At 36.9% G+C, this 288,358-nt stretch overlaps 1 protein-coding gene across 7 annotated transcripts; it reads left to right on the plus strand.

The window, feature by feature from the left end:
• Positions 1–57,882: 57,882 nt before the first annotated feature.
• On the plus strand, positions 57,883–223,404 carry EPHA7 (EPH receptor A7). Of its 7 annotated transcripts, none has more exons than XM_053937490.1 (17): positions 57,883–59,468; positions 64,833–64,897; positions 69,130–69,799; positions 115,914–116,069; positions 116,937–117,272; positions 179,454–179,578; positions 183,119–183,287; positions 191,540–191,648; positions 192,346–192,401; positions 196,308–196,433; positions 200,567–200,752; positions 201,312–201,373; positions 202,404–202,613; positions 203,704–203,853; positions 208,421–208,614; positions 209,723–209,878; positions 211,050–211,524. In XM_053937490.1, the coding sequence occupies exons 1-17, from the start codon at positions 59,249–59,251 to the stop codon at positions 211,162–211,164; spliced, it is 3,105 nt and encodes a 1,034-aa protein (XP_053793465.1). In that variant the 5' UTR covers positions 57,883–59,248; the 3' UTR covers positions 211,165–211,524. The 7 variants fall into 7 exon arrangements, with proteins under 7 accessions (XP_053793465.1, XP_053793466.1, XP_053793467.1 ...); XM_053937491.1 differs by having other exon boundaries at positions 196,320–196,433; XM_053937497.1 differs by lacking the exons at positions 57,883–59,468; positions 211,050–211,524 and adding exons at positions 60,563–60,822; positions 223,209–223,404.
• The last annotated feature ends 64,954 nt before the right edge of the window (positions 223,405–288,358 follow it).

The following is a 288,358-nucleotide window of genomic DNA, read 5'->3' on the forward strand; positions in this document are numbered from 1 at the left end:
TGTATGGAATTAAATTAAAATTTGTACCGAAATATCCAGGTTATCCTAGCTGAAGACCAGCTATAAATTCACTTTGAAATAGAAAAATATATTGAGTGAGGCTGTGCAGCTTTTGTCCTCAGACTAATGCCTATCAATTGTTTCCTTAATATTTGATCACATTTTCAGGTGATGTTAACGTGATAGTGCTTTGGAGGGGAAGATTAGATTTCAAAATGTTCACGACAAGTAGAGGAAAAAATAAGGAGCATTAAGGAGCAACTGTATGAACAGGTGCATAAGACAACAAATAGGGCATTGGTAATCAGCTGTGGAAATAAAGAATAAAACAAAACTGTTAGTAACAGAACAGTTAAAAATAGTTAATAATAGAAATAGAATAGATAATAAAAAAGAATTGAAGGCTAGAGGGGATCCTCACCAGAATATGTGCCAAAAGTATTATTCTGTGGCAAAAAATCGTTTCAGAATGTGACGAGCAAGTAAAAGTACAAAGCAGTCCTGTTTGAAGTTGGCAAGCTCGAGATGGAATGCTGAGTAGACTATTGGGTATTAATGTCAAGCAAAATATTGGATGAGGGAGACAAACAAAAACAATCATAAATCTAAAAATCAGGACTACTTTGAAAGGAAATATTGAATGACCTGGCTTATCTTAAGGCAAGAGGAAGGCTTATGAAGTGAATAAAGAACGGAGGAGGGAAGCATATATGGATATTTATATACACTTTATTTATATATGAGAATATTTGTGTACATCTGTGCAGATGCAAGACACTGCAAAGAGAATGGAAACATAAGTCTTCTACCTTCACAGCCCAAAGGACCAAAAGTCATGCAGCAGAAAAAAAATCAAGTAATAAGTAAAGTAAAAAATTCTCATGCTGTTAATATAAAAAAATAGACTGTCTGGTGATATTATTAAGTCTCCATTAGTGGCCATTAAAAAAAAAAAAAAAAAAAAAAGTAGGGCAAACATATGCCAGATTGACATAGGCTTAATCATTTAAGTCTTGGGGAGGAAATTAAATAGAGTTTCTTAAGGCTCCCACTTCTATTGAGCATAGAAACCTCCTTACGCCTGGAGTTAGATGTGCCCTCTATTTTTCTATTGCTACCAGATGTGTGGCTGTTCCTATGCAAGTTTGTTTGTTTTTTTTTTTTTTAGCAATATTAATCACTTATTAGGATTAAATTTTCATTTCAGAAGTGAAAAATTAATGGCTTGCAGTTATCCAAAAATTAATAAAACAAACCCAACAAAATATATATTGTTAGAGTGTCCTGTATATCTTTCCATCAAAAAGATTTTAAAAATTATTTGGAATAGAAAAATTAATAAGTTCAGAAATAAAAGAACTTCTGTGTAAAAAATACAATTCTGTTTATCAAATCTAAAGTTAAGTTTTAAGCCTTAAAATAGGCCTTAATACAAATTGAAAAGGTAAATAAGTTAACAAATTTTTAATACATTATACACACTACAAAAGAGGGAGTGAGAACAAGGTACAAGGATATCACATTTCTACACTTATGATTATGTAGTTTTAAAGTTTAGATACTTCAAGTTGGAAAGTTGTAGAATTCTGGTTGTTATCTGATTCTTCAGCAGTTGATAAAATCAGTCTTTTTTTTTCTTTTTCCTCAAAACTTGAATTTTTCCACATTTTGCTCCATTCCCTACATATTTTTTCTCCTTTCTGCTTCTTACTTTTAGCTGTAAATTTAATGTTTCTGAGACTCTAGTCCCATCTCAAATCCAGTTGACATTTCAAATGATATTATGATTGTCAACTGACAGCTAGTCTTTTCATTAAAAAGTTTCTGGAAAGAGACAAAAAGATATGCACAGTGGAACAGGTTCCTGAAGTGTCCTTCCATGGAAAAGGCCAGCTAAAAACATATCTGGCCTCTCAAGATTTCAGTTGAAGAAATTTTTATGTTCCACCTATATTATTTTGTGACATAAAATAGTTAATAGCATGAAATTCAGACAGTCACAAAATTAGAATGCAATTACTTATATTTATTTAAAGGATGAGTAAGGAACACATCAGCTTTTGCATATATCAAGTTTAATGAACCTTTTCAGTAAAAGATGTTTGTGCATGCCACATTGTTTTTCATGCAATTCCTTGCACTGATTAAGAAGATATTCTTCTTCCCTCTGTAGTCTGGTGTCTCAGTCATCCAATGAAGCTTAGCATGGGTTTATATTTTTTCCATGGATGGATTCATGTGAGTTAGTAGAGATTAGGCATTTTCTTTTATATGTCTTCTCCAGAGGAGAGCAAAGGGAAGGCTGTTGGGTGCATTCATCTGACTTTTGTTTCTCTAATTAGGGAACTTTTACATCACCTAAATGCTACATCTGTGACTCTTTTGAATTCCCATTGGCTGTGTAGATCTTAAGAAGATGATCTCACTCCAGAAGCAAAGCATTTTGCCATCTATTTGGGAGAAAGGTCCTTCTCCCACTAGCAGATGAAGCTCTAAAGTTTACAACACGTAAATTACAGTGGAAGCATTGTCACTCATTTTTTTCACTATTATGAAGTGCTTTTCTTTCATCGTGGAAATGCTGACAACTAAAACTTAAAAAATACAGAAATGTATAATAGGGGCTCGAAGCTGATCTCCTGCCTTCGCTGCTATTTACCAAATACTCCTCCTTCCCATTTCAAACCAAAAGCTAGAGCTGTGATATCTCATGCATTAAAATAAATAAAATAACACTGAAGAGGAAACAATTTTAAACAGCATTTTGAAATACAATTTTAAAGTGAAAGCAAGAAGAGTACAAAAAAATTCCTTTGGTGTTATAAAGCAAAAAGTTTTCTAATTTCATAAGTTATGTTAAAATGAGTCCACCTTTTACTTTTCTTTTCCTGTGATTGTAATCAGATCTTGATGTGCCAGTATTGCTTATGAGCCTTAGGGAACTAAAAAGAGAGTTAAACAAGTGAATTTTTCCATGCAAAGTCACATAAGAGCCAAAACTAAAATATCAAAGTTAAAAATTCGGTTGCAAATATATTGGTTAATAAAATTTCCAAGGTCTATTTTCTGTCTCTAAGCAGGAGTGCCCCACAGCTAAGCTGTCTTATCAGCCAGTTCTCTGTGACCTGTTTGGAAAGATCCATGCTATTTCCTGGACAGTGGTCAAGCACTGCCGGTGTTTGTTGGTGTGTAGCAGAAAGCGATCCAAGGAGCATGCCATGGTTTTAAGCAGAACTGATGTTCCCAGGATAGCACTGAAAGTGCCTGGATCTGTTAATTTATTGACATAGTCGTAGCCCTTGCATCCCGTGGTGAAGCATTTGACATTAGGTTACCTCATCTCAAAAGTAAACCTATGAAGTAATATAAATACCTAGTTCATACATCAGAGTTCTACTCTGTAAATAATATTTACAGTTATGTAAGAATTACCTGAATTTAGATATTTCTCCATCTCAAGAAAGTTTCTCTGAACCTGACTTTTATTTTGGACACAATGAAATAGATGGGAATCTTTTAACTGGAAGTTTTTCTCTGGATGTTTCTTATGTGACATATGCATTCTATTCCCACAAATCAAAAGTAGCAATGGTGTCAGGGTTGCTTGGTTTTTTTCATAGAAAGAATGTTTTTTATTACTTCAGGTAAAAGAAATTAACAAACAAAGACACAATAGTTTGATTTTTATTTCAGTGTTAGTTCAATTGTAGAAATCATGAAAAATATCCCTGAAATCAGATTGTGAAGCACATTTTCTAGCATCTTTTAAAACAACTTAATTCTTTGAGAATATTTCTCAGGAAGAAGAATGTGCCACTTACTGAGCAGAGAGACTGTTCATCCTCAGATTTTCCACTGCTGTTTACACTCAGGTGATCTTGCTGGAGTGTTTGTTTGGTGACCAATACCTCTGTGAGGATGGTTACAGAAGCAGCGACCTTTGAACTTGAGGTTGGTTGATGAGCCTGTAAAACAGCTTCATCTTCTGCACAGCATTTGCCCCATTAATCTTTTCTTTGCGATTCTTGTCATGTCCTTTTCTTGTGCATGCTGTTGAGTTTGTATTTTTTTCTTTGTCTAATTTTATACATGGTGGTTGGCAAGGGAGACAGGACAGAGACCACATAAAGCATGGGAGGATGGAGCAACAGCAATGCTGTGTTGGGTTACTGCTGTGAGTTTTTATCAGACACAGTTTTCAGTACATTGGTTCACTAAATAAACATTTTCTATGACATTATTGAGTTTTATTCAACAGAAGCAAAATCTGAAGAATAACATTGAAAACAGAACCACCATGGAAAATTCTAATTTTGCAGGAACCAATAAGAGAGCTCTACATGGGAGATACTAGCCTGAAGAAGAACTTTTGGATTGGGGGAACATGAAACAAAATATCAGACTTAGAAATATTAACACAAAATGCATGTCAGTACCAAATTTGCTAGTAAATATATAACAGTCATACTATTCTGGCAAGCATACCAGACAACACAGAGCAGAACTTTGCTTCACTTCATAGTCACTTTGGCTATTTTACTCATCTTATGAATATATGAACTGTACAGTTTTGTGAAGTGTGAAATTTCCTCCACATATTTTGTGATAATTCAGCCGGCAAAATGTACAAGCATGGATCATGGTTAAGAGAGAGACAAGAGACCAAACAGTCCTGCTGTTGTAGGTACAGCTGCAGAGTGAAAGTGTTGACATCAATAAGAACAGGAAACTGCTAAAGCAGAAGAACATAGATTTAGAAATTAAATCTATATTATTAAGTCCATGCAATCTTGAACAGCAGATGAGACATAAGAAGCCAAAAATGTGATAAAATTGGGATAAAAATGGGAAGTCCTTTCTTAACATTATCATTACTTGACATTAACCTGCCCCCCACTCCCAAAAACACCAAAAAAAACTGGCAATGTGTAGGATATTTGGAGAATGTCATGCATAATGAAGAAAGTAGTCCACAGAAACAAATAACAAAGGAATGTTTATAGACATTCAGCCAAAAGACAAATGTGTTAAAAATATGGACAGGACAGCCATTGTAAGAAAAGACTGAGCAAGAATGTTGAAAACCAGCAGGGAGGACAAAGAGAAAGAAGGAGTATGAGTTTCAAGATGCCATTAGAGGCATTTCAGACAGCAGCATCAGTGCATGAAAATGACAGGAGCTGGTTTGGAAGTAGTCCAGATCAATTTGGCAAAAAATATTTTAAGACAACAGCTATAATCAGAATGTTAATGTCAGAGCTTACAACCAAAATGCAGGGCATTCCTAGGGCACCCTAAAAGGGGAAAGCTCAGGGGAAAACTATTTGAATGCTAAAAGCCAAGAAACAGAAAGAAGGTCCAAATGACCAGGATGTGCTTTAAGACTGAGCTCTGCAAGAATAGAACTGAAGAAGTCACAGGAAAAATTAAGTATATCTTTCTGAGTTAGTGTAAGCACAGAAGATTATGGACTGACTTACATTAATAATTGCTCTGTAACGTGAATGATTCATGAAGTTAAAAAATCCTTTTTTAGCATACTGGAAGAAAAGAAGTTCTGGCATTACATGCAGTATGAGAGGTACCAAGCTGTTTCCAGGACAGAGACTAAAGTAGCTGTTGTTGACATCCTCTGAGACAGCACTAATTTAAAGCACCCAATGATTGCTTATTAATAAATGTATGTTCTTTCCTTTGCATCTAGGTAATCCTATTCTTTTTCTATTTGAATACCATCACTATTTCTAGACAAAATATGCTAAGTCTATTAATAAAAATAGCACACTGCCTTTAAGAGAGGAGAACCATTTTCACTATGATTTGCCTACTTCTATTTGAATTTCTCTATATTATTTCAATAGCTTTAATGAAATTAGTCACACGCTCTTTCTGCTGCATTGCTTGAAGGGAAATGTAGGAACAGAGAAGGAAGCAGTGAGGCCCTGAGAACAGCAGGAATAGGAACAGAGCTTACATAGCAAGTTACAAGGCCCCAGGAGTGTCTCCTCATGAATGCAGCATGGCTGGTACTAAGCAGGTTGGGAGGCTGTCAGCTTGAAGAAGGCGTGAGCCTGGGGAGAGTCACTTAAGTTAAATGCCAGAGAAGCCATTAACAGCAAAGCTCTTGAGTTTCTTCTGCCAGGAGTAAAGAAAGGATGAGAACTAAGCCTTTCACAGATATCCTACAATCAGGACTTGATTTCCCATAGATCTTTTACATTTAGCAGGCACTGTTCCCTCAGCTTATCCAGAAATATCCTGTCCCTCCTTATTTCCCCTGCTCACTTGCATTCTTCTCTTGACCTTCACCCCAGCACAAAATGTCTGTTTTGGAGCCATTTAAGATCACACTGCCTGAGATTTAGAGGGGAAAAGCTATATTTGTTGCAATGAACTGTAGTTCCCACCCCCAACCCCCAAAAGGAAAGTACATGTGCTACATTTTGTTCAACAAATATCCTTGTGAATGTCATTAAAAGAGGATTTGAACGGAGAGGGGGTTGACAGATATCTGGCTGAGAAAATTTTTCTGAGACACATTTTCTAATCAGCCAGTACAAAAACAAAAAGGTATTCATCTGCATGCACATTACAGAAAAACACAGAGAACTGTTTTACTGTACTACACAGTGTTATGGGTCAGCTTCCAACTTCAAATACACACCTCCACATTTCTCGAAAATTTCCAACACAGCCACAAAGCCATATGTTTAGAGATTCACAGAAATACTCAGCTGGAATTACAATATGATCCTTAATGCCTCAAGTACGTCAAACAGACTCTTCATTGTGGCTAAATGCCATCTGAAAATAATTCTGTACTGAGGTAAGATTGTACGAGGATTTCCACATATTGGCATATGATGAATCTCACACCAAGGGTATGCTTATAGCATAAGTTTACCCTGTGCCCCTGTCTTCTGATTGCAAAATAATGAGTTTTCACAAGCAATTCTCTGATGCAGCGTGAGTGAAAACTCTGTGATCATTCATGTGAGTAATGGCTCACATGCATGAGGGTGAGGTTTACAAATTGGCTTATCTTCTCTCCGTTAATTTCTGCTCTGTTAGCAAGAGCTATATGTGCAAAGTATCACCAGCTTAAAATACCTATATTGTCATCCTAAATACATTTGCAATAGTATAATTTCCTTCAGCAAATAGTCTGAAGGCTGCATAGCATTCTAGGTATGTGCAAAAATCTCATATTAACAGAAAATAAATAGGAATCAATAATTGCTAAGCTGGTCAAATGAAAAGGGTATATAACTCAGAAAGCTGTTTCAAGTAATGTCCAGTAATCAGTGTTCTGGGAAAGAGCATGAGAATTAGGCAGGCTGAGAGTGGCCATTTCCTGATATAGCATTTTAGCTTCTACCTAGAAACAATTATAGTCTATTTTGTTTGTTCAATGACAAAACCAGAAGTCCTAATTAAAAACAATAATGGGGAAATATTTTCCTTTGTAGGGTTAGGGTTTTTTTTTGCTTGGTTGGTTTTAGTTTGTTGGTTTTTTGGTTTTGTTTTTTTTGTGGGTTTTTTTTTTTTTTTAAGTTAAATATATTACCAGAATGTAGAATTAACTAAATATAAAAGTTTTACATTTGCTCTCTCTCAATGGAAGTGGAAAAATTTTTATCTTTCAAAATTCTGTTTCATTTTCAAATCATTCTGACAGAAACAGACATATTGACAATGAAATGGAAGAGTGTTATTCACTCTGCTCTGCTTACTGTCATTCAACTGGGAAAATGTATGCAGCCCAGCAAAGTTCTCCAACTCAGAGAAAAATCTCAGATTGGGCTAGAGTAGAGAAAGAGGAAGAGGTGATATTTCTAATGTAAATATAAAATCTTACCAGACAGATTAAAACTTGAGAAAATTGCTAATAATTTTAATTTTTTTCTGATAATTTAAGTATTTTAACTACTGTAATAAATTTGTCAATGAATAAAGAGCATATATCTTAAATGTTTTCATTTCCTTTCCAGCATATTATACAGAAGATACCAATCACTCCCATGAAAACAAAAATTGTTCAAAAGGACCTAGTCTTCTCAAATAGGCTCTGATAGCACATCTTCACCACTCTTTTTGGTCTCTGGTCTCAGTGAGGCATAAGCAACAATAAGTATGCATTTACAAGAATGAAGCATCCACTATATCCAAAAAAACTAATGTCAGAAATCTCAGATCACATAGGAAAGCACCATGAGTTTAGAGAGATTATCGAATGGTTAGGAAAGGGTTCTCTTGCCCAGGAAAGATGGTTATGCTCCAGTGTTCTCCAAATCTCCCTTGCTGAGTCAACTGTGTTTCTGTGTTTCTCAACTCATTCAGTGTTTCTGCTGAAGGGACTGTGGGCAACAATTATGGACTTGGGGGTATTTTAGAAGGTAAACTTGTTTTCAGTGTGACAAATGACTCAGAGTCAAATTTTGTTGCAGATACCTGGCTATACATCCTTTGCTTTCCTAGATTAGGGAACTTTTCCCCATTCTGTCACAGTTGAGTATGCTGTTACAAAAAGAGGACTGGACTTAACAACTAATACAGAAGTTTTAAAGAGGAATGTGAAGGCACCAGAGTCTTTAGATAATGACAATGTTTTGTGGTTTAGCACTAGCCAGCAATTGCATTCCCTGCAACCATTTACTCACACTTTCCCCCTTCCCCACCTAGTGGGGGGAGAGCCAAAAGAAAAGTTAAACTCATGGGTTTAGATAAGAACAGTTGAAATGTTGAAACAAAGTCAAATATAAACCACTAATTATAACATCATCATCATGAAAATGACGATGATGATGAAGATGGTGATGTACTAACCCAAGTCTGGAAAATGATGATGACACAACTGTTCACCACACAGCGACCAATACCCTGCCCTTCCCTGAACAGCAATTGGTCCCTCCCAGCCCCCTCTATACAGTTGATACACTGGGTGTGACCTTCCATGGTACAGAACATCCCTTTGGCCAGTTTGGTCAGCTGCCCTGGCCATGCTCCCTCCAGCTTCTTGTGCGGCTCCTCACTGGCAAAGCATGAGACACTGGAAAGTCCTTGATTTAGAGTAAGCAATACTTAGCAACAATTAAAATATCAGAGTATCATCAACCTTATTTTCATAATAAATTCCAAACATGCCACTGCACCAGCTATTAGGAAGAAGAACAATTTTATTTCAGTCAAAACCAAGACAAAGTGCTTTTAGCACTCAATTGCCAAATCAGAAGACATGCTGGTTCAGAAGGAAGATCATACAGTTCATTAACAGAAAATTCCCTCTCTTAACCACCCTTCTGCTGGATTTAACCTGCCATATTTCCACCGAGTGCATTGCAAGGTACACTAAGTGATTCTACCAAGTAAAAAGCAAAACTCATTGGGTCAGGGTTGCTGTAGGACAGCCACGGTGCTCAGTAACAGTTCTTATATGTGACAACTGCTCTTAGTCTTACACAGCTTTCAAAATTTTTAGACATCAGGAAAGAAATCGTCAAGTTTAAATGTAAAGGTATATCAATATTTTTAGCATCTCCTAACAGATCTTTACTCAATTATAGTTCATCTTTTAGTGAAGGCACTATATTTCTACTTAATTATTTCAGGTTCTGGCAGACTTACAAGCAGACAATACTTGTTCCAAGAAAACTGTATCAGCTCTTTCAGCAGTCAATATTTCAGGTGGTTCAGGTTTCACACAATTTTTCATCAACAGTTAATTATCAAAATGCTGTAAAGGACAATAAGTGTTACTTAAATTTAATGATCTTTCAGTCTAGAAAGATAATCTAAACAAAACATAATTCTGATTTCACGTAATGTAGGCTTCACCTCTGTATCCCATTATATTTGTGAGTGGAGAATGAATGACCAGAATATATGTATTTTGAGTAAAAGTCTAATTTTCTAGAAGCAAAAAGTGATGATTTTCACACTGTCATTAATGCAGAAATAATATTCACAATGAATATTGATAACTTATTTTGTATAAGCATAGTTAAATACTAAGCACAGAGAATTACTTTTTATGTAACTTTAGACTGACATTTTAGAAGTGGATACAAAATTACTAATTCAATGACCAGATATATTTGGGAAGAGAAATATAATTTGTAAAATAAGGGCATAAGCATATAAATAGGAAGGTATGGAGAAATTCCACCTAATTTAAAGAAGCAGTTCCAGTTACATAATGAAGACTACAGAGCTGAGATAAATCTGCCTTAAAACAAGAAACTTTATTTCATTCCTGTGCAAGGGAATTCAGTTCGAAGGCAAGGTAATCTCATTGCAGAATAGTCCTTCATTTGTACCTTGTTGCCCTGAGGCTTTATCTCCAATCTTCTTCCTTGAGATTCCCTATTTTGGGTTTCTTCACTGGTGTATACCTACCCTCAGTCACAGCTTACAGAAATAAAAATATGAGAAATATAGAAATATTAAAGAAGAGACTAAACAGTGTTTGATAGAGTGCAAGATTGGATGCCAACAAGCTGTAAACTCAATTATTTCATAGATCTGACATTATGGAATCTTAGGAGAAGGCCAGTGAGTTCCATTTCCCATTTTACATGGAGTTAATACCTCAGATAATTCCATCAGAAATAATTGGAGAGTGTGGTAGCAAGTGTCAGATATTTGATTCCTCACTTTTTTACCCTGAATTTTCTATAAATACTACAGTTCCAATTATTCCAAGAGTTTACAGCAGAGAAAAGAAAACTCAGCAAGGTCTTCCTGATTTTTCCTTTTGAAGTACTTTATTTTCCTTTTTTGCAATCTAACAAAAAATGTAACATCTGAGTCCAGTGTTTATGCTGCTGTACACACAGCTGAAAGCCATTTTTGACTTGTGGGATGGAGTGACAAAGGACTATTAAATACTTACGGTTTTTATCATACCACACTCATTACCTCACAACATGACAGCTGGCTGTAGAAATGGACATTATAGGTTCTGCCATAACAAAAACCACACTGGTTTCAGTAACCTTGATCTTTACAAAAAAGACACTACTTGTCAATGACAGTCAATGATGTGCAAATATCTAAAATTATAAAGAAAGTTTAATTACATACAGCACTTGACAGTTAAATTTTGTTTATCATCAAGGTTGCTTGACTTCTCAAGCAACTAGGTTACCCATTACCTAAGTGAAATGTTTCAGCTGAATCCCTAGTCATTCTCCAGTTTTTATATCTGGCTTACTAGTGTGGACACCTGGAAGTTAATTCTCTCACCTCGACCAAACTGAGTGACTTTTTTCTGTAGAGCTTGGCTTATTTACAGACAAAGCCCTGAAGTGGTTGTGATTTCAAACATCCTTGTAATATATTTCTTTGGAGGGAAAAGGGCAGCTAGGGTTTTTATGTTATTGTTACTTTGTTGGTTTGGGTGTGGTTTTAGGTTTTTGGGGTTTTTTTTTCTTTCTCATTTCACAATTTCTCTCACTGAATTTGGGCAGAATCGATTCTGTCATCTTTTAATTGGTTTTTTTTCACTATTACCTGCCCATGTTCAGTAGAAAGTATTATATCCTAGTGCATCAAAACACTGAAATTCATTAGTTTTGTCAGCTTCTGAAATAGTATGCATCAGGAGCCTTCTACAAACAAACTCATATCTTGTTTGACAGATATCTCATTCACAGATCTTGGCAGAATGTTTATGCACTTCAAGCCAGATGTAGGCATCATTTTTTTCCTGCCATGTGGTCCACTGTGATACAAATCCTACAGTGTCTGTTCCTTTCTCAACATCTCTTGCTGCTGGAAAAGCCCAGAAATTGAATGAACAGTAGCATGACCAAAAGCCCTTAGTGTTGGCAATTTCCAAAAGAGCACTTTCTGAACAGTCTCCATCTTCCAGCACACCAGACCACCTCCCCTGCTGTTCTTGAGACTTGTCAGCATTATCTGCCCACCTCCCCAACAGCTCTCTACTCTCACCACAGCTAATTGGCTGTCCTGTGCTTAGCCCAGCTGTAAGCAGGATGAATGCACGTGGAGGTGTGAAAACGGGTGACTTTTACCTGTGAGGATGATCCATCCACGAGCTAGTTTTGGAGCCCAAATCTCACGGTATTATACTACAACCAGAAGACTAATCTGCCAATTTTCACCTTCACAGAAAGTGTTTATGCATTTCATAGCTGTCTATGTGACAGATGCTGTGATTTCCCTGACTCCATCTGTTTCTGCTACTGAGTTAGACGCCCACTAGTGATAAGAGGTGTCAGCTTTCTCATCAGAGAAGTTGTCTGTACTGTAGTAGTCTGCAGAAGTCAAATGGGATGAAATCATCTGAAAACTTTATTACTCTGATGTGCAGAGCAATTGTCCCAGACATGTAACCACCTTTCCTGAAGGCAAAATTCAAAATTCATTCCTTCCTGCAGATCAAGCAAGTGGGTAGTTATGCATTTTTTCTCCTGTAGCCTTACTATAGGAACTGGAGCTGCATGTAATGTCATGTCAAGGTAAAAGAGTTATTCATTGCAGATCAGATTATCTGATGAACTTCACCATTTTTTGCAAAATAAATTATTCAAGGATGCATTAGATGAACAGATCTAATTTCAGGTACAAGTGTTCTATAAATTTTATTCTTTTCCTCTTCTTGAGAAGCTCACAGTCTAATAACTTTGTACTTCAAAGGTAAGTAGATCTATGACTCACATCTTAAACATCACGACTTAAAGTACATCTCTATACATCCAAGTGAGGCAAAGGACTCCTGTAAAAAAAGCAGTACATAAACCACTTAAACCTGTCTAAATCTTTAGACAGCTTAAGCCTTCTGCAGGCCTTCTGTGTGCAAGACAGTATATTATTTTATAAATCATTAACATTCACATGGGATTAGATCCAGCAAAGCTCTGAGGCACCAAATCTTGCCTAATTGGCCCCTCTTCATAAGATGAAGAAAAATGTGTTCAAATAGGCAAGGTGTTACAACTAGTTGTGACAGAAACCATCATTTAGCTTAATAATTGTAGAAAAATCCCCCATACAGAAATGAATGGAAATTTTTCTGAAGGAGGCAGAAGTATGAGGTAAAGATTACAAATGTGGAAATTATTTACATTCTGAATTAACAGCCTATGTTAAGAGTATGCTTGCAGATTGTTCAAGGAGGTTTAATCAGAAAAGTAAACTGTAAGCAAACCAACAAGGAATTTATTGCCAAGTTCCATCTAAGAATCAAATCCTTCTGTTTATTAAACAGGTTTTTAAAAAGAAAAAGGGGGAATGTACTTTTCAGTGAAAAGAGGGGTCTCTGAAAGGTTGCATCTTGAGGAACAAGTAATAAAAGAAGTGTAAAAAGAACCTCTGAATTGTTTTCAATTTACAAGGAAGATAATTCAGTCATGTGCTCTTGCCCTAAAGTTGAAGTTATATTAATTTATCACTTAGGTTGGGAACATCTTAAAAATTCAGATATTTAATCTTTCGGTTTCAGTTTGATTCAAACCAGACACTCTTTGGCAGTAAAAATGAATACATATAATTTTTTTTTTTTTTATTTTACTGATCCCATAGTAAAACTGCATCATAAAATTTTCAAGTCAGGAAAATGATGGTAAGGTAATCAATAAGGTAAGGTAATTAAGGTAATCAATATATTCTAAAATGTATAAACTTTAAAGACCATTCATTCATTCATTCATTAAAAACAAGTTTCAATATTTATTCAATTTTTAATCAAAGTATTGTACATATGAAGTTTCACGCTTTTAAAGTTTTGATTCATTTTAAAGGAACGGTGAGAATGATAACAGGAATTAGCATTTTTGCATATGCTCACCTTTTATTTCAGTCTAAAAAGCAGGTCTTCTTAATGGACTTTTTGATTGAACATTATTTAAGTAGAAGAAAATATAGACTTTATTATCAAGGGGTAAATAATGCTCTTTTCAAGATTTTATTTGACAATAAGATAGAGATTATTCTTCATGTAAAAAATATAACTAAACTTTCAATTTGAGGTATTACCAAGTTCTCACACAGACAAAGGAAATGAATATTAAAGAATAAATTTGGTAAACAGTTAAAGTTTATTGGGTTGTCAATGACTTTAAATGGAAAGATGGGACTAAAATATCATAAAATAATTTTAATTTTATTATGTGGAATAGGATTTCTGATAGATATTTATTATAAACTCATAGACTTCTGTCTACTATCTCTTCTTTATTGCTTACCTGCAATGTGCCAGGAGCTAAAGATACGGCATTTCCTTCAAAAATATTACAATTGATGGAGAAAAATATAGATTTAAATATTAAGTGAAAGGACATTAAGCATCTAGGAGACGGTCAAAGTACACAAACTGAAATACAGGAAATTTCACTTACAAAGCAAACAAAACATTTTTATTCTACAGGTGACCAAACAGGAGAACAGGATGTCCAGAGATGAGGTTTTGGACTTTCCACCCTTGCAGACACATAAGTTAAAAATCCTCTTGCTACTCAAATATGTTTTTCACTTTTCAGCCCCTGTGGGTACAGACAACAGGAGATTTCCTTAGGCAACTTTATGTTTATTTGTCTATTGCAAGACTTATGATCTATTCCTTTCTATATCATGTCTTTTTTAAGCTTCTGATAATTTTCACAGTTTTCTGTATCATGCCTAATTAAGACCATTTGGGACAGGGAAAGGATTATTTTATTTTATATATCTGAATTACCCATTTCTGTAGAGAGAAATAACAGAAATGTTTCTGTTTTCTACATCCCAATATTTTTCTGACAGAAAAATACTGGCGTTTACAAATATGTGACACTATTGACTGATGATCAGTTAAAGCATAAAATTATCTCCCAGACTGTATTCTGCAGAACTATCTGGACAATCATTCCATATGTTGCAGGTGCAGATTATTCTTAGTAAATGTAGTACCTTGTTCTCTTTCCTAAAAAGTTTTTCCTATTTTTCAAAAATTTATGAAACTTGTCTTGGTCATTTTGAACTATATCCCTGCTCTCTAAAGTACTTGTATCTTTTTCAGCTTGTTATCATTAAATAGATGTACTCCCAATTATTGTTTAAAAAGAAGTCATATCAGACTCAGAACAGATATCTAGCCAGCCTATTTTCTTGAATTATTTGATAGCAAACTGCACAAAACTATACTTTCCTTTCTAGTACTCTGTCCATCCAATTTAAATAGTTTTACCTATACCATATTTAAAGCTACTTTGATTATGATTATGATGTCACCCAAAACTATTTAACAACCAAGAAAAACTACATTTTTCACTTCTGTCTCTTCCCCAAGGAATAGCTGGAAATTGCATTGATTCAACATGATTGTTCTTAACAAATCTGTGCTGGCTGTCACTTACTGCCTTATTATCTTCTAAATGCTTACAAATAGATTCTTTGATTCTTATTCCAAATCCTGAAGTTCAATATACACATTTCATCTTACCACCTGAGATTAGCCACTACATCTTTTTCCAGTTTCTTGATGATTCAGTTGTCCTTCCTTTACTGAACATAACTGTTAACTAGTCTGAAATTATTTCAACTGATTCCCTAAAGGCAAAGTCAATTAAATCCCTAGTTTATCTAAGATATTAAAGATTTTAAATTTTTCCTATTATAAATTGAATTTTGACCCTTATGTGATTGGTGCCAATTGTAAGTCATATCCAACAATTTAACTTAAAAGACAGTAAAGAATACAAATGACAATGACATTTCTGGTATTCTCAGTGGTGTTTTTCTTAGTAGCTTTCCAACCTGATGGCTAACTGATCAATTCCTCTTATGCTAACGTACTGATTCAAAGCATTTTTATCTTCCTTTAGATTTCTGTTTAGCTGTAACTTGCAATTTCCAAGTGAATTTCCATTTTTCGTTTAAACATTTTCTCCTCCTAGATGAAATCTTTGGATTCTACAGTTCTGTGATGCTTCATTAAAATCACTCTAAAGATGCAGATTTAAACCATAGCATCACATTCTCTCCTCTAATGTTAGCTATTGAGAAATTCAGGCTACTCTAAGATATTTTCATATGTTATTCCTACAATAAATGATAAGAAGTAGGTTGAAATGAGGAGGTAATCTTATGACACATCTTGTCCTAAATTTGGTCTCTGAGATATGGAGGATAAGTTGTCCTTTGGAAATGCTCATCGCTGTTGCTTGTCACAAACTGTGCTCATCACACCCACAACATTGTTCTGAATTTCAGCAAATGTGATGGATCCAGATCCAGTGTTATTTCTGTGCTAGCTATGTAACTCGGCTGAAATTATCCTATACTGCCTTAGAAATATTAGTTAACTTAGGTCATAATAATACCTCAGTGAAAGAAGGAAGTGAAGACTGAAGAACCCGTCTGTTCTCTGTCATAAAACAATGCTGCTCAGAAGTTTAGGACAAGAAATACTTTTCACCTAACTAAATATGTAAACAGAATAGAGAATTAGGAGAAATGGTCAGAAAATTACCATTAAAAATAAATTTGACCAGAATAAATGACCAAAAATAAAATAAGAAAGTCCTGAAATAAACATAATTTTGATTTAAACCTGAACTACTTTGTTCTAAAGAATGTAATCTGTGATTTCTAATACAAAACTACTTCTGGGATTTTGGTTTCCTGTTGTTTCTTCAGTTAGGCAGTTCTAGCACTGTACAATCATTTGATTCTTTAAAAGCATTTTTTCTTTAATGTCTGAATTTTCTTAGTTACTTGCCCAATGTCACTAGCAAAGTAGTTAGAAATTAATTGCTTTGGTGACCCTGTTTTCTCAGTACATACAAGTTATACCACCAGTATAAATATTTGTCATGCTGGAATAATCTTAAGAGAAACTTCATGCTTCATTGTTTTTCTGTTCAGAAAAAAACCAAACCAAAACAACAACAAAAACATAAAATTAAAAGACTATATGTCTTTTCCCACCATTTCGTAATGCTCACTAGTAAAGAAACATGACACACAATTCCCTAAACAAGTAAATTAAAATATGTTTCAGAGTACAAAATCAATAGTGCCAAAGTATAGGTCAACACACTTGCTACTGAGTGGTATGATGAAACTCCTGATCTGAAGACCTAGCTATTGTGATCATAGTTGTCCTAGAATCTAAGTTATTTATTAAAATATGCTACTTTTGTCTGTTTCAGATCAATACAACTGAAATTTGTATTGTCAATAGGAAGATGGTGCGAGCAAAGAAAAGAAAAATGATCTTCATATAATCTGGACTTCACCCTCAGTTAGGAGAAAGAGATAGAATTATTCGGGGCACAATTAAGTGGGATGGGTATCTTACACAATATGAATGAGAGTCCCAGTACTTCAATTACCCATAGGAGGTGATCTACTGGAGGTTCCTCTGGCTTCCCCCAGCCCTCCCCCACATACACCTGTGTGTTTCTGTTGCTGCTGTTTCCTGTGGCCTCAGGCAGAAGCAGAGGCATCGACCCCATGGTCAGCAGCACTCGCTGCTCGTATTCACTTCTGGCTGTGTGTCAGGACAAATCACTGGTGAGCATCCCGAGCTACTGCATTTACATGCTCATAGCTCATGAGTCACAACTGCCTATCTTCATATCTGTAAGACGAGATGGTAAGTTGCAAATTTCTGATATGCTCTACAAGGCTCAATTGGCATTTGTAAAGTGCTTTGAGATACTATAATTTATAGAAAGATTCATATGCATTACCCCATGTGTTATTATATCAATGAAGTTTCTTTTATTTATGTATGGGAATATTTTCTTACAGTTCCGGCAGAAAATACATAGAAAACCACAAATAAAGTATAATAACCTTTTTAAAATATAAATTATAGTGGGTGTTCAGAATATCAAATGATGGCAGAATTTAGACTCTTCAGCTTGAAGCTGATAAACATATGTACAGATTTTTAGAAGGAGGCTTCATATTTCAGAAAGAAATGCTTAGATCTCAAACCCAAACAAATGGAAAACATAGTTAACTGATCTGAATGATGTAATGGTGGATCTGGAATGGTGTGTGTCTGTCCACCCACTGTTGTACGGGCACTCAAGATACTAGTCATGAAACTATTTTTACCATCATGAGCTTGGTCTTGTAACCACCCACATTTGTCTTTTAGGTTCTCATCTGTCAACGATGTAATTCACACCTTCACTTATAGCCCTGACCTGAAGCCAAGAATAAGAAACTAACAATATTTTTTAAAATTTCATTACTTCTCCTAAGATTTATTTTTCTCTCTATTTTTTTGAGAATATTTGCATGAAATTATTCCTACAACAGCATTCTTTAAAAAAACACAAGAACTCTGAGAAAAAAAAAGTAATTACATTTAAAATTACTTTAGGAAGTAAACAAAGTTTGAGCTACAGACTGAAAAAAAGAGATAATTTTTATTCCTGTTTACAGCATGGCTACTTTGCACTGATTCTGCATGGGAACTCTTCAAGAATGAAAGTAGCTCCTTCACCCCACAGATTTTCCATCTAATTTTGAGTACATCGTAACCATCAGGATCCTCCATTTACTTGTCCAAATTAATTTGCTTTCCAACCGATTCATTTTCAAAGTCTCTAGAGACCCTTTTATGTTCTGTGTGTTCATAGTTGTCCATCCATCTTTCGAGTGCATCGAATCCATTAGCTCAGGGATAAGAAATTTTGTTAATATTTATACAAAGTTATCGTTAATTAGGACCGAGTTTTCCCCAAAAGAAGGCTATTTGACAACTGCTCTCTGATTATGCTCTTGAACTTTATTCTAGTCTTTCTGTCCTCAACACTGATATTCCCAGATTATGAGTTCATAAAGAATAATTGAGATTATCGAAACTGGCCTTAAGACAGGCATCTTCCATGAATTAATTTTAGAATTAGGACAGCAGGTAGTAACTGTAGTCTAAAAAGTGCTAGCAGTCAGCAAGGCTAAATCAGACTGTTTAAAGATGATTTTCAGACCATATATAGTATTTGCAGAAACATAAATCTATATATAGCAACCTACTGAAAAATACAAGAAACCTGTTATTTGGCTATAAAAGCTCAGTAACTTCTGAATCATGGTTTTAAAAAAAAAGAAGCCTTGCTTCAAAAATTCAGTCATGCAGCATCTACTAGAAAATTAAGAAGTTCGTGCAGCAGTCAGTTACTCCATTGATTTATTATTCTGACACTGTCACTGTTAAAAACTCTGCTTCCTAGTGTAAATGCACATGGTTTAAACTTCCAACCATTGGTTAAAAGCCCTAGTAATTCATAATTATTTTAAATGTATCAATCAGCTATGAACAAATCCTTATATCTCAAAGGAGTTAATTCAGGTGTTCCAACAGAGTATCTGCCATCTTCATTTCTGCTGAGTACATGGGTAGTTTGTGTAGAACTCTTACGCTTCCTAATTTTTCTTACTATAAAGCATTTTTAAAGGACCCCAGATTCTTTTCAACTTCTATGAAGATGCTATATTGTGACTGCTACAGACTCCTTCAGATAAGTATCTTATGGAAGAAGTTGCCTCTTGGATTAATAGTGTGCACTGTGGGTTCACAGCCTTCAGAGCAGGCTGAAGGCTCCTTTGCTCAGTTAAATACATGGATGTCAAGCATTGTACATCTTTGGACTCCTGTCCCAGTTCTGTGGTGAATCCAAAACATTATGGTCGCTTTCCACATTGTGCAAGATGTCCTCTTGCTGCCCTTAGCTTGGGGTTGAGTGATGCTCATGAGGATCAACTCTTAACTATATTGTTTGGGGAGGAAAGAGCTTGGTTACCATCCTGCAACTGTCAGGCACGTCATAGCTCTAGGAGCGGACAGCAATATGTCAGGGAATTAATGCATTTCTGATAGTACCTGTGAAGCCATTGAGGAGCTACATTTACTAATAGCAGCACAAGCACTTTGTCAATCACTGCACACAGACTCATCCACAAATCTTGATGGTTCCATGTCAACAATGCTCCTTCAGGAAGGACACATAAAGATTTGCTGTCACCACAAAGATGCTTTTGCATGAATTACAAGCTGTGTGCTTACATAGCAGTCATTCACTGTTGTCAGGTGATTTGAGAAGTCTGTCCTTTAAGTCTGACATATGAAATATGGATACAGAAAGGAATAGCCCTAGAGAGAGCATACAAAGAACAGGAATCACATGTGGTGGGAGTCCTCTGGATGTGGGCTTGTGGTGTTGGAGTCATGGATATATTAAAGGTAATGTAGTGCAGATGAAATGTGATCTGTTGTGTTCAGTTCCTCAGTAGTCTGATATTTGGGGCATTTAAAAGTAAGAATCAAGTTCAATATCCTGTTGGAAAAATGAACATTTCCACCTTTTACGGGCAGACGACTGTCCACTTCAAACACTGCAAAATGACAAGAGACTGAAATGATATATCACATTTTACTTTTTAAAAAGCTATACCTCACCTAGAACATAATATCATTCATGTGCAAAAACAGTGCAAGTGAATCGCTGTTAAAACTTCATAAAAATATGTCCAAATAATATTTTAAGTGGACTATTTTGTAAGAAAATGCCCTAATGATGTACAATTACCTACACATGTATAATTACTTATTTTTATTTCCTCCAAGTCTATTTATTATCTCTCAGATTTCAAATACCTCACAGCTTCCAGTGAAAACTTGCAGTCTCTCTGCAGCACACTGTAGCATGAATGCCTTTGGCCCTTTTTTCACATTTATTCTTCAGTTTCTAGGCTGCTGCTACTGAGATTTCAGCTGGAAAATGTTCTTCCTTCACAGTTGCTTCCATGAGGGATTCAGCCTAAGATTTAGCTCACTGAGCTTTGACTAAGGTAACATCTGCTCTAACTTAATCAATACAGATCCTTCTGAAGTCCATGGGTAATTTAATCATTCTAATTAAGATATTAAGTTAGTTTGAACCTACTGGCAATGCCTATGTCTCTCTATTGAGATGAGAGATGCACTGGGTGAGGAGGCCAAGACTACATGCATATTAGTAAAAAAAAAAAAAAAAAAAAACAAAAAACCAAGGATTCTTTTGTGGCCTGAGCCAAAAATCAGCAGGGCATGGGTTTGAGTCCTCCATTCAATAAAACACAACCACTTGTCTTCCAAAGTGGGGGAGCTACACCTAAACTTCTATTGGAATGATACCTGCCTTAGGCTGTCCCCAAGCAGTGCCTGGATATTGTCTGGGAGCTGGACACATGAGCCTGAGATTAGCTCAGTTGGTTGGAGCATGATGCTAATAACACCAAGGTTGTGAGTTTGATTCCTGTATGTGCCGTTCATTTATGAGTTGGACTTGATGATCCTTGTGGGTTCCTTCCAACCCAAACCCTTCTGTGATCCTGCAAGTGCATGCTGGTGGTAAGACCCATCTTCCATCTTCTGTAGTTTCCCTATACCACAGTATAAGTGCTTTAGTATATCTAGCTTCTGTACAGCTAAAAATAAATCAAATTAACAGACATTCCAGTCTTGAATTAATTCTATATTAAAATCCAAATTGTGGTAAAGGAAACAACTTTTTTTCTTTTTTTGATGTGTAAAAAAAGGAATTACTGAAACATCACTAACCAATTCACCCACTGTGCTAAAGACACCACTTACAGAACATTTATCCAAAAGCTACTAATCTGAGTATGGTCTATACCAGAACAGTCTCTGCTACTGTAATCATGCCAGTTATCAAATCTGGCTCTGTAATCATGCCAGATACAAAGATTGTCACTGGTGCCACAGTAACTTTTTAACATAGACCTAGTTTTACTGCCAGGCAAGAACTGAAAAAAAAAAATCTATATCTTGGACAAAATTAAGAGAGTTCCTCTTATAGATGATTAAACAGAAGTAGACTGTTTGAATCTGAATAGCAATTCTTTTTTCAAAAATAAAAATAAATTCTAAGGTAGATTTGTATGTGGACAAATGACATACACCAGTGTTTATTTATAGACTGTAATTTAACAAATGTTTTTATTATGGGATTGTAATTTTTCTCATACATACCTTTCATTTCAATATTCTTTCATTCCCTCTTGACATGGCTATAGATCCCTTTTCTGAATAACTATTATGAAAATTATATTGTCTGATTAACAGCTGTGTAGCTTCCCAATAACCTAAGAGCTCATTCTGTAATCACAGAAATAGTCTTTCTGAGTGCAATGGGGCTATTTGCATGAATAAAGACTTGCAGCCTCAGTCCCTAAATTTGTATTTATAGTATCTTTAAGTATAATAAAATTAAATTACAAATGAGTCTCTGATTAAGTGTCCTTTCAAGTGCTATAAAATCTTACATTGAGCCAGAGCTCCCTACTGTTCCTGTGATAAATAAGTGTTCAGAAAGATAAGACTGGAGGGTTTAGTAGGATGTAGATCATGGGATCATCTTTATCTGAGCTTTTGACAGAAAACAGCTTTTCATGTTTACATATAATATGAAAAGGTATCCAGGAACATCAAGTCTCTCTTTAGTTCCTTTTCAGACATTGCAATTACAGCTTCAGAAATGAGGTCTGGAAAGATCTGAGGCGATCGGTTCTCCTCTGGCACAAAGTAGAGGACAGCTGGCCAAGCTACAAGTCCTTCAGACACAACTCTTGTCAGAACACCTTAGTTACAAATAGTTACAAAGAAATCAGGTGAGAAAAGAAAACTCCAAGGAGGTTTGGACACTATTGTGAAAAGATCCTAACAGAAAAATAAGGTAGGCAGGGAAGACTATAATTCCCTGCTGGAAAGACTGATGTCAGTAACTAACTTTATAAAGCTCAGGTATTCTTTAGTTGTCTCTTTCTCTCCTATCAATCTTATCCCTTCAAATATCTCCATATTTCCTGCTCTGGAAAGAGTTATCGATATATCCCATGTCTGAGACTCTGCATGTCTCTCATTTCTTTTGTCCCACTCCAAAAATATTTTTCTTTTCTCTCTCATTTAGTAGAAGTACAGAGAGATAGTTTTCCCAGCTACACCCTGGTTGCCCTCCAGCTTTTTGCCCTGGCCCCCAGCTGAAGCAGACTTTGGAGAGGAAGCATGGTTCAAGACAAGAAGGAATGATGTGTGTTTCATTCTTCTTACCTCCTGCCTTCTCCTGCTGGCTGAATATCTGTCCCACATGTCCTGGACAGTTCCCAGCTGAGAAAACATTGATCAGTTGTTTAAGTGGTGCTTTTATGTATACATGTGTGTGTGTGTGTGTGTGTGTGTGTGTGTGTATGTGTGTGTGTGTGTTTAACCCAAATCTGTAGAGTTCCAGATTTTAAAACCTTAAGCTATGGATCTGGTTGGATCTTATGTTCATGATCTATCATGTTTCATGTATAGAAGGTATACAAAGGGCATGTGTAGGAATCAAGTAGAAATCAAGCTAGAATCCTCCTCCCCTTATTTTTGGACTCATACAGCTTTAAGAGAGTAATACTAGCCTGAAATCTATGACTGAGCTTTCTTGAGCACCTCCTCCTCCTCCCTTTTCACTGACCTTGGCGTCTGCAGAGCTGTTTCTCTCACATAGTCTCACTCCTCTCTTTGGCTGAGATTTGCTCTTCCACAGTAACTTTTTCCCCTTCCTAAAGAGGTTATCCCAGTGGTCCTACCACCATCTCTGAGGGCTGAGCCTTAGCTTACAGCCTGTCCATTTGGAGCCAGATGTCATTGGCTCTGTCAGACATAAGGAAAGCTTCTGTCATCTTCTTGGAGAAGCCACTCCTGTAGACCCCCACTACCAAAACTTTGCCAAGCAAACCACTAACACTGCTAGACAAATACATATAAACATCTTATCTCAGAAATAATTGTGTAAATGAATATTCATTGCTAGTTGAAGAAGTCCCACTGCCTCAGAAATTACTTCTGTGATAGAAGAGCTCTGAGATGTGAAGGAGCTTGTCCCTATGGCTGGCAGAATCTAGCACATTGTAATTTTTTAACTGGAAAAGTTAAGCAGGGGAGATTAAAGAAAGATTTTTTTGTGATTAAGTGGCTTGCACTCCCAAAATTCAAGTGAGATAAAAGCTGCTCAACATTTCACCTCAAATTTTACTTTGACTCTCACCTCACTCCATCTTGGTGCTGGCATATGAGCACAAGTAGACTGAACTTGTTTGGCTGAAGCAGCTATTTCCTGCTATTATTCACCTTGCTTCTCACTGATGTGGCCACTTGCAGCTGGGAAGACTGGATCAACTTGAAGGCTATTTCTTGAACAGTTTACCACTGGCATAGGAAGGCAAAAAGCCAGCTCTAAAATGATGCCAGCCACAAGCTGTCTCACACGGAGCTAGCTGTCCTATCCACCTGGGGGAATGCACCCCCCAGGGAAAAGGGTAAGGCACAGAGCACCAGGATAGCACAGTAACCTTAATTTAATCCTCCTGAGAGTCAATATCCTTGGTCACCCTGAATATTCTTTGGACCTTTTCCTCTTATTACTTCATTTACATACTAAGCCATTTTCTATGTCCTGTTCTGAAGCTCCTTGAACATGTAATTTCTCTAGTCTTTCCAGTTCCAAGCTTAGCAGAGACCACAAAATTTACTCTTTGTTAGCACCTGAAGCTAGACAGCAACTTGGCCATAGAAAGGAACATTCAGTGTTTTATTCATCATTTAACATAGACATCTTTTAAACCATTCATAGTGCATTTTTATTAAACAAAAGGTACATTATTGGCTTAGAGCCATTTCATATAAATATTTAGTGGTCAAGATCTAATAATGTAAAACATCCTGAAAGAGTCATATAACAAGATTTGTATGTCACATCACATAAAACTGAGAAATTTAAGGTTGAATAACTGGAAATTATTGAACTTTGCTAAAATCTATAATTTGAATTTTGCTGAAATCTATAAAAATACAACAAGAATATATAAGCAGAAGTTCTGATATCTATTCCAGATGTATCATTTTAGTCTGGTTTCTTGTTGCAGTAAGGTTTATGCTACTATGCTGTCTACCTTAAAAATAACTTCTGAAGTCACTCCCCAATTTCAACCAATTTAATAAAGAATATCACTTTTCAAAGTTCATATGATGATTGGAATCAGGATACAGAAAAGACCCCAAAATTATTGTCTCCCCTAAGGGAAAAGCAAATACAATTTAAATCTTTACGTCCTTCGAGAGGAATCAGACATCTGGTCATTCAGCAATTGTATATTGGCAAGAAATCATCACAAACAAAACATAAAACTACCTAGAGCAAGTATTAATAAAACATCTAAATTAAGTTAAGAGGAGGGAAACAGTGTCTATGGCAAGAAGAAAGGATAAAATTTATGGAACTAAATTCAAATAAAATAAAGCTATACTGCTTCCATTATTCTATTATTTGTTGAATATCCTTTTCCTTCAAAACTTTTTTTTTTGTTAAATCCCATCTTCATCTTTCATCTCTTTTTTTTTTTTTTTTTTTTTTTAAGGAGAAGGAGTGTGCATTTAAAAGCTGCTAAAGAACAACCATCAAATAAGATGTACAAGATGTACAAGATAAGGAGCTTTTTTTGTGTGTGTGTGAATTTTGCTATGAATTATGGAAAGTTCTTAAAGATTAAATTGCACAGTATTAGAGATGCAAACTAGACTGATGTTCAGGATGACATGCATGGATGGAGATACTGAAACATGATTTTAACATGTTTGAATCTGTCATAGTTTATAGGATGAAAACATTAGGTTGACCAAGTTAAAATATAAAATGTCATGAAAATTAAGAAATAACTAGCCTTTTCAATATTGCGAGGATAAATACTGAAGGTGTTACAGGTTCGGATACTCCCATGAATCATTAATAGAACCCTCTGCCTCTCTAGTGCAAGAGGCCTTTCGAGATTCAACAGAAAATATTGGTTATTTACTAGCTTTTTTTATGCTTTTAACAGTAGCTGACTCCTTCACCTCCAGTCCTAGTAAAAGAGCTCAACAGAAAAGGCAACAAAATCGCTGAAAAGCAGGGAGCCATTCGCCACTGAATGGCCTGATTTTCCTCAAGGAATAAGATCCAAGGTAAAACCAATGCTGAAAGCTGTGCTGGGAAACAGTTCCGAGTAGTTACTACATGTATCTACACAAAGAGAATATAAGAGAAATAATTAACAGCACAATGGGGTATGAATTTAAAACAGATCAGCCTGCCACACAAACATTCAGTATAGACTTTTGAACTGTACCTATCACATTAAATTCAGTCACGTCTGGGAATGTTTCCAGATGCTGGAACACAACTGTCTATGTGAATAAACACTTAAATGTTCCTTGGCATTAACCCGGCTGGTGCCAGCTAGCACGGTCCAGACCATGCCTGGAGATAGAGCTTGCACAGACTAGCTCATTCCAAATAAACATCTTACATGCTACACCCTGAAGTGGAGCTAGGAGAGTTTGCGACCAGAGAGCTGAGCAGCATCATGCCAGTTGGCCTCAGCACCTAAAAGTGTTCTCATGCACATATAATCCACTAGTACAGACAGTATTAGTGAGAACTTTCAAAAATGCTGTCTGTAGTAGCTACACCATCTTGAACAGGGAGTAGCTGGTCCCTGGCAGAGAAATCATTGTGTACATCCACAATAGGAATTAATGAAGAGCAAATATTATTTCCATGCTTGATTCTTGCTCTGTGACTCTTCTGTGTATAGAGATCCTAAATAGTGTACACAGTTTAAAGCATATATTGTACATGCAATTTCTTGTATTTCAAGACAAAGGTGGTAATTACAGATTTCTACAGTAGGTTTTAATGAAAACTGTATTTTCCATTTAAAGGAATGTTTACTGTTTGCTAGCAAGAAGAACCTGAAAAAATAAGGCTCATCCAATAAATTAGTCAGGATGAATTACTCTTCCATTCTAATATTAATGACTCAACATCAGCTTGGCAGAAGATATTAAGTTGGGTCCCTCAGGGATCCATTCTGGCTTCAGTATCATTCAATATTTTCAGTAATGACTTGGAGACTAAAGTTGGGGATATGTTAATTGCATTTGTAGATGAATACAGAACTGAAAGCAATCAAAATATTGTGGTGGTACAAGACACATGTAAATGCCTGAGCCTGTGTCTACCTAATTTTAATTTTTTTTTTTAATGCAGAACTCTGGTAACCATGACCAGGGATTATAGATATGTTTGTCTTGCCAATAATAACAAAAAACTGCAACAATGATATATAGGATATAATGTCTGAAAAGGAATACAGAATCCACTGAGATTAGGAAAACTGTTCCTGATAAGAGAAACAACTAAATGCATACATATAAAATATAAGAATTAGTAACTTTGCAGTTAGAGAAAAAGATCTAGGTACTTTAGGAGATGATGAATTAAATGAGTCAACAACATGACATATTTCAAATACCATAAATGCTATCTGGGTTGCATTATTAGGAGTGTCATGTTAAACAAGCTAGGCAATTATGCTGCACTGCTTAGCAGTACATCAGTGCACTTTAGAGTACTATTTTCGGTTCCAGTTACTCCTCAAAAAAGTGCAGAAAAAAAGCAGAATAATTGAAGTACTTTTCCTAAGCAACAATTTAATCAAATTTGCAAGAAACTCTCAAGTGCATGAGTTTTAAAAACAGTAAAATATGCAGATTTAATAAACATTAAATAAATTAATTCTGTAAATATTACATGACTCAACTATCCTTGCATATTAACCAGAAATAAACATAATGTTTTAGGATTAAATTTAAGGATTAAAATGGATATTGTGTAAAGCTTTGACTTCAAGTTGGCAATGAAAATAGCTTCCAATGGAATCAAGGAAAACCTAATCAGTGTAACAAAATAGGCACATCAAGTTGGGTTAATAGGAAGATTATTCCTTTTCTACATAGTTTGGAAATCCTGGGACCATAAGCCTGTAGTCTGTGAAGAAGCCACAGCTGCTCCTGGCAGAAAGGCTAGAAACAGAACTGACCATGAATCTCATTGCTACTGGGAGTGTCCTTGGAGGAAGTGCATTAACTGGTATACTGTAAGTCCTTTCGAGCCACAATGTCTAGAGAAAAGCTTTACATCAACAGGGTAAACGGTGTAACAGAGGCAGAGCAGTCCAGAGCATTGCAAAGTAATACTACTACTACTACTACTACTACTAATAATAATAATAATAATAATAATAATAATAATAATAATAATAAGAAGAAGAAGAAGAAGAAGAAGAAGAAGAAGAAGAAGAAGAAGAAGAAGAAGAAGAAGAAGAAGAAGAAGAAGAAGAAGAAGAAGAAGAAGAAGAAGAAGAAGAAGAAGAAGAAGAAGAAGAAGAAGAAGTTGTTTCAGGAAATTTAAAACACAGTATTGAAGCAAATTATTGCTTCATGTAGTATCAGTAGAAAGGGTAGATGACAAATAAGGATAAAAGGCAGTTTGAGAGAAGTGCTTGAATACATCAAATCCTGAGAGAAGTCCCACAGAGGTGAGTTTTGGGAATGGGAGCTATGGGGAAGGGAAGAGACAATGTAGCAGAGGGGGAGTACAGACAATGCTTAGTATGGAAAAATATTTTTCCATAAGGAAGCTGAGTCCAGTGTTGTCAGCTGACAAAGATACTTTGAGTCAGGATGTGGGGAAGGACTCAAATATTGTGTCTGTGTCTTATCTATCATAGCCCTTTCTACAGGGCTATGTGGCCCATTGCAAACACACATCTCTTTATCTCACCATGCAGAACAAGCAGTTCCAGAAAAAATGGTCATGTGGTCTATTCAATGCAAAATAATTGATACAAGCTCATGTCTTTTGTCTTACATCTATTTTGAACGCTATTTCACTAAGACTGAAAGTTTTCTCTTATTTTTTAGCTGTCTATCAATTAGTTATCTATTACTAATCAATTGTTTGGATCTCTCTAGTCAGCAAAGGAAATTATATTCTCAGAGGCCCTTCCTTCCCTTTCTCATTCTCTTTTTCTTTTTTTTTTCTTTCTCTTTTCCTCCTCCCTTTACTGCTTTTCTCTGTGTTTGTTTGTTTGTTTTCTTTCTTTCATTCTACCTTTCTGTATTTCTTGTTTGGGATAATTTTCTGCAGACTTTGTGTACCAGATCTGGCTCTAGAAGTATCTGGTGAATGCCACAGCTGGCTGCAGTTGCTGAGTGAGAAGTGAAAAGAAATGGGTATTTATCTATCAGTAGTGTAAAGCTGACAAGGGTTCACTGATAGCTACCCAGCAGAAACTAATGACACAACTAAGCAAAACCCATTACTGTTTTCTTTAAATGCTTAATGAATACTTCCCAAAAACATGACATACCCTACTATACTTTCTCCTCTTTAACCAGAAAAGCCCATTCACTTTTTTTTTTTTTTTTTCCTAATAGCTTCATTACATTTTCTCTGTTATTTTGGGTTTTTTTTTCCATGCTGTCCTCTGCGTACAACATTCTCCCTAGACTGGAAACTTGTTATCAGAGACAATTCAGCAGGTGGCACATGGGAAAATCCTGTACACATAATTATGTGTTTTAATTAGTACTAAAGGGAGTTAACATGTATAAATAACACATACTTTTGAAAGTCTGTTTCACACAAGGCAGGAAGGTTACTGAACTTCTATTAAAACAAATGAACTATTTCAAGAACAAAAGGAAGGGATGTTTTCCTTTAATGTTAGCAAATTTTACCTCTTTGTTATAGTCCCTAATCCAACATGGTAATGTAGTGAATCTATGAGGAGGAATAGGATTCCATTTCTTTCAAGATATTATTTTTGCATTTCTTAGAAAATGATGAATGATTTTTTTAGATTCATTTTAAAAAGCCATGGAAAAGCTCAATTTACTAAGTGAATACACATGTACATGAAAAATCCTTATACTCCATTAGAATTTTTATGACTCTTGTTTATTGTAATCAGAAACAATCTATAGCTTATAGTAGTTAAAGGCCATGATATGGGAGAAGACGACAAAAGCAACTTGACAGAAATATTACCATATTCTGAATACAATGGCAGTCTTGCATAACATAGACTAACAGATAGGAGCAATTAGTTCTACCACACCATTTGAAATCTTGTTTGCCCTATACAGAAAAGCAAAATAATAATGGAAAGAAAAATATAATTATAAGCAACATAAGAGATTAATTGTAAGAAGCAGTTTAGCTCTTCAGTGATACATGATCATTTAGAAATTTACAAATCTTCTCTTAGAGATTTATGAAAGAAAAAAAGTCCTCTTATCACTGATTATACCTTGAGATCGTTTAATGAGCAGCAACTGAAAGCAATGGATTTTAAAAACTATCCTTTTTCTTATTTTATGTATCCTGTAATCGACAAAAGGAAATGCTAGAATAAATCACAAAAAGATCCAATCTACCAAGCTGTAGATGCATTGTTAACCTTAACTGTTAACCTTACTCACATACACAAATATTTGCAAGATCAACTCTCAATTAAGTATTCAAAATTACAAGAACTGAAGCCATATGACTTTCAAACACTAATTACTTTTCTATTTAAAACTGTGGGATCCACAAGCAATATTTTCTCAATTAATGTGGAGAGCTCATTTTGCTGGAAAAAATTATTTGAAATTACTTTTTCTTGTTAAAAAAAGATGAAGGAATTCATCCCGGGAATTTCATTGAATTTAATAGATAAGTGACATGCGTAAATCACACCTGTCATTTTACAGATGAAAGGGTTTGACAGGATGTGAATTGCAACTATAAATCTTCTATGTATGAATAGGATAGTAGACAGTCAGAGGTCCAGTTTTCTAAATCATGATTTGTTGACAGTAATGGCCCTGATAATTAGCAGCAAGTTTTTATAATATTTAAGGAGTAAACTTCAAGGGTCACTGATTTTAAATCAAACCTTGGAGCAATTTGAGTTACCTTGTGTTGAGGAATCAGAAGGCTGTCACCTCATAAATTCCCTTGTATTCTTAACTGGTATTGACAAGGCTCTGTTGCAGCATTATATGACTTCTGATTTATTTTGTATGGGAAATGAAGCCCTTGCTGTGGAAGTGTTTCAATACTGGAAATTCTCAGAGGGTGGGTTTATTGTATTAATGGAGCAGTACAAATAAAGTTTAAATCGTTTATTGTTCTATACCCTGCAAAAAATGAGCCTGAAAGGGTTCTAAATGTTTCTTTATACCAAATGCTGAAGAAAACTTATTTTTATGATTACAATCTGACAGCTAGATCTAGCATTATGAAAGCTATCCACCTTCAGATCAGCACCAAGTTGGGCAACAAGAAATTTTTTCCTTCAATATTCAATATATTTGTATTGCTTCTTCCTACACAATATTTTCCTAGACACCTAGGTTAATCACCCTAGCATGAGAGAAAGCCATTTCCAGAATTTAATAAATCACTATTTGAAGGTGTCTCTCTCTGCACTGGCTATAAAGGGAGCTTGGACTTATTGTATAAAAGGGTGAGAACTTCAAGCCAAAATAAGGATTGCCAGGCTTAGACTAAAGCTTTGTCTAACCAACATAATTGTTTCCAACAGAATATGCCAATAGGAGCCCCAGGTTCTATGCAGTAACTGTGCTCTCTGTTGCTATCAAAAAAGGTGAATCTTGCTGATCCCTTCACTACAGGTATGTAGGTGGTAGAGATCCTCTTGGTGTATGGAGGAAGGGTGTCAGCAAGGTTGGAGACAGACTGGACTACAGTCCATGGGTATGTGTGGGCCTCTATTGCCTCACATTGGACTCTTTAACTGCCCTGTGAAAACAACTCCTCACACACATGCACATCTTTCATTCTCTTTCCTTGCATTTGCGCTCCATCTAGACTAATTGATAGGTTCTGTAGTTATCAAGTTGGCAAAACATGACTGTGGAGCAGCACACTCTACATTTGACTAGTGAATTATTGGAAATTTGTCCGCATGTGGGTATGTTCATGGACATGGAGCAGTTCTTAGTGTCCTCATGATTCCTGCAGCAAGAGGCACACCCAAGTGAGCAGGTATATCATGAACACCATCTGCAGTTACTCTTCTGCCTCCTCAAGAACCCCTTTTTGACGTTTGTTTTTCACCATTTCTTTTTCTTTATGCTGTGATGCTTGAGGACCCACCATGCCCTAGCATCTCATTACCTTCCTGTTGGCCCTGGTCATTCTTAGAATGAGGAAAACGTGCATGGGAACAGGGAGCAACTGCAGACCCTGTAACTGTTGCCTTCTCCTGTCACATTTCCATCCATCACAGCAGCAGGAAGTGCCTACCTGTCCTTGGATGATACTTCCACGAAATGATGAGTGCTTTTGTGGCACTCTACTTGGTGTCTCCTGCTGTTTCCCTGCTCTTATGTTTGTGACCCTTAAATTGTTACCCTCCTCCCTTTCCTGTTTATTATTTCTCGCACAATCCTTTTGTTTGCTCCAGAGTGGGTTTACTCTCCCTATTTGTCTTCCTCAGATCAGGTTCCAGGGAAAGACATTTTAGGCGGGCATGAATCTGTCCACAAGAAAAAAAAAAAAAAAAAAACACAAGAGCACCAGTAGCTAATGTATGTTAAGGGATGAATGTAGTAACAGGATTCCTCTTCTACCTGTTACCCAGATTCTAGAAGTCACTGAAGTTAGAAATTTTCAGACTTAACCTCTATGCTAACAGGATTAAAATTGCCAGTTGTCTTCTTCTTCATTTTGACCAACCTTATACTTCAGCTCTACAATTACATATGTCAAAAATTAATGGAATGTAGCAACATTTTGTGTGAAAAACAATTGATCTTCATTTTCTTTGCTTTATACTATCTAATTGTCAATTTCATTGGGTTGCCCCTAACTTGTGCATGGTGAGACCTGGTGTACAATAGTTGCCAATCTGCTTTTGCTGTATGATATGTGATTTTATGGGCCTCCTTTACATAATTTTCTTCATGTGTCATCCTCAGTTCCCATTATTAGTCTTCCAAATGAGGAATTAAAAAATATTTAGATTATTGCATGTGACACTGATAGCACAAATGGTACCTTTCTTTTTCTCTTTTTTTGTTTTTGTTTTTTCCCCCCAAATGACATAATGTAAAAAATTATTGTGGTATTCATTTTGGAGTCTCATTATTAATTTTTTCAATACATGATATTTCCTGTTTATCTTCTTCCTTTCTCTGAATAATTACCCCCTTCTCATTCTAGGATTTTCTTGAATCATTTCAATCAATATTAACTCCTTGATTAATGTGAAGAGAGATGACCTTTGCATCTAATCGCTGCCCTATTGGTAGTGGTAGGTTTTCTCTCCTATGCAATTATGATAAAATTATGAACAAAATAATTCTGTGTAACCATTATAGTGTCACCATTATACAGTTGTCTTTCAAGGCATTAGAAAACATATTTTTACCTTCTTATTGCTATTTTCCTTTCTTTGGTTCATTTCTCTGTACTCTTGTTTATATATTATTTGTCTCTATTTACTTACAGTGAAATTTTGCTACATTTGTCCACAATGAGTACTTAAGTAAAATTTTACTTCTTAATCCTACTGATTTACATCATTGGAGCACACATGTGAGCATTCAAATAATGATGTCATTTGCTCCCTATACTGTAAGCTCTTGGACTCAAACAAACCTTGTTTGAGTATTGTTTTATTTTTGTTAAGTATCATATCAGTTTTCAGAACTGTAGGAAAAAACAAGCAGTATAATTTTTTAAAATTACAACATATTATAAATAGAAATAAAGACCTGTAATATCATTAGTCCTATCTTGATTGTTTAAGGAAAACAGCCTAAAACCAAAGCCATGATTTCTTTCTCTCACAAGCCTAAAATTCATGAAGCAATATTCTGCATCTCCTGAAAGAGTTTAGGAATGGTTGCTTTCCTCTGGGGTATTGCAACTTCATACCACTTTCTTCCTCTGAGCTGTGCCTAAGTGGAATAATTGAACCCATAATTTGCAGTTACACTAGCGGGAATACAATTATAAAGAGTCTCACTCCTAAAACACGTCTTTTTTTCATTTGATTTAGGCACTTAGAAGTCTAATTCCTATTGACTTTCAAATGTGATTTAGCCTCTTGTGCCAGATTTGTAAAGGTATTTAGGTTCCTAATTCCTGTAATCAATGGAAGATAGTAGCCTTTAAAAATCTGGCCCTGAGGTGCATAATTTCTATTGACTTTCCTAAGTGTCTAAGCCACTTTCAAACTTCTGAGTCACGCAGGTGTTTTTGAAAAGTCACTAAATACTGTCTACCAGAAAAGCCTCTCCAGTCAGTGGGTGAGAGTAGTAGCTGTAGTTACAGTGTGAATACTCTCAGCCTTTTGTGGAGAGAGCTGACACTGCCTGCAGTTGGAGAGATGGCACAGAAGTCAGTGATTAATTGATTGGATGTAATTACCATATGAGGCATGACTCCCAGTCTTATCTTGCTCACATACCATGATCACTATTGTTACTATTGCAGCTAAGGGTATTCTTGTAAGGCAGCAAATTTTACCCTTGTCTATATAGATAACAGAAGTAGACTTCTAAGGCATCAGTCATATTTTGATCTGGTAAATTTAGCTGTTTATCAGTGGTTTATTGTATGCAAAACATTAGTTATTACTCTTGCTAAATGCTCGGTTAAAACACAACTTAATCTTTCTGAATAGAGATATAGACCAAAATAAAGAATATAAAGAATTATTTGAAAATTGCATATATTCTATTTGCACTCAGTGAAAGTACAACACATGAGCTTTATGTGTGTGTCTTTTAAGAAAGGTGTGACCAGAACACTTGTTTTTCACAAACTGTTGACCATATGTTAGTTTTAGATCATGTACTTCCACTGAGGCCATATGGATTTTCTGATTCATATCTGAAGATGTCTGTGGCTTTTTATATGCAAATAAGGATAAGCATTGTCCATTTTTTAATATAAATTATGCCCAGATTAAGTCAATATGCTTTGAAGCCATATGTGTCTTTAGGCATTGATGCACTGGTGCATCCTCCTTAGCAACATGTTGGTGAGCACCCATATACAGAGTTGGTGTGGATGGAAGCTTAGGCACTAAGGCTTAATAGGCTTAAACTGATTTTGTGTTAAACATTTATAAGAAAATGTTGCCCTGAACGGAGAAAAAAGATTTATTTCAAACACATAATTCTCTTCTCTCAAATGAATAAACTCAACCAAACAAACAAAATCCCATGCACACATGCACAAGGAAACAGCTGTGATTTTTATAATGAAATTTTGCAGGCAATTAGCCTGGAATGTAGAATAATCAGTTTAAGTAATTTAAATTGGGCAGTATGTTGTAGTTTAAAAGCAACTATTGCACACCCTCAGTAGTTACTTGCCATTGGGATATTTGCTCTGCACTGAGTGCTGTATGTTCATAATATGCAATCTGTACTATTGTTACAACACAGTGTTTCCATGTTTAAAGCAGTCATTACCTTAATGCTGCAAAGTAACAAAAGTAGTGACTGTGTTTTACACATATAAAAAATAAAGATGTCGAAAAAGTGTTCAGGGAGCTTGCTTTGTAACTGCAGTAGGACCTGCAGATCCCCTGTAGCTATTTTAAATTATTGTGGATACACATTCATACTGCATATGATAGTGACCCTTGGGAAGAACAGGAAAAATATAACTTCATGTTATAGAAAATATAGACATTGAATAAGACTGCAAACCCAGTGCACTGTAGAAGATCTGTGTCTTTTTTTTTTCCCTAATTTCCATTATAAAAGAGATAAAAAAATAAAGAATCACCCTAAAATCACATTGACAGGTATGCTACTTTTTCAGCACAAGACAGAAAATACAGAATACACTATTTATTTTATTTGGCTGCTTTCTTAGTTAACAATTCTGATTGTACTAGGGCTACCATATGTCCAGGTTTTTCCTGATATGTCCTCTTTTTCCTCCTGGAAGTGGTGTCCAGGGGTGGAATTTGAGTATTTTTGAGTTTGTTGTTGTTTTTTTTTTTTTTTTTTTTTTTTTTTTTTGAGAATTCCAGATGCCTGGCAGCTCAGTTGGAGGAGCAGTAGAGACATATAGGCTACATATGGGCAGGTCAATCCATCTGATTTTATGTGTACATGCAGACCATCTGTACAGCTCAGGTGCAACAAGCCCAGTGTTTTGTGGATGTATTTCTCCTGGGAAATCCTGCAGGAAAGGAAGGTAAACCTACAAATTACTCCGACTGAAAGCATACCTCCATTTTTACTAAGTTAGAGAACTTTAGAATGAAGGACTCGGTCCCAAGCAATGCTCTGTACTATTGCCATACTATGGAACTCTACACCAAATGAAATTGAAATTGTCATCTCCTGCTCTGTTGTCTGTGTTGTCTCAGCAGTCCTGTTGAGCTGCTCACAAAAAAGATGAAGAGAGTAGTGCAGGGCCAAAGAAGCTGACCTTTGTAAAGCAGTGGATGGCCTTTTAAAGCCATCACACAGTGAGGACACAGATCAGGTAGCACCATATACCAGACACAGCTGAGAGCATACCCTTAACTGGTAATTCAGTATTTAGCTGCTTCATGGTATTACAACAAAGACTGATTACAATATATTACTATTCAAGACCATGTCAGTACTCAGTCACCACAGTGTGAAACATTCTTTTCAAAATATACCATCTTCTGCCCCAAAGAAATCCAGGTCAGGTGATATATATGGTTAGGAGTCTATTAATCAGTGACATCCTGCCCGAAATCTAGGCATTAACACTAACATTTCTAACTGTAGAGGGTTAACACCAGTTATATTCAACTTTTTAAACTCAGTGATTTAAGAATGCATGGGGTCTTCAGCTCCAAAATTAGTAACAGATGGTGAGGTAGGATTCATTCCCAGTCCTGAGGAGCCCTTTGCTATACTTTCCTCGCTCCAAAAGTGATTGAGAATGCAGCCCAGAAATATAGGTGTGCAGATTGCTTGTCATGGGGAATGCCTGGCTGGTAAAAATCCCTTGAACCATTGCTGTGCCTGACTGTTTTCTGTTATGTAAATCTAAACTCAGTGAAGTCATGGTTGAAAATTAGAGATGATTTCAAGAAATGTTGTATACTCTAATATTTCTAACTACTTCTGTGTCACTACATTCTTGGTGCCATCATAGCATGCTGAGAAATGCTGAAGCCCTTTGCTATTAAGGGATCTTTTTCTTAAGAATTACATTGTTATGTATTATATATAATGAGTGGGAAGTAAAACCTGGTTTGTTTAGGCTTTTTAACTTTTGTAGAATTTCTCAAGAATAATTCATGGCACCATACAAGAAAATTGTTACAATTCACTAGAGTATTTTAAGGTAATCTGTGTTTGAAGAAAATGTATGTATCATTTTGAACCAGTAGGCATATAAGATATCATTTGATAATAAACATGCTTTTCTACCCTACCCTTCATTCTACTATCCTGTCTCAGAAGAAATCCTTTACTTCTTTCTCCTTTTGAATCTTAGGTACCCTCTAATACCATAAACCTATTGTTCATTTTTATTATTTCTCTTATCCACAAGCTCTCTTTTCCTCCCAATGACACAAACATTAACCTTGCCACTGAAAAAAAAACTAACTCACATCTTTCTACTTTAGAGCTAATTGATCATTGTTTATAAAATCTTCCTTATTTTTTTTCTCTAACTTGAGCTATTGTCCAACATATCTTTGTATGTACAGTGGGACTATTCTTACTACAGTTTCTAATTACTCTTTTTTGCCAGACACTATTTCATCTTAATTTATCAGCTGTGTTTGATATTACTGACCTCTCCTTAACTCTTGTCTCAGATTCTGTGATACTTTCCTGGATCATCTCTTGCTTCTAACATCTGACCTTTCAGTGCATTCATCAAAGGAGAAACCTCAGTGTGTTGGAACTACAAACTGTGTTCTAGATTACTGTCTTCTTTTTCATTCTCTATAGGTAATTTTATCTTCAGATGCAAACTGATTTTATTCTTCATCTAGTATGACTAATCATACTTCTACTTCATCCAAATCTGTTTTATCCTGTACAAATCAAAATACTGTTTCATCTCTCATACATTCCTGAATATATCTAGTTGTTGGCTCAGATTCCATGTGGCTAAAATAGAATCTTTTTCTTAAAGGCTTCCTCCATTTTTTCCTTTTTGCTGAAAAAAACAAAGACCTATCTGTCAATCACATCTATCCCTTAACCACCACAGAAATCAGTACGAACAATTGAAGCTAAACAGTCATTTAGATTTGCTTAATAGTTAATGAAGATTAATAGTTTTAGGCCTTTTTAGATTTTCCCCTAGATCTTTATTTTCAGAATGTGTCTAAATATTGTGAAATATCTCTTGGTTGAATCCTTTTCTATCCTTTCTGTCTATTTCAGCTGGTTCGTGTCATTGGTCATTTCAGTTAGCATAGCATCCTTCTCACAGGACCTAAGACAGTTAATTTTTCTCTTTCAATACATTCAAAATGGTTCTGTAAAGATCTTTTTTATAGTTTGGCACTTTGACCAATTCAATCCATCCCTCTTTGTCTTTCTCCCGAATTTTCTTTCCCTTTTTCTTGAACTGAACCCTGACTCCTGCTTTCACATTCAAGGAAGAGCCTTTCATGTCTTATCTTACCCAATCTCATTTTGTTAAATGCAGTTCCTTATTTTTTATGTCAAGCCCTTATGTTCTTTTTCTCTTTGTGTTTTTCTTTTCGTTTTTTTTACTCGCATTTGGAAAGGTATCCTTTATAAACATCTGCAATCCTAACTCACTGTCTTCCTTTCAATCTTTTCCCTGATGCCTTCAAAATTCTTCCCAACTATCTGGCTGCAAGTGCTGAGCCTGCAATGCCGACCAATGTGCCTTATTGTTTCCTTATTTTCCTACTGTAAAAATCTGAGCTTGAAAATTTTGCCTAATGCTGAATTCAGTTGTTAAAAGTAATCAAAAATTCATAAAACAATACTCCCACAGTTTGAAGAAAGCTGTATGAAAATGGAAAAAAAATAACTCATTCACATGACAAGAATCTTAATAAAGCTCAACACCTATGTGAAGATTGGGCTAGACTGAAAAAAAAAAAAAAAAAGGAACCAAAATCAATATTACAGAAAAGGAGCTAAATTTTGGATGAAATAGTCTTGGCTATTGTGTTTCATCTGTAGCCTTACTTCTCAAAGCTTTAAAAGAAAATATTTTCCTCTCAAATGGCCTCAGTAGTGAGTCTGAGGAAAAAAACAAAACAAAACAAAACAAAACAAAACAAAACAAAAAAAAAAACCAAAAAGGTGCTGTTACTGTTTTTCTGTTATTGTTATCACTGCTGTCATCAAAACATTTCCATTAACCACTCATGATCAGCAGGATGTACCCACAAAGGACACCTGATCATTAGTTCAGAGTTACAAATACAGAAAAAGAGATCTTTACCCTCTTTCATTCCTTCAGCACATTTCTGTGTTTTCCTCAGATTCTTGTTGCTGTCACTCCTTTTCTTGCTCTCTTCCTTTCTGTTTTTCAATCCTAAGGGCAATCAGAATGGCAGAAAAAGCAGAACAGCCCAGATGTTTCAGCCTAGCCTCAGCAAGAGCAGTGAAGGAGGTGGAGCTGGTCAGATCAAGCACACAACATTCCAGAGTATCTAGTAAAAGCACAGAACAGAAACTGTGGTATTACAACTGACTGGCTCTCCTGAAAACCTCTAGAATATCTATTTCACCCAGCTTTCACCCTCCCGTTTCTATTATCACTATTTTTAAAACAGGAAAATAGGACTTAGCACACTGATTATCTCAACATTCACCAGCAGAGGTAGTGCTGTGTTTTGCACCATGGGAGAATGAGGCTACAGGGGACTTGCTGAAAATAGTCACCTCAGAGAAAAATTGGAGACCTGGCAGCCAAGTCATGCCAGGCGCCTCATATCCACCAGCTCAAAGGCAGCTTCCTCTAGAGTGACCGGTCCTGTTCACAGAACATAACACTCAGTCTGAATTTCCTGTAGGTCCTATTTGTTATACCTTGGAACTAAACAGCGAAAAAGACAAATTATATTCTTCTTTTGTTTTGTGTGGGGTTGGGTTACTTTTCATTGTACAAATGTTTTGGTTTTGTTTTGTGTTATTTTCTGTCTCAGAGAGCCAGAAGATAAAATGGCCTTATTGAGCTGATGATTTTTAAAATGTGAATCAAGAGGTTTTAGGTCTTTGCTAAACATTACCTGCTCACTAGTGACTGGATTATATTAACGTTCCTAATTTTCTGAGCCCATCCATTCCTTTAAAGTTATACCAGTGGGTATTATTTGCCATTCCATGGTTCTAGTCTATAGATTACAGGTCTTCGAGGCACAGATTTCTACTTATGATCATAATTGCCTTACTATGGAGGTCCTACACCACAGTACTGATGGTTCTTGCAAATAACAGTTAATGTATCTGGTCTTGTTTATTCTGCTGGCAGTAGGAACAAGTTTCAATTACAGTCAGGGCCTGTGTGTTTTGTTCTTCACAAACAGCCCCAAACCTCATCACAGAGAGCAAACGCCTTCTTCCCTGATGGAAAGGTCCCTCCATCTCTACCCAGCAGGTAAAGATATATATGCAAGGCCAAGACTACAAAGAAACAAGCTGAAGTAACTCTCTTGAGCTAAGAAGCCGCAGGTTAACAAACAGGTGTTTCCAAAAATTAGGAATCTGGGAATGGAAGAAGAGGTGAGCTCATTTCCATGAAGAGAGCTTGCCCCAGGCAGTCCTGTAACTCACTGTAGTAGGCTTTCTCAGGGACTAGCCATCTGTCTAAGGCTGACCTATACACTGAATAAGCCACAGAGCCATTTCTGTAGCTGCTGAGGACTTAGCTGTAAAATCCCAAATATTTGCTGCATCTTATAGCATCCCATGAACTCTCTCACCTCGGTCAATTCCCAAGTCCTCGGCCCTGGCAATGGCAGTAACCCCTCACCATAGAGCCAGTCCTCCTGGGGGGGAAAGCAGTCTCCCTTTGGGACTTCTGTGCGGCCACTTCCCCTGTGTAACTTCCCTGGTTTCTCCTTTCCCTGTCCCCTCACTGGATTGGTGTCCCTGGTGGCCACCCCCATTTCCCAGGAGACCAAACCCCTCTGCCCAGCCCTTAGCTCTGCCCCCCACCCCTGCCCCTTCTAAAGCTGCCTTCTGCACGTGGTTGTTCTTTTTTACCCCGCTGGGTTCCCTTCAGCCACGTGTGATATCCTTCACTGGAATAAAACCCTGCAAAAAGAGCCTTTCTTGCCCCTATTGCTGCACCAGCTGCAGTGAGTGTTGAGTGAGGGTCTGACCGCGCTGTCTAAAGATTATCTCAACTTGCTTTTCCACAGGAGAGGCTTGGTGGGGACAGATTTCAGGCAGCAGCCACCACTACTCCAACACCCGCATTTTTAGCATCTAACTGATCTGACTTCTTTTCTATAGGAGAAATTTTAGTTTCCAGATCACTTTGAGGCCAAATAATAGAAAAGACCCTCATTATTTTATGTTACCAAAGAAAGATAAATCTATTAAGCATCTCTTGAACACATTATTATCTTGGTATGTTTATTATATAACCTCATTTTGTAGCATTGGGGATAATGATAGAGAGTTTATACAGGTAATTCAATGAAAATAAAATCAAATTTCAGAGACAAATTAACACTTAGCATTTTCTAGAAAAACAAATATTTCCTTCAGGGTATTTGATAGTCTTTTCCTTTTAACATCTTCATTCTCCTAGAAGAATGTAAATTCTTAATTTAGAGCTATGTTTTTCTATGGCTTTTTAAAATTATTGCGAATTGTATAATCAAATAACTATTCACTAGGTCACAGAATAAAAATGAAAGTAAGTCTAGGATTTTCTAGAAGAGCAGATGCTCCATCAGGGATTCATATCAACCAACCTCGGCCCACTTCCATAAAGACACAAAGTTTTAGGTAATAATCTTAATTCCCTTTACCAAGAACAGAAAAAGATTCAGAGCTCAAACTAATCCTTAGATAGGTCTTAAGACTGTTTTGCTGACCTGACATTAACTATAGACGAATTCTAGAAGATGGTTTAAACAAAATTACTATCATTTAGTGGTATAAATCTAAGCCAGCTAAAACTGCCTCTTAAATTTTAGATTGTACTCTGATGATAATCTCAGCACTACACAAAAAACAGAAAATGGGAGGTTGGAGAAAAAACAGTTGACTGCCAATATTCACAAAATTGTGTTTCTGTTTCAAGTCAAAAAGAAAATAAGTCAAAAATTTGGCCTCCACGGTCACAGAGAAGGTTTCAGGACTAGGGTTACCAGAAGTAACCCCACTTCTGCTGTAAGGGAACTTTCTTGATTTTCTCAGTGAAGCTCACATCAAAAGAAAAGATTGCTGGGGATGCTGAACCAGAATATTACAGTGTTTCTTATTCTCTTTTTTCTTTTTTAATTTTTTTTTGCTTCACCAAAAAATATTTATTAAACTTAATCCAAGATGAAGTATTTTCCAGTTGCCTAAGACTTTAAATTTTGTTGGAAAAATTGATCCACTAAAATACTTTCACACAGCTCTGAAAATTAGTGTGCCAAATACAGCTGAAAGAGGATCAAAAATATGTTCTATCTCAAAACCTTTGCACTGTCCTAGTGAAAGTGTGGAGATACTATCTAAGATTGTATCTCTCTTTCCCTACCTTGAGCAAAAATTATTTCCCCTTGGTCTGATGCAAACCAGTTGAATTTTGGTGGTTTGTATTTTTTCTTACCTTTTGAACCAAAGAAGCTTTTAAACCATTTGATTCTCTTGTCCGTGAAAAAGCTTGAATTATTCTATACGACTTCTTCTGGGGACAGTCCTGCTGAGTAGGACTCGGGGTGCTGGTGGATGAGGGGATGTATATGACCCAGCAGTCTGCATTTTGCAGCCCAGAAAGCCAAATGTGTCCTGGGCTGCATCAAAAGCAGCATGGCCAGCAGGGTGAGGGAGGGGTCCTGCCCCTCTACTCTGCTCTTGTGAGAATCCACCCACAGTGCTGTGACCAGCTCTGGGATCCACAATACAAGAAGGACATGGACCTGCTGGAGTGAGCCCAGATAAGGCCACAAAGATGATCAGAGGGCTGAAGCACCTCTCTCTCCTATGAAGACCAAGGGAAAGCACTGGTTTGGTGTTATTTAGCATGAAGAAAAGACTCCAGAGAGATGTTATAGCAGTCTTCCAGTATGTAAAGGAGGCCTACAAGCACTTTTTAAATAACATCTTTCAAATACTGATGGGACAAGGAGGGAATGGCTTTAAACTGAAAGAGGGTAGATTTAGATTAGATATCTGGAAGAAATTCTTCACTGTGAGGGTGATAAGACACTTGAACAGGTTTCCCAGGGAAGCTGTAGATGCCCCATCATTGGAAGTGTTCCAGGCCAGGTTTGAAGGGGCTTTGAGCGAAATGGTCCAGTGGAAGGTTCTGTTGTCCTTGGGAAGAGGGCTGTAACTAGAAGATCTTTAAGGTCCCTTCCACCCCAAACCATGATTTAGTGACTCCCTAGGCTAAAGACTTACTGGAAGAATGTCTGATGGATGCACTAAAACAGCACAGGAGAGGTAATCTGAACGCGAGTCAGTTTAACAGTCCTCGGGAGAAGCAGACCATGCTTTGAGCCCTGCTGAGAGACTATCAGCTCAGCAATCCCAAAGCTGGAATAGCTTCTGAACTGCAGGCCTCCATCCTAATATTCTCATGATCTTACCATAATCCATACAGCTAATTATATTAACTTTCTCAATTTAATGCCATATGCTTCGTTATCTCTGCAAGAGAAGTCAAGATTTCCAAAGGACAGTCTCTTCTTTAAATTTGAATCTATTCTATTTTTTTCAATTTATTTTATCATTGTATCCTACTTATCTTATGCATTTAGTGATGTAGTCACATTACCATCATCAGATAACAAGAAAATTGGCTTTTTCTTTGTCTTCCTTTTGTAAAACTCAGTTAAACTATGTTTCCCCTTTCACAGCTGAGAACCCTGCCCAATGACACAGTTGAAGTTAAAATTAGTTGAAAGGGAGAGAGAGCTTTTGTTGGGATCTGGCTGAAAATCACTGCTTAGTGGAAGGCAAAACTGCTCCTACGTTTTCCACAAACACTTTACAAGGCAAGGAGGAACTTTAAAGAGGAATGACAGCAAAAACTATTGGAAGATTAATGAGGATCCCTGCAGCCTGGTCTTTTATGGATCACCAGCTTTTCTTTCATCAGCTATATTTACTCAGCAAGTAAATCTACTGCTAAAAAATATGAAAAGCTCTTCCACAAGCCTGTTTAAAGGTAAGAGGCCCTAAACAAAAGAGTTAACAGCATTCTAACAACAAAGAAAGCCTTGAGGGCGGGGAGGAAGAAAAAACCCTTAGGAAAACCTTCATCTTGCCTGTCAATTAGTCATTTTGCTATTCACTGCATTGCAGCTCCTGAACTATCTTTCTCACAAATGGAAAGAATGCAACACAGAGTGGTTAATCATATTACTGCATTGATCTTTTATTAAGCAATATGCTGAACCTCTTGGATTGTTATTAAAACTAAAATGTGTTTATGGCATACAGCATGTATATCTAGCCTTCTGGATCAAAGTATCTTCTGGAACTGTCACATACTAATGAGGCAAGTTGAGCTCAGAAACTTCACATTCATCAGGAGAAACAAAATTTTGTGTATGATACATTTTTAATGACTTGTCTCAGTCCTGATTTTAACTTGTAATAAATTACATTTGTAACTTATTACAGCAAATGCAGTCTGTAATCATACAAAATATACCATGGAAATAGCATTCTATTGACAGAATTTTCTCATGCATTTTCGTTGTATTCTTGATGACATGGTGGTGATTCACATTCTATTGAAAATTATCATCTAAAATAGGCCATCCTTAATTCAGGTCAAAAGTTTCTCCTTGTGCTCTGCTCATCTGTGGTAAGGCTCTCCCACATGAGAAAAGCTCTGTAGTCCCTGAGGATCAGGTCCAGCAGGTAAACTAAACTGCTGCCAAAATTTTTTAATGAAAATTCCTCTTTTTCTTATATTTTCACTAAGAAACTAAGCAGGAGCAGCGCACAGCTCTAAACAGGGACCATCTGTGGTTTATCCCACCCACACTTGTAATTGCAAGCAGAGGCTCAGAGGTGGAACTGCCTAGAGTGGCCAGCACTAGCTCAGGTGGGGGACAAGGCAAAAGGACTGGTTGCAGGAGCAGTACCTCCTTTAGGAGTGAGGGGATGTAAACAGCAAAAAGCAGACCATGGTCTCTTATTTATTTATGTGCATATAGCTTTTGTTTGCTTTCTGTCACATCTAAAAGCTTCATTTATATTTTGTGATGTTTTTTCGCTTTTTAAATCACCTTTATAGGTATGTGGCAGATTTTTGCAGTATATTCCTCATAAGAATGCTCAATAGATAATTACAGTTGGTTAGGGAAATTTTTTGAAACAATCACTCTTTATTAAAACTAATGAATAAGCAAATAAACAGTTTCTACCTAAGGTATTTCTCTGAAAAGAAAAATCTGATTTAATTTTTCTAATTTCTCTTTGAAAGAAAACAAAAATCCACCATGACCAAAAACCTTCAAATAGAAAAATATTTTATTTTTTTCTTTTGGGATTTCCTACAGGAAAAAAGATTACAGATTTTTCAGCACAATCTACAGCTTCATTTTTTTATGCACAACTATCAGTCAGGAGCCTTAGGACGCAGAAAATCCTGCAGGCTACCAGGTTCTCTACAAATATACCCCCATAAGATGCCAAATACATGTTTGTGCTTAGATCCATGATTTGTTACAGAGGACAGGATATAATTTTAGTAGAAAGAAACAGATAGTGTGAGACAACCAAACAGGCAGAATTCATACCATAACATTTCCAGGTACATCACTTGGCTGATGAAATTCGCCTAAAAGCTGTGGTGATTTCAACACACTTGTTCAAAATGTGCAACAGAAGGCACAACTGGACAATCTGTATTTTCCTCAAAGGCACACCAGAGCTTCTCTCTTCACTAAACTTCAGCCTGCCTGGCACAGCACTGTACCCACAGAAGGCACAAGTGTGCGTATGGGAGAAGGGTGGCCACCGCCTGCTGGCTGTGCATCAAAATCAGTGACACCACACATTCTCATAAGTTGGTATCGTGCTTTCCAATCATCCCAAAGTATCCTATAGGGCTGTTTCCATTCCAGTTCTTCTCCTAACTTCAGCCCTATTCATAGCAAGAAATCCTTTAATGTGCATTCATGGAGGCTTTCAGTTTTAGGCAGTGAGCATGAGAAATAATACAGGTAAAGATTTAAACACAACTCAGCAGCTACTCATACAAGCAGGCTAGAGACAACACAGTCAGATGTGGTTCTCTGCTCAGTCTCCAGGGTCTTGTGATTTCTTCTGTATGTCTAGAAGAAAGAAGGAATTTCTCCATCAGTAATTTTTTTGTGCTTATGCTTCTGACCCCAAAGACTTCTTATGGCATACACCAAGCACTGGGCCAGCCCTGACCACTCACACGCTACCACTGTGTAATATGCACCTTCAGCCAAGCTGGGCTAATCAAAAAAGAATCATTCAAATGCAGCATATTCAAATGAACTCTGCAGTGAAAGACAGAGCTAAAGGACCTTTTTGATAACATTTGCATGTGAGTCATTAAGCAGATGCAATGCTTAGATTGAACATTGCTCAGTAACTCCTCTTCATTTTGTGTTGATTAGGCTATTGGCTAACAATAGTCTGCAAACATTTAGGTATGTTTTGAGTAATGAATCACTGACTGCTTTTGCTAAAGTTTGGATAGATCAATAATTTTTAGGCCAAAAGTGGTGTGCTTCATCCTCACCCATGCTATGAAGTTATTTCTATTGACAGTAAGTGGATGATTTTTTAAGTTCTATAATGGAGATTCTAGTCCACAACAGACACAGATATAATGGAATAAAGGGAAATAATCCTCTTTTTAAAAAATATTATATGTTTTGAAAGATATGGAACTTTTTAAAGAGTGATTATCTGCACAAATAACCTTTACATTTTTCCACATATCACATCTTTCAGTCTCAAAAATCATCAGTAAACACAAGTTAGCATACACTTACCTATGAATGTCTACAAAAAGTTACTGTTTGGCCACATTAATTCTGGTTATACCACACTAAAATGCAGAAGAGAACCACTGCATACTGCAGAGAGGTCTGTACCACATTTTAACTTTTACAGATGTTCAGTAAGTTTATTTTTAAAATAAAATACAACTGCTTAAATACCTGGAAAAGAGAATATTTTGGAAAGAAAATTTCATTAAATACTTTTTTGTCTGTTCACTCAACCCACTTCCCTTTATTACCATTTGCTTTGGTTTCACCCCTTTTAGAATTTGTTTTTATATTCTTAGAAGATAACATAATATTTTGTAAAGTTTCTACTGTCCTCAGCATGGCCAACATTGTATACAGAAAAACAGCAAATGGGTAAAAAGTGACACAACAAAATTACTCTCCACCTGAAATATTAGGTAACTTATTCTTGAATAAAATAGAAAGGTTTTTTTTTTTTTTCTCCACAATAGCTTAAATGTCAATGGTCTAAATTAATCAAGCTATCAGCCTAGATTTTAACTATCATAAATGCTATTTTCTAAAATAGAGTAAAACACAAGATCATGCATTTTCTTCTCCATAAATTCTGTCTTCTACACAAACAACAGGTTTGTTATTTTCAGCACAAAAACCATGTCATCAACAAACTTGTCATGGTACACTGAATATCTTCCTTCCATGAACTTTGTTTTCTTTTTTCAATCTACTTATTCAAATCTAGTGTCTTGGTAATTCAGCTTGAGTTTTAGCTCTAGGGTACTATCTCTCCTCAGCCAGCCAAGTTTGCCATGTAAGATGAAGTGAGAGATGTGGTCAATAGAGACACTTGCTGTCTGGTTGTACACATAGATCACGCATGCCAGCCTCTTGTTCAGTCACTGCAAGGTTCACTTGTGGTAATTAGTAGGTTCATTTGCAGGCTGATTTGCCAGGTAGCAGCCTGTGATCTTTAGTGCATGCCTATTCCAAGGCTACTATTAAGAAAAGAACTTTTCAGCAATAGTGGATAAAAGAGTATTTTATTTTTCTCTTACTAAAGAGCACATCCAGGACAGCCAGCCAAATACTGTATCTCTTCAGGAACACGGCCTATGCCACCTTATAAACCAGGAATTTTTTTAGATATGATGCTCAGGTATCAGTGTACATCTATACACCAGTCATTCAAGACTACCAGCTCTAGAGGTAACAGAGTCTTTGTCAGCTTGAAGGTCTGTCCCTCTCAAGCTGGATTACCTCATTTGGAACTGGCAAACTTCATCTTGATTAGATATTTCAGTTCTGGCCAAACCAACCTCTAGCTGTCTTGTCAGTTTGAATAACCTCAAAATCTCTATCTGCACTAGTAAATAAAAGAACAGCGTGGAATGTTGCCAAACATCAACTATTTGTGCTGTTAGAGCAGAAGGTGGCCAGATCAGCTAGTACTTTCCTAAATGATTCCTGGGCATGAGCAGATGAAATTCCCCATGGGGAGCCTGGAAGTGGGTAACTGATTTGGTGGAGTTGAGTAGTGCGATACAGAAAGTCCTCTACCAGGCCACCAGTGTGAGACCACATGCACAGACATGGCTTTCCAAGATAGATTTGATCAAAGTAAGTAAAAAAAACCATGGCCAGATGCCAGAAAACAGGGTTTCCTTATCATCGTCGCAATATCATACAATCATACAAGAGTTTGGGTTGGAAGGGACATTTAAAGGTCATCTAGTCCAATCCCTTGCTATAAGCAGAAACATCTCTAACTAAACCAGGTTGCTCAGAGCCTTATCCAACAGGGAATTGAATGTTTCTAGGAATGGGGCACTTACCACCTCTCTGGACATCTGTATGTGGGTAGTCCTGTCTCCCAAGTACGGAACAATATGAAAGAATGACTGCATCACCTCTAACATCTTTGAGTACAGAGAATGTACTTAGACATCTCAAAGCATGGCTCTGGTCCTCTTCAAAATGCCCTTAAGGAAGCCTCTGTCAGAGGCTTCAAAAGCCTGACAGGACATCTACCTTCCTAAGGCATACTACTGAAGAGCCACAGCACTACAGACCTTTACACTGGCTGGACTTTCAAGCAATACTTATTTTTGCACCCTAGAGAATCACTTCTGCAGAAATAGTAGGCTCCACTTCAAAGTCCTATGAGATTCCAGTGGTCAAACATGTTCTGGACTAGAACAAATTTAGAAGAACTGGAAAACAGGTCTCAAATCCCTGATTAATAATGAAATTGAAAGACATAACCTAAAAGGATTAGAATACTGAATAAAGAATTTCAGCAGTCCTATTGCAGCCCTATTACAAGCTGAACTCAAACTAAAATAGGTAATCCTTTCAGGGACAGAAAGAAAAAAAAGGCAAGCTTGATCCTTTATGTTATAGAATCACAATTCTCCTGATCTATTAATTTGTGTGCTTTTTAAAAATTATATAAACAAAGAAATAATCAACAGAACTTCTCATTTCTGTTCCTTTTGAAGCTGACCAACTGAAAAAGGTAAAATAGATTTTCTTAAAGTTTTGTGAGGAAAGTATAATCCAATAGTGAAGAGTGTGAACAGCAAATTTCATCCCAGAGTTAATTTCTGTAGCCCATTTATAAATCTTTGAAATACAGGTTTGTAATGGAAATACTGACAGACCCTTAACAATAGTGCTGCTATAATGAGATTTGTCATTTATGATTAATTGAAGATAGTCTTAAAACATCTTTTCTAAAAGCATCTTTTTTTCTATCGAATTTATTCCCCATAAAACTATATCATAAAAATCAGTTCCCCAATTTTGTCAAGTGCCAGAGACATTCTGCTTATTTACCCTTAATAATAATCCAAGTTTCTGACAACTAATAATTTCATCTGTGTCACTTCAGTCAAACTGATTTTATTGAAAATCTACAAAAGCAAGGTTTAGGAATCTGCAGTGTTTTAAATAATGTATTTCTAATTGCAATATTGTTTTAAAATCTGTGAAATAGAAATGGATTTAAAATAAATGTATGCCTAATGATATGATTAAATTAAGAATGCAAAGTGTGGTAAGTTGAAAACTATCTAAAAAATGTTTCATTCTAAATGTTTCATTTAGTGCATTAATACCACTTTGTGAATGCAGTTCGTTTACTCTAGTGTAATTGAATTTGCTTGTTAATCTCTTTCCAAAAGGTGTTCAAAAATACAGCTGTACAAGCAAATGGAATTTTACAAAAAATGAATATTTATGAAGATCCAGATTTCCTTATTCCCAAAGGAATGCTCAAATTTTACTCTAAATCTTTAAAAAGATTTTTTATCTTGCTTCTTGCTTATATTAGTGATGTGGGCTGCTTATTAATCAATGTTTAACAATGTAATTACAGCTGGTTTTAGTCTTACCAGATAACACAGATTAATAAATGACCTGCAACTAGTGAAGTGTGTAGAAAGGGTAATGAATTCCTTCCATCACCACAATAATTTATTAGTAATAAACAAAGAGTATGATGAATTAGAAGAATTTGTAGAGTTTCTGAATATTGCACCAAAATTTCCAGATGAAAGCATTTAATCATGCAGTTTTCATTCATTTATTTCCTTTGTAGCAATTCTGTGAGCTATACTATGCTTGGATTTGTTTTTCTGAGCTGTGTTAAGACGTCCATTGAAAGCCAGGTTCTAGAGTTTTATATCAGCTCACACTGCTACACACCAATCTTACCTGCCACTGAAGTTAGTGTAACTTTGATGTGAACTAACTAATTTCTTTCCATATAGCAAAACAAAATTTAGCCAAGCAAAGCTGTCTCCTCACTGGTCAGAAGTATGTGGAATTCCTTTGGACAACTTTATGCAGCTGCAGGTAAAAAGAAGCAGTTACAAAAGCAGCCTGATTAATGTGACCTAACTGTCAGTGAAGTGGGGCTGTCACACATATCTACATGCTAGACAGATGTAGCAGCAAAAAACACAAGCAAATGTAGTTTTAAAACAATCTTATTATTTTAGCCTCCTTATCAACTCTTCTGTCTTTTCATCATTTGGATACAGACAGACACCATTTTAAATCAAAGCTACACCTTTCTGAGAATTGTATGATTCCCTATGAACAGCAAAACTGAAGGTGAGAAAAAAAGGTAAGGTATAGATAATACATCATATCCGATGGCACCATCAGTAATTGCACCAAACATCAACAAAACTGTAAAGTGACTCTGACAGTAGCCACTGTGATAATCCAGTACATCCCCTGCACAGCATAGCAACCTCCCCTTTTTACATCTTTACTCCTGCTACTCTGCTTCCCCGAGCTGCCCTTCTCCCTAGTTCAGCAGGGCAGAGGAGGAGGCAAGCTGTACACTTAATCTTCCCTCACTCCTCTTGTTCCTCCAGCACAGACTTGAATCAGAACCAAAACAGTGAGAGAGCAGTCATGTAGCTCTGCCATGCCCTCAGGTGAGAGAGGATGCTTCCCGAGGACAGGCATAGCTCAGAGAGGATGTGCAGAAGAAGGCAGTTCAAACATCTCCTACCTGACTGTAGGTTACTCTCTCAACTGTAAGTCATACTTCCTCAGGAACAACTCCCATTCTCCTAGAAAAATCAGGTGGCAAGCTAATGGGGGAAGAGGTGGAGAAAGACCTTTCCATCCTCACAAAAGAATGCAGAATTTTTGTTCCTTTTAAAATCTAATATTATCCAGATACTTGAATTTTTTTTTTATATATATATCCAGAAAAACGATTTTTGAAAACTTTAAGTGGTGTAACTCATCATAAGTTTGATGTCTTAGCAGATAGAAATCTTAGCAGGTGCATAAAAACACTAACTCCAGGGGTTCACATCAGGTAAGGCTCAGGCTCACAACACTTGGTAATTGGAAACGTGTGTGGAGGACTCTTAGGAGAGCTCAGGACCTACTGTGCTTTGACCAACATCCAGCCCTATTACATACGTGCATCTAAGCACTGCACTGACTTCTATGAGAATTGGATAGGTGGAAGAATTGCAACAGTGACTCTCAAAGTGACACAGTGACAGAAGCATACCAAGGGGGAACCTGAAGTTATATCAATATGGAATTTAGAGCAGAAATCAGTGAGAATGTACAAGCTACTCCTAAAAATATGCATAGATTTCAGTAGGTTAGAATAGGCTGTAATGAATTATGTAACTGTCATGAATTCTTGCCAAAAAGCCCCAACCAGCATAATATTGTTGCAATTATGTCAATTCACAGGAGATAAGAGACTGGCCCTCTGTAAACAGTGTTTTGTGCATGAAGTTGTATTATCTCTACATTCCATTTATCTAAGACTACTGAATTTATGAGGAAATTATGTATGTAGACACATACATATGCATATTTGACAAATAAATGTACTGAAAAGTCTCAGTATGAACAGATACGGTACAGTACTTGTTTTGAAAGAAAAGTATCTTAAATAATCTCCTAGTGAATCCAAATTCAGATGAAGCTCTTGCCAGCTGCCAGCAGTTACTAACAGGTACAGTAGAGGCAGTGCAGACTTAAAGCTATGTTCTGATTTCAGCAGGAAGGAATGTGATAAACTAGGGTATTTTACTGAGCCTGATTAAGCACCTAAAATCTAGCTTAATTATACTACAGCTGGCTATCTGCAAGGCACATTATATGGCAGGACAAAGGGGCAGGAATAGCAGTAAAGCCTTCCTGCTTCTCTCTGAGAGAGGAAAGTCTTTGCATAGGTGTGCCCCAAGAAAACCTTCAGAGCACTGACTTGCAAATCCCAGCGAGGAGCAAAGCTAAGGCCAGGTTGGGGAAGAGTGGTTTGGGACAGAGCTCCAGACAGCAAAGGCTGAAACTGGTCATGCAGTGCACCAGCCAGCTTTAGAGGTGTGCCATAATTTCACATTTTGGAATACCGGGAGGGCATTTTCAGCTTACCAAATGAGAAGGTGACTTAATTCTCTTTCAGCCTGCCATATCCTTTGACTGTAAGTGTTAAGAGGCACGCAATGGCAAATTTTTTGGGTGGTTTTGTTTTGGTATTTCTGTTTGTTTGTTTGTTTGTTTGCTTGTTGTGTAGCAACATTCACTGACAAGTCTGTGACCATTTGGGGGAAAAACAAACTCCCACTACCCATATGGGATGATTAGGAAGATATATGTTAACAATGAAGAAGGGAAAAGAAGTGTAGATCTTTTCTCTTGGAATTCAGGAGGTAAATTTCTTCTAAAATATCCGTGACAGGTGCCCTGGCTCTGGTAGACTACTTTTTTGTTAATTTTTTTTAAACCTTAATACTGGAAGTTCACTTAGGTAAGTGTATTTCTTACTGTGGGGCTTACTACAGTAATACAGCAGTTATAAAAATTTTTCTGGTAGTGTATGAATGAAATAAGTGAAAGAAATACAAAATCATATTACCTCACAGAGAGCATAAATCTGAATTTTTTTGGTTTTAAGGTTCAATCTGCCAGATATATTTATTCATTTCCATTCCTGTAACATTATTTGTATATTTGATTATATTTGAAAATGGAATAAAGAAAAAAAACTTTAAAAGTGAAAGGAAATAGAACATGTTAATTCATGTATCTCAACAGAAGATGTTGGTTATTCATGTATCACAGATGATTTTAATGTTTTGAATTGTACTATTAGAAGGGAAAAAATAAAGTTTCAAATAAATTGATACAAGACAGTCTTTTTAGTCTACTCAAAGAAGACTGTTAAGACCAAAATAATTAGAGTGCAAGGCAGATACCTAAAATTGCAGTCTAGCTTTGAGACAGAAAACAAAGTGTATTAGAAAATAAATGGTTAATTTAATCATAAACCAAAGGAAGTTATAGGATGCTCCAAGATACGTACTATGAAAATATATTTGTTACCAATCTGATAAATTGTAGACAACAATGTAGCAAAAGATTATTCTGGGTAGCCAGAATTAAGAAAGGTCATGCATTGGATTAGAAACCCTAACTCTAAGCAACTCTAGGCAGCACAATGACAGATGAATTATTGTAGTCAGCTGCCATATTATTCATGAGAAAGAAGTAACACACACAAAAAAATGACGTATAAGAAACCACACCCCACTGCACCATTTAGCTCTTTTTATCACTACAGTTCAAATCACCTTCACAAGAAAAACATGTGCAAAAGGACAAATAAAGTCTTTCTTGAAAATAAATGCTTTTCACCTGAAAGAGCATGAAAGATACTTCGTGTCAAGAGTGTCACTCTCATTCAGTTGGAGTATCACCTAGCTCTCATCTAGATCAATGGAACCACTTACATGAGGAAAATATTATCTGAACTGAGGCCTTACATGGGAAACAACTAAGAGTTTGCTTGGCAAATGCATGTGAAATTATATTAATTAAAAGAAAATAAACTATTCAGTGGTGTAGGGGGTGAGATTATCCATTTGTGGTGAATGTTTTCATGGGGATAGAGATAGCTAATCTGGTTGCATGAAGGACAGAAGGGGACCAGAGGCAATATTGCAATACTGTGATTTATATTTGTCATACTTACTGATCCGAGCAGAGGTTAGCTTGCCCTTTAGGGTCTCCTACAGCAAAGCCTTTTTTCTTCATTTTACAGCCATGTGGTTTAATTTTATAGAGGATTTGCATCATCCCTGCATTTGTATGAGAAGATTATTACTCTACACAAACCAGAACTGGCTGTAGAAAGACAGTTTGTTAGGTACTTCTATTAACCTTCATCACATTATGGTAAATATGAAAGAAATCACATCCTGAAACTATAGTTGGCAAATTCAAGCCAAAAGGAAATGCATTCTGAATAAAGCATTACTTACCCATGAAACACACTATCACGTGCACTTTCATATTTAAAGGGGATAAAATATGCAAGGTCTTGTGATTAAGTGTATCTGGGAAGTATCAAGTATCTGAGAACAAAACAAGCTTCCACAAATTAGTATGTGTATTACTTGCCAGAAATCTGGTTTACTTGCAGTGGATAATGAGAGATCAGTTTTGGGGAGAGGTAAATCCACAGACCAGGACAGAAGTGGCAGTATTTCTGCATGGAAACTTGGCAAGAGTATGAGAATACGTGAAAGATGACAAAGAGGGAAATCTGCAGAGGGTTGTACTCCTGAGAGATGCAATTCTTAAATTATTCTACTTCAAGGAACACCTTCTCCCATACACTCTGGCAGCTTTCCTGTCAGTAGTGAGGCTCCACATCACTCCACTTCCTGGATCTAGAGGTGAAAGCATTGGAACTCCTGCCATTGCAATCTGTAGTTTCTCTTTCAGAACTAAATAAGGGTTATTGCATCTGCTCTTTTATCCTTTCCCCTCCTACCTCCTAACACAGAAGGGAGATTGAGAGAAGAGATGCTTTCATGCTCTTTCACAGAAGGAAGCTGAGAGATTGAGACTGACTGTAAGAGGAGGTAATATACAGAAACAGGAAATCTACTGGGTCTGATTTTTCACCTCAGCTGGGCTGAAAGAAGAATCTAGGACCGTCACAGATGGAAGTGATCAGATGTCACTTGTGCTGAATAAGAACAGAAAGATACTAACCTCACTGGAGCATATTGCTAGAGTTTATCTGTCACTTACAACTAATTAACTAAAATACAAATTAGCTGCCCTTATGGTCAGGCTCTTCTGTGCACAGTTTTTAGTATGACAAACATCCTAGGCAAAATTGAAGCTTTAAATCTTACAAAGAATTGAAGTCAACAAGGAGCTTATATGTGCGGATACTTGTTGTTGCACCCGGACACAAAGACACTCCTTTAATTCATAGGTGAGAAAGGCAAATTATCTCCTTTCAGAATATCTCCAGATGTTATCACAGGATGATGGCACTGGCTTGTCCTGCTCAAGCTTCCCAGGGGAAGGTCCGCAGCACAATGTGATGTACTAACAGACTGAAGAATGATCAACAAAGAGACAGTATGTTCTCCAAAGGCTCTTGTTCCTCAGTAAAGCAGTTTCCAAATTCAGTTTTATCAGGGGAAGCAGTCTCACAGGACCCAAATGTAGCATGCTTCTGGACCCTCTACAACTCTGCTCTTGTTCCTCGGGAAAGGCAAAGGCTTTTTTTGTTCACTGTATATTTAAAATGAATTTAATTTGTGCTGTTCTATAGAATGTATTTCATTTCCATTAAATGGCAAGATGACACACCATCGTACCTCTATTTCTGTACTGTCTTTCAAAGTGTATTGAAAATTCATAGATTTGGAAAACATGATCTATGTATCTATTTAGCACAATACATCTTTAAATCTCCCAAGGGAAAATTTGACAGTGAATTTTTATTATCATTCTGATATAAGTAAAGACTTTAAAGTGTGAAGTTTCACAGCACTATTTTTGATTAGTGTTATCTAAAATAGCTTTTAAAAACCCAAAACCAAACTGGCATTTTAACTAGAAAAAGAACTTTTTATATGAGCATGCTTTTCAAACAAACCAGTCCCGATTCTCTACAATTTCTTTATGAACCAATAATATTTATTTAATACATTTCCTTCTTTACTATAATAGAGCTACTCTGATTTATAAATCCATCAGATTATTTGAAATTGACAGTGTATGGAAAATCCATCTCTGGTCCAGATTTGGAATGTAAGTGCCATTAGATCTGTAAAACTAAATGCAAAGTCTGATATAATGATTTATTTATTATACATACATGACTTACAAGTGAAGTGTCACAAGGACACTGAATTTTATATTAAAAAGTATATAAAAATTGACAAAAATTGCACAAAAAAATGTACTATGTATTTCATAGAAAATCTTGTGCATGGATAAAAACAGTTCAGCGATTGCTTAGATTAAGACCAAAATTTCAGTTTAGAAGACCTTATTTTATTACTTAAAACTAATTTATTCTTTTACTACTGTAAAGCAGAGTTCAAGGGTTGTTTTTTTTAAACAAAACTAGTTTTAAGGATCACTGTTCTGTGGACAGAACCAAGACTCAATATGATTTACAGAAACAGTGTCTGAGGCTAACCTTCAACAGCTTTCTGAAAGTACTGAAATTTCATTTCAGCCCTGCACAAAGTTGAAAAGAAAGAATGAATGAATCCTGCAAGAAGAAAATTAGTGAAAGCAAACCTTTGTAACTACTACTTTCAAATTATGAAAGTAACAATACTTTCAGATTATGCTCGTTTCCTTACATATGCTTGTGTAGCCCTACAATTCATCCTATATTTCTTCAGTCTCAGATCGAGTTTTGGTGAAGATAGAGTTAGTCAGCTTTAAGGAGGAGGAAATTATTTAAGTATTTTCCCAAAGTCCGGTTAGAGCTTTGCAATTCAGCATAGAGAAGCTCAGCTAGCATGAACTGAGTAGAAGCATAGGGAAGCTTGGTAATGTAAAGAAAATAATTCTAACTACAAGTAAAAATAAGACAGAATCTGGCCTACAGGAGAAAAATGACAAAACAGAATAAAGAGACAATTTTGGATTACATTGTTCTTTTCCCATTAACCATTTCTTTTGGTGGTAACTGAATAGTAACACATTGAATTGAATGAAATTCCCAGTTCCTTTTTTTCCCCACCTTTTTTCTTCCTTCTTCTCTCAGAGGTTTTGTTACCAAATCTGAGGATTGTAGTCCATTTAGCTTGAGTATTTTTGTTCAGTTGTATTATATCTCTTTTCTGTTTTTCTTTGCAGAAGATCTAACACAGCTGGACAAAATGCAATAAAGGATGTGCATCCTACAGAATACAATGAAAAACACTACAAATAAACAGAGAAAATGGAATCATCAAATTCACTAAAAAAGATTTCAAATTCTTCATCAATTTCACAAAGATTTAATGTGTGAGAAGCACAAAAAAATACCCCCAACACTAACAGACACTCTTGATGTATGTTGAATGTTTTGGTGTAACAGTGAATACATCCATGACTGTTCTAACAAAGCAGTACATATAATATGTCATCTTTATCTTCATTTACAATTATCAGGAAGATAGGGCATTTAAAATGGGTTGATCAAGAAGAAGAATATACACTTCTTTTTTTTTTTTATCTCTTATTTAATTTCATTGTACACTCACTCATGTATACACACATCCTTTGTGTGGCTAATACATTTACATAACTTTGAGAATCCTTGTATACGTGTATGATCTGACACATATATCATACACATACAATATTAGATTGTATAAAATAGTACAGTATAATCTGTATAAATTGAGGTGATTTTAAAAATAAGTGTCTGGCCTAATACTATATGCAGGACAGGAAGACACCTCATTACCATTTAAGCCTTTCTCCTGTAAATATTTCCATTTAGCAAGTTTCTACATTTTTATTAACATAGTCATTCAAAACCTCAATGCAATTTTTTTAGTACATTCTTTGGGGTACAAATTGTCTTCTTGGCTTAGTGACATAATAAATGCTAGCACTTCATGCTAGGAAACTATGGAGGACTAACTAGGTTAGTCTTACATCTTCGTTAATCACTGTTACAATATATGCAACGTGAAAACTAACTTCACCCGTGAAAATTTGCCAAGAAGTCACAAAATCCCTGCGTGTATTTAAAACAGCCATTTAAAAAGAAGATAAGCCTACTCACTGTTTTGCACAGCTCCCCTTTCTAAATACACATGCATGAGGATGTGTATGACAGACGGCAGAGGATGAGAAAACCAAGAGTCTGCACTATGCCTACACTTATCATGGTATCCAAAGTATCAACAGAGCATTCTGAATGAAACACAAAAACTGTCATATTCTAAGCCATATTAATTATTCAGCAAGTGAAAGAAATACAGTGCATTTTGGAGCCTCTCTACACCCTTCTCGGAAGTCACAGGGAGCCCACAGGGAAAGTGCTCAAAGCCTGGAGTATGGTGGCTGCTTATCTGTCAATGCTGAGGATTACAATATTATTATTAGTAGTAGTAATTCTAATTTTGTCTTATCTACCTAAAGGTTCCACAAACAAACCTCCCCCCCAGTTTAAATTCCCATTTATGGCATAACATTTTCTATATCAGGATCCGCATCTGCGCAAGGCGTGTTTCAGATTCTCACACAATCTTGCCACCGAATTGCAATTACACCTCTCGCTCTTCGCTGCCTTCGCTTGCTCCCGAAAGACGATAGTCACTTATTCTGTTTACATCGCAGTATCTATCCTTGGAAAGGACACGGCCATGCACTTTTAGCCGAGCAGTACAAAACCCGGTCCATGCCGCTCAGCATCGGCCCCGGGAAGGTTGAGCGGGACAGAGGTGGAGGAGGCAGGGGCCGAGCGGGGGGCGCGGAGCGGGGACCGCAGCCGGGGCCGCCGCCTCTCGCCGCGGGGGCTGCGCGCCCCCAGCCCCGGCGCGGCCCGGGAGAGGAGCGCTCGCCCCGAGCCACCGTGCCCCGCGCACCCCGCTCCGCTCCGCGGCCTCATTCGGGGAGCGGTAAGTTTTTGTGTCCGTCCCGCAGCTGTTTCAGTCCGAAGGAGCGAGGGGTGAGTTTAGAGAAAGGAAAGCGGAGGGGCGGGGGGAGCGTGATGGATCCCCGGCAAAAGCTCTCCCGATTGCAGGATGAGAGCTGACAAGAGAGATTTGGCAAGTTCCTCTCTCCCTCGGGTTTCACTTTTTTTTCCCTCCCCCTCCTATTTAAATTGTCTCATTGTTAGAGGATTACACGCGCTTCAGGTTACACCCGGAGAGGGCAGGGGGGAAGCAGCCGCTCCTTTCCCTCCCCACATAATATCTATATTGCCATTAACCTGTTCTTCATATTTGGGGCAAACCAGAGACGCGGGGCAGAAAACACGAACGCAACAGAGGGAAGGAATCCCAAGTGATGTCAGCCCCGAGGAACTTGGCTGTTCTGGCAGGGCTGTCTCGGGGAACCATCCCGCAGCTCCTGCCGAAGTTTTCCTTTCGGTGGCATCAACCCAGTGCGCGCTCAGGCCGGCTACGAGCGGGCACCGCGCGGGGGCAGCGCGGGGACCTGCCGGCGGCTGCTCGGCTTCGGGCAGAGGCCGGACCCTGGCCAGGACCCCTCTCTCTCGGTACCCCGGCGGCTGCGACACGGGGAGACCACAGGGAACCCTGGGGGAGGGATGCACGGACGTCCCCTCGCTCGCAGGACGATCCGGGCAGTCGCCTCCAGGCGTGCGGGACGGCGCCGGGAGCCGGCCGGGCTCGGCGCCCCGTTCGCGGCTCAGCCCCTCCGTCCCGGCGCTGCGCCCCGCGCGCAGCCCGCAGCTGCCCGGCACCGGCGGACACCCGACACCGCCGCGCGCTCATTGGCCGGCGCCGCCGGCCCCGCCCCCCTGGCCGCGGCGACTCAGGGGGCGGTTCGGCCCGCCGGCCGCCGATAGGTGCTGTTGATTGGTCAGAAGGGGCTGTCGGTCACGTTGAGGGACGGGCCGCTCCGCCGCCGAGGCCCCGCCCCCTTGCCCTCATAGATATTATCGGCGCGCGGCGCGGGCGGCCGGGCTGCAGTCGGGGCTGGCGGGCGGCCGGCCCGGTGCGGGAGCCGGGCGGCGGCGCGGAGGCGGAGGAGAAGGAGGCGAAAGAGAAAAGCAGCCTGGAGGGAGGGAGCGCCGAGCCACAGACTAGCGCAGCAAATTCTCCACCGTCCTCTAGCACCCACCAAGCGGCGGCAGTGGCAGTGTCTAGGAATAGAGAGCTAGAAATATAAAATCACCCCGCTCCTGCACCATGGCTTTCCAAAGTAGGCTCCCTTCTTGGATTATTTTGTGCTCCGTCTGGCTGTTCCGCTTTGCACACACGGGGGAGGCACAGGCTGCAAAAGAAGGTAAGGTGATGCGGAAAACAAAAAGTTTGAGCTTATTTATTGCTTTTGCCCACGAAGTCTGTTTGGTGGTTTAGTAGGGGACCTTCCTCCCCTGCCAGGTGAATCAGCCCCCCTCTCAGGGGAAAAAAAAAAAAAAAAAAAAGACTTTTTAGTTCAGGTGGGAGGGAGGAAAAAGCACGGTATTCACTGGGGACTGTGCGTGTGTGCATATGAGGGACCGGGACAACTGCCTTTGCTCCCAGGAATGAGGTTTGCGAGGCATTCGCACGTGATGAGGAGGAATGGGGCTGGGAGAGCCCCCGGCCCGGCTATCCGTGCCGGGGAGCGTCGCTCTCCCGTGCCAGCCCTGATCCTGCCGAGGAGGTGCAGGGAGGGCGGGTTACCTCGCTGCTCTCTGGGCAGGGGCTGAGGGCCGAGTTTTAGGGCTCGGGACGCTTGGCGGGAGGCAAGGCACAGCGCTTAGCTGGGGCTGCGGGGCACTCCCCGCCGCTCCCCACCGGGGGCCTGCAGCGCTCCGGCCCAGCGGGGCTGGGCACAGACCGCGGGAAGGAGCATCGGGGTGCAGTTTTGCACGTCCCAGCCGTGCAGGCTGGACATGTATTTAGAGGATACATACGGCCCGGCGTCATGTGCCTGCAATGTGTGTGCTCTCCCCTGGTATCGCTGGAGAGAGGTTTAGGGGTTTTACACTATCTGCGTAGCACAATGGAGCTTCCCCGTTTTCATCAGTCCAATACTGGTATCTGTGTAAGGCGCACCCCGCACATTTGTTTCCCCCGCGCACGGAGACAAATCAGGCAGTTTTGTATCAGAGGCTGATGGAGGTGTTTAAAATCAATTCACAAAGCCCATCTGGGAACCTCTTTTTTTCACGCTGAGAAAATCCGAAATGATTTAAAGGAGCGCCCTGCTCGGGCTTGACAGCCGAAGGCGAAGGTCCGTCTCCATCTTCGGGGAAGGGGTCGAAGACACACACGACATGACATGGGAAGGGGGAGGCAGGGCATTTTCGGTGCCTCTGCATATGTATGCGTTTGGGGTTTCCCCCCCCCGCCTCAGATGGATGCGTCAGTATTTTTCATCAAACCTCTGGCATGCAATAAAATATCATTTGGAGCTTTAAAAAATGCCTCAGTTAAAATGTACTCTGCCCTTAAAAGACGAAGTCGATGGCGAGATTAGAGAGGGAAAGAAGAAGGAGCCTTTCCGTAGCAGCATTTCGAAAGTTTATTTGGAGGGGCTGTAAAGCACAGAAACCCTTCCGCGGGGAGCACTAACCCGTAGCCGTGGGGTGCGGAGAGGAGAAGGGCCGGGCAGTCGGACGGGGAGGCAGGCGGGGAGGGTGCAGACTGCCTGCCCCGCTCTGTCCTACGGATTGCTCCGTGATCGGAGCTACGCCGATGCTTCCCAGTGGTAGCCTATCCCGTTTTTTTTCTCTGTTATACGTGGGTGCTTATATATGCATCTATACCTATGAGTGTGCGTGTATAATGTCTGTATATTCGGGGGAAATCACTTAGCCAAAGGAGGGTCAGGAGGGGGCGAGCGGCAGACAGGGATTGATAGCGGCTACCTGCTGCAAGCGCAGAAAACTCTGGCGGAAGAAAGAGCGAGTTAAAAAAAAAAAAAAAAAACAAACAACAACAACAAAAAAGTAATTTTACAAATTCACCGCCGGCCCCGCCGAAGGGCCGGCGGCGACAGCAGCCGCGCGTGGTTTCCTACCCCTCCCCGCTGGGTACGGAAAAGGGATGGGAGGGGTAAAAGGCTAAAAAGTTCTCCAAGTTTTCTTTCTGTAGCTCAATAGAAGCCGCGGTGAGATGCTGGAGAGGAACGGGGCAGCGTCCCTCTGTCTCTCTAAGCCAGAAAGCGACCGCGTTACCTGCGGAGCCCTCTGCCAGCGGCCAGGACCCTCGGGTCCAGCGCAGACACGGGGAGCGGACTCTCCCTTCGCCCCGTGGCTGTGAGAGTTCGGGGCTCCGTTCAGGGGCCGCTGTCCTGGGCGCTTCCTCCCTGCAGCGCGGCTGTCGGGGGTGTGCTGGAGGCGGCCGCGGGACCGGCGCTCCGCCGCCAAGCCCCGCTCTTCGGCGCGGGGGCGCGTCCGCCTGCGCGCAGCTCCGCGCAGTGCCCGGAGCGCGACTGCGGCTTCCCGCGGAGGCGAGAGGCCACTGCTCCCCGCCTGCGCGGAGCCCCGCTGAACCTGTTTCCCGCGGCCGCGCCCCCGCGCTTCGCTCGCCGCCTCTCCGCCTCCTTTCGCTCTCCGTCGCGCCGCGGAAAGCGCTGCGCGGCTCCCCCGCGGAGGGAACGCGCTGGGGCCCCGGTGCGCTCCCGGCGCGGGAAGCTGCGGACCCCCTGCGGCTGCCGGCGGGGGGCGCGGCGCCGTTCCTCCGCATCACTTCCCCGCGTTGCTGAAAGAGCCGTGACAGCCACGGGTCTCCCCGCGCAGGGAGCAGGGCAGCAGCCTCTGGCTTGGAAAGCTCTTCCCCGGTAACTTGGGATGCCAGAAGGAACGCCACGATTTCTTTGAAAGGGTTGTTTGCAGAGCAGGGGTTTCTGTGTTAGGGTTTTTTTTTTTGTTTGTTTGTTTCTTTGTGGGTTTTCTTTTTGTTTGTTTTGTTTGCTTGTTATCTTTTCTCTCTCTGATGTGCTCACCCGTTGCTACGTGATGGAGAATTACTGCCAAATAAAAAGTATAATGAATTGCAGCCGTAGTGTGCTGGTGCCGAAATGGTTAAATTTTTGGTGGTACCTTTTTTCCCAGGACCATTATAAATGTTCTTATTTAACAAGCCGCCACATACACCACCTGCTTTTCTATAGAAAGTGTTACAAAGTAAAGCCCCTTGAATCCAGCCTTAATGACTTAAGCAGGTAATCTTTCTAGAGGGAGACTATCAAACTTCCTTAATGAGTAGTTCCACTTCATTACTGAAATACAGGCCTGGAAGCTACCGTTTTGTGTTCAGCTAACATTCCATGTATTACTGTATGAATTTTTAGGCATCTTTTTAGTAATTCACTGAAATTTTGTGTTAAATTCTCCTTGGAGAAAGGGCCAAAGCTAGAATTAAAACTGTTTTGTTAGAACTGACAGAAGTTGCTTCAAGTTACAGCCTTAAGTCACACATCTAAATATCTTAGACAGTACAGAAATTCTGTGTATAAAGTTATAAATAGCTTTATAGCTAAACATATATGGAATAGGTTCAAATTATGAATGCTACTAAAGAGTTGGTTTATTAGGCTGTGACTAACCACTTTCAGAGGTAGGGTTACATTTAGCTGAAAATCATTGTGGTGCTGCTAGGACTGATGTCTTTCTGTATATAATTGTCACCATGATGTGAAGATTTTAAGAAGCTGTTACCATAAAGTGAATTAGTCTGATTTTGTGTATGCGAGGTGTGAGGTAATTGCAGAGTCTTTTTTTTCTGTATTCCTAGTTGTCATTTATTTGCAGAATTTTTGCTTTATCACCAAAGGGAAGTATTTTTCACTTTGACACTCAAAAAGGATCATTGTTTTTCAATGCAACCCTCGGTGAGGTATAGACCAGTCTTGTATAAATCAGTTTGGAAACGTGTTGAAATGTCTGTGTGCTTTAAGCTGATTGTAATGACCAGCATATGGAAAATGTCCTTATGAAAAAGGAGAGGGAGGAAGCATGCATCTTAATGACTGATTAATAGCACTTCAGAGAACTAAAAACGCCTCACTTTGTTTTAAACAATGAAACTGTAAAGATTTATGTATTTATGCTCATGTATAAACAGGTATGTATATCTGCTTATATGTGAATGATACAAAATAATTTGTCTGCTTACGAATAAATAGCTAGTTGTGGTTGCAGATAATTTTTTATTAATATGAAGAAGACATGTTAATCTGTACAAAAATTATATTAATTCTACGACTTTTTAAAATTCATATTTTGTTCCTTAGTTTTAAATCCCCCTTTGTTATTTTTAACAAGCTGTGGAATTTCTTTTTTTTTTTTCCTTTTTTTTTAGTAATACTGCTGGACTCTAAAGCACAACAGACAGAGTTGGAATGGATTTCCTCTCCTCCCAATGGGGTAAGTACTGCAGGCAAAGCTTAAGTTCCTAAAGATGAGTAGTTAGTTTATCGAAGCATTTGAAAGACCTGCTTTAAACTAGTTCGCCCTCATAGTTCTCTCAGTAATCATACCAAGTGTTTATGGCTTCTTCATTTTTAGAATGAAACCTCAGATTACAGTGTACAAATGTACAAGCCAATTAAAAGCAAGTGGTTCTTTGGAAACTTTTGTTACTTTTATGTTTTGTAGTGTATTCCTTTGTGCTGTACGAAGGATTACACTGTATATTTATAACACAGTATTTTAAATCCCTTTTTTTTCTTCCTTTAGAAACAACAGATCTGCTTCTGTGTGGAAACTTTCTAAAAATATGTTTTTCATTTTCTGTAGAATGGGTGATCATAAATTTGTTTACGATGTTTTCTTTGTAAATGAATAGCACAGATTGAAGTGCTCTAAAATAAAAACATTTATATTGCAGATGTGTTTGAAATGACATTCCAAACTTGAAACATCCCCAAGCCTTGAGGAGCTTGATATCTGGAACTAGGCACGAATTATGTGGTTAAGGCCACCTCCAGCTTGCGTACAAACTAATCTCTTGGCATTCTATGAAATGTACCATTGTAAATTACATCATTATAAAAATGACATGTTTAGAAACATCAGTGTTATTGTCCTATTATATATGTAAAGTTGGGAAATGCTGCTTTCAGTCTGAATTAAAAGTGTTATAAAACCTCTTCTTCCTCGAGCTTTCAGGAAGAACATTTTCAGAGAGATATAATGGATATATTGTCCTATCTTAACTCAGTCCTACATGAACTTAGTCTGAGCAATCATAAATTACATGGACAGTTCTTGCTCATGGAAACAGTCTTGCTGAATCCATTGTGACCCCTTGCACGAACAAGAACTTGGGGGATCAGTCCCTTAATCTTCAGTTCATTAAAAAATCTGGAGCCAGAAGAGCGTGAAGTCTGAGTAGGGATATCAAAGTGTAACAAATCCTTTAAATAAGAAGAATGAAAATGTGGAAGTGTCTTTCTTTAAAAGCAAGATTGTAGTATCAATACAAGCATAAACTGGAAACTAAATCTAAGGACTTTGGAAGGAAGGTAATGCAGGCTCAATGTGTATGATGGCCAGTAACCTCAGCATTAGTGTTTTGCGCTGATTGAAGCCTTTACCAGAGGTGTTTGAAAGATTAGCTTGGTGGCATTTATATTAAGCTAACTTGTAGATAATGAAAGACATGTCAACACATGTTGCACATCAGCAACATCATGAAAGATGAAAGTAGAGTCCAATTCAACAAATAGTGAAAAGCGAGTTTCAGAGGTAGAAGCGAATTTCAATCACAAATTAAAAGTTAATCAAAACTAATGGCTAGATTTGTATGTGTGAAAATGTTCAGAAAAAGTTGTCTGTAAATTAACATAAAAGTACCATTTTAATAATGTAATTTTGAAAAGAAATGTTTTTCTAATTTTGATTACTGAATTATTTACTATGCAATAAAGACTTCATGGAATGAACACAGAAAATTTTGAGAGAAACTACTGCATCATCACAGTAGAGAATGTATCAGACACTCATTAAATGCCTCATTCAACTGCAAATGCTACATTTAATGCTGTTAAGGTAACTAAGAAGTTAAAATACCATAAATTGAAACCAATAGAACAAGGCATATTCAAGCAGATTTGCATGTATAACACCATGTTTTGCAGTAGGACAAAGAAAAGTGAGTTTTCTTTCTGTGAAATGGTTCACTATAAGAAAACTTCAATGAATGGTAACCTCAGCTGCCATAGGTGAAAACATCTTGAAGTACTTGAAGTATTTTTTTTTCCTTGCAGACACTCTGATTACATAATTGCGTCATAAACCACATTTCCCTAACAGTTTGGCTTTGTCAAAATACAGAAAAATAGCTCCACTGCTTAATGCTAGGGATGACAAAAAGTAGTGCTTATTGTGTGAATTTAGTTTTTCTGTATTTTATTTTCCTTGACTGTAACATAAGAATCTCTTTGATGCTAGCTAGTCTCATGTAGTGGGATTTTGACTCTGAGAAAACTCATTTATGTTGTATTATGAAGAGTAAGTTGATTTTGTAAAATGTATTTTGTTTGTTGCTTTTTTTTTTTTTTTTGTTTCAGTTTGTTGTTTTTTTTGAGGAGCAATAGTGATTTGTTTTGATGGAGCAATCCACATCAAAACTCAAGGAGACAGATTCTGTTGTATGGTGCATGAGAGTTACTTTCATGTCAAAGATGACATTGTCTTACTGAATATCTTCTTTCAGAATCTGGCTTGGTGTCTTAAGGGAAGAATTCTTACACAAGATAAAATATAAAAAAAAAACCCAAAAACACCCCAACAAAAAAACCAGGCCAAACCATCTCAAAGGACATAGCATTACCTGGCAAAATTTTAGGCTTTATGCCTTTTTTGCCACCTTGATGGGATTTTTTTTTTTAATGGGGAGATGTTTTTTATTATCATGGTATAGCCAAAACCCTCTCAGTCCAAGGACCTGTTTTTCTTTTTCTTGTTTTTTCTAGCTCTTGTAGAGGTGAAAAAAAATTACTCATTCAGTTCTAATAAATCTGTTATGAAGATAGACATTCTTTTGTTCAGAGGTTAATACTGTTCCATATGCAATCACTTCAGTTAACTCCATGAGCATTTAATAATCTATTTCAATCATTTAATACCATATGCATATAATATATAATACTGTATATATCTCATCTATAGGTCCTTGAAATGCTCTTTGATATTTACAACTTCTGTGCATTTCAGCATCTGCAGCTGTGATATATTTTGTGATGATTCAGCCACATCTGTTTTTTCCTGAAACAGACAACAACTTTAAGATGGTCTCATTTACTGTCAAATAGGCTTGCAGAGTAATGTACACTCTGTGGCTCCTGATCTGGGAAACCAATGCCTTCCATGCTTGGTTGCCAGCATAAGGAATGTCAGTGGATGCTCCATCCTGCAGAGGTGCCGACTATACGAGTCCCACAAAGCACTTAAGCATGTGCTTACCATTAAGCTCATAAGTACAGTCACTGATCTTAAGCATGAGCTTAAGTGCATTATTGACACAGGGCCAGAGGGCTGGGTGCCATCCTGAGAAGTCATGGTTGCCTGTATCCTGGGGTGACGACAGCTCACCCCCCCTCCTCTAATTTACTACAGCTGCAGTTTCTGCAGGCACTGAAATGTTACAAGAAATGTGAAAAAAGGTGAGAGACAAGGATTGTTTTGGTTACACCTGGGCAGATCTGGCAGGTTTGCCATTGCTGGAGGTGCAAATTCCCACGCTGCCAAAGGCTGTTAAAGATTGGGGATTGTTAAAGGCTTACCAGCTCATTACACAGTTGGTAACCTAAAGAGAGAGAATCAACAAAACTCAGGCTTTGAACCAGAGAGCTTTCAGTCATATGGGTTGTTTTTAATTCTGTATGCCGTCTCATGGTTCATTTGAACTCTCAGCTAAATGAAGTTTGCCCCTTCTAATATGGGTGCAGCCACTGGACAAAAGGTGAGGTGAGGAGGAGCTGCTACTTACCCTTTCAGTTTGTAAATAAAACAGAAGGTAGACTGAAAGAAAGGGTGACAACTAAAATGTTTTCTTGCTTTCAGATTTTTAATTCTGTCAAATTTCTCTTGCCCTCTCTCTATGCCATTTCAATCACATAGGGGTGGGAATCATCTGGCTCATGAGTTTCAGGACCTGATCCCATGCTTTCTATACAGCTGCAAGTTTCATTGGAAGTTTTACATGCACAAGTTTTATTTACACTAATGCTAAGCAATTTCAGTTTCTAAGACTTCACTGATTTTAAGTTTCTTTGGAAGAGAAGCTGCCTCCCTCCTTTTGGTCTTTGCTCACTCAAAACTGTTGTGACATTAAAGAAATGTATGTGAGCTCAGGGTGAAATCAGAACCTGGTATGCTAAACAGCCTTTTCCGAAGTTACCTACCCCTTTGCAACTGTGCCCCTGATATGACATGATGATTTTAGAAGTTGTATGTGGGACAGACATGAATGGAGAGAGAGCCTACTCCTGCATTAATATATATTTTCTTCTTTTGGGTGCTGAACAGTATTTTTAACAACTTACTGTTAAAAAGAAGGGAAATGTGAGTTGTGTGAAGTTTTTTAAAATACTCTGTAGTTATATCTGGTGACATACTTCCTGTTTATTACTAACTGTTTGTTATCATTTTAGTGGGAAGAAATTAGTGGACTGGATGAAAACTACACTCCTATACGAACATACCAGGTATGCCAGGTGATGGAATCAAACCAAAACAACTGGCTTCGGACTAACTGGATTGCAAAAAGCAATGCACAAAGGATTTTTGTAGAACTGAAATTCACTCTGAGGGATTGTAACAGTCTTCCTGGAGTTCTGGGGACTTGTAAAGAAACTTTTAACTTGTATTATTATGAAACAGACTACGACACTGGCAGGAATATCCGAGAAAACCAATATGTAAAAATAGACACTATTGCAGCAGATGAAAGCTTTACCCAGGGTGATCTTGGGGAGAGAAAAATGAAACTTAACACAGAGGTGAGAGAAATTGGACCTTTGTCCAAAAAAGGATTCTATCTTGCATTTCAGGATGTAGGGGCCTGCATTGCTTTGGTCTCTGTCAAGGTCTACTACAAGAAGTGCTGGTCCATCATTGAGAACTTAGCTATTTTTCCTGACACAGTGACTGGCTCAGAGTTTTCCTCTTTAGTTGAAGTGCGAGGAACTTGTGTCAGCAGTGCGGAGGAGGAGGCAGAGAACTCGCCGAAGATGCACTGTAGCGCGGAGGGAGAATGGTTAGTGCCTATTGGAAAATGTATCTGCAAAGCAGGATACCAGCAGAAAGGAGACACGTGTGAACGTAAGTAAACACACAACTTGAAATTGTAGGTCATGTTCTACCAGATTTTTCTTTTTTTTTTTTTCACTTTTTTCACTTTTTTTTAAGAGAAATGCATCAGCAGTCTGCTTTTAAAGTTTTCAGATCCTCAGTCTGTAGTTCACACTGAATCTGAAGTTCATACTGGTTAATCTAAATCAGTCTGTCTGTCTGATTATGAAAATCAGTGGTTGCTCAATGCTGTTTTGAATTTAAAGAAAAAGGTTGAAGTCGTAAGTATAAAGATAGGTTCGGGACTAAAATTATAGACTGTTTCTTGCACCTTTTGTAAGGCTGAGTAAGTCATACCTATCACAGAACATTGTAGCAATAATGTCAGGTGTGAGTAGGTCAACAGTCTGTTCTTTCACATGATCTCTGCCATAATTATAAGAAAGCTAAAATGGATGTAGTAAACAGAATGGGTGTGGTTAGTAATGGGAAAAATACACGTAAAATCAAAACCAAGCTAAAGATTTGTGTCAAGCGTTTAAAACCTCTAAATGTAAGACAGATATTTAAAATAGAGTATCAAATTTTCAGAATAAAGTATAATATCCTTTCTATAATTTTTTTTTGCACAAAACTTTGGCTTGCAATTGAATCATTGTGATTATTTTAAAATACTAGAAGATCAGAGACTGCTGAGTTGTACTTCCTGATTCAAGACTGATTCAGTTAACCATGTTCTTAGAATTATATTTACCCTTAGCATTGCTGTCACTGGGGCTACAGGCATAAGACATTTATTGTCTTTGCTTCCAATAAGAACAAGAGAATGTGCAGTTTGTTTGGAGACAGGTATGTTAATATACATTTAATACAAGGTCTATAATTTTTTATCACAAGATAACACAAGAAGTTCTATATCAATATGTGTTTATTGCAATGTAGGTAGACATTTGTTGATGAGAAATATTGTAAGTGAAAAAGTGGAAAAATCCCCACAAATCTATGAAGAGGAGAAATGTACATAATCTCAAAAACAAAGCTGGTAGCACTCATTGAGTCTGAGGTGCCTTAGTCTGATGAGGACTTCAAAAACTGTAGAGGATTTGGGACATCCTAAAAAAAAGTAAACGAGTCTCTTGATTAATAGTTTGTACACATGAAAAAAACACAGTTCTGCTTTTGACAAGTTTCTATGAGGAAATTCAGTAGAAGGTGAAGTGAGTGGAGTTGATCTCAGGGCTTTGTAACTCCACACAAATCTTTCATTGTTCTGTTGGGAAGGGATGAACGCTTAAACACTGCAGAGGGTGATCTCATTAGGAGTAATTGTAATGTGAAAAACTGCCCTGGCAAAACTGTTCAGTAGACTGTATTAGAGGTCTGTTAAAAATATTAAGTGCTGTGTCCCATAGAAGTCTGTGTTGAGGTTTCAGATTTTTTTTTCTGAGTGACTGATTTTTTTCCCTTTTTTAGTTAATTTGCTCTTGATTACAGACCTAGTTATCATTAATGTAATTAATATACTAATTTTATTTGACTTTCAATAAGGGAGAGAAAATATTAAAAAAAACAAACAAACAGTATATGTTAGGAAGGGGGTGGGGGACATAACCTGAGTGAGCATGGCAGGGATGGATAGAGAAGAAATTTATGTTTGATGACTGGAATTCAAGTAACCTGTTTACTGAATAGGCTTCTTAATTTCTAACTGCACTGATGTTGACAAAAGAATTAAATGATAACTTGTACTTGAGCCTGGTGGCGTGCTCATTTGCAAGAACATTTCCCATTTTTGGCTTGCTTCCAAAGCAATCGCTGGGAGAACACGCTACTCTGGAAGCAGTCCAGAGGATCATTTATGGTATTTTTCCTCTTTTCTTTCAGTGATCCTGTTAAGAGTTTCAAAACAAACTCTGGCCCCATATTGAGGCAAGCTAATGTGTTTGAGAGGGAAAAGGTAGTGGGCAGGCACTCGTCGAGTGCACGCTGAGTCAGAGCGATCTGGGTGACTGTGGCACACGCTTGTAATTGCTGTCTGTGTGTCCTGGCTGGGCTTGAGGATGTTATTAAGTATGATCAACTATGTGGTGACCGATAATGCAGCTGGCACACTGATACTGCGTCTGTTTTTTGTGACAGATATTGAGAGGAACTTATCTCTACATTGACACTAATGCAACTGGCTATCTGTTACTGTCAAGCTGTGTAACAGATCAAGTGGAACCAAGTTGCTGTGTACTTCCTTAACCCAGAGCTTTTGTAGCCCTGTCTGAGGGCTCACTTCTGCAAATACTTTGTACCTGGCATGCTGTGTGACTTCTTTGGGACTACTCAGGGCAGAAAGTATTGTGCTCTGTCAGGATGCGCAGACGTCTGTGATTCTTCCCTCACACTTGCTAAAGCTCTGCTGAATTAACTTAACACAATAGGGTTGTCCTTTAAAGATACAGAATAATACCTTATCTGGCTGTGTTGCAGCAAAGGTAGGAGTAGATGACCACATTGTAGTTCCAAATATCTCTTCAGCCTGTAACTCAGCAGGGATTTTCATTTGTGTTACACTAGCTTGATTGGCTGTCTTTGATTGAATAATGTGTGCCTTTTGCATACAGCTCCTCTCCTGTTTATGAAATTTATTGAGTTCAGGTACTAAAACAATTGAATTTTGATTTATACACAACTCTGCAGTGGATGCATTTCTTTCGTTTTTTTTTTTTTTTTTTTTTTTTATGAATGTAAGTAACTTGTAGTGCTGGGAAGGATAAGGAAGAAAACAATCATGAGTGGTGAAACACATAACCTGGAAAATAAGGTTCCCTGTGTTCCCTCTTTGTGCTGCCACACCTCTTCATTGCTTGATCTTTCAAACTGAGTTTGGATGTACACCGATTACTTCTCACTATACGAGTGCCAAAGAATCCTTGTGACCTCAGTGGTCTAAAACATACAAAAGAGAGCCAAATTTCAGAGAGATCACAAATGCAATTTAAAGCAAAATCTTAAAGCTGTGTGAAACAAACATAAAGAAACTAGGCGAGCCTCTGAACTTTCAGCTGCAGATTGTTTTGCTTATGTGCAAGGAGACTCTTTCCTCAGTGTTGATCTTAGGTCTGCTGGTGTGTAGCACTATGCTTAGGTGTGGAAATTGTGCATTTTAAAGGATATCTTGAAGGGTACCTAGCAGCAGTATCAGAAAGGTACTTAGACATATTCAGTTCTTTTAACACTATGCATTACATCTGTTATGGAAAAAAAAAAAACAACATCCAACCAACCAAAAAACCGTCATCCAACCAACAAAAGAAACTCCAACCACAAAACCCAATGGACTTCTCAGTTACTGTAGTGGACTCCCAATAGGTCTAACTTGGACTTTTCTGAGAGTGGAGTTCATTTGATATGTTATGCATGTAAAGGAATACACTGTGATCAGTGATTGATATTTGAAGGTGAAAATAATTCTATGAGAGCTTCTACTATAATGTATTTTCCATCTGTTTCATGTTAGTTGGGGGTGGAGAGGGAGAGAATTAAATTTATTCAATCAGAGCAGTAGAGTGATATTTCAGAAGGAATGAAGCTTCTCTTAACATTACTGAACTGAGAAATTACATGGATCTCTGGGCACCAAGTCCAAAAAATCCCATTCCTAGGGAAAGCCAAATGGGTGCATTTTACTGTCAAACATATTATAATACTGTATGCATTAACAGTTGTTTTATTGGCCTCCAAATGAGGAAGGGATTATAGCTATTTGCACATTTTGTCTTGGTGAGGTAAAAAGGGAGCTACAGGCTTTTCTTTCCAGACTTTGTCAAGTGCTATACACTGTGCCAAAGAGCAAGCTGCATCTGTTCCTGCTCTTTTTTCTTCTTGGGACAAACACTTTACCTCTTCACTTTGTGAGATATTACTTGATAACAGATCCAGAAAGTGGATTTGCCTTATGTGCATCATATTTGTGGTAAAGTATGTGTGGTTGTGGTTTTTTTTTATTCTTTCTTGTGTGTTTTGTTTTTTAATGTTACTCCATTTAGGAGCTGATGTGCTACACATTTATTAATAGAGGGCAATGAATTAAGATGGGAATGTGAATAAGTTGTAATTAAAACAAATATTACTAGCTTCCCAAAAGCCCAAGTTGCTTGTGCTTAGGGTGTAGAGTTCAGCTCAGGGAGTGCGTCACAGAAGATGTGGATAACCTGCAACTTAAGTAACTTATGCTGACATATCTGTCTGCATTTTTAACTTGAAAATTTTTTGCTTTGTGTAGATGGGAAAAATGGTAGAAAACTTTTCAATGGCATTTATATCATCAAGACTTTAAATGTTTCCTCTTTTGAAGGAGAGTTACCTTTCTTCCGTTTGCTTCCAAAATTACTCTAGGGAAGAGAATGTAATTAGTTTCAGCTAATTGAACCTGAGCAGAGAATGAGGGTATATCTCTGTGTCACTGAGTCTTGTCATTTTCTCAGAAGCCCATAGAAGTTCAACAGCAGAGCATCTATCTCCTTCTCTTTTTATTCCCTAACATATTAAATAACTTTTCTGTTCCTTTTTAAAGAAAGGCCAGTGGGATCTGATATCAGGCATCACATACAGCTGAATATGAACTATTTGATTAAAAAAAAAAAGAAAAAGTTTAAAAGGTAGGTGTCTTTGCAAAGGATCCTAGCAGGTTCAGGAAAATAAACTAACTACTTTAAAGTGAAAGCAAGACCTTTTAGCTAGATGGTCAAGAATTTACTGAAGGTGTTTCTAACATGAAATAGAGAGCTTTAATTTTGGCTTCAAGTCCCCTTTGGAATTTGTAGAAAGTTGAATGTTTTGGCTGTCATTCACCCTGTAGTCTTCTGAATTCCCTTCTTGTCAGGGAGATGTGGTACAAAGATATATTTTCTTGCTATATCTTCCTTTCAAAACAGTTTAGTGTTCATAAAGAGAACGATTTTTACAAATTTATTTGTCTCTTTAAGTAATTTGGATTCCTTTGACCTACTTGGTTCATGTTCTTCAGCTTTCTGGATGTGAAAGCACAGGGAAAAGAAAGGGAAAAGAGCTATGTCCACTGTTAAATATGACCTCTTTGAAAGTGTTTTCCAAATGAAGTAACACAAAATGGCTGGTATTCTCACTGGTCATGGCTAGCCATTCTCTGAAACAAACGGATGCCTTCATGCTTCGTAAAATCTGTTTCAGGTCTCTTCTGTGTTGTTTTTTGGCTCGAAGATACAATTGATTTTCTGTAGTGCTGATTTGCCTGAAGTATCTGAATTAATTTGATAGGTCTGGTTATAGGTCATCATAGTTTTGGTGATACAGCACCCTCTCCCAAATGTGGCATAAAGAGATGAGAGAAGTAAAATGATGGGAAGTCAAAGTGATAAGTAATGAAGGCAGTCAAAAGGCATCTGGTTTCCATTGATAATGCCATCAGAGTGATCCCTAAAATGAATCAACTGCAGAGCTACTGACAGATTCAGTTCCCAATAAACTAGAAGTTTTGCTCCAGAACAGCTGAAAGAAATGAAATTGCACATGCAAATGGGCAATCAGGAGCCCAGATCCTAGAAGTGGGGTTGTTGGATAATGTAGTTGAATGTAGAGCTCTTTCCCTCTCCAGCCTCTTCTCCTCTGCCCTCCAGCCTGCCCCTTGCTTCTGCTGTCTCCAGGAATTAATTTTAGTTTTGCATTTTACTTGAGGTTTGATGAATATGAACTTCTTCAACTAAATTTGCTGCATGGTTGTTGTTTGGATGTTTTTTGGTCAGATCCGCTGCTGTGCACAGATTTTGAAATGAAAACAAAACCAGCAATGAAATCTAAGAGAATTTTAGTAATATCTCCTTTAGTTACAGGGAAAGCTGTCTGTTTTACGGGTCTGGGATGCCACTACTGAATTAGCTATGGTTGCTCAACAGCTGGGCCCTTAACTCCTCAGCCATCAAGTGTATCTGCTGTTTGCTCTAAGTGAAGCTTTACTTGGTATTTAGAAATGGAATCTCATCCTGTCAAGTCTGCTGCCCAAAACCATATGTTTTGCTTCTGGAACAAACTTTCCTGCCCAGAAATCTTTTGTGAGGGGTGCAATAGGCATCTAATGGCTTTGCTATCATTTTCTAAGTTTGATATGTTTCTAAGTATAAACAAATTTTCCTACATGAAAAAGAAGCTGCTTAGAAATTCTGAGAGGGTTTTTTGGTTTGTTTGTTTTGGTGTGGTTTTTTTTTGGTTTTGTCCAGGTTTTCTGTTAACCTCTTAGAATTAGGCAACTAAAAATAAATCTAAGTATTCTTTCATTTCTGAGTGAAAATGGGACACGTCACGTATGATCCTCATTAGGAGTATTATAAGTGTACATGCCTTCTGTTAAATATGACTATTAGCTTTTTAAGAAAAAACAAAACAAAACCCATCCAGACAGCAAGGTTTCAGGAACTGAAAAAAAAGAGTTAGTAGGTTACAGAGAAACTGAAAGTAGGGATCAATTAATGGAAGAACTGACGAAGAACATGTTAATAACTACCTGATCTACTTCATGTATCTGTAAAACATCTATTATCTCTATGCTGAAATGCTGTTGAAAGTTGTTCAAGAAAGCTGCAGTTCAAAGTATAAATTTTTCCCTGAAAATAAAGAAATTTAAGTAAAGGGCTTTTAGAGTTTTTATTTAAGAAGTGAGACAACCATATGGCATGATCTATGTTTGGTACCGAAGCTGAAAAAAAAAGGAAATTATGTGGGCAAAATGTTTGGTTAACTAGATTACTTTTGAATTTTGATACATCCCAAACTTCCTCTGTTATTGTGTATATTAAGTGGCATTAAATCCTTAAGAACATCTTTCTGTTTTCACTTGGGAAATTGTGGAGACAGTTTTAGTGTAGGTTTTCAGTTAATATACTTATTATTACTTGAACTATGGACTAAAAGTTAATTCTTGCTTCTTGACTTCTCAGCTGGCTTGGCCTATACTGTGCAAGCTCTGTCTGCAATGATAATTTAGCTATTAAAAACTGTAAGTCGTACACAATTTTTTGTGGATTGTCACTTTTAGACTGAAAACAAATAAAACACATTCAAATTAATATCTGCAAAGTCAAAATGGATCTTTTGAAGTTTTATAATAAGCTATATAAGTTATATACATACAACTTAATTGTATTGTTTTTGCCTCTCCTAGAGGTACTATAAATATTACTTTTATAAAAAACTTAAGGCTGGAACCAAATTGAGAGTAAAACAGTTTGCAGGAGTTTCCTTCAAAGAATTAGAAAAGTATATTCAGGGAGCTTATTAAAAGCCAAACACTTGACAGGAAAAATATGTAGATAATTTCTACTGTAATCCTTCACAGTATTGTGGCATCAGAGAACCAAAAAAAGGGCAGGTTGACTATTTAAGTCAGTATTACCTGTCTTTAATTTAATAAAAAAAACCTCCTCTTTACAGAATGGTGTGTCTAATTTCTTCTATAACATAGCATTATTGTGAAAACAGCAGCGGTAGCAAATGCATTTAAGACAATTTTATGAACACGCTTCTCCTTACTCAGAGAAGCTTTTATCCCTGTGCACTTCCTAATCTTTGTGCTGCTGCTGTCTGTCACAGTGAGTTCTCTTGTCCCTAATATTAATGAAAAATATATGTTACATGTGAAAGTGAATAGTATCCAGTTAATAGTTTACAGCAGAAACTGTGTTAATCTTGTGTTTCATTTCTTGCCTTCAGACACATCAGCAATGTGTGCCTGGTGGCTCTGGTGAAAGTATTTTTGTATATTTTTCCAGTAATGACTGTTTCTGACTTCACAGTCTCCCTAATAAACACAACACACCAACAAAAAGGAGAGTGTCTGTTAGGTATTTAACACTTTTTCCTTCTATTTTTCTTCATTAAGAAAAGATTTTCCATTTAGGAAAAAAACTTTCTTTGAATGTATATGCTCTTTGGAAAATTTTGCTTAATATCAAGCTAATTTATAAGTCTAATTCAGAGTAGCAAATGCAACCAAGTATAAAACTTGTGTGCAATGAGAATTGGGGTATTTCTTGAGTTTAGATCCTGTCAGGGCATGTATCTGTACATTTTTATTTAGCTGGGTGGCCCTGCTGCTTGACTTAAGGAGGATAAAGTTGCTTAGATCTCCAACAAACATCAAGGTTTTTTACCCAGGATAATTTGATACTTTAACCTCTTAATTTTTATGATTTGGATTAGTTACATGTGTCTCTTGGCAAGCCATGGCTCTCCTGCAACAATAGTACCAAGCATTTTTCCAGTAAAAGTGTAATCAACTCCAATTGTTAATATCATCTGATATCAGTGCGTACCTCAAATGTGTGCGATTGATGGGAAAAAAAGGAAGTACATGATTGAGAAACACAATTGCTGTTAATATTTTGCAATGTATTTAGTATACATAAATGCAAAAGTTATTTCTTGTTGTAATTGTGAAATACACTAAGGCTTTAGAAAGGCTGGAGTAAGTCTACAGCAGACTGGCTACTGATTTTTTTTTTTTTTTAACAAAAAAATTCTGACACTATGTATTACTATAAATAAACACGCTGAGAAAGTGTAAAAATTAGGTTTCTACTTTTCACTAAACAAGTTATAAGTGTTTTAAGGAAGTAATGCCTAATGCAGGAAACTGTCTGTAGAATTGCAGGCTGAGGCACCATCCCCAGAACTTAATGGAAAGAATCCTATTAACTTAATGAGAGTAACATCATGTGTTGATGTTTTCCTACTGAGGCAAGTGCTAAAGTTTTAGGTAAGTGTAAGCATCTACTTAAACTTGAAACTTCTAGGTTGATGAAACATATTTAAATGCATGCTTTATTAGAATTTTAAGAATTGCAATATTGTGCTGCTATAAATGTATACAGAGAAGTGGATATAAATGGCACCCTAAAATTCCCCTGATGGTACGTCTCCCACTGGTGAGATGTATAATCTCTAGCATAATTAGTGGCTATAACTTGTTATTATCCTTTCCTTGCACATAGTGAGTATGATGTACCATGGATTGTAGATGACTGGTGTTCATGGCAGTGATGGCAGGTGACTGATGTGGCGGCCATATGTATGTGACCTGCTGTACATTCCCTTTGTCTTACTGCACGTGTCTTCATAATGTGACTAAAGTGGAAGTGTCTCCTGAGAGTTGCTAGAGCTAATTTTTCTCAAATGACCATGTATGTGCTTTATTTCCAGTCTTATAACATAGTGTATGTGTGCATATTTTCCTATGGAAGTCTAAATCCATGGATAGGAGAGGGCACAACATCCTTCATCCACTTGTGATGGACCATCAAAACAAAACTCAGGAGTTGTATGGAGCTTGTATTAATGACCTGATCCACTTGACCTGAAAAGTTAAAATGGCATGGGGCCTCTGACCCTCCAAATCCCACAGTTTCTCAGTTTATGAGCTAATGTTAATTTGTGGGTAGTAAACATAGTATTTTTTTAACTTCCTGAGTGTACCACCTTTTTATTTTTTTTTTACACTAAACTATTTAAATTATTATATGGTTAGATTTTGAGAAAAAATGATACCTTTAGTGAAAGTGTGTGTGGTGCCTATTTGAATCAATCAATTTGTATCCACAGAGGGATATAGTTGGTGTTGAGCAACTCATTCAATCTCTTATATAAAATACTGGAACCCTTGCTTATCTACCATGAAAATTCTTAAAGAATGTTGGCAATTGAGGCTTTGTAAGTGAAGTTTATTGTATTCCTAAAAGTTTGGCAGTTTATGTGACTGGATGGATGCTGGAACAAATTGCATGTTCAGAAATTTGTCTGTGGGACACAGTCTGAGTGAGCAACATGTGGCTGTGATCACTGGCCATATTTACATCATCTCACTCAACTCATGTTATCCAGGCTTAGGTCAATTATTTTTCTTGCTGAGGAGAATTTGAGTTTGGATCTCTTGCTTCAAATGGGGCATGTCTTTTAACCAACATGCAGTCACTGTTAGAAGGTTTTATTAGCTACTGCTGAAACTTGTTCTTCTCATAGTGTAGCAGTTAGAACCACTCATACAGAGTGACAGATTCCAATGCCTTAGGTTATGAGTTTTCTTTTTCAAATATTTATTTATGTGAATATATATAATATAAAAAACACACAGACATGCATATAAAATATAAACTATTTAATGTTTACTATTTGTGCACTAGAGATTCCAAATATTGACATAATATTTTTTTTGACTAATTATTTGCATTGTGTATATATGTATGTATTTATTAGGTGAATGGTAGAACTGGAGAAAAAGTTCTACTGACTTTTTTTTTTGCTTATAAGAGTGTTGTGTTTGTATGTCAAAGCAAATGGAGCTGTATTGATCTTTTCCCTTGTTTCTGTTAGAATGTATAGTTTTGTTTGAAGTCTTAAAATATCAAGTAAAAAAATGTAACTAGGAAGAAAAAGATTGCATGGAACAGATTTTTTTTTAAGATAATATTTGGTATTTCGTTTTTAATTGCTACATAGAGGTAGTTTTGGAATATGACTGGAATACTTTCAAAGAGAGGGTATTCTTCCTTGATTTTATTGTCTTGGATCAGGCCCATGATACAGCCTCTTAGCTGAAATCAAGCATTGAATCTTGGATATTTGCTTTCTCATGTTTCAAAATGTCAACATATTTTTTCTTGATCGATTTATTTGCACAGTAAAGAAATTACATAACTCTCCTTTTTTTTTTTTTTTGTTTAATTTATTGAAAAGGTTTGTTGCATATCAGTAGCTCTTCAGGAAAAAATAACATTAATTATATTTACTGAGTATATTATAATTGTGACATTGTTCTGTGCTGATTATGCAAGAATACATTTGTCTGTTATACAGACAAGTGGACATTTTTCAAAGTGTGGTCAGTTTTATTGGCACTAACTAGAAAAAAAGAGTAGTGATAAAGTCCTTTAAACTGATAATTAAAGGAAATGGATATTGTTTTAACTATTAGCAAATCCCAAAGCTCCACATTGTCACCTAATTATCTCACCTATGGACATCTCAGCCACATTTAATCTGCAGTCTGATGCTGGGAAGTGTGAAAGTATCATGTGCTTAAAATCATAAGCGGGATTGAAAATCATGTCCCCTTGTGCAGATGGAATAGAATTTTCAATCTGTGATCTCTGACTGTCTCTACTCTTAGCTTAACACTTATAATTAGTTGCATATCACTTATTTTTTCTGATTAAAAGGCATAATTTTTGTCTTTATGATGCATATGCTTGTCTGTCTGCTTTTGTTTGTCAGATAAAATAAGTCTCTACTTGTCCTATTATTGAAAAAATCTTGTCAGTGGAATTGCTAGTGAATAATGCTGGTAAACAAGGGAGAGAAATGGCATCTTTTTTTTAAAACAGTTTTTCTTTTCCCTGGGCAAATGCAACATAGGAGGAGACAATGACATACCTTCTTTTGATCTTTTATCTTAAAGATTTTTTGTCATATTTAGTGCTGCAGTCATTGTATTGTGTATTATTGTTGTAAAAAATCATGTATCCAAGAAGAAAAGATTCAAAATTCCATGACAAGTAAAGATGAATGGTTTTTAGAAAATAAAGCACAGGCTGATAGCACAAATGATGTGCAGTATCTGAGTAAGGGATTTTATTTCTCTCCTTAATACAAGGACTAAATGAAAATGCAATACCTGTTCTCACAAAACAAACCCCACTTTTATAATTCTGCCATTTAAAGACATTTTGTGTGTTTAAGCAGTGACAAGGGTATTCATTATTAATTAACATTCAGGAGATAACTGACTGTCAGTTGCCAGTCAGAGTGGAGCTTGGAAGAATGTTGACATTGATTGATGGGCATTATTCTGGGACTGTGCACAAACAACCTGCTCAGGTCATCTGAATACATAGAAACATTACAGATCAGCTCCCCATACACAAAGAGCTTGGGCTGTCCTTTCCAAAGGGAGGCTATCCTTCCAAGTATCCTAGACTCACTTGATTTTTAAGTTAAGCCTTCACTTTCCTGCACTGTGGTCACCAGTCAAGAAAACTTCAGTTTTGTGTAGTATATATTGGTAAAAAATGTCACTGTTCTGTTTCTAGCTGTTTGTGATTGTGAGGTGCTTAAGTGTTCAGCTTGAAGCAATATTTTTTTATGTTGCTTTTTGGAGTGCTATATGTACTTACCTAATGGATATATACTAATGGAATTTTTTCTATGGGCAGAAGAAAATCCCCAGCCCCTAATTTATATTACTTTGAAATTATGGAAGAGGTCTTTCAGTCTTGCCATCTCTATGGTCTCTTCAGAAGTGAGTTTTAAATATCTGCAGTGACACCAGTTGTGTGCATCTCCTGGAATCAGTGATGTATTTAGAGTCAGTGAAATGGAGACACCGTTATGGCACCCTCACACCTCCTTTTAAAGGAGGGCATAAGCAAGCTCTTAGTGTGTCATATACCAATTCCACATACCCTAAGCTGAGTAGCCTGTGTGCTGTGGAAAGAGTGTCTGAACTCCTCCTGCTTCTTGTGGTGGGCACCTGCTCTTACCACGGTGGTAGTACTTAGCTAAAGAAACAGTATGGTAGTTTATGGGCTGGAGTGACTTTCAGGGAGGTGACACTTTCCTGTGTAAGTGAACAGCCTGGTCATAAACATATGATAAGCACCTGCTTCACAGATACTTATTTCTTGTCATTTTTCTCAATCTTAATTTTTTGAATGTGTTCCAAATATATCATGGTTGACTTGGATTTATTAACTAAGACAGAGGGCTGCTCATTAAGGTGATTGCAAAGGAGAACATATGAATGGAGCCCTTTTCCTCTGATTATCCATGGGGGCAAAACTCCTGTGCCCCATGTGTTACAAGACTCTGTAGGTTAAAAATTGGATCTGTCGTGTCTTCTTTAAAATCCCCATAACTTTCAGCTTTGGGAGACATTGCAGTTCCACCCACTCCAGATGGAAGAAGCGTGCTGCTGGGAATCCCTTGCCAATCTCAGTCCCTGATAACAGTTTCTGAAACATATTGGGGAAATCTGTTGAGAGCTGTTATAATTTCATACTTGTGTGCCAGTTTTCTCTTTCTCTGTTTCTTCCAAGTACCTGCTACTGGGGTTCCTTAATGCTTCTTTGGGGCAGGCAGGGTGTTCCTGCAATGAGGCAGAGCTCCCTGCTTTTACCCAGTGGAAAAGGGCACCACAAACGTTTCTGTTGCAAAACTGCTTATTTTCCCTTGGGTAAAATCTTGCTTGTTTTATTCATAAAAAAAAAATTATATATATATATATATATATACACATATATAATAATGACTCCCTTGGGACTGCTTGTGAAAGTAAGAAAAACAGGAATTGGCCCCATGTCATAACCATCTGTTATTAACACAAAGAGCAAGAGGCCAGTCTTGCAGTCCTTGCTAAAAGCAGTTTGTTTAATAGGAATTACTACAAATATGAAAAATGTGTGTTTTCCTCATTACTGTGACAATATTCCCTTCCAGTAGTGAAAAAAAAAAGTCATCATGAATCTTGGTGTACAATCACACAATTACATTATTTTATATTGTGGTAGGCTGTATGCAATAAACATCTCATTCCAAGAAATATATGTATTGCAGTATTTTCAAAAATCACTTCAGCTACTTTCACACATATTTTTTTCATAGTACATCTTTTTATTTTATGGCTGAATTATGACTGAGTTTTTTTTATTATTATTTTTTTTTATTTTTATAGCAGCTAGTTTGAAAATTTTTCTCTCTCCTCCAGCAGAAAATATTTGACTTTTTACTCCCCTGCCCCAGACACACACACTCTCCAATCCCCATCCTCAATTATAACTACAAGCGTTACTGGAGAACTGAAATAATTTGATCCATCTTGCCATGCCACATCATGGCAGAGAGGTAGTTTTGCTGGCTGTTACTTCCATTCACCTGTAGGATGAACTGCTAGGTTGGATTGCATTTTTTTTCCCAACTTTGTGACCTCTCCTATATTTTATATTTCTATCTTCATATTTGAGAGGCTTATTCCATACTATTCAATACAAACCCCATATCTCTGTGAAGGATCAGCTTGATGTCTTCCTGCCCATTTGTTTTTCCATCAGTTCATCACTGAACAGAGAATTATGCCCAGTCCCTGCAAGGTAACTTGAGCCGTGAGTGTTAATAGGAGCATTTAATCCATGCTCCTTCACTTCTGGCTATAAATCTGTTAGGCAGAACACGGGTTGCTATAATCCTGTTGATTGCACCTCAGTGGCAGGCCAGTCCCCTGGCAGGCTGTAGTGCCTTTAAGGGTGCCTTTGAACAATCGGTCTGGCACAGAGCACATGCAGCACAGCCCAGAATCTGGGAAAATATATAAATTATGATAGGAGGCTGCGTGTTTCCATGGTGTATGCAGAAAGACAGGAATTGCTGTATTGGATCAAACAAGTGGCTTGTCAAATCCATTACTCTTTTGCCAGCAAATGTCCAGTAGCAGATGTTTGGAAAAAAAAAAAAAAAATGAAGGAACATCAGTTTTGCTTTTCTTCAACCCGAAAGCATTCTCTACAGCTCTGTTATGTCTCCTTTATATCCTTTCTCCTGTTATTTTGTCATTCAACTGTTAGAATAATTGTTTTCATTTCATTTAATAGATATATTCCATATAAGCTCCTAGTGTATTTTTGTGAGTTTTCTTAAGTGTGTGCCCTCAGATTGAAATAGATTGGAAATTCTACAGGTGTTTGTATTATTAACTATTCAAGCCTTGAATGTATACTTTGAACTTGACTGAAAAGGCCCTTGAGGATCTGATGTAAAAACATGCATAGAAACAACACTAAACTCATTTCTGTGCATTTAGAGATGTATATTTTTAACAGTTTGATGGGGAAAACTAAATTCATAATTTGTAAAATGATGTGTAGGACAAATACAGTAGAATTTTATTACAGGGACGTTATGGCAACTTCTTTTTCTGTATTTATAGACACTTTGGGCCATTGAAGGGTTAACCCCCGCCCCCCCAGGCAAGCAGGGTATCACTTTCCTTAAAATGCCATTGGGAAACCGAGATAAATGGTGAAGCATTTTCTGTGTTGACATGATGTTCGCCTGTCCGATTGCATCCTTCCCAACAGACAGCAGAGAAGCAATTACAAAAAAAGACATCTGTGCCAAGGTTTGGCTAGCCAGGGAGGGCAAGCTCTTGTGTTTAAGAGGTAGAGAATCCAATCGATGAAAATGTCTGGGCCTGTTAGCACCAATAAAGCTGAAGGCCACTGGGAAGCCCAGGGAGGGTCTTTTGTTGCGAAGATAGAAAAGAGGCCGAAGCTGTGACACTTGGGGAGAAATAGGGTCAGCCAGTACGATCATCCATCTTCCTCAATGGCAGCTTTCTGTCAGTTTTTAACCCTGCTCAGCAGAGGATCTAAACCCCTATTGTTGGCACCAGCCAATTCTCAGCCAAGTGTAAATGAAGTTAATATTCACTGACCTTATGCATAGCCAATGAAGGCCCTTGATGTCATCCTGGAAATAATGTTATCTGACACTTCAAAAAGCAGATGTTGGCAGGTTGTTTGTGGTTTTTTGCTGAGCCAGTATGCAAAGACACATTGTTTAGGCACCTTGCATTTAAACTGATTTCCATAATAACCACAAATAGGCCTTTTTGACCTTAAATTGACATAGTTATGGTTTTAGTTTGCATATCATTATATGCTGCTCACAAAGCCTGGCTAACTTGCACTAAGTGGTCAGGGAGAAGTAGCTTGGTTCACTTAGATAAGAAATATATGGGTCAGTGAGCAAAATTTATTTATGCTGATAAAACAGTGAGTAATTAAAATAGTTTAAGTAGTGCAAAGCAGACATTTTTAGAGCAAAATGAAGAATAGTGTTTTATTTTGCAACGTACCTCCATGAAAGGAAATATATAACAGAAGTAAAAAAAAGATACCACTTTCAGAGGTACAGGCAGCTTTTATTTTAAAAGGCCTATTGCAAGCAACTATTAATGTCTTCCTCTGTCCCCAGTAATATTTTGTCATGGTGAAACATGATTATTCTAATGTTTTAATTACAGAAAGTTAAATAATTCTTACAGGTTCCACTTTGCCAGAAATTTGTCTAAGACAGAAACGTACTGGTGATATCTGCATATTTGTACAGTGCATTTCATCCAGACAGATCCCCAAACCTTCTGCAGACTTCTAGAAAGAGAACATATCCTCTTGTGTAAAAGCCAGTGTCAAACATATGTTGTAACTCTAGGGTGAAACATTATGGTTCTTTTTAAAGCACAGTGCTATTTCTCAGCAGCCTGTGGTTCTGATTTGAGGAAAGTTATAAACATGTATGTACCACACATGGGAGGTGAGAAGTATTTGATTTGGTTTATTTTTCTTGTAAATTAGCTATAATTCTGGCTCATGTGTGCTTATCTTATGTGAGATGAGCATAATAACATATGGTAATAAAGTGCAAATGCAGGATGAATAATCATTATTAATAAAAAATTCAGCTGTATCAACCAATGAACTTGGCACAACCATGTTTTTCCCCTCTGTGTACAAAATGCAGCAGCAGGTAACAGAAATCTAGAAAATTCTCTATTATGCCATGGTATTGGTCTTAAAAGTATGTTTGAATAATGATAGTACAGTTAGCACCTTTCATGCTGTGATGCATTCCTGTCCTTTTGAAAAAGAACTCAAAATATCATGACTTTTTTTTTTTTTTTTTTTTTTTTTTTTGGTCAAGGAATGAGTTAATAGTTGAATGGAGAAATCCTGATAATCACAGTTGCTCGGGAGGCAATTATCTGACAAGCTGACAAAGATGAGAAATACCAGAACAGATCTGCATCTAATTGAAATCACTCAAATCTGATCTTAAGATAAACAGTCCTAGTATTTTTGGAAACTGTGTTATTGATTGTGTTCTTCCCATCAGTTATGTTTGTTTGTACCTGTTAGAGAAGTGAACATGTTTCCTGTAGTAACAGATTTCCTTAGAAACTCATCAGCTAGAGATTTCTCACTATGTCTTTGCTCAATATTAACTCAGATCAGATGGGATTTAACAAGAAAAGAAGAGAGAAATAAATTCTCTAGGTTCCTGGATGAAATTTTAAGGAATTGGTGATTGATTTTGTTTGAAGTACAACATTGTATTTCATTAGCTTCTGGTTATTTGTGTGATGTCTGTGACATATGATGGCTCAGTCATATAGCTCAGATGATTAAAAGGCTAATTTTAGTTTAGAATTGATTTTAATGGGGTATCTGATAGGACTAATTTGTCCAGATATATTAAATCAGATTCCCTCTCCCTTCCTGCCCCAATCTTATATTCAGTTTATTCTACAATTATTCTGAAAATCCATGAAGTTAGCTGAAAATTTCTGAAATACAGAATTACAGCCAGCTACTGAACAGTGTGGAAAGAGCAATGAGCCAGAGAGCACTGAAAGTAATGAGGCACCTTAGTGGGCCTTTAACAAGCCCTAAGTCTGCTAAGCAAGCAAATTAATTTGTTTAAGACTTTACAAAGACCCATTTCTTCTGTAAGTTGTATTGAGTAATAACCAGATTGAGTCACATTTTCGTTTTACTGCTCTCCTGTAAATCGGTTCATTTCTGGCTCAGTTTTGTTAGTCTGTCCCTTTGTCAGGCTTTATCCTATGAAAAGTGTAGAATGCCAAAGGAAACATCAAACTGACCCAATTCTGCCCTCTCCTCCAGCAGAAATGGATACTGAACTACAGAAGTTTATTTCCTATTTCTGGTAGGAGACTGTGAAAGAGAAATTTGCCTTTGTGAATTAACCCATGGACAGATTGATTCATTTCATCCTGTTGGTATTGAATATTGTTCTTATTTTAGTTGAAAGTTTGCAAAATGCTAGCTTTCCATGGCCAGGCCACTGAGGAAGTGATCCAAAAATAATATAAATTGAAAGTGTTTGGTTTAATGTACTTTTCTATTTGTTTGCAGTTTGGTTTTTTTTTTTTTTTTTTTTTCCCTAAACAAAACACAAAACAAGAAGTGCTTTGGAGTAAATGTCAGCAGAAGATTCATTAGGGGATAGGGACACAGGTAGCTGAGGGGTGCAGGGGTGTGGGGAGGTGGTTGGTGATGGAAGTCACTACCAGCAGTGGGTTTGCTGGTGACATTGGTGCTGTGTCTGGGATTCTGATAGAGGAAACCTGTCAGGGACTGTGAATCCGATGTTCTTGCTTGGAATTAGGTTGTTTGTGCTCCCGATTAATCTCATCTGTAAGAGGTGAGGTCTTCAACAGCAGATTTTTTTGGCTGTTTCTATTGCTTAGGATAATATATAATTTTCTGGATTCTGGGTCTCCACAGAAATAATCTGTATGGATCTGAGTTCATTTGTATTGCGTTGTTAGCATGGCTGTGATTTTCTTTGACAGTTACATCAGCTGGGAAGAGAAGAAGGGAATTAGATATGAAAAATTGCTTTGTTCTCCAGAGTTTCTAGAAAACATCTTTGAAGCTGTACTGTGAAATCTCTAGCGCATCTGCAGATGATTTGTACTAATAAAAAGTAGCCAGCAAAACTCTGTTGAAGAAAATAATATTGGAGGAAAAAAAGCACAGAAAAATCAATTGTATGAGGAGATAGAATATTTAGTACTGACTCATCAGTAGAAAAATGGATTATATGACTAATAAAGAATCACCTCAAAGAGAACAGTTAAACCATGTACCATTTTGTTGAACAGATCAAAAATATTCTAAATAACCTACCAATAATGAAATACATGCTTTTACAACAAACAAAATATGCCATATGGATGAAAAAATGATCAAATGAATGGCATAAAGCACCTGCTGTCAGATTGAAACCTGGGAATATATCACTGGGGAGAAGGAAGGAGAGGGTAAGTCAGTTATGAGGAGCTGTGGATAGGTGAAGAAATGCAATCTAAAGCTAAGATTTTGGGCAGGGGCTGAGCTTGAGGAGGACAGTGGTGGTTCTACCCTGTACTTCAGTGTGCCAGGCAGTGGATATGTCAAAAGGTGATGAGCACAAATGGAGAGCAGGAGCTCTCCTTGCCGTGGAAGGCATTTCATCTGCTGGCTGGCATAGCACAGCAAAGTGGTGTCTGAATGCTTTTCACAGCATTCGTTATTTGCACAATAGCAGTGCCTCAGCCGGCGGGGGGGTGCTGGGGAGTCGCTGTCACGAGTGTCACAGCACCACACAGCCACCCTTGCTCTGCTCCACTGGTTCTTTACTTAGAGCCCTGCCTTCGTTTCGTAACGTCAATAATGCAAATGTACAAGAATAAAGGTGAGGCCTGATCTTGCCCCTTAGAAATGACTGGGAGATTGTCTTTACCTTTCATAAGCACTAAGGTCTATTTGCTGCCTCTCTTTTGTTTTTTGGTTTTTTTTTTTTTTTTTTTTTTTTTATGGCAACAGTTTTTAAAGTGCCTTTCACACACAGAAAAGATAATTTTTTAATAGATGAAGTATCCATTTTCATAGATGAAATATCAATGGTAAATATTGTGGAAATAGTTTTCATAAGTAATAAAAAAAAGAAGGGCTCATTTGTAAGCACAGCCATATCCTTACTTAGTGAAGGAGAATAAGGTACATTCTTCCTCTTCCTTGCTGCTCCTCTTTCTCCTCAAATGGCAGAGGGTGTGACAAAAGTTAGGTTTTTATATTACTCATGCAAAAGACCTCACTGTGTTTTATCTACGTGGCAAAGAGACAGGAAAAATGACACTAAAAAAAACCCAAAAAGCAAGATGCAATTTGAATTTGTGATCTCAGCCTAAGGTGATTGGGCTCTGTGTTTTTCATTATGCAGGTTGGAATGTCTCTTTTCTCTGTGCACCATCCCCAAGTGCCTGCAAAATTGAAAATTAAAGATGAGCTGAATAGAAGAAGAATGGTTCTGAAGCTGAGAATCTATTGTTTGTTTGGGTTTTTTAAAACTTCTTTAGCTTTAGACAGACACAAATAACTCATGTAGCTGAAATTAATTGGGTCCCCACAATATCAGGAATGTCTGAAATAAAAATTCTTTAATCCCTCTGTATGCATCTGTTCAGTCTCTGAATGTAATTGGGTCATCTTTTCAAAATATTTTCTACAACTGGAAGGATAAGAAGCCATTTTTTCCCTCAAGTTAGAATTTAGATGGTCATTCAGAAAGAATAACAACAACAAAGCCATGTGATTCTTGGCACTGGAATATAAAGTAGATTGCCAATTGCTTTAGAATTAAGAATTTAAAAAAAAAAAGTAAGAAATTAGCAACTTCATATGCTCAAGCATACTTAGATTTTGAAGCCCATTTTAAAACTCTCATTTAAAATAACTGCAAAGTTCTTTTCTTTTTGTATTTGGTTGGTTTGGGATTCTTTTTTTGGGATTCTTTTTTTTTTTTTTTTTTTTTGGTTTTGTTTTGTTTTGTGTTTAATATTCTTTTATTTATGATGAACCAGTGTATCTTGAAGGACCAGGGATCTTAATTCATGTCATATACCAGTGACAGGACTGCTTAGGAAGTGACAGTCTAATCATAATAAATTTGAGCAGCTTTTACCTGTATATAATCATCATGGGCAAAGTGTCTCCAAGCATGGGAGAACATTTATTTTTTGCATAGGTGTAAAGGAGGATGTAATTTAACTTGTGGAAACACTGTTACCACTGATGAGGAATGGGGAAGAAACACCTTGGGAGCTTTTAAAAATCCAGAGCAAAAACTGGGTTTGTATTGCTGATGAATACCAAAACCATCCTTTTTCTTGCAAACGAAGCATATTTCCTGCAGAATTTACCAAGCAGACCATAAGCATGAATGGTTGTCTTTCTCCCATGTGACTGTAGACTGAATCACAAGTGATTTCACTTGTGGAGTGAAATCTTTGCTACAGCCTGTGAGTGTAAAATACTCTCTACAGCAAGACTGCAGAGGACTTTGAGTACATGAGATCTGGATTTTTCACAGCCTCTCCTTGCAGCACATCAGGGAGCACAGGACTTACATTCCAATGTCTATGTAATTAGAGTCTTCCTATGGGTAAAATTTAGGTTAAAAGTGAGGAACTATCCTTCTACGCTGAGCAGCAAAAGGCTTCTAGTCAGGGCACACCTGTTCCTCCATGCTGAAGAGTGCAGGATAAAACAGGAATTGTTGGTGCAGAACAAGCATGTCAAGGAGAATACAGGTTATAAAGTGGTTTAAACTAAACAGGAGCAAGTCTTACTCTGTTTGCATGGTTATAATCAGGAACAACTGGATGTGAAGACTGCAGTGAACCTTAGCTTGCAAATCTGATGTTTAACTGTGAGTTCCAGTGTCTAGCTTCTTTAACACTGGATGCTAAATGGGGATAAACTACTGGATATGCAATACCAGTCTGGTTATTTCAGAACTGTATTCCTCTGCATTTTTCTACTTTGCATGTGTTTTTTACTTCCGCTGAAGTAATGCACAGTTCTCTCAGTATGCACCCCTAGAAGTTTACAACCTTGCTGCTGCCCATTTATGTTATGACATCTGCATTCCTGGAATGATCAACTCCTGCTCTGCTGAGTTAACTGAAATACCCCATCATTCACTGAGTTTCTTTGCAGCACTGAGAGGTAACACTTAATCCTATGCTAAAAATAAAGTGCAGGAATTTGGTAAAGTTGTGCTGGACAATAAAATAAGTGTGAATTTGCATGAAGTGCCTCGTGCCAGCTCTTGTAGTGTTGTCACAAGCTTTATGGCTATTTGCTGCTGTACAGTTTCAGCTCCTGCAGAAATATATTTCAGTTTCTATTCTTGAATTTTTTAAGGGTCAGCTGTCAAGCACTTCTCATGTTTGACAAATGTTGTGTAGTTAAGGATATCAAAAGGAGATAATAAGTGATAAGGGGTAATCAAAAAAGAAAAATGGAAATGCTCATATTTTAAAGTTTCCAATGCAAATAATTAGAGGTGACCCTCCTGTAGTTAACCCTTTTGTATGCATATCATTCTTTAGCCAGGGAGTTTAAAGTTTTTTGTTCAGATGTGTTTTCCAGTTATGGGTTATTTAGGGCTGTGTGAAAGTCCAAAATAATCTGTTTGCTTCAAAGGAAGAAAAGTAATACCTTCTGCACGGTATTATTATAGGACTAAGAGAATGCCTTTCTATTTTTGTCACAAAGCTATCACCTATGGTGCAGCTGAGGCCTGAAGGGGGATCATCTCAACGGAGTTTAAAATGGTTGTTCTTTTATTAATAAAACACCGTGTATTACGTTTGTGCCTGTCTTGTCTGCTTTCACAGAGGCATCTCATTTAAGGTCATTAAAAAGTCATTGATGCATTTATTCTCACCACAGTGTGCTAATAACATTCAAAGGCATTAGTATCTGGCTACTGTGCATTTGCAAAAAGTTGCAGTGCCAGGTCAGCACACATCCTACTTTTCTATGATGAGAAATATTAACATATTAAGCCAGAAACAGATATAAAATATTTCTAGTGTCAGCTTTCTGTCTTAACATTTTGCTTTTGTTCATGTTCCTACAGTACTGAGGTAGGTAATTAGTGTATCATATGGATAATTTTACATTATTGTTTTCAATTTGAAACAATGATTAAACATAGTTTGACAAACTTATAAAATTATGTAGTAAAAGATATTTCTCTAATATGACCTGGAGTCTTATACTCTCCCTTGCTGCCTCAGTAAGCACAAAGAATTAATAGAATCTCACAGTACACTGGTAGAAATTCAAAACAAAACAAAATGATGTCTACGTCATGGACAAGCAAAATAATTTTCTTCCTATTTGTACAATGGTCTCTTTTAATTTGGCCACTGGAGCAACTATAAGTTCCTAAAGATCATAAGCTTTGTGTGGAAAATATCACTTTCTACAAAATATTCCAATTTATGCATGTTTTTCTGCCACTACATCTTATTTGCATAAGATAAGTTCATCCATGTTTCTATGAAAACAAATGGTAAACCTCCTGCTGAATTTATTTATCAAGAATTGCATAAAAACTGGATGCCATTTTCTGTTTAGCTATTCCCACTGGGTTTTCACTGGTGGAAGTTAGAAGGTGTAATTTTGGCCTTGGTGATGTGAATGGTGTGAGTCTTAATTTAATTGGATCAGGAATTGGCCCAAAGTATTCTGCTTATTATCTTATATTAATTTTCATGACAGATAGTTGTGATGTCACAAAGCAGAGACATCATGGGTAAGACAGACATCTAGAGGAGGTACATTTCTAAGCCTCACAGACAATGATTTATTTTAAATTACCTGTAGTAAGAGAATATAAGTGGTGTAAAATCAGTGATGTTTAAAGATATTTCAGACCTTGCTGTTAGAAAGAGTTAATGTTTTTATTGATAGTGGTGAAAATGAAAAGGAAGGTTAAAACTTCATAATTGTAGTAACTATCCACATGCACTGCCTCCTATAGTAAATTTTGATCTGAACAATGCGCAGGGCACTGAACGATACAGGATCAAGGTTTCTTTTTCTGTTTTGATTCCAAAAGTGTTGTCCACTGTCCCAGGAGAAGCGAACTCATCTGACGTGACTTGACTTTACATCTGCACAGGAGGTTACCCCTTGTAAAAGAGTAGAGTTGTGAATGAAACCTTTGTCTTCAGCTTCCTTGTAATCCTGCAGTACAGTTGAGCATGTTAGCTCAGTTGGAATAATGTGCTGATTTTCTAAAGATGAAAAACAAAAAAAAAAAAAAAAAATTAAGCCCTTTCCTCATTTTAGGTTCCCAGTTCTGTACTTTCTTAAATTTCACACTACCTGCTTTGGTTTTAGCAACTCTGATTTCAGTCTGTCACCTTCCCTGGCTAAATATAAAAAATGATACGCTCCTCTCCTTGAAGGAGAATATTCAAGAAATGCGATCCCGGTGAGAATGCTGTTTTGTAGCAGCAGGGATTCTTTTTTCCTGTCATTTTCTTAATTTGGTCTCTCTTTCAGATCTTTATCAGCACCTGTCCTTTTAAGGAAACAGATTAAAATGTCTGGGGGTAAACAGAGGATTGATTTGGTGTGAATGTACAGCTTCTGTGCTTTTACAATACATGCAGTTATGAACAGGGATACCACAGGCTTTAATGTCCTTACGGACTCTTAGCTGCTTTCCTTCCTTGCCTTTGTGCATGCTGATTTTAGTACTCCTTTCACTATGTTAGGCATAAATTAAATGTATATTCGAAAATATTTTCTTTTTTTTTATAACAAGGAGCATGTTGTATAAAATGCTGGATAATGCAGTCAGGGCTGGAGAGGGGTTATCCTTTACAAAACGGTGGAGATATAGAAGAAAATACTAAAGATACTTGGGTTAATAAAATGATAACAATATTCTGAAATGTTACAGAATATATTGCAGTAGCTCAAATATATTGATGACTGTCTGACTGGGTTAGAGATAAAAGCAGTAGACATGCATTTGCTCTGCTTGCTCTCATTTAATTTCATCATAGTGAGTCACATAGGCATCAAGATTTATATGTGTCTGATAAGTAGTCAGGATAGAGAGTGCTAATGATGGTTGTAATGCTTTCTAGAATTCTATTTCTTCTGACTTTCATTGACATTGTGACTCTAAATACTGCAGATTCTGTAAATTAGTAAGTAGGGAGACAGAGGGGGGGACAACCTGCCTCAGAATTCATGCCATATCCAACAATATTTAGTCATCCATAGGTTGATTTTTTTTTTTTTAATTCTCCCCTTCTCCCCATGTCTGGACAGCAGAATGCATAGTGCTTCTTAGGGAATATTTATCAGATTGGAGTATGCATTTATTGGAAGAAATTCAGGGAAAGTAAGTAATAAAACATGCTGAGAGCTTTTTGATTTGGTGTTTTTTGTGGGTTTCTTTTTTTTTGGTGTGTGGGGTTTTTTGTTTTTGTTTTTTTTTTTTGTTTTTTTTTTCTTTTTTTTTTTCTTTTGCAAGGAACTTATTTATCCTTCAATTCATTGAAAATCTTCTTCATCAGTGACCAGTGCAGAATGGAGAGACTTGGCTGAGTCTTACTGGTTCATGTGGGACAACTGTCTCTAGCACAATCTGTTTCTGCTGATGGCCCTAGCACTGACATGACAGATGCTTGGAAAGCTGCAGTCCCTACTGCCGCTGTTGTTGACACCATTGCAAATTCTTAAAGGAAAGTTGCAAAGAGTCTTAATCTAGTTGAAAAAGAAGAGCCACAGTTAAAAACAAGCTAGTCTTTTACAGCCTGATCCTGTGGGGTCTCTCTTGCTGTCAAGTGCTTTTGGATGGTCTTAACTGCAGGTGGTGGGTTGAAGGTCTTCACCTCTTTAAGTGACTGTGGTATTAATAGGAAAATTTGTAATATTGTGAGGTGTTTGCACATCTCTTGCTGTCTTCATTTATATGACTTAGGTGTTCGCTGCTGTTGTAGCAGTGGTCCTCAGAGGAGCTACTTTTCCAGGACATGAACAAAGAGAGGAGTGACAGTATTGCAGCTAGAAAGAACATGGGAAAAGATAGCTATGGGCAATTTCCACAGCTCTTAATAAGTAGCAAGAGCAAGTATAGCAGAGAAAATCAATAAAAGCTCCTTGTCTACCTTCTTACTTCCACAGCCCTTTCCTGAAACCCACAAGAAAAAAAGATGCAGGAATAAAGCATTTATCTTCAATGTGCCTGTCTGTTAGGTACATCCTATGGCTGACAGCAAAGCTCTTTCCCACTTTATCATTTCATGCTTGTTTTGGTGGAGAAGAGAGTCAGTTATTCTATTTAATTCTATCAGCTGTTAGAAAGTACTCTCTATTCTAGTGATATTTTCCTTTGAGCAGTTTAAATTCTTCTGAAATGGCACAGATTTTACTGAAGGCTGTTGTTGCTGTTTAATGTGTTTCAGACAGACCCAAGAAGAGGAATCAATTGCTTCTAGGGTGCTCCTCTACATGTACTTAATGGGAATATATCCCTTTGCTCCTATTTTTCATTTATTAACCAGAAAAGATAGTGAAGTTGAGTTGGGTCTGGTAACAAAATTGTAAAGTGCCAGTGTGGGGAATGGATCCCAAATCCAAATTTTGACTTGTGGGGAATGGATCCAAATTTTGACTTAGTAGTCTTGTTACTGAGCATCCTTCTACATAATTTTCTCCTATGAAGAAGACTTCTTAGCCTGAAAAACTGGACAAATACCTATTGTAGGTAACAAAGAAGTAGTATGAAATCTCGAAATAAAACCAAGTGAGGGTTTGTACCACTTGTACTTTATACTTCTGCTTAAAACAGAATAGAGGCCATAAACCCTAAATTTTCAGGCTGTACTCTAGCTTATCATGAGTAATGAAATTTGAAACAGAGCAGAGTAACCATCTTTCTGAAGCTCTTCATATGAAATCTAATTTAATGCCTATTACCACAAAGAGAAGGGTACAAAAATGTACATTAGGCTTAGAGGTACTTGAATAAAATAATTTTGAAAAAAACCCAATATTTTGCATTTTGCTCTACTGAAACCAACTGGAATAATGGCTAAAACAATGACTAAACTTCTGATTTTTAACACTTTTTATGATGTGACTTAAGGACATTGTGCATATATTGTTGTTGACTTGGTCACTTCAGAATGAGGACCTATGAAGACAGACCCAGTGAAACAGTATGTCAAGTTCCTGAATGAGGGAATAGGAATTCAGACTTGACAGTCGGGTTTGATGTACTCAGTGTCAGGAATTCAAGCTGAAGAAGACAAGGCAATAATGTGTCAACATGCCTGGAAGAATAGCATACACATTCTCTGAAATAAAAATGACAAACTAGAAGAGCTGAGTTGCCATGATGATCAGTTACCGGGCTCATCTTCTTCTAGGTAACGTATCTGTTGCCCAGAGAAGGTGTGGATTCCCCATCCCTGAAAGTGTTCAAGGCCAGGCTGGATGGGGTCCTGAGCAACCTAGTCTAGTGGAAGGTGTCCCTACCCATGGCGGGGCGTGGGGATGGGAGTTTGGAGCTAGGTGATCTTTAAGGTCCCTTCCAACTCAAACCATTCTATAATTCCAGTATTCTTTCAAGAAATAGGTACTTCAAGGGAATATTTGCCCAAGTTCATTGAAATGTAAAATTATTTTATTTAGAGAAATTGAGAATAGAGAAAATGACTGCAGCTTTAAAATGCTTTTGATGCAAAAAGAAAATTAAGGAGATAATGCATAAGTATGGATTGCCAAATGTTATGTTATTTTTTTATACAGAAAAATTGCCTTTTCCCACTCTACTTACATATTTAAGCATGGCTACAGCCTTAATAAAGTAAACCTAAGCCCTACACAATTAAGGTAACTCTACAGAAAATTAGGAAATAAAAGGAGCAGAAGTTTACATTGCCTGTTTGACCTTCATGAGAACAGCAGTGCTATCAATCTTTTAAGTTTAACAGAAGTGGTATAAAATTTGAGGAGGAGACATAAATTTTGCTGCATATGCAAAAAGCTGCATGTAAATAGGCTATATACCTGTCAAATCTTTAGCTGGACAATATAGTCTGAGATAATACCACAAGTCAATCTCTTCCTCAAGTTTTGTGTTATTGGATTTGATTTACTAGTAAAAAGCACATAAACCTCACTTAATCTTCTTGAATTCTGGGTCTGTCTGAGGTTTTGCTTTGTCCCCTATTCCTTTCTGACTTTCTCATCTGAAAGAGCTGCTTTATGTGGAAACTACTCATCTACCAGTATGACTTGGCATTTGTTGTCTTCATTTGTAAGATTGTGGTATTTTTTCTGGATTTTTTGGGGGGGGGGGGGCTTTGTTTATTTGGATTTTTTTAAGCAGGTCAGTCCACACAAATTCTTTTATTTCTATGTAAAATCTTAAGTCTGGCAACCTGATACAAATGCTACAAAGAAAAAAGGAGTATTTTATTTCGATATGCCAGTGGACATAAATAAAAGTGCTATGTACTTATGCGGTGTCAGGAATAATGAAAATTAATTTTAGGACAATTACTATACGATTGATTAGACTGTGAGCCTTGCTGCCAAAGGATGTTGTAGAAACATAATCACGGAAAAGGTCAAGTATCTGAATTTCTAAACTGTACAGCAGAAACCCTTAGTTCTGAAGACCAGTTACGGCTGATGGAAAATTTTATAGCAGCTTCACTGCAAACACAAAGCAGATGCTGTAAGTGAATGCAGTTAAAAAAAAAAAAAGGGAAAAAAAAAAAGCAATCAGTACAGCAATCCTAGCAATACCTATTTTCACATTAAATTCCATTTCTTTTTCACAAGCTCCCATTATCAGACTTTGATGAAACAGGTTTTTTTGACTGCTAATCCACAGTACGTGCTATGTTCAGGACTGAAGGAGGATGAGTGAAAATCCAGCACAAAGTAGGGGCTGTTTGAAATCTCTGGTACTACTGGAAAAACGTAAGTGCAGAGCACAGATTGGTGGATATATTGGCTTAAGTCCGTCCAAAGGTTCTTGTTGGGAATGTTGCTGGTTGAAAACCAGTATTCCTGCAGTGCTGATATACATTTGGGCTCATTCTTGCAAATATGTCCAGTAAAGTCACTCTTAACGTCAAATGTGTTTGCACACATGGTTAAAACCTCTCACTGCATTTGAAACAGATTCCAGTGAGTTTTGCATTCCTTTTGCATCTTATAACTCCTTATTCTGAATAACGTTTTGTTTTCACAAAATTCCCAGTAATTACAACGTCTTAAAAGCTGCGACTTAAATGCAGACTAGAGTTTCAAGCACTTATGGGCCTTAGAGGACATGGAAACCAAGAGGGCACAAAAGTGCACAGAGGTGCTTTATTAATTCAACATGAGAATTAGTCGCTAGGCAAAGGGGTTGGCACACTTTGTAGTGCAGGAAGTAGCATGTTTTCAGGGTTTCCCAGATCCCTCAGAAAAGTTCATAATTAATAATTGTAGCTTTATACATATATTGGCAAAAAGCCTAATAAATGGCTTCTGCATCTGCTATTTTAGTGATGTCATAGGTTAGTTTGTTCCAGAGAAAGAAGAATGATGAAACATGTAAAGAAAAATAGAGGTTTTTTTAAATTTCTCTTCATAACAAAAGCATACTTGATAAAGTCTTTAACAGTGCAACTCTCATCAGTCACTAATAACTGAGTATGTTTACTTGCTCTTTGGTTCACCCAAACTATTTGCTATTCATACCATTCATTCATCTTTGGCTGGATGATAGGCCAGTAGAGAGGATTGTATCACTGAAATATGAATGATTGTGAAGCATGCACATGTGTACACACATGCCCACAAATTAAGATTCTTCAGATTTGTGTCCTATCTGTACTGCTGCTGTAGTGCAGGAAATTGCCAGCTAGCATTTGTATTCATAGCAAATTAGTTTTCATCACCATCCACATAAATGTCATAATAGCCTAATACAGTCATAAACAACTTGACTGCACCAGTATTTTATTTTGAATTTAGAGTACTTGTTACAGTACACCAGTTCTTTGCTCAAAAGCTCAAATATGCCAACCTCAGCTTGATATCTCATTCCTTGTAGGCATACATTACTCATTTTGGCTCAGTCACCAAGATTTTGTGTGACAAGCTACAAAAAGCTCTACAATGCTATGTGTATGGATCTAGGTGGATCCAGCTATTATTAAAGAATTTTGGACAATCCACTGTTCTAATTTCTCATCGCTACCCAGCCTCATAGGAGGCTAGATGCATATGAAAGCAGGAGAGATTTTATGAGGCTATGAAGCTGGGTGCCATTTGAGGATTACTGGTAATTCTTATGACTGGATACTTTATGTTGGCATGCCAGGACAGGTAAGCAAGAGAAGGATTTATTTGAAGCTGTCACCTGGAGAGCAGTTCCACTGACCGTTTGCAAGAGGCTTGGGTTGGGTTTGTAAACATTGTTTGTCTGGTCTTGTTTGAGGTGCAGTATAGTGTACAGTGCAGCTCTCCGTTGTTTCGCCCAGCTCCGGGCAGCTCCAGCACCTGGAGTGGCACCGCCTTCCTCTGAAGACCGGGTTCGCCGCTCGTTCCTGGGTGCCGCGTGCTCCGGGAGGGCGGGCTGGCCAAGCTTTCCAGAGCCACGCGCGAGGGACGTTGGGAAAGGGCGAAGGAATGTCCAAATCACCCACGAGGGAGGCGGGAAGGCTTTAATGGCCGTGGTGAGCTGCAGCGGAGAGACCGCAACCCACGCTTCCAGCTCCTGCGTGGAGGAAAATGGCAGTGGGACCGGGAAGGCGCGGGGTTTTATCAAGGACGGGGTGAGGGGAGCAGGAGCCCCCCCGCCCAATGGGGACAGGCACCGTGGCGATGAGGTGGACCATGGTACCCAACGGGGACACAACAGGGGTGGACCCCAGGCTTTGGGGCGAACGAGGTCGCGGGATCGGGGTAACAGACACCGAACTCTCCGGACGGGACAGGGAGTGTCTACAGGAGTGGTGTGGGCTAACTCCAATAGTAAGAGACCCAGAGCCGACCACTGCAGGGGGGGAAACACGGGGGGTGCACGGGGGTACACAGCACTCGGCTAGCTAACATAGATCAGAACCCCTAATGTGAACCCAAACCCGGGATGCAACAGTACAGTATATAGGTTGACAAATGTGATACAGGAGACACAGAAGACCCATATTCTTTTGGGCCATTAGCTTGAGGACTTGGCAGGATAGCCTTTGGCAACTGGGCACTGAGTCCTGGGTCTCCAAAGACTATAGTGAGAACTGAGCTGCACATTACATGTTTAAGTACTAACTGAAATTTATGCGTTGTAAAATCTTGGGAGAAATCACATCCCAAATGTTTAATCTGTGGCCTGTTGTCAGCTGAGCAGTAGAGATCAAGGGACAACTTCTCTAAAAATATTCACACTCTATCACATTGCTGCAGTTTCTGTTGATGTTTCCCTCCCAACAGCCCTTTTTTTCCTGCAGAAGTCCTCAGGGCAGACTCAGGATACTCAGGTCCCAGTCTGACTTTGTATTTAAATCCAGTGTCAGAACTGGCCAACCTTTTTCCTTTGTGTAGCTTTCCTGTCACTGTCTCAGAGGAGACCCATTTGAGATCAGTGGGTCTGCTGGACTGGTGTGCTTTCTGGTGATAAGGAGGTGGGTTGTGTAATGGAAATGTGTCTGGCTGTGTGATTAGAAAAAGTTGGGAAGGGGAGGAACTGAGCACCCTGCATGAGGACTGCATGCCTGTTTTCTTTCCTCTTGCTCAGCCCTTTCCCTTGGTTTCTGTGGACCTCTACATCCACTCTAGTCTCTAAATTTGTTTCATCTTTGTTATTCTTATTAAATTAACTTCAATTAAAGTTTGCTGGTATCTTTTATCATTCAGAAAAAAAACCCCGCTATTTAAATATTTAATGCAGAAAATTGCAAGACTGGGGAAAAAGAAGAGCAATGCTAGGGAGCCAGTGTGCTTTAGGGTAGCATAGCAGAAATGAAGATGGAAATGCATTAGAGGCCACAGAGATACCAGGGAATGCTTTTCATCAGTGACAGTATCTGCTGTCCCCTGGGCCACTGACATGACTTTCACACCTTTGTGGTGTATGTTTTATTTCTTACTTGGCAGTCCATCCTTTTGAGAATGAATGAATGAATGAATGATTTTTGAATAGAGCTGCCTAATTAAAAGCCCTAGATTCCACCTTAAGTAGAAAACTGAGTTTTGCCATGGGATGTGAGGGCACTTTTGTAACATGGATGGTTTCTACTGGGAGCTGCAAATGTGTTAGGCGAGGATGAACTGGGCCTTCTTGCCTATTATTGAACTTTATAAAATTTTGCTTTTTCTCCCCCCTCACTTACATAAAACAGCTTTTGTTTTCTTTTTCTGTTTTCTTTCTGTTTATGACTATAACAACTTACTTTCTTCATTGTTTTTCTTTCAGTGTCTTGCTCTTTTTTCAAGGAATTTTAGTTTCTTGAGCACTGGGGAGCCAACATCTTGAAATTTGCCTAACAAACTGCACAGAGATGTTTGAAGAATTACTTGCACAAAAAATCATTTGAGATACAAATTGTTCGCAATTAGGATGCTGAGTTGCTTCTACATCTGTTAGATATTTTAAGTAGTCTTTTGTCCATCAAAGCCAACAACTAAAGCTTCTCTAAAAAAATAATGTTTTCCCCTCATGATGGTGTCACTAGCAAGGAGAATACAGCTATAGGAGTGAACCTAGAGCAAAACAGTTTGTCCTGAGGACTTGATATTCACACTAAATAAATTTCAGGAAGGTGTTATTTGTGGTAGGTCTAGTCTGATCCAATTGTAGTTGGAACACATAAGTTTCACTCTTGGAGCACATCTTCTGGTTAATTTCTCTGAAAACAAACCTATTCACTTGCTCTGAGATTATGTGGTGGGAACCAAAACACAGTAAGCATGGACGACTGGGAAATCCCTGCAAAAGTGCACTCTACATCCAGACAAAAATGTAACTGTGGATGCATTAGTGTTATATTGATATTCTTTCTATGGTCTTTCTTTGGTTTTCACAAGTTGAAACCCAATACACAAATATAAAACATTATAATAACAAAATCCCAAAAATAGAAATTCTGTGTTTCCAAACCCTTAAAAGTTTTGTAAATGTTTTAGAATATTGGTATCCTTGAAAATATATCAGCTGGGCAGATGCAATGGAGATTGTTTATGTCTATACTGCAGTCTTTGCTATGAAATACCAGTGGTCTCAGTGGACCTTTGATCTTCCTTGTTTGCCTTGTCTTTATTGCATGATTCAGGTCATCCATTGTCCAAGACAGCTATTACTTCAGTGAGTTTGGTTCAAGCCCTCATAATTACTCAGCTGTATAATGCCAGTAAATTTTTGGAAATTTGCAGAGAACTGTGATTGCACAGTTCCAGAGGACCTGGGCCTTGCATGTAGCCAGAGCTGTTCTCTTAGGAGTTTTAAAGGATTAAATGTAATAGTCGTGTACACCACATACACTGAAACAGAAAGTGTGATAATCTTAGTTAGCTTGGTTACTGGGCAGAAGCAGCTTGGAAGTGCACAGCATTTTCAGTGAAAAAAATCTTTTGTCAGATAAATATCCTCTTGTCTTCTTTAACAAAAAGTTCATGTTTTGAGATTGCATCATGCTGGTTCCATAAAGCTTCCTTGGATATCTAGCTCCTTTGTTTTGCAGTGGTGTTTAATCACTTGCAATATCATACACTCTTCAGCCATGCACATTATCCCTTAATTATATACGCCTAAGCCCCTCTTGACTGTAAGACATGTTGTTTGTTCAAATGCACTTACAAATCCATTTTCTTATCAGTTCTTTGCTGAACATTTACACAACGGGGTACTGTTTAAATACGAAAATAAACCTTTTATAAAAAAATTGTTTGACCCACCCACCTGGCCTCCATCTGTGATTGTTCTGTCTCTGCAATCTGTTGTCTGCTTTTCCTCAGCATGTTCTTTATCTTTTTGGATGGCTGCTATCTTTGAGCGACTTTATTGCTCCTCCCTATTTTCTCTGTGCTTAGTAGAAAGTGACATTTTCAAATCATAAGGATCAGCCAGGCAGATTTGATACGCTCTCTGCTATAAGACACACTTCTGTTCAGAGTATGCAATTAGTAACGACAACTTCATTTCACAGTATCACAACTCATGCTGTACTATTTGGAATTAAAGCATTGTGAATCCAAGGAGTTTTATCATAAGAACTGGTACAGATAAATCTGTCAGAATTAGCAATGCTTTTCTTACCACATGCTTACTGAAACCCAGAAGTTTTTTCATGTTTTGTTCCAGTTCAGTTTCATGTCAGTGAATTACTATAGTAATGCTTTTCCTTTATATTGTTTTTTCATTAAAGGCGAGTTGTGTGTTTGTAATCTCTTAATAAACTGACACTCTAATCTTTAGATGAAGAGGTTAAATCCATTTTTATTTTAAAGGATTATAGTTAGATTCTTACAAAGACAGTTACATTTCCAGTCTAATTTTTTATATATATATATTGATAATATATATATTATAGATATATTATTATTATTATTATATTATATATATTAATATATATATATTGATAATTTTTTATTGTCTTCTGTGAACCTGGAAGGGAATTCTTTCTTAAAGAAATTAAGAGTGTATTTTTTGTTTCCTTTCTGGCAGCATTTCTGTTTTTTCCCATTCCAAGCCAAATGTAACTGTGGAGAGCAGTTTCTTTTTTGCATTAAAGTTCCTTCAAAAGCACTACAATGGATTCAAAGGCATGAGCATACTTTTTTCTGAGTAAGTAGGACAATCAGCATTAAATGTAGAAATATCTGAGACCAGGATATGCAAGTAAAGTTATTTTTAGATTCTATAGCACTGTTGTGCTGAAGTGGAGTAATTTCTCTCTTGTGGGTTTTTAGAAGTTGGTCTTTTGTTTGGTTGGATTTGCCTGCTGTATAATGATGGCCTTGAGGAATGTGTTACAGAAACCTGTGAAAAATTTTTTCTGGATTGAGGCCTGGAATGGTAATAGTAAGTCATTGTCCAAAGGAAACAAAAATGTGTTATTAAGTTATTTTAACTTCATTTCAATTGGAAAGCTTATAGAGATGCCTGCTTCTATTCTATTTCACAAGAAAGCACTTCAGATTTATTTCTTGCCAGCCAATTATTAAGCACCATTACAATTAAATTAAATTAAACATCCACAACAAGTTGACTGTCTCAAAGCTTTAGGAAGAAACAGAACAGATTCATTTGCACCACTTGCTTTATAGAGAACTTTATCCTTGTCTGAGGATAAAGACAAGGATATGTCTGAGAGAGATCTGAGACTCCACAAAAAGACTTTCATTATTTCACAGGGCCCAAAATGTTTTAATGAAAATATTTCAGATTATCTGAGGCTTTCATAGGAAACTCTTTGATTTTATTTGTATCTGGAGAACAGTAGGACAGGATTTTTGGGTTTTTTGGAGGGAATCATCTGTATGGAGTCTGGCATAAAGATAGAATGAATGAGCTTAGTGCTGTTGCCTCCACAGAAGTATAAGAAGCTTCTTAGGTTATATTTTTACTACCTTTATATTTTATTAATGCATTGATTAAACATTGTTGCTGTAAGGAGTGTTTCTACTCCTTTTCCACTTTCTGCTCCATTTTGTAGCCGTCTGCCCCGTGTTAGTGACTTCACTGACGCTAAATGGCTGTAGAGTAAACTGGATTGGGGAACCAATAAAGCAGCACAAAAGTTAGTTTTATAGTAGTATGTCACAAGGTTTTATACATAAGGCTTTAGTGACATATGAATTATCTTGCCCATATAATAAATTTTTATGTTTTGCAGAAGTAGGTTGCTGTTGGGGAACTCCTTTGTCAGTGTAGGTGTGTCTACATTGTATTTTGGACATCAGTGTTGAGCATTTGAGCAAAACAGACTGTCTGAGTGTTCAGGCTTTTAGAGGCAAAAGTTAGGTGAAGTTCATGGCATCCTGGTGAGGAAAACTTGGTCTAGTATCCTCCAGCTGGCTTGAGCCAACACTGTCCCACCCACACCTGTCCATGGATGGGGTCAGGCAGGCAGGTCAAGGTATAGATTCTCTTGGAAGGTTGCAGAGGGGCAGATCCAGTCTGAGACAGCCTGAGAAATACCCACCTGCAGGCATCTGCAGTTCCTGGGGCAGCATAAGCCATCTATCCCCTGCAAGCCAACTCTCGTTGATTGAGGAACAGCTCCGAAGGATGAAAGGCAAGTTGCAAACCTTGGTACTGCACACTTAGATCTCCTTGAGTGGTAGATGTTGTTGACATATTTCAGTGTTAGACCAAAACTTACCCCTCTTTCTGTCATCCTTCTGATGGTAATTTAGAAGCAACTGTCAGAAAAAGCTTTCATTGCATCTTCCCTTCACCATTTAATGTTTCTTCTAGAAGTTTCTCTGCTGCTCACAGGAAGGTAGAATAGGGGTAGCCTAGTGGGAGGGTTTTTCAGATATTTGTAAACTGTTTTTGTAAGGTTTGGTGAAAAAACAGTGACTCTCTGATTAGAAGGTTCTGACAGCTATACTGGCAAGACTATGGGTGTTCATTTGGCAAGGGAAATGAGAGCCTTTGGGGGGCTTCCTAGGCATTAGAGATGCTCATGTCAGGGGCCATGTTCACTGCTCTGTATAAAAGGTTGTCATATCGTAGTTGTGTTGGAGTGGTGCTGTGTAATAAGGTTGCTATTTAGAGTGTGACCGTCGCTCTTTGTTTATTTGATTTGAGGTAATGAGGCTAAAAGATTCTAAAATAATGGAATTTCTTAAAAAAATCAATAAGAGAGTGAAAAAAAACCCCAGTCCTACCTAGTACTCAGTACTTTTGCATTCCACTGTACATTTTTACCTTTAATATCCAGGAATCATATAATTATCTAGGTTGGAAAAGACCCTTGAGATCATCATCTCTAACTGGTACTGCAACACAGCCAGATCTACCACTTAACCATGTTCATAAGTGCCACATCTACACATCTTTTAAATACCTCTGGGGACAATGACTCAACTCCTTCCCTGGGCTGCCTATTCGAACTTTGCAGCCCTTTCAGTGAAGAATTTTTTTTCTTTCAGCCAAATTAAACCTTCTCTAGCACACGTTGAGGCCATTTCCTCTTGTCCTGTTGATTGTTACTTAGGAGAAGAGGCTGACCCACACCTCCTTATAACCTCCTATAACTTTTAGGCAGTTATAGAGAGCGATAAGGTCTTCCCTGAATCTCCTTTTCTCCAGGGTAAACAACTGCAGTTCCCTCAGCTGCTTCTTACGAGACTTGTCCTCCAGACCCTTCACCAACTCCGTTACTTTTCTCTGGACCTGCTTCAGCACTTCAGTGTTCTTGTAGTGAGGGACCCAGGACTGAACACAGTAGTAGAGGTTAAAGATTTTTTTATTAAACCCAAAGGCCTTTGGTACATTGGAAAGTCAGATAAGAAGACCCAGAATATCATAGAAATCTTGTTGGCTTGAAATTCAAAGATTTGTTTTCAAATTATTTTAAAATTATTTTCCAAATGATTTGTCAGTGATCAGATTTTACTGTATTTTTATTTAGAAAACAAGCAAACCCAAAATACGTGCCCCTCCCAAATTCCATTATTTTCATTACTGTTTTGATGTTTTTCATTCTCTTTACAAAAAAAAAAAAAAAACCCACAAAAAAAAAACAAAGAAAAAACACACAAAAAAAAAAATCAGGAAATCTTACTTAAGGCACACTGGCAGTACCGAATCCCAAGCATGCATTAGACACTTTGAAATGTTAATTTGTGTATGGCCAGGCAAGGTATGGCTGTACAGAACCTGTGTGAAATCAGAGGAGTTTAGTCACAGAATCTCCCCTGACAAAAGTCCCTGATGAACTCAGTGAGTTGTTTATTATTTAAGTGTCAATATTGCATAATCTTCATTGTTTGAGCTATGCCCTAGACTAGGGAAGCAAAAAAGTTAAAGAAAAATCTCATTAAAACAATAAATTGTATTCATTTCATCACCACTGGGTTGAGGTGGGGGTTTTTTTGTTTGTTTGTTTTTGTTTTTTTTATTTTCTTACAGCTGTTAGAGCTGAATTTTATATGAGTTAAAAAAAAAAAAGCCAACAAAAAAACAAGAAAAAGTCATTACAGGAATGTGACAAATTTAGCATGAATTTTTCATACATCTGTATAGGAAAAAAGCACCACTTGCATCCAAGTTTGCACAACAAATTTCATTTTGTTACAGCAGTTCTCTGTTGTCTACTGAGTCATCCAGGGATGTGTTATTCTGTTCAGTTGGATAATCATACAAATTTCCTATCAGACCATCATAACTTTCACAACATAAGTTGGTTTGTAGTTTTAGATTTGCTGAATTCTTAGTCACTGTAGTTTTAACAGATTCTTTTTTTAGTAAAAATTTCTAAATGTTTTAAAGTGAGTATTACCATTTTAATAAAAGAGGAAGGAGCAATAACCAAAACCTAAAGATGCAGAAGCTATAAGCAAATCAAGTGAATTTCCTCATTAATTTTTTGACTGATTGAGAACCTTCTGAGGAAGACAGATAAAATTTTTACTGCTGACAATTCTTCAGGCTTGTATCCCCTTTTTTTTTTTTTTTTTTTTTTTTTTTTTTTTTTTTTTTTTTTTTTTTTTTTTTTTTTGTGATGAACTTATACCACGTCCTGCAAAGTCTGGAGCAAGCATTTGCTCTCAAACTGGCCAATGAGTTGAGCTGTCACTCAACTCTGAGCAGAAGCTACTGAAGCACCTTGCAAACCTAATCTTGAGGGAAGGGCATGGTTGAACAAAAGGGGAGAAATAGGAGAAGAATGAACAGGAAAGCCAGAATATCTCTTCTCCTTTAATTTTCTGAATCACCTTTCAGTTTTGAACTCTGTAACAGAGTAACAGAGTCACATACCTCTGCATTTTTAGTGTGTTTGTATCTCCTACATGTTAATTTCGCCCAATTTTCATGGTGGTTTTATATTTATAATTTCCAAGAAAGTTAATGAGAGTCACATGCTTTACCTTTGTAAACTGAAAATTTAGAGAAACATTATGTCATAGCCTCAATGCACAACTTTTAACTCACCCAGTTAATTAATTCTCCTCAGAATATTGTAGCGTGTTTTTAATTGCCATTTAGATGTAGTCTTTTATGTACTGATTTGGAATGATTAGATTCAAAGTAATTTTGCTGTTACAGTATAGTGACATTGGTATTCTTTGATTTGTAGGTTATGTTCTTCAATCTGATTACCTTGTCCTTGTCTATAAATTAGCCAGGAAAAGAGCAGAATACTACTTGGTGCCTATGTTTCTTTGCAGCTACATAAGTTAAAAAGACACGTATGCTGCCATGCTTGCTTTGAGGGCTTTATTTTGTTTATTTTTGGGTTTTTTTTTTAACAGATTTATAGAGAGGTGAAGCTTTCACTTCATTCAGTAGAAAAATCAGAGCAAGTTACTATTACCTAGCAAGCATTCTCTTTCTGGATCTCTGCTTTTGTGACCAGCAGTATGTGAACATCTCTCAAAAGACATTAGAAAGATTTTGGAAAACAAGAGCATTGTAGGCTTGGAAAATGAATATGAGATCTGAGAGATTCCTGACAGGCAACAACAAACATTCATTGAATGATGGTTTGCAGCCATGGGACAACCCTATTTAGATATGTCATTCACACTATAGCTTAGGCACCATTAAAAATCCCGAGTTTACTCTGAATAAAACACCACATAGTTCCTTAGTTGAAACATGAATAATCTTTAGATGTTATTGCAGTTTAAAAATCAAGCTAAAATAAACTTCTTTTTCAGTTAGACATTTAGCATTACATAGTAGTTAGACAAAATACTACAGTCTAAGCTCCTTATAAAACAATATATATTAGGTGCCAGAGAAGGCATAACAGATGCCATCTCTCACTATAAAAGTAATTTACAGTTTCAAACATAGCCATGACTGGAACATACACAAATTATTAGAAAAGGGGATCAGAGGTTATGAAGTCTCTTTTTGTTACTAGATTTCTTGTGTCTAATATTTCACATTGAAATCTGCAGTTGGGAATTGTTTTATAATGGTATGCTTTCATTTTATCTAAACTTTTCAGAGACTTCAGCTACGAAGTGCCTTTGGCCAGTGTGATCTACCAGCCAAGTATCCCATAAGAGAACAATGCCCCCCAAATGTTAAAAAAAAAAAAAAAAAAAAATTGACACTGTGAAAGGTTAAACCTTTTGCATTTCTAATGTCTCCCATGCCAAATTGTCATGTGTTTGTAGCAGGTTAATACAGAAGGGGGTTGACAAATCTTGCTATAATCACTACCCCATGTTGCTTTTATCCTTGTCTGCTGCTCATTTTGGTTGTGAAAAACACTAATATATCAGTGACAGGAGGTCTGGATTTGTGGCTTACTGTTATAATTACTCCCACTGAGGCACTGTCAATAGGATTAAAATAAAGATTCTAGACCTGTCCATCGTAGATGAGGTCAGCAACACTAGCAGTGGGAGTACTGTTTCTGCAAGCTGTGCTTTTAGTCCTGAGTTATGGAACCATAGACATTAATATGAAGCAAATATTTGAAAGCTCCAGTGGAGAAAGACCAGCTCTTTTTTTTTTTTTTTTTTTTTTTTTTCTGCATTGGCTAAAATATCCATCTGTAATAAATAATCTAACAGCATCCATCTATGTCCTGGCCATACATATATGTATGTTAATTTTCAAATGTGTCTCAACCCCAGAGAGTTTCAATTACAGAACAATCCGTTTTGCATTTTATAATTAATAAAGTCTTTGCAGCTGCATAACTTCATCCAGGAAACATCTGCACGCACTCTTTGTGTATACATCACTTCTGTGAAAAGAGGGTTAGCTGAATTCTCTTTAATTTTCTCAGGCTTGGAGAAGGTAGAAAGGTAGGGAGTTGATTAAGACAATGGAAAACAAATCACAAGAATGGTGAGTTATGCCCACACAGATATTAAACAAATTCTACTCACTGCTTGTAGGAAAAAATACAATGCATAGGATCACTTATTCAAGTGAAGACAGAAAGGGACTCAGGGGAAAACCTGAGCCCTTCCAAGATGGGCAGTCAATTTGCCATGGTTCTCCAGCCTGGTACCCCAAGTTCATAGCTAACACTGATGTTGAAAATCTGTGATTACTCCTTTGTCATCCTTTGACATTGGCTCTGGAAAAACAACTTTAGTATCATCTTAGCGTGCATAAAACTGTCACGCCACCAAAGCTTACTAGTGATGGCAAACTCAGGGAATGGTGCGCAAACCAGAGTAAATAGATGAGCTCTCTTGCTCTGCTAGCACAGTATGTCACCTTTATTCTTATCCTCTTACACCAGCTTACTTTTTAATAATGGGATCAAGCAGTAATTAGTGCATTCACCTCTTTAATTATTTTCATATAAACTCAAAAGTTATTAGCAAAAGCCATGTTCAGGCAAATGTCTGACATGCTGAAACAATTGTGGGGCCTTTAAGTCTTAAGCTGATATACCACCTGGAAGCCTTGCACTTTGAAAAATGGAGATTTTTAAAAATTGTTTATTGTAGTAGCAAATAATTTTCTTGATTAATGTGTCAGTGCCCTATAACTGTTTATTCTTTCTCCTTTGCTGATAGAAATATCAATTGTTACGTATGTCACTCATAGCCCTCACCATATTTCATCTTTGCTCCCAATTTAAGTTTCCTAAGTATCCTAGACACAAAATGAATCTCATAATGTTTTTTAGTGAAAAGGCTACATAAAAATGAATAGTACTTAACACTTCTTGTTTTCCTTTCTCCTGTCCCACAAGTGGAACTCCAGACGGCTGTTTGTTGCCTTCTACATCTGCTTTCATTCCCTTCTCCAGAGGTCCTTGGACTTCTTTTTTTTAATAAATATGAAAAGAAACATACATATTTGATCTCTAACAGGCCACTAAAGCATGTGATGAGCTCACAGCAGAGAAGCTGCTATTTTTCTCCATTAGGTGCAGTCAGCAGCTTATGCCACAGATGTGGCATCATAGTTCTTGTTAGTGTGTGTTAATTCCTCAGTATTTACTTCTGGCTTTGCAGAATTCCATACTTTACAGTATTTGTGTAGCCTCTTAAGGGATACCAAACATACTGGCTAAAAATGTTTGCGAATGCCCTGACTTCAGCATATGCTAAACACGTTTCCAAGTGGGCACTGCGCCCTGATGCCCCAGCCGTGCCCAGCCGTGTCAGCCCCTACTGTCACCATACATCCTTGTTATGGTTTAGTGCTACTGGTTGTACCAGAAGAAAGCAACTTAGTCCAAGCCCAGGAAGACTGCTGGTGTGATTTTCTGGAGGGTCTTTCATTGTATACAGCCAGAATAGTGTACTGCTTTGTCTAGGGCTTCCTCAGTTCTGAGCCCCAACTCCAGGAAAGCTCTGTTGTCCGAGAGATTTTCTTCACATTGTCTTTGTAGTTCACACTGAAACTCTGTCAGCTTCCCAACAAGAAAAATCTCAGTTTCATGGAGAAGTTGAGAAGATTTGCTATGAGGAGCAGCCACGGATATTGCAGATAAGTGAGCAAGTCCATGGAGCTGGTCAGCTCTGGGAGTGTCAGTGATGGACAGTCCCTAAAAGTTCTGAGGCGAAGATACTAAGCAAAGAATTGTGCCTTGGCTGAAGCAAGACTTTTTTCTGTATTTATTGTTGATTTTGTAGTATATGGGGAAAGAATTAAAACCTAATTCTGTTGTTTTAAGCTGATTGAGGTCAGGCAGGTAGGTGCTATTGTGTCTTTGTGCTGTCAGTAACGTAAGACTTTGGAGCAGCTGTTAGAACAAATTGGGAGCTTCATCTAGGAAGAGCTGTTCTATTAAATTAGCAGCTGTAAATGACACAACAGAACAAATGAAGATAGTTGTATTTTGTGCTGCCTTTCTCCCCACTCCTGTGCTGCCTTTTGTCATACCCCAGAAGCCCTTCAGTTGCAAAACTATGCTGGATCTTAACTTGCTTGAGGAACTTCAAATGAGTTCACATTTTAATCAGATCAGCAATGATGAGGATTAGGACTACAGCATCAGAGTGCCATCTCACCAGTTATATCCCCCTGCATATCTTCTGTCATTGCTTGAGTTCTGTGCCTTGACTTATGTTTTAGGCTCCCTTTACAGGGAAGAAGTGCAGCTAATAACTGCTTTTCTGTACTAAAGAAATGAAATATTAAAATGGATGTGATCAAATGTAATTTGAGTTGCCTGAAGCTTTGCCATGAGATACTTTTGTGAGAGAGTAGCTGTAATTTATCACCTTTAGATTTGCATGTATGGAGCTCTGAGTGTTGTTTGGCTATTGTGTTTGTTTTTGTTTTTTTTTGCAATTAACATTTTTTAATGTTCCTTATGGAGGTAGCAGCAGTGGGGATTTTATGCCACCTGTCTCTGTAATCTTAAAAATATTACATGAAGCACTAAATTGAATCAAAATATGTAGAATTAAAATAGTGTAGAAAAAAACCAATCTATATAAATTATTCATAAAATTAAAAAAAAACCACCATGGCAATTTGGCAAGGGAGGACAAAAGGGAATGGAAAAAAGAATCAAACCAGTGTTTTTGAATGATTCTTTCCCATCTGTTATCTGTGTAGCTGACTGGCAAGTTCTCACACCTTCATAAGTGGTCTGTGCAACACCATGTTGGTAGAGTTTTCGGTTGTAATTTTCTTTGCAAGGACAATGGTATGTGTTAAGAACAGAAAAGGACCCGTAGGTCCCCAATTTTGAAGCAACAGAAATATTCTACTTCTAGTCTGAAAAAAACCCCAATTTTTGTGAGAAATTTATTTTTATGAAGAAAGATGGGAGAATAATATAATTGTATTCCTCCAATGAGTACCTTTAATTATAGTGCACAACTCTGCATACCCTCCTTTCTGAAGAACTACAAAGTTTTTAAAAATCTTATTTAAAAGTACTGTTTTCATACTGTTAAAAAATTCAGTTCTGGAATTGCATCTCTAGGATTTATAAGTTAAAGGGGTGGTTATTAAATGTGGTCAGAAGCCTCTTAGCGGACAAAAAGCTAATGGAATGGTAGCATGATATGAATGCCTGAACCTGCTGCCTGTGTTATGCTGTGCGGGAGAATAATTGGCTTTCAGTCATGTAAAGTAGTCGCAGACACTCAGATCCTTTGAACTCTAATAAGAAATGCACACTTACTTTAAATACTGAGTGACTAAGCATATAAATGTCTTGATCAAGTCATAAGCAAAAAAAAAAAAAAAACTGAAAAGGAGTTTTCTGTTTACATTTTGTTATTTCTGTCTGAAATCTTTATTTTACTCTTTGCATCTTTGCTGTGTAATGTTCCCTGCTGAGAAGGACAGACTGGAAACACAGTGGGGATCTTTGCCTTTTAAGTTACTCTTTACTTTGCAGAGGACTACATGTTGGAAGTTCCGGTGTATTTGTCCAGTGTTTTGTTTGGTATAAGCGGAACACGACAATTTAAGAAAGGCAGGAAACTATTATTTAGTAATTTTAGCTGCATTTCTATTGCAAGTACTAAAAAAGCAGACAGAAGTTTAAATGTACATCTTAAGGTACATGTATACAAATCCGTTCAGCTTTTGTGCAATTTGGCCAGAAAATTCTGAAACAACCTTGGGTGAAGGAATAAAAGTTGAATTGAGTTGAATTTTCCACAACTATGAATTCACAGGTCATGTTTATCTAAAGTGCTTCTCTAAAATTCTTTTTGTTGCCTTTTCTAAATAGCACATATAACAGTATAACAGCTCCTGTGGCACAATCAAGCTATAGCAGATTTTACAAGCAGGACTAGATTTTCTTCTAATGCAAACTTGTGCCCCTTTGTCAAAATCAAAGGCTACAAGCTTTGCATGCTAATTGGCTCTGCCAAATAATTTAGCTTCCATCCACTGGGTTTTTTTTTTAGCACAACAAACTCTAAATGTTATGGCTATTTTAAGCATATTTTTCTTTAGAAACTTAGTATATTGATAGAGTAATAGACAGCCTGAATTTCCTACTGGTGTGATCCACTGTTGATTTACATAATTCATCAACTTTTATCTGTTGTTGTCTTAAGTATTGCTGTATTTATTTTTTTTCTCTGTTGCATAAAATTAATCAGACTAATATGACTCATGTTGCTTTAGCAACTATGGGTCTAATCCAAAGGCTATTAAAGTCAAAGGTACTCCTCACTGACTTAGTGAACTTTATCCAAAGTTCATTGTTTTCATGCTCTTTCCATCACTGCAGTACCAGACAACTGAAATAACTGTTCCAAATATCAGTGTCTTTTGATACTTTGCATTTCTGTTCTGAGAAAATATCCAAGCAAATATGAATGTAACCAAAGTAAATTCTCTCCCTCTGAATACAGAATGACTATTTAACTAGCTTTAATATTTTGATACCCAGTACAAAGTTTCATGTGCTGTCCCTTTCCTTTGCATACAGGTGGTGGCTTAAGAGGGTTAGACTGTCTGTTAGGGTTGGAAGAAAAAAAAAAAAAGAGTTAAATAGTATAGTTGAAAATACTTCTGCTTTATTAGAAGATTCTGGAGTACATTTGTGTTTTGTTTTGCATGTTGACGGTGTTTGTAGGTTTGTCTGTAACCTCAATGCTGAAATTGAGTCTTAATCTGTTTTCAGTTTTAGTGTTGTCTGATCCCCACTTCCCTCTTCCTCATTCCCTCCCTACAGTTTTCACAGTTTATACATTCTTAAGCTGTCTGTCTAGGTTGCAGTGCTCTGTCTAATGGCTGACCTGTTTCATGTGTGTTTCTGCTTTGTGAACTGTGGCAGTAGCTGCAAGAAGTATTTCTAAACATCAGTGTTGTAACACAACACATTTTTTCATTTCATGGGTTCACAGTGAGCAAACCAAAGTAACAAGTTCTCTTGTATGCATATTCCTTATTGTCTATCTTTTGTCTTTTCCTTGAAAGTTTTAATAAGTTAATTTCAACCTACTTGTCTCTTTCTGTGGAACTGGGAAAACCGATTAAGCAGTTTATACTGTCTGCTCTCCTCCTCTTTCTTAATGTTCTTACCAGAGTCATCTTTTAAACAAATGTTCATGCCTCATTCTTTCCTCAGGATCAGGACTTGCTGGTGGGTTACAGATTCTTTGGGTTTCTGAGATCAGGGAAGAATAAATTTTGCTGCAAAACAACTAGTTCACATACCATAAATACTTCAGTGGCCTTACAGGAGATCTCTAGAGTGTTTTCCTTTTGTTTAGGCCTATTGCAGGCATCCAGGTATTTCACACCATTATTGTACTCTTCTTTGGTGAAAAAAAGATGCCTTTTGTATTTATGTGGCCCTCTGTTTTAAAATATTGTACTGCCAGCTGTTGAGGTATACATAGTATATACTTGAACTCATAAAAATGCAACAAAATCATTAACAACATCATCTGAAGAAAAAGAAATTGTGAGCATATCTTGCTTGAGCCAACATAACAGAGTAGGCAGTTTAGATGTTCACAGAAATGTGCACCTCATGTGACAGAAACAAAAAAAAAAACCAAGATAGAAGTTTCTGCAAATCTAAATCTGAATTTGTTTTGCTCTGCTTTAGCTTGTGGCCGTGGGTTCTACAAATCATCCTCACAAGATCTGCAGTGCTCCCGCTGCCCTACTCACAGCTTCTCTGACAAGGAAGGATCTTCCAGATGCGACTGTGAAGATAGCTATTATAGAGCACCTTCTGATCCACCATATGTCGCATGCACAAGTGAGTGAGTCATGAATTTAATAGTAAAGGACGTTGCTTAACCAACCAGGTGCAGCCACTTGCAGTGAGTAGTTTTGTCTGGCTTTTCCTGTGTTTAAAAAGTACATTTGCAATGGTAAAAGAAACTGAAAGGCAGAAAAAGGGTTGACAGTGAATACAGAATCAGCATAAATATAATTTTCAGGTTTGCTTAGTACAGCTTTGGAAGACATTGCATGTTGCATAAGTGCATAACTCACTGTAATAGATATAATTCAGGCCCAGTTCTACCTAAATTGTCGCAGACAATGTACATTATGTCATATAATACCAAAATTAGTAATGTGAAAAATGAAAAGTAGCCTCTGTGGAACTGCACTTTGATTGAACTATAATTGGATCTGACTTAACCTTCTAGCTGCAAATAGATTGGCGTACACAGATTGGTGGTTCAAATAGTGGAAGTCTCCTAAATCCAAAACATCACTAAATGTCTCTGTAAATCATATCAGAGCTGATAACAAAAGACTACATGCAGCTTGTGCAGCATGTTTAGAAGAGATGAACAAATCCCATATGTGGAAAACCTGTAAAAGAGAACTTTTGAGGTATATTAACCATTCCTTTTAATTACACAGAAGAGAAACAGCTAAAATCAGTTGCAGTAAATATACAGACAATTGTTATTCTGATGTCTTAATGGAAAATAAGTAAAGCTCTTACCAAATGAGTTCAAGAAAGCTTTTATGCAGCCTGTACTAAAAATAATGAAATGTTTATATGAAGAAAAATGCTTCAAGTGCTTTCTATCACAGTAATTAAAATGCTACCTGTGTGTCCCACTGTGGTTTTGTGTAATTACCCTGGACTTCTTTGTGTATTATGTAGGACCTCCATCTGCACCACAGAACCTAATTTTCAATATCAACCAGACTACCGTGAGTTTGGAGTGGAGTCCTCCTGCTGACAATGGGGGCAGAAGCGATGTGACCTACCGCATTCTGTGCAAGAGGTGCAGCTGGGAGCAGGGCGAGTGTGTTCCCTGTGGGAGTAACATTGGATATATGCCCCAGCAAACTGGATTAGTAGATAACTATGTCACTGTCATGGACCTGCTAGCTCACGCTAACTACACGTTTGAAGTTGAAGCTGTGAATGGAGTTTCTGACTTGAGCCGTTCCCAGAGGCTTTTTGCAGCTGTCAGTATTACCACTGGCCAAGCAGGTAAGTTTTCATCACTTATGAATCTCAACACTGTGAGACTGAGAGAAATTTGGAACATGCAAACTAGAGATGCAGTAAATCAGGAGCATGTTTAGTGTGTTCTGGCTCATTAATCTTTTTACCTTTCCAGCTATTTAATTTGAGCTTATATTATTTCAGGATAACCCGTCCTGTTTCTTGGCCTCAGGATTGCTTTCAGAAAGCATTCACAAAAGACTTAAAGAAGATGCATAGCTTTGTTATTAAATAGAATTTCTTAACTTAGGAACTTTTTTTTTTGCTTTGTTCTTACTTCATTGTAGTTAATTCTCTAGTATTTGAAGATAAAGAATAGATGTGACAGTTTTATACAGACTTTCTTTTTGAATTTTTTAAGCATGTACAGGAGTCCTAGGTCACTGGAAGATGATTTGGATTTCTGATGGTGTTCTCAGTGTTAATGTTTTCCCTCAGGACAATATTTCTGATTTATCTTCTATTTCCAGATATTTGATTATGAGATGCAATGAGAATGTGATGATTATTCTTTGTTTCTTCCATTTGTCATAATCTGACAGGTGAAATGTCAGGGGAAATAAAATCAAAACAGCATATCACCCCAGGGAAAAAAGGGCTTTCGTTTTCTTCAGCTAAATGAAAAAAAAAAAAAAAAATTCTCAAATTTAGGTTTCTGAACTGGCCAGTTGCTTGTTGATAAAATTACAGACAATAGTGTGCTGTGGTCTTAAAGAGAGGATAGTAAAGCTAACCTTTGGTAATTTAAACAATCTTAAACAAAATATTATTTGCAAGATCTGGCTTTTGAAGAAATATCGTAAAAGAAAATATAAAATGAATAACTGGTATGATGCTTCCTGTAAGAACAGCTGAGTAATATTTTAAAGGATAATTCATACTTATATTTTGGAGGAAATTTCAATGACTGTGAATCATGGTGGGTTTTTTTTTTTAGTGCAGTGAAAATGATCCCCTAAAGTAATGCTTCGAGCTAAGAACAAACTCACCAAACAGGGTAAACAAACAAACAGGAAAAACTGTAGCTATTTTGTACTTTAAAGATAGTCATCTCAAAAAAATAAAATTAGGGACAAGAAATTTAGTTCAAAACCTTCCTTCCTTCCTTCCCCCCAAATTTAGGACAGTTGATATGGTTGTTAAAGTTAGGCTGGAGTATTTAATCTCCCTATAGTGCTTTTATGGATTCCAAGTGCACATTTTATATTATTTTGGAGCCATCTCTGTGGCTGAAAGGATTGGTCTCTGTGTTCATTCAGTTCTTGAAGTTTATGATGAGATTTTCAGCACAGAAAACTTACCCTGAGACTATTTTTGTACCACAGATGGTATTACTTTGGCACCTTGATTTTTCATCTTCAAAATAATTCTCCAAACATGCACAGGTGGACAGTGTTCTGCTCTCTGTAGATGGCTGTACAGAACTATCACATGAAGAAGAGGATTTGGACTTTTTCCTATTTAGCTGAATCAAATTGGCTTTACTTTATGTGCTTTGATGGTTCAGTGGCACACAGGGTAAAGGAAGAAGCAGTGCAATTTAATGACTAGTATCACATCTCAAGAAGATGAAAAAGCCTCATTCAGAAGTTTGTTGTGTTTTCTCCACGATAGCTCATTATAGTTTATTATTTTGTGTTGCCATAGTCATGGATTTACAGGGCTTTTATTAGGCCAGGAGATATAATATGGTTATCCTGTGCTATCTTATACATAACACAAGTTATTTGATTTTATGAAATTCTCACATCAAGCCCAGAGATGTTAGTGAAACTATAGCTTGCTTATATATTAGAGGCAGCACCTAGACTTTACTAAAGGTTTAAAGTAATCAAAAATCTTCAACCTCCTAGTCAAGCTTTGTAAGACCATGAAACAGGAGACCTGGCTCTGTTCCTTCCCTACTTTCTAGTTTCCTGTGGGATTATGCACAGACCAGCATTTCCCAGGATTTGACACTGTTTAGAGAAAGGGTATGACTGAAGCTTTGCCTGTTTAGCATTTCTGAATATAAAGATTTAAAAGCTTCCAATTTGGCATCTAAAAGAAATATATGTGGGGGACAGATTTTGAAAGAAAAAAATGGCTTTAAGCACTTTCTGTTGCAGTTTTCTCTGTAAAATGAAGGTAACCTTCACTTTTCCTTACCAAACTTTTCAAGATTTTCTGATTAGAAGTGCCACATAAATGCAGATTTTTTTTTTTTTTTTCACAGAATTACAAAATTTGTGTTAGAGAAAAGATAGATGTTCAGAACAAATGCATTTAGCAAAAGGAAAGGCATTTCTTCTACATTATTTTTGCAACAGCATGTTTTGGATCCTAATACTGGTTTCTTTGGTTTCTCAAGGAGGAAAATATTTTAGGTGGAACAGATTGATGACTATAATTGAACAGAAAGAGACTGGTTGCTCAAAGGAAACTGTTATGCTTCTGTGTTTCTCTTTTATTTTACTATGGAGAGAAAGAAAATGTTGGATTTATTTATAGCCAAGTAAACTAGGATTCATGCAGCTCTCATTTGTTCCTGTGTGCCTGTTCTATGCTTCTGGAAAAACTGACTTTTTCTATGCCCATATTGCTTTTTATGTGTGTAAATGTGTCTAACTAAACTTTCTTCACGTTATTATGCTAACACAATAGGTGGCTATATATAATTACTGGGTTCACCAGTTGCACAGAGGATTGCAATGAGATTTTCCCTTTGTAGTTTTGGTTTAATTGAATTGCTCCTTTGTGGCCATAGTCACAAAATTCAAATCATTGTGTAATGATAACAGGAAATTATTGATAAAAGAATGGGGTTATAGAATATATTCAGTGTTTCTTCGCCCACATGTAACAAGCTTCTGATGAGACAAAGAGAGCATGCCACATAAAAGAACCAGGTGGTGGATAAAACCCTATTTATATTTGTGGAAATAACACAATAAAATGACTGCAAGTGGGTAGGTATCATTTCACATCTCTTATATATATACATGTATGACACATTGCTGTTCATTCCTTGTTTAAAAAAGACTTTGTGACTAGGCTATCAGTTGTCATATGGCATATTTTTGTGCTTCAACCAAGAACCATGAGACTTTTGGTTTTGCTTTGTTTTCTTTTTTTTTTGACAAGACTAAGTACACAAAATCCCCAGGACTAAACCATCTTGTTTCATATCTTGCCTATCCAGCATCATATAAAGAATACAGGATGTCATCCCAGTACAGCAAGCTGATCTATGAGAACCCTGCATCCTTGTAGAATTCAGATTTGAATGTGACTAAGCTCTAGTTACAATAAGCAAATAAAGAGCTGCACCTGGTGAACAGCTGACAAGCACTATCTTTGCAAGAATGGGCTTTTACCAAAGATAAAATTGACCACTTCCCTGATAAGATATTCCCCTTTCAGTTGTACTTACAGTTCCTTTGGATCCATCAAATTCCTTACCAAAGCTTACATTTTTTCCATACAACACCCAGAAGGTGAATGGAAATTGGGTGGGGTTCACTGCAGATGAATATTTGCTGTATTTTGGCATTCATGCATTTTCATTTTATAAACTATGCTTCAATAATAATTTTATAATTTTTCTGTTGACATTTTTGCAAAGATAGTGTGTTTTTAAAACAATCTTTCTGCATCCTTTCTTCTAGAATTTTTCTGAATGAACAATGGACTCATCTCTGGTAAAGGGTTATATACACCCAACCTACCCTGGCCTTGATAAAACTTAGGTTATTTTGAATGAATACCAAAATTTATCAGGGTTTGAGAAAATTTAAGTGTGTGTCCTGAGCCAGTTTAAATTATCTTTATAGTCATTGAAAAGAAAAAATCACATCCAAGGGGACACTCATCATGCCTTATTACCATAACTAAGACAAACAGAAGTTAAAATGTAATGCCACTAACTGTCCCTAAATGTACTCATTGCTCTTGTGCATGGAACACTTGCTAATGCTTGCTGCTTCTTCACAGCAAGAGAAAGGTGCCCCATAGCACTCTTAGGTCATGCTGTGCCTTCAGATGCACTTAATGCTGACAACTTCGAGTGGTTAAAAAACTCTGATTCAGTTCCATCATCAAGGCTTACTCTTGAAAAACATTGGTTTTTAGTAACAATTTCCTTTGTACATGTTGATTTGCTGCTAGCAGCAGCACCATTGATTTACATGACAAGAAGAAATGGCTGAATGCAAAAATGCAAATGCATTTTGCATTTGGGTTTGCATTTTGCAAAGGGTTCTGCCTTTCTTAGGTAATTCTGGAGTCTTTCTAAATGAGAGAGACACTTCACATTCTCTCATATTACATTCTCCTTTCATTCTTGCTGCTTATAGTTTTTCTTTTCATTGTTTCTTTACTCTTCTTCCCCAGCTCTCAATTATCCCTACTCATTTTTTAAAGACTCTTCTTTCATAGCCTCTACACTACTGACCATCTATTTGTTTCCTGTTCCTGTCAGTCTCACTTAGGCCTGACTTTTCCTCAGCGACGAACTGTCCCGCAGCAGAGGCAGCAATCAAGAAGATTGATGCCTGCAGCTTTCCCAGTCACTGTGACCTCAGTGTACTAGTCCTAGTCTCACTTCCCTCCTTCCCCAGGCCATTTTGGTTTCTTCCCATAGTGCCACCAAGTTGTTTTAATCTCCCTCCATCTATATCTTCCATCCAATGTTCACTTCTGGTGCTACATGACAGCTTATTACAAACAGCTTCAGAGTTCAACTTAACTTCAATGTTTTCCCATTTCAGTGGACTTCCTTTAGCTATAGGTTTCCTTGGCTATTTCCTGCTAATGACTTTACTTTTTGAGCTATGCTTCATCTCCTAACGTCCAGTTTTTGCACATTGAAATGGCTACATCATCAATATATTTTTTTAAAGCAATGCCTCATGTAAAAAGAATTCAGATTATAAAAAATAATGTTTTCTTTTTACCAAAAAGTGTTTCACCTGTTGAGCTGGGGGAATTATTTTACAAAAAGTCACTTTTCAAATGTAATAGTCACTAAATGCTTTCATTAAACTGAGGTTTTTAGAAACGTGATGATGACTGCATTTGTGTTACCTTTTTGCTTATGTTCTTAATAGGAGCTATATGGTTTCTGTGCTTATTCTGAATAATATTTAAAATATATTTTAATATTTTAAAAATTTTTGCTAGACCAGTAGGCAGAGAGCATAGCAGTCTAAGTGTTGTGCACTCCATGGTCATCAAGTAAAAAGGGAAAAAATAGAGTAGAAATTAGTTGCATATGATAGTTATTATTCTTGTACTTTTTTAGATGTCTTTTCAGTACATTAAAAGAATGGATTGGGTTATTTCTGTGGAGCTAAGACTGCCTATTGATCTGCAATCACATTACCCTGAACTAATATCACAGATTTTTTTACAGGAGGTGATAACTGAGTTTATACCTGAATTAAACTGATGGATAAAAACTTGATAAGAATGCCCATCTCTGTGTAGCAAATACCATCTGATCAAGGAAAGCAGTTTGTTTATTCACTGATTGTATCAGGTCATATTTAATATTGTGACATCCACAAGGTTATAGCGATACTACAGAATTGCACGGTTGGGGCATTATTATTAGATTATTAAAAGTTAGATTTTTCTTCAGGAGTTTCACAAAGAAGGAAACATCTGTCTAGGATATAATATGGTATGGCACATGTATTTGAGAGTTTCAATGATATTTTATATATATACACAGAACATGTATATTCACAAAAATTTTGCAATGACAAGCAGAATGTTTTATAAGAAAATGTACCCCAGAGTAGCTAATTGATATTAATTCTTTTTTTTTTTCCTACTATTTAGTTCTAATTTGTTTCAATATTTTTCACTGAAAGATAAGAGAGATAAAAAGCAAGCAGATGCTAGCTGTGTTGCTTAGGGTCTGATCCTGCACCGCTGAAGTCAATGGAAGCTTTGTCATTGACTTCAATAGGAGCAGGATTTGAACCTTATGCTCTATCAGAACACACAGGAACAAAAGCAATGGGCGCTCTGTCATCCTGAAAGGAAACTTTAACTTCATATCACATTTTGAGTGATACCCCTATGTCAGGGTTTTGCACATCAGTTTGTGACTGAATGTAATTCAGATTTTTTGTATAGCATACTAAAAATTGGGGGTGTGTTTTTTTTTTTTTTTTAATGACTATCAGAACTCTTACCTGTCCAGCTCTATCATAAAAGCTATTTTGGAAGGGATGTAATAATTTTTGCTAAGAAACTCATTTTTTTCTATAAAGACTATGTGAATTTTACAATAGTTAGAAGTGAAAAGAATAGGAAGCTACACTCTAGTGTACAAAGATGAATTAAAGCTTCAGCTTCACGGAAACAGAGCTCCAAATTAGAAATGGTCTGATTAAGCTATGTATGTTGAATGTTTGGTGGCAACCTGCTCAGAGAAGCATGACAGCCCCAGGGCTATTGACTTCCCTGTGCACTGAGCTATTGAAAAAGCAGGTTATGTCACCATGGTCTAAAGTATACTACTCAAGAATAATTTCACCAGCTGCACAATAAAAAACTATGTACTTGAGGAAGAAAATGAGCAACATAAAGTACAATTTAGCCATGGAATGGAGGGATTACTTTATTGATGTCACACAAAGGACTAGGAGCCCCTTTTTTCTTTTAAAAACATGGACCAGCTATCGCCTCAATATTTATGAGTTAAACCAATTGTGTTCATAAAAACAGTGATGAAAAATTAACCCTGATCTGAAAAAGCAAGTATTAATATCACACTGTCTATGACCAATCTTTGAAAGGTCTCTAAGATTAAAAAGCTCTGCTTGTGACAACTGCTGGGTGAATTTTTAAACCCTCAAAAATCCCTTCTTCTTTCCCTTCATCCATAGTTAGATTTTTTTTCTCATGTCAACAAGTTCTTTTCAACAGTGTAGAAACTCCTTGCACTTTTTTATACTTTCTGGGAGCTTTAATACATAGTTCTGTGATCACCCAGCTAGTGTCAAAGACTTCCAGGATAGCTACACTACAAAGACAAGAAATCGCTTGATATATTTATACTTGGTGATACACATTCTAGAGCAGCTAATTAACTTATGTGCAAAGAATATACAGCTTCACAGACCGTGGATTTTCACAGCAGAACAACATCCCCAGATCTTCCTTTTACTGCTTCTTGTGAACTGTAGTATGGTAACTGGATGCAGGATATAAATAAGTGCAGGACATCATCAGTAGGAACTCTGAGCTCAGTTTTGTTTATTTGTTTCAGACCTTTTGAAGAATTAAAGTGCCATTGTCATTAGAACAAACAAAACCATTTAAGTGCTCAGAAGCTTTTTCAATGAGAAATGAACATCACTGTTGAAAGGCACTATTGCAAGTGTATAAGTGCTACCAAACGTGAACTCCTAATTAAGCTTGAATGTAGTGAATTAAAAAATTCTTAGACTGTAACGTCTCTATATAGTGAAGCATTTGATGACAGCATGGCATGGAGCCAACCTACTGTAATGACTCCTGTGGAAATCTTTAGAAGAGAGAAGGTAGCTTGTATAGGGAGAGCTAAAGAAGTTTGCTTATTAAGCTTAAATGATGCCATGTGGAATTGTCCAGCAATGTAAGACAGTGTATTTCCAGTTTCCTTTTTTAATATGTATTCTCTTTAGAAATATAGTCAGAGATTTTGCTGCATCTCTTTTTTGACCACATCATATTTTATTCAGTTACTTATTTTATATTTGTTGCCTGTGCCAATAAGCCTCCTTTTTTTAGAAGGAAAACCAGATTTGGCTAAATGAGCCCTCAGTGGAGAAATACAAGTCTTCCTCTTCTAGCTCATGGTCTTCTGGCAGTTTAGGAAGTATTAATGGCCCAAGAATAAATGGTTCACCTCTGGCAAGGGTGAAGATAGACAAATTCTGTTAAGAGTTGGGTATGATCTTTTTAATGCTTGTGGGGTAATAAGAAAGGGAGACATCTCCCTTAATATACCATTGCTGATTTACCCACTATGACAACCCATGGGTATCAGCAGATTTTTCAGGTGCTGGCATAGTCTCAATAATTAATAGACTGGACAATTTTTGCCAACTTTGACACGTCGCTGTCCTATGAAGTTTGTTCTGCTTTGTATGTGATAGAACCAGCCGTGACTCCATAGGGCATATTCCTAACTGAACAGTTTTAGCCAGTACTCTTTAGTGTATGTATTGTTTTTTACACTTAAGCATTTCTGTAGTCTTTCCGAGTAACAGTCAAAATATCTAATTGTTTCTGTTTCTAGAGAGAACTCTCAGGGCAATTTACTGAGGAAGCCATGGTTGAAGGCTGCAAATTGACAACAATAAAAGTGTTATCCCAAGTTCTATAGTTAATGTTAAGATAGGAGATGCTGATTATCTTTTTCTTTGCTTCGTTAGTGATGAATGGAAGCAAATTTAATGCAGACAGCAATCTGGTGGAATGATGCAGAGCTATCTATGAAAACATCTGTACTAACCCACCAATGCAGTAAATTATAGCTACAAGCAAACGACATTGATCCAAGAGGATCATTAACAGCTTTAACCAACTGATCCAAGTAATAGGGTAAATGAGAGAACATTATCAAGATCTGATTTTTACAGCTGTCAACTAGAATTGCTAAAACATGATTACCACTTCCTCTCAACTTCAACTATTTTATGACTTAAATTTAGTGTATCCTATTGTGGTCAGCCAACAAGGATCAATTAAGTGGTAAAATACGCAGGAAAAAATTGCCCAGTGATCATGCACTCCATTTACCAGGAGGTCAGTCACAAAGGGAGAGATAATTGCTGCAAGCCAGCAAAATTAATCGGGGATGAGCCAGAAAGGATGATGTATGTTCTGTGACAAAGTACGTGACAGAGATGTACGTATAAACCTGTAGCTACTTGCCTTGTTGAGGACACAAGGACGAGAGAAGGAGACATGTGAAAAACAATTAGCATGGCTTCAGAGTGAGCAATTCTTAATTATCCATAACATGTCGACATCAGATAATTAGTGTCCCAATTTTTAACAATATTTGGTTATTAACTACAGTAGAATAAGAAAGATCAAGAACAGAGCCATTTGTCTGAACTAAGTGTTACATAATGGTGTCTACATGTGAACATAATACAACTAAATCATGCTCATGGTAATGACACAGAAATCTTCTTACTGTGGGACCAATATAAACAACCTAAATTTGAGCCTATAACAAGCTGCTTTTTATGTTTCCATAAGGTAGTTTGTGTTGCCAGTCTGCAAAATAAATAAGACTTTAGCGATAGCTGTAGTTTTAAACTCCCTGATTTGCTGCTTTTCATTTGTACATTTAAATTTTCACGGCATCTTAAGTTGTTTGACTCAGAACATTTTAATATTAATTCTAATAAAGAGGTCATTTCTAGCTAAGTTTTCTAAGCATCCAAGGCTCTCTGAGCATGCTAAATGCACATCTCTTTGGAAAATTTTCCTTCAGCTCCTTTATCCTCTGTCAATAGTTTTTGACCATTTTTAACTATGTTTGACAGAGAGGTAGAACTCTTAGGATCTTACCTGTAGTCAGTGGGCCAATAAAGACCTCATTCCTTACTGAATGAGGTAAATCATGTCTCAGACACAACAGAATCCACATGTGCAGAAACACAGAAAAACTTAAGAAAAAATATTCACAGAACTGCTTGAATTTTTCCAATGTTAATGCAAGAAATTTTAGAAGTGCAGACTGGGATGTTTCATATCTTACTTCCATCTTGTTTCTACTATATAAGAAAAGGAGACGGAGAGACAGATACACGCACGTGTACATGCATGCACATGCCTACATGTAGCTCAATCTTTTAATCACCCTCTTCTATCCTGTTAGTATATTTTTCAGAATTTTCCAGACAGATCTCCCTTCCTCTTAAGTAGGTTTAAGATTAGGGATGAGGTCTTGTCACTGTGATTCTTTGCTTCACTTTATATGACCCCTCCTAAACTCTTACCTGCGTTTCAACAGCTCTTACAAAATTATCCATTGATTCCAGTGTTTTCTCTCATATGTGTGTATTTGCAGCAGCTGACCCTTCAGTTTTTGTATCTGCCATCTCATGTCTGCTGATGGACCTATTTGCCATCTCTCCTTTTGACCTTTTCTGTCTGTCACATAAATGTTTCTTTTTTTTTTTTGAGAATCCCATTTCCTAATGCATCATGGAGAGCTCATATTTTTCCATAATACCCAAACTCCTATCAGGCAGTAGTGGCTGAGTCAGCAGAGCAGATTCAAAGCTAGCAAACCCTGATGCTTATGTGGAGAAATGCCATTTATTTCGCTAAAGAGTCTATTTAAGTTCATACAGCCTCTAATCATGGCTGTGAAATGAGGAATTGGATGCTAATATTTCAGAGCCAATACAGTAATGATGTGTCTCTGTGGACCTCCTGTGGAATTATTCAAAATATTCCCTTGCGTAGCTGAGATCAAAATTTCACCCTTAGTTCTAATTTTTTGTATTGCAGCTTAGCTGGTAATGAAGAGGGAAAAGTGTCATTGCACTTTATATTTTGTAGAGTTAATCACATGCAGTATTTCAGGGCTAAACATTCTGCTCTTTGATGTTGGCATTAAACATTAGCATTTAAATATTTGGTGGATATTTAGATTGTTCTAGTCAGTGGAGATTGATAGGTTTCTTTAGGGAGTGATTTGGAACAGGAGCCAAGTTTAGGAATTGTGCATTGACTCGTCCTCTAATTACAGAGGAAGCGTTAGATTACCTTCCCTATTTAGCCACCTAAATTAACTGGCAAAAGTTGATGACTTGAATGTCCTCTTCCTCAGACACCCCACATACACAAATGCTATTTTCTTCCACAATGTTGACATTAAATTTTTACATGATTTTATTTATTTTCAAGAATATACTAAGCAAGCAAGTAACTTTTAAAATAGTTTATTTTCTGTGGGATTTTAAAACCCTGGAAAATAATTTGCTTGTCTTATTAGTAATCATATTATTAAGACTCTTTAAAGCTTGTTACCAAGGACTGAATTAACCAAAGTGCTTAGTGAGGATATTAATATACAGGTGTATCGTGAAAAATAGGGATATTTCACTTGATTACATTTTATAGCTTTAATGTTAAAAATGCTTTAAAAATATAGAATACTTGTTCTATGATTTTTTTTTACTGTAATGCTAGTTAAGAGTCCCCATTAGGACAGCAGCAGGTCCCTTTCAGCTTATTTTGCCTACAATAATGCAGTGATGGCCATCCATCAGTGTTACAACCTTCCATATAAAAAATTAATTTGATAAGCCATGCAGTAGCACAGAACAATTACAGTCAGATAACCTTCAATGAGTAATAAGTAGAGAAAGTGAACTCCTTCACCAAATTCTTGGGAGTTGTTTCTCAATGTTTTCCCTAGCAGGTACCCCAGGCTCTCAGAATATTGTCACATTCACAATGCTTTGGAGGGTAAATTCTGTACACCAAAGAGACTACCTTTCAGACCTATACTGAAATGTTGGTGATGATCTCTCAGGCAGACATGTCCCATCCCATTTAGCAATCTGTAGATCCAAACTGATTGCTCAAACACCACTAGGATACCAGCAGACAGGCAGTGGGACTCTTCAAGAAACAAATGGATGTTCCCTGTTACCAAAGCTAAGCCTGCTCAAAAGAGATCAGGATTCATCCTCTGTTCCTGGCATGTCAGGGCTCATGCTTGCAAAATTAACTTCTTTGTCTCTTAAAACAGTGTTCCCATGTTGAGAGTGCCAGAATTATGCCCAACTAGCTAAGCATGCTAGCAAAGTATCAGTACGGACAAGCATGTGTTCATACTCCGTTCTCAACTCTAGCACCATTTACTTTACCAGATTAAGTTTACCAAGTATCCTGAGGTAAATTTATAGATCAGGAGGTCTATAAAATTTGACTTCTTGCAAAATATTGTGATGAGCTAATCTCAAAGTGATAAACCTATTCATAAAATCAGCACAGCTTCTTTTCTGGGGGAAATACCGCAGCTGCCAACTGCAGTGAAGTTGGAAAACTGGTACCATGCCTGTCTTGGTCACATGGTCGTATAAATTTCTGTGAATGTAGAACACTCCTGGGAGCAATCATAGCTTGTTTCATTAATTCTGTTTTGAAAAAAGGTTATGCTTTCCATTTGACCCACAGAAAGTACTTCAGTTTGTAGTTCCTATTTTTAAAGTTTGCATTATGTTTCAATACTGACTTCAATCTTCCTTTCCTCTATTCACTATGAAGCCTAGGGAAGGTAAAAATATTCAGGGAATGTGTAAAATAATTTTGAAGCTATTGATAAAACACACAGAACAGTTGTTTCAAAATGTGGGAAGACCTGAAGTATATTTTTGGTAGGAGAAATTTAGTAAAGAATTTCTGAAAAATGTTTTCTTACCTATTTATGCTCTGATTCAGAGACAGTGGTAAGCTTCTCTTTAATTCTCATAGGTATTTAAGCCATTTAAAATGACTACTAAGGACAAATAGGGTGGCACAAAATTGCTTTCCATTCAACTACCTCTGAACAGCCAGTATTACTCAGTATCACAACCTAGAGAGCTAAGGTTGTGATACTGAAAAAAGGTTGTGATACTAAAAAAAAAAAAAAAGTGTAAAGAGAAGGTGGTAATTATTGAACTTTTTTCATACTTTGGTCCTTTTTCATACATTTTAATAATCTCACATGTTATATCTAATATAAGGTTGCTTAGAAATTTTCTGTAAAACTCTGGGATTTGGGAAATGCTTACCCATGCTCCATTTTCTTCAAATATGGAATAAATACTTAGGAATTTGCATAAACTAGCTGTAAAAAATAACTTGATCCTGTGGTTTTGGGGATTTTTTCTGTGTTCAGAAGTGCATGTAGTGTAATGTTTTGAACTTAATCAGTGTATCTCAGGGGGAGCTTTGGTGTAAAAGGAGTGGATTTTGACCCATGTAGCTGTAGAAAGTAAAAGTCAGTGATCTCCATTAGACTCTATATCCCGCTGGGTAGTATCAGTTGCCCTTTTGTTATTGTAAGCTCTTTCTCTTGCTTTTCCTGTTTAAATAAATATATTGAAGGCAAAGAGTTAATGACAAATTCAGGAAGTCTTGACTTAACGGTGATGAAGTGAGATGCGTTTTGTGCCATTCAATGTACACAATTTATAGCCCCGTTTGATTACCGCGGCATGTCCTCCGCCTGTAAGGATTGCACCCGGGGGACCAGTCAACTTATTAATTCATCACTTGCTGCCTTTCATGGTGCAGTAGCCCTTCGCAGCATACAAGCAGAGAGACCCTGGAATCTGAAGGCTGCCGGCCGGCTGGTTCCACTCTAGCTGCCCCTTTGTGTGCAGGCACAATGCTGGTAACTTTTCACTGGGCTCCTCTTTCGCGGAGGCCACGTTACCCTCCTTTTGTCTTACAATAGGAGCATGGTTGCAGGGACTTCCAGGGATGAACGGCCTTCCACAAAGTTAACCTGTAGCTTTTTTAAGTGCCTTTTGATTTATCTGTCACCTGATCCATCAGCAATGAATAATTTTCATGGAAGGTGCACTTTAATTACCTTCCCATTTGACTAGCATTATCATGCCCTATCTAGGTAATTAATCTCACAAAGTATCCAATTTCAGTCTTTATTGCTGGCAGGCAGGCCTTCTGAATTATATGTGCTTGAATGGGCATAGGGTCTGTTGTTAAACCAAATAGGCCATGAAACAAATTTTGGGTCCTTTATTTTTTTCTGTCTTTTTTTTTTTTCCCCTTAGCAAATGGGTTTGTACACATGTTGTGGTCTAGTTGCTTTTGTTGACATAGTTGAGATTTGCATAATGTAAAGCAGGAAAGGGCAATGGTAGAAAACAGTGGCTGATAAAATAATAATTAAAAGCACAAATCATAAAAGTCAATCAGTCTCTGAAGAAATAGTTACCAGGTTGTGAAACTAGGTACCAAAAATAATAATTTTTTTCCTCTTGAATAATGTATAACTCTCACAGTATGAGCTCTGTATGCCGAATAGTTACTTTGTAGAGCTGATGCTTTCATAGGATAAATTAGAAGTTCTCCTCCCAGTATCAGATTAAGGATTTCAAATTGTGTTCAGATTTAGGTTTCATTGCTCTGTGGGTAAAAGACAGACCTTTAAAAAATGTACTACTGAAACAGAAGATTAAATAGCATGGTCATAAATTTGTATGTGAGGCTATTCTTTTCTTATGTCTCTCTCATTAAAAAATAGTGAAGAGCTAAGGTATTGAGAAAACTGAAAAAAAAAATTGCCTCACTGGTCAAATAATTGCATGGTGCAAATCTTTCATTTGGTTCCCTACAGTTTAGACACACTGAGTATTTTGGAAATTCCTGTCTAATTTTTTGAAAGTGTTTTTTCCTTCTCTGTTTCCTCTCAGTTTCTTTCCCTTTCCCTAATGAAAAAAAAAAAAATTCAAAGATTTTGACAGAAGAAAAACTTCAGATGCAGCTGAGAATTCCTTGAGAATTTTCCCAAATCCATTGCCTGGAAATAAATTTATTCACTTTATCACTGAAACTGATAAAGTAGTATGGTAGTTAAGTTTCATGTTTTAAGTACAGAACAGAATTGATGGATTAGGAAAAAAAATAGAAATAGGAATTAATAAAAAAATGAGGATTTGTGAGGGAAATTATGAAATCCTAAAATCATAGGATTTTTTTTTGTTTTTATAATTTTTAAGTTAGCCAAAGAAATCTGTGATTCTTATAAATAAAAGCCCTTGAAAGAAGCAGACAGTTTTACAAAGGCACAATTGAACTTGTAACACAGTTTTTTTTACACAAGACTTTTTAAATATCATTGTTTTATTATGTGACAGATTATTTTCCTGTTTAATGGAGGTACTTTTTTTTTTAAATCAAAACTTCTTCATACACTAGAAAATTTTGTATAATTGTGGGTTATGCTTAGAATTATTTTAAGGGAAAAAATCTGAAAATATTGAAGTGGTTCTAAAGTGGAGACAACTGTGTTTAACCATGTAACTCTCACTTCTACCACTTTGAACTTTAGAAAATTGGAACAATAAACAGCATGGAGATTGATACTGGAATGCAGAATTCCTTTCACCTTTAGGTCACCAATCCAATTCAAATTCAGTAAACCAGTGACCAAAAATTGTTACCATATGAAAGTTGTTTGTGAGCAGTGTGGAATTTAAATTATGATCTCAGTTCATTTTCTTCTTCATAAACTTCATCATAAGCAAGGGTTTTGGCAGTCACTCAAAAGAGACGGTAAGATTAAAGGAGCGTGACCCAGTAAACTTTTCACTCCTGGTCATGATCCCTTCAGGTGAACATAGTGGCAGGAGAGTTTTAGATTGCTGATGTGAATTGTAGTTATTCTTTGGATAAAGACAAAACTTAAGTAGTTTTTTTCTTTAAATAGGATTTTAATTAATTAGTGTCTTCAGAGGCAGATACTGACCCAGTGTTTTAGACTACCAGTCTCATGGGTGCTCCTGTAGCTTGAATTACATTCAAACCGAAACCATTTGTTGAATGTAAAGAGAAAACAATTGACTGCCTTTTCTTTTTAAGCAGCTTTACCAAATGATAAACAGAGCTCTTCAGTGCACTGGGAAAGAACATATTTTGGTAGTTACCAAATGGCTCCTGCCATATATTCAGACATATATTGCGAGTATAGTAGTTCTTTTCAGTCACAGGAATATAAAAAGCCTTGAAAAAAACCTTTAAAAGACATTAATAAAGTATGGTCATTTGCAAAGCATGAAGGATCTTTTCCAGCTGCCAAGCTGCTGAGCTTTAACTTTGCTGCTGACTTCCAAGAGATCTGTAATATTTGGTCTGAAAGTGTATGTGTTCCCAAGTTTCACAGCTGGTGTTGAGACAAGATACAGGGTGCTTAATTAAGCTCTCTCAAAGTATGTTGCTTTAACAGCTTTCTTCAGAATGGTGCTAGAGCAAAAGCCATGCACAAAATAGCCATTTGAAAGGTCATTTAAGGTACTGTACAACAGCTCTTGTCTGTTAAGAAGAGAATGGTCTACTGGTTCAGGCAGTGGACTGCGGCTCTTGAGATCCGTGATAAATTACATAGTCATTCCCATAGGCATCTTGTGTTACTTTGGATAAATGACTTAATCTCTCCATGACACTGTTCTTCACGAGAAGAATAAGGATAATAGAACTTTGCATCAAAGAAGCATTGTGAGGAAAAATCCATTAATGACTATGAGGCGTTGAGATACTGTTTTGTTAGTGGCTTTATAAATACAAAGATAGGTTAAAGTTATCTACCTTCCATGATTTGGTTTTTTGGGGGTTTTATCCTTTCCTTGTTAAAATGTAAAATAGAATTAAGCCCTTGTTTTCATGTTAATCTAGAGGTATTGGTATTTTTTGTTCAGTAATGGCCAAATTCTTTTTGGCTGGAATTTTTCTAAACCTCCCTAAACAGACTTTTTTCATCCCTCTATATCTAGATCCTTGTACATTTTAAAGAGAGAGATTTTAAACAGGACTAGTCCAGTGTGTCACCAGCTTTTTGAGAAAGCTTGCATCTCCTGTGGCCCTGCTGGATGGACTGGGTAGCTGTGAGCTGTGCATAAGAAAGAAAAAAATCTCCCCAGGAATCTTGAAGCTTTTAGACAGATAAAGCAGGTAGCAGAGTAAACCCTTAAGGATATTTTAATAATACATTTACTTATTAAAAAAAAAATGTCCTGAGATTGTGAGCTTTCTGAAAGAGTTTGTTATTTCTGGAACTTTGCTTTTAATAACTAATAAAAATATGTTAATCCTACCTTGATCATCAGGGACCCATATGAGTTTGCATTATCCTGTTAACCTTTTAATAACTTTTCTTGGCATCCTGACCCTTGTGAATCTTTCTGCAGTGTTCTAGGGAAGTCTTCCATTGGATAAAACCAGGTCTTTAATACAGCAGTTTTTAAACTGTAACACTGAGGCGTTCCTTCCTTCCCTAATTGCACCTGGGAAGATCTGGACCTTGTTGCAGTTAATAAGCTGTTCACCCAGTACTCTAAAATAACAAGACTGGTCGCATTAAACTGCATTTTCATGGCTAATGTTTTTTCTCACCCCACTACTCCAAGTGAGAGGAATAATTTTATGGAGACGGCACCATTGCTCTTGTATCTTTCATGTGGAAAGATCTTGGGTTTGTTTTAAATTGGAAGAGTTATAAAGCTTAGGTGTCACCTTTCTGCCACATTGCAACACCATTAAAGCTCAAAAATTTGTTCAACTTATGGGTATAAGCTTCTGTTCCAATGGCTGCAGGGCAGGCAATTTAAAACCTGATTGTCTCTAAGATCACACAAAAGTAGGTGTAAAACCAGCTGATTCTAACTTAAAATGGATGCAAGTTACAAACAACAACAAAGAAAAAGAAAAAGAAAAAGAAAAAGAAAAAGAAAAAGAAAAAGAAAAAGAAAAAGAAAAAGAAAAAGAAAAAGAAAAAGAAAAAGAAAAAAAGAAAAAGAAAAAGAACCTCAGAGAATTCCCTTGGGCAAAAGAGGATACTAAACTTTGGGGATCAATTTTGTAATTTTTGGGGGTTTTTTTTGTAATATAAAGTCATGAATAGCCAGCAAATCCAAGCCACTAATATTAGGAGATAATGACAGAGTAAATTTTTGGTACAAACACAGAGGACAATTTCCCACATCTCCAGCTGAGGGTGAGCAAAGGCAGAACCATCAACCCTCAGCCTCCTGGTTCCTCTTTCAACACATTCTCAAAGCCACCATTCTTCCTCACACATTTGCTGCATGAAGCTGTGTTTGTTTTGCCACCTTCTTGCTCCACATTGCATTTTGTTGACTCAGCCATAAGAGGAAAAAAGAAACTCAAATACTCAGCTGAAGCTTTGGGACTTCTACCTTTTTGGGTCCTGTGATGGAAGAACTCCCACCCAATGGTATATTCCCCTCTTCTGGCCATGCACAAACATTTTGCTTTTCTTAATGATCAACTAAATTATGATTCTCACTAGGGATAACAGGGATCTTCTGAAAGCTGTTTCTTTATTAATCTTGATTTTGAAAACTTTGGGTAAAAGACTGAAGGTAAAGTGCATACTGCTGAGGGAAAAAAGTCAACTTATAAATTGTTTTTAAAGCATTCTCTAGATTCTTGTTGAGGTAATGTTTTGCATTTGAGCAATGTGCTAATAACATTTATGATATAGCTGGCTTTGTAGTGGTACAACCCCAAATATCTGAAGGATAGATAAATCTCTTTAAATCCTTGTCTACATTTTCAGGGTATTGTAGACAACTTAGCACTGTCCTGTCACCATGGGAATAAAGTGTCCTTGCATACATCTGTTTTTACCTGAAGTTTCACGTGTTTTTCTAGTTCTCTTTTCTTTCCCTTATTTCTTATGACAGTGACAGCATTGTTTAGTGAAATAATAGTGCATCACCAGTGTTTCTGGAATTTCACAATTACAGAAGTCGTGAATATTGATCAGAAGATGAAACATCACTGTCCATTTACAGGCTGAATTCCAAAGGTTTTCAGAATTACTGTTGCAGCAGTTGTAAATGGGGGTTTTAGCTGACATCTCTGTCAATTAATATGGTTCATGTTCTTGTAAAAAAATTAGGATTTAGATGAAATAAAGAGTTATCCTCATGGTTTTTGAGACACGGAGAGTAGAACTTAGCAGTCCACTAAATACCACATTTTCTAAAATTTTCACTACAGTAGTGAGAAAAGCCATTATTCTTTAAAAAGGAGACAGGAATTGTGGCCTCTTTATCTTTTCCTGTGCAGCACAAAAATGTATTCAGTTTAATAGAATGCCATAATGTACTCCTAAACTGTCAGATTTCTAAATATGAGCCATACATCATGACAGTGCAGAACAATGTTTTTGTACCAAAGCAGTTCTATTAGAGAAGGTGAAAATATGTTAATCCTACCTTGATCATCAGGGACCCATATGAGTTTGCATTATCCTGTTAACCTTGAAATGAGTAGGTGATAGAATTGTTTAATTTTTTAAAGAAAAATCTGTTAAACTACAAACAATGGTTTTCTTTGAAAATATTATTAATGACTTCATAGACATCAGTAATTATTATTTGCAAATACATGAAATATAAAAAATCTCAGAGAAGCTTGTGTTACGTATTATTATTTCTCTTTTTCCCAAGGGAATTCTCTGAGGGTGTTTTTTTTGTTTGTTTGGTTTGGTTTGGTTTTTTTGTTTGTTTGTTTGTTTGTAACTTGCATCCATTTTGAGTTAGAATACTAATTTTTTATTATATTCTATAGCTCTCAGTTGCTGTTGCCTACAGATTTCACTGAAATGCAAGCCGATGTTGGAAAATATGGCCACAGACCTGTTACACAGATTTATAGATTATTGCATTGAATTGTCTCAAGTGTAATTTCATACTAGGAACAGCTGAAAATGTAGTTCTAAAATACATTTTAACCTTTTGGGAAATTAACCTTTTAGTGTTCAACACTAATTGTATTATTAAGCCCATTTTGGGGGAGGGATATGAAGGGCAAAAAGAAAGTAGTAATGTAAGATGATTACAAGTGTTACAGTGGGTAAAATGATTATATTTTTGTTGTTGTTGGAGTTTATAAATTAAAATATAGCCAGGCAGATCTAATACTGCTATATGTAAGAATACTTAGATTTTGGTAACGAGTTATGAGTTAAAGGAAATATCTTCACATGAGACATCTTGGGGAATTTGATTTGAGGTCTTGTTTGTTTGTTTTTGTCATGAACATACAAATAACAGAAGAACTGAAGATATATATGGCTGTGGTACAGATTTAATATAGTGTAAGATCTGTAGAGATTAACTGTGATGAAAAATGAAACAGATGAGGCTTAGACTCCTATAAGAGTTGAAAGCAAATTCTTCACTTTTGTGACATTAGGTGCTGTACTGTTGTTATTGCTTTCTTGTCTTCAACTGATTTTAAAAAAATCACTTTGAAAGCAGAAGCTTGGTAATGGCTGTGTGATTAATGACAATGAACTTCAGACCAGTTTTTTGAAATAGTCATGAAACCATCTATACTTTAGATTTAGTTAAAAATATATATTTTTTTTCTTTCTAACAAGTAATTTATATTTTGGGGTTTGACAAATTTGTTTCCTTCTGAAAAGTCCAAGAGTTACCACTTGTAAAACATAACTAACTTATTCTTCAGTATGAATTCAACATGGACTTCATCAGACCTGACCCTCTTTTTATTGCATCTGCACTGCGATCATGTCTTTGAGCATGGAGAAACAGGTAGTTTAACGCTACATTAAGGAGTGATAATCAGCTCTGTTTCACAGTTGAAAAAGAAACAAAGTGCTTGAAGGTGCCTGTGTGCTGAGTGCTGGGTCCTGCATTACTACTCATGACTCCAATGGGAAGGAGAACAGTTTTCTCTTACTCTCAGGCCTTGTTCCAAAGGTCTCATATAAAGGAAATGATGGAGTAGCGTGGCTTCAAACAGAGAATAGAACCACAATATTTTATCAGCAGCCCCTTATTAGGAGGGGATCAAGAAGGGTATGAAATTTCACCCTCTGCTTCTAGAGAGTCAGGTGACTTAGAAGGTTTCAGGAGAAACATGCTGGAAGAAAAGCTGTTGGACCTGCTTAGCTGAAAACATAGCTCCTTTCATCTGCCTTTAATTTGGCACTGGAGTGTATATAGGTTTGAGAGCCAAAAAACCTGTCCTCAGGTGAGTGTGCCAGTGTTCATGGTTTTTTTTGAGAAAAGAACTTGCTAAGCCTTCTGTCAGAATAGGGTGCTGTGACTCAGAAAGGCTGTTCCAGCACTACACCATAAACTGTGAAAGAGGAGAGTCAGGTCCCTTCTTTAACTCTTGAGTTTACACTGTGCTCCTTCCATGTCTTTAGGAATATCCTTTTTCTTAGTCCACATGTTTATGTATACTGCCTAATTTTCTTCTTCTGTTGCCTTTATTTTACCTGATAGAGATTCAAGAGGAATCACAGAGAGAGGCTACACTGCCTCAGATTTCACTAATGTTCAGAAATACACTGGGATTGAATGCTGGGGAACAATCAGGACTGACATTCCAACTTAATGAAATGACTACTGCAGATGTGAAAACAAATGGTTGGCTTTGTACCATGAGATATTTAGGCTGAAAATTTTAACTTTTCTATCCATCAGACCAGTGATGAAACAGCCCTTTGATGGAAACAGTGGGAGACATAATCTGATTTTAAGATGGAGTGTGGATATTCTTTTGGAAGGAATGACATCACGTGGTTGCTTTAGATGGCAGGTGACTGGACACCGTGTCCCCTTCCACTCCTACCTTCTTAATTAGGAAAATATATTTTTTTTATGTTCTCTGGTTTCTCAGAAACATTTCACCTGTAATTTGATGGTGGTATTTTTTTTTATTGCTTAAGAGAGGCTGGACATAGAAAAGAAAAAATTTTGTTTAGATTGCACAAGTCTGGTAATTGATATGTGAACTGGGGATGATGAAATCGCTGTGTGTAGGGTAGAGAAACAAGGAGGACACTGTTCACATAGAAATGGCTGGAAGGGATGTATAAACAATTATGGCACTTTGTAATATCTGTTTTAATATTGATGTCAAGACTGATAAAGCATAAAGTGTTGTTTCATTGGATAGTGTAAATTTAGAAGGCAAGCAAAGACTTATCCCCAGTTTGTTTACTTTTAAATGAATGTTGCATTTGTTAACATTTTAGAATCTGTAAGTTCTGCATCATTGGTGCTAGAAATCCATTTGACTGTATTCTGACCTCACCATCTTTTTGTCAAAACACTTCTTTGCAATTTGTGGGAGGACAAATCATGTTGTACTCTGTAAAATGAGTACTTGGAAATACTGCTTTACATTGGTACTACAATTAAATGAGTTCAAGTTAGATTTTTTTTTTGATAGTATGCCATCAGTGGTTCAAACCCAGAAGACAAATTTATGATCCTTTACAGTAACTGGTCTTATAATGCATTTTAAACAAGTTTTACCTTTGTGTTGCACAAAAACTAGTTGCTAAAAGATTTTTCTGCTACAGATAATGGTAATATAGTCTTATGTAGTGTCTAAGTTCAAGGGATTCTGGAAGATTGTGTTTATCCTGGCTTTGTTAATGTTAAAATTTATGCTCTCATATCCTGTGCTGCTAATGACTCAGCACCTTTCTGGAGGTGAAGCAAGAAGATGCCAGTCATAATCAAGGTGTGAAAATGAAGTTTGAAATCGTATTATAAGGAGGTGCTTTGCAACGGGTCATTAACTTGCTCTATGGAATGAAACCCCTGAAGGAGGGTCTTCAGGATTACAGATTATAAGTAATGACATAATTGCCCAATTACGTAGAAATATGATCAAGGTTTTAAAGTGTGCTTTCTCTGAATGCTTCAGGTGGTGGATGCCCACTGATTGATGCCCACGGTCTGATTTTCAGCAGTGAGTATTGTGAGGAGCTGTTTTTTTCAAGGGCTCAGGAAAGAAGTTGTGGTGATAGGACACAACTTGTTGCACCAAGTTGCTCAGTCAGGCTTCAGGGACACAACGAAGCAGATACCTACCAGACTTCTCGTCAAAATTATTTTATTGCATAACTGAAATGCCACTAGGCTTGTAGGCAATTGAGATCTCTGAAAATCATTATGTGAGTTACAAAAACCAAGTAATTGAAAATTAGAGGCTACTTCTAAAAATTTGGGCATTAGCATGAATTGCTTATATGCATTCTTTTTTATTATTATTATATATCATTACTTGAAGCTTAGATAGAAAGGAAAATGGATTTCTTCATTGCTGATCACAGTTAATTTATCAAAAAAGTAGAGCTCTGAAAGGAATTGCTTTTAAAACATTGTGGGTTTTGAATCCATTTTTCTTCCTTTAACAAATTGATGTGTCATTCTTGAAAGATCAGCAAAATCCCACAAAGACGTAGTAGTTTTTGTACAGCTTTGAACATCATGAAATTGATTCTTTTATATGTGAGTGCACATATATATATGTGGTTTAATAACCTTCATTCACCTACTTCCTAGTACACATACTCTTATTTAAATTTAAAGTAACAACCTAGAAATTTTCCGGTATACAAATTCTGCAGTGTTTAGTTTGCTGTGTGTTGTTACTTTGTTTGTTAGTTAGTTGGCAATGTTAAATTGCACAAGTGTTTGACTCATGGTCACTGTAGCTACACTTCTTTATGCTGTTTCTTTTCACCTATCATACTGAGTTATAATGGGGAGTATTATTACTGGAAATGGATACCTGCAGTGTGAATCCAAATGTTGAAAGGAGTGCTAAGGATGATTAAGAAGATAGCTCTTTCTCACTCTATTATGCCGAACCCATTGTCCCTTGTGGGAAAAAAAGAATTTTGCAATTGGATTTGTTGCTTTTCAAATGAATTAAAACCCCTGAAGTCCTGTTAGCTGTAGCCTTGACACAATTTTCTAGAGGAGAGGCGTTAACCTCTGTGTCCTAAGCAAATTCCAGTTTGAATAATTATGTCTCACATTCATGTCACTCCCCCTGTAGCTTCAGTTGGATTAGCTATTCATTTCCTGGCCCAAATCTTTGTGTAGCATTTCCATGTGCTCTATAAGAGGTTCCACATTTCACCCTAGAGCAAACTGTAATCATCTTTCTTTGTCTGTCCCCACATACAGACACAGAATAATTGTGAAACTCTTTGCAGGCTCATAGAGAAGCTAGCCAAAGGCCAACTGCATTAACTAAATTAAGATAAAATTCTAGGTCCAGCACAATCTGAATTTCAAGCAGGACTTGAAATGGTTTTAGTGGCATATGTATTCTGCTCCTGTCAGTGGAGACAGTACAGACATCTATTCTCATCACTTTAGACATATCTGAATCATTTAACACAGTTGATCATGAGATAGTACTTTCTTTCTTGAGAGAGGTAGCAGGATCCAAAGTAATACACTAAAATGGTTGGCATTATTCCCAGACAAACACATCCAACCAGCAGTCAGGGCAGACTGCCTTTCTGTTCTTCATTCCGGTGTCTTTCAAGAATCAGTTTTATTGCTAACTCTTTTTGGCATCTATATTCAGCTACTGTATGAACAGGTTGGATGGTATGCTTGAGAAATATACAGATCACATACATTTCCTTTTGTCCTTGGAGGCCTGTAACCATTCCAGTTTCACTGCAGTGGCAACTGATTGCAAAAACCAGCACAGAAATAAAGAACCTAAATGAGAAAGACAGAATAAAGTGACAAGTCAGTGAGATTCCAGGCCTTCTGGAAGGAGGACCTTCTGGTGAAAGTTAATATATTGTTTTGTCATCAATGCATTCCATAATTTAGGAGTACTTCTGTATTCTGTGCTGACAGTAAAGCTGCTGCTGAGTGTCGTCTGGTAAATAAAACCCCATCTCTGCATTTCTTCTTCTCCTTTGGATGACAGGAGCACAGTATACCTGAGCATAAAGCTCTTACCAGCTAGGGAAAGTTATCTGGTATGAAATGTTGCAGCAGCTCAGACCACCTTACATTGCCTTACATTGACTTTTCAGAGAATTAGACTTAACTGCAGTCTCCACTCTTATCTTCAAGACTCTCTGGCCTGGGCCCAGATATCTAAAAGGCTATCTAAAGTCTCAGTGCTTGATAGTTTCACTGCTGGAAGTTCTTCAGTAGCTTTCTTCACAGAAAATATAAGGCTTATCTGTAGAAGGGAGCATACAGCAGTAAGTTTGCATCAAAGTCTCTGAGCTAATTCCCAAGGAATCTGATGACTATCGAAATATTGCTTTATTTCTCAGTGTGATGCAAATTTCTTGGACTTGCTTCTATCTTGATAGTTGCGCAGAAACAGCCATAAGCAGAACAAAAAAAGCACTTTGAAGCTTAGGTATTCAGTTACTCATTCCCCTCCTCCTTAAGAAAGGATGAGGGATGTATATTATATTTATATGCTTCTGTGTTTGTAAAAATCCCTGGCTTATAAACTAGCAGAACTCAAAGAATTCCAGTGAATATAGGCCAAATTATATATAGATGGGAAATCATTATTATGAGAACTTGATATATCATAGGCTTTACATCTAAAGAAGCTGATAGATTAGTTTTTTTTCTAAGTCACATAGATAATAGTGCAATATCTACACCAAAGTTAAATACTAATATTATAAAATAAATGTTATTAATTTTTTAAGTATTATTCCTTACTGTTAGCCAGCAGGCAGAGATGCTGGCTACTAAGCAACAGAAAACCCAATTTATTTGTGTACAGTGCTGAATATTGATCTTGGTTTTAGAATTCTTCATAATTTTTTGTGTTTGTTTTGTTTTACAAAAACATGTTTCTTCATTATTCTTTGACTGATGCTAGTAGTACTTCTTTTGGAGAAACCGAAACCACAGAAGGTAGTAAAGTGGTTTATGTATATGTGCCTCTGCACATAACTTCATAATAATTGATTTATTTTTGGCACTCATGTCTCACAATTAGTGCTATTACTGAGATTTTTTGGAATGTTTCTTCAGTCAAAAATGTGAAAGAAAGTTATTTTTCACAGTTTAGTTGTATTAACTCGTTAGATACAGCAACAGTAAGTACTAGATTGCAATGTATAATCTCTAGTAAGAGCTGTTAGGTGATTAATTTAGTTGATAGATGCATTTTCCACTGACAGGTTTGTATTCCTGGAGATAGACAAGTCATTGCTAAGTGGAACAGAAAAAATACAAACCTACATCTTTCTGCAGAATCTGGATACCTTTCTCATGACCGTTTTGATTTGTGTTTTTTAATTTCACTAGCTGAATAAGCTTTCTGGCTTTCCTATGTACTAGGCTTTAATAGTAAGAATCAACTCAGACCAAAGTCATGAGAAAGCCGTATCAAAAAAGCTCAGAAGTCTCTGATGTAGTGTCTACGCTGTTAATTGCTTGCCACATTTATGTAAAGCACATTCCTGGGTGACATTCTTTTTAATTAGTAGGATGTTGTCTCTTTAGTATGAAAATTTTTGCATTACTCCATTCGCTTCAATAAAAGTACTCTTGGGATTTCAACAAAAATTAAGAGAAGCATCATACCTTTTCATCCTTCTTGAGTTTCCACTAGGATTTTTTTGAATTTGAAACCCCAGTCTATTAATTGATTATTTTACTGTTTTCTGACTTCTATTACTACAACTGTTTAAAAAACTTAACTGGGGTGGGGGGATTTTCTGGTCTTGCCTTTAAGATGACACTGTACAAACCAGCTGATGGACTGAATCAGCTGGTCTTTCAAGTTAAATAGGCTTGTATCCATTATGTTCAAACTGTTGTTCCTGAAGGTGTAAGATTACCTCAGGACTTTGGCATGGGCAGTTGAGGACTCTCAGAAGGAACAGTGTACAGGCCCTAGCAGGTATGGCAGGAAACATGTACTTGAACTGCTTGTGGTTAGGGTTATTCTTCTCCTCTGGCTCAGCCGTTGTGCTACCCATGTTTCACAACAGCCACTCAAGCTTTCATGGTGACAGAACTGGACTGCCCCACACCTTCTGTCATGTTCCCAGTGGAGGAGGGGAAAGTGATAAGCACTGGCTTTGTGCAGTTCAAACCTTGTTCCTATTTCAGACTCCGTACATTATATTGCTTATTGCACAGTGGCAGGTGCTGTTCCCAGTGCCTTCTCATTACCACGTGAACTTTCTAACATGATTTTGATAGTTCAAGCAAGAGCCACATTCACAGTGTTTTTCTACCATTTCTTGAGGACTTTTATTTCTTTGCTAAAGAAGATCTGACTGTTGAAAGGCAAGAAGAGTTTAACAGATCGGGAGGTAGATCTCTGCCTGACATAAAGGGATATATATATACACAGCTATGAGTTGAGAGCGTGCTGTACAGGTGAAAGTCAGTGCAGACTGGTGGCACATCCAAGATCCTGGTAGCATGTTGTTTACACTGATCCTACAGGTATTCCTCCTCACAAAAAAAAAAAAAAAAAAAAAAAAAAAAGGAGTATCTTTTGTTTTCATGAAAGGCTCTGAAAAACTACAGCTGTCATCCCAAGGTACTGAAGGGACAATTGCCACTCTGGGTTTGCAAAGCAGTGCTTTGGGAGCAGCCTGACAAAGACACCAGCCTTGCCTGCCTCCAGGCTGGGGCACAGGGACCAGGAGCTATTTCTAGCTGCTGCTGCACATTGGTCAGGTCATGCAGTCAGAGAGGCATTTGCAAGGGCTCTGCAAAGGCAATACGAAGGTTTATCAGCTCTGAATTTACATTTACATTTTATTTATCTGTGCTTTTTGCACCATGTTCATTCCGTTGGATTTTTGTGGGTTTGAGGCAGACTATAAATAGATGGTTGCGTTTCTTCTAAATATATGCATCAGAGGAAATAGGAAAGTGAGGGGCCACCTGGAGTTAAGATTTTAATATTTCAGTTGTTACAAACCAACTCCAAAAACAATATTTTTTTTCCCCAGCAGATTTGGTGTGAAAATGTTTAGTTGAGCAGATGGAGCCACAGCTGGTAGTGTACATGTTTATCGGGATAGTTGGCATTTAGCTGCATCCAAAACTGATGTCAGGCTTGAAGATGCTAAAAAGCGGGAATGACTGGAAGTGGAGAGGGTGCTTCATCATATCATCTAGCAGCAAATTTCTTTAATTTTTATTAGTTTGGCCTTGTAAGAATAGATTTAATCCAGCAGGAAGCTAAAGGTTTGAAAATAAATCTAAAAATAAATATGTCAAAGCAGGTAAACATTTGCTATTACTATGCTTTAATAAATAGCCTGAGGAGTGTAGAACGTAACCCAGAACTTATTGATGTTTAAGGCCTAGTTAGCAAATAACATGCATCTGCTGATGTTTAATTACCATGTATGCTTTGCTGGCAGATTTCAGAATCTGTATAGTTCATATTTACCACTGTAGTTTCTTGTTTCACACATGAGAACATTCAGCTGGAGGCTTGAGAGAGGAGAGGGCATATGAATGTAGTGAGGAACCAAGATGGAACAGATATGTGTAGACAGTAATGATTTTACAGTTGTGTCTAATGCACACAATGAGATTTGATGTCCCATTGTGCCAGGCACTGTGCAAACAGTGGGAGAGAATCCTGCTGCCAGGGAGTCTTAAAGGAAGAATATGGATTCAAAGACCAAAATCTTAATTTCAAACAAGCGTTTCAGATTAAATCTCCTTAGAACAAGCTTAATATGAATGAGGGACACTCTTCCTATGGTCCTGGCCATGCAGCAGTCTTATGACATTGTGGGATATTATTCTCTTTAGGTTAATAGTATGCCATACATTTATACCAGGGATTAATTTGAGTTCAGTTTTATTTCTAGAACTAGAATTTTTAAAGCATAAACAGTTTCATAATTTTTTTTTTCCTTCACCATATTATTGTTTTTCCCAGAACAATTGTTCTTCCTGTGCAGGTTTTTCCCAAATGTTGTAGATGCACCTTTGCCTGTAAAGAAAAGTGGAACATGTCTTTTTTTTTTCTATAATACACAACATTTGATAACACTGGCATGGCAGAGATCTGTTCCAGTGGCATTCCCGTACAAACGGCGTAACATACAGGGAAGTGAGATTTATTCATGCACATTACTATCCTGTAGGCAGCCAAGAAATTTTCCCTCATTTTTGACATGTGATATTCTGAAGCAGACTCTTTTGTTTGTTGTCATTGCACAGGTAGCAAAGTATCTCTCCAGGCATATAAAATGGCTGCATTATAAATGACAGTCTAAGGGGAGCCGAACTGCTTTGCTAGATGACCAGTGTCGCCTGTCACCTCTTTGCCAGTGGGTTGTGAGAGTACAGAGCACCGAAATGTAATGGTGCCTTCAATAACAGAATAACAGCATGTGGCATTGTGCAAACTCTGAGCAATTCTGCTTACCTTAGGGCATCCTTGGAGTTTGCTATAATACAGAAATCCCCCCCTCCCTCAGCTGTCATCTCCTGGGGACTGTTCCAATTTCCATCATAATCCAGCCTGGGAAACATGAAAAAGTGCCAGAAAGGCATCCTAATCCTGCATTTCACTGAACTAGGCTTCCTGAAAATATAAGCTTGTATAGAGTACTAGTGCCATGTTTATTCCTTGTAGGAAAGTTGCATAAGAAAATTATTATGTAGCAGCATTTAAAGATGTTTCAATCACAGACTGTACCTGTAAATAAAAATTACATAAACATTCAAATTGCTGATGTCCCTTTTTATATTATGGCCATGTCCATTTTTTAAACCACATATGCATTTATGCACTCCAATGCACTCCCCCTCGGCAGGGCAATGGCATAATTATGCAAACTTAATGATGGTGAAACAATGGCATGAGAGCCAAAGAGCCATGATGTTTTATAAGGGAGTGGGTTTCTTACATGTATTTCCATTATGCCAATTCCACAGGACAGAAGACAGTTTCTGTAGTAGGTGTGAGGGACATGGGGAACCTCTTACAAATGGCATTATCTCCTATTATCTCTGTCCAGATTCTTTTGGGGACCTGTGAGGCAGTAAGTTTATTCTCATCTCACCTTTTATATTTTAGTGCTGTCTCAGGGCTTTACTGATTGTGCTGGACCATACTGCCTCCAGGGCACTAAGTTTTATTGCCACTAATTTAGAATCTTTGGTCAAAAATATTTTTACACTGGCATTCATGCAGTTTAATATATTATAGATAAATCTGATAAATGAAATTATATGCCACCTTTTTTTATTTTTATTATTTTTCAATTTGAGCTCTATGTTGATTTTTGAAGAACATGTAGCCATTTTATCACCTAATTATGAAAATTATATTCCATGACATCTAATTAGAATAAAAATTTAGAGGATATGTTCTTACTTTGTGCAATGAACTTTGACAAAAATGCTTTGTACACTAATGGCTGCACTCCTTTTAAAAAAGCTAATATAACTGTTCTTCTCCAGGGTATAGCAAAGATATATAAAGCTCATCTTTTAGAGCTCCTTTTGCAGTGGAAAAAATTATAACATACATACATAAATTTTCTCTAAAATTAATAAACAATTATACTAAAATGTCATGATATTAAAACCACACTGTGTCTTAATTTCTAGTGAAACCCAGCATTTAATAAAGGAGTAGTTTTTTAGAGCAGGTGTGAAAAGGAGGGAATTGTCTGATCTCAGCTGCATTTATTTTTTTTCATGGCATACGTAAAACTAAAATTTAGCAGGTGGACTTTGTGCTAAATCCAGGTACAGTTTTTACCAACAACTGGTGGTGAATATTAAAGTATAAATAGATAAGAAAGTATATATATGTGGCTTCACACCATATCTTTCTTCACACAAGTTTTTCTATAAAGTGTGCCAGAAGGATTTAGACTTTTCAGAAAGATATTGAAATCAGAAGTGTATTCCAAAATAGTTGATAACAGAGACAATAGGAATTATCTGAATTAGGAAAATGGTCATATTTAAACTGTGTTCTATAAAGAGGCAGAAATATTGGATGACGGTTCAGCTGCTATAAACAGAGAAAGAATAAAAGTCCTTGCATAATCTATTTGTTACCATTAGGAGCTGAAAATTAAAATTTAATACAGCAATCCATAAGGAAATTAGTATGGATATGTTCCGAGCAAGAAAGTGCTTTACATAAGGAATAATATTGGACAGGGTGTTGTAGCCCTAGCAAAGACACTAGTTTATTTTAATTTTCCAAACATATCCTGATACATTTGACTTACCTTTGGTATGGGAACATTAATGCTACAACAATGGGCTATACCTGGCAAAAAACAATAGTTGTCAGTGGATAAAGTAAACCAGTCTGCTGCATAAGAGTCTTAATGTATATTTGAACATGTAACTGAAACAGAAATGGCACATTTCTCTCCTGTTGCTTGACCCCTGAGGCATGATCGTCTCCTTATTGTTTGCTTTCTTCAAGGCAACAAGAGTTTGAATGTACTTTGTTTGAAAGCAGGAGATAGGGTGCTGATTTAGACTTGCTATGTACTGCTGCCTTCACATTTTGACTCGCTTAAAAAGTCAAGGCTGTGTGTTTCCTTGTGTTTCAGGAAGCCAAACTCATGGATGGTTTTAGTAAATATATAGTTGATCTTTCATATTACCACTTTGTAGATAAGAGGGTTTTTTTTCATTTTTCATCTTTCTCTCTGCTTGCCAAATCAAATCAACTTGTTTATCTCTTTTTATGTATTTTGAAGAGGAAATAGGCATAAATAACTTAAAAATTGAAAGCCTTTGCTGTGTTTATTTTTCTTGTATATGTCAGCACACTCAGTTGTAAAGTATAGCTATTTACATAGAATAAAAACTTAATAGTTTGAGTAAGTTAGGACAAAATTGAAGGAAGTTTCATCTTCACCCTGATTAGCATAATTAGCTTTGTTTTGATAACCAAAGATTTTTTTTATAGTACTAAACATCCTTTTCACAACCTACCACTTGTGGCTTGATGGATTCATTCATTTTCAGATTCTAAAACCCGCTGCTCCTGTGTGCTGCTGCAATTAGAAAATCAGTCTGTAAAGATATAATGAACTTAATAAATGTCATGTTTTCAGATTTATGTTATTACTCTCTACTAGTCATAGTAGAACCTATAGCTAATGCATTTTTCTAAAGGCAAAGTAATAATAATAATAATAATAATAAAATTTTAAAAATACTTAAATAAGGAAGATGCCTTGTTTAACAAAGCAAGTATTTTTCATGGTTGTCATCTTTGGGAGAAGAAAAATTGCTAGTGGGTGTAAAGAAGCAAGGAAGATCTCACTGCCTCACACACTGTTGCTAAATACAAATAGTCATAATGGTCTTGTCTTTCAGAAATGTTCTTATTAAATACATACAGCAGGGTCAGTCAATGACCTTTTTGTTTAATGCAGTTATTACATTATGTTTTCACAGAGATATGCCTTGTAGGGTTCATGTCCTAAGTATAGGAAAATCTCTAGGAAAGTGTGATGTACTGATTATTTTCCAATCTTTATGTCCATCACAAATAAGGATAAGAATTATTATCCAGTGTTGCACTGGAAACTTCTGATGGAGAGATATCAAGTGTTGCTGAAGATATGAAAGGAAGTCATTGGCAGAGTGTAGTAAAGAATCCAAGCATCTCAACTCCAAGTTTTGTTCCTTAATCATTTAAGAAGACTGATTACTTGATGTGAGCTTTTTTGGTAATTTATAATGTAATTATTTTTTCTTATAAAATGGTCTGGTTAAGCTACACACATAGACTGCATTCACGTTATTAGGTATTAGAAATAGAAGACAATCTGGCTGCTATGTGGTTCATATTTTGGATAGACACTTGGAAATGCCATACATTATCTTTCAGCAAAATTCCCTCCATCTCAATTCCTATTTTCCCTTCTAATTTTTTTCCTCTCTCTTTTTGCCACCTGTTTAAATAGTCTATATATTTTATCCTTCAAAAATTGCATAAAGAGTCATGTGGCAGCCAAGACCAGGTCAAAACCAGAGGGAAAACATTACATGCAAAGCCAAAGCAGAATTCTCCCCTCTATCACTGCATTGATGTTGGCAGATGTTAGTTCTTCTCATAGGTCAGATTCTCCAAGGGGAGCTCTCAGGGCTTGAACGAACTTCAGGAGTATCCTGGCATTTCTGCTCTGCAGCTGGCAGGCTGTGCAGAAAAAGGGAATCATAACTTGCCTGGATATATTCCACCTCTCTGCACCATTGGAAAAGGCTGGGCTGCAATAATCCAAAGCAGTAAGAAGACAAAGGGAGTGAGACCTAATTCACTTCTTTGTGATGTACTACTCTAAACTTCTTTTCAGCAGAACTGCATCTATCAGTGTGCTGTCCAGAAAGCAGCCTTATGAGAACACTTCTGTTTGGGTTTTATCACATAGCACAGGGGTTTGAGTCTAGTAAGGAGAGAGAGGGACAGAAGTTTGCGTTATACTGCTTCCTCCACTTCCTTCCCCTCCTATTGTCACTTCTACCTCCTACCCCTTCACCACGGCACTCTTGGCATCAGGCTTCCTAGGCAACAGTTCTCTCCCACTCAAATTTCTCTCCTACCTCCAAGATTGTTCAGTGACTCCTCCCAAACACTCTAGCACAGTTAGATGTATGCATTTTGCCTCCCCTAAGTGAGAAGAAATTAAAGTATCTAGTTTGTTTAGCAAGAGAAAGGCAGATAGATAGGAAATGGTCCTTAAGTTAAAAATGCATGCATCTTATTCTAGAACAATCTTCCAGCCAAAATAGCAGCAACCCCACAGTATTTTTGATCTCTGTATCCTGACCACATAATGTTGTCTGCAATGTTAACAGAGAATTAAATTTTCTGACACACATATCTCTTTCCAGTCATAGAAGTATGATGACTTGTCAGGATTTATATACTGATTCCAAGAAATTTCAGAAATTAAACAATGTTTTACCAAATGGAGGAAGTATCTAGAAAGTGTGTCAGCCAAGCAGACATATCTTCAGATTATTTTAGCCTGTTCCATTAGAGATGAAGAACTTCCCAAATCAGAATATGTGAATCAAGATGTCATTTAATGGCAGTGGCATTTCTTAAAATGTTTATCCATTGTGTTCAGAAATGTCAATATTCCCTGGATTTCAGAGGACTAAAACCAAACAAAATAAAAAAGAAGAGCAAAATAAATCTATTTTAAGTCAGATTTTCAGCATTTCAAAGGAAATAGCTTACGAATAAGAACTAAGCAGAGATCGATAATCATGTTATTGGTCAGGCTATGTGAACTTGATAGCAAGGAAGGTAAATTCATGCTTTCTGTCAAAAAGTTAAATACTCACCCCATAGAAATTACATAGTTGCAAGGGAAGTTTCTGAAGCTTCTTTTTGAACACTGATCTAAAAGACAGTTTCTCAAGAAGTGAAAGAGAGGGTAGAGAAACTCAAAGTGCCTGGGTGTTAAAGTCTTGTAGCAGCAGCAGCTGGGAGACAGATAATTTTTATTGGCCATCACAGCAAAATAACTTCATTCCAAATAACATCCTGAGAACATCATGCTCAGATATCAGAAGGTTCCAGTCATAGTAACAACGTAATTTTTCTGATACGGAACCATCCATTCTTCCTATACATATACAGCAATTTAAGGGATGGAGCAACATGATTGCCTCTTAAAATGTTTGCATTGTATGCAGCTTTTTGAACTAATAGTGTAGAAATTTTTAACAGTTTTGGGTTTGGTATAGTGTCTGGGCTTGCATAATGAGAAGGGAGGCTGAATGTAAAAGCTTGGCGGATGGAGGAAGACAAGGAGCATGCAGTTTCAGCTGCAAATAAGTTGTACATTTCATGGAGTGCCACAAGGAGCTGATATATGATTGTCACTTTCCCTATTCAGTAGTAAGAAGTTTTAAAATGTGTCTGTGTCCCTTCTTTGTCCCATTTACACTTCTTATAATGCAGAAATTTTGTCGAGGATATTGCAGCTATGACCAATCTCTTTTTCCTGAAACTAAGGAGGGAATGATAATCAAGAGAACTTTAGCAAATTTTTTTTCATTCTTCATAATATTCTGGGGACATTGAGGAGGAGGGATGAAGAACAGTTAATTAGAGGTAAATAACCAAATATGTGTAAGTGTTTAGCTAGTTCAGCTTATGACTCATCTCTTCTGTGTGCAAACAACTGAAGACTCATCTTGTGAGGAGCAAACTGGTATTTTAATAGTTGAGCTTTTTCTTTTGAAAAGCACAGAAGAAAGGATCTCAACAATTGAATTCCTTCTTGAATATCTTTTATTCCCCTCAAGAAGAAGGATGAGAGAATTTAAAGATTGGTCTGAATCTTTCGATGAATTCAGTCAAGCAGTTCTCAGGGGTGGTAGCCCTGTTATCTCTAGACAAGCTCTTCTTATATGGCACATATAATGAATTAATAGAATGATAGCCTGCTGCTTCAGGAATGTTCCAGTGTCTGTACCTACTCCCTTCTGAGTCTGAATATCAGTTATGACTTTTGGTCAAGATATTCAGAATAAAAAATCTGTAAGATGATGACTGCAGAAGGGCAATTTCACATTATAAAAATCCATAGCATTGACTTAATAAAACTATCTGCGTACAATATTATAACTGTTGAATTAGTCTTGAAATATTACTGGCAGTAACAATCATGGAGGCCTTGTTAGGGTTTCAGGACTAAGTTGCATATCTTGTTGGAGGCTTCCTGTCCTGCTGCTGGAACCTACCCGCTGCATCATAGCAGAGAAGTCAGCTCCTGCATGTTTGATTAGAGCTTAAAATAAGCTAAAACCCTCACACATATCAGCCATATTGTTCCAAAATGTGGAATATATAAAATTTTCTTAAGAAAGATGTTCTTTAGTGATTGATCCTTGTATACTTTCAATACTAATCAAGAAGAAGGGAGATTTAATCTGTTAAATACCAGCTAACAAGCTGTAAGTGATGTCCAGGTGTTAGAAAAACTAATTACTTGTTGGTAGAATTGCCTTGTTAAGGTTTAGGGTTTGATATGTTCAGTGATCTCAGACCTAGGGGGAGGTTAAAAAAACTTGGGAAGAAGGATGCCCACTGATAGTAGACACAAAGAATGCAGAATTTACAGGCCACAAGGACATTTGGCAGAACTCCTAAGATAAGGAAGAAACTAACAAGGCCAACTCAGCAACTGTGCTGGAATCAGCTCCAACTGGGTAAAAAGTAATTCTGGCAGGGGGAGATTGTGACCACTGAGTCATGGACTACTGACCCAAGAAACCCACTGTCTCAAAAGGAGAGAAAGACTCAGCATGTGGACTAATTAGCATGAGAAATTAAAGAATCATTAACCAATAGAAGATAGAATACTAATTATTAAGAAAACTATGTAACTTGTAGCCAGTGAACACTAATTCCTTTGTTTGCTGAAGTTATGAGTAGTGGAAAGTTTTGATAGTGGGTCTGCTTGATTTGGGGAATACCACCGAGCAGCCAGGCTTGTGCAACTCTGAAATAATCAATGTTTCTCTTGAGTGTCTAATTTTTCGCTTGTTGCACACTGGGTAATGAATCCGATTTTTGTGGACAACAATATCCTCTGTGAGTTTGTTGTGAGAACTTAGACAATGCATTGCACATTTTCTTAAAGTATTGTGCTTGATGCAGTTTCACACCAAAAAAGTCTGTGTAGTAAAGGAAAAGGAGATAAAGAAGAGCATTTGTCTACACATTCCTGGACTGTGAACCAGGAATCCCAACGTTTTGCTTAAGTTAAAGCACTAACCCATAAGATTTTCATGGTGTGGATCTGTTCCTATAACTAACATTTTGCTGATAAGCATATATGTACCATTATGTATCCCTTTGTGGCTATTACAAAAGAAGCTTTATTAGTGTAAATCCAACTGAATGGAATCCAGACAGGTTTGATTTACATTGAAAAAACTCATTATAAGTGTCATTAATATAGCACCAGTTTTAGATTTTTGTTTTCTGATGGTGGCTATTTTGTGTCTTTAAATATATTGAGACACCTTGAGAACATGTAGAGATTAAGTCTTCCTAATAATTTAAAAGTCAATTGAAAAAAAAGAACAGTCCACTAACTTGATCTATATAATTTGAAGCATCTTAGACCTCAGACAGATACTAGGACCTGAGATGGATTAATGTGTTTCTTATCTGTGAATCCTTGATGATATATATAAGTCTTGTAGGATTGACTGCTTTTGTCTACAGAATAGATCTTGCCAAAAGAAGAGCAGTATGCCCAGGCCATATAAAAAGTTACACATAGTATCTCATTTTTTTTAGGTGGGATTTTTAAATGTGAAACTATTTAATGAAAAGTTAATAACCATGTTTGTAGGATTTCTGCTTTGGCCTAATCCTTTCTTCCTAAGAATTTGTATGTAAACATACAAAAGCAGATGCCTTCAAGGTTTCACTCTTTTTCTGTCCAAAGCCAGAGGCTTGAAAAGGAAAGCTAAGGAAGGACAAAGTGTAATAAAATTCACCTTGAAGTTAGTGTGCAACAGGTGTATTAATTTCTAGATGGATTCCCTCTATACTCTTCCCTCTGTGGCATGAATGAGATTGATGAGACATGAAGCAAACTGCAAGAAGTGGACTCTGAAAGGAAGAATGCAGCAGAATCTAGAAATGCTTGGCAGAGATCTTTCCACCAAGTGCACTGGCATCCATGTGTAAACCCAGAGTAACTTTGCTTAGTGTTTCCCTGAGCAAAGTTTGCCTAATGTATATTACACATAGTTACATGGAGTTTTTCATCTTTTGCCTGCGATGTTTCAAATATAGAGGGCAAATATATCTAATTCGTGTTCTTCTTGAATAGAGTATGGGAATGTACTAGTTTAGATTATTTAAAGCAGGCAGGTGGCTATAGATGGATTAATTAATTTGGACTTGATCCCACAAAACAATCATTTTTAACAAAATAAGTAACCACAAGTCATAATATTCTTGAACATCATTGACTTCACTTGACTGAAAGTTTAAGCACAGGTTTTCAAAATTTACAGAGCTGAACATATTTACTAGGAGATTAAAAATATGTTTACTTCGCCATTTTCTTGCATCATATAAAAAATTTCAGAATCAGAAAATGAAATTATTTGTTTAGAATGGCATAAATTCTAAATATATGATTTATTTTCCCTTAGTGCTATCTTTCAGGAAGAAAATTACAAGGAAAAAAATCAAAAGCAGAAAATCCTTTCTGTGTCTTTGTGACTCATTTCAGGTAAATGATTGATTCAGGGTAGCTCAGAATCTAATCTAGTATGACCCAGTTGTATCAGAGTGAATTTGGCTTTAAAGTATCACCCATTCCTGGAAGCATGAGTAAAAAAAACATTGATTCAACAATCTCTCTATAGTTTGTGTTAGAATCAGCCTTTCAGCAAAGTAAGAAGGCTTATGTAGAAAAAGAGTGGTTTGGTCGTTTTTTCCCCACACTAATCTGTGAGAGACAGTAGGTGTAAATCATCTTCCTCTTTGTGTATTCAGTCTCAATTCATTTGTTGAAATACAGAGCTAAAGCTGCTTTTTGGAGCAGCCCATACTTTAGCATATTGAAGACTTTCAGAAATTAAAGATTTTTAAAATGTAATCTCTTCCAGGAGGCAGTGAGGGAAAGGATCTTGCCAGAAGCTCATCTTATTAAAAAATGACTGAAAATTTTATAAAATAGCATTCAGATTGATTTAGTTGTTGAGGCTGGAGCAAATCATATCCTGAATTTATTGCAGATTGGGCTATGTTAATCTGCAGGCCAGGATTTCACAGCTATAAGTTTGTTGATTCCACCTCTCTCTTTCATCTCTTTCATATCCTCCATTGCCCCTTTTCACTTCCTTTTTCCCCTCATATGTGTTTGGTTTTTTCCTCTTCAGCTTCAAAACAAACTAGATTAATTCTGATTTAGTTTGAAGGGGTAATGGAAGTCACATTTTTCTTTCTAAAGCTCTCTGCTAATGAAGGGCAGTGCTTGGATAGCTCTGTCTTTGGGTTTATACAAAGCTTCCCACTTGCCAAAGCAGAGTGTATGTGAGTTCAGTTCAGTGAGCCATTGAGAAATAGGTTGTCATTTCCAGGAGTAATAAAGGTTTGGTGTGGGTAGATCCTGAGATGGAGCTTTGAGTTATCATATGGCACATCACTCGTTAGTGATTAAGCCTCAAAGGCTTCAAAACAGTGACCATTTCATGGAAGATAAAGAATATATTGTATGCTTGCATCCCTTCAACTTTCATTGTGCTTCAATCCTGGTTTTTTGTCTCTTTTAAAAAATATCTTTAGAAAGCTTCTCTCGCACTTCGTCTGTTTATGCTGTCTGAAATGAGATCCTTCTTCTCCCCCCAAATCCTCTTCAATTTTCATAAGGAAATATGCTGAAATTTAAGAGCTGCAAACAGGTTTTCAACATTTTCATATGAATACAAAGAATTTTTATCCTCTTAAAAAAAAAAAAGAAGTTTTATCCTTCCCATCTGTCAAAGTACATAAACCTGAAAGCATATCCCTGATTGTAGGCACTAGAAAACTAGTAAGAAACTATGCGTATCTCTTAATAGCAATAATTTTACAGTGTTTGGTAGAGCTGACTAGCATGACATTTTATTTGCACTTACAATCCAGACATGCCTAGAAAAATTTAATAAAGTTTAAACATCTAATGTTACTGCAGTTGTTTTAATTTTGATACCTTGGCACATATGAATTTCCTACTCTTAGGGTCTTGCTTGCAATATTGAAAGCTCAGAGAAATCCTGATAATTCATCATACTTGAAGGGTTTGAGTGAAGTGAGGATGCAATACTTAATGTGTATTGTGAAAAGCTCTTCAGGGTTTTTTCCCCCCTCATTTGTGCTTTACATTAGATGTCATCCTGAGACAAGGAGTAGAGCTATCATTTAATCCTCTGTGTTCCCATGCAAACAACTGTATATTGCTTTAAGGGTACAGATCCTCAGTAAGAGCGTTAGCAGAAGAACGTGTGGCCCATTGGCAGCCCAGGATCTGGGCTCCTGTTCCTGCCCCTCTGTTTGCACGTGGATGCAATCAGATCACTGAGCTGCAGCATGCTCCAAAAGGCCCATTAAGAGTTCTACTTCTACGCTGTGCTCCTCTTTTTCACCCATCTGTGCTACAGAATCAAGAAAAAATATTTACGCAGAAGTCTTGGATGTATAAAAATCAAAATATTTCGCCCCAGCCTTAAAGTCTGGAATGAGAGAGTGAGCTGTTGATGCATGGAGACATATCTGAGCCACAGCGCTCCTGAGGAGGGCTGCTGGGGAGCCTCCAGATTTCTCTTTGTTTAAAACTATGTCACCATTTGAAATCTAGCTAATGTGGAGAGAATTCATAAGCTGATTGCATGCAGTGCTTCCCTTGTTAAGGGTTAATTATTATGCATCTTTCCTTGCACCATATGGTGGACTTTTCTTTGCTATGAAATGCCTCTCCTTTCAACAGCTCTGCAGATTAAAAAGTAAAGCTCATTAGCTAACAAACGCTATCCCTTTTACTTCAGATTTACATGGTTTTGTGTAATTTTGCATACACTTGACTCATTGTCAAGTATAACTAGATATGGTTTATGAAAATTGCCACCTATTCTTAATATTTCTGTTTAAATAAGTTATGGTAATGTTTTGCTTGGCTTTGTTTTTCTATGTTCTCTGTACTAAGAAGAAAAGTTTTCTTCCTGTACCTCAGTACTGTATTTACAATAAGCTATGACCATAGACATGTATAGTCCTCAAATGGCAAAAGTTTAAACTATTCATTGCTGCAGGATCAATGCTAAACATCTCCTAATAAAACTGGTTGTATGAAGTCAAAGCTTCTTTAAACATATTTACTTTTGTGATAATCCTAGCCTAAATGTGGTTACAGATAAAACCAAGCTCTTAATTTTTGGCTAAAATTTTTCAGACTGATGGGTTTTTGTGGTTTTTCTTCTTAGTAGCTTGTGAAAAAAGAATACTAGGCTTTTGAAATAAAATACTCGTATTTCATGTTAAGTGAGAAGAGAAAGGGTGGAATGTGGGGGATTTTATGACTTATTTATACAGGCATATTTATTTGAGCCACACTTGCAGCAAAATAACTCAGTTGAAATTCTGGCAAGGAAATAGCAATTATTGATTATTATTTTGCCTTTTTAATTTTTTTTAAGAAATTCCTTTTTGATGTGGCATAATTGGCCATCTTTGAACAGTACACATTTTGAATGCACCTTTTGTGGACTTATGCCTTATTGAGTGTTATGGAGATGCTCATAAACATTCATTTTGATGAATTCTGGAAAATATAGGATAATGGAAAGTTTTAAATTTTGCACATATGTTACCATTCTCTTTATATTTTTATATAATATTAAACACACTTTAGGAGCCACTGGAAACAATCATTACTGTAATATTAAAAGATTTATTCCTTCACTATTGCCATTATCATGCCCTACTGGTATTATTGCTGTCTGGATATACCACTAGCATTATTGATTATTAATGGTGGAATAAGAAAGAGGATTCAGCCACTGCATTATAAATATTCAGAGAAATGGAATATGTATTCTCATTGCATATTTGTGGTACACAGTTTGGGAAAACAGGCCTTTACTAAAACTAGCTTTAAATAATTCTTGATCCCATTTGATGCTCCATTTTTGTATTTTTCCAGATATTTTTAAGCTTTTTCTGCTGATGACCCATCTTTTTCTGATTTATTTTTCAAAGACTCTTTACTCCAAAATCTGATAAGAACTGTTACACGGAATATTATTTGTGATGTCACAAATCAACTTTATGGTTTTTCTGCAGGACTGAGCCCTGCTAACCAAGATAGAAATAGAGGTACCCTATCTTGTTTCTTGCAGGTATTTCTGATAAAGGAAGAGGATGGCAGTGAATTATGTGTAAAGCAGGGGAAAATAGACATAATTCACTTACTTTTCTGCTATGAATATGTCTTATTAATTCCATGAAATCACTGTTCTTTTTGCCTTTTTTTTTTAAGTATACTTAAAATTACCTCTCATCTACAGAGCTGTATAAACTCTGCTACCAAACTAGCTGAAAGACAGTGTCATTATCAGGGTTGGTTTGTTGTTTTTGGGGGTTTTTTTCCTGCTATTTTTCATTTCTTTTGCAATAGCATTAAACAGCTCCCATCAGACTTCAGGCTGACTACATTAGTCATTAGATCCACATATAAAAATGCATTGTCTAACCATAAAAGCTTTTTACTCGAAGTAACAATGGCATGCTATGCCAAGGACAAGGTGAAATGCTAATGTCCTGTTTACCTCCTTCCAACGGTCTGCGTGGTGGAATAGACAAAAGTCCTTACTCTGAAGGACAGCTTTATAATTCTAATTTCAGGAACTTCCTGAGTAATTAAGACATGCTCATTTATTATGCCAATTTACAATGGTTCTGTCTAGATAACAATGCAGATTCCTCAAATTTCTTTCCACCATTTTAGATGAAAATCTTTATCTGCTGGTTTGACACACATTTCCCATGTCTTCTTTCCAAACTCTCTGACATGGACTTTTTTTTTTTTTTATTAGACATGACAGAAAGAATATTGCATAGCTTTTGAACTTCAGGTTAGGAAATTAAGTCAAAAGTTAGTGGAAGTTTGCATTAAGTCAGAAGTTAGTGAGAGTCTGCAAACTTTGCGACTAGGAAAAGTTTGTGTTCCAGAGTATTTAAAATACCACTTCTCCTAAAGACTGATGAAATACACATTTAACCAGACTTCAGGTTAAAAAAACTCACAGTAAAGCCCAGAAAAAAATATATTTGTGCTTTTTAAAATGAATAATTGTGCTAGTCATTGTTGATTGTTGTAGGTTTTTTGAAAGAAGGTTCTAATATTATAAATTGTTTTAATATTAAAAGAATATAAATAATTACCAGGGAAGATTCTTTTGACAATGAGAACTTTGCTGAATTCAGATATTACAAAATATTGAATCTTACTGGGGCTTTTGTTTGTATTTGTGCTTGGTGTTATTTTGGTGGGGGAGCTAAATCCAAATAAATAAGTAAATAAAACATTATTTATCTAATTAGATCTAACAGATATTTTTATCAAAGTATTTGTAACTATGTTATTAATTCCTCTATTCTAAAGATTTATTATTCATTACATCTATATGTATGATATATTACGAGTTATATTACATCGAGACAATACTATATATTAGAATAGATAATCATTGCTGTATAATCATTTTCTAAAGTGCTCATTTTTTAATCTTAGTATTATGAACTATGTGACTTACATTAGTGCAGAATATTCTTGTCAATGAATACCCTAATGTTTCAATGTGTTCCTGTGTCACAGGTATGTGTCTTATGAACCAAACACTAAGTTATTTCTAGATAGGTATAAGCTATAACACTCTGTTCATAACAGAAACACACTGAAGGGAAAAAAAAAAAAAACAAAAACAAAAAAAAAACCCAACCAAATAAAAATATCCTGTTGTAATGAAGAAAAATCATATGTGTAATATCAGAACATGTGAATTTAAATTTGGTCATAATTGTTAGGTTGAATAACAGTGAATTTACTTTTTTTCACTATGCACAAAACCAAAACAATTTACATATGTAATACATAAATAGAAGTTAAATTATAACATTCTCTGGCAGTCTACTGATTCATTTCAGCTAAAAAACTAACTTTATATCCCCATGGAAATGTCTATATTTTAAAAATAAAAAAAAAAATTAAAAGAGTAGCACTAAAAGTATCCCTTAAGCCATCATTCTTAAAATAAAATTATGGCACCTGCTTTTTCTTCTGCCTTTGAAAGCCTCTTCTCAGGTGGCCAGATCTTAAGAGCAAAATTCATTTTTGGTGAATAAGAAGGGTTGTAATGACCATAGTTAAGGGAAGGTATTTCATACACATCTGTGATACAGAACTATCAGGGAATCTCGCCCACGCCCTCACTCATTCCTGAGATACTCCAGCACCTTATACTCAGTATTTTCCAGAGTAGTTCTCACAGACAGTACTAGTAGTTGCAAAAATATGTCCTAATTTTTTTTATTGCAATGCAGGACTTGTAGTGACTTTTCTATAAATTGACTTTAACCTGCACAAAGAAAGAGGAAGAATACATTGGTGTAATCATTAAGTAAAAGCTGAATGTTTAATATTGAGCACTGTGTAATCTAAAGTGGTACAAGCAGCAAATGTTTGAATGGCATTTCTGAGACAACTTCCTTTGAGTGGCAGGAATTTTTCTTCTTGAGCTGTGACCAAGTCCTAGATATACACAGGGAAACCCTGTTTGAAAGAGAGATGCAGTGAGCACATGATTTTGTTTTCATACATTTGGTTAGCATAGATCACTAGATTGATGTTTAGATTTAACAAATGCAGCTTTTAAAGCAGGAATGTCACTGTGAACTGAGTACCCTGAATTCTCCTCTCACCTTGCTTTAGAAAGTGATGCCACCATTTCCACAAGTAAGAACAAAGGAGGAAGAAAATTTTAAAAAATAATGAGGTAGTAAGGGTTGTTATTTTCAGTTGAAATATAATTTTGTTAGGCTGTTTAGTGTTTTTTCATGCTATGTTCTAGCTTTGCTGACCTTTTGGGCAAGCTTTGGCCAACTGAGATTGTATTTGCACAGTAGATCATATTTTGACAAAAAAACTGTTTTTCCAGACTCCCCTGGGACAATATATCCTTGTAAGTTCAGTCACATACACTGTCTAGATAAGGACTCAGGCCTAATTTTAATCCTTATCAGGTTTAGCACCTACACAGAAGACTGTATTTTAATGATAAAGTTGGGGTTTTTTTTTAAGACTCTCATGAATCCAGCAGCAAGACATAGGGATGTTAAATCAAAAGGTGACTTTGCTCTGAGTCTTGGAGATTTTAACTTTGGTGTGCCACTTAGTGCCAAAGGCATGATGGTGAACCTGGGTTTTCTGGTCTGAAATCACCATTAGAGCATGAGGCATCCATATACCTTCCAGTCACTGGGCCAGATACTGATGCTTAAGGTATTTAAGAAATTTTCATTTTAGATGAAAATTTCTAACACCTAAGGCAGTTGTATGTCTGTTAGTAATGGAATTCCTTATTTTCTGTACTTTTAAATCAACATGCTTTAAAAATGGTATTTCCCCAATGGTTAAGTAAATGCTAATAAGCAATACATGTTTCAAGTGAAATGAGAGAACCTATTAAAAATAAATCAGTACTTGCTATGGTAGCACCTGGTTGCTATAAAACCTGTCTTGCAAAACTCAGGATTGCCTTTGCATGAGCATACTACCTTTATTTATTTATTTATTTTTAATCAGGGAAACATGATGTGATTTCTTTTATTATCAGCACTGCTTTGGTGGATTTTGTTTGGTTTTTTATTTTGTTATATTTATTGTTGGCTGGTTTGGGCATGATAATTTTCCAAGCAAATTCAGTTTGCTGTTTCTCACAAATAAAATAACATTAAAATGAAAAATTACAGTGTTTTCCCAAGAACATCTCTGTGTAATCAGAGATCTGTATCTGGCACAAGAAAGAATAGTATTCTTTCAGGACACAAAGATTCATTAATTGGGAAGAATCAATGTCCTGGCAAAACAAAAATCCAACAGCATTTATAAATACGCGGACAATGCCACAATAAAGATGTGATAATTAGAGGTTCATCAGTTTAACACTTTTTTTGTTTATTTTATGTCATTAATGCACAAGTCATTTGTAGTATTGATTGTTTCTGGTGAGCAGACTTAACTTGTGAGCAGTGAAAACAAAGCAGGTGGATTAGTGTCTATTCACAGCTGATGCTCCAATGGATCAGGTAGACCAGAAGATGCATAAACCATCCAAAGAAAAAAGTGCCAGGTGATACATCTTGACTGAAAGATCATAGTGCAGCCTTCATTGTGCAGAGACTTTGAGTTAAAGAGCCGTATCCTGATGTACACAGGTAGCATTGTTTTTCTCAAAGCTGTAAAAAATGCAAGTAGTAAAATAAACTTAGAAAGTTAAAAAGAAAGATGGAAGCACTAAGTTAGTACATAAAAGTACATGTCTAACAGAGAAGTAGTTTTATAAAGTGCATTAAATAAACCATTTTTAAGACTGCTATTTCAAAATAGCTACCTTGTAAAAACAAATCTTTTGAGAATTTAAAAAACCACATTAATTTTATTTAGAAGAAAACTGTGTTTGAATACTGTGACAAAAGAGTCAGGAAGAAAGAAGACAAAAATTAATTTCATTAAGATTGCTTCTTTATTCTGCTCACATATTTTTTTTTTAATTATATCTGTGATCTAACACAAGGCTGGATGATTCCAATGATGCAAAGACATAATTTGTTTTTCCAGCCCTTAGCAGCATTTTACTCTTGGGGCCTCTTTCTCAAGTGGTACCCACTGCATTACATCTCTTCCAGTCCCTTGGGAGATGCAGGCTAGTAGTATGGATTCTTTCTACTGGCTCGATTTAGATCATTGTTCCAAAACAATGTTCCAAAACAAAGAGGGATGGAAAGGGGTATACCATATCCTGTTTATTATTTTGAAGAGAATTTGCCATTTCCAATTTAAAGGATAGAAGATAATTGTAGGATATACAAAAGAGCCCAATTTTAACAATCTCTGTTCAAACATAATTGTCTCTTAAACAAACCACTCAACGCTAGTACATCCCTGATTTACATATGTAACTTTTAATCCTCCTCTTCATCTGCCATGGGCAAACACCACAGCAAACATCACTGTCTGCTGTAGTGAGATTTCCTGTTTTAAGTAAAAGTTTAAGTTATGTAAGTTTCAGTTAAATTACCGTTAAGATTTTCTGTAATAATACTAGAGGAGACCTAGAAGTAGAACTTCCTGAGGTTGCTCTAAACTATATGTAAATTTGAGTCACCTCTCTTATCCATCCTTTGATGACTGGATGCCTTCCTTACAATATCTCTATTTTTCTATATTTAAGAAGCTCGTCTTTTCCTTTCTCTTTGGTTCTTCTACAGTAGAGATGCTTCAAGTCTTCATTAGACCTTACCATTTTGTTATTTAAACATCACAACTTCATTTGAAAACTCTGAGTGCATTTAAATACATGAAACAACATAAATCATAGTTGAGTTAAGAAGGACTTTGGTCTTACATCTCAATACAAACAAAATGAGAATGTGTAAGGAAGATAGGAATTATGTAGAGGAAAAAAAGTTCAAATCAGTCTCAGCATACTGATTTATAAGAAGGAAATAATAGGATAACATATATATAGAAGGAAGGTTGACCTTTCTCCTCTTGTCTGCTATATTCTGGGAGGAGAAACAGTTTTGCCCATATCAGCTTATATTCAGAGAAGCCTGTGGCTCTGTCTAGGAAAAGCTGACACAGGCTGGGGGACATTTCTGGATTGTCTTCCAACATCCTGATTCCTGGCAAAGGGACTTTGCTGTGGAAACAAAGGAAATAAGGGAGATTTACTTTCAGTCCCAGAATGACTGGGGCAATGGATGCTGTTTAAGGAAAACCAGCATTCCAGCAAAACTGCCACTCTCTGGATAACCAGTGACAATCTGGAAATCTGTATCTTGAGGAAATGGCAACAGTGTCGATCCACCTTTCACTCTGCTGATTAATAGCCTAATTAAGAGTGTAGTGTGTTCCATTTGTTATAACCTGAGTGTTACAGTGCCATATTATAAAGTGCTAGTGGTTAGATCTTCACTGCGCCATAAAATAATACCACTGGATTTTAAAAAAAACATGAGGTACTATTGTCATCCTTTGGTATTTATTTGTATTTTATGCCTTTAAGCTTTATTCTTTTAGGTATACCATTAAAAATTAGTCACCAGTTAATGTTCTGAAGGCTTTGGGTACCTAGATTATTCGTTGGAAAGAACTAAAGAACACCTGCAATGTCTTGAGGTAATAACTGTCAAACTGTCAGAGGCAAAAGTAACAAGCAAAAATATTTGCAACAAAAGAAAGGAGAAGACAGCCGTTGGAAAGGGAAGCAAACTATATTTATAAAGCTGGTTGTAAAAGCAGTTAATGCTAAACATGTGATGTTTATGCCAATAGAATGAGTCAGATGTGCTTCAAGTGAAATACTGTATTTTGAGCTGCCTAATGTCACCAGCGCCTGCAGGGACAGTTTGCTAACTCTCCATGAACACACAGCCAGCTCTTCAAAGTAATTTTCATTATGCAACAGTGGAGCTTTAAAGGCATCCTGCCTTATTGATCTTGTTTTTGCATGATTCAACTTGTTAAGAACAAGATAAAGCTGCTCTGATAAACATTGATATTCTATAGGAAAGGAGAATTTCTTTTGTCTAACGTTTTTATTGTCATTGTTTGTATCTATTCAGACAGCTTAGCCTTCTGTAAGCCTCTGGTAAGTCATTAAAATGGCTTTCTCCCTCAACAGTTAAGCTTCCTTTAAACTCTAGCCAGCTGCTTGCATTCCTGACCTTCTGGAACTTCTGAGCCAGTAGTTGAGACCAGTCATGGCACCTCACCTACTGTTACACAGTCTGGACTGGGCCAAATTTTTTTCCAGATTTTGCTTTCCTCACGTTAAATTTAATGAAAGAGATGAAGGCATCTGAATTTTCAGAAAGAATGTACTGATTTAAAAAGCCACAACCTTTCCCTTTCCCTTTCCCTTTCCCTTTCCCTTTCCCTTTCCCTTTCCCTTTCCCTTTCCCTTTCCCTTTCCCTTTCCCTTTCCCTTTCCCTTTCCCTTCTTGGTACCATATTCCCTTCTTGAACCATATGTCCTGAGCCATGGACTAGTATGAAAACTTAAGCAAAGGATCAAATGGGATAATTTCACAATAATCTAATCCATCTTCTTCAAAAGTGTTGCAGATTTGGAATTTCTTTCCCACTTTGGTTTTTTTTTGGGGAGGGGGGGCAGTGGCGGGGGAGTGGGGTAGTTTGAGACCTACCGTGATATTAAATATATATATTAATAAAATGCAAATATAAAAATAAATTCTAAGTATTTAAAAAAAATTATTATCTCTTTTTTTCTTTTAAATTCTTTGGCAAGCAGTTTACCACAGAGTTGAAAAGGGGAGAAGTACATAGGTAACTCTAGAGTATGTAATCTGGGTGGGTGGCCTGGCTGTATAGCGAAGCGTAGAGTTCAAACAGAATTTGGAGTGATACTGTAATTTCAGGCCATGCTGAGTCACTTAAGACATATATATATGGCTGTTGTGCTCTAGGTCAGCTGGCCAGCTGTTCACATGTTAAACCTCACAAATCTGTGTTAGTCACAATCCTAATTTATTGGGTATTTTTTCAACGTGTGTTTCATAGAATACAATCTTATGGATATTGCTTGCAAAAACTCAAAAGTCTGTTTGTATCTAGAGGGTGAGAATGGTTTCTAGGCACTCTGGAGAAAAGCTAATGACTGCAGCAGAAAGGTGGGTAGGTGGTAGACTCCGTCTGCCAAACTTGGTTGTGTGTTGCATATCGACACAAATTTTAAACTGAGTAAGTCAGACTCTTTACAGGATATGCCTCATTTACTTCTTGAAGAGTGGCAGATGTTTCCACCATCCCTCAGAGGGCAGTCCAGCCTCCCTAGCTGGGTGCCGGAGCTGTACCAGAGAGGATGCTTCTCTGTAGGTCTTTTAGGGCAGCCCCTTTCCTTGATTAGATTTCTTATTCTGAAAGTTTTTAGGCATTTACTAAATAGACTCAGAGGTTTAAATTAGGAAGGCAAGTTCCCAGCTGTGGGTAATAAATTGAGACAAATACCAGAAATTAACATCTCTGTATTTCAATCAGAGAAAACAAATATTAGATGAATGACTTAAAATTTAATAATGATAATGAAATTATAAAAAAACACAAACCTTATGAAAGAGGTAGAATGAGAATCAGTCCTACCTGTCAAGTGCCATCTTAGGACACACCTGTAGAAACAATGTAGCTTAAAGGGACACCTAATCCTTGCTTACTTGGGATCTGGATGTCCAGCAGGATCTCCTGCTCCACTAACTCAAAGGACCTTAAAGACACTGGATTTGCATTTTAATATGTCTGTGAAAAACTAGATGGGATCAGTCCAGGGAGGTATTACACACTGGTGTGTGAAATCTGAGTCCAGATAAGGAGAATTATATTTAATGGTGAATTGTACATTACCTTTAAGACTGTAATATATGCAGTAATATTTCAATTAATAAAGATAAGCCAGTTGTGTGTTTCGGTTTTTAAATAAGTTTGCAGTCATGTCCTTTTGAAGATAGTTATTCTATTTGATCTGCACACATACTGCATGTATAAAGATGATTGGTTCCTGTGGATGCAGATGTTATTAAAAAAATTCCATGAGTCTGTATATTATCTGATATGTGTATTTCATAAACCTTTAGTTTGTATTAGAGAAATTACAAGGTTAAAAAAAGAAAAAAGCTTTCAAGTTGAGATTTAAAATAAAACTTGGACATATCATTGCCAGTTTTTTTTTTTTTTTATGACTAGTTCAACACTGTTAGCTAGACAGAAAAAAGGAGGATTTTTTTGCTGTTTTTATTATGCTTGAGCATGTGTGCATCTCTACTATTTTCCTTTTTCTAGCAGTGCTCACATGAAGATCTTCAAAAACTCATAGCAAGGTAATGACTAGATTGACTTCTTTTATCATTGAATGTTTATAGAGGAGTTTCTAAGTAGTTTAGCACAGCTATTTTTTAAGCCAGGGTTTTTACTTGAACATATAAGGGAGAGTAATAAACATTCAGTATATTTATTATCATGGGAAATTCCAGTACCAATAATTTATTTTTTTCATTTCTTACAGTAAGCAGTGCTGAGACCATATTCATTAAGGAAACCAGCTATTGATGCTTATAATTCTGATGTATATCCATCTTAATATGGGCATTATAATGCATTCATGAGTCTAAATAATTACAGTGGAGCTTTTTCAAATGAATAAGATATTAGACTGTGGTTCACAGGATGTAGTTATATTTCTGTTTCTGTTTACTTATTGTGCAACCTTGCACATGCTGGTTTTTAATTCACTGTTGGTCTAAGTTATGTTGTATTGTTTGACTGATCTAAATATGACACATATTGTACATTGTGCTCACTCATGTCAGCTCAGTTGCTATGCTAGTGAGGGGCCTTGGAATCACTAAATTTGAGTCTCTTGCTGTTGGTGCCAAGTGCAACTTTTGTGCTACACGTACATGTACGTAGCAATAATTTCTACTTAACTTCTAAGACCTGGAGGCTCTCACAGGGAAATAGTAATTGAAAAATGATCTGTACAGTCTGTGTAGGAAAACAGTAATTTTTTATTAAAACACAGGATTGTGCTCTTGTTAAGATTCAATTTTAATTGCTTTTGTGACATTCCAGTTTTATGGCCTTTTTGCTGTCTCCTTTACAATCTGGAAGGACTTGTTAGATATGCAGACACCATTTTCCAGACTTTCATTTAGCAGAACAGCTTACATTGGATGCATTCTGAAAGACAGACCAACCCTCTCCCAATACCCTAACTGAGTGCGGGAATGGAGAATCAGATCTAAAGTTTATTATTTAAGATAAATAGAACCATAATCAACTATTCAAGATACTTATTCAATTTTACTTATTTTTCCAACATATTGAGTAAATGTGCAATAAAACAGAACCAGCTTTGTTTGGTTGGGTTTTTTTAAGTTTAGCCTTTTTGACGTATTGTTGCATGGTTTTGGGTTACTGCAAAGAGCTCCATTTTCATCCGCTTCATCCTGGATATTGATTGAAGTTAAACATTCAGGATGAAAGGAGTCAGTGCAGTCACTACTTGTTCACACCATTAAAAATTGAAATAGAATCCAACCCAGAAGCTATTCTGGTCTTGTTGTTTTGTAGATTTTTTTTTTTTTCCTTTAAAAATATTAGTTCAGACTTCAATACTACATAGGAATATTTTCATCATTAAATTTATTCACTGCAGTTGTGAAACTGTGAAATTATAAAAAACTGCAAAGTATGTAAGTAGTCACACTTATATAAGCAGTCACAGTATTTAAATAGCAGTTTGCTAAAATACCCCAAGCTCACCAGGAATTAGTCTTACACTACTGTATGTAGAAACCTGGATCCAACAAGATTTGCATGAGAGGTGAATCTAAGCAGACTCCTGACTAATTACCTTCAAGAGCTTTAAGAATAATGGAATACCTCCTTAAATGCAATGGAAAATTTAGGAGGAAGGAAAAAGTTGTAGATAGTGTGTGAGAAAGATGGGGTCTACCTCACCTAAAAAGTACATAAATGTTACGTGTCAGTTTTATTTGCTTTACTAGGTTGTCTGTTTCTTCTGAAATTAATGCTTAAATTTGCTGTATAGCCAGTGGGGAAAGTTTTTCAAAGGTCTTAAAGTGATGTTTTAAAATTCACAGGTCTCAGTTTAAACAGGCAGGCTTTCTTTTTAGATTTTTCCAGTGCATTTACCTCCCTGTTACAGGGAGCAAACCTTTTGGGTGAACTTAAGCACTTAATTTATGTGTGCTGTAGTAGCCTAAAGGGGAGGTGCACCCAGGTGCCTAAGTTAGATTGTTTGTATCTCATATAGAATTGCTTCTGAAATAAAAAAGTAAAGATCAATCTTTGTGAAATTGGCAAAGTAATTGTAATCTTTCTGTTAAAAAATATATTAAAAATTGTAGCAAATTAATGATGTAGCTATGTTGCATAATCAGTTGTGGTAATTACATTGTTAATTACTCTACCCTTAGGACCTGATTCTGGTCTTGTTTCCATTGGTATAAAGCAAGGATAACTTAGATAAAATCAATGCAGCTAAACTAAAATATAATTGATAAGAGGTCAGAATTGAGTCCTAAATGGTATGCTAAAAGTGAAACTAATCAGAAAGCTAAATGGGTTTATCATTTTTGCAATTAACATTTTCCTATTCTAAATCTCCAAGAAGTTAACCTTTGGCTACAGAACTTTGCTTTCCTTTAGAGTCTCAGTATTCAGGGAAGTGAAGCCACTAGAAAGCCTGTTTAAAAAAAAATTATTTCATTAAATGATTGATGTATTTCCAGCTTAATACATTTCTTCTTGAGACAAATCTTTGAGCAAAGATTTCTGGTGAGCAGAACCTGGACAAGCATTAAACCATAGCATGTTTTCAAATAACAACAACAAAAAAAAATTCCCCCAAACCCAAAGTTACTGTAAGCAGGAAGGAGTTTTGGGAACTAATGTCTACACAAAGGGAAGAATATTTAAGATCTTTTTGAAATTATGTACAGAGTTTACTCTATCTGTATTAGATGGTAGGGATACATTTTTTAAAAATCATATTTTTATCATATGTAGTTGCATAAGCCCTATAAATATATTACAAGTTTTATTTTTTTGGTGTAAAAAAGAAAATAAAAAATATTAAAGATACTTTCATACAAAATTTGTTCACTTTAATTTTAAGCAAATATGCACATTATGTCTAAATGAGTTTTTGCTGTTGAATAGTGAAATGTTAATTTTTGTTGTATAGTCAAGTCAATCAAATAGCTTTACTTTGCAAAATACATTCCCCTGAAGATAAGGGATTGCTTTTGCACAAGAGTATTTTTCCAACAGCTAGTGCAAACATCCAAACTTACTTAATTTGGGACAATCAATGTTGTATCAAATGGATTTTTTCTCAGCTGACAGAATGTACATGAATTTTTATACATCAGGAGAAATTCAGAATATTGTGTTTATGTCAGTGGCAGTTCTCCACAGCGGTGACCTCACCCTGGCCAGTGAAACTGCTTCCTCCACAAGTCCTGACCTAGGGAATCATGGGCTGTCTGCTGTGCCTGGCCTTCTTCTCATGGACGTGACTTTCCCTCCTGTGCATAGTCAATAACTTCAGCTTTACTGCTTCTGATATTTATCACTGTAGCAGAGATTCCCAGACAGATATTTATCCATCTTCTTAAATTCTAGAGATTTATTGCTATTTGGGAGAAAACCAGCCCATAACATGCGAGAAAATGCAAACTGTTCTTGCATGGAGTTCTTCCTGTATTCCCTGTGAATATTACCCATGCTGCTTTCAGAAATCTGCCCATTGTTAGCAGTGACATTATGATGCATTTCACAGGAATTTGGAAGGCTGGAACGGAAGTTGTTTGAGGAATGTTGGTAGAGTGATATTCTTTTCCCCCAAAAAACAATTATATCTTTGGAAGAATCAATTTGATCAAACCTCTGCCACATAATTATTGTTTTGTGCTGATATCTTTACAGAATATTTATATGGTTTTTTGTTAATATTTGATCAACTGTTTTTAATTTTTTTGGCATGGAGCTTTGTTTTCAGATTTTGGTTGGCTATTCACTCATTTGTGTCTTGGACATCTTACACTAAATAAACATAATCTAACTACTCCATAGGCCTCCAAAGCCACTATTGCAAGTCACCTCCTACTCTTCTATAAAACTAAAAATTTCTTTTGCTGAAGTCAAACTAGACTGGCAAACTTAGCTATACAGTCGCAATAAGAATGTATTAAGGGGGTTTTGTTGTTATTTTTTTCCCCATGTGCAGCATCCTTGAAGCTGACATCTATTTGTGGCTGAATAGATGACAGCATGAAATTCAATTACAGCAAACAGTCTCAGTCATTACACCTGTCTGCTTCCAGAGAAAAGTATTTGTAAATTGGTTTTTATCCTTCTGTTCCCTAAAACCTATGTCTGTAATTGACACTTGCCAGCAGAGATGACTGGAGACAGAAGGAGAACATTATGTGTCTGAGTATCCCACCAGGGAAAAGAGTATCCTCATCTTTGGAGAGTTTTGTGGTGTTTTGTTTTCTTTAATGAAGAATAATATCTGTGTGCCAAGGATTTACTGCAAGGCTGGTGGCAGATGTTTCTCTAAAAAAAAAAATAGAAAAAGTTATGAAAGATGAATCACAAAATAACAAAGGACAAAAGAAAAAGCTAATTAACATAGAAATATTTCTTCTGTAAAGGAAAACAAATGCTTCAGGAGAACAAAAGCCCCTTTCTGTTATTTGTAAGGCTGGTTTGTTACTCTAACACATTTGTAAGAATCAGGTTTGTGCCTGACATGTCAAAACTTATTCACAAAACAAGAGTTGTGGATATCTTGGGAGACAACGTTGTCACTTGTTACGCAACTCAGCATCCGTTCAGCACTGATTGATGCCCAAGTTGCCAGTTTTCAAAGAAATGAGATGCAGACATAACAGTAATATTTGTACCAAATGTCAGGCAGAAGAAACAGGGGAGTTCATAGGATGGGTCTAGATGTAGACTGTGACCAGAAAAAAAATCGAAACATGATAGACAAGCTGTCAGCCCGATCTTTCTAAACTGTTTCATTTCTTTCTGGTAGATTCTTTTTCTTTCTTTCTATGGGCTTCCCTCCTCAGAATTTTGCCAGAATAGACAGCTTACAGAACTGATCTGGCTGCCAAGTTTTGAGTTTGATGAAGGAATTAGCAAACCATTATATATTTTAAATACATCAGATGTTTAAAAGGTATAGACAAATAGTAAATCACTATGTATTTGGTAATAATGCTATTAGAGCATAAGCATTCTTAGAAATTTTCTAGTCATATTAGGGGAGATCAGAATGTATTTATTGTTTTTTTTCTCATGGGACCCTTTCCACTCAGCATATTTTATGATTCTATTTTTTAATTGATATTCGACAGTTTGGGCAACTACTGCTTCTGTTCCTTTCTGTAGATCAGCAAGTATTTTGAGAATTTCTCAGCCATAAAAGCAATGGCAAAACATGTGATGGAGTAATGCAGTCAAGTATTACTTGACTACCTTGCCTGTTCCCATGTACTCATGACATCCCCAGGTGGCTCAGAGAAACTGTATGTGCCTCTGCTGATGGCTTACCCAGCACTGTAAGCACACTGTTATATTTATGAGCTGGAAAGTAAAGTGTGTCAGCAAGGAAGTTAAAATGGTTTCTCTGTAGGATATTGTTAGTGTAAAATATCTGATTTATTTGGGTCTTTTTTTGAATGCTGCAGCTTGTAAAAACAGTGGGGAATTTCTCTGCCATTGATCCAAAGCAATGGGTACTAATGGCATAATACTGTGGTACTCAATAACCTTTTATCATGGGCTGCTTTGTCATGTGGAGGCTTAACTGAGGGGAGAGAAACACGGTGTAACAAAACAGAAAATCTTGTGAATGTCTATCAATACATTTAATAATTTTCAGTTTAAGCGCTATCATGATCTTTTCTGTTATCTTTTTGCATGAATTATGATACAGAATAACATGAAAATTATTGTGCAAATTAGTGTAAACATGAAGTGAAATGTAAGCATTTTTTTGAAGCATTTCAAGGACAAGCTGTGGCAGTTTTCTATCATGGCTTTAGTAGCACTTGAATGAATGCTATGTTACACTGCTGTGAAATTTTTTGTAATTTGAATAATTAATATAATAACCATTTTTTTTTCTTTCTTGCAAAAAAGCTTTTGTATCTTTCTAAGAAACAGAATATATAAGTAAGGGAAATAGCTACACAGTAAAGTGTTAAAATTTGCCCAGTACCAGAAACCTAGTCAAGGCTCTTTTTGCATCAGACAGTTCCATAGAAGTAAGTAAAGGCATATGTCCTGAAGCAAGGGAGGGCATGTACCCTGAGGTATCCTGTTTCAGACCAGCACAAAAAAACAGTGTGGTGCCACATGCTGACCCCCAGATCCCTGACAGCAGCAGCTACAGTTCTTCAAGGTGTATAATCTGTTTGCCTTCCACTCTTATTTAGTAATTTTAGCAATTCTGATGCCTTTTTCCCTTGAGAGCAAACCAGAACATGGTTGGAGGCCACTCTTTCTCCCAGGAGCAAATCAATGCAGAAAGGTGCCTTTTGGGTAATCTGGGTGCAGGACTGTAATGGAGTATGGGGAATTTTGTATTCTCTTCCTGAACAACCATTGAAGAGCTAACAACAGTATAATTTTCTGCTACTATTTCCATATGCATATATATATATATATATATACATGGGTTCATTTTACATTTGTTATTGATAAAATGCCAGATTACAGTCTCACTTAAAATAGATGTAGAGGAAAAACAACTCTCTTATCCAAATATTTCTGCTAAAAAAGGACACAGCAAAGACATGTTAAAAAGAAATAAAAGAGTAGGTTATAACCATTGGGATGCCAATATCCCTGTTTTCCTATGTTTTTCATCTGTTAACAATGTCCCCTTCAGGCTCAATACTCAAAACACCCTTCAATTGCTGTAGAACACTGTTGCAGAAAAATGGTTTACATCATGTAGAACTTATATTGGGCCCTAAGATACAGTTTTACAGGGATGTAAAATTGATCTCATTGCTGCTGTAGGAAAAGCTGGTGATTTTGAGTGATTCTTGCATATCTTCATGATGTGAAAATAAAAGATGCCAAGAGCCAAGTTGTTGTCCTTTAGGAAATGTCGTAAGGGTGCTATCGAAGTGCCAGTGTTATTGTTAGACTTCAGCAGGTACAAGAGGAAGCTCAGATTGACTTCAGCACATTATTGCTGCTGTGAGATAAGGAAATCACTAAAAAACAACAACAACAAAAAAAAGGTTAAGGAAGTCTAACAGCCTGTTCATTCTTTAGAATTTGTCTGGAGTTGCAAGCATAGATTTGATAGCATTTGTTAATACAGGATTTGGTCCTGCACAAGGAGCAAGTACTCCTGTTCATTTATGAAATTTTCTGTATGAAGTGTGACTACAGGATTGTAAACACTTCTTTCTAAGAATTATAAGTATTTTGTTTTCTATACATGAACTACTAAATGCACAGGATGCTGCTTCTAGAGACACTGTTTAAAAAGTATCAAATTAAAAGTCTCCATGACTGATGCTGTTGATGGAATTGAGACACATTCAATATTCAGGAGTTTAGGAAATCACTGAGAAATGGATAGGTATGTTCCTTTTGCTGACTTATCTTTTTTCAGTAAAAAGATTTTTACAGTTGATTTTGTGCTAGCAATTGGTATATTATGCCTAATTCCTCTTGTATGTTAAAGTCCAGCTTCACTTATTTTGATTTTTCAGTTTCTATTGTTTTTTTGTTGTTGTTTGCTTGGCATTTTTGTTTGATTGGTTTTGTTTGTTGGGAGTTTGTTGCTTTGCTTTGTTTCTTTGGTGGTGATATGTTCAGATACACTGTCTGTGCCTTCTAGAAAGCACACTATGGATCAAGGAAAATGTTAGTCTTGAGAACTGGAGAATAGCTAAGGATAGGAATTAAAGGCATGAGCAGTATTATATTATAAAATTTTCAAATTACTCTGGACTAAAAGTAGCAATTTCCAAAACAATTGCTACAGTTTTCTATACCTTAATATTTGCACATATTAATAATGTACCATATGCTTGGCTTATCAGTATGGATGGAACACATCAGTCTACCAGATGCAATATTCTCTCTGGAAGAGAATATATCCTTGGAATATCCTGCTCTTTTTGTCACCTCAGTTTTAACTTTTTCTATAACTTGATCTGAAAATGATGACCAGCTTGAAATCTATATAACTTGAAGGCTTTATCAGTAAAACCCAGCACAGTTATATTTCTCAGTGGCTGTGATGTTGAAACCTGGGGAAAATCAATTTTTTCTTTTGCTGAATGGTATATTTGAAGCATTTAAAAAAGGTGAATGAGAGTGCTGAGGGCCTGTCATTCTCAAAGTACTTTCTTATGCTGCGTGTGTAGGTACATCTGCCTGTTAGCCCTGAGAGGCTGTGTGTGTTTGATGCGTCGGATGTTGTGTCAGCAGGAAGGAGAAAAAGAAGAGATGAGGTATATCAGAAAGCAAGTTGATAGCAAATGGTGTTTTGAACAGTCGGTATCCCTCGTGTAATATATTATGGAAATAATGATTCTGTCAAGTGATGCTTCATTGTAACCTGAAGTGATACAGTAGGGATTATGCATGCTCAAGTCATTCAGGACTGGGTATACAGTTGTCTAGAAATGCTGTAAGAAGTGTCTTTGTCATGAAAGACTTCGTTAAAGATGCAGTGGCAAGAAGTAGATTGCTAGAAGAAAAGCACCCTGAAGTAGTTTATTATTATTGTTATTATCATTATTGGTTTAGCTAGAAATGGGAACAAATCTGTTATTTTTAATCCTGTTGTTATGGAGTTTTTTTGCTTGTTTTGTTTTTTTTTTTTTTTTTTTTGTTTTGTTTTTTTTTTGTGGTTTTTGTTTGTTTGTTTGTTTTTTGTTTTGTTTTTTTTTCAGTTTAATTCCCTAATTTATCTTGTTTTTAAGGATGAATTGTATTCTTTAACTCATTTTCAAGCTTGCTCATATATAGTTGTTTCAAAACCATAAAAAGTTGTTAATTGATTAGCATAGATAGGCAATGAGAAGTTGGCTAAAGGTTTAAAAGGATGTGTCAGGAAGCCATAAAAAATAAAACATGAATGTAAAACCATCTGCAAGAAAGCCACAGAGAGAATACAGAGGAAATTATTATACTAGAATAAAGAACAAAATGCTTCTGACCTGTATACTCTCATTAAGCAGAGATCAAGAAATGCAGCCCAAAAGGCAGGATAAAGATAGCCTGCCCACTCAATGGATTGGCTTATGTGGCTGATCTAGTTTGAAGAGATTTCTGTGCAGTGAAAACAAACTGGTGTTCCTTGCCAGAGGAGGATACTCTGGCTTCAGTCCATTTAATGATTCCCTTCTTCCCCTGAAAAACATGGGGACTCAAAATAAGGTTAGATAGCATGCTGCATTTTAGGAATCTCATGTGGGATGGGAATTATATGCAACATAATTGTCTTCAGAGCTGCTAACATATGCAAGGTTGGACTGTAGGTTTGGACTTTCTTTTCTTCCTCATGTGGTTCTTCTAACAATGAAAGGTAGTACAACTTTTTTTAGTTTTGTTACAAAAAACCCAAAACAAAAACAAATTACAAAAAATCCTACACACAAACCCCAATTGCATTGCAATGTTGATAATCTTGCAATGTTGATAAATCACTGGGATTTTAGTTTGAATGGAAATTCTTTAAGAATGGAATATGCCTGTTTTTTATGTACTTTGTACAGGTGTTAAGCAGGAATGTCACACAGTGTATTTCATTTCCTCGATTAAAATCTTTCCCCTCTCTCGTTCCCTCCTCCTTCACATTCCTGTTCCTTTCCCACATACACAGAGTTAACTAATATCAACTTTATTTTGCTTCACTGCTTTAAGAAAAATGAATGCTGTGGCCAACGGAATGAAAAAATTTGATAAGCAAAAACAAAAAGCAGGAAACATGGAAAACAAATTCCAGTGACCTAGGTAATAAAAAATTGTTCAATAATAAGTACCAACATCAATTTCAGACATCTAAAAATGTAAGATTAGCAATTTGAGATACATTTATCTGGATGAGATAGAAAGTTATACATGAAACATAATGACCTCACAGAAATTCATTCAGGATGCAGAGGCACTTATTTAGGCAAAGAAGACAACTAGTTAATCATGTCAAAGAAAACTAGACAGTAAATTAGTTTGCTGCATTCTGGAGTCCTAGCTGTGCAAAAGAATATATTTCACTAATTAAAGAGTGAAAATACTCTCAGCTTTTAGAAAGAGAATGCAAGGAGAGTGAGACTGATCCTGGCTTTTTGCAGCAACCCATGTTGCTGCTCTGATACAATTTTATGATTTTATCATTTAGGCAGCCTAAAGTAAGAGATCTTCAACTTTGATTATATTGATTATATACAGCATAATAGTTCATAATGAAGATTATCATGCATGGCTTCAAACTCTAATTTTCATGTATTCTTGGAGCCTCCAGTGAAATGCACCTACATGAACATACATGTTATAATTCTTTTTTAAATCCTAGAAACTTCAGAATTGCAGTAAGAAGTTAACAATCCAATTTAATTTTTCAGAGGATTATTTTCTTTATTGTGTTTTAGGTATTTTATAATATATAATAATTTTATAATTATAATATATAATAATTTTGTAATATATAATAATATTAATTTTGTCATTATGTTTTTATACTTAATGATACAGCAGTGTGCATTATAGATGTTTTATGTTATTTTAGAAAACTAGAGAAAGTGAAGAACACCTTGTTGCTTGGGATAAGAATTTTATTTTATCTGAAGACTATATGATTTTACATAATGAAAGCTTTATATACAGTTCTGAAATAAGATGGTGTTTTTTTACCTAGAAGATTTAAAGTTTTCAGGTTTTTTAAGCAAAAATTTCAAAATAAAATCAGTATTAGATTCTGTGTTAGAAAAAGATATAAATTTATCTCTAATATCTTTAGTATTATATCTAGTATATTATTTCTAATAAATTTATCTCAAACACCTTTCCTGTGTCTGAGTCTGCCCCAAGACCAAGTCCCGATCCATGTAAATGGCATTTAGCTTTTAACTGTAGGGGTCTGAGGGTCAGGTCTTGTTTTTTATCTTTTGCTTGAGCAAAATTGATTTCCATTAAACTGAATGAGAACAAGACCAAGTTCTGCATGGTTCCAACACCATAGTTGTTTTTCGAAGTGCTATAATTTTGTAGGACTTCTGTTCTAAATTCAGTGTGTATATTTGAGGAAGACTGTGATGTTTGGCCTCCTTTGATGCTGCACATCAGAAAAATATCTGCCCTCTTTCGCATTAAAAATAAGTTGAGAAAGTGAGTTATTTTTTCAGTCTTTCACAGTTTATTACATTCTCTCTTAAACATTTTTATATGAGAGTCAATGTCTCTATAATGCTTTTATACTGGGTTTGGGTTTTTTTAATTTCAAAAGGTGCTTGTTTGTGGGCAATATTTATTAGGAAACTCAGTGTATGTACATGTGCGTGCATGAAGCGTGCTTTTATTTATATCTTCCTAGAGTGAGGCAGAGGAAGACAGTGTCACCTTTGTTCCATGAGATCAACTCCTTAAATTGTCTTGAACTTTCAAAAATGCTAAGACCAAATACAGAAACTTAGCTCTAAAGAGTAAATGTCCTGGAGTGGTTGGAACAAATGAAAAAGAGTGGGCTTAGTCTCTTAACAAAGTTGTTTTCATCACCATCATGTCATAATCAGATAATGTGAGAGACTATTTCTAAGCAGAACTAGAATTAGTCATATCAAATCAGCCTAAAATGTGATTTTGCTTCTAAAATATTATTTCTCTTTTTATGTGCATTTCAGAAACATATGCAATAAATATTTAGACTCTTAATTTACCACACATCAGTCTAAAAATTTATTTGCTATCATCATCAGAATTAATTTCCGTAGTTGTTTTTCCTATCCCATCAATCTCAGTTTTGCACTAACTGGAACAATGACACCTTTTGCTGTTTGCACTTTAGTTAGATTTCTATGTTTCTGAACAGTAATACGGATCTGCTAGAATATTCATTAGCTTTGAATTGTGAGCTATGAAAAGGTGCTTTCTTTTACCTTAATGAAAGTTGCTCAGCATGAGGTGGATCAGTAATGACATTTGATTTTAGCCATCCAACGAATTTGCTTTTTATTTATTGACACATCTTGTCCAAACAGCTCCCTCGCAAGTTAGTGGCGTAATGAAAGAAAGAGTGCTGCAGAGGAGCGTGGAGCTTTCCTGGCAGGAACCAGAACATCCCAATGGAGTCATTACTGAATATGAAATCAAATATTATGAGAAAGTAAGTGCTAAGATTATCTGTAATGTGCAACAATGTGTTGTTTGCTTTATGCTGGCTTGCTGCATTGTGGAACAGTGTTAAAATCATCAGCTATCAACTACCTCGTCTCTCCAAAGTCAGTGATTCTGCTTGTTTTTAATAACTAGCTAAATCCTGCCATTATTATTGCTATCATATGTCTCAAATACTGTATTTTGGCATACTAAAAATGAAATATACACTTGAAATCTGCCTTTCTTTCCTTTTTTTTTAATTGTCAAATTGTCCTTGGATATTTTTTACCCTTAAATTCCTGTTTTCACATCTATTCTACTTTGTGTTTGAAGCTTTTTTTCATTTCCTTCTGTACCAATGTAATTCTAGTCTTGATATGATGTATCAAGTACAACTTCCTACTGCATTTTTTATTTTGTTATGAGCTGGGCAGCTCCTACTTGATGTTTGAAAATTTTCAAAACACTTCCTAGACTTTTAGGAAATAAATATTCCTTATTTGTCCTTTTAAAAGGGACCAGGGCTGTGAAATTTATCTTTCACTTGTTCTCTCAATGCAATAATGAATTGAAGGCTGCTTTTCAGTAGTAGATGAAGTGATCTCTGTTTCTAGTAGAGTGAAATTGCAATCTTACTGATGTCAGTCGGAGTTTTGCCATTCATTTCAGCATGTCTAGGGCTTCATTCATGATAACTTTGAAGTACTGCAGAATAAAAAAATTCTGACAACCGTAAACTGGATGAAAGCAGAGTGAAGGCAGGTTGTGCAGTTCTACATTTGTCATGGGACTCAGACTAAGTTTGGCTCCTCCAGATTCCCTGGGAAATTGTCTGCATAACATAACATACTCCTAATCTTTATAAAACATGCTGTGAAAAAAAAAAAAAAAAAAAAAGAAATTGAATTAAAATGAAAAAAAATGAATAAAGGGGCTCCTTTGTGGTCACTCATGAAGACATTTCTGCAGGCAAGGTAACAGTACCCCTATATGAGAAAGAGCTTGTCATCTTACTACGTAACACAGAATTAGGTAAATTCAGCCCAGATTGGATGTAATATCAAGTGTCATATTTCATTTTCAGTGGTGAATTACACAAATATACTTATCAAAAGATCTTTATATGATTTGGGAAAGGAATAAATTTTTTATTTGTTGAGGTTAACTTCCAGTTTAAGTTGTTCATTCTAATGATTCTTATAACAAAATCTAACAGATGGGTACAGATAGCTAAATAATTCTTTGGAAGAAATTTTACTAATTTTAGCAGATGATTTTTGTCCCTCGAGCATGTGTGTGTACGTACACATGCAAATAAAGTCCAAGTATTTTTAAAATGTTACATATTTATCAAGGGCAAAACTGTCCTCTGAACCAAAAAAAAAATTTAGAACTCAAAAACCTTGCATTTCTTTAATGTGCAGAACAGTTTCTAATCTGTTCAAATAAAATAAATAATTTTAATGGGTAATGTAAAATGACAGAAAAATTACCAAGATACCCAGCTTTTTATATAATGATAGCTTTTAGAATGTGGCTTTTATTATTTTCCCTATATATTCATTTTAAATAACCAGCAGAATTTCATTGCCAGTTTTGTCTATGTTTGCAAAGAGAAAAACTGATGTTAAAGTTGTTTTTTTTTTAATGGAAGGACATCTTCCCCTATTATACTTAGTACAGTAAAATTAATAAGAGAATAAAAAGCTCATTCAAACAGTCATGTTGAATGTAACTTCATGTAACTTTAACTGATCTGTGTAACTTTAACTGAAGTAATTTTTGCACGAATAGTGAAATCATTGTTTTCCTTCCAAAAAAAAATGCATTTCAGCTTTAAAACTAATTCACAGTCTTCTTGCTCAGAATGAGGGAGGCCATTTAAGTTTTGTTTCACTAGTTTAAAAGGAAAGAAAGATAAAAGGATTTGAACTTTTGGCTCCTTTTACACCCAAATTAAATCAAACATTTTTTGTCATTCTGAAATACTCCGATAAGTGTTTTTTTCACCTCTCACTTCTGGCTAGGGCTGGAATGGAAACGGCCTGAAATCTCCAAAGTAAGCCTGTTCTGTGAGATTTCTAGCGCAGGTTATTTTTTTTTGTTGTTGTTGTTATTTATTTATTTTTGAATACAAGGACTGTTGGCAATTCAAATTAGCCTCGTTTATGCATCAAAACCCAAACTGAAATTCCACTGTGGCTTACAGTCCTGAACCTGGCTGTTTATGGTTTCCTTACACTTGTGTCTCATTTCTCAAGCATTCCTGTTCCTTCTCACATGCCAATATACATTCTGCCATGGTCCTCACTTCCTGATGAATAAAACTCTCTTGGAGAAGATATGGAAAATTGTTGCTAGCTAAGACTGTAGGCTTGCTCAAGTAATAGACTAGGCAAGAACCAGCAGCCCTTACTGAATCTGAGAAAAGAAATCATATATGTTCTGTATAGCCCTGTGTGTTCTGTATAGTATTTCAGCAAAAGCCTTTGTTGCTTTACTGACTGTGACAGGGAAGGCTCTCCATCACTTTTAGCTGGTGAAATATTATTGAAATGAGTTACAGATTTATTTCTTCCCTCTGTATCCGTCTCATTAGCACTGCTGCGTTCGGCTCATGCTTGTCTGGTCATGTGGTGCATTCAGATGGTTGGTTAATTCATCTCTTCTGCCCTTCAAATCAGGGTTGCATCTGCCACCAAAAATCAACAGGGCTTCACATATCTATGCTGAAACATAATCTCTGTCAGTAAATGTGATGAATAAGTATAGCTTTTTGAATACTCTAATGATCTGTGATACAGCTTTTGTACTATTTGAAAGTGAGTTATTACTCATAGGGTTTGTAATCTTACGGCTTCAAATTTGTGAAGTGTCATAGTGAGCTTCGTTCCCTAGGTTCTTCTTTATGCCTTAGAGTCTAAAACTGAAAAAAGACTAAAAACCAGAGAGGAAAATCTGAATGAAAACTGAGTTAAGGACCTCAGAAATTATGCAAAATCCAGCCAATTATAAATTAGCGATATTATATTTTTTTAGAGATGATAGAAGGGTACAATGTCAAAGTAATGATGTCAGAGTTTCTCCATTCAAAATTCTGACAGCTATAAACTAAATTAATGCAGAATGAAGGCAGATTGTGCAGCCCTATGTTTGTCATGTTCTGACCATGAAAGAAAAATTTCTCTGTCCTTGAACTGTTTAGACATAACAGATTCCCCTGGAAAGCTGTGGTTGAATTATTTCTCATCAAAATTTCACAAAATTTAATCAGAGCCAAAAAAGCAATCTTTTTTTATTTTTTGGATGTTTTCTGAGTAACAACATGAGCATCCCATTTGAATGTTATGTTACACTTAGAGCTCTTCATTGCATTGACAATGTTTTGTAATACTCCACAGAGTATGCTTTACTTTTTTTGTTGGCGGGGAAAGAGCATTCAGCAAATAGAAATAAACTACCCAGGCTGGCTGTCAGTTGCTGTTGTGCAATCATGATAAAATCTGATCTGTAAATGTCATTTAATCTTTTGTCTTATTGTTTCCAGGATCAAAGGGAGAGGACCTACTCAACAGTGAAAACCAAGTCCACTTCAGCTTCTATTAATAACCTAAAGCCAGGAACAGTGTATGTTTTCCAGATTCGTGCTTTTACTGCTGCTGGTTATGGCAATTACAGCCCCAGACTGGATGTTGCCACACTGGAAGAAGCCACAGGTAAGGAATTAGGTTTACAGGAAATTAACCCTTTCTGTAAAGGTAGTAAGTAAAGCAAGAAAGGAAAGTGTCATAAGCAACATAATTACAATTAGAAAGAATTTGGTTCTATGTGAAGAAGAACCAAAGAACTTTTTGTCATTGTCTTTTGAAGGGTGAGCTTCCATCATTTATTTTACCATAGAAGTGAAAACTAGTCTTACAGTTTGCTGGAGGAGATTTGATACATATGAGGTTCTTCTCCTTTGCTCTCCTTCTAATACACAAATACTTTTTTTCTCTAATTCAAACACACTTTTATTTTTCCCCACAAAAGAAGTGAGTAGTGATGAGCTGAATTACTCAACTAGATTCTTCTGTAACTGGGGAGAGAAGGAAGAAGGAGATTTCAACCCACAGAGACTTCTCCAGGCTATTTTTTCCATCTGATTTTCTGAAGAAAAACCCAACAACTTGGTAGTTTAGTTTATATGTGTGTCTTCAGCTGTTATTCCATCTTTAGTGTATTTTGAATTCATTGGCATTTTAGTTTAGTAAAGAAATGAAATCTCAGTGATAGTAAGTTCTTCTCAGGCTCGTATAATAAGTTCTAAATTGTGAAACCAAAAAACGTCTTCCATCAGAGAGACCTGGGAGCCCTGAGCCTCCACCACCCTGTTGCAGACCCAAATCTGGTTTCCCTGGTTTAGAGCATTTGCTTCACGTTGACCTTGGCATCAGGTCAGCTGGATTGGGAGCTGGAAATACAGGAATACATAGCCTGTGAATTCAAAGGGTATGGATGCCATACCCTCTATGCACCCTGTGCAGCAGTCTATCCAAAACTGTGTGCAGACAGACATTATTGCATCCAATTAATTGCAGCCAGGTGTTGCCTGGACAACTTGTGGTTATTCTTAATATACGGTAGTTAGGTCTTGATTCCACCTTAGTTCCATACAGAATATAAAAACTATAAATAATGCATAATATCACATATCTAATAGACATAATTGAAACAGTAATTATCATAATAACAGCAGTAAGCTGTTATTACTAATATTATTAGCTCTGTGTCTAATAGCATACTTCCCATCTGTAGAAAAAGTCAGTAGCAGAATCCCCATTTTGCAGAATGGGAACCTGAGGTACAGCCAGAAGTAATTTCTTATTTTGAATAGTTTTCTGGAAAACAAATTAGAAGTCTGTCATAATAAGTTCCTGCTAATTAGATAATTTATTGTCCATAGTGGTTTAAAATTATTGCATCAAAATATTTCCCCAACATTTCTCTAATTATCTGAGTATTTTTTACATACTGAATGTAAGCAGACTGGTAGCTGCTAAGATTAGCAAAGATGGTTTCAGAGATAAACAGTTTTGACTGGAGTTTGGTCAACATATGGGAGATTAGAAAATCCTATAATAAATGCATCACTGACCACTCTCCTGCACTCCTTTTCTGACTCAGATGATGAAAAAATGTATATAAACCACAGAGATTCTTGGCCAGGATGCACAGCAGGTTTCTTTTGTCACAGGCCAGCTGTATGCTTTGAGATGCCATGAAAAATGTTCTGTGTTTTCATTAAAGAAAATTCTAGAAGTAACATATTTTCCATTATCTTGAGACGATATTATGAAATATAATTCCCAGCAAGGATAAGCATCCATGATTTCCCATATAGGGTTTTCAGAAATAATTAAGATGTTGGTAAAACGATAGCAAATTCCATTAAACTCTTCTAAAATTGTTTTACATTAAAGTATTAGTTTCTTATATTTTATTTATAATTTCATCAGAACGTACAGGCTCACCAAATTTGTCTATTGTTAGCATTTGAAAGGAAGACCTTTATTGGATTGGTTTTGGGAAATATACCTCAAGGGATGTACCATGCAGGTGAACACGAAATCGTGTTATGCTACAGTTTAGAGGCTTTGGCTTCTTCTCATCATTCCAGTGGATTTCTGAATTCAGCTTTTAAAAATGTCAAAGTATTTTGAGAAGAAAATACACATGTATATATCTGTGTAAGAATATATATAATGATCACCACATTCAGTTAGTCGTGTTGCCTACATGGATTTGTCCTGGCATTTCCTCTGGTTGGCACTGTTTGGTTGGTGTTGTTAATTAAGTAGATTTTTAAATAGTGTGCTGTTTTCTGAATTGTGATAGAAACTGTATAGCCACTTTTCAATATTTGAGGAACTATATCCATTATATTAATACTATCTAATATGTAAAATATACATATATTATGCCTGTATTAGATCATATCATACATGTTGGGTATTGCATAGATATTTATGGAAACATTTCAAAATTATGATGTAAACATGCTTTATAAAGGCAGACAATTTCTGTTCTACACTGTGTTTGCCACAGATCAATCAATGGTGCTAGTTGTATTTTTTGTTGGCTGGTTATTAGATAGAGAAGTCCCTCTGGAAAAACACTCAAATGCATAAAATATCACTCAAGTGTCAATTCTATCTCTTGGTTCACTGACATATTTAAAAGTCAAGTTAAGTGGTTTGTAGCCAGTAGACCTAAAGACAATCCTCTGCTTTTTGTAATGGAAGCAGATCTTTTCACTTACAGAATCACAGAATCAATTAGGTTGGAAAAGACCTCTGAGGTCATCGAGTCCAATCTTTGACTTCTTTACAGCTCTTACTGTTAAAGTAGAAGCACTTGACAAAACCTGGAATTAAGTCTCTGCTTTTTCCTTTTCTCCATGAATCTGAGTACATCAAACAAGATTGAAGCATTATGCATACCTATAATTTATATCCAAAGTCTGAAATACCAATACTACAAATTTTTATAGAAGGCATAAAGCACATACTTAAGAAATACTTAAGAAAGTAGTATTTGGCATACATGGATCCAGATATCATTGAAAATTTCATGGTTAACTTCACCAAGAATTCTTTTCCAGAAATTGTGCATTTGAAGTTGCTTGTATGAGAAAAGGTTCTTGGAGCATCAACACAGCATTTTCAGCTGATATCCTTTTTTAAATCCTCCAGGGTGTTTAGCTATGCATTCCCCATCCCTACAACCATGTATTTAAAAGCTGGTTTAAATTTAACTCCTTTCAATTAAGCATTGTGCATTGGATGTGTACATCTCATAGCTCAGATCAGGTGTCAGCTGTAGCTGAATGCCCAAGTACCAGTTCCCTGTGTTGACCTCTGAGCACAGCTTAAGCAGAGGTAAGAACTTTCCTGTCCTGGTGCTGATTCCGTGTCATTGCTGTTGTGGCATCACCAGTGACAGGTAGTCATGCATGCGCCCTCTGAAAAGACCTTCTGCATCCCAAAATCATTCCTCTAAGAACACTCTAGCATCTTTGTTTCTGCCAAGCCACGGGGATCATTCCAGAAGCTGTGTTCTGATTCACCCTTACACCAGCAGACTGAGTTCATCACACAGGAGAAGCAGCAGAGTACCTGAACAGAGGCAGATGTCTTACACTGCTGTCACTGAATTTATACCAGACCATGCCCACGATCAGCCCCCTCCTCTCTTTTTTTTAAAGATATAAAAATAAATCATACATTGCATCCCACCTGTCTTACCAGTTGGCCAGTGTACCATGTCCCCAACATTTTCCAGAGCCCAAAAAACATTGTCTGCTTGCTTCCAGAATGTGCAAGTACCCAAAATCTGTGAGGCACTTACATAGAGCAACCCACTCACATATGTCAGCCTCTATGCACTTATCTTGGCTACTGGACTAGGTGACAGGCAGGGCTGGGGATTTTTCCAAACTCTTTTGGATGGATGAAGCTTCACACCCTGGCCATTATGACAGGATGCTGCCTCTTCTTCCCTTCCAAGTGAGGTTTGCAGTGAAGTTCAAAGACAGATGAGAATAGTTTAAGGAAATGCTGTATTTTACAGAAATTTTACATTCCTTGGGATTGTCTGTTTTGATGGCCTAGATGAGTTGCAGAAACTGAGTTGTATGACTTATGCCCCTGTGCTCTTGCACAAGACAGTCACCGCTGATTTCTTAAAAGCTGTATGTGTGGAATATAGGCAAATCTACAGTAGCATCCTACTGACTTGTGTATCTCAGAAAGTTATAGTTACTTAAAGATAAGCATTCTTTTTTAGTTAAAGAGTTATAGGAATAGTGTGTAGCATCCCATGAACTCTCCCACCTCAGTCAATTCCCAAGTCCTCGGCCCTGGCAATGGCAGTAACCCCTCACCATAGAGCCAGTCCTCCTGGGGGGAAAAGCAGTCTCCCACTGGGACTTCTGTGCGGCCACTTCCCGTGTGTAACTTCCCCTGGTTTCTCCTTTCCCTGTCCCGTCACTGGATTGGTGTCCCTGGTGGCCACCCCCCTTTCCCAGGAGACCAAACCCCTCTGCCCAGCCCTTAGCTCTGCCCCCCACCCCTTCCCCTTCTTAAGCTGCCTTCTGCACGTGGTTGTTCTCTTTTACCCCGCTGGGTTCCCTTCAGCCACGTGTGATATCCTTCACTGGAATAAAACCCTGCAAAAAGAGCCTTTCTTGCCTCTATCGCTGAGCCAGCTGCGGAGAGGCTTGTTGGGGACAGCTTTTAGGCAGCAGCAACTACTACTCCAACACCCGCATTTTTAATAGTGTGATCTTCCTCATGTGCGTTAGAGAGAATATAGAAAAATTACAGGTTTCTTCAGGACATAAAATTAGGGGGGTGTGTGTAATTTCCCTCCAGTGCAGAGTATTCTAAATGTGTGTAGTATAACAAGGGATTTGTTATTTTGGGGGGAAACAGTTGGTACAGGTCAGTGTCAGTGAAAAAATAAATCATGTTGATTGGCTTACTTTTCCCAAGAAAATTCTGGGTTATTTGTTTCTATGGGAACCTCTGAAGTCTGTAACACAAGCCCAGTTTTGTGGAGTTCATAAAACCTGGTGTAGACATTCCAGTTCAGTTACCAGTACCAGCAGTAAACCATATTAGCATACCATTAATTTAGTTAGTCTGCTATCAGTTTGGTCTCCTTTTTTTCCTCTGCCTCTTTCAGCTGTTGGCTGCATTTCAAGTCATGGGACAGTTTACACAGCCCCAGGCCTGCTGGAGACGGATGGGGTTCACATATCTTAAAAGGGGAAAAGAATTCTAACCCATGAGTTTGCAGGGCTGATTGATAGGACTTTAAACTAGGTTTGAAAGGGGAAAGGGGTAAGACCAGGCAGGCTAGAGGAGAGTCTAGGGGTGGCATGCCAGTGTTGGGGGTAAAATCAACCCAACTGAAGTGCATCTACACCAATGCACACAGTACAGGTAACAAATAGGAGGAGATTGAAGGAAAATCTTAACAGGCACAGAAACAGGCCATCCCTGTGCGCTGAAAGGTGAGCCAGTGGGGAAGAAAACTGGCATGGCTGAATAGGGAGCTTTCACTGGGACTCAGGGAAAAAAGAGTTTATGACCTTTGGAAGAAAGGGACAGGCAACTCAGGAAGCATATAAGGATGCTATTAGGTCATGTAGAGAGAAAACTAGGAAAGTGAGAGCTCAGTTAGAACTCAATCTGGACACTGTTGTGAAATATAATAAGTGTTTTTATAAATAAATTAACAACAAAAAGAGGGTCAAAGAAAATATTCATCCTTTTCTTGATGTGGAGGAGTGTAGCCAAGGATGAGGAAAAGGCTGAGGTCCCAGACAATTGCAATTGGACAATGTGACACCCATCTATGAGAAGGGCTGGAAGGAGGGTCTGGAGAACCACAGAGGTCAGCCTGACCTTGGTGCTAGGGAAGGTCATGGATCAAATCAAGGGAAGGTCATGGATCAAATCATTTTGAGTGTGATCCCACAGCACATACAGGGCAACAAAGGGATCAGGTTCTCACCAGATGACACAAGGGAAAACGACGTACCACAGCTTTGGTTACGATGCAGAGATTAATTTATTTCCTCTGACTCCAATCATTTATAGTTCTCAAAAGGTGCCAGTGGATTGGAGGGTGAACGTTCCACCTCGCCAACATCACTGGACAAACTACCTGTACATCAAATTTCTCCGCCTCTATGAAAGAATGCAAAACAATAGGTTATTTACAGAAAGTTGTGTGAGAAAGTTCTCTACAAGAATGTAAACTCAGAAGGCTTATAAAACTCTTAAAAATCAGGGCAACATCAGGTAAAAGCCAGCTTGGCCTTTGGAAAGGCAGGTCTTGCTAGATAAACCTGATCGCCTTTTATTACCAAGTTACCTGCTTAGGGGATGTAGTTTACCTGGACTTCAGTAAAGCCTTCAATACTGACTCTCACACCATTCTTCTGGAGAGACTGGCAGCCCATGGCTTAGACAGGTGCACTCTTTGCTGGTTAAAAAATGGCTGGATGGCCAGGCCCAGAGGGTAGTAGTGAATGGTGCTACATCCAGTTGGTGGATGGTCACTAGTGGGGTTCCCCTAAACTCAGTAGTGGGGCTAGTCCTGTTTAATATTATAATTGATGGCTTGGACTCCCTCAGTAAGCTCTCAGGCGGTGCTAAATTAGAGCAGAGTGTTGATCTGCTGGAGGATAGGAAAGTTCTGTAGAAGGATCTGGACAGTCTGAATTGATGGGCCAAATAATACTGTATGAGGTTTGTAAGGTAAAGTGTTGAGTCCTGCACTTGGGTCATAAAAACCTCATGCAACACTACAGGTCAGGGGAGGAGTACCTGAAAAGTGCCCCAGTGAAAAAGGACCTGGGGATGCTGATCAACAGCTGGCTGAACAGGAACCACTGTGTGTGCCCAGGTGGCCAAGAAGGCCAATGACATCCTGGCTTGTTTCAGGAATACTGTGACCAGTGGGATTAGGATAGTGATCATCGCTCTGTATTTGTCACTGGTGAGGCCACACCTTGAGTCCTATATCCACTTCTGGGCCCTTCACTTTGGAAAGGACATTGAGTTGCTGGAGAATGTCCAGAGAAGGGAACAGTTTGCAGCAGCACAAGTCTGATGAGGAGAAACTGAAGGAGCTGGAGTTGTTTAGCCTGGAGAAATGGAGGCTCAGGGAGGAGCCACTCTCTAAAAGTACCTGAATGGAGCTTGTTGTAAGGTGGGGGTCGGTCTCTTCTCAAGGACAAGAAGACAGAGCCTCAAGATGCACCAGGGGATACCAGGAAGAATTTTGTCACTAAACAGATGTTTAGTCATTGGAATGGGCCACCCAGGGAGGTGTTCAAAGTGCCACTGTAAGCGGCATTTACTGCTTGTGGTTTGATATGGTGGTATTCAGTCAAAGGTTAGACTTGATGATCTTGGAGAACTTTTACAACCTAAATGATTCTATGATTCTGTGATTTTATGATTCCAGCTGACTCTCACTTACACAATCCCTCATGTCTCATCCTCTATGCATCTTCTGGTTCAGATCCTCACTGTTACAAACCGGTGCATCTCCAGAGTTCAGGAGAGCTGTGCTTACTTAATGTATCAGAGTACATGGCCACCCTTATTAGATGGCAGGCAAGCAATGTTTTTAACAAGCTTCAAGGTTTCTCAGGCTAAGTATTACATCCTCAGTTTACATTAATGTGACATGTATACATTTACATATATTAATAGAATTGGCATATCTGAATAAAAAGGGCAATAATGTGGGGATATTTTAGCATGTAAATTCTCTGAAGCATGGAGAATTCTATTTTGTGTTAATGTGGAAGCACCTTTTTGTTGCTAAGAGAAACAAATGGTAAGTAATAATAGCCATTTACAATGATTAATAGCAGTAAGAGATTGAAATATGCTACCTAGGAAATCTTTGTTAATAGTGCTTCAGCACAAACGTTTTTCTTAAAGACACTATTTCCTTGGAAGCCCTCAAAGTCATATCAATGAGTTTTAGAGGGGAGGCTAGGAGCAGAGTTAGGGATTACTCTCCTACTGTCCCTCCTTACAGGGATATCCAGGACTCCTCTTCTAGGAGGGAGTCAAAACAAATGCAGCAAAGCAGTAGTTGGGAGTGGAAGTGACAGATGCTAGTAGTGCTGGCTTTCAGGTAATGGCTGTACCACTTTGGCCATGGAAATTCCAGCTTGGCTTCTTTTTATTCAGTGTAGACAATTATTAACTCATACAGCATTTAGCTGAATTTCCAATAGAGGCCCTTCTTTAGACTAACTTTATCAATGTAATTGTTTCAGACAAAGGCAGTCTACAACAGTAGAGAGTCTACAATTCATGATGATTGACTTAAATTTTTGAAGTCCCTTAGCAGGGATTAATTTTTAACTAATCTCAACTCTGTGCTCTGTTTGTAGCCACAGCTGTTTCCAGTGAACAGAATCCTGTTATTATCATAGCTGTGGTTGCTGTGGCAGGAACTATCATCCTGGTCTTCATGGTGTTTGGATTCATCATTGGACGAAGGTATTGCATCTTTGATGGACGTAAGCACATCTGACACCACTCTTGTGAACTCTTTAGACATAGTCGAACCTGGGATAGTAATTTGCAAAACTGAAACAGAAATAATTCTTAGTAAGGGCAGTTTTCATTTTAATCCTGTTATCAATTATATGGTTTGTCCTCTTACTTTGGCAAGATACTTGTATCAAGATGTTCTTTTTGTCCTACGTAAATGTGCTGTAAAAGGAACCCCTAGCAGGTGCTTTACCTCTGCTCCTCAAAGTCTCTCTTTCTGTTCAGTTTTCTCACATGGAGAAGTCTGACACTTTATCTGATCAGCCTTTAAATGACTTTACATTCAAAAAAAATGAGACACAGCAGTAAGTTTAAGAATAACCTCATGTAAAACAGTGTTCTACTTTCAAGTTCTTTAATCCTCTGTTTTATCTGTAGAAGCCTTTCACCAGAACTAGAATTTTTTTCTCCAAGACCTGTCCCAACTGGTATTTGATACAAAAGCCTTTTGATTGCAACTGTTCATTATTTATTTAAAACTCTGCTGTCAATAGAATGATAGGTGAAAATTTCAAAGGGCCTACAGCAGTTAGGTGCTCAGTGCCTGAAAATCCCAGCCTGCAGAATTGATTTTGTCAGGACTTTAGATGTGATAAGTAGATCATTATTTACTAGTAAAACTGGTATTTTCCTTTCTTTTCAGGCATTGTGGCTATAGCAAAGCGGATCAAGAAGGGGATGAAGAACTTTACTTTCATTGTAAGTGTTTTGCTTTTTCCCCCCTTTCAAAAATTCAAAATTGCAATAGTGTAGACAATACTAAACCAAGCCTCCATGAAAGATAATGCCATAGGAAATTCAAAAATGCTGTGTAAATAGCAAGTGGGAAGTTAAACACTAAAAATGTGACCTACACAAAAAGAATGCAGATTAAAGTCAACATTGCTCACATAGATGGTTTTATTTCTATATATGTCTATGATATACTGTTGTTTTCATTCTGCATTTTTTGGTTTCTTTTGATTGCTTTGAATATGTGTCACGTTGTCCTAATGATCCCTCTGAGGTGTAGTATTCAAGAGACCTTTGCCTAAGTGACTTTTTGAACTTTACCTCAGGCAAACTTCAGATTAAGAAAGTGTGAGTTACCGCATCACCCTAAAATGAAGCTGTTCTGCTCAAAAGCTGTGTTCTGCTACTGCAAATACAGTAGCACCATCAATATTTACAAAACATAATGTCCTTAAAAATAGAATATTTCATATGAAAAGAAAGGTCAGCCACTTCATTACTGTTGTGTGATCTACAGTCGCTTGCCTAGCTGAGAATAGAACCTAAAGCCTCTCTTGTTAAAATCACATCTACCATTTGAACTTAAACTAGAACCCTGGGAAAACTCAATAAAACACATCTTTCTTGGGTTAATGACAACTGAAAATGTAAGGGGAGAGGAATGTTTTAATCTGTTTTAGAATTAGTGATTAACTCAGGAAGTGTGTTAAACTAAATTGCAAAATTATTTTGAGCAACCATAATTGAAAAAAATCACAGAATTAAAATGAACATAACTTCTGATGCAGAACAATGCCAGTCTTTCCAGTCTTTTCCCATACCTGGTCACTCTCATATTAGTACTTGCTATTTAGTCATGCTATGCTGTATTTAGCCTTTGTTGTCTACCAGTAATTGCAGTTGTATCTTAAATCCATCAGGTTTTTTTTTTGTTTTTTTTGGTTTTTTTTTTCTTTTTTCTTTTTTTTTTTTTTTTTTTTTTTTTGTTTTTTTTTTTTATGAAAGCAATAGGGCTTGTTTTAAGTATGTTAAAATCATGAGGTAGTATCTAAAAGTAATGTCACATGGAAAATTAAGTAGCCACTAGTCATAAATTCTAAGTATTTTCTCAATGCATTCCACTTTAAATGAATAGTTCTAGCCAAAGCTTCACTCAAAATCAGATCAAGGTTCTGTTTTGCCTTTCTTCCCTGAAAAAAAAAAGCTGCAAATTGATCACATTTCCTAAGTTTGGGTCTGTGGCTATCTAAATTGTTTAAATGCAGTGAGTGTCAAAATGAGTAGTGACATCATTGCAGCTTTAGTCAATCAATTCATAAACTGTTCCAGAAAGGTGGAAAATAATAATGAGATAAGAATTATGCATCATGCACTTTGCAGTGCAGGTGATTTTAAAGAATTTGTCAAAAATCTCATTTTACTTAACTGCTACTCTTCTGGGAGTGATGTATTTGAAATTTGCCTCTCATAATGCATTATAAGCACTTCACATCTCCAGAAGAGTTACTACTTTTACTTTTAAAATCCCCGTTATGTCCTTGAAGGAAAAGACCAACTATGTATTCTTGTTTGTCAGTATATAAACAAAAGGGTTATGCTAACTAAATAATTTCTCATCTCCATTGTTGGTGATGTTTTCTTTTTTATTTCAGTAAAAGTGTAAATTAACTAATTTGAAAGCTGCTACTTAATAATTGATAGTTGATCCAGAAATGGTGAAATTTTATAAGTGTTCCTTTCCCTTATTTTATTTTCAAGAAATCTGATTATCTAGCAAATTAGCCTGATTATTGAGCATACAGAGTCTTTCTTAACTCATGGCACCAGATAAAGTCACTTCTTGCCAAACTAGTTTTCCTTCATCTGTTGATTGTAGGTGTAGCATTTAATTCCATTTGATAGCCATTTACAGAGTGAGATGGAACCCAGTGCTGTGGTCACCAGCTTGGTCACAGAGCTGTGACCACCAGTTTGGTGGCCTTTTGCTCTGTAATAGCTAGACAATACTCATCTGCTCTAAGGTACCAAACTGGATTTTTAAAAAAGTAACTTACAACAGGCAAATAACGTTTCTGTTCTTTACTTAGAACAAAAACTTACAGGCAAACATTTTTAAAAGCAGATTTTAAAGCAGTGCATTTAATGGATCATCATATATTTAATTTCAGTTCCCTTCATCTCTCTTTGACCTCAAGTGCTACACTTGAAGATACAAGTACAATGGAGGAGTTTAGTCAAGCAATTCAGATTTATATTTGGTTTCCTCCTCCCTTTTTCATCTAACAATGTCTGCAAATGCAGGCCAGCATTATTTCACGTTGCTATGCCAGGATAGCCTTGGCCTGTCAAAATGTTTTATGACAGCTTGAACAAAGACCCGTCAGAGGCCCACTTGAGATTCGCAAGGTTACTTCCAATCCAGGCCCTTTATCACAAGCACAAGAGGATGTCTCCTTTTCCATCTCCTTGCCTTAAAGCACTACTACCAGAGGTCAACCGACTGTTTAATTCTCATTTTGTCCAGTCTCTTTTGGGTTTAAGAAATAAATATTTATATTTTTTTTTTAAAAATCAGCATTCAAATTTCCAATGTAACCAAAAGAACATCCATTTAAATACATTATGTGACAGATAACAACATCTGGGCAACATTTCAAATAATTTCCCCAGCTGTAAATTCATTATATTACTGAAACAATTTAGGTTTGTTTTTATTTTTCTTATGGTTTATGTATTTAGGTCGTTAATACCATCTAAAGCATAAATACCCATGATTACTAAGCTGTTTTTCAATATAGTTTCAAATTGAATATATTGTATGTTAAATTTAAAGAATACAAAGCAACTGAAAATTATTTATGTTTTGTATTGACTTTTGATCCTGTTCTTGATTATGAGTATATCAATTAACAGAAGAACATTTTTTCATTTTCATATTGAGTTTTAATTCACTGGTTTAATTAAAGCTCAAGAGTATAATCCTTGTCAACAAATTTATTTCATAAAAATTGATTGATTAATAGATTTCCAGGGTTGCTCTACTATCACCAGGAGTTTGTACTTTGACCAGAATAGCAAAAGATAATTTACCTGAATTATCAGCAAACTAAGGAAAAAAACTGCATGCTGGCCAGAGCACTATGCTGCCTGAGCTGTACTAAGCACGGAGAAAGAATGAGCAAAAACAAGTTGCTGCATATTATTCACTTCGGTGCTTGAGAGGGGAGATAATTGTGCCACAGAGGCCACTTTCCCTTCCCCTGCCTTTACAACTTGGCTACAGGTGTTTCTCATGTTTGTATTATAGTGCAAGAAATACACCTGAGGATGTAATTTCTGAGTGCTGTGGATAGTTTGACTATTGCCACAATCTACAAACAATATTATATTAAGTAGATTAAGCAAATTCAAGGGGGTGGAGGAGCCTTTCAAATCCCTCTAGAGGAGAGAAATAACATAAGGAAATGCTGTTTACGCATCCTGGGTGATGAGGATAAGATGTCCTTACACGGAAAGGAAACTTTCACCTCCTCTGCTGGCATCATACCCTTTCCCCACTTTGTTTTCACTCCCACTCAACCTTTGCATTTTATTCCATTAAGTACTATTTAATATTTATTATTTCTTTCGGTTCAAGAGGAGATGCAGATGCTAATGTTAGTAATTTTTTAGAGATGGGATTGTGTATACTTGTGTCAGCATGCTTGCAGATGATGCCTAAAACTAAGGTTGCCTCTCAGAGCAGCTCTGGCTCAGGCAGCATGGAAACAGGTTCAGTCTTCCAAGGAGCACTCTGCATAATGAAATTCCTGGGCTGACTGCACAATAAGTGCTTTTGCTTCATCACAGTCATGCTTTCTTACATCATTACAGTTAAATTTCCAGGCACCAAAACCTACATTGACCCTGAAACCTACGAGGACCCAAATAGAGCTGTCCATCAATTCGCCAAGGAGCTAGATGCCTCTTGTATTAAAATTGAGCGTGTGATTGGCGCAGGTAAGGCTGCCGTGGCTTCCTGATTCAACTGTTCCATTTAGCCAGGATCGAAACTCATTCATCATAATGACAGGCAAATAATTATACCTCAGGTATAGAAGAACTTTTTGAATTTGCCAGAGTGGTTAAGAGCAATGAAGCCATACTTGCTTCTAAAATGTAAAACAAACAGGGGAAAAGCCCAACTACAACTAAAAAAACCAAAATAAATGAGTAAATTAAAAGTCTTGCTTGACATTGAAAGCTTATGGGTTTTTAATCAAGTATCTGCTGTTAAAATTGGAACTGGGGGGAGTGGGTCAGTTGTGCTGCCTATTATTTACTATCAGAGTAAAGGCATTAGGCATTTGTGCAAATTCTGCTTGCTTGCCTTTTTCAAGGGGGCTTTTTGACCTCTGCAGCTTTGTTCATGTGAGTAAGGAAAACTGGCTGCAGCACAAAATCTTAAGTAGAGAGTAGGAAGGTCTTGTTTCTGTATAACAAAGTCTTCCCTAAGGCTGTTTTTTCTTCTACCATTTTTCTTTTTGATATTCTATGAATACAAAAAGTTATTGTTTAACTTCTTATGACTGATTGTAATTGCACCAGCACTACATTGCTTTTTTTTCTCTTGAGCTGTCTACCACCTACTTAAGCCATGGTGTTCATGCTCTAAAAAGGCAGTTTCATTTGTTTGCATTAATAAGATACGTGACATTTTTATTGCACTACTCCATGTAGTGAAATTAAGTTTCCATGAGTAAGAAAAATATCAAATACTTTGGATTCCTGGAGGAAATGTTCTTTTGCTTTCCTGTTGTTTTATATAAGTATTAGTAGAATTCTTTTAAAATCACTCTGTAGTTTGGTACTGTAAATTACATGTTGCGGTATTATTTAAAAACAGAAGAGGAAAGGTCTCTAGAAGAAGTTGTTTTACCTGTAAAAAAGTCTTTACACTTAGAATTTTAAAGTACAACACCTTTTTAAAGTAACCTCAGTCATGTTGAATCATGTCTTAATCAAGGAGTAGTACCATTGAAATTAACCACACTGCTGAGCAAATTATTCCATCGATGAGTAAGAGCATAAGAATCCAGCCCTTGCTAACTAGTAATTTTTGTGATGCCAGAATGGCAGCATCTCTTCTAATAGATACACAATATGCAAGATTAGCATAGAAAAATTGCTGAGCTTTATCTTTTGCTTTGAGTTAAAAAGCTACCAGCATAGCAACAGTTCAGAGCACAAAGATATATTCAGTTGGATTTTGCTAATGCCTACTGAGAAAAATGCTGAAAAACACTTGTGCTGCAGAGTATACAGTTTAACATTCATTTTCACTGTTATGAAAAATTCCAGAGTGTTAATTTTCTTGACTGCAGATGAATTTATTCTTGATTTTAATGAGTATAATTGATAGCAAAAACAACTAACGTGTCAGTAGTCAGTCTGAAGAAAGTGAATTAGGAGTGCAGTGGTGGAAGGATACTGTGTATTATGTTTAGCTATGGCTTTAACCTGTTGATGTAAATAGCAAACAGGAGTGAAATGAAATGTAGTCCAGGAACAACAGAAGCAAACAGACCCAAAGCAGCAGTTGAAACTCATACGTCAAAGAAGAATATGGAATTTCTGCTAGTGACAGCACCAGAAAAGCCTCTTAGCAATCTCAATATGCATCAGCAATGCTGGCCACATCAACTATTGAGTAGTGCCACGTCTGTCAGACACAAACAGGGTGCAAGTATGCTTGTACTCAATTTGCATGAGGGATATGTGCTTTCCTTGCCATCATTTTCATTGCCATCCCGCTGTGGCCACCTGTCAGATACAGACTATGGTGTCCACTGTGTTAAGTTGTTCATACCACACATCCTTTGTTTTAGCCTCTGCTTTGTTGACATGCTGAGCTAGTGGCTGTGTGGCTGTGCAGTATTCCCTCTCTTGTTGTCATATTTTCCAGTTTATTTTTGGGCATCATTTCAGCTGAATGTGCTATTTTCTTGAGAATAAAAGTAGTTCATTGGCTAGCATCCTGGCCTGAAATGCGTAACGTGGAAGTTGAAGTTTCTGGTTTGCCCAAGTGTGTGTGATCTGCCTTTGGAAATCAATCAAAATCAGATCACAGAGAGCTGGAAAGGAGTTAAGGCTTAATGTCTCCTATGCCAAGTATCCTAATTACCTGGCTTTGAAATATCACAGACACACAGACACACTCCTATACTCACGTCTTGTTTTCAGCATGGAAAGAAACAATTTTGGAAAGTACTGCTAGAGAAAATTGTTATCCTTTAGGAAGTTCTTGCAGCCAGGAGCTGTGAGTGAGGTGAGTGGTGAATTCATTAATAGTCATCCACATTGCTAATGAAGTGCAGGAGGGAGGTTAAGTCACCAAGCTAGAAACATGAGCAGCTAGTTGTTGTGCATGTAACAGCTATACCTCATGGCATTCTTAGCTCAGTACCCAAGGATGGTTGAGGATAACATGCAGGCAGGAACACTTGTGTGGTCAGTTAGCTTGGGTACAGCACGAGGTGTATGGAATTTATCTGAGCTAGCCTTGGTTCAGCTAGCATAGAATGTGAGGGACAGGAATTTGATTCTATGTGCAGTCATCTCCTATAAGGGTTGTGAAAAGAGCCATGCTGAGTGGAGGCTTGCTCAAACAAGTCAGGTAAAAATGGTCAAAGGCATGGTCAAAGTTCTACCCTTCTGGATGAACTGTGAAGCCAAGATCCAGGTACTGCTTTTTTCTTTCCCAAAGCTTGATTTAGGACTAATAGGAGAACAGAAGTGTTAAAATACTGATGGTGACATAAACAAGATTTTATGCAGCCCATCCATTAAAACACCCCAACATCTATCTCTTCAGGCATTCAGCCCAACTTTGAGCATACTTCTCTCCACTGACAGCCAGACACCTTGCCAGTGTGCATGTCCACTTAGGCCCTGATTTCATAAGGTTTCTCGCAATGATTCTCTAATCAAACTCTTTGTGTAGGTTTAGTTCAGTCATTTTTTTCAGCACTCATCCTAAAACAGTTTTAGATGTAGGTGTGTCTGCATACTTGTGTATACGTAACAGTTTAATGTTAAGACATTCCACAGGTATGCAGGAGAGAAATTTCTGACTTGATCTGATTTGGGGGAGGGACTTGGAACCATATCTCTCTCACTCCAGATGAGTTTGTGAAGTACCAGACTATTAAATATTTTTCTGGTTAATCTTTCTTTTTAAAGAACTGTCACCTTTTATTCAGTAACATCTGTAACTACTCTCTTCTTCTATATATACAAGGAGATTTTTCTTCCTGTCTGCAGAATTGGAGATCTCACTTTTGTTCTCTGCTGACAGAGGTGTGAGACAAGGGAAAATTCTTAAATCTTTCATCATCTCGTTAATAGTGAGGTAGACATATTGCCATTCAGCTCCACATCTCACATGCTTCCATCCTCTTTTCTGATGGAGTCCAATTACTTCTCTTCCAGATTTGGTTGTTGGGACTTTTTTTATTTTTTTTGTGTTCTTGCTGGCTGTTTGGTCTTTTATCACAGGCTTCTTCAAGTTCCAGTTGTCTGTTAGTTTAGAACCTTTTACAAACTTGCAGTATTTGCTTGTGTTTGTTTAATGTAACAAAATTGTTATAAGTCACACCTTTCATTTCATAATCTGTAAAGTAAATTATTCTGCTTGAAGGTAATAATGTAGTGCTTCATTTAACACCATAAGGATGCTAAATTAAAAGCAGCTCTGCAAGACCTGCCTTTTGAAAGAAAAAAGCCCATTAAAACCAAAGATAGCAAGGAAACCATATAGAGCAGAATGACATTTTTACTTAGAAATGGTATTACTATTTCAATAATAGTGTTTTCTTATGAAAGCCATTTCATTTTTTATTTTCTGTTTTTGAAAAAATGCAAGAAATTATTAACAAGTCTCTTAAAATATTCAAATAATAGTCCTGTCAGTTGGCTTAACTGAAGTGTTTATTCCATAGGGGTCAGCAATTCATTAAAGGCGCATGCCGAAGTAATCCATTTCAAATATGAACACATTAAATTTAAACACACACTTAGGTGGCTATTTGAATCAAGGACTAAAAAAAGTACTGGTATTTAGAGTAATTCAGCATTGATCTACTTCATTTTAGGAGAGTTTGGTGAAGTGTGCAGTGGGCGTCTAAAGCTTCCTGGCAAGAGAGACGTTGCAGTAGCCATAAAAACTCTGAAAGTTGGCTACACTGAAAAGCAGAGGAGAGATTTTCTGTGTGAAGCAAGCATCATGGGACAGTTTGACCATCCCAACGTGGTTCACCTAGAAGGAGTCGTTACCAGAGGTAAGCAGCAGCTCGGTCTGTCAGTCAAATAACAACACGATGGCAGAAATTGCTCTGCCTTATTCATGGTCAAAGATTCAAATTATAAACAGACTGCACACTCCTAATGGATTTTCTCCTGATGCGTAACTAACTAAAACAATACTTACTTTATGCTACAACCTGAGGAAAAAAATTTAGATGCACGCATGATTAAAAGATGAAGTACTTCGAAACATATTATTTTTCTAGTTTCATTTAGCCTCAAAGACCATGAAGAGAGATAAGGTTTCTCATGTCTTTTCATATAATCTGAAGTGTCATTATTCCAGAGTCCTGTTCACACAGCAGGAGTTAGGAGAACACACTGACTTTTTGATTTGTATGGTTCGATTTTATGAATCATGACCACTTTCCATGCAGATATTTAAGAAATTAGAGCTCTGTAACAGTGCTGGAGGGCTCAGAAATGTTCAGTGTCTGAATGATTCAGTCCTTCAAAGGACTAGTATGTGTTTTATCAAAAAAAGGCACTCCATTTGTTTTACTGTTCTCAAATATCTGTCTTCTTTTCTTTCAGGGAAACCAGTTATGATTGTAATAGAATACATGGAGAATGGGGCCTTAGATGCATTTCTTAGGGTGAGTACCAAAATGAAAACTTATATAAACATATTTAAAGTGACATATATTGTATATTGACACTTTAAAAAATATGTCTTATACCTGTGCATATATATATGTACAGATGCATATATAATTAAATAAAATCAAAATATTAATTATATTTATATTATCTTTATTATCTTTAATTAAGTATAATTAAAATGGTTTTCCGGTTGAAATGGAGTTTTGACTAATAGTAGCAGGTTCTCTATGTTTCTTCAGCAAAACCAGATCAGAAATGAGAACATCAGACAGGATCATGTGGGAACATTCTGGAATTTATGTGATTTAGAGTGGCATAGACATGGTGGGTTTTATTATAGCCACCAGTTGAAATTAAAACCACTGATACCTGAAGTCCAATCTTTGGCCTTTTGGGAGCAGAGTTTTACTGTGTCAGCGTGGTGGAAATCAGCATTAAAGAATCCCTAAATGAATTATGATTCTGTTTAAGAGATGAAGACAGAAAAAATAAATGCGAATTCAGAACAATTTAGTGGTTTTTAAGTGTGTTCTGAACTCGCCAGTCTGACTCCTTACCAGGTATGCATGTCAGTGTGAGATGATATGTAAACACTCTATAGAGAACAGATTTTTTTTTTTTAATAACCTCCAAGCTGTGAATGAAAATTGTCAGTAGCTAGGGTTACAAAAATGTGATAGTTCTTATTTTCTTGATGCAAATAATTATTCAGAGAAATGAACAGCATAGAAGCAAGCTATAAGAACATTAGGAAATCTTCATTAGCTAATCTCTCCTGGAAATGACTTGCCACGAGTTACTGGAAGATATACAGTGGTTAGCAAGTATTGTTACTATCAGTACACTAATTACTCACACATTTCTTAACTGGATGCACTGCTTTATCTCTGAAGAAAGTGTGTTTGAGGTGAGTTTCTTTGCCACAGAAGGAGTAAATAAGTGGAAAGCTGAAGTCATAAAACTAATCCTTATTTGTCTTCTCAGCTATACTAACAAGAATTGCTGCTCCTTTCTTCCCTCCAGAAACATGATGGGCAATTTACTGTCATTCAGCTAGTGGGAATGTTGAGAGGAATTGCTGCTGGAATGAGATATTTGGCCGATATGGGATATGTACACAGGGATCTTGCAGCACGCAATATTCTTGTCAACAGCAACCTTGTTTGTAAAGTATCAGACTTTGGCCTTTCCAGAGTTATAGAAGATGATCCAGAGGCTGTCTACACTACAACCGTAAGATAAATCAATGGGTTTTAATAGTTTTGAGATATGGTTATTTAGAAGAAGTGTATCTTCTGGAGAGTACAGATAAGACAAATACATTAATTGAGGGGTGGTTTTAGCCTGTCAAAAGGAAGAATCTCTGCAGAAGTCTGTCTCCAATTAGGAGATAATATTTTTGTAAGAATATACGTTTTTATTTGACAAAGTTCTAAACATTTTGTATAGTATCTTCTTTATTCCATTTCTCATGATTTTCTGATTGAACAAATAAGGAAGTTTTACCCACAAAAATTTTAAACATCTAATTTACTATGAGTCAATTAAAATATTTGTAGGCTGTTACTATTTTTCAGGCTAGATTTTATCTCACCAAAGGGTTGACTAGCTGGAGGCTAGTCTGTGACAAAGCTCAACTCCTATATTTTCCCTTGCTTTTGGGTGGGACGCTTTTCTTAAATATGCATTCATCAGGCACACTATGCTCTTTATTCTTTTGGTGAGCCAGCTCCACTTTCCCACCCATGGGGCCTCCCTGTACCTGTTTTCCCATGCTGAGGGAAGGAGGGGCCCCTGGAATCTGCTCCGACAGGCACAGGGATCCAGGAAACCACACCGGTGTTCACAGCTGTCACTCCTGCCGTTGGGCTCTAAGTGGGATCCTGGCTTAAAAATGTCACACCAAGATTTCGGAGGAGCCATATGACAAGTCAGTGGGATTTACATGCACAGGTTGGGATTCCCCTCACCTAGCTTGAGCCAGCCAGGAATTAAATGGCTAGTGTAAATCAGGCATCTAAGCAGCCCTTTAAAATCAGTGGAGGGATAAGCACGCCCAGAGAAATTCATTCAACGTGGCTTATACAAGTATCTAAGTATCTATGTTCCAAGTGTTTTAAGATACTTAGTTTCCTAAGCACACCTTTGAAAATTCTGCAATCGGTCCACCACCATAGCACATCATGTAAGTGCTGCTCTTGATGTTGATGGAAATAATTATAAATGCATTCTATGGAAGAAGATATGAAAATTCCATGGGTGAAAAAGAGAAATTTCTTCCTTTTTTTTTTTTTTTTTTATTTTTTTATTGTTTTGTTCATAGGGTGGAAAAATTCCAGTGAGATGGACAGCTCCAGAGGCCATTCAGTACCGCAAATTTACATCAGCCAGTGATGTGTGGAGTTACGGAATAGTTATGTGGGAAGTAATGTCTTATGGAGAACGGCCTTACTGGGACATGTCAAATCAAGATGTAGGTTTGTCTGTTCGTGAGCGTGCGTGTGTGTTAGTAAAACATAAATTACATCTTGTGAACACATACATATCTATTTCAGTATAAATGCATAAAATGTTGGGTTAGAAATAAGACTTATCAAAGTACTGGGTGGTTGTCACAAAATGAAAAAGTTACAGAGCTTTCACTTTTTACCAAAATCAAAATCTTTTTTTTTGCCACATGGATACTGTAGGTTTCTGACCTAAGTATCAATTAAAACTGGAACATCAAAAATAGTAATATGGGGTCTTCACTTTACTGTGCTTAAGCATGTAAAGAATTGATTTTTTTCTAATAAAAAATAATTCTTAAGGTTTTTGACCTTAGGGCAATGATTAATCATTTGAAAAAAGTTGTTAAAAGTCTGAGTGGCAATTAATGACCTACTTTGGCTTTTTCAAATTAATCATGCTGATTTAAAAGTACCCTTGTTTGCATAAAATATGATCCAGAGCAACAGGTCAGCAGTAATAGAACAGATGGGTGTTAATCTTGACTTCTGACAGGAGTATCTATTGATATAGAAATTACACAGGAAAAAGCTTTTCACAGGTGTGAAAGATATCAGAAAGAGTCTCATTTAAAGTTCTTCAGGTGGGAGCTTGAGTGGTTTTTTTAATTGTTATTTTAATTTTTGATTGAATGATCAACATCAAAGTTGAAAAAAAAAAAGATAAAAGTGTAGATGATGAGTCAGTTTGGCACAGTGCAAAGTTGTTAATATTTGACAGGTCTCAGTGTCAAAGATTTCATGGACTGTCAAAATATGGGCAAACAAGTCCTTGGGGCAGAGAAAGAGAAATATTTACATTCCCCAGACACCCAGTAGAGTTTCATTTCTTTTGACACCTTCCTTCTGTACTAGATTCAAACATAAAAGAAGTCTGACAGGAATATAAGATGCCTCAAAGGCAAACCTTACCTATCTTACAGGGAACAATAAGGAAAAACTTTTAAATAGAGGAGAAATTTTGATATCTTTATACTCCTTATTAGATTTTGAAAAGTATTCCTCCTATTGAAAACTGCATGTAAAGCACGAGTGAGCCTCTTTCAAAAAGCTACTTGCCACTTCTTACAGTTTTATCCCTTTTTAGCATCTTTCATTATAATCTTCAATACCACAGTAAAAAGATACATCAATTGCTTGGTAAAATAATTCCAAATATTCTTGTGTGTTGTGATCTTCAGGCATGTTCTCCCATACCATATACACATCCTACCAATCCCTAGATATTCTATGATGCAAAAATTTAGAATCATCTAATGATTTGTTATTTATTCTCCTTCAAAGTCACCAGTTGAAGTATTTAATGGTAATGAAAAATTCTAAATGCGTTCTTCTAATTTTGCACTCAGCTTTTATATAAGTGTGTCATTTTGCCTAAAAGTGGATGTGGGTGTAGTCATAGAGCAGACCAGATCTCCTAAATAATAGGCCTCCCTGACTTTGGATCTTTAGATAGCCTTTCTTTAATCCTGCCCTTCCTCCTTTAAGTCATTGCTTTAGACTGATGGAGGATACACATTTGCATTGTGAACTCTTTTCAAGCGAAACCCTCCTTTTAGCAACGACCTAGGGCTAGGGTGCACCAAAAGAACACTCATCCTACAAGGTCCCTGCAGAGGCACAGCAGGCTGAGCACAGATGATAGACAGAGGTCCCAACTTCCCTGAGCAGTGGGCTCACCTCAGCTTAATCCTTGCTAGTAACAGTAGCCCTCAAACCCCCATTCCCCTATTAGACTGCTAATGTTCTTGCTCCCATTTTGTTTCTGACCTCAGTGCAGATTAGAAAAGGGCAATGCTATACTTCTGGATTTTTTGCCATTATTATAATCATTAATTTGTGTTATTGTTGTATGACAATAGTCAGAGTTACAACATTACATTGTCCAGTTACCCATATTTAATACTGCCTTGTAGGCATTTAGTATACAATGTAACCAGACCTGGTCCTCCTCTATCTTGCTTTACATCCTCAGATAGCCTGCTTATGGTAAAAGCATAGTCTTAACAGTATTCCCTTTTACTCTTTTTGCAGCAAAAGCAGAATTTCAAAAAAAAATTGTGGGAAGTGTAGATAATATAAATCTATTATATTAGTGAGAACTCCAGCTGTTTTCTCTTTGTAGGTTTGCTCATTAAAAAAAAAAAATAATCTATTTCATTGTCTTTGAGTACTGATGTTTTGACCCCCACCTCCTCCTTTCTTAGCAGAGTGGACACTTGTCGTACTTATCAATATTTTAGAATATTTTTTCAATGTTTTGGACATTGACAGCAATTCCATCCATCTCTAGCTGACTCATTATTTCATATTTCCCGGTTTCACCCTTCTTGCTCAGAATACACATCAGAGAAGCTGATTCTGAAGTATCACCAAAGCCTTTCAAAAACAACATCATCTTGATTCCCAGTTCTCTTCAGGTTTCTCTGCAATTCGTAGTGAATGGGGAAAAGTTCTGTTCTGATCCCTTCATTCATGTTTTCTCTCTCCCTTGCATTCTTGGATAGAGTCTTTATGTAGATAGTTTGCCAGTTCTAAGGGTATTAGATCTTTTGGTGGTTGCACCATTGTTGCTGGCACAGCCACTGGCATCTACTTTTTAATTTCTCATGGGTGATCTCTGTCTTCTGTCCTCTTAAGCAGCTACTTCATTTGTAGTAAATCATATGTAGCATGCTCAAAGTGTTTAATACCTTTTGCCATTTAGAGGGTTCAGAATTCTGCATTACTTTTCACAGCACAGCAATTGTCCTGTACACACTGTAGATTACTTTTCACTTTCATTCCACTACTACTTCTAAGCATAAGGAGCTGTTCTTTGTTTTTCACTTTCATTCCACTACTACTTCTAAGCATAAGGAGCTGTTCTTATCTTTTTCCTCTTAATACAGCTCTAAAGGATCTTACATTTTACTTTTAATGTTTTCTTTACTGTTCTGTTCTTTACTGCTCTGTTCTTTACTTTACTGTTCTTTACTGCTCTGTTCTTCCAATTTCCCTGTTCTTCTGCAGAAAACCTCTCTCCACACCCTCTCTGACAGACAACTTCAACGTTTGTAAAAGGTCACTGCACTCATTCTTCAAGGTATGGATGTTTCTGCAAGAACTGAATACTTCTCAGTCATTTTTGAGCTGTAGGACAGTACTGTCATTCTAAAAGTTCAGAGAGAAAGCTGAGGCTTAGGGAGATGAGGCAACTTCCCTGAGGTCAGAAGGACATTCTGTGACACAAAACTGCAGTCAGTGCCTTACCACTGGGCTATGCCTTCTTTTTTCACAAAATTTCTTTTATGCAAAAGGTTTTGATACAAAACCTGGCTGGATTTCAGCCAGCTTTTTGAAGGTCATTCTGTATTGTCTGCAGTTCTGTCTGCTTTGCAGTCCACTACTTCTGCATTTTCTCACGCAACCTACAGAGTATTTTCTTTCAGAGATTATTATTTTTACTAAAACCTGGATATTCACCAACTTTGTTTATCATACCAGATCTACATCCCACAACTGCATCTAGAAGTACTTCTGATCTTGCTTTCTATACAAAATGAGGGAGAAGACAGTCCTATGCACTCCCCTTCAGGAACAAGCACCCTTCCTTAGCAATTCTAATGCTGCTGTGTCAATCAATGTCAGTATACTTGAAATCCCCCATGAACAGTGTTTTAGCCCTTTTTCACTAGCTTTTCTTATCTGCCTTGCTTCCTGATGTGCTTTTTTTTATTCTGCCCTCAAGGTTTACAGCAGTGTGCTGTGATTTTACTTTATCCATTTTTATTTTTTACTTAAATCCAAATGGACTTGGCTAAGGAAGTCAACGGGTGGGTGTAATTCTTGGTTCAGACATTTATGTTGTCCTTTGATCATATCATCATCTAGCAGCATCTCTTAATAAATCTAACTTTCTGTGATATATTAAAATAACATTTACCCAGGTCTTTCTCTCTCACATGACACAGTTCTGCTGCTTTATCATTAATATAAAATGGCTAGACATAGAATACAACTTTTTTCCCTAGCAGTTTCTATCTGCTAAACATTTTTCTTGGATCCTTTTATAATACCTTCAGGCTTCTTGTATTTTATATGTGCATGCACAGATATCCATCCATTTAAAAGTCAGTTGCTTCTACCACACACTCTTTCATAAAAACCTTGGGGCTAGTAATAATGCTTTCTGAAATAACTCAATTTATCAATCTATCTGCTGCTCCCTCAGTGAATTTAATTGTTGTTTCCTGCTACTCACTTGTCTAGATAATATAGCTATGTTCTGCACATATAGAACAATATGCTTAATAAGCCCAAAGATGAAGCTGGGGAAATTATTTAAAAACCTGAAGGCTAGTGTCAAAACAACAGACTCACATTTTTGCAACACCAATGGCAAATTTTAGTTTATTGATTATTTTATTTTATTTTATTTTATTTTATTTTATTTTATTTTATTTTATTTTTTCTTACATATTTGAACTGGGTAGCAACACATATTCTTTAAATTACTGTTGATGAAAAATGATTAACTATTTTGGCTACTAGGTTATAAAAGCAATCGAAGAAGGCTATCGCTTGCCAGCACCCATGGATTGCCCAGCAGGACTGCACCAGCTGATGCTGGATTGTTGGCAGAAGGAACGCGGTGAAAGGCCAAAGTTTGAGCAGATAGTTGGCATTCTGGACAAAATGATTAGAAATCCAAACAGCTTGAAAACCCCACTGGGAACCTGTAGCAGGTAAGAAAAGCTTTAGTGTGTGTTCTTATGATGGTGCACATGGCTGGGCTCTGGATGTTCTGCTTGGTGGCTGGTTCCAGTTCACACTTACTTCATCTGTCTTTCAGTTCTTCCTTCTTTCTGTTCCCTGTTCTTCTCTTCCCTCATTTGCCCTTCTTTTTTACCATGCAAAACAAAGCCAAAAAAGGACTTTCTTAGAAAAAAAAACAACCAAAATAAAGTAAATATTGCGGAACTAACACATTTCTCAGTAAACTACTGCCTGCTCATCACTCTTTCCGCACTCTCACCACTAGTCTGTGTTTTCCTTGTTTCTTAAAATCATAAATTCTGGAGGGCAAGGATCATTGCCTATTGTATGTTTATATGATGCATCCCTTGCCCTAGGAACTGCTACAGTAGAAATAGTAATTAACAATACTCATGCTTGGCCAATGTACCTTGACATGCTACACTCTAGATTTTTATCTTTCATTTTCTGGCTTTAACTCCTTTCAGTAATTGCATCTCATTGTATTTCATGATGTAGTTTTTAATGGCTTCTTCATAAATTTCAGGTGAATTATTTAATCATGGTAATCTTTTGATCTGCTAGCTAGCCCACTGTACTAGGGAATCAACTGGCCTATGTTCTGCTCCTGATTCTTCTACTGACTGATTTGCTGTGTGACCTTAAGACTTTGTGTCTCTGCTCTTCCCTTGTCTTTGTTTTGTCCCATCCAATTGAAAAATGGGAGTAGCTACTAATATATTTTCTAAGATGCATAAAAGAATAGCATCTTTATTTTACTCAGCAACATAGAGACAGCTGCTGTCATGCTAGGTAATAAGGTTGATTTCCTATTGGTAACAGTAGTCCATTAGGCTGGTTTTGCTCACTCTGACCTTTCATCTTTTATGTGAATAAGCTTAGGAAGTACATATTGTGAGCTACAGAGCAGTCAAGAACTAGTCACAGAATAATCTAAACTGTTTATAAAGGCCTATTACTTTCTACTCTTGACATTTTTAATACCCAAAAAACTTATTTGACTCTCACCTTGCTAAATACTCCCTGATGTTTTACTCTCTTTGGAAACAACTTACTTTCCTTTTTCCTTCTCCATAGACCAATTAGCCCTCTTCTGGACCAGAACACTCCCGATTTTACCACTTTCTGCTCCGTAGGCGAATGGTTACAAGCTATTAAGATGGAAAGATATAAGGATAATTTCACAGCAGCAGGCTACAACTCTCTTGAATCAGTTGCCAGGATGACTATTGAGTAAGTTAGTACTGGGCATGTTTAACTTGCATTTAGGGAATTTCTAGATACAATAATACCCAATGTTCTACTCTAAAACTTTACCCTGAGTACAAACATTGTACTTGGAGTCAAGCTAGCCATTTTAGCAGCTGATGATGTTGTATTAGAGCATCTCATGAAAGGGCAAGTACCCTGCTACCTCTGTGTGGCATCACTTTTTTCCCTGCTTTTCAGACCAATTGAAATAACACGAAGGGACTAGAATTTGAGGGAGAATGTGACCCCTTCCAAAGTATGTGTATATAGAAAAATAACCACTTTGCCTCCACCACCTAATTGGTATCTTTTTCTCGATGTGCTCTGAGAAGATGTGGAATTTTCTTCCAATTGGCCAAGGGCTGTCTGTGTCCTGCAGGACAAGACTTTGTATCAGGATAAGTCTGTAGAAGCAAAACAATTTTCTGAAGGCAGACATGGCCTGTATCAGTACTGTCATCTTAAAACAGGTCTTCTTGGCACCCTGCAAACAACTTTCTTGTCCTGGTGGTTGCCAAACACATGTAATTCCTCTTAGAGAGCAGTGGGTTTCTAAAAAAGTTTCTAATCCAATAATCTCAAGATTTCAACCCTATTCTTATCTGCCTGGTGTCACCAGGGGTCTCAGCCTATAGCTTGGGAACTGTTGTCAGAGTCCACAAGCTTCTAGCATTAGTAGGGGTGGAGTTGAAACTGCTGCTCCTCATTCATTTGCATGATGGGTATGTGTCAATATGGAGAGGCATCTAGGCATCTCTTTAGGAAACACACTATGATCCCCAAAATCTTGTATTTATACATAACTTGGTCCTGAAAACCACCCGAAGTATTTTACAAGAGAAGTGTCCTTGTCTTCGGGTGTCCTTAAAAGACACGCTACAAGATTATCATAACGTAAAACATACTGACCTCCTTCTCAGATGTGGAGACCCGCACAGTGTAATTGCATGACAGCTGTCATGTAATTGCACTCGTCGCTGAGAGGTTGAACAGTGCCTCTATGAACTTCCCAGGACTGAGGTGAGGTCACGGCGTAGCTTCCATGCCAGACCCCTGTAGTCCAAACCACTGCGTAGCTTTGACTCACGGTTGAATACCATACAATAGCAGTCTAAGATGAAAAATTAACAATGTACGCATTTATCTTCCCCAGGGATGTGATGAGTTTAGGGATCACGTTGGTTGGTCATCAAAAGAAAATCATGAGCAGCATTCAGACTATGAGAGCACAAATGCTACATTTACACGGCACTGGCATCCAAGTGTGATAGACATTTCTCCCTTATGAGGGAGGTGACAGACTGAGAGAACAGCACTGGCCTTCAGTATATATGAAGTGCTGCTAGAAGACACTTGATTTCCTGGGTCCTTCCTGCAGTGAATAGAAGAGCTACAAGAAGCACCTACAGACTTGAACTCCTAAGTGCCACCAGAATTTATGAAAAGGGAATTAGGATCCACCAGTGGTGGCAAGGAAAACAGCAGTGACAATAAACAAAGTACTACCTGAATAAACATACAAACACCTTGAGCTCTCTAACCTCCTTTTTATCTAATAGACTTTTTAAATGTACATAAAAATTTAAAAAAGAATATATTTGTCAGATAAAATCATGATATTATTGTTGAATTCAACAAAATATTTTCCTTAAATCTGTGATTTCTGAATCTTTTTTTAATCATTTGTGTTTATTCTTCATAAAGACTTTCTTTTAGTATGATGTTTATATCTTTGGACCTTTTTAGTGCTAATTCAATGACACATTACTACACTGGGTACCTCTGAAGAATTATTTGAGTTCCTAGAGATTTAAGAAGCATGACCAAGCAATGTATATCTATCTGAACTTTGGTATCCCTTTGTGCCATTTCCTTTTGTTAAATCAACACCGTATTGACGTGGCTAGCTAATTGGCAGGGAGTCAGGAAAATGCAAGTTGCCAAGAGCTCTGATATTTTTTAAAGAATTTTTTAAGGTTATACATATACTATCTTTTAAAAGAAAATAAAAGAGAAAAAAAAAAGTAAGAAAAAGAAAAGCAATAATGACCCCTAAGTAGTTCTAGGCACTTTTAGCAAATGGTTTGCAAGATGATTTTAATGGACTAGAGTTAAACTGAGATATAGTCTAAGATGTAGATCTACAACTGTAAACCTGCTGAGACGCAGCATTGAATGGACAAGTGATTGTAGGAGTGTCTCAGAGTATGGGTGCAGTTCTCCAGTGTTATCTAAACCATTTAATCTGAGCACATCACTTTTTTTTTCAGTACTCTGCATTAGCAAATCTAAGAGAAATAGCTGGTGTATATTTTCTATGAGTTTAAGCTGTATGCAGTCCAGCTGTCAGAATAAGGACATAGCTTTTATATGAGAACTGTAGAGCATGAGACAAGGGGCAGTTCAAAATTTTCAATTTTTTTACAAGCTTTTGCTGCTCTGAATGAACATGCGTGTGTGTGGTCACACAGACACAACAGTCATTCACCAGGAACAGAGATGCAAAGGTAGTTGCTCAATGGAATATCTTTTTACACCATTTACTTATATATAAATTTTGTTTGATAAAAATGTTTAATTACCATAAGCAATAATGAACTGAGTCTTTACAGATATTGCAAGAATGTACATGAACCAGAGAGAAATGCTTTAAAAAAAAAATCTGAAAATTGTGAACTACCCCAGCAATGAAATGCTGTACTTCCAAAGAGAATTGGGCTGCTTCTATTGATTTTGATAGAGAAAGATCCCAGGGATCAGTCATAAATTGGTCTGGTTTGATAATGTGGGCATCCACACAAAAAAAATAAAAAACAAAACAAAAACCTTGTAAATGTTCCTTTGTAAAACTTGTAAATTTTATTTATACTGTCTTGTTTTGTACACACATTTATGTGTAGTGAGCTCTGAATACATTGAAAATGCACTATATTTTTCTATTTTACTTGCAGAGCATCACAAACAAACATGTATATTCAGTGCTACATAATGTGTTTTCCCACATTTAGGACCAAAGATAGTTATCAAAAACTTAAATGCATCCTTTTTCCCCCCCCTCCTTTTTTTCTCCCCCTTTTTAGATCACTGTACAGTGTTATATTTGTCATTTTATTTATTTGTTTCACTAGAAAAATCAGTTTGGTTATACTAATTTTTTGTCCCTACCCACCTTTGTTGAAGAAAATCTGTAAAAAGCTTTTAACTAGCATAATCCCAATACATAGACACTTCCATTTGTAATCTTTGTAATAGACTGTAAATATATTTTTGGAACTATAATGCAATGTGCATAAGGGTTATTTTTCAGTGTCCATATATGATTGTTTATACAATTCACAGCACTTTACAGTCATGCTGAGAAGCCTAATTTATTGCCTGGATTTGGGCAGAGTAAGAAAAAATGGTGACTATTCTTATTTCATATTAGATTGTCATTCAGTAGTAACGGAGTTATTTTCACGTACACAGCTCAAGCTGTTTTTTTAACTATTAAAATTAAATTTCTAAAAAATCTGTAGGAGTAAGACGCAGAGTAGACTGCACGCCCAATATTGGAATTAGTGCACAGAAGCACTCGGCCAAGGCACTTAAAGTAGCTATTAGAACACAATTAAAAAATACACAATTGATAAACATCCATTTTGTGTTATAACAAATGCTAAAACCTCACTACTGGGGTGAGCATCTGTGGGCAGCTGAGCAGGGTGCTTGACAGTCTTGTTGCTGCTTTAGGCACCGAGCTAGGAATTTAGGAGTCTTTAAGTTCAGGCACCTGCTTCCTTATAAATCTCAGCTACTGTTTCTAAGGGCTTGGTCATCAAAGGTGCGATGCAGCAATGCTGGTATTGCTGAGAATCTACAAACCCTAAATGCAAAATAATTGAGGCCAGGCTTCACCTTTAGGACTTGTTCAATATTCTGAAGCACAGAGGCCTCGAAGCATGTGTGGTGATTTGGGCTCACGCATGTACAAGTGAGGGCCCTAATGGTATTTCTTCCTTAATTTTCCTGGTTTGATTTAAGCCATCTTCTTTGAATAGTAAATATATTTTAGCATTCATCTATATACCTTGACTGCCTTAATGTTGCCACAGATTTTTACACATTTGAAAGTGGTAGAGTAGACCCAGAAAGCACAATCGCGATCAGCCGCAATCAATCAGATAACTTATCTACATGTTCAGATCATTACTGCAATTTAGAGCACATGCATGTAAATGGATTTGTAACTGGTAGAGCAGCAAAATATTGACATCGGTTGCAGTTCCCCAGGTTTCAGAAAACACAGTCCAGGGTAAGAAGAAAAAAGTGCCAGAGAAAATTGATGTTCATGGGAGGAACTGAAGAAAAAGTTGGGTCACAGGGAGAATGAAAGGCTAAATGATGAAAAAAAAAAATCAGTTCTGGCTTTATTTCAAAGAATTTGGACATTACACATTGTTAATGACAGATTATCAGGCTGTCAGTGAGACTCATATTTCTTGACTTTATTCATCTGCAAGCATCTAGAAGAGAGATGCCTAAAAAAAAGCAGGATGAATCTCCCTCTGGGAATGTTTATCTCCATTAGATGTAGAGGGAAGCCAGATGATTAGCTTAAATTAGGTGTCTAATATCTATATAGTTAAAGTTAGGTAAAGTGATTCCTACCCTATCTGTCCTTGGCTGCTACAGTTTTCCTTGTAAGCCAAGTGTCATAGAAAGGCAGCTCCTCCACCACTGGTATATCCCAGAATGTATTTAAACTGGGCTTTATTACAGAGAGAGGTGATTTTTTATTATTATTACTCTTCAGAGACTTGTAACAGGCCATCCAAATGCTTTTTGTATGTGGATATCAATTCTTGAAATTTTTTGTGATTGTTCTGAGGAAGACCCGCCTAGTAAATTACACTTATTTAATATTTTAAATAATCAGAAATATTTACTGACATACTGCTTTAGTCCAGAGGTTATGTGATCAGATATGATAGTTGCTGTTTGCAAAACCATGTTTATCTAAAGCCTTGTCATGTAAAATCTCCAGGAGGCAAAGATGCTTAAATGTATCTCAAATTGAATGTTGCCCTTAATATCTCAATAATTGAGCTCTGTCTGTATTATTTTCAATTTAAAATGAGGTTTTTTATATTTGTTTAAGCTTGAATTATCTGGCATCCACTGAGGGAGTTTGAAAAAGTGATTTTAAATTAAATTTGCTTTTTTTCCACTAATAGTAATATACGATGAATAGTTTCCACTGTTTTGAATGTTAAAAATCTATTGCTTTAATGTGGGGGATGAATGGGGTTTATTTTTGTTTTGTTGTTGGTATTTTTTTACATTTATTCGTTAGTAGTTGAAATAAAAAAAATAATAATTTGTCCTTAACTTTCTAAGTAATTCATGTATAGCAATTTTGAGAGTGATTTAAATTCCATGACTTTTGGGTTACTGCTGGGAGGGTGATCATGTCACTACAGCCATAATTCCAGGCGATGCAGAAAAACCTTACCACAAGGGCAGGTTCAGCCAACATTCTGTTGCCCAGTAATGATATGAAGCAGTTCACTGGCTGTGTGAAAGGAGTGAAGGGCAACTCGGTCAAAAAATGGTCATTTCACCTTTTAAAACTATGTTTGCGACATGTTAGAGCTAAAACATCCTTAATTCATTGCTTCCCTGCATGTGGTTTAAAATTGATGTTCTCATGATATGCATTTGGTCTTTGGTGGATTTGGTTTGTTGGTTGGGCTGTTTCTCTTACTCTTTTTTTTTTTTTTTTTAACAAGTGACATTTGAGGTTCTCATGGAAGAGAACAGATCCCATACAGAATGACAAGCGCTGTTTTAGTAAAGTGTAATACAAATTCTTGCCCAAGAGCCATTCTGGCAGCAGGTGCTGCAGGGGTATTCAGAGAGCTGGTGCTATGATTTGCTGAGCAACTATCACAACAGGTTTTCTCCATCTTCAGGCCCTGTTAGGATTGTACTTCTGATCAATTAACTGATATATGGAAACAGGTTGATTTTTTTCCCCACTAACTTGTAATGGACCTACATTTGGTAGATTTGACATTTCTGAGACTACTCAAAAGCCTTAGTCTAAAACAAATGTTTCAAACGTAGCCAACAATTACTTTTAAACAGAGATATTTACTGTTTGCATAGTGCAGCCCTCTATTTACTAGGAAATAGGCAGTTCTGCAATTAAAGTTCCTGCAAAAATTGGTTGGGGAGGGAATACAATGGTTTAGGGAAAAAAAAAAGAAAAACCTCATCTAACAAATGGCCTCTGAAACCCAAAGTATAACAGGGCTTCCTATTTTTGTAACACATTCCATATAGGTATTTGAAAAATATAAAAGATTAAACCACAGGCATACAAACTGCAATATTCTGATGAAAGAGTTGTGGCAGAATACAAGCTAATTTTGTGAGAGTTCTTCCTCTGGATTTGTTTTTTTTGAGACTTTTAAGTTACAATAATTGACACATGCATTTAAAGCCAAATCTGTTGGGACAGGCCAAGGGATAAAATTTTTGTGTCTATAATATCCGTGAAATTCTCAGATCACTTTCAGGATGGGTAAGGGTTAGGCAGTTTGAAAGTGAAAGGAGTGATGTGTACACCCTGTAGGTTACATCCAACAAGGTTATGAAAGGTTGAAAATTATGGAGGAAAACCCTCGCTTTGGTACATGGTGAGAAGTCAGAAGATGGGAGGGAGTGGAAAGAGAGTTATGAAGTCATTCACAGTGTCTGAGTCTAAGTTGTAGGGATCCACAAGACATTTCTGGCAGGGGAGTTAAGGAGTGTGTAGATTTTTTAAGTAAAGAGACACTGTTAATATAATATACCTAATAATGTAGTGTGGAGTGGTTTCAGTACTCTGATTTTTCCTCGGGCCAGATTGGAATTTGTCAAAGAGACTAAATTGAGACAGATGGGAAAGCAACTGGTAATACACAACTCATTCAAGCAGACTTGAAATCGAGACATGAAAGGAGAATTTTACAATAAAAGCCTGAAAATAAGACATGAACTGTGATGGTATTTACTCTCAGATGATTTTAGAGTAGCTCTCTTTAAGTCTTGTATAATGATAGCAGATTTTAGCACTTATACCATACAAATTGGGTGAAATTAATGTCTAATTAGAGTGACCAAAAAAAGAACCACAAGTTAAAAAATAACTGATGTCTTGATAGACTATGAAAAAAGATGTGATACAGCCAGGCGAAACTTGTGTAGCCAGCCAAATGAATCTTGGACAAAACAAGACATAATGCCTGGTGCCAGAAGAGCTAAATCAGGAATAGAAAATCTATTCATCCATGGACCAAGGCTTCTGCATTTAATTGAACCAAATAACCAATTGTAGAGCTGTGCTGCTAATAATAATTAATAATAAAAAACTACAACTTAGAGGTCATCTGATGAATCATAACATGGCTAACACTGAAAAACACACAGAGTGCTTTGAGCCATAGCTATGCCCAAAGACACGTATGCTACTGGTATTAGAGTTCCGTGACTCTGAGTATGTCACGTCATTTATAAGCTGGAGACATTACAGCCCCGAGCCCATATCTAAAGCCGTCCTCTTTTGTGCTAAAACAAAACAGAAGGAATAAAGAGAATCTGTAGGATCGATCAAGTGCAATAGAAATTATCTTGTGATTATATTGCCCAGAGATGTAGAGTCTCCCTCACTGCAGATATTCAAGAACCAATTGGATGCAATCCTGTTCTGCGTGCTCTAGGATGACCCTGCTTGAGCAGTGAGGTTGGACCAGATGACCCCCTGTGGTCCCTTCCAGCCTGACCCATTCTGTGATTACTTCCTTAGAATTATGAAGAAAACTATGAATTTACATTAAGGAACAAACTTCCTGATCCAAAGATACTGTCTCATTGAGAAGAAAAATCATCCATTTTTTTACTCAAACATTCAAACCTGGCTTGCAGAGGATAGACTGAATGATAGATAGATAGATAGATAGATAGATAGATAGATAGATAGATAATAGGATGTATCCACATTGATCCCTCTCATTTCATGTCTGTAGAAACATTACTCAGGCAATTTCTTGACTGTTGTTCAACCTGTGTTACTATGCTAACTTCCACTGGCTTCCTGAAGGGCTGCATGTTCATTTTAACATGTCTGCTGTAAAATGTTTTCGTTTCCTTTTCTCAGGGACAAACAGCCTATGCCAAGAACACATGTGAAGCTTTAAAGCAAGAAGGTGCAGGAATCTCAGATTTGTTCTCTCCAGCATGTTCTTTTTAGTCATAACTTAAATGTGTTATTCCTCTGATGTTTCACATAGTACATTGCATGAGAAATCTGATTTGCCTGGAAGAAACTTAGTAAAATCACCCAGATACCTCCTGAAGGCCACTCAAAAAATGGTATTTTTTAAGTAACTGGGTGATTAGGATTTTGTTCAGAAAGTGAGAGCTGCAGAGCTCTTGCCTTCAAGCCATTTCATTCCAGGTGTCTCTCCTGATTTGTTTACTGGAGGAGCCCGTAAGTCCTCCCTTCTATTAATCTATACAAAATAGCAGTGACTCCTTTGCCACTAGACAATATTTGTACCCTCATGGGCTGCTGGAGAAAAAGACAGGGTTAGATTAAAATCCAGGCCAATATGCCTACCTGAAGAAATTGGGCCAGCAAGGCACTGAGAGGTATTCCTAATGAGGATTCACCTTTAATATTACTGGGCCTTAACCACTTAGTGCTGTGGAGAAATGATTCATTGCGGTTGTGGAGGGAAAAGCTGCTCTTTACTACGTAGCTTCCCTACACCTCAGTCCATCCACTGCCGATAGCAGGAATGGAGGCAGGGCAGGAGAATAAAAAATAGCTTTCAGGCATTTCTTTGTAGTGCTCTTTTCAAGAGAAATAATTGTCTCAATGCCTACATTACCTAAATTTGTGCAAGAGGCAAATCCTCTTTTATGCCTTTTACTTGCTGGCAAAAGCATCCCAATTAGGCTGTGTGCTCTTTGTTGCAAGTCTCAGCCACAAGCTTCCTCCTATCCCATGAAACTGCCTTCCTCACAGCAGGATGACTCCCAGGCAGTACCTTTCTTGCAGTAGTTACTTGAGTGTCCCAACACCAAATTCCCTCTGCAGTTGTCCATGTTTTTTGCCTCGTGCAGAGCTGCCTTTGAGGGATATTTTCCCAGCCATGAGGTAGGAACCTATTTGTAGCACTATGCTCCACTTCAATTTCTCCCCAGCTGGCATCAGCAATTAATGCTTACCTAGCAGCACCCATGCTTCCCTGCAGGGTAAGCAGCAGATGATCTTGAGGAAGGAACAACAAAAGCAATGTCTATCTACAACCAAGAAACTACGAGTCAGGGAGACCACTCTTAAGTGCAGAAGTCATTAGTGTTGGTCAAAACAAATCAAAACAAACAAGAAAAAGAAGTGTGTTTCCAGTGGGGGGAATTGCCGAATACAGAATGTCAGGCTTACTTGGAGTGCCCAGTTAACACCAGTGTTACAATCTAATGGAGTGTATTTAAAATAATGTCAAAATCTTTCTGTTGGCAGTGGAATCTAAGGGGGAGCTGAATGGCAGAAAAAAACCCAAAACACCGGTGAAGGGATTATGTCAGGGAAGCAGGAGGAAAGAGTTACCTCCTCACAATGAATGGGGGGGAAAGTCTCTTCACATTCATACTGTTATAAACATTTCTTGTGGATTTTATGACATTAATATAGCTGGATTGTTGAAAATCATATGAAAACTAATGCTTGACCTGTGTTATCTACTTCTGAATTATTTGCTGAAAAAGCAAGAAGATATACCTTAGAAATATTACCTGCTTTCAGTATAGCAAAGTATCTTAATAATTATTGAAAAGGGAAGAAAAATCTGTATAAAGTAAGCCTTTAAAGTAGATAATATCATTTTTACACTTGTATATTTGTAATAGGATTGTGCAAAGTTGAATTTATCTTTTTTTTAACATCAGATTCTCTCAAGTTATTTAAATTTAAGATTACATATATATACACATACAGAATATATATATACACAGAAGCCAGATATCTTAGCAAAGACTTATGCATGTGCAAATGTGTCATTGAACCATTGTAGCATACAATTGCAAAACAGTATATTATATTTGGCAGTGCTTAGGCCTAAGTTCTATTGTGTTGTTGCTATTGTTTTTAATTTAAAGCACCTTTTGGTGACAGAAGTCCTTGTTCGCTAAGGTCAGTGAGCATTTCTAAGCAGTTGAATATGATGTAAATTGGTAGAAGCCGTTTGCTATAAGTATAAGGAAATATCTCACAGAGATCACATCCAGCTGTTACTGAGCTCAGTCTCTCTCCTTTATTAGCGTAAATGCCAGAACAAGACAACAGACTGACTCGCCTCATGCTTATTGATAGCTGAATCATGGTATCCATGGTTCAGGATGCTGATGGATGGACATGTAATACCTGTCTGGCATCCTTGTGGATAGGGCTCACCTTATTTTCCTGTGTTTTGATGAATGGCCTACTTTTCTGGAACTTGTGGAAATGTTACTTATCTCTTGGGTGAGAAAGGCATAGAAAGACTGACTCTACACTACTGGGCTGTAGGAAAGTATTACAAAAAGGCCAACATGATATTTTCAACCTTTAAAAAGGGTTGGTGTGGGATAGGAGAGACTCGTATATTGGTATTCATATGTTACCAGACACTTTGAGCTGCAGCTGCTTGCCTGGGAAAAGGTTGCTTAGGATAAGCCTAGTCCAAAATTACCTCCGAAGTTACTTCCCGTACTCTACAATCCCTTCCCTTCCTGATGCACCTTTCCTTTTCAGAAATCCCCTCCTTCCTCTGAAAATCTTGTTTATGACACTTCTGTGGGAATGAGGGGACTGTTTTTCTGAGTAAAATGTAGATTTTTCTTGGAAGACATTGAGTGGCCTTTTTTTCCCAGAAGAGCTAGTATCTCAGTCTGAGGGAACCACACTTTGCCAGATCATTCTGACACTGCTCAACTATTAGATAAAGTGCATGTGATCTCTTTGATCCTTCTTTACATGTATCTCCTGTTGAAAGGATGAATTTAGGGATCTAATTTCAGAGGTTAGGGGCTGTGAATCCCTGACGCATCCTGATTTAGTGTTGGGACACATGATAACTTACCCAGGACACTTGGAGAACTAGCTCTCATGGGGTTTCCTTTATGTGGAAGTTACAGTGTGGGTGGTAACTTTTACACATTTTCTCTCATTATTGATTTCAGATATGGCCTTGGCATGTACCAGAAACTGGATAAATTAGTGCTAAATCCAGCCATACAGATGTAGCAACCAAGAACTAAAGCCCTATCCTCACTTTAGAGACTTTATCTGCTTACTGTCTTTGGCTGCCCTTCAGTTTCTCCAAACCATTTTGAGTTTCCATCTCTTTCCAGGGAGATAGACCATCTAATTCAAATCTGGAATGATATGGGACAGCATGGCAGCTAGAAAGGAACCATTATGGTAATGAGTAGCTGGGTCCTAGAGTTGCAAGGAAATTATCTCATTGATTTGCCACATGTTGTACAGGGATCTTCATCTCCCATTTGTTGACACTTCATTCTTGTTTCATTCATGCTATTCCTGCACCTGGGCTCTGCTCTGGTGAAAGTGGTACTTGGGCAGTGAGAACTACTGGCAGCCCAGAGTAAAGCTGTGCCACAGTCCAGGGTGGCCCTGCACCCTATTTCATTAATCTCTTGATCTGGAGATCTTTGTTTTGGTGCTACCCAAAAAATATCAGGAGAGAGAAAGCCAATACAAATATAACTTGAGGTTTTAAATACCTATGCATCAAAGTGACATTTTTGACTACAATTTACCTTTAGCTTTGAATAAATTCACATGTCAATCATTTTTACTAATTCAAAGGCTTACTTGTCTTCAAAATACTAAAAGACCTATCAGAGTAAAAAAGTTCTTCCTTTTTGAAAAGATTTCTCCTCAGAGTGCCTTTTTGATGAATTCTTTTCTCATGCATTCCATTCATTACTAGGGCTTCAAAGGGCAGGTGCAAAAAAATCTAATAGAAATGAGATTTAGCTTAGTTAATACCTTCCCTTCATGTAAAATTAGTCCCTAGGACACTTTACAAGAGACAGAAGAAAACTTTCTGTTCCTCCATCAGATTGCTTCCTCTAGCTCTTCTTTTGTTTGTTAATACTCAGATATTATGACTATTAATAATATCAGATCCTCTTCCTCCTCAGTTTATCAGAAAACATCTTGCTCCCATTTTTTTCCAGTTTGGTGACAGAGATGTATGGCATGCAACGATGTGTTAATATCACTCTTCTTTGAATGAGTCTCTTCCCTTTGATTCACACTGTTAAATAATCTAATCCATGTGCTGGAATGACAGATACTACTTTGGAATCAGCTATAAGAATATTGGTTGTTATAGCAGGGGGACATTCCTCTCCTGGTTTATTTTTCTTTAGTACTAATGTTACATTGGCTTGTCTCAATGTCTCTAACAAATGGCTTTCTCCCAGGAATTTTCAGCTAATTTAGAGATTTCTAGCCATATGTAAAGTAATTTCCATTCAGTCCTGGCCTACATCCATTAGTGCTAAAGCTATATTGTTTAGAAATTTCATATGACTAGTCTGTCACTAAATGTACAGTAAAATCCACATCTTATTCTTTCCTTTTCTTTTTTTAAGCTCTGGGTTTGTTTTGTTGGTGATTTTTTAGCAGCACAAGTAACATAAACATTGTCTTCAGGTGCCTAATATCATATAATGACTGAGATAAGTTGAATTGTTTTATAAGATTCTTCAGCCATACTAAGAGCTTCTGATAATATTGGGATAAGGGAGAGTCTACTTTCATTATCTTACATGCTAGAATCTATCTACCTTGTGTATGCTTTTTTAATTAGGCAGAGTTAAATTGAACACACCCATCCCACCCTTGTCCTGCTTCTCTGTTTTAAACAGTTATTTACATCTTTTCCCGGTACTTGATTTTATACCCTAATCCCCATCTGAAAAACTCATTCATTTATTTCCTTTTTTTCCAATACTGAAATTGTCAAGTATAACCCTGTGGCTCATTGAGATCCAACGTGAAACACAACTACATTTCCTTCATGTTAGAAGTGTTTGCTTGAGAATTTTTGAGTTTATTGATGTTTACCTACCCAGTCAATGAGAATTTTTGTCAAATAGTGGTGTATACATGGCAATGAAAATGATAGTGTAATTTGCCTCTATTACTTCCTGATATCAGGATTCTGCTGCACTGCAAATTTCATATCTGTTGTTATTATTTGTTTGACAGAATCAAAAACATGCCAGGTGCTTTGCAAAACAGAGAACAAGAAAAATCCCTTTCCAGAAGAGATGACAGCCTGAATAGAAATGGCATAATGGCAGGAGACAAAGGAAGCAGAAGGGGGAAGCAAAACAAGAGTTATAACCATAAAATCATGAGATTGGTTTGGAGGCACAGTGAACGCTATGAGGCATTTTTTTAAAGCCCATAAGGACTGTAGTTGGGATTAGAGAATGGAAATGTAGAAAAGAATCATGGAAAGGAATGGAGAAGAAGGGAGGAACAGACTGGCAACAGGAGGAAGAGTAAACTGAGGTGTATGGGAGAGGCCAGAACACACATCTGACAAACTGAGGATTATGACTAATGACAAGAATGAAAGACCACATCTGAAGAGCATGATGATTTCAGGAGGATGGCGAAGCAGGACATGGCGATGCTGCTAGGGAGAGAAGAGCCCACAAAGCTGCCCTGGAAGCCTGCCCTGGAAGCTCCTCACACTAACATAACCCTGCTTCCCCATCTTCTTTCTAGCTCCCCTCTTATACATGAAATATGTATATAGAAGAGCAAAGGAGAAGGAGAAGCAGCTAAATAAACTTTTCCAAAGATCCTGCTGGGGAAGAAGTTTAAGCTGGGATGATACAGATTTACTCCTACTGATACTGCTCATGGTAGCAAGAGGCAGAGAGCATTCTGTTAGTCATACTCCTGCAGATGAATCTATGTGAGTCTTTGCCTCTGCTTACAAATAGGCCTTGTTGAGAAATATTCAGCAAAATTATAATACTCCAGCCAATCTGGGACATTTTAAAATGTCCTTTCATTCTAGAACAGAAAGAAATTACACCACTCACTGTGAAATGGAAACAGGAAAGAAGAATATTTTAGCAGGTTTTTTTTTTGTTTGTTTGTTTGTTTTTTGTTTGTTTGTTTTGTTTTTTTTTTTTGTTTTTTAATGCTGAAAATAATCATTTCAGTATTACGGGAAAATATAAGGGGGATTTTGCTCATTGTGAAAAAAAATGCATATTAAAACTTTTCATGAAATTTCTGATAAAATTGGGAATTATTTTAATTATGTAGGACTGTTTTTTCTGTTGGGTTTTTTTTAGAAAATTGGTATTTTTAGAAGGAAACAGGAAAATTGCTATGTTTGTTCTGTCAGACATTTTAAAATACCCTGATTTCCAAGGTAAGAATTCTTCAGGAGTAAGAAAGCTGAAAAGTGGCCAGTCTAATCTCTTCCTCACTTCCTTCTCCTCTGCTTCTGTGATCAGGCGTGTCTAATGATTAGTCTGCAAAGAGCAAAGCCAGTTTCTATGTCTCCCTGAGAAAAGGCATTTTGCCAACTTTAAGAATTTTTAACTGGATCTACTTACAGGAAGTCGCTTTTTTTGCTGCAGACTATGTGTCCACTTAAATCCTCCTCAAAGCTCTTCCATTTTGCCTGGAAAGGTTTATCAGAAAGCATGCTGGAAAGGCTCAGATCTTTCTGTCTCCAGTGAAACTGTTTCTGAACATAGTTATAGCTTAGCAGATGTACTGGTATGACAGTTGAGAGACTACTGCTGTTAATGAAGTATTCCATTACCTTGGCATATATAGACACTTTTCACTTGGTACTTCTTACTGCAAAGTGTTGATGTTTAGGCTATTATAAGTACTTGTGCATTATGGTTTTTTTGTAAGTTTTAGAGGACAGAGCTGGATAAATATTTCTTCTCTTCAGGGTAACACAGCTTTTCATGAGCTATTCATCTTGAATGTACACCAGAGTGATATCAAGTTGGTTGTTGTGACACCTTATCAATATGACGCCCATTTTTAGTTTCTTCTAGCAGTGGAATGATTTAAGTATTGTCTCATGGAGACAAGGGCCTCGTTTAAGGATGATGACTCTGGATAAGATTCAAATAATTTGTCTGAGTGAGGAGGAGGCAACTGAAAGTCATAGGTGAAATATTACCAAAAATCCTTAACTGGTTGTATTTGTCCATCATTTGCTTGAAGATTTTGGTAAATGGTGGTTTACTAGGTTCCCAAATGCCAGCAATGGCCAAGCACTTTCTTTTAATTTTCTTCAGTTTGGACTTTGCTTAAGTTAATTAAGCTTTTGTCATCTCAGGGTTCCATTTTAGCAATGAGGTTTACAAGACCTTCTCTGTCAATGTAAAATCCTCTCTTTAAGACTGTATGAGGTATAGAGAGTAAACTCAATGCTCAGCAGTGTTTGAAGAATGATTCCCACCTCATTAATTTCTCTCCACTGTTATCAAAAGAATACTGGATTTAAATCCTGTAGCCAAAGTGTCAATTTACCAAAATCTTCTCTGCCTAAATTATTCTTCAATTAAATGTAGCTCAAAGTTTTATAACAATCCACCTATCATCAAAAAAACTGGGATTGCAAAGTAGTGTCATAGTATCACCCCATAATACAGATTTTTTGCATATCATTTTTACATATTTGAAAGAACTCCATTAACTCAGTTGCATACAATTTTTGCAATAAGGGACACAACATAAAGCAATATCAAAACACAGGTAATATTTCTACTAATTTTATTTAGCCAAGCTCCAGATTTTGCATAATTTTACTACTGCTTCTGGCATGATAGCAGATATGGAGGTTATCCATACCTGCCTAACTTCTGGTGCTGAGAGAGGATTCAGCTGTGTGGCACCTTACCACCCTCTGCTACCAGAAAAAAAAAAAATAAAAATTCCACTGGAAAATGTGGCATAACCTCCTGGAAATGCAGTTTGACCTACCTTCTGGGTTCAGACACTGAACTGGATGCATGATTTTGGAAAGGGATTTAATATCAGCTACCTCAGTAGCCACAAGGTGTTACAGGAAAAAGATTGAAAAAAAACCCAAACTATTATAATGTATCCTGAGACTGAAGGACAGCATGGTTATTTTGCTTATATATTAATTTCTAACCTTGCCTATACTTCTCACAATCCTTCCCTGATATTGTCTGTCAGCTCTTTCAAGAAGACACTTGGTTGTGCATAAAGTAGGAATAGCTGCACTGACTCAAGCCACGAGCCCACATAGCTGTGTGTACCTGGCTGTGTGCCTTGGTAGGGATACAGTCTTGTTATAAGACCTCCACTGATCCCTACAGATTAGGGAAACCTTCAGCTGTTGACTTCCAGACATCTTCAGGGCTCTATATCCAATATGTACAGTTCAAATGCTTCCCAAATCAGGGTGGTGCACTATGATGAATAGTCTGAATTTGTCCTATATTCTGTGAATTTACTTATTTCTTCTGTCAGTCTTCTCTCTCTGTCTTGCCCTTCTTTCTCCTGAAGTAGAATGACCAGGGCTGCATGAATTATTCAAAATAAGAGTGTATGATGTATTTATACAGTGATATAGCGATGCGGTGTATTTATACTGTGAGATATATATATCTATATATATGTTTTCTATTTTGTTTACAGTTTCTTTCTTAATCATCCAAATATCCTGTTTCACATTTTTACTTGATACTGGGTGCTTGACTTAATGTTTCAGAGAGATGTCTGATGTTAATTCCTTATTTTTTTCTTCTCAAGCAATAGTTAATTTGTAGTCCCTGCCTGTGTGTGTCTAGTTAGACTTATTTACCCCTTGTTCAGTTCTTTCTGTTTTATCAGATTTCATCACTCCTTCATGGCCAAGGGCATTGAAAATTGTGAAATCATTTTGCAGTTCTTTCCAGGCAGTTCCTTACTGATTTAACTTACAAAAACCATTTTGTATCAAACTTTCTCATCTGACAGTTCTTAGATATCACATTTCCCTTTACTACTAATAAAAGTACTTTTGCTTAAATCCTTTGTTTTATTTCATGCTTCAGTCCAGGAATCTTTGCAAACACTTAAGTGCCCAATTGCTATAATTCACTTCTATGTTTTTAAGATTGGGGGAGGGAGAACTTCAAACTATTTTAATTTGTGTTTTATTGACTGGAAACCTTAAAAGTAGATTTTAGACCTTCTTATTGCTTCCTGGTTCTGACAGAGTGGTTATACAACCTTCAGAGTGAAAAACTGCTAAGGGCTAGATCCATAAACTGCATCTAGGAATGCCTTTAGCCTCTCAGATCTCCTGTCTCCTTGCAAAATACGTAAACCCAGATTAGTCACATCCCTCTACACTGAAAGGGAAAACCTGGGTGTTAAGCAACAACCTCCACCAATTCTTTCATGCTGAGCAGAGAACAGTCTGAGTGAACAGAAGAAACATCCAGATGGGGTAAATTAAAGCAGGGAGTGGTGTACTGATATTGGTATAATTTTTCAACACTGCCTTACTCATGTGACTGTAAGGTGCTGTGAAGTAAGACTTTCAGCATCTCCCCCACAGCAGCTGTTTGTTGATCCCATTGTTTCTTGCAGTTAGTGTAGAACCAAACTACAATGCTGAGGGCACAATCCTTCTTTCTCTCTAGCACAGTGAATGTTGAACTTTCAGGGTTAGGCAACAACTGAGTAGACTTTGGAGAACTACCCTGTCAGCATGAGCATTCAAAGCTGTATTTAGCCACTTCTGTTTAAGTGCAAGTCTAAACTGGGGTCTAAGTTACAGCACCGGTGAAAGCAGTGAAAAGAATTTGAATCCCAGCTTTGCAGACCTGTTAAACTTGCTTGTGAAAAAGGACTCACTTTATATAACCCATATATAACCTTCACTCAAATGGCATTCTTGCAATCCTCCAAAACTTATGCTTAGTCGACACAAGTGATGTGCCATGACCCATGTTACCATGAGAATACCGACAGTACGTAAATGTAGACAGGTGAGTAGACCCTATGAGTTATAAGCATAACATACGAAAAATCTTAGATAGTGGGGAAAAGGAGCAAGCAACATAAGTGAATCATGACTGACATTTAGTGTTTCTCAAGCTGAGTTGTATGCTGAATATTTGAGAGAAAGAGCTGAGAGCATATTTATTTATTTATTTATTTAATGTTTTAGAAACATCTCCAGTTGCCAATATTAAAAAAAAAAAACTACAAAAAAACCAAACCAAACAACAACAACAAAAAAAAATCAAACTGAAAACCCCCCACACCACAGTTAAGTACTGTGCTTCTTTTTCTGTAGTTATAAAAGTAATTCTATCAAAACATATATCTATACTAATCTGGCCAGTGACAAAAGTGAACCAGCTGCCAAAGGAGGTTTGGGATGATGAATTTCCATCTGTTCCATCATATCTTAGGTGCCTGTAAATCCTTCTCTGAACCAGTAGAACTCTGAGAACTAATAAGCCAAAAATTAAACTATCAAATCAATCTGCCCTGTGATTTTTTTTAAAAAAGAACAAGCTCTGAATGACTGCTATCTTTATCTCTGTCATCTATATCTATGCATCTACATTAATACAAGCTTTTGTCATCTATATATATATGTATCAATACAGGCTAGTTCACACATTTGTAACTATTTTCTTTCTCAGTTTCTTAGATATATATGTTGGCACAGTCTTTCCAGTGCTTCAGCATTTTTTGTTTTGCTGATTTTAACATTCATGGGTTCTACTTTTTAATTGAGAGTTACTAATTGAGTAAGGATGTCAGGTAGCAATAAAATAAAAGACAATGAACAGAAACTTGGGATTAGGGAAAAATTCATAACAAATCCCAGGTCAACCTGTCCTTCCTCATATACTTAGAGACATGAAGGAACTCATAGAAGCCTCTGTTTTTAAACTTGTCCAAAAAAACATCTAAGTGATAATTTTGTGCCAGTTCTCATATTGTGAGTTCACACCAGATCCTAGAAAAATTCCCCTTTCTTGTTCAAAGCCCATGTCACCGGTCCCTTCTAGCTCTTTTCTTTCCATGTAGTACATGATTGAAGACTTCATTGGTTGTTGGTTGCAGGCTTACGCATGAAAAATGTCTTTTTAGTTGTGTTTTGACTGTAAACTACACTTACATTGTTGAAAGACCTGTTTCAATCTTTTTTTTTTAATTCCAAAACCCAGATTTAGGAAGTGATAGATGACTGATTGATTCTTCAGGGAAAAAAAAAAAAAAACAACCTACTTCTCTTAAAGAAAAACATTTCCTATAACATACCTTTGCTCTAAGGTTTCCAAAGTTTGGGATCTCAGTTTGAAGCCATTTATGGGACTCTAACTTTTTTGAAAATACTGATTTCCGGACCTCTGAAATACCATAATTCTCAATTTATTACAAACTAAAAAAAATATAAAAAGACATCTTTAAAAGTAAAAACCTTAGTTAGTGAATTTTCTTTGACATTTTAGGGCCTTGATTTATATTATGCTCAAGTTCTCTCTTTCTTATAAATGTATACACATATGTTTGCACTTTCACAGAAAAGAATCATAGAATGAGAATAATTTAGTTTGGAAAAGGGTTAGATTGAGCCTAACCCTTAACGTATTACTGCCAAGTCCACCACAAGATTATGTCCTTAAGCACCACATCCCACATCAACACAATTTTTAATACCTCCAGAGACGATGATTCCTCCACTTCCCTTTTCAAATGCTTGAGAACCTTTTCCATTAAGAATTTTTTCCCAGTACCCAAACTAAACCTCCTCTGGCACAACTAGAATCCATTTCATCTTGTTCTACCAGTTGTTACCCAGGAGAAGAGACCAGCCTCCCTGTCACTACAACCTTTTTTCAGGTAGTTGTAGAGAAGAACAAGGTCCCCCTGAGCCTGCTTTTCCCCAGGCTAAACAATCCCAGCTCCCTCAGCTGCTCCTCATTAGAATTGTTCTCTTGACTTAACCAACTTTGTTGCCTTATTCTGGATGCACTTCAGCTCCTCAATGTACTTGTGGTGAGGCACCCAGAACTGGACACAGGCACCTCACAAATGACAGGGGCAGGAGGAAAATCATTGCCACAGTCCTGCTGGCCGCACTACTTTTGATAAAATCCAGGATGCCATTGGCCTTCTTGGTCACCTGGGCACACGTCTGGCCATGATCAGCTGGCTGTTGACCAGCACCCTCCCGTCCTTTTCTGCTGGGCACTTTGCTGGACACTCTGCCACAGCCTGTAGTGCTGCACGGGTTTGTTGTGACTGAAATGCAGGACCCAGCATCTTGCCTTGTTGAACCTCAGACAGCTGGCCTTGCCCATTGGATCAACTCTGTCCAGATCCTTCTGTAGTGCCTTCCTACCCTCCATCAGATAAACAATCCTGCCCAGCTTTGTGTGATTTTCAAAGTGACTGACGGCACACTCAATTTCCTCATTAAGATCATTGATAAAGATTAGACAGAGTTGGCCCCAATACTGAGCCCCAGGGAATGTCACTAGTAACTGTCCACCAATGGAATTTAACTCCATTCACCACCACTTTCTGGGCCAGCCATCCAGGCAATTTTTACTCTGCAAACACCTTCCACACCATGAGCAGCCAGTTGCCCCAAGAGAATCCTGTGGGAAAATGTGTCAAAGTCCTTGCTAAAGTCCCAGTAGATACCATCCACAGCCTTTTCCTCACCCACTAAACTGGTCACCCTGTCCAGTGATAGAAGGCAATCAGCTTGGTTAAGGTAGACCTGCCTTTCCTCAACCCCTGATGGCTGGGCCTGATCCATTGATTGTCTTGCATGTGCTGTATGATCTCACTCATGTTGATCTGCTCCAGACCTTCCCCAGCACTGAGGTCAGCTCTTCTTGTAGATAGGTGGCCCATTTGTTAATCTACAGTCATTTGGGACTCCCCTGCCAAGCCAGAAGTGTTGAAAAATGATGGAAAATGGCTTAGTGAAGTTTAAGCCATTTTCTAGTGGTTCTTCTAGTAGCTCCTCTGTACCCTCAGGTGAATCCCATCCAGGCCCTGTAACACTTGTGTTCACCAAGTGGTGTAGCAGGACACTTAAAATTTCCCCATGTGTTATGGGGGCTTCATTCTGCTCCCCATCCCTTTCTTCCAGCTCAGAGGGCTGGTTACCCCCAAGTGTCTTAAAAGTTACTAGTATTATTATTATGAAAGACTGAGGCACTACCTCTGACTTTTCATCATCCTTTGTTACATATTCCCCCTTGCATCCATTAAAGGATGGAAATTATCTGCAGTCTCCTTTTTGTTGCTGATGTGTTTATAGAAGCATTTTATATTATCTTTTATGGCAGAAGTGAGATTAAATTCTAGTTGGGCTTCAGCCCTTCAAGTTTTCCTCCTTTATAACCTTATGACATCCTTGTAGTCTTCCTGAACAGCCTGCCCCTTCTTCTAAAGGTCAAAAACTTTCTTTCCTGACTTCCACTCAAAGCTCTCTGTTAAGCCAGGGTGGTCTTCTTCCTCACCTCCAAAACTTACGGCAGGTGGCAGCAGTCTGCTCCTGTACTTTTAAGATTTCCCTCTTAAAGCACTCCAGCCTTCCTGGATTTCTTTCTCCTTCAGGACTGCCTCCCAAGGGACTTTGTCAGCCAGGCTCCTAAGGCCAAAGTCCGCCCTCCAGAAATCCAAACTCTGCTGATACCACACTCCTTACTTCTCCAACAATTGCAAACTCTATTATTTCATGATCTCTGCACCCAAGAAGCATTCTGACTATCACATCACCCTGAAGTCATTCTCTGTTCACAAACAACAGGCCCAACAGGACCCTTTTTGGGTCCTTCAGAAGTTGTGTCAGGAAAGTATCTTCCACATACTCCAGTAACCTCCTACACCAGCTTCTCTCTTGTGCTGCATTTCCAGACATCTGGTAAGTCGAAGTCCCTCATGAGAACAAAAGCCCTGTGAGACTTCTCTTAGCTGCTTGCAGAGTATTTCATCCACCTCTTCATCTTGACCGGGTGGTTTCTAAGAGATTCCCATGACATATTCCTTGCTGGCCTTTCTTCCAATCCTCACTTGTAAAGACTCAACCCTGACATCACCATAATTAAATTCTAGGCAATCAAAATGTTCCCATCTTTGTCTACCCCTTCTGAAGAGTTTTTTTTTTTTAGCCATCCATTGCAGCGCTCCGGTTGTGTGGGTTTTCCCACCATATTTCTGTGATGGCAATTATGTCATAGTTTTCCTGTGGCACCATGACTTCCAGCTTCTGTTTGTTGCTCATGCTGCATGCATTGGTGTAGATGAATAGCCAGGGAGGTCTCTCAACTTTAATATTACAAATGAACTTTTAACCAGTGGACAGCCATTCTAATCAAAGATGAAGTATCAAGGAAAACAAATTGAGATGGTCAGTTTGGAGGCAGGTTTTACTAATAAATACAAGGAGTTGGTTATATGCATCATTAAATATTTCATCTAAGTGAAACTTAGAAAATGCATTGTTGTCAACCATAATCAATACCAATTTGGACAGGAATATTTCAAACACTACTGTAGTAGGTCTTGGTTGCTACAGACAGCAGAAGTTTTTTTTAGGAAATTAAAGATTCTTTGTTCAAGATATACAGTTTTCTTATTATAAATTTCCTATTATTTATATTGTCAAGAATTTGCCAATTAATTGGTAAAAATATATGGACCACGTTCTTTCTGAAAACTTCAGGTTTTAATGTTTTCTCATGTATGTTGAAACCACAACTTATAGCTTTGTCTTCTAACTTATAGAAAAAATAGGCAAGGCTCATTGAATAAGATAAATGTAGGCTTTTGTAGATCATTCAAATTAAGTTTAAAACTAGTTGAACGTATTAATATTATTCATCTCAGCCAAATAAAAATGTAGAAATTGTCACATTGGTCCATTCAGAGTTATATTTTAGCTGTACAGGTATGAAAACTGTACATTCATTTGGATGGTGAATAAAAATTAAATATTTGGATATTTGTGTAATCACAATTTAATTATCACTAGAGCTGTGCATAACTTCTTATGTACAACTAGACAAAATTCTTGGGCAAAAGCTTAAAAGCTGTCTCTAAGTTTACCAGAAATATTATCTATCTACCCATGGGTACACACAGATATTCAAGCACGCATTCACAAATAGATGTGAAGCCTGTCAAAATGTCTTATCTTTGTTTCTTTTCTCAGAAATTAGAGATATGTTAAGAATAAAATAATTTAAACAAACCTTTGCCTTTGTGCAATATCTGAATCAAAATTTCACCGAAACCTTCCTGTGTATAAAGATGTAATTTTATGAAATCCAACAAAAACAAACACTGAGAGATGTAATCTGCATTCTTACTTGCCTTTTTATGTAGATTCTTTGCTTTTATTTTTGGTGATGGCGCTATTTTCCACCTCTTCACTTCCATGCTTTTGGAGAAGGTTAACAGAACTAATGACTAACTGCATTCCCACAAGGAACCTAAGAAATAACCTCAAAATTATACAATGTGTGCTTTAAAGTAATGAAATAGTCACTCTGTCACCCTTGAAAATAGCAGGGACTAGTTTCACCACTTCCTTCCCTCCAGACTGCTCTCATATGCATTTTATAGTGAAGAATTCCCTTGGAAATAAACAATGCACAAGTTCTGAAACTTTTTTTTTTTTTTTTAATAATTACCAGATGGAATGGAGTTGGTGAGGTGAATGTAACCAGGATTTAAAAATATCAAGTGCAATTAGGTGACGTTAAAGTAATGAAATCTCAAGGTCAACTTAATTTCCTGCATCTTCTTATCTCTTTGACACATAGTACTGTATCTCAGTAGCTGCCACCAACAGCTACCGTCGGTGTGCTTGGCTAACTGGTAATCAGTCATGTCACTTGCTGTGATCTCATCCAGTCTGACTATTGAACCTGAGTGCAACAACAAAAATGGAAATTGAAAACTCTTAGCAGCTATATGTTTAACCAACGTATTTTCAGCATCATATGCCTGCAGTTCAAGCTTTCTTATACTACGTTAATGAAAATGTACGTAGTACATAATGCTTGGATTTGATGGTTTTGGGAGTATTTAATATAGGAAAAATCTGTAGCACTAAAAGCCATGGCATTTAGCTACCAACCAAATAACCCCATCAAATGCTGAAAGATAAGATTTCTTAGCAGTTCAGCAGCATTAAGATAGGGAAAAAAACATTTAAATAAAATTCCTAATCACATATCCTTTCTCATCATTAACCATTTCAGCATGGAGTGTAGCCAGCCTTGCTGAACGGGATGTGATCCAGCAAAGTGCTTAAGTACAGCTAGAATATAAGGACAAGAATATCCCATCAAAGTTACTATATGATGACTCATGTGATTAAAATTGCACAGAACAGGTAGGTGCTTTTCTGCATTAGGGTCTAAGGAATGAGGCATTTAAGATCAGCCTTTCATGTGCTAAAAAACATTTACAAATCTTTTTAAGAGATGACATATAAAGAAAAATTACTAGCTTTCCTTTGACTGCTATACTCAGTACAACTTCATATGTGAAAATCGTGCGCATTAAGTGATCATTTTATTCCCAAACTAAGCAGCTGTCTGAAATGGCAAGCCTCAAGTGCTAATCTCTGCTATTAATAAACAAAAGTAAATCATGGCAGAAAACTCGTTTATGTTCAGTAATCTCCAGAGGATTAGCATTTCAAGGGATCAGATTTCCTAAACTCCTCTTTTCTGATAACAGCCTCTGCTGTGAGATGACACACCAATAGACATAAATTATCTAGACCTGCAGATAAGCAGAGGCCATTTGGGGGTTCGAAGTGCAATATAAATAGATGCAAAACAGTAGGGGAACTGGTGCTCATCACAAACCTCAGAAGGATTAACAGTTCAAGCTCTGATTTCCTTGCTGTTTTTAGCTGTGATTTATCATCAGACAGTGCTTGAGCGTCTGTTTTATCTGTGATAATTTAATGGTTTAATGGCAGTCCCTTTATCTGGGGGTCATAATTAAGCTTGTTTGATCAGTTTCCTAACAAGCACCTCCTCTGTATTTTTAGCTATGCCTATTTTTTCTCTGTGTGTAGCAGCATTTTTGCTAATTAGTATTAACAATATTATTGTTAACAATTACTCGAAATGATAACAATCTCTTAAAAGGTTAGCATTTATCTGGAGGAGAAATGCAAGCCAAAAAGGATACAAGACTGAATCTAAATACATTTATAGGAGATTTTAACTGTAGTGTCTCATCACCTCTTTGGTTTGTCAGATTCAAATCTAATTCAAATATATAACTGAATAAAATAATTTTCAATTGAATCATGTTTCTCTGGTGCAAAATTAACATCAATTTGAAAATGAAGATGACTCCAATCTTACAGTGCATTTTCTGTCCCTCTCTATCTTCCTACTAATAAGATGTTTCTTCCACTCATGAGAATTTTTTCCACAAAAGATGAATTTAAAAACCTTATTATGGCTGTTTTAAAACACAGGTGTCATCAAAATGACATTTTAGCTATTAAAATAACTATTAAAAGAAGCAACTAATTATTTTTTAAATGTACTGAATAATGGATATTTGAAAGGAAATCTTTCTAAGATTTTATTTTTTAATACAACACAGTGACAGGCAAACAAATGCGTTAAATGTGGTGGTTTGGGTTGTTTTGAGATTTTTTTTAAGGAAGATCAAATAGAAAAGAAACAGATTCAGATTTGCCAGACTATTTCTTAATTATTGATGTAATTTTCTAAATGAAATACCTTGGAGACCACAGGGAGATGTGACTAGGTTATGCAGTGATATTTAAAGAAACAGAATGACTGGCTTTAGAAAGACATCTAAGGAACGTGATCACATGTATAGAGAGGCAAGAGTTATGGTAGTAACACGTGCATAAATCTATGCATATGTGAATTTATGTGAAGTTCCACATCTACGTATGTGGTTCTGTATTATGTATTTCATGTTATGTGTGTTTTAGTCATGTGCATAAATTTATGTATTCAAAGATTGATTAAAGTTTATCTTTAAATTATATCTTATTTACCTTTTGAAGAAAAAATAGTAGCGGGATAGAGAATATATATATATGTCTAACTTAAATTAATTATTTAGATACTATAATTAATGCAGAGAGACAAGGTTCATTAGAAAGTGAGTCATTCCTCTTACCTGACTGGCTAGTTTTAGAATTAGATTAATTGCTTTTCTTTCTCCTGGCTATAGATAAACTCCAGGTGACATGGCTAAGCTTGCAGCTGGTTTAGGGTTAAATGAGACTATAGCCACATGAACAAAAGAAATAGTAAATTTCTGAATGAGAATTTCCAATGCTTTCTTATGAAGTTACCTCCCTGTTCTTTGCAAATGGAAGAACTACCACAGAAGTGTTATGTATGTGTTTATATAAATGTATTTTCTGCCTCGTGTAGAAAAAGGCTTACCTGAGAATCCTGAATAAACCAACCTTTTCCTCTGGATATTATCAAATAACCTATAGTAGTATTGATTAAACAGGCAAAGACTTGCAGCCAACCGCAAAGAGAAACAAAATGAAAAAACAACACATCTGTTAGCTCTCCTCTACTAATAATGCAGTTTTACTGACTTTTTCTGAGTTTTGCAGGTGGATCAGAAATGGCCTGTGTTCAGCTGTTTGGGTTTGGCAAGCAGGAATTTGATTTTAAGCTTGTTATCTGGCCAAGAGTATGGCAGAGGAATTTACTTGGAGTATTACAGACTATAGTCTCCAAGGAGCTTTTTTCCATACAAAACTCTTAGTCCAGTTCTTGATGAAATCAGTGAGAAACTTTTCACTGACTGCTGTGGGATCAGAGAGAAGGTGCCAGCCACACTGCAGCTGCAGCTGGCAGTTGCTGGGAAGCTGGAATTTTACTGAGCTAGGAAACAAGCAAAATGTGTGAAAGATAGAAATGACAAGGTGTAAAGGAGATTGCAATATAACACACCAAAATCCTTAACTGGTATCTGTAGCTGAGGCCAGTGGCTCTTGGGGGCTGAGCTGGCTCTGGGAGGCCTCAATGAGATAAACCCACACAGTCACTGAGACATGTGCTTTACACATCCAGCTTCACAGATAACTTTCCAAAACTAACAAGACAGAAACATTCCTGGATGAATACAACTTTTGTTGTTGCCAGTATGTGACAAGTTCAGATTTTTTTCCACCACTAGAACAAATTGTTAAGGATATATAAAATAGGAATCTTTGCCCAGCTCACAGTGAGAGCAGAGACAGCATCATGCAGTCACCACTGTGTTATGTTGTTAGTTGTTCACCAGCTAGTGCCAGACATAATATAGTCAAATAAACCTCCAAGGACAAAAACATCATGAACCTTTTGAAGTGTTGAAACCTTTGTTTTAAGTTTGCCAAAGGTTTCAGTCGATCTTAGTGCTGTCAGTATAGAAAACAATAAATATCCTAAATATATCTCATTGTCTTAACTTTAGCTGTTACTTGCCATTACTTGCAGAAATAGTGTTCATTCTAAAAAAGAAATCATTGATATTACAAAACAACTGCTCATGTGTGTGGAAACTGAAATAATTTTTCAGTTTATAATGTAACATTAATTTCTGGCTCTGTGTTCATGGTTAGGACTTGAACTGGATTAAATTTGTTGGTTTTATTTTGTTTAGTTTTGCATGAAAACGATCATGGTCTGGTAACATATTCAGTCCCACCATTCCTCCTGCATTTGTGGCTTTAATAATGTGATTTTATTTGCTATATGTATATATAAAAATAAACATATTGGTACACATATACATAGATACAGATATAAAAAAACATAAATTCTCTCTCATTCTTTGATGTACAAACAATTCTCAAGAATCTATTTTCACCCACAAACAGGCATGTTATTACTGGAAAACAGTCCCAAATGTGATTTGAATACTTCCATCACAAAGCTAAATTTTGTTTCCACTAGAATATAAATGTAGTTTTCACTAGATTAGATCCAATTATATCTCTATAACAAACAATCTCTATGATATTTAAGACATCTTTTATTGCATTATAAAAATTTTGCATAAAATGGTCTTTTCATCCAAGTCTCAAATTCAGTTTTTAGCTCTTCCACTGATTTACTATTTTATAATAGAGAAGCCCTTTAATCTCCCTGAACTTCAGTTTATTCATTTGAAGTAGATGAGGAGACAAGTGTGATCTAATTGATGTTTATAAAGCTCTTTGAGACCTCGTAATAAAAAATAAGACAGGAGTGATACATATTCTTAAAGATACACCTGCTTTCTTTGCTCCAGTTTTTGCCAAAAATCTATGTGTTATTGCTAAATTTAGTATCATCTATTTTATTCATACTCTTTTCACAGTCAGAATTCTTGAAAATGTTACACCATTAAGTATTTTCATACTCAAATCACCATTTTTCTCCCAGAAATATAAAATATTGTGGGCATGATAAAGTTCTGAACAGACTAATTTTTTATTTAATATTTCCTTTAATTTCATGATGTTCTTATTAAATTCCAAAATCTGCAATTCCATGTGCAATGGTAGACTGCTGTATACATGTGGAAACCCTGCAGTATATGGCTTAAAGTGTTCAGCAGAGAAATGTATTCAAAATTTGGATGTTAGGGGACAATGCAGTAAGAATGAGCCTGATAATAACATAAACAAGCATCTTGTGATCTGTATTCACAAGAATAAATATTTATATATATAACACTAATATATGTAGCAACCTCTTTATGTAAAGCAAAGTTTTTCCTTTCCTTCAAGCAAAAATAATAATCAGCTTTCAATGTGCAAATATATTTATTTATGAAGAATAATTATTCAGTATAACAAATTGTTTGGTAGTGAGCTAGAAATATCAATTCAAGCTTCCTTTGGATATTTTTGTCTGAAAAGCAGGACAGGCATTGACGTATTTTCAGTTGTAATTTTTCCATTCTGGAGCGACAGGAAGTATTGGGTCTATTCCAGGCCTATTTTGAATTCTGGAATACAGTGTCTCCTGTGATAACCTAATTGCATGGTTGCAGAACACCACATCCATTGGAGCTAGTGCCAATACTGTAACTTAAGAACTGACAGATTGCGGTGTTGCGTTCTTCTCGCCCCGCTCTGGACAGCTCAGGAGCCCAGCTCAGCTCTACGTTTTGTCCAGGATACCGGAACTGCCACGTGTGTGCGGAGCTCTGGGGCTGAGCCTCCACGTGTGTGCGGAGCTCTGGGGCTGAGCCTCCGCGAGTGTGCGGAGCTCTGGGGCTGAGCCTCCACGTGTGTGCGGAGCTCTGGGGTTGAGCCTCTGCGTGGGCCAGCCACGTTCTGTAGCCAGCATTGAGATGAGATAAAGGGACGAAGGAAGGCACACCTTGTCTTGCGCGGCTGGAGAGAGTTTATTCCCGCATGGCTGCCGTGGTGGAGGGCGGTGTCCGCTCCCAGCCCGTGCGTGGTCAAGATGGTGACGAGACAAAGGAACCATGGGGTTAAATAGGGGGTGGGCAGATAGGGGCGGGAGCCCCCTCACCCAATGGGGACAGGCAACGGGGGAGTGACGTGGACCACGACAGCCAACGGGAACACAACAGGGGTGGGTACAGGGTTCTGGGACAAATAGGATTGCAGGGATGGGATGACTGGCACAGAAGCTTCAGGAATGAACAGGGGGTGGCTACAAGACTGACATGGGAATGCTCCAATGGCGGACAACTGGAGCAGACCATTGTGAAGGGAAAATGGGGGCACATAGAACCAGCTAAGTAACATTATTAAAACCCCTAGCTGAACCAACCCGGGATATAACAACAGATCAATGAGATCTCTTCTTCTTATATATGGTCCATAAAAGCTGCTTCCTTGGGGAAAAATATGTAAAGTTCTGTAATAATTCTTCAGACCCAGTGGGGGTCCTAACAAGGCAAGAGGGTGGACATATTAACTCATTTTATGATCAGAGCTGTTTCTTGGACTTCAAGAAGTAACTTGCTGTTAAGGAACATGGCACAAAAAGTAGTGCCATCCACATCTCTATTGCTATTTCCTTGCATTTTCTATTGTGCTGATGGGGAAAGCAGTATCACTCTCAGGGATTGAGGGAGATGACAGTTTGGAGAGGGTTATTAATTACCAGTTACTATTCATGGGTTTTCTGTTTAAATGTGCAGGAATATGAGATTTGGATGTGAAATCAAGCTCATATCTCCCAGGCAGCTGTGCTGCACTAGAAAGACGTAATTTAGAGCACTTCTAACTTCAAGCTCTTGTATGTCATTTTAGTGGCTCATTGACAAAATTATGTGGGGGGTAGTGCAAAAAAATTACCTTCTCCCAGATAAGAATCAGAAAGAGCGATCATTCCTCTACTGATAATGTTGTTCAGGGATGCTCTTTTGGAAAAAAAAAATAAAGAAGAAGATGGAAAATACCAGTTGTAGGTATTAAGTAAAAAGACAAGACACTATAGTTAGCTTGGTAGGTGTCAGTTGTATCGTGTAGCGCATAAACCCATGCTGACCTTTAGTTCCAGAGCAGACTGGAAAAAGTCAGCAGCAGTTGCTCACCTGCTTGCAAATCTGAATCTACCACTGGCAAAGAGAATCTCTCTGTATGATTTCTGTGACAACTGAAATAATTTTCATGTCTTCCCCACTGCAATTTCAATACGTAGGAAATAGTTTTCATATTGCAAATCTTCACATTTTGCTTAGAAAAGGTCCTTCCTGGGACAGCATGTGAGGCATTACAGTTTACATTTTTGAAAAGAAGCCAGATCCACAGGGAGAAATGATGAAACTTCACTCTCATCAAGATTCTTCCCCAAACACAGGAGAACTGATATGCTGCTTTGAAGAACTGTGGTTAAAAGTTAAAAGCAGGCCACCACAAAGGGTCACAAAACCAATGTGCAGAGGCCAAATGCTTGCTGTTACTGAAAGTAGTTATGGCTTTGTCAAGGCACAAGATATCAGTAGAGCTGGCATAAAAACAAAAGGTTTCTCATGTTGTGAAAAGATTATAAAGATTAGACTTTACTGTGAAGCCTCCCTGTAAAAATACTGTAAAAAACCCAAATAACTCCCTTATAATTCAACTTTAGTTATCTCATTGATCCTTTTCTTATTGGTTGTCTGTCTGTTTTTTTCTAGTTTGACAAATATCTCGAGCTCAATACTATTATTTAATTAGTGATAACAGCTTCAGAATCCCCAGGTAGACCTGTTCATTACCTCTTTTGAATAACTACTGTTTCTTGCAAGCAGACAAGTCAGATAGTGACATAGCAAATTCATTTAAGCCTAAATTTACCATTTTCCAAGGCCAAAATTACTCACAAGAAATATAAGAATTCACATCCATATGCAGTTTATCTTGCATTCATTGACTGAAAAACATAATTGCAAAAGAAGGTAATGATAATATTTTTTCCCAAAAACTGAAGATCTCAGAAAGTAAATGCCTATTGGTTGCCCATATTGGTTCATTTCTTTCTCTACATGTATGTAAGGTTGGAGAGTTGTTTTCAGATTCCTAACAGAGTGGAAAAAAATCTAAATTTTTGAAGTCTGGTGATAATAACTGGTGATGGTTTGTACATTGGTGTGAAGAATAAATGCTGAAATCTACAAGCTTCTTTATTTTCTTTTTCAAATGAAACAAGTAGTTAACTCCTATAGAATTAGGACAAAACCTCATTTTATTGACAGCACTTTCCTCCGCAGGAAAGGAATGACGCATACTAAATGGTGTGGGTTGGCTGTGAAGTTCTCTGCAATTTTTTCTCAGGCCATGTACTTCAGTGACAATTTTATCCACATAGAGACCATAGTATCAAATACAGGAGAACAAACCCTCTGGTCAGTTTTTAAAGTTAGTATTGGTGCATATGCTGCTGTTAAAATGTAGAAACAGTTTTACACTCTTTCTTCACTTTCTGTGTTTGTATTACTAGTATTTGATAGCACAACCAATAATAGAATAAACTTGGTCTGGACCAAAAAGTTCTATAGTTTTAACAGTTTCTGAAGAGGTTAAAGGGGAATGTGGTTTTGGTCTACTGAGTACTGGTTGGTCAAAATTCTCCTCCATGTTCTATTGCAATTAATTATGGGTTTTAAATTTAATTTGACTAGGATCATTCGGGAAGGGAAGGGAAGGGAAGGGAAGGGAAGGGAAGGGAAGGGAAGGGAAGGGAAGGGAAGGGAAGGGAAGGGAAGGGAAGGGAAAGGAAGGGAAAGGGAAGGGAAGGGAAGGGAAGGGAAAGGGAAGGGAAAGGGAAGGGAAGGGAAGGGAAGGGAAGGGAAGGGAAGGGAAGGGAAGGGAAGGGAAGGGAAGGGAAGGGAAGGGAAGGGAAGGGAAGGGAAGGGAAGGGAAGGGAAGGGAAGGGAAGGGAAGGGAAGGGAAGGGAAGGGAAGGGAAGGGAAGGGAAGGGAAGGGAAGGGAAGGGAAGGGAAGGGAAGGGAAGGGAAGGGAAGGGAAGGGAAGGGAAGGGAAGGGAAGGGAAGGGAAGGGAAGGGAAGGGAAGGGAAGGAAAGGAAGGGAAGGGAAGGGAAGGGAAGGGAAGGGAAGGGAAGGGAAGGGAAGGGAAGGGAAGGGAAGGGAAGGGAAGGGAAGGGAAGGGAAGGGAAGGGAAGGGAAGGGAAGGGAAGGGAAGGGAAGGGAAGGGAAGGGAAGGGAAGGGAAGGGAAGGGAAGGGTGATACTTTGATAATTTAAAATATCATAAGAGAATCAAATACTGTCAAAATAAAGAGACACAGATGACTTGTAGAATGGCCTAATTTTCGTAATTACATGATTAGATTCATTCAGTGCCACTGATCTCTTCAGATACATGTGTAGGTCTATTGATCACAAATCTGCCTCACTGTTACACTAACAGATGCACAGTTATTAATCTTGGAAAGAATCCACATCCCCTTTTCAGAAAGATCAGAGGAGCTAATTAAGGATGACATGGCATCTTGTGTGGAGGAACTGCACTGCCTTTCCTATAAATGGCAGAAATTGTGCCAGAATGCCAGAACCTCTGAAACAAATACCAGGAAAAATAATTGTGCTATACATTTTTTTTTCATTCTTTTCTGCCATTTCAAGCCAATATCTTTGCCAGATTACACACTCAGTATAACAAGTGCAGCTCTGCAAGCAAATGCATGACACCTGCTAACTGTTGTTCCCTTCTCAAACTTCTCATTTACCAACCTTTGTTAAGTGTTCCAGTGGGTTGACACAGCAAAACTCATGCCAAAAGCTTCTCCCTACAAGAGCACTAATAGCTCAACAGTGTGAGCCAGGGTTATTAAACCACATCCTGAGCAATGTCTGGGCTATTTGGAAATATTAATAAATAATGAAAATACAGAAAATCTGTGCTCAGAAGAGATTAGTATTCAGATTGTTGGAGTTCAATTACTGCCAGGAGTATATGATGCACAAAACATAGTATTTATATATTCATTGTGCAAGATAAAATCTCAGATCCATCAGCAGACTTGCCTTGGTGAACAATAATGAGCCAAATCAAAGATCATATCACTCTTGTCTGCTTTTGAGATTTGGCCTAGCCTGTTCAAGCAGGTTATTTTTTTTTTTCACCATACTTAAACCTGTTGAAATTTTTTCATATATTATTCATATGCTTCTTTGGAGATGAATCCTCCAGACATTTAAATATCAAGACAAGACTTTATCATCAAAATAAATATATTTTTACAGTATATTTTTTTTACTGAACCAAACCCCCTAGAGAAGAAATGTAGGGGCAACTTGTGCAATTATTTTGGTCATTCAAATGTTAATAATGTTCACATTCATTATCTTTTTGTTCTTCTCTGATAACTAACACTAACTTTAAAATGAAGGTAAGTGATTTCTTGGACTTTCAAAAGACAGGGATACTCACTCCATGAACATCCACTTTCTCTGTAGGCTATCTGAAGGATCTTGTCCCTCCTTCTTGACAGGATAAGGATTTCAAATGATTCAGCATGTATTAAAAGGTCAAAGAGTCATTATATAAATTTTTCTTGTGTCACAACTGCTGTAGTCATATTGAATGACAAGAGTGTGCTACATTGCTTTTTCAATGACTAAGCTTATGAAATTTCTGGGATATCCATGATATTTGTAGGGTAGAGGCTTTAAGACATCTGAATGTGGGGTTAAGTACATAAGTAGATGAAGTTTAGCACCTAAAATGTTGTCCTCAACTGGGGAGGTAAAAAGTACAGTAGGGTGAAAAAGATATAAATCACAGTATTGGAGATCAGGATTGTAAAATAAGTTCTCAGAAAGAATAGAGGAATTTCAGACATTGAAGGATAAATAAGGGCTTTGCTTCTCAATTTAACTGAAGATCTTAAATTTACCTAAGGCTGATTATGTTAAACTTAAGTCACAATAATCTAAAATAATGGGAGACGAGCAAAGGACTATGGCTACATTGGAATACCAGCTTGGATGCACTCAACCCTGAAGAGTATGGTAAGTGATTTTTCCCATAGAATCCATGTTCCTAATTCATCTGTTTTACTTAGCTTAAAAGATTATAAATTCTCAGAGCAGTTTGTTTTGTTTTGCTGGGAAGTAGAAGGAAAAAAGGAAGAAGTAAAGGCGGGGAAGCATGTAAGGCAAGATTGATTTTGGAGTCTGTAATGGCAGGTTTATTGATTCTGACTCATGGAGTATGAAGTTATAGATTTGTGTGATGTTACAAAGCCAGCTAAAACAGCTACATAATGTCACACACTACCCAAGAATTGGTCAATTAAATTCTTGCTTTATACCTTTTGGCTTTTTAATGTACATTGTAGACATGATTTAACAGCTGTATCAGCCATTCAACCTCTTTTTAGGTTGCCAATTTTTTAGTAGCAAATACAATTGTGTTCTCTAAAAAATTAGAGCATAAGAGCTATATGATTCTCCTAAAAATAAGATTTTACATCAAAAATAAGAAGAGAGATGTTGGTGGCATTTACATATTTTTAAACATGTCTAGTTAAATGCAAATTATTCTGTACTGAATACAATATTTGCTTTACTAAAATTAAAAAAAAATGTAATGTTATTTCTTGTGCATAATGGTGCTTTTTTTCTGAGGATAAGTTCAAACACAACTCAAAAAGACCTTATGCAGGAAGAAAAAAGTGTCATAGGTGGTATTTAGTCTTCCAGAGGTACTCCAGTTAAGCATCATGATGAGAGATTTCAGGAAAAAAAATCTTTCAGCTTGGCTTACCTACTGACTTTGGAGTCAATGGAAAGAACAAGTGTTGTATTTAAGTTAGAGTCCCAAAGTAAGCTGTTTGCTGCTTGTGAAATTTAGGTTTTGAGTTTTTTTCTTGGCACTGACAGTAGAGCTGGCCAGGTATGCAAATATTAGCCGAGATGATCCAAAATTCTCATTCTCAGTTTGATCTGTGGTGCAAAAATATCTGTAATGTTTATATCTGACACCTCTAGAAGGTGATATGAATACAGGAATTTACTATTTTTTAAGTGTGATGGCTGTATGGAAAAATGCTTTAGAAAAACAAGACAATAAAGAATCTTCAAAAGATTTTTTTTTCTGCTGTTTTCATCTAAAGCAAAGATGAACACCATTAGAAGGGTATACAGTTCCACAGACATGTAGAGATGAATCTTTACAAGGCCTTTTAGAAATCTGTATGCATGATTGAGCACCACTGCACTAGTCTCTGCCCTGTTCAGCTTGTTAACATGGACCTAGCTAATGTAGCCAGAGTAGCAACAGCCTGCATGTACATAAGCACTTTTTCAACTGGATGAAAATTATTTGTTTCTTTTACTAGCAAATATTTCTCACTGTTTCTGTTTCTAAAAATGTGTAGTGCAGCATTTTTTTCTCTATCCCTATGCATGCACATGTACACCCACAAACACATACACACTCTTCTGTATACAAAAACTGTATATTAACAGTTTAAATACAGAGAAAACATTACACTGAGAGAAAACTTTTGCTGTTATCTCTATTTCTGAATTGAACTTAGAGACCTGAAGATGTTATTGTTCCTTAAGTGATGTTCCACAGAAAATCTGAGCAATTAGAACTAACTATTCTATACCCATCTGGTGGATTTGAGATTTTCATTAATCTCCACATTACAGGAACAATCATGAAAACTTTCCTGATGTATCAGACAGTTTGTCTTTGAGGACCTGCTTAGAACAAAGCAAGGTGTTGTATATCCAGGTTTCTTTCCTGCAAAAGACAGAATACAGAAAGTAGGTGTGGGCATGGCCAGAACCTGCACCATGAGCTCAGACAAACTTGTGGATCTCCCAGTCCAGATACGGTCCAGAAATGATCAGTTATGGGTTCTGCATATCTCCTGTTCGTGCTCTACCACAATACAAATTATATTTGAGGGAAATGAGGTTGCAATCAATATAATTACATTAAAACTACTACTTGACATACAGCTCATAAAAAATAGGTTTGTTTATAAATGCATTCCAGAGGCATTTCCTTAGCTTTGCAAACTCCACTGCACTCAATGTGCTCTCTACATGCAAATTGTTCTCTATTCCAACAGATCTACGTGAAGGTTGATATCCATATGTATTGATTTCCTTGCCTGGTGAAGTTCCCTTTCCAGCAAAGTTTTACCACTATAGTAAATTGAAGAAATGCTAAGTTTTTGTGGAGAAATCATGGGGATATGTTGACTAATTTGGAACAACAGATTTTCTGTCTTAAGAAAATCTGTTTGTCTTAATTTCAATATGACAGAGTAAGTGGAACACACAAGAATCCCTAGAATCTTCAAAGATGTATTTTTCAAATGAGGTCTGGACAGATACCTATTTAACCTTCTTCTATTTGTCTCAAGAAAATATGGATTAGAATTTATTAATTCCTATCTCTGCATTTTATATATATTTCATTCAGCTTCACTGCTCCAGAGCAAGAAGGATCTGCTTATGTAAGTATTCCTTAATTGGATCCAAAAAACAGTCAGTAGTTTGTGAGTAAATTTTGTACATTCAGCTCTTCAGTTAATGATTTGAAGTCACCCCTGCATTTCACTGCCGTGTAATGAACAAATGTACAAGCTTCTCACTGCAATTTAATAAAGATGTTATTGTCATGTAACCTTTATGCAGAAGCAAAGCAAAAACAATACTTACATGATGTTTCACATAATAAAATTTGCTCACACCAGCTTTTGGGCTTCTGTCAAACTATTAGCTCCTGCAACATAAGCTAATGTAGAAAAAGCCATTCCTTCTCATTACAGGAAAAAAAAAAAAGAAAAAGTAATGGATGAGTGGATGACAAACATTTTATTAAAAGTGATTTTTGATATTTACAATATCCAAGAGATGAGTTAGTTAAGTGAGGTAAAAATACATCTATCCAATTATTAATGTAATCATTTTCCAGAAAAGAGTGTGATTTTCCACTATCTCTCTAACCCATCTAATATTTCCTTGGTTTTACCATTAAATTATGATAATTAAACACACAGTAACTATGAAAGCAAAATTGGAAATAGAATCAAAATTCTAGGAACATGAAGGGAACTTACTGTGTTTTGCTATTTCCCTCCAAAATAGTTATGAAAATGATGCTTCAGTTTCAGTAGAATCTGAAAACAAGAAAACCCACAAAACCTGAAGAAAAGTCAGAATCAAATTATCTTTTCCCAACTGATTTCTATATACTATTTCTGGTTCTGGTTCTCAATTAGTGATATATGATGAGAGCATATTGAAGTTGAGGAGGTTACTGTGCCTTATTCATTTACCTCCGCTGCACCTCCAAAGCATATCGATGGCATTGTTATCTGCATTGCTCTTTTCCTGCTGAACCTGATAGCTCTTGTGGGGGGCCAGGAGGTTTCATGTGAAATGGAAGAACAATCATAGCAGTGATTCACTTCTCCTTTTCCCTAGCCAAAACAACTGAGCCAGTTCACAGTGGGAGCATGGGTATGCAGTGTTGAGCCTCATCAGTAGTAAGTTTTAACTCCTTGGATGTAAAGGGAAAGAGAGAAGGAATTGAGTGAACATATATTGTCTCCAATTGTTGTGGTGGAAGTAGGCACACTCTTCACCCACAGTCATGCCTAAATTCAGACTCTGTTCCTTTGTAAACTTGCATGGATTTCATCAGTTTAGTGTTGCTTACCATGAACCATAACTATATCTTTCACTTAAGGGCAAAAAGAAAAAAATAGATAGAAAAAATTTTCTTTTTTTCTGATTTTTGTTGTTCTGTTGTTCTGTTGTTCTTTTTTTTTTTTTTTTTTTTTTTTTTTTTTTTTTTTTAACAACTTTAATAGGTTAAATAAATGCCATAGATCAGACCCACAGCTTGTGCAAATCAGCTTCCCTCCATTGATTCCAGTTCATCTGAGAATCTGGCCCAGGAATTTTTAAGTTAAACAACATAATCTGATTTGCATGAAATGTTACATGCAAGAATGAACTGGGAAACACGATGTGGGATTCCTTTATTCAGCTTTTTAATTACTTTTACATAATTCTACAAGGCAGAGATTATTACATTCAGAGGACAATGTTTGATCCCCTTTGGTTAATTTAAATCTCATTTAAATATTCTTGTGGGAGGGTTTTGGATCAGAATGTCTGACACCACAACCATGTTTACACCAATGGCAGTAAAAGCCTTCAAAATACATAAAAGAAAATTAACAAATCCTGTTTAAAAATTAAAATATTATTCAAAAGCAAGCTACACACATACATTTACTTATTTTCTTTATACACTTCTTATGAGGTGAATAAATATTTTTCTCCAAATTACATATGGGAAAACTCAGAGTGGAAAAGTGACTTGCTCACTGCTATGGTGAAGTTATTTTCTGGATTGAAGTTTGCAGTATTCTGGCTATTAGATGCTGTATCCCTCTTCCAGTTAAGTAAAGGTGTTTTGGTGTTTTTTTACTTAGCAAAAAAGAAGAAAACAAAATTCCTCTGTTCTTTCACTTTTCACTTTCACAGCATTTCTAAATTTCTTCCTCTACACATAATTCTTTAGTTGTATTTCTGTTTCTGGTAGATTCATCTTTCTCACCTCTATGTCTTCTGCCTCTTCTACTGCACACAATAGATGATTTCTAATGATCTAAATTCAAAAATAAAGGAGATTTTTTCCTTCTTATTTACAGATTGGCAGCAAAAATATAAGAAGACTTTATATTTGTGCAAAGAAAAGTAGGCTGGGTAGGATTATTTTTTTTTTAATGTTTTAGTGTTCTTTGGATTGTATCTTTTATGGCGCATGCTTTTTTTTGTTTTGTTTTTGGTTTTGGTTTTTTTTGGGGGGGGTTTGTTTGTTTGTTTGTTTTTGTTTTTTTTTTTTTTTTCCTAAAGACTTTATATAGTGGAGTAGGAGCATGAGCACCTCAGAATGAATTGATTGTTCTAAGATATGTGAAGTTGTAGTCCTAACTACTCAACTTCTTTCAAACCTCCAGACTCTCCCATCTCACACTTTATATCTCACTTTATCCTAATATTTTTTACATAGTTCCTTTTCTTCCAAATTTCTATGTCCACATCACATTTTATTTTTACATTGAGGATGGCCAGAAAAGTCCCTTATAATATATGACATGAGTGAATAATATAGGACTTCAACATTCTGTCAGCTGCATTCTCCCAAGTAGTTTCAGATATATAGTTTTAGAATTAGCCAGATTGCCATCAGGCTCTGGCATGTCTTGAGAATAATTAGAAGCCAGACTTCTATAAAATATTATCTGAATAGTGGAAGCTTAAAGATAGCTTGAAAGCAGTCCCAATACACAAGGTAAAGCTCAGAAGAGATTACAAAATAATAGTAAAAAGCAGGAGAAAAATTGAACCTATTGAAATACTTTTAATATTTGTAAAAATACTCTTACTAAAAGTTGCCACAGCTGATAATTTTTCGTACAGTATTTAAAAAAAAATCATAATAATGCACTGAGCCATTAAGCTAGCATGGCTGGTGCCCAGGAACCCATTGTGAGATCCTTTGAGTTCATGCATGTCCTGGTGTTCAACCAAGAAAAGATTCACGCAGGGCAGCCAAGAACTCTATTACCCAGCAAATTTGGAGATTGCACAGAAACCTTAGGTGGTCAGCTAAACAGAAAATGCTGTGCAGGACAGCTCTGCCAGCAGCCAGCAGGGAAAGCTCTATTAATAACACCTTCTATCACAATTCAGCAATGAGGATGAGGCAAACAGTCTATATCTGTGTGGATATTGTGTGCTGGGTATGCAATGCCACCATTTAGTCAAGAGAAAACCTCCTTGGGTGGGATTCAGTTTGAGAGCAAAGCACCTGAGTGTTTATCTTAAGGTCTCTCTGTCACTAGTAGGACACTCATTGCACATCTTGTCAGTACACTAGGTGGAGATGGATGGTTCTGCTAAGTTCAGATTAAATTTCTAGGTATTGTTTAAACACAGGTGTTCAGAGGCACGTTAGGAGCACTGGAATACCTAGTATCCATCCAGACAGATGATAATCCATAGGTCTCATGTCACAATTGCCAGCACATGCAATTGCATTAGATATGTAGTACAGTGTTACTCTCTGAAAACTGAGACAATTACATAAACTGACAGGTCTGACACATGGAAGATGTGCATTCCTGCATCAATGAATGGAAGCCAGGTAGAAGCAAAAATATGGATTGTCTAATCGTTCTGGATGCTTATCTGCAGGAAAATATCCTGGACCCGTGCTGCGTTTTCCAGTTTTGCAGCTGTCACCATGCACAATGATGTTCCTACAAACAGGGGCAGCAGTGCAGGCTGGTGCAGGCAATGCAATGAGGAACAGCTCTGTGATTCTGTCTTTTCTTTTTCCACTACACCCCCTTCCCTGGTTACACATTTCCTTTTAGAGGTATGTCGTTCTTTGCAGTCCACATAAAATACGTCAGAAGATCATTCTTCTCTAGGTCTACCTTCCAGTCTCTCTGCTAGAATAGATAGCTGACTCATTAATAAATCTTTTGTACTTTTTTAAAACCAGTAATTCATTTATATGACTAGGAATAATTAGATAACTTACAACTGCATTGAGCTTCACAACTATAATCTAACCAATCTTCCTGACACCCCGTGGAGATATAATTGAAAAGTTTACAACCTAGGTACAAGGGTATTTCTTATTCTAAATATAAACAACACCTTCTTGTTACTGCAAGTAATTTTTTTATTTTTATTGTTATATTATTATTCCTTTTTTTCTAAAGGTGAAAGACAACAAACTTGTTTCTTTGTTAGTGGGAAGCTCAGCATGTTGAAAGAACTTAGATTTCACGAGAGGCATTGAAAAATTGAAGAAGCAAAATTGGAAGACTGTTGTTAATGTGTTTCTTTTTCTCTTTTCTCCCCAAAGTACAAATCCAACTAACTGAAAATATATTATTAAAAAAAAAAAATTATTAAGCTCCAGTCAAAAAGCAGATGGACACATAGTAAAAAAAAAGAGATATAAAAAAAGCCTTTTCCTTTAGGATCATATAAGATAACTCAAGTCTTAATGTGAGATTTTTTTCTTACTTCTTCTCTTATTCAAATATGAGAAAAAGATAATTAAGGTGAAAATTAGGCACTAAATACTTAGTGAAGTATGAAAAAATACAATAAAACTAGCTATTTAGACTTAAATGGGGCACAATTTTACCTTTTCGTTCAGCAAAGAACATGAAAAATACATAAGTGAAAGAAAAGCATATTAAGAATGAAAACAATTTTTCTACCTTAAATTAGCAGCTAGAGAGTTAGAACTTGGCTTAGTATTAGCAAATTGTTTATTGGTTGTAACACTAGTGAGAGTCCCAGAGAAACAACTGTAATCAGAGATCTGTTTGCAAAGCTAATTCATTCAATTTATTCATTTCTTCCCCTTCTCACAAAAAATAAAAGCTTTCTCTATCACTGCTTCTAAGTCTTGGCTCCCATAAAAATGTGATTGTGGGGAAAAAAATCCCAACTAATAACATAGACTTTTAGACTGGGTAAATTTCATTAAAACAACTTACAACTGACAAATATTTGCAAGTCTGAAGTGACTTCAGAATATTATTCCATTATAAGTTCACCAGAGGATTACTGGGGGAAAAATGTAAAAAAGCAATTTCATAATACAAAACCAATCAGGCAGCGTTGTAGGCATAAGTGTTTCCACATTCTGTATCCACTCTCTGCCCTTATCACAGTTTTTACTGCTTGTATGGTCAAGGATTCATAAGCTCAGCCTTTGATGAACTGCAAGAGCTGGTATGGTATGTTATCAGAAGACATTATCTGAAAGTATCTGTCCAACAGGCAGGAAGGGAAAAGAAAGTCAGCAGCAGGGAACTGTATTAAGGCCAATGGCACAAATAATGAACAAAAGGTATCCCATCTACAGGCATCAAGCAGCTCTTCACTTGTCAAGTGAGTTGTGAAGGCATCCTTACAAATGTGTGTGACACACACATTATCTAAAGTCCAAAATGCATAGCTGTATCATGTCTTGCAGTGAAATAAGAAACCATAGCACTTTTCCCCACAGACTTACTCACATCTGACTGCTTCCAGGCTGGAAAGCAGAAGCTGTAGATCTCCAGCTTCCCTGATCCCCAGCCTCTAGTAAACAAAGCCAAGGGCAAATTGATGGCATGTGAGCTGATGAGGGAGGCACTGTGTGCTGACTGATTTTCTTGAAATATTGGCTTCAAATCTTCTCACCTGGTTGGCAGCAGAGACCAAGTTTTATCTGCACTGAAAGTGCCAGTGTGCTTTCAGATCATGTTTTTGATAAATCCTTTTCTCTCTGTATTTGCACAAACAAGATCTTTAAGCTAGCCTGTAGCACTAGTGGAGTTCACCAAAATCTATTCTAGCTCAGCAGCTAAGGTGAGGCAGGCAGAGGAGCAGTTCAATGTGATACCTGACCAAGGTTCCATATATATAACTATATACACTATATACATATACATACATATATAATATATAGGTAGATATGTAACTTTCAAATTAGGGTGCAACTTTTTGTTATTTTGCAGATCAATTTCTGCTTTCTATGGTCAAGACATAGAAAGGAGGAATGTCAGATGAAAGGAGGAATAATTCACAGCCTTTTAGCTGGTCTTACAGGGGATTTCTTACTTCCATTTGAATGTCTAGTGATTGGTGAACAAGCCTGTGCAGCTCAGCAGAGAATCCTCAAGTGGCTTCTGCTGTTATTTTGATGGTATTAAGAGAGTAGTGCCTAGCATATGTTGGGCTTTTTCTCTGAATTCCTTTTTTCCTTCTGAAGGTATGCTCATGCTTTCTAAATTGGAATGTCTTTTAACTTAGAATAGAATGTGCCAAAAGGAGTCTCTTTAATTTTTTCAGCTTTGAAACTAAGTGCATTAAATGGAATTGTGCTACTTTTCAGTGATTGAAGATTTGGGATTATGCATTTTTCTTTCAGAAAGCAAAATGCTTTACATCAAAGACATTTTCACAGTAGTGAAATTAAACACAATGTGATATTAAACACAAAATGGGACTATTGGTTTGAAGTAATTCAACTATTTGCAGATTTTACTACATAACAATGTTCAATAACAAAAACAGAGATGGCCAGCAATATCATTTTGTAAATAAATATGTAAGACAGCATGCTATTTAGCTAGGATGAAAAAATTATATGATTTGAAATAAAAAAGGTAAATGTGTTTAATTAATTAAAAGAAAGGGTTTAAAATACAAACTAAAAAATCACTTTAATCAACATTCCTAATAATAGAGTGAGATAAATGTAAGGGAAGATACATATTCTTTCCGTACAGCTGTGGGCAACTTTTTCACAAGGTAAGACATACAAAGGGTTATAAAGTGGAAATGGTGTGTCTAGGTTCAAATTTATGATCCTGAAAATACATATTTAACTGATACCTGATTGTAGGAGTACCAAAGCATATAGACTTGTTAGCACTTGAAATGAACATTCCTCAGGTGCCTCTGCATTCCCAGTATAGGTTCTGTTCTTATGTGCCAGAGCTGCTGTAAATCTCCCAGTCAAAATCTGGAAAGCATGTTTTACTCCAATTTAGTCACCTGCACACCTATATTAGGCAACCAGCACTACAGAGAGCACAGATGTGGCTGTCATTTCCTTTTAAAACCCAGCCACAGGAGGAGAAAACCAAGGAGATTGCCCTTTTACAATAACTTTATCTGAACTGTTGTTAAGGTATAAATCTGGACATGACTGTGAAAACATTAAAGAGATCACTTTAGTGGGATAAGGAAGGAAAGTTAGGACTTAAAATTTAAGGAATTTAAGAAATTAATTATTTAAGGAATCATTATTTTCTTGTATTATGGCTCATTCTTTAAAAAAAATAAATGTTCTTTAGAAATGTAGTCCAGGTATCTCTAACCTGGAGAAATTGCCTTAAGGTTTATAGACAGTTCAGCCACACTTTTTCTTGCTGTCTCAATTCAACCCAGAGCAGCTCAAGCTGCTCCAGTCTAGCTTGTTATTTGGTGCTTAAATTCCCTTCCTGGTTGCAGGATGTATAGCTCTTACAGGGCTGAAGCTCTAGTATCTGCATCCATATCCCTCAGTGTAAGCATTTGAATTATCAGAATTAACTGCAGTAAGATTCTTCATCTGGCTGTAGATTTTAATTAAAATTCTAGACTGACTGAATGTATTGTCTTGCTAAGATCATATTTTACATATTGGGAATTCCAAATGTGTTGTTGCTTCCCAGCCCATCTGTGAATCATAAAATGGTTTAGGTGGGAACCAGGTGCAACTTTCAAACATATGTTACAGCTTAGATTTAAGCATATTACGAACTTTATCTTCCAACCAAAGGTGTCCAGATTTTCATGCCACTGTCTCAGGTGAAAAGGATCAGTCTGAGACATAAATTATTTAAATTCTATCTGAGTATCAGGTTAAAGAGAATTAGGCTGTCTGAGTGTCAACCTGCATGATAAAGGACATTTCTTACAGCTTAAAATTTCATCACACAAGAGAAATACTTTTCCTTTTGAATAACTTTCAGGATTCTCTGTTCAAAACTTTGCCTCTAGCAACAGCAAAAATAAAAAAATAAATAAATACTTTCCTATTGATACATTCCTAAATCAGTTGCACATTTCTCTAATCAGCTGCACATTTAATGAAAGAGGTGATGGTAGTAAAAGGTGACAGTAGTAAAGTGTTTAGATGGTAGTAAAAAATCTGCGATCCTCTTCACCTGTGAACCTAAAAACCAGAAAAAATTGTGTAAAACTCTTTCCCCCCATTTGAGTAAAAGAAGGAAAAACAGTAAAGAAAATAGTAAATGTTAATTTTTAATCACATATATCCCACTTGTGAGTGGGTGTTGATCAAGCTAGAAAGAACACCAGCTTAGCCCTGATCCATCCCCATGCTTGGGAGGCCACTTTCAGGTATATCACTTTGCTTATTGTGTTTAAAATTGATTTCATGGAGGGTTGAGTACATTCCTTCTTCTAAAAAAGATTAACCTTCTTCATTAGAAGTGATGCAATCCATAATTATAGACAATACTTTAACTGTAGCATTCTGATATTTATGTGACAACATTTCATACAAAGGGGACATAATACAGTCTATATAAATGGCCAGACAATGTTTCTTTTCTTTAGTAAACTGCAGCTCACTCTCATGACAGAGCAAATGAATATACAAATGAAGGACTGGTTTCCCAGCAACTGTACAATAAATACTTCCCTGGGAATCTTAAGTGTCAACAGACACACATTTTCTATAAAATTATTGTTTCATTTTTATGGAAGACAAATTCTCCTCTAAGTTTTTCTAAAATTGTCACTGTGTGTCTGCTTGCTTCGTTTTTTGATGATGTTTTATCTGGCATACACCTACATTTGTGAAAGATGCAAATGATATTAATAAAAGATTATGCAATTTCACTGTAACTGTGTAAGCTTACAGCATGTTCTTTCTCTCTCTCTTCCTCTCTATTCACATACCACACACATACATGTATATACAAAGACAAACCTATTATAAACATAAGATAAAAGCAAGGTACAAGCATGTATAAAGAGAGTATTGATAACAATTCCTAGAAGCACTGCTTGTATCCATATAGATATGCCATAAAACTGTGAGTCTACTTTCAAGTTTCAAGTGCATTAAATTTATGTCCACACTATGTATCTTACTGTCAAAAGGGTAGATGTTTTTCTATTGATCACAACAATTTTGTGTCAGGTTGAATGCACCATGATACACCTCCCTGATTCAGTCAACTTTGTCTTCACCATGAAGTGACAAAAAAAAAAAAAAATCCAAGTCTATTAAATTGTATTCACCTTCAAAAAGAAAACAAAGTACATTTTAAGTCTGGTCCCATAAGGTTCAATACTTTCTTTTTTTTATTGTTGTTGTTACGCAAAATATTTTCTATTATGTTCTTGGATATGATTTGTAATATCTCAATAAGGGAGAGTATGCCCTCTTTCTAGGAGACTCTTGGAAAGTTTATGAGTACAGGAAGCTCCAGTTTTGCCTGGCCATTGTCAGCAGGTGTACTTGCCAATGAAACAAGAATGAGTAATGAGTTGCCATTAAATATCATAGGTTTGGACATGTGTCCAAAGAGAGGTTTTGGGAAATGGATTGCTTTTGCATTGTAAGGACTGAGCAAAGATGATGGGGACTAATGGCAAAATAATTTGTTTATTAAAATTTGGCTTCTAAAAGTTATGTGCAAACAAATAATTGAGTGGGAGATGATTCAGGTCTGGTCTGACTCTTGGCACCTTTTTACCTACATATGGTATGATTAGCGAAAAAGGACTGTCTGCCAGCATTCCTGGAGAGTTTGAAGTGAATTTGAGGCTTTTGTGTTTGGACACAGATCATATATAGTCTTTAGGATGGGTTAAGTTTTCTCCAGGCAAAATGCTGAAATAGATAGAGAGAACCAGGAACTCATTAGATGAGTACACTACTAATAGTAATAGGAAATATCTTGCAAACCAGATTCTCTTCCCTCTTGCCATTGCTCCTAATCATCATTAGAATCACATAATAGTTTGGGCAGGAGGGGACCTTTAAGATAATTTAGTTTCTATCTCCCTTCAATGGACCAGGCTGCCCAAAGCCCCTTCCAGTCAGGTCTTGAACACTTCAAGGATGGGACATACACAACTTCTCTGGACAAACTGTTCCAGTGCCTCACTGCCCTCCCAGTAAAGAATTTCTGCCTAGTATCTAATCTAAGCCTACCCTCTTCCAGTTTAAAGGCATTCATATCACAACATGCTTCCTCTGGCTTGCTTTTAGGCCCCCTTTCAGCACTGAAAGGCTGGAGTCTTCTTTTCTCCTGGCTGAACAATCCCTACTCCTTTAGCCCATCTTCACAGAAGGGTTGCTCCAAACCTGCTATCACCTTTGTGAATAAATAAATAAATAAATTAATTCATTCATTCATTCACTCATTCGTTCATTTTCTATTCTCCAAATCTATGGAAGATGATGTGCAACCTGCCTCCATGATTTTATTCAGATTTTAATTGTCCTGGGCCTCATCTTGTTCTTAAAAGGCCAGTCATGTTTACAAAAATGAAACAATAAAAACACATTCTGCAATAACCTGAAGGCTTTGATGCCGTATTTGAAAGGTCATGTAGAACAGGAGAAATGCCTAGGACTGGCATTCCAGTCTTCAAAAAGGGCAAGAAGTAGGATCCAAGAAACTACAGGCTAGTCAGCTCCACCTTCATCCCTGGTAAGATCATTCTAGAGGTCATCACCAAGCATGTAAAAGAAAAGTAGGTTTCCAGGAGTAGTCGACACTGATTTAAGCCAGAAGAAATCGTGCTTCACCAGGACAATAGCCTTCTGCAATGAAATAACTGGCTGAGTAGATGAGACAAGAGCAGTGGATTTTGTCTACCTTGAAATCTGTGACATTTTTGATGCTGTCTCCCATAACATCCTTATAGGTAAGGTCAGGAATTGTGGGTTAGATGAGGAAACAGTGAGGTGGATTGTGATCAGTGGTACAGAGTCTAGCTGGTGACTTTTGGATAGTAGTGTTCCCCATGGATCAGGTCTGGGTCAAGTCTTGTTCAGTCATGACCTAGGTGAAGAGACAGAATGTATCCTCAGTGGGTTTGCTGAGGATAAAAAATGGGCAGGAGTGGCTACCATGAAGGCTATGCTGCCATTTATCGAGACCTGAACAGACTGGAGAGTTGAACATAGAACTTTATGTAATTCAGCAAAGAAAAATTAAGGGTTCTACACCTGGAGAAGAATAATCCCAAGTACCAGAACAGGCTGGGAGCTGACCTGCTGGAAAGAATCTCTGCAGAGTAGGACCTGGAGGTCCTGGTGGACAACAAGTTGTCCATGAACTAGCAGTGTGTCCTTGTGGCCAAGAAGGCCAATGCTACCCAAAGATGCATCAGGAAGAGCACTGCCAGCCAATCAAGGGAAATGATCCTACCCCTCTACTCAGCCCTGGTGAGGCCATGTATGGAGTGCTGTGTCCAGTTCTGACCTCCCTAGTACAGGAGAGACGTGGAACTCTAAGACTGAGTCCAGCAAAGGGCTGCAAAGTTGATTAAGGAACTAGAGCATCTCTCTTATGAGAAAAAGCTGAGGGAGCTAGGCCTGCTCAGCCTTGAGAAGAAATAACTGAGTGGGGACTTTATCACTGTCTACAAATTTCTGAAGGGAGGGTGCCAAGAGGATGGAGTCAGGCTCTTTGTTGCTAGTGCCAAGCAAGAGTACAAGAGGCAGCAGGCAGAAACAGGAACAGAGCAAGTTCAGGCTGATTATGAGGAAGAACTTCTTTAGTCTAAGGATAATTGAGCACTGGAAAAGGCTGTCCTTCTCAGGAGATATTCAAAATACTCCTGGACACAATCTGGTGCAACCTACTCTGTGTGAGTCTGCTTGAGCATGGGCATAGGACTAGATGATCTCCAGAGGTCCCTTCCAACCCCAAACATTCTGTGATTTTATGATTGAATCTTGTCTGACAAACAGGTACTTATGGGATAGAAGTGACTACTTGTTCTAGGTTGATAACACAGAAGAATGAAGTATTAAGTATGATTTAACTAAATTTTCTGATGAGTGGATTTGCATTTACCTCCAAACTTTTTGTTTTGTTTAAGGTGTTTTTTAATATGCAATATTCATTTTCTAATGAGATTCAAAACCAGAAAATACATCCATGACTTTGGAACATGAAGAATTATTTCAAAACTTACTGGCCTTAGTAAGTTTTAGGCCAGAGATGTCAATGAAAGAATCAGAGAAGACCAGTGAATAAAGCTCTTTCAGATTTAGGTGAAGAAATTCTAACAGTGAAAGATATTTTTCATGCCAAGATCTCTCACTTTTTTTCCATATATATATTTGCAAGCAGAAGCAGAATAAAAGATGTTTATACACATTCCCAAGTATTGTCTATCAAACAGCATTGTATTATCTATCAAACAGCATTGAAATGCAGGAATTCTAACAATGCTTTTAGAGATAAAAGCCTAGGAATGGTGTATTACCACATCAAAATGTTAATCTAAAGTTGATTTCAATATAGCAACCTATGGGTTTGATATCAAATCAAACCCACAGGGGAAATAAAGAAGACTTGAAAAATAGATTACAAGTATTACTACTATTCTACAGGAAAAGATAAACTAAGTAATATTTTATAACTGTCTTCATGCCCTATTTTGAACAACGAGAGTACACAAATCCCCAGTATGTGGCTATGTTGTTACATCATTTTGTGGTGCTTTACTTGTAGGATTAGTAAGCTGGGATGTCAGAAACTAGAATTTTTAATGCAGTCACATTAGCAGCAGAGTTACTCTTTCTGATTAGAAAAATGTGTACAGAGAAGTAGGTAATTTAACAAATCAAAGACCTGTGTAGGAAATGTTTGCACATATAGCACTATTTGAACCAAAAAAAAAAAAAGAATCATGTGATGATTTTCTCAGATCAAGCCCTAGTAAGTCCTAATTTGATGAGCAATTTGGAGGAAAAGGAAGTTTTAAAAGGTTGACCTCATCGTTGTTTAAAAATAAAAATAAAATCTCTTTTGTAAAAGAGGTACAGTAAACTAGTGCCAAATTTTTTTCCCTGTGGAAACAGTTATTGTGTGAATTGTTTATAGTTTTCAGTATCTAAAGAAAGATCTACAAACAATTTTTTTTAAAAAAAGGATCGTGAATTTTTTACTTATGTGGGTATTTGGATTGCTATCAGCACATTTTATTTCTTCCTAACTTGATCTGTCAGTGGCTTATGTAGTGTACTGGGTTTCCATGGACAGGTTTTGGTAGCAGGGGGCAGCTATGGGGATGGCTTCTGTAAGAAGCTGCCAGAAGCTTCCCCAAGTCCAGCAGAGCTAAAGCCACCCAGCTCCGGGATGGACCCACTGCTGGCCAAGGCTGGGCCATTTAGAAATTGTTGTAATGCGTCTCTGATATCATATTTCAGAAGAAGTTAAAAAACAAATATTCAGATCTAACTGCAACCAGAGAACCAGAGAAGAGCAGAGTGAGAACATGTGAGAGGAACAATCCTGCAGACACCAAGGTCAGTGGAGGAGAGGGAGGAGGTGCGCCAGGTTCTGGAGCTGAGGTTCCCCTGTAGCCCATGGTGAAAACCATGGTGAGGCAGCTGTGCCCCTGCAGGCCATGCAGATCCACAAGGATGCAGAGGTTCACCTGCAGACTGCAGAAGATGCTCATAGTGGAGCATGTGGATGCCTGAGAGGAGATTGTGAACCCATGGTGGGAAATATGGGTTATAAAACCAAGCAGGTTATCACAAACATATATCATCCTGGAAAACCTAGTGCTGTTAAGAAGTGTTTGTTGCCTTCCTTGCTTAAAAGTATGAGTTATTCTTTACACTGGTAAATTATTGTATTTTTAAATACAATTACCATGAAGCCAATGTATTACAAGTTATAAATCTTGTAAAAATATAAATCTGCAGATTAAATGCTCCTACTCAAGAAGTGGAATGATTAATATTAAATTATTTCAATGTTCCATGATGGAATACCATTTCAATCACATTTCTGTAAGTCTAACACAATGAAAAAGCAGAACTAATTTCTTCTGTCCTCATATATGTTTGGTAAAACTTGAATTTGTCAAAGATACCACTAATTTTAGTGAGATTTCTGAAGGAGGGTATTGTAAGAATGAGTGCTTTTGTTCCTGCACATACCTTTGAAAAAACAGACAATGTTGAATGCTATTTACCTATTTAGATTCCTTTATCATTCGCTTGGTATTTTATTGTTCTACAGATTTTATGTATGACGTTAATTTGTTATGAATACTGGAGAGCCTTGTGCAGGTTCTGTTGGGACTGTCCACTTTCACAGAAGTGCCTGTGTTTGCATAGGGGCTGGATTGGCAACATTTTGAATCAGGATATGTGAGAACATTGTTTATTCATTTTCAACAAAGATATTAAGACAAAGTTTCCTTATTCAGCAACATTAAAATTGAATGTCATGTTATACTCATGATATTATTGGACATCAAGCATTCTGGTAAACAGCTGGCATAATCCTGGATTGCACATCTGGTAGGTGTGGATGGAATTCATTAGAATAAGACTTCCATAAATAATGTGCCAAAGCTTTGATATAACAAGTGTTTATGCCTGATGGCAGCCATTTACTGTTTGCCAGTTCAAATGTGCTTCCAGTGCTGGAATTCATCCACAGGGGTACTTGAAATATTGAGAATGAGCTCACTACATTTTGGACATGAAAGTTGAAGAAAGGGAGCCATATACTCGTCTCCTGTGAGCTGTAGCAGCTCTGGGGTAATAAGCAGAAGCACTTTACTAAGCAGTTGAACTTTTTGCCTTCATATTTTCACTTTAAGCCACCCTAGCACTATTTTAGGGCAATTAATTTTGGGGCATATCATTCTAGAGAAGTGACCTTGAATAGAGACATCCCCTTAGAGAAAAGCCTGAAACAACAAGAGAGGATGGACTTACGTGTTATCATAGAACAATAGAAGATAGATCTGGAAAGAACCTTGAGGAGTCACCTACACTATCTTTCTGCTCCAAACATATTTACCCTACTCCCAATGGGTGCTCAACCGATCTGTTCATTAATCATTTATCATTAATCCCAGCTCAACATCATCAACAGAAAGTAGCATACATAGTTCCCTTGTGTCCCTTACCCCAGATGCAGGGAAATGCTTGATTTTTTTTTCCTCTTGATAGGGCGTGTAAGCAAATGATTATTATCCTTTCTGTTTGCAGATGCAAGAGAAGTGTTGAGCTGAAGTGTTGACATGAGATTGAAATATTTAAATTTTCCCATGATTCCAGTGAAAAAGGAACACAGAATAACAATTCAGATATTTTTACTTGTGATTCAGAGCTTAGCCTCATCTAAACACTGCTCAAAAGGAAACCTCTTTCCCTCCAGACATTTTATTATAGTATATTTTTATTATTTTAATTTTATTTTAAACATGCCTTTTCTGAAAACAAATGCTCTCTTATACTGCCACAGATATATAAAAATTGTTTTTCAAGTACTATTAAATGTCTCTTATATTTGCCCTGACAATCACAAAAGGCGTATAGAATTCTGTACTTGGCTGTCAGTATGGACATAGTAAAGAAAAAAAAACTGAATTGAAATGCATAACAAATGTAGATAGCGCTCTGGATATCCCTGGATAAGACTTTCAGAATCCTGGAGGTTGTTTAGTAACATCACAAAGAGATTTAGTCTCATAGCCGATTTGGCAACTTCCAAATATTTAATTTCACAGAAAATTTTGAGAAAAAATTGGCCTTCAAATGAAATACTTCATTTGGTCTTCAAATGAAATACTTATATTAGATTTTAGCTGAATAATGATCAATGATCAAGACCTTACCCAACTAATTTCTCTTCCTAAATAGGTTGCACATTATCTTTTTCTCTACAGATTAATTTCTTTTTATGCTTTTATGCCCTATTGAACCAAAGTTGATCAGAATATCTTCACCTGTGTAAGTGAACTGAAAAACATTAAAATTTCACCCTTCATTACACTTTAAAAGCAGATATGAGTAGCTCTTTTTTTTTTTTTCTGTTGCATTTTTGACATTGTTGATTCAGATTTTGTATATATTTTCTTCTTAAATTTCACACTTTTATATCACTGTTCTTATCAGTATTTCCTGGGATCAAAACTGATGTAAAAGGCAAATTCTCATTTAGCAAGATGAGGGCAGCAAAAAGCTTGTTCACCAGCACAGAACAAACTTTACTCATTGCCAATAATTGTTTCTTATTAAATTTGGCAAGACTGATGAATCAACGGAATTTTACTGGGACAAAATAAAATTAATAGAGGAGCACAGGAAAAAAATGTCTAACCTAGAAAACAGGTGAAAATCAGAGCTGTGTGATATGGTAAGCTTCTAATAAGAGTTATCTATAACCGAGTTGAGAGGAATGGGACAATGTTCATCTCTTGACTTGTATCATCAGTTATTAACTGTCTTTAAAAGCATTTGGATTTCTTGTCATGAAGACAAGTTTCCATGTTATTATCTCCCCTGTTCACTGTATATTAGAACAACAGAGAGGAAAGAAAAAAGTAAGGAGTTTTTGAATTAATGGCATTAATTTCTCAGTCTTCCCCCACTTAAAACTCAGCTGAAAGGGAAATATTCTTCTACACTCTTCTGAAATAAGGCTTCAGTGTGAAGTTATAGGTTTACATATGTGCTTGCCAACGTTATCAATAGTCTCTAGTTCCTTCCAATAAATGTTCTCATTTACAATTACTCATAGTTTCCCTCTAATATATTGTTGTCATTTAATACTCTACTGTTCAAAAATAGGAGTGATACTGCAGAGTTGCAGTTTAAGATTATTACAAGCACTCAACATCAGCCTGAAGATACTGCCTGTGAAATAAAGAGCATAACTTTAACTGATTTCCAACAAACCATGGTTAGGCCAATGCCAAAATGTACTTCAGAAAAACCGGCCCATCATACCCTGTCTTCATATTTTTGAATCCTCTGCATGATTGTGCAAACGTAATGACATGTCGAGCGTCGTGGTTACAGGAGAAAGAGTGCCAGCATGGGGGTAGCCAAACCATGTATTTCACACCTGTCCTCATTATTCCCAATGAACTGTTAATGGTGGGTCATGTGTAACAGCTGTGAGCTCGGTGTAGTGTTCTTCTGGTCTTCACCTGACAACTACACCCAGACTAAGGGGGGGGTCATTTCTGTCAATGGGCCATCAAGAACTTCCCAGAATATCCTGTTACTCAAAGGATTACATCATTTCCTTGTGAAACTCCCTGCCCCGGGGGAGGTACTGAACATTCTTACCTGGACTTTGGGGGTGTGTAAACCTGGAGATTTGGACAACCTGGACTTGGGCAACTGGACATCTGCCATCACTGGACATCTGGAGGGGAACCCAATTTTCTACAGGACCTCTGCTTTCAACAAGGGCACAACCATCACTTCAACAAGCACTGCAACCACTGCTTAACTGGGCTGCGACCACCATCCCTCACCAACAAGGGCCAGGTTGTGCTCTGACTTTGTCAGTTTAAGACAATGTTTCTATACTATTGCCTTTATTGTAATTTTCCTATTGATTTGTAATTTCCCTCTGCTGGTTTACCTTCAATCCAGTACAGGAGAGTCAGCTGCAGCTCAAACTGTAATATGATATTGAACTCACATCTGCACTGGAAGACCAGTGCAATAATAATGAGTGCAAGCACCTAGCATTTCACAAAATACAGAAATCCCCCCCCCAACCTTGCTTGTATTTTTTTTTTTTTTTGCCTTTATTGTTACAGACAATAATTGTCCATAAAATTCAGATAAAAGACACTATATGTCAGCAAAGAGTTGCAGGATTTTCTGATTTTGGTTTTGGTTTGAGGAAATAAAACCTGAGTTTTATTCTGTTGCATCTGAAATAAAGTGCACATGGATATTTTCAGAAAGACTCAAGAAAAATATGTTCATCTCATTCAAGATGATACAATAAAAGAAAAAAATAAATTATTTCTATATGAAGTTTTCAGTCTTTTTATTTTCTTTTTGTTGAACACATATTTAAGTGAATAAGAAGTTAATAAAAATTAGGCCAGAGGGAACACTGGATTACCTAGTCTTACTCATTTATAGGACATAAAATTTCACCAAGTACTGAAGCCAACAGTTCTTCTTTGACTAAAACTGGCCTTGTATTTAGGAAAAGCAGAGTTTTCAGAAAAGCATCCTATCTTGCTTTGAGAGACAGAGAATTCATTTCTTTGTTGGGCTTTTACATTCATTAATCATGCCCACTTGTTTTAAAATAGTGCTGTATTGCTAATCTGAAATCTGGCTTCTTCTTGCAGCCATAAATCTTGTTATGGCTTTCTTTACTAGATTTTAAAATCCTCAATATCCTTTATCTTCCATCTGTGATGACAATGATAAGTTTAAAGCCATTGAAAAAAAAAAAAAAAAAAAAAGAAAACACATGAAAACCTTTACATCTCTCACTCTAAGATATTTTTTCTAGCCTGCACATAATGTCTGTGGGTTTAGCTACCTCATCTCCAACTCTTAACCTCCTTTCAAGGTTGTGAATAATAAAACTTTATACATTTTTTTAATATCAGCCTTAACAACGTTAGACTATTGACCCTTAGGAAGCTGTATTTTCTGTTTAATTTTTTTTATATCAGTAAAAAGAAATCCTCAAAAGAATATGAGTCCATTCACCAGTTTAGTGTTTTGGCATTCTACAACACAAAACTCAAACCCCTATGAAATTTTCCTAAGCAAATAAGTAGAAAACATCAAAATAGTCACAAAAGTCCACCTTATTATTTGCTATAAATCTGTTTAGAAGCACAGTTTAGTTCCTGCAGATTTTGTGAGGCAGAGCAAGTCCTTTAAGGAGAGACTAGGCACATGACTCCATGGCTGCCACAGCTGCCTGGTTCAGATACGCCTGCTCTGAGTTTGCATCAGCTGCCGGAAGAACAAAAAGCGAGAAATCCTTTGGGTTCTCTAATTTTCTCAAAAAATGTCAGAGAGGTGAGTACAAAGATAAAGAAAAAAAGGGAACTTGGCTTCGATGCAAATTTGGTATATATATATTTTGAACAATTTAAGCAACACAATCATATTTTAGATGCTTTTCGGTGTACAAAAAAAGTGAGAATAGGATGGATAACCCAATAGATTTCATGACTGAGGGTCTTAGAACAAAACATTGACATTTATTTTGAGGTTAGAGGAAACATTTCCCTTTGTAGCTCTGACAGAGATGCTGAAACCTGCCTTAAGGGACAATTTCAGGAAATTAACTTTCAGATCTATTTTTAAAAAATATTAAACCCCAATATTTCTACTATCAAGGTACATAGATATACCTTTGTAATCAATAGTATGAGCTTCATGCAGCCTTGACCAGATTTTATCAGGTGACAAAGACATAAGCTCTTTGTCATGTTTTAAATTTCTATAAGGACTAAGTCCATTTAATTAAATTGAAGGAAAAAAGCAACTCTTCAAGCTCTTTTCTTCCTCTCAAGTCCTGTTACAAATCTATGGTGAGGCACTAATGATATAATTCACAGCCACGAGCCTGCTGCAATAAACCAGACACATCATTTCAGTGTGGCAATGTATAGCAGCTCTCTTCTTATTAACATCAGCTCTTTTTCTTGTTTCATCACAGGAAAAAAATCTCCCCTGTTAAAGAACTGCTGTAAGACTTGAAAATAACTGACTTCAAACTGAGAGAAGCTTAGCACAGCTATTAGTGGCAGGCTCCCTTTTGACTCACTCGGTAAACCTGCTTTCTATACATCCCCAGGGTTCTGGTTCGAGGACTGGCTGAGTGCACACACAGCAAGTTCACTTACCAGATTTAATCTGTCAGATGCAAACAGCTGTCATATCCATCTGTGGGACATGCTGAAAGGGTGGAGAGATCAAAACCTGAGATTCCCTGTGAGTTTCCAGGATTAACAGTCCCTGAAGCACCAGAGATCTAAATGAACAAATCTAAGTGAGCACAGGGTGAATCCAGGTAATTTGGCAGGTCTGAGATAGGTGTATGTCAGGAAATATTGCAGGGCAAGAGGAACATTTATGCTTTTCTCTCAAAAGTGAGTGTCAAAAATGTTCATTTTCCCGTTGTGCTTTCTGTTCACCTCTAGCACCTGGCCAGGCAGTTGTGTCAGTGTCACTGCTGTTGTGCTGTGCCGTTCATCCATAGGAATGCTCCTTGGCAGCACTCCTTTGACCATCTCTGATATTTTTGTCATAAAGCATACCCAGTCCCTCCCTACTGTTGCTCAGCAAATTAATGCAGGACACTTAAGACTAAGACTTATCCTTTGCCTCCTTCCCCTCATATCTGACTCCTGAGCTTTTAGCCTATCTCAGCTTGACTGAGTTGCTATCTTAGGATTTTTACTGTGTGGAAGAAGGTATACATTCACATTCATTAAGAATTTACATTCAGATGGAAAAATGTTTGTTTAATTTTTTTGTCTTCAGATATGGTTGATTTACTGCAGAAAGCCTTAAAAATGAGTAATAGAACATTTTTTTAAAGTTGTTGAAGTCCGTCTCAAGTGTGCAAAGAAGTAATAATACTAAAGAGAGAGTTTCCACTAACTAAAGGTACAATGCTAGTTAAATTTGTATTTGGAGAGAAAGATCAACACAGTTTGTTTGTATAGCTGAGTTGAAGTTTCTTTGCAACTACTGAAGACATTTCAATTACAGTCATTGCAAATGGGAAAAAATACATGTAGCCTGTCTTATTTGAGATAGTTGTCTCATAAGCTCATGCAAAGGAAAAATAAACCAGAAGAATGTACTTCATATTTGAAAACAAAATATTTTAAAGAGGTAACACTTTAATACATCTAAGATACTAGACATCACATTATGAATACAACCACAACAATATCATTCTTTGTAAAGGCAAGAAGAATACTTGGACTTAACTGCAGGCCAATAAGATTTAAAAAAAAAGAGAAAAAAAGACTCTAAGCAAGGTCAAACACTTAAACTGAGTAACTTCTAATAAATCAAAGCCATAATATTTTAATCTTCAAGTATGCACTGTTAGTTATTTGCAATCTTAATCAGTCTTTCTTTTAAAGAACTTTTGAAAGTTTTGAACAATGACACAAAATTAAGGCTGTGATGAGCAATTCCCCAGAGTTTTGAGTTTTGTTCAGAAAGTCCTTCAAAACTTGCAAACTAATTAGAGTTCCTAAGCAAGCAGCATTCTTTTGTGGATAGTAATTGGAATGTCAGTCACAAAAAGCAAGGATATTATGTTATAAGCATAATCAAGTTAGCTTTAAACAGGGTAGGACAGGCATCTCTAACAGTTTAACCATGATGTTAAAGAAGCTATTGTGAGCTTACAGTCATGGTTTATGGGCAGTTTTGAAGCTTACTCTCATCTAATGCTTTAACCAGTTTTAAACTAGTAAGTGAATATGGACTTGATCTTACTGTGGCTAGCACTTCAGACATTGCCTTGAATTACTCTCTTTGGTCTACCACTGGGATTTGGGAAATAACTGCTTTTCTCCATAAATCTCCTTGCTTTTCTAGTCTAGAACCAATAGTAGCCACTGTAAATTTGCTTTAAATGTTATGGGTATAACATTTTGTAGCACAAGGAACAAACACAACTGGGTCTGGACTATGTTCTGTACATAAATTTCAACCAGTCACTGGTTAGCACCCTATCTGATCTGCCTGCTTGCTTTAATTAGGCCTTGTTGAGAATAACATAAAGTATTCTTTAAGTATTCGAGGCATTTTAGACAATTTCATTTCTCCAGTGTATAGAATGTGTCTGATGTATAAAGCAATCCCATCTCAGCCAAAAGATATTAACAAAGATTATGAAAACCCTATATGACTACAATGAGTTCTGAATCAGTCCTATAAAAGCATGTTAACAAAACATGACGTCATATGTAGCCTGTGCTTTCTCTATGTACATGTTGCAGCTTTGAAAAGCAGTCACAAAAAGTAAATAAAGCAAATACAGCACTTGTCAAGCAAGATTCTTACTAATTTTCATTGGCTTGATATCCAAGATTTCCTCCTCTCATCTGCTCTCAACCAATATAAACAAAAGGACAGACTAATATTTATGTTCCTCAGACGATCAAACAGACCAAACAAAACCTCCCAACCACCCTTCTGCAGTCATTTTATAGAGAACAACAGATGTCCAAAACAGCTGACAAGACAAGAAAATGTTAACACTAAGACTGTAACAAGTCCGGTAGAATATTGTTGGCCACAGGCTGCTCAGCAAGCGAGTTCAGGGAGTTAACAGCAAAACTGCTGCATATATTTAAACCTTGCGCTGTAGGTCATGTAAACATTCCTTTCATGGAAACTCTGCTGGGAATGTAGAAACTCTCTGACCCTGCTGTGTCTTCCCTATAAGGTTTATCATAATGCTGTGACATAACTACATACTGTATCTGTCAAAAAGATGGCATCTTGCTGTTTAAGAAAACCAAGCTTGTGTTTATCAGTGGAATCTGGAGAAAAGCAATAACACAGTCTTGTGCCATTGGAAACATTTCCATTGATCTTGACATTTTTTAAAACAAAATGTCATTTGAAAGTAAATGTAAACAGTTAGATAATAACTGTTCTTTTCTAACAGTAATAAAAGCAGTATGGGATTGAACAGGCATATGTGGTCTTGAGGAGTTTAAATCTCAAACTTCTCAGATGGAGTACTAGTGCTTCCACAGATATTCAGGAAAAGAAATGGTAACATTTAATTGTATGTATAATTTCTTTGCCTTTCTTATATTATTCAGAGGCAGGGAATTTGGAGATTATACTACAGCATTCTTGTAATTTCATGGCAGTCCTAAAGCAATATGTCATTGTCAGACACTTTATCTGTCACTTGCACTCTTGCCTGTAGACAGCAGTAGCCTTCTGGGAGATTTCATGGTGACTTTTTTTTTTCCAGGCTGCAGCAGGTGTGAAGTCACCACAACTCTATTAGCTCCACTGTGGCAATGAAAGAACATTATTATAATAGAATTGGATGTCTACTCATTACTAGGGAAGCGACTTGCTCCAGGACTTGCCCTTTTTCTATGTAAGGCCACACTTTCCTGCCAGCTCTTTTTCAGAAGAGGCCTCAAAAATGAAGACATCAAACACTCAGCTGGAATCCAACTGCATTCCACCCTGCCATCCTCACAGACTGGACCTGAAAAGCCTGTCTTCTCTTATTTCAGTCTTGACAAAAGCAGGATAATGGGTGGCTATTGGTAAAGTCTTTTTCTTGCAGTTAAGAGCCAAAAGCATTATCCCAGGAATCCCCATTCACATGAAGATAATGCACAGTCACTCTCTCCTTGTTTAGATTACAGCTCAGCCTATCTCAGACCACCTCTTATTTTCTTTCTTGCTTTTTAATCCTTGGCTTTACATACTGAGCTATCCAACAACTGAACAAACTAAATGGGAAAATAATTGTGGTAAGTCTAAGAGCATCGAAGCCTTAGAAAAAGATGCCTTGCCTTTTCCCTCTCAACCCCTAAGTTATATTGGTGGGAAGGAACTTCCAAACAGACATAAGACCACTGAATGAGCTTCTGGAGCCTAGAAGGGGTCAATGTATTCTGTGGAGGATCATCTATCCTTCAAGAGTAAATGGAGTTGATCACAAATCTTCTAAGCACTCAGCCTCTAAATGGGCTTTCTTGCACACAAGTCTGCATTTACATGAGGTTATTACTATAACAAAATCCTTCTGTATTGTTTAAGAACTCCAGCTTTTAATTTTATTTTTTCTTTTTTTTTGTGGTTGGGTTTTTTTTATTTTCTCATTTGCTTTAATAAGAAAAAAGAAAATGTTAGGAGCTTGAGAAGAAAATTTTTATTTTGCTGACACTCTCTCTAAAAGGGTAAAAAATGGTTATGAGTAAGGAAAGATTATTTGAAGAAAATCTTTCTTCTTTAGCAAAAATATAAACTATGTGGAGTGTGCATGAAAGAGAATTCTTGTTTGGATATATCTTCATATCTTTAAATCAAATATTTCAGTTAGTAATGTTTTCCCTTACTGATTCCTCTTCTCCTTCCAGTCCCTATCCTGTCACCAATAACAGCAATGAACAAGTACTAAAAGGCTTGAAGTTTCATTTTGTATAACAGCTTGGATCTTTCTCCAATAAACAAATCCTGTAGAGATTTATTTCCTTCCTCTGCTCCATTCTCTGTGTCTCCATGCCTTATGCATTGCTTTGACAGGTTTCTCTTTGACTGCCACATGGATTGGACTGAGTCCTGTCCTCTTATTCAAACCTGAAATGATCTAAGACCTACAAATTTCCCAAAAGTGTCCTCAGGATTCAATAGTTGCTGAAACAATTAACTTTCTGAAAGATTACTCAGTATCCTCTGTGATCCTAACTCCACCAATCTGCCTGACCCATCCACAGAGTTATCCTTATACATCCCTCTACTTGGCTATGTATAAATATATTTGCCAGAGAGGCTTGATTCAGATCACTGCTCAATCATTACAGTTGCAACCTACCTAGGCAGCTATGCAGACTTAGCTCAAAAACTGTGAAACTTCTCTAACAGCGCTGTTAGAAATTGTTTCTCCATTTGCCTCTCAAACCCCAAATATGTGTGGAACACATTTCCTATTTAATAACTATATTATCAGTCTGCTTATTTACGTTAAGATAGAGAAGATTGAAGAAGCGGCTTTTCTTTCCCACGGGAAATTGTTCTAGTAAACTCTTTTTGAAGAATAATTACAGTGATTAACATGACCATCTTTGTTAAAGTTATGTCTCTGTAGGAGAGGAGAGTTTTCTCTTTGGCGATTTTTGTCAGGACATGAGGATTACAGTTGTCAGGAGTGATGTGCCTCTTGAAGAATAGCTATCCTGGATACAGACCATTTAATGTTTTAAAGGTATGAATGGAAGGCGAGATCCAAAACAAGACTTAGATCTCTAAGTCTGTTAAACCAACACTTATCCTGTTCAGGGAGTGTATTTTTGCCTCACAAATTGCTCAGGCACTTAAGATTCTGCTACAAATCAGACCCTGAAGCATTTGCCTCTTATCTGATGTGAGTACCTAGGTGTTCACCAGCTGCTTTAAGCTGCCTAAGATTTACAAGTTCTTCAGCCTTGTGCCCAGCACACGCTGCAGGACTAACACACTCCAGCAATACAAAATGCAGCCACAATGGTCATTTTCACCAAAAGGACAAGTCCAGAGGAGGAAGCCTGTTGTCAGTGTAGGAACTCTGTGTACCTGTCTAGCAGCTGACGTGATCCTCTGGGATGCAAGAATAACTCAGATCCTTCCTTGGCATGTGGGATTACAAATTCTCAACTTTGATTCTCAAAACAGTGCAAAAATGACATTAAAAAGATTTACCAATATCCAATTTTATAGACATTCCAAGCCCAGCTTGGGTTTGACAGCTGTTTCACTTCAAGTGAAGTCCAAATGCGCTCCTCATCAGCGTGGGTAGAGCCTGGGGGCTCCCCAGGGGACACCAGCCAGGACCTGCCCCACCACTCCAGCCAGGAGCAAGGAAGCTAATGGCACCAGAACAGCCACAGCCATGATTACCAGCCATTTACCTGAGGTCAGAGTGGGCTGAGAATGGTCTGGGCTGAGGGTCTGAAGATAGAACTGGCTCAGCAGGGCCTGTGGGTGGGCAGGGAAAGCCTATGGGGAGATGGAGACCAGTCCTGCTGTGGATTTTCAGGGCCAGGGGCTGACAGTCCAGGCTGGCTTAAGTGGGCTCCTGGGTCATGAGTAGGGTGGGACAGGCCTTGAGATGGGATGGGAAGGGACAGTCCCATTAGAGCCTTTGACTTGCCATACCTGCAGCACAGTGCATGCACAGATAAGACATGTTTTTTTCAGCTCAGGCTTTATTGGTGAAGGAATATTTCTGGCAAATCCCAGAGTTTTCCCATCTCTATTCAATCTAAAGTCCTGGTTATGGGATGTAGAGCTATGTCCTCCCTGCTGTCTCCTGTGACCCTTCCTTCCTTAACTGGAGAGTTTTAGTTGATAATGTGGAGGGTGTTGCATCCCGGGTTTGGGTTCAGATTAGGGGCTCTGATATGTGTTAGTTAGCCAGTTCTGTGTACCCCTGTGTACCCCCATGTTCCCCCTGCAGTGGTCTGCTCTGGGTCTCTTACCATTGGAGCATCCCCAGGCCATTCCTGTAACCACCCCCCTGTTCACTCCTGAGAGTTCTGTGTCTGTTACCCCGTCCCTGCAAGCCCGTTCATCCCGGAGCCCTGTGTCCATCCCTGTCGCGTCCCCTTTGGTTACCCCAATCCACGTCACTCCCCCCTTGTCTGTCCCCATTGGGCGAGGGGGGCTTCCACTCCCATCGGCCTGCCCCCTATAAAATCCCGTGTGTTCCCGATCCCAGGGCCATTTTGTCCATGTGGCACTAGGGAGCAGCCGCGGTTCTCCACCGCAGCTCCCTGTGACAATAAAAGCTCTCCAGCTGACCACGCGGACAGACTGGACATTCCTTCCCTCTTTGTCTCCTCCCCAGCGCCAGCCACAGAGCGTGGCCGGCCCCACCCCGGTGCGCTGAATGCAGTAGCGCCCGGGAAGCACGGCAGCCCCAGTCCCGCCAAGAAACATCGCCCTAGCTTGGCTCTCCAGAGTTGCCTGGGACCAGGGAAAACAACGCGACGCCGCAGCAGAGCATGGCAACCTAGGTAGCATATGCTAAATTATCCTTCTGCAGCTAGTTTCATATCCTCAGGCAAAGCACCATGGAATATTGCAACTCCCTGCTTTCACTGAGAGTTTTCTCTGTATTAACCTATCAGGCAGTAGTTGTCACTCCTTCTTTTCTCATACTGTTTTTCCATAAGAAGTACGTGTTGGCCGATTCTGCTCAGGGGCATGATTTAAATGTCTGAGCTGAGACGAGACCTGCATTTTCAGAAGGGATTTTCAGTTTCCCATGGTTGTCTTATTGAAAGCTACAGCTACAGAAGAGTCCAGAAAAGACAGAGTTATAGATGCAGTTTTTTGGTCTCACTTGTTCATTTCTCTGCTTAATGTATCATCAGCTGCATGTTTCACTCTTAGGTACCCAGCAACAATCCTACAACATATAGGCAGCTTGAAACCCTAACTCAGTGCTTATAATTTGAAGCTTTTAACTGTTACATGTCCAAGCACTTTTGGACTGTCAATATTCAGACCTGACAAAAAATGGGTTATATTTTGCTGTTTGTGTAACTGTTCTTCCATTTTTATTGTAGTCATATGTTTACTGTTGACATACAAGAGCAAAAGAAAACTCATGTTGCTACTTGCTTATGGGCAAATTGGATTCATATTTCAAAATATTCTAGAATAAGCAAATTCTTCTCAAATTTAAAAAATAGAAAGGAAAATTATCATGGAATACCACAGACTGTGAGTATGTCATTACAAACAATACAAAAACAGAAAGGGAAAATATAGTTGAATAAACAAGACTCAAAACTGGGTTTCTAGATTCCATTCTAGATTTCCATTAAATGGTTTACTGTCTTAGGGTCCTGATTCTACAATATATGGGCTTATTGCACTAAAACAGATGTTCAACATTAGACTCACATTTTACAGCAGTTTTAGGTCTATCTTTGGAAATCAAATCCCTGTAGCCCTGGCTGAATATTGAAAGACATTTTTCCTTGATGTGTGAATGCCTGCAATTGCTTCCTTTCATTTGGTACCTTTTCTTCTTTGCACTATGTTAGCCATGGTAATTAACAGACACATTAGGTGATCTGGTTTTACCAGACTTATATCAGCCAAAGACAGGACATATAAGCAAGGTGGACAGAAAAGCAGTAAATAAAAAATAATTTACAAATATTTCTGAATAAATTAATTTGTACTGGTTAAAGCTGGTGAATTTAAAAATGTCAGTAATTTGTAAAATAAGTTTAAAAATGTGAAAGAGAAATGTGAGAAAATCTTGACAATTTTCTCATATTCTTCTATCTCTTTTCAGATACACAAAAGAAAAATTCTACAAGAGATTTGAAAGTAAAGTTTGAATTAATTGCAACTGATATCAGCCTTTTATGAATAAATGAAATATTTTGATTAATTTATTAAATTTAGCATAAGAAATATCTCACAGGCAAAGTTATGAAGGATTTATAACTGAATAACCCCAGAAATCACGTGTATATCCAAAGGCCACTGATGATTCTACTCTGTCTCTCATCAGAGTCCCAAAGAAATGAACTTGAGGTCTTCATCCACAAAGATATGCCCACGACCTTGTGAACAAAGGCACTGTTCCTTTCCTCTTCACTTCCTTGTACTGGAACTATTTGGGATTTATTTTACTTGTGGCATGAACTAAACAGGCAGAGAAGGGTGAAAAACTCACAGCTTCCTAAAACAGCCCTGAACAGTAGAAAGGTGTGTTGCTTCAACTAGAAATACTCTTCCACCTTAATATAATACTCTTTTATATAATACTCCTTTATATAATACTCTTCCTCCTTTAACATAATCTTAACATAATCTTTAACATAATCATAACAAATCTAACATAATCATGATTTATGTCATGATTGCCCCTTCACAGAAAAGACAATCACCTGTTTCAGAAATGCTATTCAAATCTTAGCAGCAGCTGGAATTAAAAACCTGTAAATAAAAATAATCTGCTATAAATTATTTCTATATAGTCAAATATTCAGGAATATTTCCATCCCTATTTTTCCAGTGTATATTTTTTATCCTTACTGTTGTTCATTTATCTACCTTCTTCTTCTGTTTATAGTTTTTCATTATCTATCTCTCTCTTATTTTTTATTATTTTATTAGTATTCTCACTGACTTTAGGGTGGAAGAGAAACTTGCATAATAATATTTAGCATTATAAACTATATAAATATGGAAAGAAAGTAAAATTTAAAAGCAATGAAGTAGTAGAAGTTTTTTAATTTTTCAAATAAAAGCCAAGCTGCTGCTTTCTAATAAAGCTCATTATTCTGGATATACTAAATCAAAGAAATAAGGCAATTTTAATTTTAGTGAAATTGCATGAACATTACAAAATTTTAGTGTTAACATCTTCTTAAATTTTAATAATTTTTTATGATTTTTTTAACATTACCTGAATTATGACTAACATCTGCATCTAAAGCCAACTCACATAATAATCTAGTAAACTTATAAGACAAGAAACTGAAAGCTTCACTGAAGAAACTGCTTAATTAATCTACTCATCCATTAAAGTGCTATGGACATTTCCAAAGACTCCAATGGATACAGTTCTGTCAGAGGCAAAGAACCATTCAAAGCATTAAGGTAGATCTGGGCTACCTTTTGCAATCTCCATCTTGCCCTCCTTCAGATTATTGGCTACTAAGGTAAGCAAATTGTCTGTTTTAATCAATGAAATCAAATTACAATGGCAGAATGACTGAGTTACTGTCAAGTGTATGTGTAAAAACTGTTACTATATATACTTTTAGAAGAAAAAATTCTTAATACATATATGCTTTTAGTAGGTGTTCACATGTCCTCATCATGCCAATTGGGGAAGACTTCAGTATAAAGTGACATGCCTTTAGAGTCCCTTCCCTTGAAGGCAACAATTTCTTTGTAGTGATGGTGTTTAAGACCACAGACACACCTAAATCTACACCTAAAATGAAAAAGATTGTATGAAAAAAAATTTTGTTCAATAAAGTAGCTTAGGAAAATGTACAATATTTTCAGAAATAAATTACATTATTAACAGAATTTTAATAACTATCTATTTGAAAACTTTGCTTTTAATTTGTTTGCAATGGATTAAAAATCCATTTCCTTATATTATTTTTTTAAATAAAAACCCTGAATTAATTTCAGAAACTGAATGAATTTTAACAGCATTAGCACTCAGTGTCCTAAAGTACCCATGAGAAATATATACTTCTTTAAACAGTCAGAACTAAAATTGCATGAAAAATTAAAATAGACTTTTTTCTATTCATTGTAATCCCTCTTGGAAAGGCAAATGCAATACTGTCATCATCTAAGATCTGTTTCAAATTCACATTACTGCATACTCTTCATGTTTGTATAGGTATTTAAAAAAAGGTAGAAGTAACACCCTTCAAGTTATTTCTTGAATGTCACACTGGGAAGAATGAAGTTTACTTGGGCATGGGACATCTTTTACAAACAATTTCTGCAGTGTAGTAGATGTAGTTTTTCACTGTTTAATTATTTACAAAAATATGTGCTGCAGTTTGCAGAACTTTGTCATTTTCTTAACATTTTGTGAAGCTCAGCCATCCCGTGATAAAAAAGCTGTCATGAGGCCAGGAGTGGATGCAGCTCAATGTTCCCCACAGTTATTTGCGTAACACAGAGAAAACAAATGAGTATGCAGAATTATCTGCTTCATATGTTTTACATTTAAATATACATTTACATTTAAATTTATATTTTCACCTTTAGATGCCTCCCTCTGCAACAAAGAGAATTAGATACAATGATATTTTTCCACTAGTATTTGCTATCTAAATATTGGTGGAAATTTAGGTCATAAATGTTGGACGAAATTTTAAAATTTTTTCTTTTTTATAGAGAAAATATTAACCACATACTTCCCACAGATCTTACAGTGTCTTCTAAAATAATTCTGCTATCATGAGTAGAATTTTCTGTTTGAAATTCTGATCTAACATTGAAAAAAATTGCCTCAGATGTTTAGCAATAAAGCCTTTCAGATTGTGCTTCCTCACGAAGCACATTTCCTATCCAAAACATATTTCTCCCTAGTACTCACTGTCTCTACTTTGACTTGGAAAGAAAACCTTGAAGGATGAGTCTTCCTGACCTGAAATCCCTTCCTCATCTTGTAATTCCAAATAACATGGAAATGATAATTTTATTAAAGTTCAGCAAACCAGTTGCTGACTGAAAGTGCTCTCCACACTTTCTTCAGTTAATATCATCAGGCATATATAATACTTCTTCCCAATGTTACCTGAGGGTATCAAGCTCTCACTGACAGAGCCTGCATTTCTTGTTGTTATAAACTGACACTATCAGACGTTCTGAATTAGTTAATATCACGTAAATGGTGTTTGTGTAAATTTTACATGCGTGCGCACACACATAGATAATGGCTAGGCAGCCGGTTTGCTGGTATGCATCACTGCTTATCATGCTGATTATAATCATCTCATTGCTACCTTATTCTTCCTCCATCTGTTTGTTGCATCCATCTGGTGTCTATTGTCTTATAATGAGATTGCAAGTTCTTTGTGGTGGGGAGAATTTCCTTGTTATTTGTTTGTATGCTGTTAGGAAGAATGGTTTGATGCTATTCAAAGTGTTATTGTGGTTTAGATGACGGTAATAAGAATGATCTAAATAACTTTTTTCCCCCATTTAGAACAGTTTGTAGGAAAGATTCAGATAGTCATATTGGTTTGGTAACATGACTAAGGATGAATTTATTTTAGGAAAGTTTTATTTGAAAAAAAATCTCTTTTAAAATAATTTTTCTCATCTTTTTCAACTTAATGGGCTTTCTAGAAAAAAGGAAAATTTAGTATGCAAACAAAACACTTAAAATTCTTTGACTTCGGAGTCTGTGCAACAGATGTCTGCTCAGATGATACAATGAAATTATTATTTTTTTTTTCTGCTAAATGTGTCTCTCAGGGATCTATGTTGAGACCAGTGTTATTTCCTATCTCCATTAATGATGTAGGTGAAGGGCTGAGTGCACTCTCTGCAAGTTTTCAGATGGCACCAAGTTTAGTGGTACAATTAATACACCTGAAGGACAGGATGCCATCCTGAGGGATCTGGACAAGCTCAAGAATTGGGTCCATGGGACTCTTGTATGATTTAACAAGACCAAGTGTAAGCGGCTGCACCTGGGCAGCACAAGCTGGGGGATGAACAGATCAGAGCAGCCCTGCTGAGAAGGACTTGGGGATGTTGGTGGATGACAGGCTGAACACGACCTGGTAATGTGCACTCACAGCCCAGAAAGCCAATTGTATCCTGTGCTGCATCGAAAGCATCGTGGTCAGCTGGGTGAGGGAGGAGATTCTGCTGCTCTGCTCTGCTCTGCTCTGCTCTGCTCTGCTCTGCTCTGTGAGATCCCACCCAGAGGGCTGTGTGCAGCTCCAGGGTCCACAATATAGGAAGGACATTGATTTATTGGAGTGAGTCCAGAGGAGGCCATCGAGCTGATTAGAAGGAGGGATTACCACTGCTATGAGGAAAAGCTAAGAGAATTGGGATTGTTCAGCATAGAGAAGGCTACATGGTGACCTAATTTCAGCATCCCAATGTACCTGAAGGGAACCTATAAGAAAGATGGAGAGAGGATTTTTACGAGGGCATTTAGTGATAGGACAAAGGGAAGGGCTTTAAACTGAACGAGAGTAGGTTTATATTAGGCATAAGGAATAAAATATTTACTGTGAGGGTGGTGAGGTTCTGGAACAGGTTGATCAGAGAAGTTGTGGAGGCCCCATCCCTGAGAGTGTTCAAGGCCAGGCTGGATGGGGCTCTGAGCAATCTGGTGTAGTGGAATTTATCCCTGCCCATGGCAAAGAGATTGGAGCTAGATGATCTCTAGCATGGCTGTTAGACTGGAAGACAGCTTCCAATCTGAGACATTCTATGAATCTATGAGTTAAAGAGAAGCTCAAAAATATTTATTATGTTGGTTAAAACAAATTTACCAGTTAGGATGACCTTTTATACTATAATAATTTTATTCTTTTAGGATGGTCTGTAATGAAAAAGTGAGTTTTGACTTAAGGACATCTTGAAGAAAAATATTTTGATTTTCTGAAAAATTTTACTTCATTTATTTTCTTTAAAGCCATATGTTTTTAATTGCAATTGTGGAAGTCACTGCAAGGAAGTGAAGCTCGGAAGAATTGGACTGCTTCTTTCATCTGCTTCCCAAATTCTCTGTCCTTGCCCTTCCTCAAGCACAAAATGTAGTGAATGAGAATCAAGTCAGGCAGAATTAAACATTGCCCTGAAAATCCCCCTGAAGCATGGGTAGGATAGGTAATTTACAGTTTTCATGTAACTTCTTGCTTTAGTCCATTAATAGTTCCTACTTGTTTTGCTGTATCAAGCTAACATGTAGATTATTTCTCCTTTAAAATTTGTTTTCCACTCCTAGTGGCACATGAGGATTAAAAATCAACAATATGTTAAATTACAGAAGGACTGCATTTTAAAACCACACAGCAAACTTAAACCTCCTAGGTTATCAAGTGACAGACTTTTAAACTTTTAAACAGCATTATGAATAAGCTGTTTCAGACTTCACAAACTTTTCATTTTATTTTAGGATTAATTGCTCACTGGCAAAAGGACATTTTTCTCATCTTAGAGTAGCTGCTTACTTCTGCTGATGAATTTTTTAAGAAATTTGAAATTCCTGTATAATTAGTTAATAAGAACCTATTAACTGCCATTCACATCATATTCATTAGCTCATGAAATAAAACCTTACTTTTTATTTCTTATCTTTCATGATTTATTTAAGAGATCATGAGTTTGGCTTAAAAAATATAAAATGAAAAGTATAAAAAATAATCTCTGAAAGTAAAAATTTCAGCTATCACACCTGATATTTTCTTCTTAAAAACTGAAATTTGTGATGGAGAGGTGGATGGATAGATAGATGGAATGGGTAGATATAGATTTTCCATACAACTTTGCTGTTACATAGATCTGAACTTTTAATATATTGATATCTAAAAATCTCCATTATTTTATCTATTATTACCTCACTACAGAAATGAGCTGGAAAATGTGTGAAGTGTGACAAATGCCCATGGATACAGTGTCTACACAGAGGCCCAAATTCTTACAAGAGAATAGGCTTTGGCATTGACTTTTCACATGGCTGTTACATTGACCCAGCCTGGTGCTGAACCAACAACAAGAAGTTCAAAGTGTGGTTGGGGAAACTGGAATCCACATGGGGAGTGTGAGAGAGAGACACAGACTGTGTGTGTACACGTGTGTGTGTGTGTGTGTGTGCACAGCTTGCACAAAGATGGTACAGCTCTTGAGAGGAAGGAAAACAGGAAGCGATGGGGCAAGTGAGCCGTTCTTTGCTGTCCCATCAAGAATAATTCATGATTTTACTGACCCAAATTACCTGTTCCAGCATAGCCCTGATGCCAGCAATAAGCCTGTGATCTGCAGATCACCAATGACAGCTGCCTGCCCCGCTGTGCTGGGTATGAGTAGGCACAGCTCAGCCAAGCTGTCCTCATCTGCTTGAGTGACACTTGTTGTGACACTTGTTATGAGCCTCTTCTATGTCAAAGGGAGATTATCACACTGGAAAGAGTGACAAAACTGCCCTTCACCTTTAATGAAACTTCTAATTTTGGCTAAGTTAAAGTCTTTTCCTTCTGTACTCGTTCCTGTAATAAAAAATTACAATACAGTAGCAGGACCTCTAAAGTATTGAGGGTGGTCAATTGTGTCAGAGGAGGCTAGGGGTAGGTGGGAGCAGCAGGTGGAAATCAGAGGAGGTGTAATCTATGTTACTATGAAGCTGGTTACTTTTTAGGTAGGTTTACAAGGAGAGTTGAAGAGACACTGGTGGCTTGAGCAGAGGGGGACTGAATTTTCAGGGGGCTGCAGTAGACTCAGGTGTATACTGTGGTTGTGCTTTTCCCTCTTCTCAGATCTCTAATCAATTTCTTGGATTTTTGGGCTCTTTTTAAAATTTTTTAAACAGCATTTTTATAAAGAGTTGTTCCTATAGAAAGGAACAAAGAAGACTGAAAGTTTACTTAAATATAACTGAATTTTGTTTGGTTGTTTTTTTTTTCTAAGTGAAGTTTGAGTGCATGATACATTTTAACCTGTGTACTTACAGCTTGCCTTTGATCTCCCAGAAAGGTTACAAAAGAGAGCAAAAATAAATCAACGGGATTAAAACATGCATCCCTGTGTGTGAACTGGTTTGCTGTTCTGGCATTGATCTTGTGTCTATAGTTCCTGTCTCTTTCACACAAGAATAACAGTTAAGAAAGCAAAATTTTAAATATGTATAAATGCATTCTGTACACAGATGAATAAGAAAAGGCAATCAATTTTTGGTTTTCCTAGTAATGCTAATTACACCTGGAAGAAAATCACACTGCATTTCTGAGAGGAATTGCACCATAATTTCTGCCTTTTTGACTATGTTCAAACAAACATTCACCTTACACTAATGTTTGTGGCTAACCCTAAGCTGGTAAATGTCCTATGGTTCATAATTTTGTTATTACAATTCATAAAATTGGAGTTAATAGTTTCCATGAAGTTTGACCATCTGCTATTTCATTCAGCCATGGTTACATTAAAGAACCAGTTTATTTTTACTTTGAAATCTAAAATATCCCTTGACCACAGTTAGATTTAAAGGGTGAGATTTAACAGGATATTCAGGCAAGAGAATTACCATTTGAAACAAAAATTGTTTTCAGACACTTAAATTCAGGCAGCTCTTTGTTAGAACTTCACCAGTAAGATCCCTTAATTATATACATAATTTCCTTTATTTTTATTACTGTTGTTAAGGAATGATTCGGAATAAAAGGAGAAAACTGTTCTTCAATTTATCACTACAACCAAGGTAGCTGATACACAAGAATTTAATCTACAGTGAAAGGAAACATTTTTAATTTGCAAAATAATAATCATTATCTGTTTGCTACTTATGAATATTGTGTTTAATCATACATTCTGCTTAATGATGTCTACTATTCATGGGAAGTTGAGAACTGTATTTAAAAAAGTTGTATAAATTAATAGAGCTGTAAAATCTCAAGCACTTTTTGTGTGTGTTTTTAATCACTAAGAACAAAAGTCTCACTGAAAAAAAGATATATGACAATAAATAGAAAACCTTGACTTTCACTAGCATTTTGATATGCATTTTCACATGACCTCTTCAACACAGAGCTACAAACTAAGGAATTTTATAAACAAGGCAAACTAAAGAGAGATGTGCAGGAGTAAAGCAGAAGTATAAACATGAGTGCAAATGAGAAGAAGACATTTGAATCTGAATGGTCAGTTAATGATTCAATTAGTTTTTCACTATGTTAAACTATGATAATCCTTCTCTACTAGTCTCCATATTGAAGCCTGTTGAAAGAAAGAATGTAAAGTATCTTCAGAAAATTCTGAAAAAAAAGAGCATATCTTTTTGCAAACCACAGTTACTTTCCAACAAAATGCTCCTTATGAACAATAATATGGATGCCAGACAGATATTTCACTGAGTCGAAGATTTTTAGCATACTTGGTCTGAATAAAAACTATAAAACTATCAATCTGAAGTGATTCCCTCAATTACACAGCCTGATTGAAGTGCAAGTCTGGCTTCAGGATTGGTGATAACCTAGTAAATCATACATACTGCGACTTATCTCTTTGTCCTTTCCTATTCTGATCACTTCTTATTTCTCTTTCCACCATACACTTTAACATATATTTTCCATTTTCCATTCTTTCTCCCCTCCCCAAATAGGAATTTTTCTTAATACCTTCTTCATTTCTCCAAATTGCAGAGATATGAAAATAGAGCTTTCAAAATCACACATGTACGTACAGATACAGGTATATGAGTATTTTACCATGTGAAGACTCTGTGAAGATGGCATTCTGCTTTGTGGTTTCTAGAAGTCAGATGTTCAGATAGGTGACTGAGAGTGTTTATTGTGACTGGTGCTAGTGTGTACAAAGAACTGATTAAAATATACAATGATTGACATTTGGCAACGAGGCAGCACAAAATTCCAGGCTCTTTGTGTTGTGCTGAAATTAAGCAATGGTTACATGGAGTCAAATAACTGTTAGTAATTACTTACATTAATGGATTTTAAAATCCTGAGAAGTTATCTGATTACTTCACAGGCCAACAGATAAAGCTGTTTACTCAACTACTTTTCTTGACAGTCCTGTCATTCCCAACCACAGCATGAATGGTTATTAATGATGTTATGGTAGCCATGGTGTCCAGTCTGGCCTCAGTCTCACTACACAATTTGAATGCCTCATGCAAACAGTTAGACACTTGTGATCTATTGCTTCTATGAGAACGTAATCATGAGCAGACAATTGGTTACCATTTTAGGATCCCATAATTTGTCTTAAATTCAGTAAGAAACCAGGTGATGTCTACACACAATCTTTTCCAGCAAGGCTAGGTGCTTGTTCTGGTATAGCGTAAGTCTTCTGTAGATTTCATAAGCTCCTCAAATTAACCTGAATGAGAATTTATTCTAATAAGAATTAGACTAAAATGATAAAATGTGGCTCATTCATATTACCTAGTCAATGTATTTTAAACTGACTTATGTTAATTGCCTGCAAGGTTGCTTTATAAACCAGGGGTGGAAAAGGAGGGTGCAAATTTCCTCTTCTAGGGCATGGACTGAGCAAGCAGAGAGATGGAAACTTCAGTCTCTCTCGCTTCCCGTATGGATGAACTGGCTTTCCTCCTGTTCAACCTCACACAGGCACAGGTTTCCAAATTACAGTGTTTCACCTGGCATGGCTGTGTGGTTTGCCTCATAGGCCCATCCTCCTTCCCTCCAGTCAGTTTTTGCTTTGGGCTATTGTAACAAAATCTGACTCTGCTTTAGATGGAGAATCACATAAGCCACACAAAATGCCTGTTAGTGCCTAGATTATAATGAAAATAATTTTCCCCTATAAATCACATTTGCCCCTATATATATATACACACACACACACGCGCACACACACACACACACACACACACACACACACACACACATATATATATATATATATATATATATATATATGAAGGGATGGAAAGGAAACTGGAAAAAGAACATTGTAAATAAATTAGGATAAAGTTAACATTGGAACAAAGCACTACACAATTCTCCTTTTAACACTAAAAATATGTAATAAAAGATGTGTGTGGGTGTTCTGCATCAGCTTGGATCTCACATTTTAAAAATTCCAAATGTTGGTTAAAGCTATAATTATGTTTCAAAATACTTTTTTTAAACATGATGCTTTGTGTTTTTAATACCATGTATCAAATATCCTCAATTAAATAACAAATGTGTTATGCAATTGTTATTATCATGAAAGCTGCTGGGTGCATTCCAGTACCCTCTGTAGGAAGAAACACTTTTCTTTGAAACAATAAACACAACTTGTCAGTTCCTTCAACTTTATGAGTTAATGAGATGCAATTTTTTCTTAAGAAGTTAAACTTCCTTTTCAACCACTGAAGGGTCATTTTTAATTAAGCAATGCAATAAATGCAACTCATTGCATTATGGCAAAATTGCTAGTGCTTAAATATAAGATAAATTTTGGTTTTTACTTAGTCTTGTTATCTGACTCATTACTTTGGTTTTTTTCTAAATTTTGAGTTAACAAATTCTTCAAGTAAGAGGGAACATTTTTGAATAGGGAGGACTGCAAGCCCTTAAGTCAATTGTGAGATGATGAATACAGTCTTTAAATTTCCCAGTGATGAGAAAGACTTCAGTCCCTCTCCTTCCAGTTTTGGTTTGTGTATGTGTGAAAGGAACATTGCTGCAGATGAGTAAAGATGTATACACAGTTATATACGCTTGCTTACATTTGAGAACTTTATAAATCTGCTTAAAAGAAAAATATATCTAATCACAGATTGAAGAAGTTATATAGAAATAAATATATGTGTGCCAAAGACTTAAACAAAAGGGCCAAAACAATGAACCAAACCACAAAAGCAAGTGAATGCTAGGCAGTAGAGGAAGTCAGAATGTGCAACTATAGCGAATCTTATCTAGTTCCAGGGCCTCTGACTTTTGGAAGACACCAGAAATCTGCAACACAAATAGCCTACTTCATACCTAAATTACTCAGCAAAGTTTCATCTAGTGCCTTGGTTGTTCAAATTTTAATGTTAATATTTCAGGAACACAGGTCCACCATCTCAAAGAGTCAAAATTAAAAAAAAGAAAAAAAAATAATTTGTGGCAACATTTTAAAATTAAAACCTCAGTTTTATGCTGCTAATAATTTCAGTATATTCTCTACCATGCTTGTGCTATATTATGCAATAAAACAACAACTACAACAACAAATAAAAGGAGTATACGAAAATACCAACTAGGTATTTCAGAAGGTCATCTGTGACATTGTTTCAGCCTAATTTAAAAATACCAAATGAGATCACAAGAAACCAAGTATTCTTTTCCATCCTGCTCTTTCTTAATTATTCATTTTCTGATATAATTCACAGCAATGGTTTACATGCAAATTGCAGACTTAAAGTGTTACAAAATAAAACTCAAGCCTTTTCTTTTCTCAATGCCTTTTGGTGCATTATAGCATAGATAATTTAGACTCTAGCTGTTCTAAGTGCATACAATTATATTTGATTTAGGTCAATCACCCTACTACAGGCCAACTACTATTTTCATTTTAAATCGAAGTGGAATTTTTCCAGTGCTAAAGTTTTCAGAATGTGTAGAATATAACCCTTATGGATAGGGTTCATAGATATATTGGCTGTACATATTCTCCTAGAACTTGTCAAATCAGTATTGACTTCTGAAATACTTCTGTGGTTAAGATTTTCTTTCTTTCTTTGTTTCTTTTTCTTTCTTTCTTTCTTTCTTTCTTTCTTTCTTTCTTTCTTTCTTTCTTTCTTTCTTTCTTTCTTTCTTTCTTTCTTTCTTTCTTTCTTTCTTTCTTTCTTTCTTTCTTTCTTTCTTTCTTTCTTTCTTTCTTTCTTTCTTTCTTTCTTTCTTTCTTTCTTTCTTTCTTTCTTCTTTCTTTCTTTCTTTCTTTCTTTCTTTCTTTCTTTCTTTCTCTTTCTGTCTTTCTGTCTTCCGCAACTTCCTTCCTTCCTTTCTATGTAATCTTTCAGGTAAACCTTCAGGATCCTTGTTACTACTATCTGTCTTAAGGTCTTGTTTCCAGATGAGATTAAAAACTAAATCACTTGTGAATGCAAAGGTAACCAAGAAGATATTTTCTTTTCAGATGAAGAAATAATGAAGCTTAAGCATGCAGAAAAGTGGGACAAACAAAATTTGATAACAGTTGCAGACTGGTATTATTGTGTGTAAATAAAAAAAGGAGATCAGGATCCCTTTACATATAAGCAATAAGCCTTTAAATTACTATCCTGTGCCCTTTATGTAGAACTACTCTGTTTTTTTCCTATCTATTCCTTTTCCACAGGAAAGTATTAATGAGATTTCATTAAACTGGTAGTTCAGTTTATTTATTGTCATTAGCAGAGGCCAGAGAAAGACTAGACTAAGGAGTCCTGCTTTAATGGCAAAACACTCTTTGGTCTAAGCCAAAAACCAGCTGAAATGCACAGTCCAAGCATCGTAAGAGTAAAGCCAAGAGAGCTGATTGTTTTTGGGCCCCAAAAGGGGCTTCTTGATCTACTAATGCTGTCAAAAAGTTGATTTTTTCCCCTTCTGTAACAAGAAAAATGTTTTTCAGCTGTACTCCAAAATACTCAACAATTAAGTATGCACAGACACCATATTTACTATACCTGATGCAATGTTCACAGTTATTTCACTGAAAATGATCAATTGTGAGCTTCTATTGACCACTCATACTAACAGCTCATGGTTTTCTTTAAACCAAGATGAGGTAAAGCCAAGAACAGCCATAAATATATTACAAAGTCATTATCAGTGGAGGGTAAAACCCAACAAAATAAAATGTTTTCTAGAAAATGTAGCAGACACAGCAATCTCTTTTTTTCTTGCTCCATGGAGCATACAGTTGTTATCCCGAGGCAAACATCTATAGCATATTGTGCAGTAAAGAAATTAAATTAATCTATCTAAAATATTGAATACTTAAAGTCTGAATTTCCACCATATATTTCAAGTCTATTAGCATGTGGATGCTTGAAAGTCCCAATGATATAAGAAGTATTCACATAAATAAAGGCAAATTGTCCAATATTGTATTTTCACACCACCATTCAACCATTGGATCACTATAATTTCTTAATCAAAACTTTTGCTGCATTTCCCTGAAACTATATACTTTAAACATAAACAAAGTGTTTGCAGCACTTTCTAGTTGCCATGGCTAGATTGATAATTGAGTGGTGGATTCATACCGTTGGAAATGAAAGAATACAATTTTTAAAACAAAGTGTAATATTAAGAAAGCTCCACACAGACATTAGGAAGAAAAATATTACAAGAGAGGC

The sequence above is a fragment of the Vidua chalybeata genome, chromosome 3 (genome assembly GCF_026979565.1).
Source record: "Vidua chalybeata isolate OUT-0048 chromosome 3, bVidCha1 merged haplotype, whole genome shotgun sequence".
NCBI classification, from domain to species: domain Eukaryota; kingdom Metazoa; phylum Chordata; class Aves; order Passeriformes; family Viduidae; genus Vidua; species Vidua chalybeata.

Coding starts and splice junctions, on each gene's coding strand:
- EPHA7 (XM_053937490.1), top strand. CDS start 59,249: ATGCCGCTCAGCATCGGCCCCGGGAAGGTTGAGCGGGACAGAGGTGGA. Junction 64,898..69,129: donor TTTCCTCTCCTCCCAATGGG/GTAAGTACTGCA, acceptor TTATCATTTTAG/TGGGAAGAAATTAGTGGACT. Junction 117,273..179,453: donor TATTACCACTGGCCAAGCAG/GTAAGTTTTCAT, acceptor TTGTCCAAACAG/CTCCCTCGCAAGTTAGTGGC.